Source organism: Natrix helvetica, assembly GCF_964273705.1.
Source record: "Natrix helvetica genome assembly, chromosome: 2".
NCBI classification, from domain to species: domain Eukaryota; kingdom Metazoa; phylum Chordata; class Lepidosauria; order Squamata; family Natricidae; genus Natrix; species Natrix helvetica.
The window spans coordinates 71680577-71968934 of record NC_138552.1 but is presented as its reverse complement, the minus strand read 5'-3'; the positions used below and the strand labels follow the sequence as shown (position 1 = coordinate 71968934).

Below are 288358 nucleotides of genomic sequence, written 5' to 3'. Positions count from 1 at the left end.
AATTGAAGGACTCTTTAAAATGCTTTGCTGTTGTGCTAATTTTTCATTTGATACAATTTCCCAAACTTTTAAACATTATTGATCCAAAGATGTAGTTAATGTCCTAATATTTAGCCATAAATCTGGCAGCTCACAGAAAAAAATAATAGACTTCTACTGCATCTATTTACATGCTTTGGGAGATATGAATAATAAATTCACAATAGCATTAATTATCATTGATTATTGAGTACATATCCCACAATTTACAAATAAATGTGTATTCCCAGCAGAGATGATAGTAGAGAGCAATTCATCTTTTCCTCTGAACCTGGCCCATAATTTATTTCAAAAGAGATTCAGGATCCATATACATGGCACTTTTTCACATTTCAAGTCACCCAAAGCAGGTGATTCCAGGTTTATTACATTCAGAGATTCATGGAATTATGGAGTTGAAAGAATCTATTTGAGTTATTTTGTCCAATTACTGCTCAGTGTAGAAATCCAGGTACAAGAATACATCTATCAGCTGCTTGATTGCAGCCAATTACTAGCTACCTGAATAATTGGCTCCACTAACTGGCTGCTCTTACTGTGAGAATGCTTGTTTATTGTTTCCAACACAAAAGAATGTTGGAAAGAAGCTAGGTAAAGGAACTTATCTAAAGAACTGAGAAGGTTGGAGTTGAATTACTAGCTGAATTACAAACCAGTTGAAATGCAAACAAACAAACTTGGGACTAATGTTTTTCAGTCTGACTGTTACCAGATTAATTCTCAAAAAACAGAACATGATGGGTCCAAATTTGGTGTTGCAGAAGAAAGCACACATAAAGATGGAAGTTGAAAATGGGGTGGATCCAGCTTGGCTGCAGAGAAAATTATTCTCCCAAAGCATTCCTGTAGGACAGGAGTGTCAAACTCCCAGCCCACAGGCCGGATGGGTCTATGCTGGCCACACCCATGTCAGGGTTAGTGAAGGGGGGAAGTCGTGATAACATGGTGATGGCACGAGTTTGACACCCCTACTGTAGGACAAAGAGATTTCAGTATTTCAGAATCCTAATCACTGCTTCATTTTTAATATTTCCCTTACATACCCCTTTCTTGTTTGTTTTTGGGTTGTTGTTTTTTTTAATAAAGCAGTTAATTACTCATTCTGTAAATACTGAAGGACTCTACTGAGCATTGGAATTTTCCTGCCTGGAGAATTTTAGTGGTATCAGAGAAATGGATTGTTACATTGTTCCGACTAGCCGCCCTGGCCCAATTGTAATCACAAGTACAACCAGTGACGTGCAGTCAGGTGAGGCAAGTGAGGCACAGCCTCACCACTCTCATCATGAAAAAAAAAAGTAAAAGGAAAAAGCTGAGCTAGTTGCTGCCTCACCGTGGATGACTCTGTTTAACCTCACTGGTGCTCTCCCTCCCCAAATGTAGTGACTTCCTCCCCAGGCCCCCATTCATTTCTCTCTCACACACACACAAATCTAGCCCAGCTTCACTGATTACAAGTTTGAAAAGGCAACGTGGCTCCACCTGCAATCAAACTACACTTGGGGAGGGAGAGCACAAGCGAGCACTGAGGAGACCACAGGAGGAGGCAGGAAGCCAGGCAAAGAGCCATGCTGTAGTACACACACTTCCCCCCAGCCTCTTTCTTTTGGAAGGCTCGGCTCGGCTCCCCTCCGGCTTCTCTGCCTCTCCTCTCACCCCAGCCTACCAGCAGGAGGTGGTGGGTGGGCTTTATTGTGTTCCAGGCATTTCCCACCCAGACAGCAAGCTGCATTTGCAATGGTGGAGGTGTTTGGGAAAGGCAGCAGGGGAATGGGGGGGGGATGGCAGAGGAGCTGCTTTCAAGCCACTGGAAAAGATATCCAATCCAACTTTTGTATGTGTGGGGGTTTGTTTGAGAGTGAGTGAGAGAGGGAAGGGGTAGGAGAGATAGTCCAATCCAACTTCTGTGTGTGTGTGTGTGTGTGTGTGTGTGTGTGTGTGTGTGTGTGTTTGAGAGAGGGGGAGGAAGGGAGAGAGGGAGGACGGAGGGGAAGGAGAAGAAAAAGAAAGAAGGAGCAAAGGAGAAAAACAAATGCTGTCGCTTTAAATTGGAACTGAGCATGCCTGGCTGTGGAATTCTGGGAGTTGAAGTCCACAAGTCTAAAAATATTTGAAACTCAGCACTGTGTCAGTGCCTCACCAGTCATAAACCTCACCGCACGTCACTGAGTACAACCTATTACTGACCTTCCTGGATGGCTTTTAAATTGTAAATTTTGGGGTTTTAAATTGTAAATTTTGGGGTTTTAAATTGTAAATTTTGGGGTTTTAATTTGGTTTTAGATTGTTTTTAACTATAAATCAGTTTGGGTACTATACAGACTGTATGTTTACGTTGTTTGTCTAGTGTTTTCATGTCTTGCCTTGTTGTTTTATATATGTACTGTTTGTACATCGCCCCGAGTCCCTGCGGGGAGAGAGGGCGGTATATAAATTTAATAAACTCTAAACTCTACAGTTAGTTTCTTGTGGCCCAGAGGCAAGGGTTAAGAGCAATCCTCTCTATAAAGACCACTGCCAAGGTCTTTATATTTCAAAATTATACTACACAAAAGGACACTTTCTATCATTTTTGTTTCAAAGAAAATGTTCTAGTTTATCTATCTATCCATCCATCCATCCATCCATCCATCCATCCATCCATCCATCCATCCATCCATCCATCCTGCTCTTTAAACAATTTGTAGACTGACCTTGATACCATTAAAGAATTCCTTTATTCATTCCACATAACTAGGATGATGTGACTTACATCTACAACTTTGGTCTGCTATGGAATCAAAATGTGCTCTTGTTTGCACAAGGCAGAGAAAATTAGATAACTTAAGTAAAATTTCAATGTCACCTCTTCCCTCCTTTCCAGCAAACCCTTTCAACAGGTTTTCACGTTGCAGAATATATTTCCATATCCCATTGAAACCCATTATCTAGTCATTATTTATCATATCAAACATCTCTTTTTAATTTCTACTTCAATGGAATTTTTTGTTCTTGCTCACTCCCCTCCCCCTTTCCTCTCTTGCTTTTATAAAATTGCACAACCTTTTGGGAAAAGGGGATGTTGTTTACAATGTGTAATTATGATACTCAAAAAGAAATCAAATCACAAATTCATTGTGGAGCGTTTGATCCAGAATATTGTTAGAAACATAATTAATAACTGCAAATATTTGAAACAAGACTTTTCAACTTAGGACATATTAACCAGCTAAGGGAAAGAAAAATCTATCTTTGGAAGGAACACAACTTGAAATAAGTGGATTGTTTACTTTCTTCCTCCTCCTGAAAAAGTAGCACAAGAGTTGAGTATGTCCTCATCAATCAATGTTCTGTAGCTAGAGCTGGTGCTCTCAATAAATATTTAGGACCTGTAGTTGTGTCATTTTGCACAAAGAGAAATGCAAATATAGATCTTGTCATTTTGCTAAGGCTTTATTTTAACAGTGAAAGTTGCGGAGAGGGGGGGAGATTCAAAATATCCCATGCCTGCAGGAATTCTTCTGTTTCAACTCCCATTATGGCTCCTGTTTTCCCATTTAGTCAGTTACGGCCTCCCCCAGTTAATCCCTGGGAACTGTGGGACATTCTGGCCACCTTTTTTCAAAATAAAGACAGTAGATTAATCTAGTAAATGAAACAAAAATGTTTTTAAGGAGCGTTGGAAGGAATATTGGAAGTCTTCTAGTCCAACCCTCTGCTCAGGCAGGAAACCCTATACCAATTTCAGACAAATGCTTGTCCAATCTCTTCTTTAAAACCTCCAAGGTTCGAGCACTTTTAGAGACAAGTCAATTTCATTGGTTCCACTGTTATCTAAACTACACTCTATATCATGGATGTCCAACATTTTGGATTCCAGGCTGCATTGAATGAAGAGGAATTGTTTTAGGCTGCCTATAAAACAGGGATCCCCCAACCCCCAGTCCACAGCCTGGTCCCATTCCACAGGCCATTTGTAACCGAGCTGCAGAAGTGGTGGGTAAGCATGCAGATTTGTGAAAAGCTGCATTTGTGAAATTTGTGCACATGTGATCTCCTCTCCCCCCCCCCCCCCCCCATTGCCACCAGTCCAGCAAGCTGGAAAGTTTGGGGAATTCTGCTGAAAAATATATAATAAAATAAATATTTTCCCTTTTCCAGTGGTTTCCAACTCTAGGGGCAGTGCTCATCTCCAATTCTTAGCCAAAGGACCCAGTATTGTCTGAAAACAATTTCGTGGTCATTTGGCCACGATGACTCTATGCCAAGGCTCATGGAATGCCTTCCTACCGAATTGGTACCTATTTATCGAATTACAATTGCATGCTTTGAACTGTTAGGAGTTGGCAGTTGGCAGGAGTGGGCAGGAGTTGAGGCAAATAACAGGAGGTCACCCCATCATGTGATGGTTAGGTCTCAAACCTGGGCTGTTATTTTTCCAGCTGAGCTATTGCACCCAGAAATATATAATATAGTTTAAAAATATAGCTAATGTATATAAATCATATAATAATGTTAAAAGTGTGGGCCACATTTCTAGCTTTCCAGGACCACACACAGCTCACAGGCTGTAGATTGGACACACCTGCTCTATATTGTTACTTCCAGAATGCTAGCTGGGGAGAGTGAGGATTTGTAATCTAGTCTACATATAATAAGAATGGGAAGAACACAGTAGTTGGTTCCTGATCTTGGTGCAACTGGTACGGTGCAACGGGGCCTGGCATCCACCACATGAACATGCGCAGCACATGCACACACACACACATACACACACACAGCACACGCATGAGTCCTTACCTCCTGCAATGCCTCCGCGACACTCCAGCTGCTCGGCGGAGCTTCGTGCAGGTGCCATATGCTCCGTGCGCAGAAGCGGAAGCGCCGAAGAGCTCAAATACAGGTAAGGAGACAGGTGGGCAGGTGGGCCCTTTGGAGCACCATACCGGAACGGTATCTGGTGCTCCCGGCAGGCACCGGTACACCCGTACCGGGGTGTACTGCTTGCAACCTACCACTGGAAGAACATCAAATAAGATGAAATAGGGCTTTATTGTGATGCCCCGGAACAGAGCACAGAGGTAACACAGGCAGCTGGCAGGTCAAACCATCCCTTTATTGCTCCAAATTTCCCCAAATGCTCCTACATTTCTGGCAAGTCCCAAAGCAAAGTGATCATACACACACACACACACACACACACATACACCTCGAGCAGACTCTGGCTTCAAATACTCCAGCCCAATGCTTGAGCACCACGGTTGCAAAGCAAGCAATCCAGCAGGGCAAGTCGAGGAGTCCAGGAAGCAACCGAACAAAGCAAGTAATCCATAAATCATGCAAGGAATCCAGGAAAATTCAAATGTCAGCACTCAACACTCCATGAATCCAGTGTTTGTTCCTAACAAATGCCCCTCCCCACAGCATCTTCTAAACTCTCAGTCCCCAGGTGTGCTTTATGAAGGCATTCTCCTCCCAAGTAGTCAGGTCAGTCTGAGCTGTTCTCGCCTTCTCTCCACTCTCCATGCTTGAGGATCAGGAGGGGGTGGTCCTTGCTCATTGCCTGAGCTCTGTCGCTCATGTTCACTGCTTAGCCTTTCTTGGTCATCCTTCCTCTCTGCTTATAAGCCATCCCAATCCCTAGCCTGACTAGACCTGCTCCTCCCTATTTTCCTCTCAAGCCAATGAAGCTGCCTCCTCAATCTCTGTTAGCGCCAGTTCTGGCTCATCTTCCTCTGCAGATTCAGGCTCCAATGGGGGCATGCCATTTATGTTCTTTAAAGGAGGGGTCTCCAACCTCTGGGGTGTGGCCCACTATCAGGCCGTGGCTTGTTTGGAACCAGGCCACTTAGTGACTGGGTGGCACATGCATGTGGGGATTGATTTGCACAAGGACAGGCTGGTGCATGCACGCACGCACACACACACACACGCACACACACCAGCTCAAAACCTGCATAGGCTGGTGTACCTCTCCTTTTCCCAACAGGTCGCAAAGCTATAAAGCTTGAAGGCTGCTGCTTTAAAAGAAGTCATTTTCTTGTCAGAAATACCCAACTTTTTGTCAGAATGACCAAAAGAAAGGCACTAAAGTGTCCAGATGCAAACTCTGCCTCTTTCACATACTTGACATTCATTTAATCATGTGTCAGTTCTGGACCACAACCCGCTCCAGCATTTTCACTTACAACATTCACATGTTGGCTCACGATGAAAGCCCTTAACAGCTAAATCCAGAGAATGAAAATAGCTATTAATTGTATTGATCGGTATCTCTAATTCTTCATTCATGTATCTCTGAAGAAGTGGCAATATCTGTAATCTTGGGAAGGCATTGCTTTTGGCAGCAATATGAGCATTATCTTTTAATTTAATGCAGGAAAGATTTGAAGTTACCCTTCTTTTTAACCATCATTCCCCCCCCCCTTCCCTTACAAATATGTTATATATTTCAGTTAACACTTCCGGCAGATGAATTCCTCATCAACAAATCCACCGAGCTCACTCTTAAATTTGATTTAATTAAATGCCACTTCTAATAAAGAGATAATAGGGCAAGTTGGGGTATATGTATTATTAAAATGGGATGAAAAGTCTTATCTTTTTGCTTCAGAATAAAAGTTTTTGAAATATCTAATTGGATCGCTAAGATATATGGCAAAAGTTCATTCGTATCAATGGCAAAATGAACTGGAAACTAAATTTTGTTTCCAGCCAATGGCCAAAATTAGAATGATTTTTTTTTCTCCTATGCAGTTTATAACACTTTAAGCGATGCAGTTGAAAGACTGAAGCCAATTTTTCCCCCCTTGGAGAAAGTGCTTGATTGTTTAAAAAAAAAATCAGTTGAAATCTTAACTACCCCAATTATCATTTAGATGGATTGAGTCCTGATTCCTAGAAACACAGAGCTCTTAGATGTCTAATAATTTGAAGGATACAAATCTAAACATTTTGTACATGTAAAAAGTAAAATAAAGATTTAGAAATATGAATGTAGTAATTATCAATACACATTATCAATACAAAATACATGTATGAATACAAGCACGCATGCACACAAGCATGTATACTTGTGGGTGCGTGCGCACACACACAGAGATAACTGAATGGAGATATGGGAAAGAAATTCTATAAATTCTATATTTTATAAACACCCTAGGAAATACAGCAAATGGGAATAATAATGGGTTTTTTTCTCTTAAATGCAGCATGTTAGAACCAAATTTCATTCAGTAACTGACATACAGGAGAACAATGCGCAGAAGAGACAAAGCCATGGGTGTACAGTGTCTCCTCTTTGTTCAGTCCAAAGAACCATATGACTTGTAAGAGATATAGTTTTAAGTCTAATTTTAATTAGAGTGCCTGACTCCAGCTTTCTAGCCCACAGCTGCCACAACAGATGTTCAATCACTCCAACTCTTTAGGGTGACCATATCTATGCTGCAAAAACAATAACAACAGAAAAGAGACTCACAAAACACCAACCCTTTGCTTACATCTAGTGGTAGCCTGGATGTTTGCAGATTTGGTGGACCTAGAATAGATGTTTCTATAGCTAAGGCTGACATTCATGAAAAATGAGCTTTGTTGACCTTGCTTGTTTACTCCATATATAAATGTCTGCATTCCCAATGCCCCTATCATGATATACCAAGGACTCATTGTCACTGCGTTAATTGTTTGCTAGCTGAACTGAATAGTTACTGCGCAGGTCATAGGCCTTATCAGCAATGATTTACTATGCATGCTTCTTAACACGTTTCTTAATACATCACACATTCCAGAGACTTCTTTACTTTTGATCTTCTGTTCGTCTGCCAAGAAGGTGGACGACAATTGCTCTTGCCAAAATGTAACAATTAGATAGATTTGTTTATTTCTTATTTTTTATATTAAAGTTTGTTTTTAATTTCGCTTTTTCTGAAGATATGCTGTTTGGAAAGCCGTCGATTCACACCTCGTTAGCTCAGGGTGAAATTTCCCCTGACACTCATCTTACAACAATTTGTTTAGTGACTATTCAATGTTACAATGGCACTGGAAAAGTGACTTATGATCATTTTTCACACTTACGACTGTTGCAAGTATTCCCACGGTCACAGGATCAAAATTCAGACGCTTGGCAACTGACTCACATTTATGACGGTTGCAGAGTCCCAGAGTCACGTGAGCCCCTTTTGCGACTTTCTGACAAACAAAGTCAATGGGGAAACCAGATTCACTTAACAACTACGTTACTAACTTAGCATCTGCAGTGATTCACTTTACAACCATGCAAAAATGGTCATAAAATGGGGCAAACCTCACTTAACAAAAGTCTCACTTAGCAAAAGAAATGTAGGGCTCAATTGTGATCATAAGTTGAGGACTACCTGTATAAGCGATGAGAGCAGGAGAAGAATGTGGAGGGCAGCAACAACCTGCTGTTTGTCATTCTACCCATTTGCAATAGCCAATCGTAAATGTTCCTTCTTTCTTGCTTTGTTTATACTCTAAAATAAGGATGTAAACAAAGCATTGCCAAAGAACGTTACAAGGATAGAGCAAAACTGGGGCCATTCCTACGAATAACCACCCCTTTAAAAGTCACTTGTTACAAGGGCTTTTATGCCACTTCAATCAAAAACCGAATCTGTGCAAAAGTAGAATACGCAGTCCATACAATAATGTAATAATACATCATGACATCATCCGTACACCAACTAGATCGGACGCTGAAGAATCAAAAAAAGATTTTAAGAGAGGAAGGGAAAAGAGTAATAAGGAGCTGCATTGCAACAACCAGAAGCCTGTCAGAGAGGTATTTTGTTTATGTTTTTGAAAAATAGCTGCCTTGACATGGAAAGTAATTCCCGAACCTGTGATCATTTTAAAAACTTAACATCCCAAAATAAGGAATCTTCACCTCTTTCTCCTTCCTCCCAAAATCTTGTGTGTTTTAAGAACTGCTACAAATGATTGCAGTCCATCAAAGGTTTGAGGATGGGTTCCAGGCCCAACTTTTTAAAGTCAGACTCTGCTCCACCCATGTTTTATATTCGATGGCAAGCCCTGGATGTCTCAATAATACCTGAAGGGAAGGAAGATGACAGGTAATTTAGGAGGTTCACATCATATGAAATTTGATGCATGGCCAATGTTATAGAGGAGTCAACAATGAAGAGGGTCAAATCTGTTCTGTTTGCAATATTTGAAACTGCCTTAGAAGAAAGATGGCATATACAGGAGCTTGTATCAAAGGTGCTAAAATATCCATCATGGATGTTATTAGAAAATGGGACTAGTTTGCTGAAAAGCAAAATGCCCCTGTTTTGGATTAGATATCATGTTGTTCTTTGTGCAGCTTCTGAATGCTAAATGGCTTGGTTTGGTTTGGATTAAAGTCTAAGGCAGTGGTTTGGGTAGTTCTAGGGCAGGAATGTCCAAACTTGGTAACTTTAAGACCTGTCCACTTCAAGTGCCAGAGTTCCCCAGCCAGGCTTGTGAAGACTGTGAAGAAGGTTGAAGACTGCAGGTCTTAAAGTTTCCTAGAACATTCCTGTTCTAGTGCCTAGTGCTTATAGTAGTAATAGCAAACCTATGGCACAAATGCCGGAAGTGGCATGCAGAGCCGCCTCTCCAGGCACGCCAGTCGTTACCCGTTGTTCTTTCGGGTTCAAGCACACACATGACCCTCTCCTCTCTGTGGCAGCCTGTCAGGGGAAAAAATGCCCTGGGGAAATCTGAGATCAATGGACCGTGGCTGATTCCCTTCCGCATATCTTTTGAGATATTAAAAAATAAAATAAAAGTCTTTGACAAGTATATTCTAATTAATAAACAAACTTTAATAAGAAAATAATAAAAGTAAATGAAACAGAAATAACTAATGGTTACATTTTGATAATGAAAGCTACGTCTGCCAAGCTGGCAGCCGAACAAAGAAGAAAAAAAAATTTTGGAATGTGTAACCGCATGCGCAATAAATCACTTTCAGATAAGAACTTTTTGTTTTATGACCGGCGCAATAAAGCTTTCTTAGTTTAACTCTTGAATGTCAGTTCATGCCTAGCAAACTTTTTAACATCGTGACACAGCCCCTCAAATATTGGAACACTGCTATCATGTTTTCCCTGGTCCTTCTCTTCACTTGACTAGCCATGCTGAGTATTTGCAACAATTCATTGTATGTTTTATCCTCCAGTCACCTAATAATCTTTGTCGCTTTGCTCTTAAGGTTCTGTTTTCCTATAGCATGCTTTTTTTTAACTGAAATGTTGATACAACTTTAGATCTGTAGCTACTGTAATGAAGTTTTAACTGCTGGACATAGTGTGAACAGGTCTTAGTATATCATTAAGTTCTTGAAGGCAAGAGGAAAGTTGTATGCAATGATTATAGAGGAAGAAGTATCTTCAAAATTCTAGCTTTAGGAAGATTTGGTGTTTTAATCCTATTCTTTTTTCTTGAAAAAGGTGCATTTATTTATTAGCTGCAGGGAGAAATTGTTTCTGATTCCAGAAACAGAATCTAGTGACTAATAAGGCAGGAAATGATTACCTGTTTTCCATTTAAAGGAGAACACTTTAAATAAACAATTACATTATGATTGAATTTGGACCTATATATAATAAATTAAGCATGCCTATCAGAATTCAGGCATAGAGCAAGATAGGATGACGAGGAAGCTGTGCATTCTAATTCTCTCTCTTTTATTTAAAAAAAACTAATTTCACTTAGTTATCAATAACTCAAGGATTTTTGTGAGGATTTGATGACAAATATCAGTGTGTTAATTATAGTCTTTGGAATATCATCTTGCTGAAACTGAAAGAAATGCAAAACCTGATTGAAAAATGACCTGGCTTCTCGAAATGAAAAACATTGGGAGAACTGGTTCAGTTGGAAAATGGGCCACAATTTCCATCCACTCCCACAAATTGCTTCTAGCAATTTTGATCTGTAACTCTCAGGATTCTCCTCCATAACAAAAAATATTAAGTAAGAGTAACAACAATAATAGAGTCATTGAATGAGATGGGCAGCTATAGAAATTGAATAAGTAAATAAATATTAATATAAATTAACAGTGCAACAGAATTTTGGTAATACGGTAATCCAATTTTATAAACTTGAACCAGCAAAATATGAAAAAATGTGATTATGATAAATATCCATCTTTTCTTTCTGTGTCTCCCAATTAGTTTATGATGTTTGCTTCAACTGTGAATAAATGCTAATTACATTTTTTTTTCTAGTGAAAAATTGTTCCTTCAGTAAACCACTTGGTCCTCCCTACAACAAAAAACACAATGCGTACTCACAATTTTTCTTCTTCTTATATGCCATTTATTTCATACAGCTTAGTTACCACTTCTTGAATAATTTGATTTTCTCCCAAATAATATGTCATGAAAATCTCAACAGTCAAAGATCAGTTTCAATTAATTCAATCATGATTCAAAATGTTAATGTTATGTTGTGGCTTCTTAATCATGAGACATCTTGAATTCATTTTTTAATACCAATAGTACTTAGAATAGATAGAAGTAATTGTGCTTTATGATGCCACAGATTTAGAAATTACAAGTTTCAGCCAGCATTTGGTCCTTTAGAATGGGGAGAATAGTGGCCAACTTGAAAAGGTTGTGAAGACACCATAGTCCCCCAAACACTGTTGAGAACTCAAATGGCTTGGCATGAATAAGATCTATACCAAGTATGATCACATCAGTAGCATTTGATATGACATAATACCCTCTTTGTAGGGACGCAGTGGCTCAGTGGCTAAGACGCTGAGCTTTTTTATCAGAAAGGTCAGCAGTTCGGGGGTTCAAATCCCTAGTGCTGCATATTGGAGTGAGCTCCCATTACTTGTCCCTACTTCTGCCAACCTAGCAGTTCGAAAGCATGTAAAAAATGCAAGTAGAAAAATAGGAACCACTTTTGGTGAGAAGGTAACAATGTTCCGTGCGCCTTTGGCGTTTAGTCATTTCAGTCATATGACCACAGAAATGTCTTCAGACAGCACTGGCTCTTTGGCTTTGAAACAGAAATGAGCACCATCTCCTAGAGTCATGAATGTCTAGCACATATGTGCGAGGGGAACCTTTACCTTTAATACCCTCTTGGCTACGATTCCATAGATATTCAGGACTGCTGGTCATCTGAAATCTAATGTAATAGGAAGACACAGAAAGCAAGGAAGATGATCTTGATGAAGATAAACAAAAATTCAGATTATCCAGATAACATTAGGAAGCTTCTCAAACCGATCTCACCTTAATTTACAAGAGTACAAGGTGAGGAGCTGCAGCATAATCAGACTTCAAAATTCTGTTGTTTTATTTGTTTGTTTGTATCCCACCTTTATTATTTTTACAAATAACTCAAGCTGACAACCATATCCAACACAACTTCCTTCTCCTATTTTTCCCACAACAACCCTGTGAGGTGGATTGAGCTGAGAGAGGGGGACTGGCTGAAACTCACCTAGCTGGCTTTCATGGCTAAGGTGGGACTAGAATTCAAGGTCTCCTGTTTCCAATGCCTTAACCAGTAGAGCAAACTGGGTTTTTTAATATTATATATTATTATAGCTCTGTTGTGATAGCCAGATCTCAATAAAAATAGTTTCTGGTCTATTTAATGGGGGCTGGCAAAAGCTAATTTCTAAGATTATTCAATTCCAGTTATTCAATACTGTTTCCAAGGTTATTCAATTCCAGTTATTCAATTGAAAAACATTATCATATTCACCAATAAGCATCAATGTTATTCAGTTCAATTAAACTCCCGCTACACATCCAAATACAGCATGCTGCTTTTGTGACAGAAGATCCCTCTTGAACTTCGGATAAAAATTACCTCAGGAGAGGAGCTACCCAGGAAATCCAGATCAATCATTTAGAGTTTGATAGACTTGCATGTTTCATATTCAAATTAGCCTGATACATTCTTGATGGAGACATTCACTGGAGTCCTCTCAAAGATCGGCTCTTTTAAATTAAGTGGAAAACAAAGCTTGTCAGTAAACCTATCTTGAAGGATACATACTTTTTCCACAAGAATTTCATAAGGTTTCAATTGCAGTGAAGTAAAAAAAAGAAAGGATCCTCTGTGAAATCTCTTAGGAAGCCCTGATTCGACATTTTGCTTTGGCTCTTTCCATTGCTTTGAGTAAATCTGATGCTATAAGCATAACCAACTCTCTGAGGACCTCTTAAATAATTTAAAGATGCTGAGCTTCATATTCTGCAGCTGAAAGATGCTGACATTATTTTAAATTAGGTTTTTAGACATAAAATGTATTGAAGTGCATTTTGGGGAGATGAAGTTTTGCTACCTGTGCTTTTTTTCCCTGAGAGTACAGTTGGATTTTTTTTTTAAAAAAAGCAGCCTGATAGTAATAATTACTATTATTTTTAATATTATTGCTGCTTTTTATTCATGGAAGGACAATTTGTACTCTTCCAAAGAGCAATGGAAAATAGTCATTTCATATCTTAGAGATGCTTTAAACTTTCTCCTTTCGTTAATCAGGATTTTGTACTTAAACATCCAATTATTCTCTTTGGAAAAATACTATTTTAACAAAATAACAATTTTTTAAAGCTCTTCCTTCGAAGGCACATTCATGCAGTAGAAAGCAGTAAATGTTGGTTCACTAAGACAATTAAAACAGACTATAAATGATCTCAAGTTCTAATGGTGAAACTGGGCGCCATACTTGAAAACTGCCAAAACTTCTTTGGCCTCTGACCATATTTATTAAAACACTTTTATCCACCCAGTGCACTCCACCCCAGTCATCAAAGATGACAAACAGAACCATGACTGATGGTGCGTTTTTACCCTATTTTATGCCAAAGACCCATGAGTGGGCAAAGAGTGATTCCCAAGTGGAGAACTAACTTCAGAGGACAGCAAATCAGCAATCAGGGTGTGGTCAGAGTTTAATTTAACTTGGTTTGTTTGCTTAATTCCTCTAGAGCCATTTTTCCTGCAGATGAAGTTATTACTAGATTTGTCTAAAGAAGAGAGTGGGATGGATGCTTTTCCTTGAGGTGAAAAATTGTACCACAAGAACTCCTTGATAGATTCCAAACAAATAAATTTAAGATATTGCGGAAAGTATATATTTTTGTAGTGTATATCTCAGGAAGTTGAACTACCCCAAATTATAAAGCAATTAATTGCTTTATGGCTATTTATGGCTTGCTGATGGCTAAAAAGAGATTTCAGCTTTGCACTTTCTCTAAAGCTCCTATTTTTAACATTATGATTCTATTGTAAAAACTCCTTTCTTTAGCCCGGTGACTGGTTTGTAAGAGGTGGGTTTGTGTACCTATATCCACATATATCACTTGAACTTTCACATCCTGATTACTTGTTATATGATGCTGGGCAACCCTTGGACATGCAGCCTGGTTATACTAAGACCTTCCGAATGACTTTGAATTTGAGATTTTTCTGATGGCTTTTGTTATTAAGATTGCCACTACAATGAGTACTTGGGCTACCTGCTTTATGCAAGCACTTCAGCATACATCAAACCTTCTAGTGGTTTTTTTCCTTTTTGTTTGTTGGTTTTATCTTCAGTCATACAAGAGATTGGTTATTAATTTCATTTCCAAGCATAAAAGACAATGATTTCAGCCAGTCTGAATAAGCATGCATAAGCAAAGTGAAATCTTCCCTCCTTCTTCTATTGTATTAGTAGAATATGGATTGGATTTATGAGCTACTCTTTGAGAGTGTATCTAAGTAACAGTCTTGCTTGAAAAATAAAACCTGGGATTTTAGCATGAAAGAGCATAGAAGTTCCTACTTCCCTGCTCCTTTATGGACCGAGATGACAACACTTGATCTCTGAAACTTTTCTTGTGTGATATGACCCCACCTCACATGACTTCTTCATTTAGAAAGGATCCCTTGAAGCAAAAATCTCTCCATCCATCTTCTTTTTCAATGATTTTCTGTAGATTGGATCCATAATCAAATAAAGAATCATGTCCTGGGTTCTTCTGGAAGAGGCAAATGATTCAGCTTCTCCAAAGCTGCCTTGTGCAGCAAGGTTCACTGGCTTTTTGTTTCTTTCTATTTCCATAAACTTCATAGTTCCTCACTTTTGGAAAACTATTGTTTCCCAAAGAGTTTCGCGGCTGTACAAGAAGATCATGTCTAACCGAGAAGATTGCATCTGTGCTTAGCTACAAAATACATCTATGGAACAATAAAGCTCACTACAGGACCTGTTTGAGTGGCCAGCAAAAGGCCAATCCCAAATTAACATTGCCCACTGATTCTCTGAAGCAGGGGGTCTCCAAATTTGGCAACTTTAAGAATAGTGGACTTCAACTCCCAGAATATCCCACAAGTCAGTAAAATTAAATCCATAATGTTCTGGTCTGATGAGACCAACACTGAACTTTTGGGCCATAATTTCAGAAAGTATGCTTGGCACAAAAACAACACTGCACATCACCAAAACTACACCATACCCACAGCGAAGCATAATAGTGGCCGCATTATACTTTGGGGTTGCTTTTCTTCAGCTGAAACTGGGATTTTGGTCAAGTTGGAGGAAATGATGAACACTTCCAGATCTCATTCAATTTTGGCACACAACCTTCAAGGCTCTGCTAGGTAAAATACTGAAGGGATTCCATTTTTCGATACAATATAATGACCCAGAACAACCTCCAAATCAACAAAAGAATGGCATCACCAGAAGATCAAAGTTTTGGAATGCCCCAGCTTTATTTATGTTATCAGTTGTGATTCACAGAGATGTCATTCAAGGCAAGGTTTCTAACTCTAAATGTATCAGCATGCTTTAACTCCCTAGTTACAAGATTGGTGTGGCCAACAAGACAAAAACAGATGTTCAAACCAGTTTGAGAAGCAATGCAAACTGGAGCCACTATCACATCTGCCAACAGTGGTTAATATAGTTGGTTAATTAGGAGTTATTTACTTCCTCTCAAGTCCTTCATGTTCTTTGTGAGAATGAGACCAATTTGGTTTGATCTTTTATTTGTTTTCATAGATGTAAATAATGAAATTACCCATTTGTGGGTATAACTTGCCGGTGTCCCTGAAATTGGACTTTCTCTTTTCCACCCCACTCCCCTTCTTCCCTTAAATACTGCTGTTGTCCTCCCAAGCACTTTTGTCATGGTTTGAGATGACATAATTGCTGCTCTTGTGCCATTCAAAGATTTTCATTGCGTGAAAGCAAAATCCTCATTTGGGAGGGGACATTCCCTTGTTTTGGTTTGAGGAGCAAAAGTGTGAAATGCTGAGATAATCTGCAGCAGTGCTAAGATCTGAAGGCACAATGGTATGGACAGAGGAACTTCAAATTCTATCTTTAAAGATTTTGTGGTTAGAAGCACCATTCTATGCTTCGTGTTTTTCTTCTTCCTGGTTATTTTTTTAAGTTTGTTCTTTTGTCTTTAAGGATTTAGTTTTCATTAATGGAATGTTTCATGCATTGATATCCTCTTGATGTTCTCGGAGAGAATTTCAATGACTGATACACTACAATCATGCAAATTTCCCGCTTTTCATATTCATAAACCCTACACCTAACATAACCAACTTCACAGCCTCAATAACACACCTCAAGGGGGTACAGCTGAAAAAGAGGCAAAGTCAGCAACTAACTTTACATGACTTTAAAAAAAAGGAAAGGAAAGACAAGAAGACTGAAAGAAGTTTCAAAAAATTGAAGAGTGCAAATTATTTCTGCTAAGGGCAAAAAACAAAGTTTTTACGAATCTTCTCAGCCACTGACAGAAACAAACCCTTAGATGTTCTTTTCCTTTTGGAAGGAAAAAGAACAGCTTGGTCAATCCTTTGAAATAGATGCCAGATCCACAGAAGTAGCAGAATATAAGTTTGGAGAAATACAGTATATATAATTTTTCCACAGACTCTACCTTATACCCCCGTTTGCTACTGTACTCCACGTCTTATTCATTTAAGACCCTAATTATAGACTCATTCTATTCAATTTAAACAATAACCATAATACAAACTCATTTTGATTTTTTTTTCATAAACTGAGTACAGTTTAAAATAAGGATTTTATTGAAGCCATGGCGATTTACGAGGGAAATGTACAGCTCAGTTTAAAACAGAAATTAGATGTTGAACCTAGTATGTTTTTTGTTAAATGTCAAACCCTTAAGAGGGCTACTTAAAATAAGAAGAATCCATAACAACTCAGATATTGTGGTTGTAATGTGATGTCTTTACCTAGAAACATAACTTTTATAAGGGGTGTATGTGTATGTGTGTGTCTGTGTCTGTGTCTGTGTGTGTGTGTGTGTGTGTGTGTGTGTGTGTGTGTGTGTGTATACTGACATCAGACTCGAATCTCGACAACTGCCTGGGCTAATTCCTATACTATTTTGGCTTCCTAAGGGATACAGAGTATGAATTTGATTTATATTTTAATGCGCACTTACCTAATGCTATGTCTTCCAAGAGATTTGTTCTGGAAAGCCTTTGGAGCGAATGGCATGGAGGCTTCCCTTTCTGCAGGAAGGGACTATTACTTCTAGGACTGTTTTCCTCACTGGGTAAGTGGCTAACAAGTTGACTGTTATTAGCGTTGTTGGAACTCAATAGTATATAAATAGCAGTAAATGTATTTGCTCATTTGTTAGATTTCTATCTGTCAGAGATGGCTGGCAGAATTTGGGCCAGAATTAAAAGAGGGATCAACCTAAAATCCCTATGTAGCCACAATTGAAACCCCATTGAATTCCATGGACCTTATCCAAGTCCAAGCAGTGCTAATTGTAAACTGAGGAGATTCCTGTGCACAGGCATAATTAGCAAGATATCACTTTAATTGAACCTTCACATGTGGACCTGATCTAATAACAGAAAAATCTATTATTATAATACAATAATATATTATTATGCACTCAATAATACTTCGTGGAATAAAGCCACTCCAACATTGTTTCTCTGAAGTATTTTGTTGATTTGCCATCATATATATACTCAGAAAATCCCATCATATAATTCTCTGTTTTGGTTTGCTTTTGAATTAAGTTTGAGTTGAAGGGTTGTTTTGATACAAACATGCACACACAGGTAAAAAACAACAACCCATCCAGGTCTGTCTGGAACTCCATCCCTGTCAGTGGTGGGATTCAAACTTTTTACTACCGGTTCTATGGGCGTGGCTTTGTGGGCGTGGCAGGGGAAGGGTACTGCAAAATCCCCATTCCCTCCCCGCTCTCAAAATTTCCACTACTGGTTCTCCAGAACCTGTCAGAATTGGATGAATACCATCTTTGATCCCTGTGTATTTTGGGGGCTATCATTCTGTTAACTGACCCAAATACTGTTCACACATGAGGATCTTTTTAATTTCTCTATTAGATTCCTTAGGAAAGGTGTGGTCAAAGTAAAATTTTTGAACACACCCTATATAATCCAGTGTTGAGGTTATTACTGGTTAACAAGTAGACTTAGTGATTTGGGGGCAGCTATTTCCTTTTCTCCCAAATCTCCTGATAAAGTTGTTGTAGGTAAAAATACAAGGAGAGAGATGTATATGTGTATATTTTGAATTTGTGCTTGAAATAAATGAATAGATGCATAAGCAGAAGCTTATCTACCTCATCCAATTTTTTCATGTGGTAGGAATTTCTGGAACGTTTTTTGTCTTCTTTTGTATGTTCTTTGGGATGGAGGCGTTTACATAGAAATTTGATATAGAAATTTGAGATCATGTTGTGTACAGTACATTTTCTCCACCCATCTACTGTGATGAGCAGCATCACCAATAAGGTATTTCCTTCTTAAATGGTGTCTTTCACAACTGAAATCAAGAAGAGGAAATACAGTATACGGGGCTCTAAGGGAGATAAGCTTGCACTGAGAGGCAAAACCAAACTTATTTCTATACTCACCATTTTTAGAAACCAAGCAGAGAAATTGTCTCTCTGGACCAATTCCCAGTTTTCACTGAGGTGGAAAACCTGTCTTTGAGATGTACCATGTCAGATTGCAATTTATCCAAATGATTACTTCTTCATAACAGCAGTGGTCAATTACAATATGAAGAAAAATAATAATGTGTCAGAGGGACAAGGAGAGCTGGGTTCTAATCCTCCCTTAGGCACAGAAGCCATCTGAGTGACCTTGAACCAGTCACAAGCTTTATTATATGAACTAGGTAAGTACAATGTAAAAGCAGGTATATCCCACATCCAAGCAAGACAAAAGCTATGGAAACACAAAATGATTGTATTGAATGTATGAAATATATATAGGTCTTTTCCCGTGTAAGATTTATATATATATATATATATATATATATATATATATATATATATATATATATATATATATATATATTTGTTTTCGTAGATTTTCACGGGTGTAGGTATGCTGGTTTTGTTGTATTCGGGTCTTTTCCCGTGTAAGGTTGAGATTGTCTTTGCAACGTTTCGGCAGCATCACACCTGCCATCTTCAAGCTGTGGGCTTAAAATGGGAACGGAGCTGCCGTCTTTCTGTAAGTCTTGGTGGGAGGGGATGGGGTGGTGGCTTTGTTTCAGTAAGTGGAATGATTGGTTGTATCATGATTGGTAGATTGGTGCTGATTGGTGCAGGTTGTATGTGCATTGTTGTTTTGTATTTTAACGGCTTGGGTGGTGGGTGGTGTTCGTTTGTTGGCTAGGGCTGGTTTCCAGATGTTTGGTAGGCGGGAGGTATCATCACGTTTGTTCATGCTGTGGGGGTGTTTCTCTATTTCGATGGCTTCCATGATTATTCTCTTGTGGAGGTGTTCTGTTTTGGAGATTAACCTGGCTCCTTCAAAGTTGATTTCGTGTCCTGTAGCTTTAAGGTGCTGGAAAAGGGAAGAAGTTTTTTCTTTTTTTCTTACTGCATTTTTGTGTTCTGTGATGTGTGCATTTATTCTCCTGTTTGTTTGTCCTATGTATATTGCTGGGCAGGTTTTGCATGGTATTTCGTAGACTCCTTGGTTTTCTAGCTGGATTTTGTCTTTGGGGTTTCTTAAGATGTTGGCTATTTTTGGGTCAATGCTGAAGGCTGTCTTGATATTATGCTTGTGGAGAATTTTGCTGATTTTATTCGTGGTGCCTTTGATGTAAGATAGGAGGGCGATGCCGTTGTCCTGTTCTGTGTCTCGGTTTTTTGGTGGGTGTCTCCTTTTGCATTAGGTTGGTAATTGTTTTTCTTTGGAATCTGTTGGAGATTAATACGTTTGTGAGAGTGTGTAATTCAGTTTTCAGGTGGTCTTCGCTGGCTAGGCGTTTGGTTCTGGAGATGAGGGTCTTGGCTACAGAATTGATCTGTGCAGGGTGGTAATGGAATTGAGTGTTTAAGGAGCGATTGGTGTGTGGTTTTTTCTGGTAGGTAGTGTGTCCTAGAGAGCCATTAGGTTTTTTGGAAGCCATCGAAATAGGAAAACACCCCCACAACATGAATAAATGTGACGATACCTCCCGCCTACCAGACATCTGGAAACCAGCCCTAGTCAACAAATGAACCCCACCCACCACAAAGGTCATTACAACACAAAAAAACAACAGAGACACAGCCAGCATCTCAGCCACACAGGATGATACGAAACAGCTGACCAATCTACAAACATTAACTCCATCTACCAATCAGGATGCAACTACACAGCCAATCAACTCACCTACAGCAACAAAGCCAACACTCCACACACACACACCAAGATTTATAGAAAGATGGCAGCTCCGACCACGCTTTACTCGCACAAGCACGAAGCTGAAAACACCAGCCTGAAGATGGCGAGTGGGACCGTGCCGAAACATTGCCAAGACAATCTCAATCTTACATGGGAAAAGACCCAAATACAACAAGACCAGCATATGTATGTATGTATGTATGTATGTATGTATGTATGTATGTATGTATGTATGTACTGTATGTATAAATGATTGGTTGGGTGTGTGTGTATATTCCAGCATAACTCTGGAATGCCTCGAGCAATTTGAACCAAACATGGTACACAGATGATTTACTCTCTGGAAAAATAATATTGTGGGGGTAACACACCCCTAACATCCCTCAGGATGTTTGTTCTGTTAAGATACAGTCTGTTGTGCTTTAAAATGGCTTCTACTGTACATCACAGTGGAGTTGCCATGGTAACGGCTTCACATTACTCGACAAGGGCACTACCTGTGTTAAGGGGGAAAATCCAACATTAGAAATTATGTTTGGTCCAGACCTTTTCCCCTTATAAATAAATACCTGGGCAATGCTGGGTTATCAGCTGGTGGATAATAAAACTAAATAATTAAAATCACTTTTATTTTAAGTTGTTTATCATTGAAATGTATCTTTTAAATAAGCGAACTGCTTACTAAACATGGGGAAATGGGTAGAGAAATTTAAAGTGCTGGTAGAAAGATTATAGGTAACATATACAAATTAATGGTTATGTATATATGTTGTAACCCTTTGATCTACTGGTCTATGAATTTCATGAAGTCTATTTCTGAATAAATAGTGCTAAGATTGAAAGAAGAATTTTTAAACAAACTAATTTTTGATCAAAATAATGTATCCTTTTATATTAGAGTTTGGAAAGAAAGCTAATGAGGTATTTTCTAAGAATAATGTGGAAACATCATGAAATTCTCTTGTCTACGTTATAACACAAATTTCATCTTAAATCATCTTTATAATATAAATTACGGTATTTTTCAGAGTATAAAACGCACCAAGGTTTTAAAGAGGCAAATTTAAAAAAAAGTCTTTGCACTCTGCAAACCTCCCAAAAATTTTCAAAAAAAGGCATGAATAGCCTTTAGGGGGCTTGCAGAGTGCTCCTGGGGATGCCCCCCCCCCAAAAAAATGAGCAAAACATGGCCCATTTTTTGTCAAACAAATTGCATGCATAGCTTTTAGGAGGCTTATAGAATACTCCTGGGGACTGGGGGGGGGCAAAATTGAGCAAAAAATGCCCTGTTTTTACTCATTTCTGCCTTCCCCGGCCCCCAGGAACTCTCTGAAAGCCTCCTACAGGCTCTGAATGACCATTTTGGTAAAGGGGGCAGGGTTTCGGGAAGCAAAAACTGCTGTATTCAGTGTATAAGATGCACCCAGATTTTCAGCCTCTTTTTTGAGGGAAAAAGGTGCAACTTATCCTCCGAAAAATACGAAAAATGCGGTAGGTATATGCATAATGCGACCTTTTTTAACTAGCACTCACCAGTTTTGTTGGTTTGTCCAGTTTTGCTGGACAAATAGCTAAGGATCATGGGAGCTGAAGTTCAATGGAGGGCACTAGTTCTGAGAAGTTTCTTGATGTCCTCTGAACTGTTTCATTTATACCATGGAGACGTATCTTTTCTCTCAGCATAATAGTTACACTGCCCCGATACATAACATTAAATGATGAGACTCTCATTTTTAGTAAATCCATTAACTTCACATCAGAGCAGAACAATACCTTCAAAGTCTTCCAAGCTACTGCAGGTTTTTTATTTAAATAAAATCAAAGGTATAGAGTGACAAATTTGCTGGAGATCAAATGCAATTCAGTTGCATAAAAAGGTTGCTGAGAGAAACTTATATTAAGATGCACATTAAAAAATCAAGGATTAGACAACGGATTCAGAAAAAGTGTTTTTTTCCCCCTTCCAAAAGTAGAATGCTGTAAGGTGGCATGTCAGATACAGTAAAGACTAGAGCAAAACAGAACTAGTTGAAAGAGGGGTGGGGAGACACAATATTTTAAATAGGGGGAAAGAAAAAAAGAACCAGCCTCCTTTTTAAAAATGTGTTTTTTCTGACCTATGTTTTGATTATTTGTAATGTCAATTGTGTGTGTTGACTATTTTTCTCCTATTGATCACAATTGAGATCCTCATTCAAGATCAAGTCTATCTATCTTTGGTCCACGTCAATAAAGAGAGCTTAGAACTAAGCATTTCCACTCAATGAGATTTTAATCACTGTGCAATTTGGACACTGATAGATCGGAAGGAATTCTTATTTAATATTATTGTCAACAGTGACATAATAATACCCCTGTTATTTTCTCTGGGTGCGGTGTTTCTTCACACTGTCGACCAAGTACTTCACCGGTCATGTACATTTTGCAGCAAATTCATCATGTCTTCTGTTCTCATCATTCAGTTTGAAATCCCCAAATAGCTAGATCGAAAATAGACGACAATCTATGGAAAATGTGGCTTTAAACCACCTAAGCATAGTAAACCTGAACAATTTCATTGAAATTAAGTAGCTAAGAAAATACATAAAATACACTGGGGATGTACAGCTGAGGATGGGTTGGGTTTTTGTTTTGAGGGCTGTATTTTTGGTTTTTTGTATGATCCATCAGTTGATTCTAGAACTGATTGCAAAGCCCTCTGAGGTCTCATTTTTTTAGATTTAGGTATATCCACTTGGCCAAATTGCGATCCTCCTTCTGGAGGTATTTTTATTTAATATCAGAGCACTGAACCAGCCAGACATATTTTTTTCGATTGTTGAAATGGGGATAGCAACAGGAATCAGAAGATTATTATTTTCCTCCTCCTAAAATGGCTACCAGTGAGGATATTTTTCTCTTCTGAATCAGAGATCTAATAAAGCTGCAATGCAGCTCAGCTAATCATATCTCATCATCTTTATTTCAAAACTCCAGAAGCTTCAGCCACATACAGTGCTGTTTAATTGAGATGTTAAATTGGGCAGTGGTTATCTATGTTAGCAAATTAATCCATTATGAATTTGCACATCCATCTCTCCCACTTTTCACCATTGTTATGATGGATTTTATTAGCTGGTCTTAGCTATGCATGAGATGGAGATAGAGAGAGATGATACCTGCTGGGTAGGGGGTAAAAAAACTATAAGTCTTTTAAAAACATATTAGGCTGATGAAAACTTGACGTGTCTGGAAGAATCTTTGTATCTCAAAGGGAGGGCTTGAAACATTTTAAGGTATTTGAAAAACTAACTTGGATTATTGAATAAGTAAGGTCCTTGTCCTTTAGAATCTGTCCAGTGAAGTTAATAAGTTAAAGATTAATTTTATAGATGTTTAGGAAGATATTTTTTAGGACTATCTTATATAATATAATATTAATTTACTAATTTTAATATTAATTTACTAATATTAGTTCAAAATCATTCTGTTCTTAGTACCAAATGACAAGCCACAATCCAAGGTAGCACTCAAATTGTGACTAAAGCTAAGAGAAACAATCAAGTTGAATTTATTTAGCATACGGCATATCATACATGGATTAGCAATATAAATTAACGTTTATGAAGTTGAAACTCTCATATGAAAGGCTACCCGGCATTTCTTACTCAAACATGAGTTCCTCACCGCATCCAGGACACCTCTGATGGTGGGACTGACAAATGGCAGGGCTCCATAAGCACATTTATTTATGCAAAGTGGTTTAAAACTCTTGCTAAGAGGATGATACCTATGGCTGTTTTGAAAGTGAGCTGAAATTACACCAGCTTTTTCTACAGCTGACTAGAATGGCACAGTAATATTTTACAAGCCTCGTCCTTTTATGACTGTGGGGTCACCATTGAGAGTGTCCTTCTGTATTCTTGATAGATAGCTTTTCAGGAAGCACCAGAGATTTAATTAGTGCTATGCTGAAAATTCCTTCTACATTTTTAAAACCATTATCATTCAGCTGGATGGGGGAGAAATAGCTTTTGGGTCGTCCCCACCCCCCACCCCAGATAAGATTTCAGTGAAATTCTCATGACTGGAATATTAGATTCTTGTACCTATCTTATTTACAAGGTGGCCAGAGTTTGTGTCACAGTTTTGACTGTCATTGTATAGTCTTTGTAGTGGGTCCACACATCTTTTCCTGCTATGTTTTCCTTTAATCCCAAAGATAGACAACAGGACAGTCTTCCGTGGGTTGTTTCAGTGAGCCAGTAAAACAATAAAGAGAATGATAAAGGGATGAACATTGCAACATCAATACTTTCTGCCAATCTTCAATAATAATAAAGTACAAGACTTCCTCCCTGGAAAATTGTAAAGAAGGTAAATGAATTTGGAAAAATAAAAGCCTTGGGAAAACTGGATGGCCAATTTCAACAAAGTATTGAATGAAACATGCCATTAAATTATAATGATGGAGTTGATTTAAAAGTTAAATCTAAAACCAACAGCCACTAATGTGTGTGTTTATCAGATTCTTCCTTTTTAGGGTGTAATTTCATGTGAGAATCTATAGTGTGTAATTTCATGTGAGAATAACCTTGGGAGATAAGAGGAAGAAACACAGCAACTGGCACATCTCAGTCCACAGAAGGAGGGAGGATGTGGGAAACATTTTGGATGGGACGCCCCTAGTTTTCCAGAGAGTAAAAAAGAAAGAAGGAGATAAATATATGCAGTCTTGCAAGATTCTTTTAGTATACAGTAAGTTTAAAGATAGAGAAGCTAGTTGTGATTCTTGTCTGTATTTCATCAAACCAGGAATTAACACAGTCATACTGTGTAATAATTTGCAAACATAGGTTCTAGGAACCAGTACTAGTATAAGTATTTGTAAAATCTGGGACATTTTCAGCAGCATCCTGTCTACCAGCTTCAAAGTCATTTTTATTTATATGCTATTTGTTTATCATTGTTTATTCAGAATATGTAAGCTTGCCTAGGAACCATACATTATCTGATCTAAAATCCCAGTAGTCTCAGGGAAGAGTGCTTATTTAATAAGTGTCCTTCTCCCCCTTCATGTTATGCAAAGTTTCCTAAGGGTTCAGGATCGAGTTGTCTTCTAGATAGAAAAATGGCCGATAAGTACCATTATATTGTTATCTATTTTATTTTATTTAAACAGTTTACATGATTGCCCAACCCAAACAATTGCCACTTTGAGCAGTGTACAAAAATACAGTGACAAAACAAATAGACCAGGGGTGTCCAAACTTGGGAACTTTAAGACTTGTGGACTTCAACTCCCAGAATTCCCCAGCCAGCATGGCTGGCTGGGGAATTCTGGGAGTTGAAGTCCACAAGTCTTAAACTTCCCAAGTTTGGACACCCCTGAAATAGACAAAAAAAAAAAAAAACCAACCAAATTGATTCTATCAACAGTCTGAAGCCATGTTTTCCAGCTTCGGCAACTTAAAGATGTGTGGGCTTCAACTCCCAGAATGTCCTAGCCTGCATGGGGAATTGGTTGGGGCAATTCTGGGAGTTGAAGTCCGCAGTCTGCCAAGGTTGAGAAATGCTGGTGTGGAGAGAGATACAGGTTTGTCACACATGTGAAATAGCAATATCAATAGCACTTAGACTTATATACCACTTCATAGTGCTTTTACAGCCCTCTCTAAGCAGTTTACAGAGTCAGCATATTGCCCCAACAATCTGGCTCCTCATTTTATGCACCTCGGAAGGATGGAAGTCTGAGTCAACCTTGAGCCTGGTGAGATTCGAACTGCCAAATTGCAGGCAGACGGCAGTCAGCTGAAGTAGCCTGCAGTACTGCACTCTAACCACCCTGGCTCTATTTCTGCTTGTGCAAATTCTGCTTGTGCGTAGTTACATTACTGCTAACAGGCATATTATGCAACAGATGAATCACTCTAAGGTGAATATAACACTATATCTACTAAGGTGACCAACCGTCCTCCTTTAGGGAGGACAGTCCTTCTTTTGTAAGTTCTGTCCTCCCTCGAAAAGTGTCCTCCTACATGTCCTCCTTTTCGATATTTGAAGACTAATCTGTTGCACGTTATGTGACGTATTTGTATTTGACATGACAATTCGTCAAGACTCGGTATAGTGCGGTATAAAATGCGATTATGAGATGCATGCGCTCCACACGGGAGACCTTGAGAGAGAGCGCCGTGTGCAAGTGGCTTTGTTTACTTCTTACCGAAACATAACACGGCACATACGCACGCAGTAGACTCACGGCATGTCGGCAATTGAATGACTCACGGTAATTATTTCTTTCTCAGTGAATATTCAATTATACAGAGGTAAGTACAATTCACGTTTTATTAAACAGTTTTTAATGGTGTTTTTTTTACTTCATCACAAGTATATTGAACAGATATTGAATCTTGTGTTGAATTTTTATCTAAAGAAATGCTAGACATTAAAATAGACGACAATTGTCTCTTTGAAGAAATTAAAAGACTGAATGTATATTTAAATTCTGAAAAATTAATACAATGGGAAAATCAACATGTTGAAATTGATAAAGATGGGTGGATATTTTCAGTCATTTCAAAAATAAACATATTCCATGTGAACATTTATTTATACTTGTTCAATTTACGTTGTGCTGCCCTGGAACTAATGCAGCAGTTGAAAGAGTTTTTTTCAATTGCCAGTGATTTTTCGACAAGTGAGAAATCGAGATTGAATGTTGATACTCTAGCTGCAGCACTTGCCGTAAAATTCAATATGAAGGATATTTCTTGTTCAGATATTTCCAATATATTGTTAGAAGATGATACATTGACAAAAAATATTAATTCAATGGAAAAGTAGTCATTTAAATAATAATTAACAGGCATGTAAGCATAATTACAATATAAAATGTTGCAAATGTTTTTATTATGCATATATCATATTTTAGTGTATTATTGTTGCAATGAATAAAATATTTCTTTTATTTACGATATTTTTTTCCAATTTATTTGTCCTCCTTTTCATTGTAAAAAAGTTGGTCACCTTATATCTACTTAAACCTTAAAGTAACAGATTCATAGATCTCCAGAGTTCTCTGATCTCAGAAAAAATATGGCTGCTTTAAGATACTACATATCAGTGCAATTTCATTCATAAACCGTCTGAAATATCTTTCTGCTTTTGAATCCTTAATCCTATTATGTTCAATTTAAGGAAGGCAGAGGTTTTCCAAAACTATTTATCTTTAAAATGGGATAGATCTATTAGATCAGGGAGAGATCTATTAGATCAGACTGCAACATGCAATCTGGGAGATTCTGGGAATTGAAGTTCACACACCTTAACATTGCCACGGTTGAGAAGCACTATTAGATTAACTGTAAAAGTAGATGAGTTTTCTTTGCTTTACCTTCCTTTAAGGGTTCTCTTAAACTCTAACATAACATAATCTAAAAGACAGAATAACATAACGATAAAGGACAGGCTAATGTAACTGTAAAAGACAGACTAGAAATAAAAATTAAAACCAGGAAGAAAATGGTAAAAAAAAAAAACCACTGGTCTGATCTCGATGAACATAAATCACTAGGACCTAGTGGATTAAATCCCAGAGTTGTGAACCGCTGGCAGATGTTGTCTCAGAACCATTGTACCGAGGGATGGGTTCATACCAGCATTGGTACCGGTTCACATGCGCACACCAGATGCGCGTTGCGTGTGCGTGCACAGTTCACTGTAAGTTGTTCTGCGCATGCACGAAGACCATTAAAAATTAATAAAAACCATGCCAGCAACGGCAGCGGAGACTGAGGAACCAGTTCGGGTGTGTGGCCAGACTGGATCGCTGCCATTTCTACGACCCAGGCCAAATTACCACTACCAGTTCACCCGAACCAGTGTGAACCGGTAGAAACCTACCTCTGATTGTACCATATTTTTCAAAAATCCTGTAGCCATGTGAAACTACCTGAGGACTGTGATTCCCATCTTCCAAACAACAACAACACTGTCACTGCGTTAATTGGTTTGTCAACTTGAGTTTATATTCTGAGTTATACTGTAGAAATGTTTTCTCATATGACAATGATTTACTGCGCATGTCTCATAATACGTCACACATTCTTTACTTCCCCTTCTGATTTTCCGTTTGCCTGCTGAAGGAGGTGGGCAACATTGCTCTTACAAAATGTAGGATTTAGATAGTAAGATTTGTATTTTATTTTATATTAAAGTTTGTTTTATTAGAACATGTTCTCGGGTTTTATTTTTCTGCTTATTCGGAGATATGCTACTTGGAAGGCTGACGGTCCATACCTCGTTAATCAAAGGGGGGAAACTCCCTCCTTCACAAACACAGACTCTGGAAACTACAGACCAATCAGGCTTACATCAATACCTGGGAAGACACTGGAAAAGATAGTCAAAAAACAGATATGTGAACATCTTGTAACACATAAAGTTATAAGTAGAAACTAGGATGGGCTTCTTAAAAACAGATCATGCCAAACCAATCTTATTTCATTCTTTGACAAAGTGACTAAATTAGTAGACCAGCAATATGATGTGGACATAATATACTTAGTTTTCAATAAGACCCATTTGGCAAAGTAGACTACTTCTTGGTAAGCTAAAAAAAAAGTGGAATAGACAGCATCACCACCAGGGGGATTTGTAACTGGCTGACAAACCATGCCCAACAAGGAGTCCTTAATGGTACCACATCTACATGAAGGGAAGTAAGCAGTGGGGTGACATAAAGTTCCATCTTAGGCCCAGTACTCTTCAAAATCTTCATAAAAAACTTAGATGAGGAAATAGAAGGGGAACTCATCAAATTTTCAGATGACACTAAGATGGCAGGAGTAGCCAACACCTCAGAAGACAAGCTCAGGATCCAAAAGAATCTTGACAGACTTGATCAACGGGCTCTAACCAACAAAATGAAATTAAATGTGGGGGGAAAACAAGGTTTTACATTTAGGCAGGAAAAACCAAAGGTACAAATACAAATTAGACAAAACCTGGCTCAAAAACAATAATTGTGAGAGGGACTTTGGTGTCCTAGTGGACAGCCACATAAATATGAGCCAGCAGTGTGTGGCAGCAGCCAAAAAAAGCTAATACAATTCTTGATTCTATAAACAGAGGCATAGAAGAAAAATCATGTGAAACTTAGTACCACTTTATAAAACCTTAGCAAGACCATACCTGGAATAATGCATCCAGTTTTGGTCATCACACAACAACAAAAAAAGATGTTGAGGCTTTGGGGAAAGTGCAGAGAAGAGCAACTAAAATGATTAAAGGCAGTGGTGGGTTTCAATTTATTTTACTACCGGTCTGCTCGTGCACCTGCCTGGATGTTTCTGCATATGCAGAAGCATCCGGGCAGGTGGGCAGAGCCTCCTGCCACCGCCACTACCGATTTGGGGCGAACTGGCAGAAACTTACCTCTGATTAAAGGCCTGGAGACAAAAACATATGGAGAATGTTTGACAGATTTGGGTTTGGCTAGTCTAGAAAGGACTAGGGGTGACATGATAACAGTATTCCAATATTTGAGGGGCTGCCACAAAGAAGAGGGGATCAACTTATTTTCCAAAGCAGTAGAGAGCAGGACAAGAAACCATGGATGGAAACTGATCAAGGAGAGAAGAACCTGGGATTAAGAAGAACAATTAACCAGTGAAATAGCTTGCCTTTTGAAGTTCTTCATCACTGGTGGTTTTTAAGAAGAGACAGAACAGTCATGTGTCTCTAATAGTATAGGGTGTCCTGCTTGAGCAGTGGGTTGGACTAGAACAGTGTTTCCCAACCTTGGCGACTTAAAGTCCTGTGGACTTCAACTCCCAGAATCCCCCAGCCAGCATAGCTGGCTGGGGAATTCTGGGAGTTGAAGTCCACAGGACTTAAAGTCGCCAAGGTTGGGAAACACTGGACTAGAAGACCTCTAAGGTCCCTTCTAGTTCTCTACCAATATTAGACAGCTCCTCAGTTCATCCAAATCACATTCTTCCCCTGCTATTCTCCATATATGAAACCGCAATTACACCTTTGGATTTTATCTGTAACACTCTGGAAACAGCAAAAAAAAAAAAAAATAGCATTGCATTTGTGAAGTTCTTTGAAAGGCTATGAAAGCAGGCTGAAATCACCTAATTCTTTCCACTGCTTCAAAGTGCATCCCCATGATGGACTGATTATGTTGAATCTTGAGAGAATCAGCATTGTTTTGAAGCTTTGCGCAGCCCTATTAAGATACACCTTTGACAAAATTGTGTACCAAACTGCTCTATGAAAGTTCCTAACAAACAATGGTAAATATTCTTCTTAGAGTTCTCATTAAAAATCTATGCAGACAGTACTATGGGTTCCACTGATCTGCACATTTTTAATGTAGACATATTAAGACCAAAGGCTTCCAATTGGAATTTTAGAGGTTGCCTCTAGCTGTAGATCCATAGCTTATGGATAAGCCCCTTTTAAAATCAGTTTCAGAACAATTGCATGTAATAAGTACAGGCTGATAATATAAAGTTAGCTTATATTAAGCTTATTTTCTAGCTGGACACTGCAATAATAGTTACTATTCTAATTAATATTTCATTTTCTAGATGATCATTGTTAAGTTTTTAAACTAAACTATTACGTTGTTTGTGTGTGCACATGCATTTTCATTTTTTTTAATTGTTACAACCTAGATTGCCTTTATTGGATCTATATTGATTCCTTTTTGCACTGGACTGTAAACTGTAGCTGTGGCCACATACAGTCTTTAATTTTTGCACCTAGCATTCCATTTGCCTCCCTTATCTTTGACAACTGCAGGATGCACCCCCCCAGACACTTAATTGCCACAATCAATATGAGACCAGGATAGAACTGTAATTAAAATTATGTGGTCAATAAACAATGTGGGTCTGTAACATTTTGGCCTGCATAACTGAGGAAAAAATATGTAATTAAAATGAGCTGTGTAGTCTTCCTGTTGAGAGATAGGCTAGCTAATTATAATGAGTGACTGTTTAACTTTAAAAGTAGACAAATAATTTGTAATGAATATTTTCCCAGGTAGCAGGCCTTATCTTTCTAACTTATCCCAGTGAGGAATACAACTTCCAACTGTTCAAATAAGTTTAAAGTGTGGTCGGCAAATGTAATCCTTTCTATTCCCTATAGTTAAGTAGGATAGCAAGCCAAATTTTAAGCAGGGGTTGGGAAGAGATAAGTGAAGATTTACTGGATCTGCAGTAGATTGGTAAAGGCTTACAATGTCAACTGTTTAATAATGCACCTCCTAGTTTGACCAAAGTGCTAGCTTCAATATCCCTAGTAAAGCCAGTGTAGTTAATCCAGTTTTTGCTGCAACTCTGCTGACTAGTAGCAATTTTTTTAATTAAAAACTCTTTTGTGTGATGACTCCCATCCCTACATGATGAACAGTTGCAGGAACATAGGTATGTCTAGTCTAAGAAAGTGAAGGACTAGGGATTACATGATAGCAATCTTCAATTATTTGAGGGGCTGCTATAAAGAAGGGGGGTCAACTCAGTGGTGGGTTCCTATCAGTTCGGACTGGTTCGGCTGAATCGGTAGTGGTTTGGGAGCCTGAGTTGCTGGAACCAGCAGCGTCCCAGGCCTGCCATGCCCCTAACAGGGTCTCCGGGCAGCGGAAACTTGTTTTTCACTTTGTTCTGTGCAAGCGCACGCAGTGCGCATCAAGCGCATGCAGCACACCTCAAGTGCATGCAGTGTTCATCGAGCGCATGCAGTGCACATCAAGCGCATGCAGTGCACATCAAGCACATGCAGTGCGCATCAAGCACATGCAGTGCGCATCAAGCACATGCAGCGTACTCACGAGCAAACTGACAGTAGAGACTACCAGAACCCATCCCTGGGTCAATCTATTCTCCAAAGCACCTGAGGGCAGGACAAGAAGTAATAGATGGAAATGTGTCAAAGAGAGAACCAACTTAGAATTATGAAGATATTTCCTGACAGAACAATTAATCAGTGGAAAGGATTGCCTCTAGAAGTTGTGTGTCCTTCTTCACTGGAGGTTTTTAAGAAGAGATTGGACATTTGTCTGGAATGATATTTGTCTGCCTGAGCAGGAGGTTGGACTAGAAGACCTCCAAGATCCCTTCCAACTCTGTTGTTCTGCATTCTGTAGATGTGCTTTGCACATCTAGGCTTCATCCATTCAGCTACTAGTTTGTTTTCACCTGTAAGAAACGGCTCACCAGTACTTTGAACTATATTCCAATTGGGAAATGTTGGCAACGTATTATATAATAAAATAAATACTCAATTTTAACATTACGCATAGGTAACCAAAGGGGCACAAATCATACATACTTACAGTATGTCTGTTCAAATGCCAAAGTTTAAAAACTACAAAATCCTTTAGTGAGAAAATGCTGACAATGTTTGGTAACTTCAGGAGACAGAACCAATGACAACAATGGTAACCCTAAAATAACTGAGCATGCTCTAAGGGCACAGAATGCTGAAGCCTCAAAAAGTTGACATTGAATTTTACTTTTTTTAAGGAGAAAAATCATCTATTTTGATCATAAATTATTTCATTGTTATTAAATGAGCATTAATCACATCAACATGATTTAATTTCAATTGTCAAATATAATGCAATCTGAATCCCCCCCCCCCCCCCGGTCAAACACCTTATCTGTCATAATCTCCACTTATGGCCAAAATTTTCACTCAATTTGCCATTAAAAGTGTGAGCTTTAGCTGGAAAAAATGTACACACTTGCATTAGAGAGGTTCAATCAATCTATAAGAGTGCTATTAGCCTAAATCATCCTTGAGAGATTATCCACAGGATCATTCTGCTAAGGAGCTGGGGATTTTTTTATATTTTTTTTATCCCTTTATTATTTTTATAAATAATTCAAAGCAGCCAGCATACCTAAACCTCCTTTCGCGTCTCATTTTCCCTCACAACAACAATCCTGTGAGGTTAGTTTGGCTGAGACAGTGTGTGGCTGGCTCAAAGTCACCCAGCTGCTTTTCATACTAAGGCAAAACTAGAATTCACAGTTTTCTGATTTCTAACCAGGTGTCTTAGCCACTAGACCAATCTGGCACTTGTTCCTGCTATTCAAGAGATTAAAACACATCAGCTAATGATGTGTCATATTTTAAAGCTCTACATAGCTTTGACCCAGGTGATCTGAAGGACCATAGTATCACCCTAGTTACATCTACCAGACCCACTAGGGACTGAAGGCAAGGCATGTTGTGGGTCCCATCTATTGGAGAAATTTTCTTGGTGTGACCAAGAAAAAGGGACTTCTCAGTGGCAGCCTCCTCCTCATGGATTATCATTCTCCTGCAGATAAAATTGACCTCCATCTTGTTGCTTTTCCAGAAGGTTCTGAAGACACAGTTCCGTCTGCAGGCCTGGGAACCCCAGGCTGCTAAATAGCCAATTAAGTGGTTGGTATGATTCAAAATGCTTTACTACCGGTTCTGTGGGCATGGCTTAGTGGGCATGGCAGGAGAAGGATACTGTAAAATCTTCATTCCCACCCCACTCCATGGGAAGATTACTGCAAAATCCTCATTTCCTCCCAATCAGCTGGGACTTGGGAAGCCTAGAATAGATGTGGCAGGGCCAGTCAGAGGTATTTACTGGTTCTCCAAACTACGTTTCTGCTACCCGTTCTCCAGAACTGGTCAGAACCTGCTGAATACCACCTCTGGTATCATTGTGTTTGCTGGTACAACATATGCGTGTGTTTACTGGTATTTACTGGTTCTCCAAACTACGTTTCTGCTACCAGTTCTCCAGAACTGGTCAGAACCTGCTGAATACCACCTCTGGTATCATTGTGTTTGCTGGTACAACATATGCGTGTGTGTGTGTGTGCGTGCGTGCGTGTGTGTGTGTGTGTAGATGGGATTGTGTAGATTTAATACTCTGGATTTTTTTTTTAAATGTTGTAATCTGCCCAGAGCCACCATGCATGACTTGGGTAGCCAAATAAATTTGTTTAATAAATAAATATTGCTGACTTTTATCAAGGATTTGGTATCTTCCACTGTTCCCAAGGACGTGTTACACCAAAATACCTGATCTCATTGTCTTCTGTGCTCCTGAATTATGAATGCAACCACCAAAGTGCAGGAGTCAAGAGAAGATTGCTTTCTTTTGAGGCCACGGCTAGACTTCTTTCCCTACTTAAGGAGCACATCTCTATTGATTGCCAGATTGAGAACTTGCTGTTGTGACAGTGGATATTATGTGTTGAAATGGTGCATTTCTGTCCATAGAAAATGAGGGTTTTTCAAGTGATCAAGAACAAAAAAAATATGGTTGCAGTTTGTTTCAACATGTCATTGACACTTAATTTGGCTAGTCTGGGCAATTGGTTGCCAGCTCTAAAAAAGAGAGTAGCACAAACTGGACTACAGACTTTTTTTTTTTTCAAACAAGCAGATGAGATGAATTCTAATGACTTCTTTCCCCACTCATTGAAGCTTAATCCCTATTCAAAGGGGATTAGTATTCAAATGTATCATCAAATCAAGAATAGTTAGTGGCCTAGCATGTACAGTATGTCACTAAAAAGCCTTTGAAATCTCAAATGGTCAACTCTGGTCTACATGTATCAATTGTGCTACTGCTGACTTCAGTTCTTGGGCTTTTCTTAATTGCAATGGATCCAGCCACTTAGCCAATAGACGTTCATCGATTTTGAATTTTGGTATAAAATCTCTGGCATGTAAATCTTTTATTTATTTATTTTTTTTAGGGAGAAGGATGGGAGGGATAAAGTCTGGCTGTGTGCTGCCACACAGCAGCTGTATGCTAATGATTTGCAAAAGTTCTGCATTTTCTTGGAAGCATACAAGACATCTTAGATGTCAAAAGAAGTTGATAATGGGATGACTGGTTTAAAAGGGGGGAGGGGTTGGTTCTGAGGCAAGCCAATGATCACACAATTTGTCCGAACGAGCTCTGCTAATAATTTATCACTGGGACAAATCTGTCTTGGCAATGCCCCTTATTTATTGGGTGAAGTGAGATTTTGTTCTGGGTGAAGGATAGAAGGTCAGAGATGACTAAAATGCTGGGTTTTCTCATATTCCTTGGGTTTAAAATGAGGCTGAAACCTTTCTGACAATTTTAACCAGAATGACATTGGAGTAAGTCAAAGTATGTGGCCAGATCAATAGGTCCTCATTTTGAAGAGTAAAACTGTTTTATTTTCAAAGGTAACATTTGAAAATATTCGACCTCTATTTTACAATTAGATTATATAAATGCCTGTAAAGCATTAAGTTTCAAGCCTAAGAGTATCCATCACTAGAGAAAAGCTGAACTAATGGTGTATATAATGAAACACACATACATACAAGAATTTGCTGTGCCTAAATCCCTATGCAGAAAGAGTTTAATCTGGAGTTGAGAACCCCATGGAAACCTCAATGGCTCCTAGATCACCCTCAGAGACTTGCTGAAAGCTGCACCTAAAGGATGAGATAAGGAGTGGCCTATGAGAGTAAGCTATGAAAATGCATGGAGTAATAACATTAACTGCAGTTAATTAGTGACATCTCATTATAATCAAATTGAATCAAATCTAGTTTTTTCTTCTGCTCTCTTTCTGTCTTCACTTTTCAATCTTGGTCCCACTAAGTCACAGATTCAAACTCCAAGCATGCTGCAGTCTGAAAAGTGTTCTACACCCTATTGTAAAATAGCATGATACTTGAAACATGTACCAGCCCCTGAGTTGCTAGCTACTAACTTTCATAAAGAGCACGAGAAGAGCCGATAAAGGAGAATATGAGAATAGCTCTGATGGATCAGGCCAAGGTTTGTCTTTTCCCAAATTTCATTTCTCACAATTGCCATCAGATGCTATTGGAGAATGCAGAAGGAGAAGAGACCTACTTTTCCCTACCGCTCTTCTCCAACTGCCGTTTGTTAGAATGCTTTCTCCAAACCACAATAGCATTGGCTCTTCAAGACTAGTTAGTGGCTATTGCAATATCACAACAGTACCAAGGAATCCCACTATTTAATGCAGGGATCTCCAACCTTGGCAACATTAAGACTTGTGGACTGCAACTCCCAGAATTCCTCAGCCAGCCATGCACTGACAGGCTGGTGCAAGAGCATAGAGCATAAAAGAAGATAGAGATTTTCCTAGAGAGGTCAGTTTCTGCTTTCCTTGGTTTAAAACTGACTGCTCTAGGAGAATCTGTACCCTCTAAGTCTCTATGCTCTAACACCTGCCCGCCACTGCATGGCCGGCTGGGGAATTCTAGGACTTGAAGTCCACAAGTCTTAAAGTTGCCAAGTTTGGAGACCCTTGATTTAATGGAATGTATAAAGGTTCACTTTCTTTTTCTGTTTTCTTATCACTAGATAGCCCTTGATAATGTATTTAGGGGGATGTTCATGTATATCTTACCATGTCTGACTTTATAACTTAAGTCATGTCCCCCTCGTTCTTTTTTTTAAGCAAAAAAATCCCACCCCAAAATTCAATTATTCTGTTTATTATACTTTTTTTAAAAAAATGAAGCTGTTGGAACTCCTGATCACTTTGGCTGTCTTCTTCTGCACTTTTTTTTATCTCCCGTGCATTCTTTTTCCTTTTTTAATTTTTTCTATCAAAGATTTATATCATGGATTTGTTTAAGGGCATTGCAATGTTGGCAGTTTTATTTTCTTAATTATCCCTAGTATGGATTTTGCCTTTTTTCACAATTGCTGCACATTGAAGTGACATCTTTGCCAAACTACCTGTATGACCCCAAGTTCTTTTCCTGGTTAGTTATAGAAGTTCAGACCCCATCAATGTATATGTGAAGTTAAAGGTTTTGCTGCAAAGTGTTTTGCTTTACACTTAGTTAAATTGAGTTGCTTTTACCATTTGGTTGATTCAATTTAAAGAGCTTCTTCTGAATAACTTTTGGTTTTCATCACTTGGCATAGTTTGGCATCATCTGGAAACTTGGCTAGCTCATCATTTACTGTTATGTGAAGAAAACCTATGAAGAAATCAAAAGCAGTGGTCCAAACACAGATTCTTGTGGTAACATTTCTTACTTCCTCCATTCAGAAAAAAAATCCTATTAAATTTTACTCTTTGCCATAGACTATGTGGAAAGTGCCTTATTCATATGATTTTTAGGTAAGAGATGTTTACAAGTTTCAACTTTTCAATGAGACCTTCTCATAAACATCACCATATTGTTAGGCAAATAACCTGATTTTTCACCAGGTGAAAATCTTCATCTGATAAATGTGCACATCAAGAGATGTTAAGGACTTATCTGGGGAAGCCAGTTAAAAAGTTGGTACCTCAGTGGGTTAATCCTGTGAGTGATTTCCATAAGTGGAAATACATGAAGAGGTGCAGTGTAAATGACTTATATATTTCGGACTCCCTTTAAAGGAACTTTTGCTCAATATATTGAAAATGGAAGAGCTTCTAATGAAAGAAATTCAGTCAGAGTGAATAACAAGAAAGGTGTGTTGACATGACAAATGGAATTTTCCAGACTTGTAATAAATCTTCAACACAAACTAAGAATCCAATTTATCCTTTGGTAAAGTTGACATTTGATGTGTTCTCCATCTAGAGCAGGAGTATCAAACTCGCATGGTCACAGCGGTGTCACATGATGTATCGGCACTTTCCTCCCCTTTCGCTAAACTGGGTGGGGGCAGGGCCAGAACGTGACACATCCAGCCATGGGTTGCATGTTTGACACCCCTGATCTAGAGAGTTCTTTCTGACTAATTTACAAAACATTTTGCAGGAAAATAGGTTGCCTCTGCTATGCCTTAAATGGCATTCATGATAACACTATCGATTCTCAAGCTTTACACAACTCTGTTTTTAACTAAATATATTTAACTCTAAATAAAATTATACTTATTTACACTTGTTAATAGCACACTTACAGAATGAATGAATGAATGAATGAATGAATGAATGAATGAATGAATGAATGGGGTACCAACATTTTTTTTCCAATTTGACTGTTGTGGATAAAGAAGTTTGAGGAAATAGCTTGAAGAACTTAACACTTGCTTGCATCTAAGAGTATTATTTCTCTCCAACTGGCCACAGTTATAAGGTATTCATGACCACGGAGATGTATTTGGACAGCGCTGGCTCTTCAGCTTTGAAATGGAGATGAACACCACCCGCTAGAGTCAGGAACGACTATCACATATGTGCGAGGGGAACCTTTACCTTTTATACTATAGCAGGAAATAGAAGAGAAAGTGTCCTCTATTGTTGAAATAATGCATTATGGAATCTTTCTTTGTAAAAATAAGAAGGATAAAACATGATTCATCCAAGGGCTTCCTCTTGATCTCTGTTTTGCCAGTATATAAACATTTTCAGTGGGACACATGGTCTCCACCATACAGTCAATACAGAAAATTCCCCAGCTTTCTTTTTTCTAAAGAATCCTGCTCCCCAATTATAGGTTTGTTCCTCTGACCCCCAAAGTATGTTAGCCTGTTGTTTAAATTAATCGAAGTTTAACATACAGATGTCTCACATTTAAGCCGCAGCACATTACTTAATCCACATTATATGACCATACAACATTGCACAGTCCCACTGGTTGTGCTATTGAAAGAGGTTTTATATATTATCATGCGGCTGTCTCCTGACCAAGTATTAATAGAGTTCTCCTCAGCAAGCCTCTAGTGATTAATGAGATGAGAAGATAAAATACTCCACCTGCTGCAGCAGCCATGAAAACTGAATTAATGAGTGCAAACAAGGGGGGGGGGGAAGAGCTGAGGAAAGAAAAGTCTCAAGGCCTCGTGCCTAGTATGAGGCAGATCAACTGCTTATTTACTGCAGTGCCTAATGATGCTATTTACAAATGAGTTAGTGTTTTCTAGATTAGTGTGGTAGGTAGCAGCCAATCCAGAAGAAAATTATACATTACTATAATAATTACTGTGTTCCATTTTAAAAAAAAACGACACTCATTTAATTTAACTTCAAGTTCTCAATCTTATGAGAAACACCTTCTCCTTATTATGCCATTAAAGATCTTTTGTAAATGCAGTAATTTACAATTTCCACATGGCTGTGGGAATAAACATGGGAGTCAATGCCAGGATAGGAGGTAAGCAGAATTAAGCAAAATGAGAATAGAGAAGTCTGATTGGGATTTTATGATACAATATAGAAGGGAAAAGACAGTCCTGGCATGTTTACTGTCATGGTATAAGTATAAATGTCAGCTGGGCAATTCTGAGAGTTGAAGTCCATAGTTCTGAAAGTTGCTAAGGTTGGAACTCCCTGGTTTAGAGGCAGCACGTTTGAATCCCACCATGCCTGCTACTTTCTTTTCATTTATTTATTAAATTTTATATGCCCCTCATCTCAGTGTCCCAGGTGAATCTTTTTATTTATTTATTTACTGTATATTTCACACTTAACTACCCATCTAACTCTTAGCCATCCATCTCCCTTTTCACAGCCCCTATATCAATGCACTGATTTCCTCCATTGCAATGGCACTTAAACTTATATACCGCTTCATAGTGCTTTACAGCTCTCAGCAATTTGCAGAACTGATTTAGACTGCAAATCTGCATTCAAACCATTGTGCCACCACAGCCCCAGAGGTGAGTTCCTACCGGTTCGGAGTGGTTCAGCCAAACCGGTAGTAACTTGGCAGCTTGGATCGCTGGAACCGGCAGTGACCCAGACCTTCCATGCCCCCAAACCAGTTCTCCTATGGAGGCGCCATCTTGATTTTTGGTTCTGTGCATGCGCAGGACAATTTTCATTGAAGAAATGTATTTTTTTTCCTTTTTTAACATTTTGCGCATGTGCAGACCTTTTTGGGTACAAATGTTCAATTTTGTGTGTCCTGAACCAGCAGCAATGCCAGCAACAACCCACCCCTGCAGAGCTCCATGAAGAGACCAATAATCCAGAATGGTCAGAAATACATGAAAACATTGTATTTTTAAGCAATTACATTTGCCACCTAGAATAAAATATAGATTATTTTATGCGATTAATTCAAATACTAACAGGGTTAAGAATGGGTTCCTTTCATGCATGGGGATGCAAGGTAATTGTCAGATCGGGCAATGGATAGGCAGAATCAGGCTAAGAGTGCAACACCTCTCTATTAACAGCAACAAGTGAGAACAATCCAACAAGACAGCAGCTCTTTTATAGGGAGCTGTCAGACCTCTCAACCAATAGAATCAAACCTCTGTTCCCGCCGGAACAGAGGACCTTGGTGGAAACCATAGCTGTTATTGTAGAAATCTAACAGTAATTGTTCCTCCTTCAGCCTAACCCCCTCCCAAAAGATCCAACCTCTGAGATCTTCTGTACTGCTCAGACTTGCTTTGAACTCTCATGTTTTCTCAGAGCTACTGACATTATGTTTTATTTTCCCATGAGATGTTTCCACCTAACTCTAGTTTTATAGAAAAGTTGCTTCACACACTGATCACATCAGGCCAATTAAAGAATCACGATTAAAGTATCACCCCCTGTTTCTTGTTCTGTCAACACCAATGCTCTGTTTTTTGTTTTTTTTTAAAGGCAAGTATATTAGTAAGGTAAAAATTCAAATCAAGCTTTCATGGAATGAATTTTATCCCTGTTCATTTTATTTATATCTCATTTTCCTGATCCCCACCCCAAAAAACCCTATACATCAGTATGAAATTCAAAAACTTTTACTACCTGTTCTTGGGTGTGGCTTGGTGGGTGTGGCAGGGGAAGGATATTGGAAAATCTCCATTCCCTCCCTGCTTTGGGGCCAGCCAGAGGTAGTATTTGCGGGTTCTATGAACTACTCAAAATTTCCGCTACCGGTTCTCCAGAACCTGTCAGAACCTGCTGAATTTCCCCTCTGCTGTACATGTGCTATATATAGTTTACTGCCCTTGTACTTCATGCATTTGGTTTTATCTGAGATTTAGCAACAGACTCACGGTCCCATGTGAATTAGTTGGAGACTTAAATCAAGTAGATTTCAATTATTACAAGCCATGCAGCTGAATAAAATAGATGGTGCCTTTTTACATTACAAGTGTGAGCAATTAGTGTCCAAATTTCATCATGCAACCTGAGAGGGAGGGCTCCAGGTTGGGGAAGGTGGTTTAATAAGATAGCAACCTGTGAGGTTCCATTTTTATTAAGGATAGATTGAAGAGAGCAATAAAATCTCCCAGCCTTTCCTTCTGCCAGCAATCACTGCTGCCCATAACAGCTGGTAACACAGGGAGAGAAAATGGAGTAGCAGCTGCCAGTATTAGTTCCATAACATTGATGATAACAGTTATCTGTTTGCTTCTTATTCTGGATGATGGAAGGTTCTGCTGCCAAGCCCCACTGTTGCTGTAGGAGGGCATGAAAATAAGAATCACTAGTGAATAGCAACTGCTGCATTTAGACAGGGGAAGGGAAGTCTAGCAAAAAGTCTTGGGAAGATTTTTTGATCAGTGTCAAAGCTACAGGGAGCAAACCTGGACCAGTGATGGAGAAAATAATTTAAGGCAGCATGGCAGGTTTGGTTTCCCACTTATAATTATGGTTGTTTTTTTTTTGGCATCAGGGAAAAATTCCTTTCCTCAAGTCTTCCCTTTCTTTCTCCTTCAACAAACTCTAATCGCAACCAGTAAAGTTACATACCAGCCTAAGGGTGGATAAGCAGGCCCTCAAATTTTTAACTAAAATACCCTGAAAAATGCTATCCGTGAATAAGGTGGCCTGCATTTTTCAGCTGAAGAAGCTACCTGGATGACAAGCGAACTATCTTGAAGAAAAGCATCATCAAAGAAAGTCCAGTTGCCTCTTGAAAAAGCACCTTTGGTTCAATAAAATGATTGTTCCATAGGTAAAGGTAAAAGGATCCCCTCGCACATATGTGTTAGTCATTCCTGACTCTAGGGGGTCAAATCCGAAGAGCCAGCGCTGTCGAAGACATCTCCGTGGTCATGTGGCTGGCATGACTAAATGCCAAAGTGCACGGAACGCTGTTACCTTCACACCAAAGGTGGTTCCTATTTTCTTACTTGCATTTTTACATGCTTTTGAACTGCTAGGTTGGCAGAAGCTGGGACAAGTAAGGGGAGCTCACTATGTTACATGAAGTTAGGGATTTGAACCGCCAAACTGCCGACCTTTCTGATTGACAAACTCAGTTTCTTAGCCACTGAGCCACTGCGTCCCTGAGATTGTTCCACGATGCTCGCTTTTTTTAGATACGTGTTCAATGAAATCGGTCTCATTATTATCAATACATTAAAAATATCATTTAAAATGTTTAAAAGACTTTATTCCAAATGAAATCAATACTACTGGATACTTATAAATTTGGGAAGTGTATATTTACATAATTAATCATATAGAGAAATAAAGAGTGGGCAAAGATTGTCAAATGAAACAAGATAGAACTTTATGAAAGAGGTCCTCTTCTAGGCTGGGACAAGTTCCCTGCTTCTAGGTGTACTACAAAAATGATTTGGTTTTAATAGCAGACATAATTCATTGACATGTTGCCATTGTGCAATAACACAATGCATGTATTTGCTGCAGATATGATGCAAGTACTAAGCTGCATGTATTATGATGTAACACAAATGGCAAAATATCGCATCTTTATGTGATGACATCCTAATTCAGTATATGTGTCATCATTTGCCACCTGACTTGCCCTCCCACAGAGATACCTATGTTAAAAAGCTGGCAAGAAAAATCTGGTGCCTTCCATAATCATAGTTACAAGATCAAAATGCCTACCTTTCATGTTTATCAAAAAAATATCAATAGGATGCTGATCTTGGATTGCAAGTTACAAGTAGACTTAATTTCCTAGATTAAGCAGCTTCTCAATTCAGTAAAATGGAAAAGAAAGCTTTAAATCATTTCATATATATATATATATATATATATATATATATATATATATATATATATATATATATATATATATATATATATATATAATTTGTTTTCGTAGATTTTCACGGGTGTAGGTATGCTGGTTTTGTTGTATTCGGGTCTTTTCCCGTGTAAAGTTGTAAACTATATATATATATCCGCACTGTTTTAATTGATTGTTTAATATGCAGTGCATAACTGTATATACTAAAATGCTAAATTCAGTTAATATAAGGGGAATTCTTCACTTCTTCATCCATGATGGAGAATAAAAATCTATTTGGCGAATAGTTAGCTATCTAATTTATTAGTAAATAAAAATCTCAAATAATTTATTCATTAAAAAAAACTCCAATGCTGAAAGGATAAATTATTTATAATGAACAACTCCAGCCATTCTAACTCTGCCTAGAAAATGCACTTGCTCCTTGGCACTCATTTATAATATTTCTTTAAAACTTCCATCGCAGTGGCTTCAGGCAGTTTTCAGCAGTTCAAGTGCACTAGAATCTGGAATAAAATCTGCAAGCACAATGAACTACCCTCTCAAAATAACTTAGGCTAATTGTCGATCCAGTTTGCCACAAGGGGCTGCATCAGTGCACCGGAGGAGTAGATGTCTGTGTTTGAACATGTGAGCTAGACCCCTCTGCCTCACTTCCCAGGCAAAGCAATCGTAATCCCAGGTCTATGAAAAGTGATGCAAATGCATGAAAAAGTCAATGAATAAGTATCTAGGGAAAGGAAAGGGCCAGGAAAAATCTGTTTTGTGCCAGATAACATTGCCTTGTTGAAGAACAGCTATAATATAGTGGAGATTTATTACAGTTCTTCTCCATCAGATGCCGTGTGACTATTTACCCTGTCAAAAATAACTGTAATTTCCCCAACACCTTTAGGGCTAGACAGAGTAACTATCTACCAGCCTGCCCAATACAGTAAATTATCTTTTCCTGTTCCTTGAATCCCAGCAACTCGTAGTAGTGCTTCTCCTTGTGATTGTTAAAAAGATGGATAAGAACTACCATGGTTACTTGATTGCAATCATTGCATTTCTCAGGATGCATTTATTTTATTCACTCTCTTGTGTTTTTTTTTCTTTTTTCTTTTTATGGGCACTGAGTAGATGTATTTGGTTGTCCTGTATGGGCTCCTCGACAAAAGAATTTATATACGGAAGCTTTAAATTTTGATTAGACTGCTACACTTGATTAGCTTGCAGATGCTAATTTTGAATTTTGGCTAGAGATTTAAAAGCAGATTACCAATCCAATGGGCACGCTATATAGCATTCTCTAAAGTTTCACAGGCATTGGCAAAATGACAACAGAGAATATAAAAAAGCTAATCATGATGCCTTATTTTGACATTGATATTCTGATAGCAGAAGATTATGCCTGAAAGCCAACTGGGTGACTGTGAGCCCAGTTGCTCTCACTTACAGGGTTGTTGTGAGGAAAATAGGAGGAGGAAGGTGTGTTGGATATGTTTGCCACTTTGAATTATTTGTAAAAACAATAAAGGGATAAAAACCTAATAATAAAAGTCAATAAAATTTCCTATCTATATTTTAAAGATAACTGGACAGTCTGCTGAGGTAAAGTTGATTGTTGATGACCACATAGACCACTTTTTCAAATGTGGCAACTCTAATATGTGTGGACTTTAAGAATTGGAATGCACAGGTACAGTATAGGTGGTACCTCGCTCAGTAGTAGTAACTGTGAAAGGGATCTTGTAGTCCTAGTGGACAACCATTTAAATATGAGCCAGCAGTGTGCAGCAGCTGCCAAAAAAGCCAACACAGTCCTAGGCTGCATCAACAGAGGGATAGAATCAAGATCACGTGAAGTGTTGATGCCGCTTTATAATACCTTGGTGAGGCCACACTTGGAATACTGCATTCAGTTCTGGTCACCACAATGTAAAAAAAGATGTGGAGACTCTAGAAAGAGTGCAGAGAAGAGCAACAAAGATGATTAGGGGACTGGAGACTAAAACATATGAAGAACGATTGCAGGAACTGGGTATGTCTACTTTAAGAGAAAGAAGGACTACGGGAGACATGATACCAGTGTTCCAATATCTCAGGGGTTGCCACAAAGAAGAGGGAGTCAAACTATTTTCCAAGGCACCTGAGGGTAGAACAAGAAGCAATGGGTGGAAACTAATCAAGGAGAGAAGCAACTTAGAACTGAGGAGAAACTTCCTGACAGTTAGAACAATTAATCAGTGGAACAGCTTGCCTCCAGAAGTTGTGAATGCTCCAACACTGGAAGTCTTTAAGAAGATGTTGGATAGCCATTTGCCTGAAACAGTATAGGGTTTCCTGCCTGGGCAGGGGGTTGGACTAGAAGACCTCCAAGGTCCCTTCCAACTCTACTATTGTATTGTATTATTGTATTGTAATTCTGGCAGTTAAAGTCTATATATTGCCTCCAACACAATTCTGGGATTGAAGTTCACAGACTACCTCCAATGGTTTTGAACTTGTTTGGGACCATATCATGGACACTCTTCTAGAATGGCTGCCATGAAGGAATACCTCCCAAAGCACCTATTAAAATGGGCCTGGCCAATTGTGGTGTCTTTCATCAAAAGGCAATCTCTTTCCCCAGGATGTCCTAACCTTTCTATTTTTTTTTCTTCTATTTTGAAACTGGGTTCATTTTCAAATGAATTGGAGCACTTCTGTTATTGCCTCATTTTGTAGGGTCAAAAGGCATTCCAGGATAATAAAGCCTAGCTTTTGCATGATTCCAGCTTGCAATTTATTATTTATTTATATTATAACAATAACATACATACACACACAGTGTTTGCACAATGGTTAATACAATGAGAATGTATGCATGCTAAGCTCCCGTGAGGCAGCTTGGCTTGGTTTCAGTGAGGTGCTTCACATCATGACATGTCATACTTCTCACTAAGGCAAAGATACCAAATAAATTCACTGGACCAGTTGCTTTGCTTTGCGTCTCTTCAGAAGCCACCTGAGTTAATGCCAATGGCAGTTGGAACTGCCAGATGACTTTTTTTGAAGAGACAAATGAAGCAACATGGGTATTCTGCTTCACTCCCAAACTGTCATCTTCCTTCATGAAGGTGCTCTAAAGATAGTTTCCTTCAAGTCTTTGTGTGGAGCCATGATGGATGTCTCCTTGTCTCACAAATGAAACAAGACTCATGACACAAAGGCATTCCCTTGGTGGTGTAAAATCTAGGCCAGTGGCTTCCACACTTGGCAGCTTGAAGATGTGTGGCCTTCAACTCCTAGGATTCTCCAGGAGTGTGGACTTCAATTCCCAGAATTCCCTAGCCAGCTTACAATTGGCAATTCTAGAATTAAAGGCCATATAGCCTAAAGTTGCGAAGTTTGAAAACCACGAATCTAAACCAGAGGTGGGCAACTATGGCAAGTTTATGACCTATGGATTTCAACTTAAAGTCCACAGGTCATAAAGTTGCAATAGTAGACAACCCTTAGTCTAGACCAGTGTTTCTCAAACTTGGCGACTTTAAGTCCTGTGGACTTCAACTCCCAGAATCCCCCATCCAGCATAGCTGGCTGGGGAATTCTGGGAGTTGAAGTCCACAGGACTTAAAGTCGCCAAGTTTGAGAAACACTGGTCTAGACCAATGATAATTTAGTTGTAGTGTTCTTATGATCACCTGTTTCCTTGCAGATGGAAACAAACCAAAAGAAGCAAGATCATAGCATTTTCCATTTAAAAACCCCTAAATAATTCTATTTAAAATTATTTCTGATTGCTTCTACCAAGATCTCCAATTTTTTTTTTACTTATGAGGCAGTATCTTTACAAAGGTAGTTTGATTGATTTTGTATAGTTTCATCAAATAAGATGTCTAACCATTTGCCTCATTTTTCAGGAAAAAAAGAAGTATGCATAATTCTCCCTGTCAGAATGCTTTTTGATGTGAGTTTGTAAGTTTATTGTGGAAGCATTCAAAGGCTGCGCCTGAGAAGTTCTTTAACATATGCCATATATTTAACATTGCTTGTGAATTAAAAATAACAGCCTGCCATCTGCCTTTGCAAGCCAATTTTATCAAAGTCGAAATCCAAAAAAAATATCAAAGATGTGAACATTGTCAATTAAAAAAAAATAGAATAGTGTAGTGTAAAAGAGGTCAGACTCACCTCACTTGAACCTGAGTCACTAACTTATCAGCTAAAGGTGTCCTGATTTGAATGGAGCTTTTTCTATATGGGAATACATGGTAGAACAGATTAACTTTCAAGAATTTCTTTTGTTTTGTCAAGTTTTAAACCTTAGATCTTCTCCAGCATTTGCCCTAAAGAAGATTTCAGTAAGGAGTTTAGAGAGAAACCTTCCCTCATCCAACTTTATAGAAATCAAAAGTGAGCAGGACTTTAACAATAAACATTTTGTCTATGGGTAAGACTAGGACAATTACATCCCCATAACTTTCTGGCATCAAAGATAGATGCTCTATATCACTCCTTTTTTATTTTTTTTCCTAAAGCAAAGTCCAATTTTACCATGAGATCACAGAAGCAGTCTATGGAAACTTTTCTTAGAGGTGAAGAATTGTGGCAGCTTATCAGTGCAAGCCACCCCTTCCGATGGAAGAGAGAGAGAACTGGGATAGCTGCAGATGGAGGAATCCCAAACTGATAACACAGATGGTCCAAACATACTGCTTGTTAAATGGCTGCTGGGAATGAACATGGCTGCATCAAGGCTGGAAGGAAAGACTTGGCCAGCTGGAAGTGAGCAGGCTAGTAAAATATATAGGAATCAGAGAATGGACGGTGAAATGATTGACAAATAATGAATAAAAGAAGAAGGGAAAATGCTAACTGAGTAAGGCAAGAGGGGGGAGGAAAACAGAATTAGAGTTGAGAAAGAAGACAGGAAGAACATTTTTCTTAAGAAATGTGGAGAATAAGTCAGAGGAATATGAAAAACAAGAGAGCAGAGAAACTAGTGAGGAATTAAGGTTCCTTCTCAAAGCTATGGGAGGAAGGGGAGACTTCCCTGGCTTCAACTATAAGGAATCTTCAGGCATACAAGGTTTCATCTTCTTTGGTTTGCAGGCACTAGAAAGGGATGGTGAAGCAAGAAGACAACCAGATGTTTTGGCCCTAACATGGACACTTTCAGAGAATAGGAAATAGTTTGGCTAATGGAAACACCACAATCTCAACTTAGCTACAGTTCTACTCAAGCTGTATCCTAGACAAATTGGAAATCAAACATCTCAAATAATGCAACCTGCCAGTCTTCAGCTATATACCCTATTTGAGTTAATAACATTTAGTAGGGTTTCATAGAGTTGATTCCTAGGGTGGGGGGAAACACATCCTTGCTAATATACCTAATAGTCCAAAGATATTTCTTTGGATAGGTGTAGGATTGATTAGATAAAGCAAGCCTGGTGTGGTGTGAGGCCAAACCTGTGTTAAAGCATTAAATTCTTATACCATATAAACAAATCATAAATATTAAACTAGTTCCCATATAGACCCCTGAAGCTAAGTGCCTTATGAAGGCAGAAACAAGGAAGCTTGCGTGTGTTACTTCCAGTTGACCCACATGCAGTAAACTAAAATTTCAGTTAAAATAAAATAAAGGGTCAGTATTCATTTATCAGTATAAAGCGATTCTGATCCCCTGCACACCACCCTAATGCATACAAGTTATATGCAGGAATCCAAAGTAGCTGCTTGTGTCCAACATCCACAGCAGAGATGGTATTCAGCAGATTCTGACCAGTTCTAGAGAACCAGTAGCGGAAATTTTGAGTAGTTCAGAGAACCGGTAAACACCACCTCTCACTGGCGCCGCCCCCATCTATTCTCTGCCTCCTGAGTCCCAGCTGATTGGGAAGAAATGGGGATTTTGCAGTAACCTTCCCCTGGAATGGGAAGGAATTGAGATTGTACAGTATCCTTCCCCTGCCACACCCACCAAGCCACACTACGCCCACCAAGCCACGCCCATGGAAGCGGTAGCAAAAAACTTTGAATCCTACCACTGATCCACAGTGTACATCTATGAATACAAGCATTTCCTTTCCCATCAGAAAAACAACTTGCAGGCATACAGTCTAATTTTGCATCAAGAGAAACGTGATGAACCAACCCCCAGCCTGAAGGTGTATAAGAAACCTGTCTGAGATTTAAAAATCAACCAACAAGCTAATTCACTTTAGCAGAAGACTTCCTGAGCACGAAGGTCAGAGTGTTAAGTTACAACTTGTTATTTGTCTACTTTGCTTTAGCTCCTTGGTTGTTTATGTTTTATATCATGTTGTTGGTCATGAATGGGAAACAGACTTTCAAAACAGAGAAGCAGAAATAGACTAATTAGGAGAAGACAGCAGCACAATTAATCAGGTTGAAAAACAAATACATTTTCTCCTTCCCACTTTTTATTATTTTTACAACCCCTTAAGCACCATCACCCTACTTTTTGTGGTTGTTCTTGCTGTTATTAAAGGCTGAATAGAGAATTTATGTTAATTTTTATGCACATTATTTTCTATTTTTGAAATCTGAAGAATAGCTGACTCCCAAGAAAACATAATTTTGATTTCCATTGATAATGAAGAAGTATCACACTTATAAATTCTCCATTTAAATGCAGTTGAGTTTTGGATTCTTCCTAGAGCTGTTGAAAGTATATAAAAATGTCACTGCAATGTATGTAGGTGCAGTAGTGGGTTCCTACTGGTTCAGACCGGTTCTGCCAAACCGGTAGTGGTTTGGCGGCCTGGGTCGCTGGAACCGGCAGTGACCCAGGCCTGCTACGCCCCTGAACCAGTTCTCCGGGCAATGCCATAGGTGCCGCCATCTTCTTTTTCGCTTCTGCACATGCGCAGAACAATTTTTATTTCACTGTGCATGCACATACAGCATGCCCACAAGCAAACCAGCAGTAGTGTCTTCCGGAACCCACCCCTGTGCAGGTGGAATTTGTAAAATAATTCTTTTCTATCAAGAATATGATAAGGTTGCTCTATGAGTGAGATGGGTGATCTCCAAGTTTTTGTAAAATTGTGTGTGTGTGTGTGTGTGTGTGTGTGTGTGTGAGTAGTATAAGGTGCTTGAGCAAGCAATTGTATTAGACCTCCAATATCTTTTCTAACTCTGCTATTCTGTGTATGTTTATGTAGATGTGTATGTGTATGTGTATTTATATATATTATAGCTTTTACATGTATAGTTACAGTGATAAAAGACCACCCTACCAATTCTAAGCAATGGAAAATGAGAGATCAGAGATTTAGAGTCCCCACCTCCAATAAAAGGAAGTTTGGAAGCCACCAGCAGTGGCATGTTTTCATTCTTGATGCAGTATATTGACATGTAATGCATTTAGAGATTACATGAACCACAACAGCATTTGCAAGACCACCCTCCCCCCCCCCAAGGATGTAATCCGTTTTTAACAGTATCCATAAAATCTCCTGTCTCGAAAATGAGAACTTTCTTTTATTATTTCAGCTGTTATTACATTTATATATTTTAAGCACTGTTCTTTATTGTTTCACAGTTCTGTGAATGATATGGGCCATTTTTATTTCTCAGACCTGATAGTAGCTTCGACTACTGCAAAATCAACATACAAAATTATCTTTGTTGCACTTCTTTTTAGTTCCTGAAATCCCACTTATTCAGTTGTATTCTGACAGATTTCTTTGGAAATAGGAGTAAGATTTAATTATATTAAGGTACATAGAAATAAAGAAGTCTGAGACTGAACTGAAGGAACACCTTGATTCATCCATCTGTATTCAATCTTTTGAATTCCTGAAAAGCTTTCTATCCTCCCAGAAAGCAACCACCTGAACCACCTCCTTTCTTTTGTACCTGGGATGGATCAAGAGCTATAAGATTGGTTGGAAAATGTTGTAGATAATTGTTAAGCAGTCAAGCTATTTTGAAAATCCCAGCTAAGATATATTTTCCCCTTAGACCAAGTTTGCACCAAAAGTATCCTGCAAAACCCCAGTTAAACTGAGTGGAAATGATATAGATAGATCAGTTCAAAATCTTAATAGAAGTGAATAAAATAAAATAAAAACATGCACGAAAATCAAAGTGTTCAAAATAGAAATATATTTGGAGTATTTATTTCAACCTCCAATTGTGATGAATACTTATTTGTATCCCTTAGCTGAGACAAAAATAATTTTCGTTACAAATAAAACCATGAACTTGGAATGTGTCACTGTAGGCTCTCTCAGCGCTTCGAATGAAGCCCTCTTTCAAAGCAGCTTCACAAATAATGTATCTTCTCTGATTCTAAAAGCAAAGTGACTGTGTTGGTTCCCTTCACTAGCTGGTTGGAAGCATCAGCATCAGCACTGTCTTCAGGCTAATTGAACTGCCAATGAGGATTCGGAATGACATGAAGTCCCTGAATGAGATTCACATTTCCTCCATGACACGAGCCACCTCAATGAGAGAACTCCAAGCCGCCTCTCCTAATTCAAATGCAATGCTGTCTTTTGATTCACAGAAGGATCTCTGACCTGGGAAAGGTTTTCCTGAATGGAAGGAGCCTGTTTTATAAACGCTCACTTTCTGCTGTTTGTTCTGAATTGTTCCTCGTTCTTTGGAGTAGATCTTCAGATTTTGAGGATCACAGAGCCAAAGAAAGGAATCTGAGAAAATTATCCCATAGGAAAGTTACTGATAAATCAGAGTATCTGCCTAAATAAGGACATCTTTTGGACAAAGCTACCTAGTTTGTGTTAGAGCTAAAAAAAAAAAAAAAGCAGTTGCATAGGAGTATTAAATATCTGGAATGTGCCATGTGAGCCAGAGCAAAAAGTTTTACTACCAAACCAGTAGTAATGGCAACTGGAACCCACCCCTTATGTGAGCTATGCCACAGAGACATCATTTTGTTGGTTGCATTTTACAGAATACACTTAATCTGATTGCTCACTTAATTTATACTACAAAAACCTAACCAAAATTAACAGTAACCATGCCTGTCATGTTTTGCAAGTGGGAGATTTACACCTGACAGTAAAAATGTGAACATAACTATTGAGAAGAAGCATGCCACTTCTGCAGTTCTATTTGCATTCAAAGTAGTAGTAGTAGTAGTAGTAGTAGTAGTAGTAGTAGTAGTTATTGTTGTTGTTGTTGTTGTTGTTGTTGTTGTTGTTGTTGTTATTCACTGTATCACAGCGGCCAGTTGTTTCGCCGGATTTGGCATTGATTACTAGTCGGGCCCCACCCAGGGGCCTAGGACGTCGTAACGTTTTTTCGTAATATACGTGCAGATCCAAGCAGTGCAGCTTTTTGCATTTCACTGATGGTGATTTTGTCAAGTTTTAACTGTTTTAAAAGTAATTCCAGTGCTTTTGGAATAGCACCCAGCGTGCCGATTACCACTGGAATTACCACTGCTAGTTTGTGCCATAATAGTTGAATTTCAATTTTTAAGTCCTGGTATTTCGCAATTTTTTCATGTTCCTTCTCGTCGACCCTGCTATCACCTGGTATTGCGATGTCTATGATTGTAACCTTATTTTTCTCAACCAGTGTGATGTCTGGTGTGTTATGCGCCAGTATTTTGTCCGTTTGTATACGAAAATCCCATAGGATCTTGACCATCTGATTTTCAGTGACTTTTTCAGGCTTATGTTCCCACCAGTTTGTTGTTGTTTTAATATTATATTTTTTGCACAAATTCCAGTGGATCATTTGTGCTACTGAATTGTGCCACAATTTATAACCAGTGTTTGTGATTTTTTTACAGCAGCTGAGTATGTGCTCAACAGTTTCATCAACTTCTTTGCAGAGTCTGCATTTAGCATCATCAGAGGATTTTTCGATTTTGGCCTTAATGGCATTTGTTCAAATAGCTTGTTCTTGCGCAGCCAGGATTAGTGACTCTGTTTCTTTCTTTAATGTATCTGTTGTTAACCATAACCAAGTGTCCATAACCTTATTTTTCTCAACCAGTGTGATGTCTGGTGTGTTATGCGCCAGTATTTTTTCCGTTTGTATATTATTATTGTTGTTGTTGTTGTTGTTGTTATCTTTATTAACTTTATTTATTAAACATGAAACTCAGCCAACTGAACATTTAAAAATACATTACAAATACCAGTGAATGATGCTAATGGTTGATGCAGTTTGCTGCCAGCATCCTAGGTATCAACCAAGTACCTTCTTAAAATATAAGATGCTCTGAGTAGCACAGTTTTTTGCAGTTCCGCTGGTGTTATTGCAGGAAACTGCAATTTGTTGATGTATCTTGTAAAATTCTTGGACATGGTGCCAAGTGCCCCGATGACAATCGATATCACAGTTACATGCTTCATCCATAGCCATGTAGTTTCAATGGCCAGGCCACAATATTTCATTATTTTTTCTAGTTCCTTTTCTTCGACTCTGGCATCTCCAGGAACAGCGATATCAATAAACTGTACCCTTCAGCCCTCTACAACCATGATATCTGGCGTGTTGTGCTCCAAATGACAATCTGTTTGTATTAGAAAGTCCCACAAGATCTTCACCTTCTCATTTTCAATAACTTTTTCCACTTTATGTTCCCACGACTTTCTGGTTACAGTTAAATCATATTTTTACATAATGACCAGTGGATTAATTTAGCAACTCGGTCATGTCAAGCTTTGTAATCAGTTTGTGCGATGTTGCTGCATTCACATATTAAATGTGAAACAGTTTCGACTTTGTTATTGCAAAGTCGGCAGTTTAGGTTATCATTGGATTTTTGTATCTTCGCTTTCGTGGCATTAGTTTGTAGTGCTTGTTCTTGAGCAGCCAGTATTAAACCTTCCGTTTCTTTCTAAGCCATGTCCATGTCAAGTTGTCATCACATTTTCCTTCAATGTTTTTCAAGTGCTGTCCATGCAAAGCTTTGGTTTTCCATCTATTTCATCTGTCATCCAACTGTTTTTCTTTATATTCTGCCTTTGTTTCTGTTGTTTTTATGCTGTTCTCCATTTTCACAGCCTGCAGCAGTTCTCCGTTTTCACAGCCCTTCCAGTTCTTTTTCTTCAACTCTGCATCTCCTGGTACCACGATGTCAATAAATTGTACATTTCGGTTTTCGACAACTGCGATATCTGGCATGTTGTGTTCCAAATGACAATCCGTCTGTATTCGAAAGTCCCACAAGATCTTCACCTTTTCATTTTTGATTACTTTTTCTGTTTTCTGTTACCAATTATTTATATTATATTGTATTGTATTGTATTGTATTGTATTGTATTGTATTGTATTGTATTGTATTGCATTGCATTGCATTGCATTGCATTGCATTGTATATATTATATTATATTATATTATATTATATTATATTATATTATATTATATTATATTATATTATATTATATTATATTATATTATATTATATTATATTATATTATATTATATTATATTATATTATATTATATTATATTATATTATATTATATTATATTATATTATATTATATTATATTATATTATATTATATTATATTATATTATATTATATTATATTATATTATATTATATTATATTATATTATATTATATTATATTATATTATATTATATTATATTATATTATATTATATTATATTATATTATATTATATTATATTATATTAATTATATTATATTCTACACTATACTACACTATGCTAACCATTGACCAGCATTCATCTTTCCTGCCTATTTTATATTTCTCTCCATGCTTTCCACTTGGTACACAAACAAAAGCAAAGTGAGTTTTTTTTTTTGCCAGAAAGAGCCATCCCATGTAATATAATTGTAACATAATATAACATAATATGAATAAAATACTAATAAATATGTGACACGGAGGAGCCACAGCTTGTATTATGAAATTGCCTGTTTCGTTCACAGTATTTGCGGCAGGAACTGTCCATACAATTTCACCTTTCATGTATGAACCTCCCATGGTTATCCAGTGCTTTGCTTTGTTTACTGCAAATAATCCTTAATTGCATAAGGCTAGACCAAGGTACTATAATATTCTCAGTGTAGCAGCTCTTCTCCTGGAAGCATTTAGGCAGAACAAATCTACTTCTTAGCAAAATTGCTCCCAATATCCAAGTCTTGTTAGTAGCTTAATGTCAATAGTACCCAGGCTTCTTGATAGTGTGCACCTGCTTTGGGAATAGCTAGTTTGTGAGACCTACAGGAGACTCACCTTTTGAGCCTAAGTAACATTTGAATTTCCAGATCCTGGGAAAAGCCAGCTGTGGAGGCTGGCAGGAAGGAAGACTCGGTGGCTGCATTTAGCCCTTCAAAATCAGAGTCTTCTCTTGGCGCTCATTGGGGAATCAATTTAATATCTTATAGCTATCCTAGAGCTCTGCAGTCTAAAAAAAGATCTTTGATGAGAACCACACTTCCCGTCTATTTTATTCCTTTGTGTCAGTATTTAATAAGCAATTTTTTTAAAAAAAAATCTAGAAGTCATTTATCTAATGAAAATATAAAAGAAGCAATTATTCAGTCTTGCTGCAGAACAACTGTTTTGTGGTTGTAAAAGGCTGCTATGATTCTGAAATGAGTTGTTCATGATTAAGAGGTCAGTTGTTACTACCATCAACAGATGTTGTTGCTATTGTCTGACTAGAGTTAATGTTGTCTGCAAAACAAAGTCTTCATTAAACTGGAGGGTGGGAGTCTGTCTTCCTTAGAGGATTACATCCCCATTTAATTTTTACTCTGGCATGTTGCCATTGAATCCTTAGTTGCTGGAGACATGTGAAAAGTTTCCCTTCTTACAGCAAATGGGGGGGGGGAATTATTTGACCAGGAACGTTATACACTTTTGGAAAATTATTTGACCTTGAGATCCACCAGGATTTTCACAATATTATTTGTTCTTGTTTACTGTATTAGTATTTCAATTACAATGTTCAGGTTGCAAAGCAGAGTGGCGTCCCCAGATGGAATCATGGACAATTTCTCCTCCCAAATATCGTTGTACTTTAAGATCAAATATCATGCTGAACTAACTTACTCTCATTGTTGGGGAGATGGAACATTAGATGTTAATTGGTTTCTTATTGTATCAAAGGTTTCCCTTGCACATATGTGTTAGTCGTTCCCGAGTTTAGGGGGCAGTGCTCAACTCTGTTTCAAAGCCAAAGAGCCAATGCTGTCTGAAGACATCTCCGTGGTCATGTGGCCAGCATGACTAAATGCCGAAGGCGCACGGAACCCTGTTACCTTCTCACCAAAGGTGGTTCCTATTTTTCTATTTGCATTTTTTAATTTGCTTTTGAACTGCTAGGTTGGTAGAAGCTGGGACAAGTAATGGGAGCTCACTCCATTACGTGGTGCTAAGGATTCAAACCGCCAAACTGCCAACCTTTCTGATCAACAAGCTGAGCATCTTAGCCACTGAGCCATCATGCCCCTCAATTATTATATCAAAAATATCAACTGAAAATACGCATTAGCATGAAATAGATAGCCTTTGAAGCCTGTTGTGGCCTTTCAACATATACAAGAATCTGAGCATGGCCACCCAATCAGATTAAGAGTGTGTATTAGGAAGATCAGGCCCTGATCCTTCCTTATGTTCCAAATATTCCTGAGCATGCTGGCTCAGGAATTCTGGGAGCTGAAGTCCACAGGTTGTAAAGTTGCCAAAGGTTGGACACTCTGGGTAAATGCCTAAATTGGCACGGCAGGCCTGATGGTAATTTTTCCTCATATTTTCCCACTTCTCATTCCTTCCATCAGCATCTGATGCAGCTGAGCCTTTGAAACGCTCTATTGCAGGGACTCTATTCTTTTTTTTGGGGGGGGGGAAAGTAGCCCCTCCAAGCAGCATGGTAGTGATGATACATTAATGTCAGTGATGGGGGATGGGGGGCTCTCAGCATTTTGTTCCTTTCATGGAGGTTTGGGTGATTCAAAAAAATAGGTCTGTTGCTCTGAAGTATAAGACATCCATTTTATTTTTATTATTGATTTCTGCAATTTATATAACAGCCCATCTCACAAAAGTGACTCCAGGTAGCTTACAGCATTTTAAAAAAAAACTAGAACACAATATAAAACATACACAACAGACAGGGAGCCAAACCAGTCTAGACAAATAATATCCATACAATGGACTCTAACACTCCAACCTCCATACCTGGAAATAAATCATCATTTTAAAGTACCTCTAATCTAGGGAGGAACTATGTTCCAAAGTGTAGTAACAGCAAAATATATTTTGTTTTTCCTGAAAACTCCTGAAATTGTAGTAGCACTATCTGGAGCATTCTAGGAATCTTAAATCATGCACTGGAGCTGCATATAATTTTCTGGTTGTTGGATAACCAACCCTGTTCTATTGCAACAGAAAATTAAATATCACATTCTGAACGAGTCGGGTCCTGTGAACGGCGGTCGCAACTCGGCTGCCTGCCGCCTTTCCCCTCCTTTGTCTCCCAGCCGGGGCGGCCCGCCGCCGAGTTGCGACTATTGCCGCCGCTGCTGCCGCTGTTCACAGGACCCACATCTCACCCTCTTCCTCCAGTCGGCAGGCTCCGACTCGTTCGCTGCCTGCCGGGCCCCGGCGCCGCGTTCGAGCCGGAGGGGGAAAGGAGGAGAAGGAGGACAACAAAGCCCCCTTCGCTTTCCCCGTCCCCCCCTTTCGCCTTAATCCTTGCGATGGCACAGCTAGAGGAGGAGGAGGAGGAGGCGAGGGTGGCGCGTCCGAGGCCTGACGGACTTCCCTTCGGCCGAGCCCGTCCTAGCGGCGGTGGCGGCGGTGGCGGCGGTGGCGGCGGTGGCGGCGGCGGCGGCAATGTGAAGGCCAGGCAAAAGGAGGCCGAGCCTGAGGCGCCGCGCGGCGGAGGCGATCCGGGCCTGGGCGATGGAGACGCACGTCTCGTGCCTGTTCAGGGACCGTCCGGAGGCTTCCCTGAAGCCTTCAGAGCGCTTAAAACGACCATCCGAGCAACCCGGAAGTCACTTCCGGGTTGCTCGGAGGGTGGTTTTAAGTGTTCCGAAGGCTTCAGGGAAGCCTCCTGATGTTCTCTAAAGCCTCCGGGGGGGCGGGGGGGCTCTTTTCGCCCTCCCCAGGCTCCTATAAAGCCTCTGGAGCCTGGGGAGGGCGAAAAAATCATGCAAAAATGGGCGCGTTGTGCGCGCATGCGCACTGGGGGCACGTTGCATTATGGGTGCGGCACACCCGCACACAACCCCCCCCGCTCTACCCCCACTTGTGGCACGCGAGCCAAAAAAGGTTCGCCATCGCTGGTATAGGTGGTACCATGCTCAATAGTAGTAACTGTGAGAGGGATCTTGGAGTCCTAGTGGACAACCATTTAAATATGAGCCAGCAGTGTGCAGCAGTTGCCAAAAAAGCCAACACAGTTCTAGGCTGCATCAACAGAGGGATAGAATCAAGATCATATGAAGTGTTAATACCACTTTATAATGCCTTGGTGAGGCCACACTTGGAATACTGCATTCAGTTCTGGTCGCCACGATGTAAAAAAGATGTGGAGACTCTAGAAAGAGTGCAGAGAAGAGCAACAAAGATGATTAGGGGACTGGAGACTAAAACATATGAAGAACAGTTGCAGGAACTGGGTATGTTTAGCTTAAGAGAAAGAAGGGCTAGGGGAGACATGATAGCATTGTTCCAATATCTCAGGGGTTGCCACAAAGAAGAGGGAGTCAAACTATTCTCCAAGGCACCTGTGGGTAGAACAAGAAGCAATGGGTGGAAACTAATCAAGGAGAGAAGCAACTTAGAACTGAGGAGAAATTTCCTGACAGTTAGAACAATTAATCAGTGGAACAGCTTGCCTCCAGAAGTTGTGAATGCCCCAACACTGGAAGTCTTTAAGAAGATGTTGGATAACCATCTGTCTGAAAGGGTATAGGGTTTCCTGCCTAGGCAGGGGGTTGGACTAGAAGGCTTCCAAGGTCCCTTCCAACTCTACTATTGTATTGTATTGTATTGATATTTGAATCTGGGGTATATGGAGTATAGGCCACGTGTCTCAAACCCATCAGCTTTCTCACTAGCCTGAAGAATAAAATATAACTGTAAGATATAGCTGGAAAATCACTAGTTTTTTAAAGAAATAACTTTGAGTATATCTGTGAAAAGATCTTTGAGTTTCTTCGTGAATCTTCTTTCTGTCATGAATCTCATGAGATCTACACACTTCTCTGAGCCTTCAAATGGCTTCCTTGCTGTAAATCCCAAGACATTAACTGACAAGATCATCTTTACGGATTTTATTTTGCCCTGCTGAAGAAGTCCATTCTGCCCTCCTTATGTTCTGCTCTCCTTCTATCCAGTCTTCTCAAGCAAATTGATTATGCTGAGACATCCAAAATAATTACAACTAATTTACAAACCGTGAGAAGAAATGGGATGGGCTCATTAAATTCTCCACATTTGGCAAAAATTGGAAGTATATTTATTATCTCAATATTAAAGGAACATCAGGAAATTGATTCATCCCTAAATCAAAGATAAGTAGCCTTTATGGTTGCTAAACTGAGCAAAGCTCACCTGCTCAATCCAATGGAAATTCATAAAGATAAAAAAATATTTTCAGGGCACTTACTATGCTCTTCTATGCATGTTCCCTGAGAAATGTGCTCTATGGCCTGGGGTTCAGGAAGTTAGGTGGGCCATTGAGAGGTTTCTCTCTATTATTTTGTTAGAGTCATCCCTAACAGTGACTATTGCTGGTATTTTTTGCGTGTTAATATTTCATGTTTTTAATGCCTTTTTTTGCCACCAGAGTTGCATTTATGACATGGGAGACATATATATTAATCAATGAATCAATCAAATAAATAAATAAACAAGTAATGAAAACAAATAAAATAAAAGTATGATGACACCACCGAACATCACCACAGTGATATTCAGATTATAGTATTATTTGGGTTTAATGACAGATTGCTAAGGAAGTTCAGGTTGTTGGCAACATACATCCATTCGTTTAGTGACCGTCCAAAATTTTAAAAGCACAAAAAAAGTGGTTTATGATCAGTCCACGCATTATGATTGTTGCAACATTCCCATAGTCATGTGATCAACATCCAGGCCCTTGTTAATCAGTATGTATTTAACAAAGGTTGAGGCACCTCAGGTCCATGTAATTGCCATTTACAATCTTCCTAGAAAGCTTCCAACACACAAAGTCAATGGGGGAAACTGGATTTGCTTAATGATCACATGATTCACTTACTAGCTGCTTAACAACACCAAAAAAAAAAGGTTGTAACTTCAGGTATGACTCATTGAACGACCACCTTGCTTAGCAATGGAAAATTCTGGTTCCAATTGTTATCCTAAGTTGAAGACTACTGTTCTTACCCAGCCTTAGCAGACGCAAGAAGCAGATTTCTTGTCACAAAAAAACCCTCTTTATTTACTTCGTGCGAATTAATTGCATTAACCTACCAAAAAGTCCACAGAATAGTCCTTCAAGGAGTTAAGTGCAGTAACAGCCCTTATCAGTTCCCCATGATAATTGCAAGGCCGTGAACTGAAAACTGCAAATTAAGTTCTGGCAAGAAGTCTTTGTGGCAAGAAACACAATGAGTAAAATCTCCTATGACAACCACTCCCCTTTCCTTCTATTTATTCCTCAGCCAGGGAGGGGCCATTCAGCATCCATGTGTGCTTTGCTTCCCAAGTCGACTCCTTGTTCTCTGTTGTTCACCTCTCCTAACTGCTCTGTACATACATGCATCTGGATCAGGCCCCAGCTGTTCTTCTTCCTCACTCATATAAGCCTCCAAAGACAGCTGCCTCTCCGGTGGCTGGGAAATGTCGGACGGTCCTGGCATTATCTCTGAATCTGACACAGAGCATCCATTAGAGCCTTCCCCAGACTCCAGAACTGTCCCAAATTCCTCCCCAACCTCATCATCTGAGTCTGCTGGCAGCTCTGCTGCCAGCTGGCGGGCCACAACTACCTATATCAGGGGTGTCCAAACTTTTTGCGAGGAGGGCCAGATTTGGTGAGGTGAAAATGTGTGGGGCCGATCATTCAGCCTGACATTCTTTGAACCCTTAACATTAAATGCGAATTAACTACCGTATTTTTCAGAGTATAAGACGCACCAAGATTTTGAAGAGGCAAATTAAAAAAAAAGTTTTTGCACTCTCCCACGAAAATGGGCCTTTTTAAAAAAGGGCATGAATAGCCTTTAAGAGGCTTCTAGAGTGCTCCTGGGGGCTAGGGGGTGGCAAAGTTGAGCAAAAAATGGCCCGTTTTTTGCTCATTTATGCCCTCTACAGCCCCCAGGAGCACTCTGAAAACCTCCTAAAGGCTATGCACAGCCATTTTGGTGAATGGGGCAGAGTTTTGGGAGGCAAAAAATGCTGTATTCAGTGTATAAGATGCACCCAGATTTTTAGCCTCTTTTTTGAGGGGAAAAAGATGCATCTTTATACTTCGAAAAATACGGTATTTTGTGAAAGACTAAACAAATAACTCCAGTGGGGAGAAGAGGCTGGGGGCCGCTTGAAATTTGAAAAAGGGCCACATTTGGCCCCCGGGCCGCACTTTGGACATGCCTGACCTATATGAAACAAAATTGCACTTCATATTCTTATACATTTTTTCTTCCTAATCTGTCATGCTTGTTGTGTAGCCCAAAGTGGGAAAACATTCAAATTTTACTTTTTAGTCTACCGTTTCAGTAAACAGCAGATCAGGACTGTCACCCAGAACTGAGGAAGGTGCAGTCCAGTAACAAGAAACTTTGTGTTACTACAGTAATTCTTTGTCCCTGGAACTCTTTGGTGAGCCACAAACACCTTAGAAATATATCTGAGAACCCAACTTATTGTCTTCTCACAGTTGTGTACAATAGGGAACTCTTGGGTTGGGAAATTCAATCAGCATGCTTCCAAAAATATTGTGAGTGCAAACATCAGAATATTGGAGCGGTTTACCTTACATTTGTATCTGTTGTGTGCTTGTGTATTGTTGTGTTTGAAGCTGATGTAGTCATTGACAGGTAGGGCATTGTAGCAGATAATTTTATGTACTACGCTTAGTTCAGACTGAAGGCGGCATAGTTCTAAGTTGTCTAAACCCAAAATTTCAAGTCTGGTGGCAAAAGTTATTCTGTTACGAGGAGAGGAGTAGAGGACTCTTCTTGTGAAATATCTTATAAGCCAAATTTGGGGTGGGTTTTTTTCCCTAAGCAAATGATACAAACTCAAAAGATAGGAATTCTGAGCAGTGGTGTGCAATAAATTTCCCCTCCAAAATGGTTGGATAATCTGCTGCCTTCAAGTATAAAGATGTATTTTAATCACTTGATTCAAGGGGAAACTGGTTGGAACAGGGAGAAGAATGAAACAGACTGAGAGAAATATCTCATAGCCTTTTCTTTGAGAAAGAAGTCTCAGACCCAGATTTTTATAAGACGAATATTTTTTAATACCCCGCTCTTTGAAAAAGAGAGACTTCAAAGCAAGCTAGGCACCTCTGATGAAGGTGAGGTTTTTTTTTATTACTAAAGCATCTTCTGATGTGGCAATGTTCATTAAGAAAACTGTGGCATCATCCCAGCTATCATAAGGCTTCCCCAAATGTGAAATTCTGGAAATACTATTGCAAATATCTCTTTAGCATGCAGCCTCAGTCACGCTTGTGCTTCATCCATCCTGAAAGCTTGAGATCAATGGAGTGTTGTTAGGGAAAATAAATGTCAGGGGTTTTGTTGATGCAGGTTCAAAGCAGCAGTTGCATAACCCCCTGCACTCTTTCTGATGCTTGACTTGAAGTGCCAAAAGAGATGCATAATTGACAAGACAGTTAAATGTAGCAGATTTTAGTCAAATCACAATGAAAGGCTTGATTATTTCAAGAGCAGAGGAGTAATTCCAATGGTACAATGAAAGCTGCTTGGCACTTTTATGTATGCTGTTAACATCTGGCAAATAAATGGTCTTGCTGGCAGGGTGACAGCAGCACTCAAGTGGGTTGTATGGTTGGGGAAGGTTATGGATTGAAAACAGTCACTTTTGCTTCAGCATCTTGCTGGAAGCTAGGCAAGGAATGGGGATGGTGACTTTGATAGTGGACCCATTGATCCGGGGTCAAATGCTACATGAAAATGTCAAGGCCAATGTTCTTTAAACAACAGAAAAGGTGGAATTAGAGAAAATTCAGTTGTAACAGATTAAAAAAAAACCATGAAATCAATTTTATGGTGACTTCAAATACAACATTTAAAAAAAATAGCATAAACTTAGAATTTTCTAATTGAGCTAACATGAGGGAACAGACCAATTCTTCGTGTCACTTTAAAGGACTTCTCAGCATGTGGTTCATCAGTTAGAACAATTAATCAGTGGAACAGCTTGCCTCCAGAAGTTGTGAATGCTCTAACACTGGAAGTCTTTAAGAAGATGTTGGATAGCCATCTGTCTGAAATGGTATAGGGTTTCCTGCCTAGGCAGGGGGTTGGACTAGAAGACCTCCAAGGTCCCTTCCAACTCTACCATTGTATTGTATTGTATTGTATTATTTTAAAGGGCAAAACTCATCAACATTAGGGTTCAGATGAAGAATTGTTCAATAATCCACAAGAAAAATTTTCCCTTAAAGAAAAGCTATCCTGTTGTCTATTCTGGCGGTGTGTTACATCTTATAGACAGGTGAATATATTGTTATGGAATTTTAAGTTCTGAAACAGTAAGTGACCTGTAGTAAAATAGTACTCACATATAATTGGCTGTACCTTGTTTAGAACTCTCTAAACTCTTTAATCCTTGTCTCACTTTCCAAAGGTAGCATTCTTTTATTGCTGCTGTGGAATAAGGAATATATCCTTTAATTAAAAAGATCCAAACTTAATGGAAATGTTGAGATGCAAAGAACATTTCAAGCCTTGATTAACAAAGCAGTTATGCAGTGCAGCTAATAATGGGGAGGGGGGAATAAAGAGAATACATAAAATGTTAGGGCTAAATTTACCTGTCCTTTACAAACAACTCTATACTTGTAAGATAGTTTTAAGAGTTTATTGATAATCCAGCTTTACCATGTATTGAAAATGTTTCCAAAATCTTAATAACTTCAATCAAAACTTGTGAAAGATATCAGGAAATATTTTATTGCTGATGTTATTGGTAACTTTTCTTTAGACGATTCAATAGTGTCAGTAATCACCAGTTCATCAGTAGAAGCTTATTTTTCTTATGTTTTTCTCCACATTATTTAATAATTATTATTGTGCAACTGCATGTAAAAGTGTACAAGAAAAGGAACTATTGTAAGTCACATCTTGTGTTTAAAATATTAAACATAAGATGTGACTTGCAATAGCACCCTTTCTAAAGAAAGGTCACCAATAACATCAACAATAACAATGTTCAGAAACATAATTCCACCACAATCAATTTTTGATGAGTTTTTACTTCTTCCTTCCTTCCTTCCTTCCTTCCTTCCTTCCTTCCTTCCTTCCTTCCTTCCTTCCTTCCTTCCTTCCTTCTTTCCTTCCTTCCTTCCTTCCTTCCTTCCCAAATGCCATTACTCTGCTAAACAGATAATTCCCTCAACACTGTCAAACTATTTACTAAGTCTGCCGTACTATTACTATTAATCTTCTCGTCGTTCCTATCACCCATCTCCTTCCACTTATGACTGTATGACTGTAACTGTGATGCTTGTATCCTTACAATTTATATTGATTGTTTCCTAGTATGATTTGATTGCTTATTTGTACCCTATGATTATCATTAAGGGTTGTACCTTATGATTTGTGTCAAATTTATCTTTTCTTTTATGTACATTGAGAGCATATGCACCAAAGACAAATTCCTTGTGTGTCCAATCACACTTGGCCAACAAAGAATTCATTCATTCATTCATTCATTCATTCATTCATTCATTCATTCATTCATTCATTCATTCATTCATTCTGGTTCAGCCCCCATGGCTCAAACTGAGTGGCCTTCATACTTAAAACGAAAAAAGAAAAAAGAAAAGCAAAAGAGAAAAGAACAACTATGTCAAGAAAACCAATATGTTACACACACACCCTCCCAAATACCAGTGAATTAACAAACTGCCTGACTCCAGGCCTAAGAGTAAAGCCACCTTTGTGGAACCTTTTTAGTGTGAGAGACAAATAAACCTCTGGAGATTGCTATTTAGAGGGTAAATGTTACAACAGAAAAAGTGCACTTTCATAGTCCCTTCAACCAATATTTTTTACATGAGACCAGGGGTGAAATCCTCCCAGCTCAGCCGAACCGGTAGGGATGATTGTCCTTGGTTCTGCAAACCTATAGTAAAAAAAAAAGCTTCCGAGGATTGCACGACTCAGCTGTGAGCCATGCAATCATCGAAAGCTTTTCTCTGCTTTTTAAAGCATTTTATAGCATTTCAGGCGAACCAGCAGGGAAGAAATGCTTTAAAAAGTGAAAAAAGTTCACCATGCCCACCTAGTCACATGACCCCACCACCACCAAGCCAGTGGGAAATAAAATTAGATGTCACCACTGCTTGAGAGTGCCTCCACTCTGCCAGTTCTGACTGGATGGGTGAAAACCACTGAAGACAAGAAGATCCTCAAAGTGGCTGGTGAATGCTACTTTGGAATTCTGGGAGTTGAAGTCCACACAATCATAAAGTTGTCAAGACTGAAACATTAGATTAAAAAGTTGTGTGCAGAAATCCTGATAGGAGGAGATGGCAAACCATTTTGGTATTGCTGCCAAGAAAGGCATGTAAAATCACTAGGAAGCATTTTAGAAGCACAGCAGTGGTGGGTTGCAAGCGGTACACCCTGGTACTGGTGTACCGGTGCCTGCCCGGAGTACCAGGTACTGTTCCGGTACGGTGCTCCGGAGGGCCCACCCGCCCGAGCTCCTTACCTGTATTTGAGCTCTTTGGCGCTTACGCACACACACACAGAGCGCACGGTGCCTGTGCAACACTCTGCCAAGCAGCTGGAGTGTTGTGGAGGCTTGCGGAGGTTTCAGAAGAGGTAATGATGCATGTGGGCGCTGCGCGCATTCATGTGGTGGGTGCCGGGCCCCATTGCAACCGTACCGGAACCCACCACTGAAGCACAACATTGTCTTTTTATCAGTCAGGTGTTTCAATGTCAGTTTAACCAAGTTATTGCCATAGTTCTAACTTCAACAAGCTACTTCAGTGTTTAAAATATGAATAATGACAGGAATGCATCTTCCATAACTTTTTTAAAAGTCACCATTTTCTTTGAGATGAAAACTAGGTTCCTATTCTGACCTTTGGATTCTCTACCTAATGCATGCATTATTACCAAAGGTAGAAGAACTATATTATTATTATTTTTAAAAAAAATACAGCAACAACAAAACACCAAGAAGAATAAAGAAAGAGAACATCTCTGTCTTAATTGCCTTAAGTGTGATATCATTAACCAACTGAAAAAAAAAAGATTTCAGGAGTAGCATCCTTTAAAAGGAGAGGCAGATAATACAACCTTTCAGTTAAACAATATTCTGTTTTCCTGTGCCATGACTTTCTTTTCTTCTCACTTTTCTCCTCTCAGGAGCTCTTTTATTAATAAATCTTGCTATCATTTTATAGATGAGTCACTCCTAGAGAGGTGTTATTGACCTCAGGTTGCTGAAACAGATACAATAGCAGAGTAATTTTTCTGGTCACTCAGTACATTACAGATAGTCCTCAGCTTACAACCACTTGTTTAGTAACTTTAGTAACTGTTTAAAGTTACAGCAGCACTAAAAAAAAGTAATTTAGGACTGTTGTTCACACTTAGGACTGTTGCAACATCCCCATGGTTACTTGATCAAAATTCGGACACTTGCCAACTGGCATATATATTCATGACAGTTGGAGTGTCCAAGAGTCATATGATTACCTTGGCAAGCAAAGATTCACTTAACAACCACGTTACTAACTTAATGCCTTCAGTGGTTCTCTGTGGCAAGAAAAGTTCCTAAACATTATTCACTTAATAACTCTATCTTGTAAGTTGAGGACTATCTGTATATATGTGTATGGCAAGCATAGACCCCAGGAAAATAGGTTTCTGTTTATGTGAAAGGAGATGACTGACACAGGATGGCAATGGTGTGTGGATGTATTTAAAAAGCAAAGATGGCAATTGCAATTAAAGCCTTCCCTTTTTTATTGGATCAGATCAGGTTTGCTCGAACCGTTGGTAAAAAAAAAATGCTTCTGGTTTGGGCAAATTGGTATTTCCGACGATCAGCATGATTTATATTAGCTAGAATCGTCGGATTTCCTGCTTTCTAGCTAATCTAAAACGTGTGACACAGCTGATCCCCCCCCCCTTTGCTGTTCTACTTACCTGGAAGGCTTCAAAATGTTCCTTTTTTAGCACTCAGGCATGCATGCGTGCAAAGTGCGCGCTCAGTAGCAGACTCACCAAACCAGTAGCAGACTTCTGAGGATTTCACTACTGGGTCAGATGCCCAATTAGTATTAAAAAAATGTGAGCTTCAATTGCATTCCATATTGACTTTAATACCTTAACACAGGGTTGTCCAAACTTGGGAACTTTAAGACTTGTGGACTTCAACTCCAAGAATTCCCCAGCCAGCATGGCTGGCTGGGGAATTCTGGGAGTTGAAGTCCACAAGTCTTAAAGTTCCCAAGTTTGGACACCCCTGCCTTAACATGTAGAGACCATTGCACATACATGCAGATGGATATGTACAAACCTATGCATATGTTTAAATATCCATAAACCATTACATTGGGATTTAGCTTGCCAAAACACAGGTCTGGGCCACCTTTGAGGGCCTGACATGCATGATTTTGAGGGAAGGGAAAATATTGGGATTTTTCATTCTTCCCTTGATTTTGGAAAGACAGGTATAAAGAGATTTATAATGGTATATGGAAATAACCTTGGGAGACAGGGGAAGATCACAGCTAGGGGAACAGTAAGATAAAAGGCAACTTAGTGCACAGAAGAAATAGATATGGCATTCCGCTGCATACTTCTCTCCATGTAGATGCATTTTCATTAATGACTACATATTCAGGGGTGGGTTCCTGCCAGTTCTAACCTCTTCTACAGTATAGAAGAGGTTCCACAAATGTACAGTGCCGTTTAGAACCAGTTCCAGCTCCCTCCCCCTGCCCGTCCGCACATCATCAAGATGAAGAGTGAAAGGAGGAATTCTGGGAGTTGAAGTCCACAAGTCTTAAAGCTGTCAAATTTGAACACCCCTCGGGGGTTTATTCTAAAGGGTTAGGGGTGCAAGGGTCTTGTAAATTGACAGCTTTAAGACTTGCATGCTTCAAATACCAGAGTTTCTGAGCCAACATTTTGGTTGCTAAGCAAGAGCGTTGTTAAGTGAGTTTCACCACATTTTACAAGTTGACCACGCCCACCCAGTCACATGACTGCCAAGCCACTCCCACTCAGTCACATGGTTGGCAAGCCACTCCCACAAAGCAGGCCACACCTACAGAAGAGATTCTAAAAAAAATTGAAACCCACCAATGGGTTAGTCAGCTAGATATAAATCCATCTGGTGGTAATGCTGTCTAACACACATTTTTCAATCTTATATTCTGTATTTTCTACAGTATATTTTCTATATACTGTATTTTCTATCTTATATTGTATCTTACTATATTTTCTATCTATATCTAAAGGACCATGATATTCACCATTCTTATTTTGCAATATGTTATACTCCCAAAATAACTGTGGAATACCATTAAGAGGTGGGGGGGAAGACTTATATCAAGTAGAGTAAATAGAGCTAAAGAAGCTTCTTGGATGAGAAGCAAAATGTCATCTTGAAAAAATGTTGCCTCTTGAAAAAGCACCTTTGGTACAACCATAACCTGGATGACTGAGGATCTCCATACAAAAAAAATAGAGTAAATATAGATTATACCATGTTTTGTCTTCTTCCTTGCTTGCAAGGGTTAAATCAGGGTGCCATGTGAATATAATAATTGTAAATTCTGTAGTAGCAGAAATGTTTTCTCTTCTATCATAAAGCCCTGTAATCATTGTCATTGTAAGTTGAAGTTGTCCTTCTTTGCTTTACAAGAAGCACTTAGCTTAACCTTCATTGCCCTTTCATTTAGATAAGTTAAAAGGTGGCTTTTTAAAGGCTGATAGCCATAATAATCAGGAAAGGATGAATCTAGCAGTACAAATAATCTTAGCCTAAAAGTTTAAATTGTTGTAAACTTTCTATCCATTGTTTCTCAGACTACCCAACCTGAAAAGAATAATTTATTGTCATAAATGCAAATAACCTATCTAGGCTTCTCTGAACTTATTTCAGTTCTACACCTGGCGTACTTGATGCCATCACCATCAGAGAAGTATCATAGAAACCCCAAACCTGGAATTAGTATCTCAAAAAATCTTGTAATTTCATAAGGGAACGGTTGTATTCAGAGGTGAGTTGCCAATTTTTTTACTACTGGTTCGAATGCACATGCACAGAAGCATCCAGGCAGGTGGGCGGAGCATCCCACCACCGTTACTACCGGAGCAACTCACCTCTGGTTGTATTCTCAGAAATTGCTCACCCTATCACAGAAATCCAACAGTTAGGATTTCCTTTAGCATATATGGCCTTAGAAAGGAACATAGTATGTATTGTAGAATGAAGCGTCTCTCTCTCGTTTCCTTTTTTTTCCTTTTTCTTTCCAATGGTCCCACCTCTGTAGGGATAATCTCTTGGGAGATTGTATCACATTTAATGGGTGATGTTGATGTAAACTGCTGATAGGACAAAGTAGAGAGGGAAACCAATTCTCTTTTATTTATTTATTTTACTCCCTTCCCCATTTCTGTCTTTTGCTCTCTTTCCTGTCCCACCCCCTTTTTTTGGTCCTTGAATGGTTCTAGAATTAATCTAGAAAGGTGTGTTTTATATCACTGGATATATTTTTTAATATGTTGCTATAGGAAGTGAAATCAGGAGAGCAAGATCTCATCTGTGAAAAGAAGCATGTTACTGAGTGTTGAGAGGCCCAGCATCCTAAAAACCTGCACCTTCTTCTCAAGGGTGAAATCCACTTACCTTTGCTACTGGTTCAGTTGCAATGTGAGCATGCGTGTGGGACCTCCTGCGCGTGCTCAGAGTGTCCAAAATGGATGTGATGACATCCAGGCAGGTAGGCAGAGCCTGCTACTGAGCAAACAGCAAGGGGGGGATCCACTGTGCCACGCGATTTAGATTAACTAGAAAGCAGGAAATCCTGCTTTCTAGCTAATATAAATCGTGTGTCACAGTTGATTGTGGGAAACCAGTTTCATTTTTTTTAACTACTGATTCAGGCAAACCAGTAACATTTTTACTACTAGTTCGGGCAAACCGGTCCAACCTGGTAGCATTTCACTCCTGCTTCTCCTTCCCATGGATTGGCAAAGACACGGCCATGAGAGCACTGTGACAAATCCCTTCCAAAATGGGAATGGCCCTGAAAGATAGTGGCAGGAACAGGAGGGCCAAGGTGGGCAGAGTAGTCTCAAGGGGCCATTAAGTAGCCAGATCCTAATCTCTAAATATACCTTTGAATTTTAGACTGACCACTTGGAATAAAGGGTCACTTTTGAAGTGGAGTCAGAAGAGTTGGGTGAATGCTGTCCCCACAGTGAGCTACATGTGAGTGAAAGATCCCATTGGACATTGATGTTCTTGACAAACAGATAGTGGGCATCTTCCTGCAGCTCAGCAGAGCATACTGTTGGGAGTATACTCCTAGTGTTGGGTAGGCAATATATATGTATATACAATAATAAATGGTTGTTGTTGCTTTAAATGGGTGAATGTACTTACCAGCTGTAATTAACTTTACAATAAGAGGGAGTCAGAAGAGCTCTCTCTCTCTCTCTCTCTCTGCTTGTCCTATGCTTGATAATTACTTGCTCGCTTGATGACTGGAACGTGAACTGTGACTGTAAGCAATTGTTTGTTCTTTGAATTGTGTTTGGACATATTGCAGGGCAGGGCTGAAGAATTTGTTCAGTATCTGCAGGATAAAATCGCTCAGATCCGGACAGGCTTGGACTCTGACTGGGTAGATTTGGGCGAGCCGACGGGGATGAATCTTGAGGAGACAATCTGGGATGGGTTTGACCCTGTGACCCCCGAAGGCATGGACAGGATTATGGGGAGACTCAGTGCTGCCATTTGTGTGCTGGACCCATGTCCCACTTGGTTAGTTTCGGCTTCCCGGGAGGTGACACGAGGCTGGCTCCAGGCGATTACCAACGCTTCATTGAGAGAGGGGTTCTTTCCCACTGCCTTGAAGGAGACAGTGGTGAGGCCCCTCCTCAAGAAGCCTTCCCTGGACCCAGCTTCTTTAGCCAACTATCGTCCGGTCTCCAACCTTCGCTTTGTAGCAAAGGTTGTCGAGTGTGTGGTAGCACGTCAGCTTCCCCAGTACCTGGATGAAGCTGTCTACCTGGATCCGTTTCAGTCGGGTTTCAGGCCCAGGTACAGCACGGAGACGGCATTGGTCGCGTTGGTCGATGATCTCTGGCGGGCCTGGGACAAGGGCTGTTCCTCTGTCCTGGTCCTATTAGACCTCTCGGCGGCTTTCGATACCATCGACCATGGTATCCTACTGCGACAACTCGGGGGGTTGGGAGTGGGGGGGCACCGTTTTACGGTGGTTCTCCTCCTACCTTTCGGATCGGTCGCAGTTTGTGTTGACTGGAGGGCAGAGATCGACCCCCAGGCGCGTCACTTGTGGGGTGCCCCAGGGGTCGGTTCTCTCACCCCTCCTGTTCAACATATATATGAAACCGCTGGGTGAGATCATCCGTGGTTTTGGGGTACGGTATCATCAATATGCTGATGATACCCAACTTTTCATCTCTACCCCAAACCACCCAAACGATGCCCTCGACATGATGTCCCGATGCCTGGAGGCTGTGCGGATCTGGATGGGGAGGAACAGGCTCAAGCTCAATCCCTCCAAGACTGAGTGGCTGTGGTTTCCGTCATCCCGATTTGTACATCTTGTTCCATCTTTGACGATAGGGGGAGAAATTTTAGCCCCCTCAGAGAAGGCTCGCAATCTGGGAGTCCTCCTGGATACGCGGCTTAGTTTAGAAGAACACCTGACGGCCGTGACCAGGGGGGGCTTTTACCAGGTGTGCCTGGTACGTCAGTTGCGCCCCTTCCTGGATCAGGATGCTCTGTGCACAGTCACTCATGCCCTCGTCCTTTCTCGCTTGGACTACTGCAATGCTCTCTACATGGGGCTGCCCTTGAAGAGCACCCGGAGGCTTCAGCTGGTCCAGAATGCAACCGCGCGGGTTGTCATGGGGGTACCTAGGTGCTCCCATGTTACACCCCTTTTAGGCGGCCTGCACTGGTTGCCGGTTGTTTTCCGGGTGCGATTCAAGGTATTAATTATGACCTTTAAAGCGCTCCATGGCTTAGGCCCAGGGTACCTGCGAGACCACCTACTGCCACCAGTAGCCTCCCACCGTCCAGTACGATCCCACAGAGTTGGCCTCCTCAGGGTGCCGTCGGCCAGGCAGTGTCGGCTGGTGACCCCCAGGGGGAGAGCCTTCTCTGTGAGAGCACCTTCCCTCTGGAATGAGCTGCCCCCGGAGCTTCGCATAATCCCCGACCTCCGGTCCTTCCGATGCGCCCTAAAAAGTTGGCTTTTCCAGCAAGCCGGCCTGACCTGTTAATTTTAACTTATTTTAAATGTATTGGTTTTTTTTTTAATTCGGTTTGTTTTTTTGGATATGGATTTAATCTTTTTTAACTTTTGGGATGTGTGTTTTTTAATGTTGTACCTGAGTCCTTTTGGAGAAAGGCGGCATATAAATCCAAATAAACCAAACCAAACCAATATATCTACTATCACTGCTTGTGAAGCAATTATTAGTAGTAAAGCTACTTGTTTTTACTAGAAGTGTCTGAAACTCTATTTGTGTGTTTTTTCTACTAGCAACGTTCTTTCTCTCTAGCTGTACATTCCGCTGCACTATTTTCTGTCTCCCAACGGAGATACCCCTAACACATAGGAATGAGCCCCATCTGATACTTGGATTTATTGGATGATGTTGGATTCCAGTAACAAGAGCAGTGACATCCCTCCTTCCTTCCCTTTCTCCATCTCTCTTTCTTTCTCTCTTTACTTACCTTCCTCCTCCAAGGCTATAGAATCCAATCATGTCCAGTTCTTGATGACTGTTTGGACAAGTTCCTCCAGTTTTCTTGGCAAGGTTTTCAGAAAGTAAGTAGTAAGGTAGGCAGAAGGCAAGTAGTAGTAAGTAGTAAAAACAGACAATCACACGTGAAATGACATAAAAGGAAAATAATTTTGAAAGTTTAATAGAAAAATGTGCCCAGAGGTTGAATTTGTGATGGGAGGGAAATGAATAAATGCTGGCAATGATTGTTTTTTCTGTCAAAAAGTGGTAGTCGTACTGTTCTGATGATGGGACAATTAAGTCAAGTAAATTCTTAAATCTCAATCCAATAGATGAGAATGAATATGATTCAGTACAATATGTAACAGTATAATATGGTCACTTCTAACCACAATGTATAGCATCTTCTAGAAACATCCAACTATCATTGTACCAAAATAAAAATGACAGGAGCCTTTATATCACTTCAAGGATGACTGGGTGATAAAGCTAGGAAGACACTATAAGTCACTAGTGGTGAAATGATCTATGTTTTTAGATGTTTTTTTTAGATCTCCTGGTGTCCTTATAATAAAAAGCAAATCCTTTTTTTACTCACAATCAAAAGCACCAAATTATACCTCAGTGGCTTCCTGTCTATCTACTGTAATAATAACTTCCCTTGAATTCACTGAAATTTAAACCAAAAACATGTGAATATAAAGTTGAAGTTAGTATTACTTTAAACATTTAATTTGTATTTGCAAATCAGTTTGAAGGAGAAAATGCCCATGCAGTACATATGTGGGTGCACTTGTTTCAACTTTTGGCTATAAAAACCTGTAATTTGCAAGCAGAAAAGCTTGAGATGTCTGATTTCTTCTGCTGTTACTTGAAAATTGAATTGATAAATTGTATTGTGCATATGTGTACATGGTTTTTTGGGGGGGAGGGGGGTCTTGGACATTGTTTTTCAAATGCAAAAATATATAATTAAATGGGTTTTATTCTTCCCCCCCCTTCCCCTTCCCTTGCTTTAAATTGCAGTGTTTCCTATTGGCAAATAAATATATATTTCTACCTAAGGGATTCCTCTTAGAGGTGCTGATTCCTGAAAATTTTCCATTTACTAATGTGTTCCTGTGCTGTAAGCTAAAATATATTGTCTCCTTTTTCTCTCTGTCTTCCCCCTACATTTGCCAATCCCATAAGAATTCCCAAAGAGATGATTCTCTCACAAGCAAAAATACCTCTCATTTTAAGTGAAATCCTGAACACTGTTTGACCAGAGGGTTGTTTTTTTTCAGAAGACTAGAATAATTACTCACTACTTGTTGATAAATTTTTACTTACCCAAGTGGACAGTGAGATAGGAACAGGTCATTTCTTCTATGAGCCAAGTTCATGTTTTTCATGGGTAAACAAACATTTCATTAACATGGTCTAGCTAAGGACAAGTAGACAGCTCTGAACTCAGCTGTCATCTCCTATTAGTTACACCCATAAACCTTTCCATATAGTAGCTGAATTCTGGTCCCAGCAATTCAGAAGTCTCAAGGACCCCGCAAAGAGGATTTCATTCCCCTTGTCTCTAGGACAGAGATATATTTAAGGGTTTCTGCCTTGCTCTGCATGAAATACCTTGTTCTACGAAAACTTCAAACCCTTATGGAAATTACACGGGCCGTAATTTTAACAGTCACTTGGGTAGAAAATAATACGCTGCTCCACCTCATCCTAAACCTAAAACTGAATCAATTGTTTAGGAGGATAAGTTCACCTTGTTGACCTCTTAGAAGAAGAGCCGTGAAGAGCTGTGGTGGCGCAATGGTTACAATGCAGTATTGTAGGATAATTCTGCTGACTGCCAGCAGTTCGATCCTGACTGGTTGAAGGTTGACTCAACCTTCCATCCTTCCGAGGTTGGTAAAATGAGGACCTAGATTGTTGGTGGCAATATGCTGACTCTGTAAACTGCTTAGAGAGGGCTGTAAAGCATTATGAAGCAGTATATAAGTCTAAGTGCTATTTCTATTGCTATTGTTATTCAAGTTTCTCATTTAAATGTATGAGATGCCAAGCATTTTAAAGGTTTGGTTTGGTTTGGTTTGGTTTGGTTTGGTTTAGTTTGGTTTATTTGGATTTATATGCCGCCCTTCTCCAAAAGGACTCAGGGCGGCGTACATTAAAAAACAGACATCCCAAAAGTTAAAAAAGATTAAATCCATATCCAAAAAAACAAACCGAATTTTTAAAAAAACAATACATTTAAAATAAGTTAAAATTAAAATTAACAGGCCAGGCCGGCTTGCTGGAAAAGCCAACTTTTTAGGGCGCGTCGGAAGGACCGGAGGTCAGGGATTATGCGAAGCTCCGGGGGCAGCTCAATCCAGAGGGAAGGCGCTCCCACAGAGAAGGTTCTCCCCCTGGGGGTCACCAGCCGACACTGCCTGGCAGACGGCACCCTGAGGAGGCCAACTCTGTGGGATCGTACTGGACGGTGGGAGGCTACTGGTGGCAGTAGGTGGTCTCGCAGGTACCCTGGGCCTAAGCCATGGAGCGCTTTAAAGGTCATAATTAATACCTTGAATCGCACTCGGAAAACAACCCGCAACCAGTGCAGGCCGCCTAAAAGAGGTGTAACATGGGAACACCTAGGTACCCCCATGACAACCCGTGCGGCCGCATTCTGGACCAGCTGAAGCCTCCAGGTGCTCTTCAAGGGCAGCCCCATGTAGAGAGCATTGCAGTAGTCCAGGCGAAAAAGGACGAGGGCATGAGTGACTGTGCACAGAGCATCCCGATCCAGGAAGGGGCGCAACTGACGTACCAGGCGAACCTGGTAAAAGGCCTCCCTGGTCACAGCCATCAGGTGTTCTTCTAAACTAAGCCGCGTATCCAGGAGGATTCCCAGATTGCGAGCCTTCTCTGAGGGGGCTAAAATTTCTCCCCCTATTGTCAAAGATGGAACAAGATGTACAAATCGGGATGACGGAAACCACAGCCACTCAGTCTTGGAGGGATTGAGCTTGAGCCTGTTCCTCCCCATCCAGATCCACACAGCCTCCAGGCATCGGGACATCACGTCGAGGGCATCGTTTGGGTGGTTTGGGGTAGAGATGAAAAGTTGGGTATCATCAACATATTGATGATACCGTACCCCAAAACCACGGATGATCTCGCCCAGCGGTTTCATGTATATGTTGAACAGGAGGGGTGAGAGAACCGACCCCTGGGGCACCCCACAAGTGATGCGCCTGGGGGTCGATCTCTGCCCTCCAGTCAACACAAACTGCGACTGATCCGACAGGTAGGAGGAGAACCACCGTAAAACGGTGCGCCCCCACTCCCAACCTACTGAGTCGTCGCAGTAGGATACCATGGTCGATGGTATCGAAAGCCGCCAAGAGGTCTAATAGGACCAGGACAGAGGAACAGCCCCTGTCCGGGCCCGCCAGAGATCATCGACCAATGCGACCAATGCCATCTCCATGCTGTACCCGGGCCTGAAACCCGACTGAAACGGATCCAGGTAGGTTGCTCCTTTCTTTATCATTTCATTCTTGAATAGCAATAACAATAGCATTTAGACTTATATAATGCTTCATAGTGCTTTACAGCCCTCTCTAAGCAGTTTACAGAGTCAGCATATTGCTCCCAACAATCTCGGTCCTCATATTACAAACTTTAGAAGGATGGAAGGCTGAGTCAACCTTGAACCTGGTGAGATTCAAACTGACAAATTGCAAGCAGACGGCAGTCAGCAGAAATAGCTTGCAGTACTGCATTCTAACCACTGCGCCACCATGTAGAGCTAAAGCAATATTTTAAAATACATAATTTTATTTTTATAATTTAAATTTTTATTCTATCTATCTATCTATCTATCTATCTATCTATCTATCTATCATCTATCTATCTATCTATCTATCTATCTATCTATCTATCTATCTATCTATCTATCTATCTATCTATCTAAATTGTCACAGATTTCCTACAAATCATTTTATAAAAATTACTGGCCAATCACACCCTCAAGAGTCTTTTCTGTTCTAGCATCCACCATGTTGTTTCCTCCTTAATGAAGCAAGAGTAAAAGAATTTTTGCACATTTTTCCAGCATGTTAAGATAGATGAAACTACAGTATTGTATTGGGATTATTTATGAAGTCTAGTCCAGTGCATTATTTTTTTCTCACCACAAGCATGTATACACAAAACCATAGAACATACAGAAGGTTACTCATTTGCTTGACAGCTTAATAGCACATGACCATGGATAGAAATTGCAAATGATTATGTGGGGTGTATTTCTATTTTGTCTCACAGCCCTAAGCGTGGGGAAAATTTTTAACTCAAAATTAAAATTCCAGGAGGGGGACTTGTAATGTAAGGTAGCGGAAATGGTCAACAAAAGAGAGAAAGAAAAGAAAAGACGGATTTTAGGGGCGGGTACCCAAAAGAGCCACTGGGGAAGTACCATTTAAAAGAATGATTATTTTTAAATCCATTGGTCGTGCTTCACAAGAAATACAGGGACAGAGTTAAAAGGTAAGAGGAAATAAGAAAAGTGTGAACCACAGCAGAACACAAATGCCAATTTAAATGAATTATGTACCCTGAAATTTTAAGATGAATGTTCCTCAAGACAAAAAATTCTTTACTGAGTCACTTTTACCTAAACTTAAGATTATGTTGTTATTGTTTCAGACAGCAGAAAGAAATATATGTCATTACAATTTTTTTCAACTAAACTTTCTATGTTTGAAATGTACAAATACCTGAGTAATATATTTCTACACTTAGTTTCCAATGGATGAGATTTAGAAAAACAATCATCTGGCTTGGAAAATACATAGAATACTTTAAAAATATAAAAAAAAAACAATTTCCAATGTTTGTGCATAGTAAAAACAGTATATTCCAGGATGTTAAACCACCTGAGGCAATTATTAATAAAATTAAGTGTGGGCTTTCACTTTAATATTTTCAAGAGTTCAGCCCAGAAACAAAGTATGATATGCATGCGTTGATCTAATATTTCCCTGGAGAATACTTGAGTTAATCTGTTTCAGCAAAAATACATATTTACTGACTCCATAAAGAGTAACAAGTTTATTATAGCATGAGATTTTATTGAAAGTGTTTCTCATTGCTTGCGCATAAAAATAAAAAAAAAGCTCACTCTCTTTATGGGAGAACTGAAAAACTAATATCACAGCAAAGGGACTACTTTGGTTTATATGGTCCCTGTTTTACTGCGTTATAGTTTTGTGAATTTCTCCACAGGAACTTCTTTGGCTCTAGATTTAGTACTTTATCATTAAATCAGACTTGCAGGAGAATCTCCACGACCACTCTGTTGCACAAACATCCTTTTTTTAAAAAGGATACCCTGTGGCACAATGATACTGTCACATGAGCGGTAAGAAAAATGGTGTATGGAATCTGTCAGAGAAATGTGCATCTTTCGTCTAGGGTGCTGGCTCAAGATGGATGTCTTGGCAAACCAGTGCACACTTTCCTAAAAGTAACATCAGTGAAGATAGTGGGACTTACTTCTCAATAGACTTACTTGGTTTGGAGAATGAATACAGGAAGTCCTCAGCTTACAATCACAACTGAGCCCAACATTTATGTTGCTAAGTGAAACATTGGTTCAGTGAGTTTTGCTCCATTTTACTACCTTCCTTGCCACAATTGTTAAGTGAATCACTGCAGTTGTTAAGGCAGCAATGAAGTTGTTAAGCATATCTGGCTTCCCCATTGACTTTGCCTGTCAGAAGGTCCCATAAGGGGAATCACATGACCCCGGGACACTGCAACCGTCATAAATATGAGTCAGCTGCCAACCATCTGATTTTCGATTCCACAACCACATGGATGCTGCAATGGTTGTAATCATGAAAAATGATCATAAGCCATTTTTTTTCAGTGCTGTTGTAACCTAAACAGTCACTAAATGAACTGTTGTAAGTTGAGGACAACCTATAAAAGTATCTCTGGCAGTGTTAGCAATTTATGTCCACTGGGGAGACAAGGTTGGGTGCTGTTTCTTATTGTGATCCTCCCTGAATTAAGAATTTGCTTTTAGCAAGACAGACACATTCACAGGCATAGATATGTTACGTACCATAACATATAACTTGATCTATTGAAACCTTAAGTGGGTAGAGTGACAAACATAATAAAACTTGTTTGGTGTAGAAACCAGAAGATTGTGAGTTGCAGTATTGCTTGGGCACAGAGCCAGTTGGATGACCTTGGGCCAGTCACTCTCTCTCAGTCCTTAGCAGCGAGCAATGGCAAGCCATTTCAGGGTGGGGGGAGGCAAAGAAAACTGCAGGGATCAATCCAGGCAGCTGCCAGAAATCAAAACTGTCAGAAGAGACCCCCAGAAAGATCCACGCAAAATCATTCGAGATGTCAGGCATTACTGTCAGTAATTGGAAAGGAGGGTCTAGTCATGCCCTAAGGCAGGCATTTTGGACCTGGAATGCCTCCTGCACCAACCTGGAAGCAAAAACTGGACACGGGGGTGCCACGCAAGGACCCAAAATGCAATGCAAGCACTCCCCTATGCATGCATCCCGCCCCCCATGCATGTGCTCCCCCGCCCATGTGCCCCACCCCCCACGCATGCACAGCAGAGACTTGAAGACCAGCTGGCCAGCAGAAGGTGCGCGCACATGCACAATGGAGCTACGCTGGAGCGATGGCTGGCATGCCCGCAGAGGGGGCTGTGCATGCCACCTGTGGCACATGTGCCATAGGTTCACTGTCACAGCTCTAAGAAGGTAGGAATTAACTGGACAAGTGCTGAACTGCGTAACTATTACATTTAATTCTTAATAGGAAGTATTATTCCTATTGCTCTGTCAGTCGTTTATGGAAATATTTATGTTCTGGCAGTGACTTCTTTGAACATTATAATCATTGCTTGCAACAGCAGTGGGATTAAGGATTTGGCTACAGTTCACATATAGCCGTTCTGCCCTTTAAATCAACTGGGGGAAAAAATTCAGCGAGAATTTTTGGTGAACTGTATGTAGCTCCAAAATGGTGCTTCTGGATCTTTCTTCTCATTTTAAAATCAGTAAATACACCATAGTTTAAAGCAAAACAATGCTTAATTAATACAATAGAGGTAGTAGCTTTTTAGAAGCATTCCCTCGAGTCTTGAAGGCTATTATGAGAATCCAACAATTCACATTCAGAGACCCTGCAAGTCCTTTTATTTATGGTAAAATGATTGTAATTGTTGCTGGCCAAATTATACAGAAGATTAGAAGCCAATAAGTTCAGTAATTGCCACGTTGTTTGCAATGAGTTTCTCCCTTCTGGAAAGATGTTTTTAGAAGAATCAAAATTGATAGTATTAAAGAACAAGCAATCTTACAAAGGCACGCACATTCAAAATATACTGCAATTATCTAATAGAAATGCAGCAGGAGGAAAATTGTTTTATCAATTCTCAGTCTGAATTTGCAAACATATTTGAACAGACAAAATAACAGCAACAGCACTAAACGTTAAGGGAAAACACAGAATTTTCATACTCGTTTTCTGCTATTGATTCTCTGGAATATACTGAAGGCAGCCATGCTATGATGAGTACATCTCATGATTCATTCTTCCTACAAGGGCTACAGAGCATATGCATTTCCCATTATTAGTTCTTTAATTTTCATAGCCAGCTCATTCAATATCAGGATATAATAGGTTTTGTTCCTTTAATCATAAAGGTAGAAGTTGTTTCTGTCCTCCTGCCCTGAGAAAATTGTACCAAATTTGATCTTTCTATTTAAAGAATCTTAGCACTTAACAATTAGACTTATATACTGCTTCAAGGTGCTTTACAGCCCTCTCTAAGTGGTTTACAGTGTCAGCATATTGCCCCCAACAGTCTGGGTCCTCATTTTACCCACTTCAGAAGGGTGGAAAGCTGATTCAACCCTGTGCCTGGTGAGATGCGAACTGCCAAACTGTTGGCAGCCAGTGATCAGCAGAAGTAGCCTGCAGTACTGCATTCTAACCACTATGCCACCACGGCTCTTATTGTCATTATTTTCCCAACTGCTGAAACTTTTGGGGTAAGTTTATAGCAGTTGCAACTTTGGACCACCAATTATTTTAATGTTTTTCTCTTCTAATACCATTCACAATTGAACGAAGTAGCAACAGTGCATCAGATGGGGGCTACGGTGTGGCTTTTGACTGAGGGAAAAAAGATGTAGAGTACAGGTAGTCCTCGACTTACGACCACAACTGTTGTTAAGTGAGACATTTGTTAAGTGAATTTTGCTCCCATTTTATGACCTTCCTTGACCTAGTTGTTAACAGAATCACTGCAGTTGATCAGCTAGTAACCCGGTTGTTAAGTGAAGCTGGCTTCCCCGTTGACTTTGCTTGTCAGAAGGTAACAAAAGCAGATCACATGATCTGGGACACTGCAAAGGTCATAAATATGAGCCAGTTGCCAAGTAGTCTGAATTTTGATCACATGACCAGGGGATGCTGCAAAGGTCATAACTTGAAAAACGGTCATAAGACACATTTTTCAATGCCGCTGTAACTTTCAACGATCACTAAATGATGGACTGTTGTACATTGAGGACTATGTAAATTATTGAATAATCACTAATTTCCCAGCTTCCCAACTATTAAAAATCAAGCTGCACAGTTGTACACCATGCAAAAGACAGTTTGCAGCACTCCAAATGTAGGGGAAATCCTGACCCAGTCAGCATTTGTAGGTGTATTTTATATCCATGCTGAAAGTTTCATTAGTGAATGAGAGCAGCAAGTTAATCTCCGTAGCCTGGTGGCACCTTCATAACACCTGTTTGAAAAATAGAGATCGACACACTGCTGTAACCTTAAAAAGCATTTGGAGATCAAAGCCAATTATATAGTTTAGGAAGCAGCAACCGTTGTCCACTGAGCTGTTGTTTAGGAACAAGTAATCTCCATGAGCTTCAGATAAGTGCTCAAAATCTTTTTGGCCCTTCCCTTTATCTAGCCCAAAGCTCAGCCAAAGCTTAGGCTCTTTATAATTATATTTCTAATATTGTGGTATTCTCCAGCTGTCCTTGCACAGACAGTAATGTAGTGTGCATATTATTGGAATAAAAGAACATTGATTTATTCAAAAGTTGCTGTAGTCCATGCCAAACTGTTTGAGTGGCATAAAGCAGAGAAAAAAAATAGATAGATACAAGTTCTCCTTCCAAGATAAACACTCCCAAACAAACAACTGATATTAAACCACTGGCCGAATATAACATTAGATCTGAAAAAGCATGCAGTTTAGGAAAAAGGAACATGAGATATCAGTCCTTGTTTTAAAATCTGTTGGGCAAATTAAGGACAATTCTCCATATTGTAGAACATGCCACTCATCCAGAACAACAACAAGCATATATTTTAATTCCCTTTTCAGAAGCATGTTAAACTTTTTTTTACAAAAATGGAAATTTTATCTGAATAATTTAGTCTTTTATATTTTCGGAAGAGGCAAAGTCTCCCTAGAGTGAGTCTTGATTTCAGGTGACTGCACTGATATATACAAGTAGTTTTCTTGGCAAAAGTACAGTTGCCATCTTACTGAGTGTTTCCTTAATTTCCCTCTCTAGCCTAAAGCCCTAAGATGGTCCATCATCCAAAGACTGACACTGACACTGATTAACTTTTCAATCATAGTCATGACTTAACTCTGTGCAGAAAAAGTTCACTCAGCTGCATTGAAGGTGCTGAGATTAAAGCCATCACTTCCAACCAACCTTCCAAAAGGACAACAGAGAAAATGCAGGAACAAGAATTTTCAGATCATATTGGACTGAAATCAGCCTGGCAGTTTCTCAAATGTTTTCTTGTCCTGTGAACAGAGCTTCTATTTTACTATCTTATTTTCAAGATGCTTGAGAATAGCTCTTTACAATGTTCCTTAGCTATCTTCATTTTCTGAATAGAGGCAGTTGCTGATGGCATTGATTTCTGCTTTCCTTAGCAGAAGATGAGACTTCCTTGGTTGCTCACACTTCCAGCCTAAAAAAAGCACAATGTGAAGAATTCTATTTTGAAGAATGAAAAATGAAAAGTAAAGGAGCCACACATCTCTAAAGAGATTATTACACCATGAAATATAAAGCTTGCAGAGATACTGCTTAGTTACCTCACAACTAACGAAGTGCAAAAGCACTACATTCCTTCTGGAAGAATTTCACCAAAATTCCCTTCCCCACTGAAATAACTCCAAAAGTACATTGTCTTTCATCAAATTAACTGAGAATTGGCAGGAACATATTTTAACACATTTTTTTCTTTTTGTGTGGCACTAATTTAAAACCTCCCTCCCCATGTAAATTAATACTTTAGGGCAGGGGTGTCCATCCTTGGCAACACATCTGGCTGGGGAACTCTTGGAGTTGAACAAGTTGCCAAAGTTGGAAAAGAACATTTTGAGCACTTTGGGGTGTTATTTTCCATTATTCAAATCTTCCATATTTACATGTTGAGTGAAAAGGAAGTTGTGTAGGCTGTTTTCCTTGGAATCTTAGATATACAAGTCCATAGCAGTTGGAAGAACCAACAATGAATGAGAATAGGGCCTTCCTGGTCATAAGTGAATAGGTTTGTGTCAGGTAAGTGGGTCTCCTCTAATTTGTCTAAAACTGAGATCAAGTGAAACCTAACCATTCAGCGTAGCAATGCCCACTACTTGTAAATGGACTTTCCCATTTACAAGAATCTTATAATGTTCAAGCACAAAGAAGTCATGGCCTAGCAAAATTTCTACCCCCATATCCACATATACCACCACAACAGTAGCATCAAACTACATAGACCATGCTGAATGGAACCCCTGCCTGCAAATCCCTTTAACTATCCTTCTCTGGTGATCTCAGCTGAATTGAGACCATTGTTTTCTCTACATTCAACTACCTTAGATGTGATGGAAACAGAACATGAAAATCACACCTCCTATTTCTCAACGAACTGTAAATCAGGTGATTGGAAGGGAGCAGAACAAGAGTGATTCAACTTCACTTATTCCTTACACCTGATTAGTGGACTCTCCAGCCTCATCATTTTGGGGACAAACGCAGGTAAAGAAAAAGACACCTATTCTATTTTCTGAAGTATATTTAGGATGAATTTAGAGAGGAAAGAGTGGTGATGTATATACAGTATAGGGAGAGATTAATAGAGTAACAATGTTTCTTAGACTGCAGTAAAGACTTGGTGGACTATACTGATATAGAAGGGACCAGAGACATTTGTGAGAAAATATGTAATGATTTGACCAAGTTCCGTCCACATAGAATATACAACTGAATATACAATTCAGACTGAAGAAAGTGGGAAAATGTTTATATTGATGCAAATGTCCTTTTGTCTTTATTGCACATTCTTCTATCCTATGCTTCCTTTAACATCTCTTCATTCTTCCAATTATTTTTCTGGCCTAGTATCATACATTTACAAGATTGCCATTTAAACTATATGAAGAAAAATCAATTTGCTATGTATTTTTAATGACATATTCCACAAAGCATGATGAATGTTAAAAGCCAAACCAAAGCTATAAATGTGAGACAGTCTTTATAAGACATAACTTCCTGCCTATAAAATGTTATTTAAATAGATTGCTTTGAAAGGAAACCACCTTTATTATGTTATTAGTTTTGTGTAGATTTGCAAAATGTTATGACTAACTGTGACAGAAGGGAATATTACTTCACTGAAAATTCAATAAACTGAAACAAGCAGAAGTAACTACTTCTGAAAAATGCAAAAGGTAAACAGCATTAAATACCTCTACTCTTAATTAATAAATTGAGGGTGGCTTACAGTGGTGGGTTACAATTGGTACACCCTGATACGGGCGTACCTGGTGCCTGCTGGGAGCACCAGGTATCATTCTGGAACAGTGCTCCAGAGGGCCACCCTCCCACCCACTCTCCTTACCTCTATTTGAGCCGACCGGGGCATTTGCGCAAGCGCACAGAGCGTATAGCACCTGCGCAATGCTCCGCCAAGCAGCTGGAGCATCGTGGATGGTAGGTGCGCATGTGTGTGCTGTGTGCGTGTACATGGTGGATGCCCGGCCCCCATGCAGCATACCGCTTGCAACAGGATCCGGAACCCACTACTGTGGCTTACCTGTAGTCTGGGAATTTTGGATTTTCATCCATATTTGCCTTCTCTTCTGGGGGAGAAATACTTCCAATCTAAATCAATGCACTAGTGAAGCACTACTAGAAACAGCATAACGCTGTTTTTCCTATAATAATAATTATAGGATTGAGGCATTTCCAAATAGCAAAAAAGACCAATAATTTTCTTTAGTGCTCTGATGTTGGCACTATGGATTCATGCCAAAAGTGCACTATCCTGTCCCTACATAATTGGCCTTGTTACAATGGTAGGGTAGAACAAAAGAGGGGATATTATTCGTTTATATTTAATGCATTTAACACACTTAGATACCATTCTTAGGGTAGATATCTGGATTTGGTCAATTCACCTCCACATCAGGTCTGAACTGTGATTAGAGAGAGGAAGCATTTCCTTATAGGGTTTGCATTTCTGAACTTGAAAGGGGAGCGTATAGTTACAAAAAAATATAATTCTGTTCTGGAATAGTCAAAGCCAAGTTGGTATCCAACTTCTTGACTGCTATTAAATTATCCCATCAACAAGCTCCTTGAAAAATATAAGATGTCCACACAGGATGCATCTCCTTAGTACATAAAGGGAAAATCTACTCTTTCATAATCATAAACAGTGGCTTCATAAACTTCACAAATTTCCTCAATATTTCACTTTACAGATAAACTTGACAAAATAAAAAAAAATAGTTGTCACATTGCATTTGAAGCCCATCGGACTGTGAAACTGTTGTCCCAGCTTTGGTGGAGTCTGTGCCTTCAGCGACAAGTTAGGGTGAGTGCTGATGAAATATTAAGTAGACAGACATATATGACTTAATCCTGAGTGGAAATTACACTTGAATTGTCAGGCACATAAGATCAGGTCCACGTGTGAAGGTCCAATTAAACTGATTTATTGCCAATCATATTTATGCATCTTCTCAACTAACAGCACCTGCTTGGAGTTAAATAAGGTTCAAGGGAGGTTGGAATTGGTCCATCTGGCTACATAGGATTTCTAGGATGATTTCTCTTTTAACTCTGCTCCCAGATTCTGCCACTCCTTCTCCTACATGAATAAAGTAAAGAAATAATTCACTCCCAGATTTAGTTTCTCTCTACTTCCTTTTATTTAATGTAAACTTTGAAATACTTCACTTTTCTTTTTCTAAAAGCTGATGAAACCATCTAGCTGAGAGAAGTTCACCTTCTCTCACTTATAAACAACCCACACAAATTCTTCATAAAGAAGAAACTACTTTCCCATCCTTTCCGTTTTAAACCTGCTTCAGGATTTCAGAATAAAGAATGTGTTCCTTGCATTATGTCAGCAACCATTACATTAAGAATACATTTTCCTGAAAGGTTGACAGGCTCCTTCTTGTAAATAGCAATAGCATTTTAGCATTTAAGATGAAAATACAAAATAAACTGAAAATGTCCTAATCTCTGTACAGGAATTTAAAAAGCAAAGCTATCAAGTGTCAGGGGAAAAATTTCACCCTGAACTAGTGAGGCTTTGATCGCGGCTTTTCCAAACAGCATTTTCTTTAAGAAGCGAAAATGAAGTCCAATAACAAGTTCTAATTAAAAAACAAGCTTTAATACAAAAATAATAAAATAAAGAAATAAACAAATCTATCTAATTGTTACATTTTGGCAAGAACAGTTTGTCTACCAGCTTCCTGGCAGACGGAGAAAGATCAAAAGAGAAAGAAGTCTCTGGAATGTGTGATGTAATAAACATGTTAAGCATGCGCAATAAATCATTGTCAGATAAGGCTTATGACCTGCGCAGTAACTCTTTCAGTTCAGCTATTCAGTTCAGTTCGACTAGCAAACATTTAACGCAGTGACATCAAGCAAGCAACTTTAAAAAGCATATATTTAAAACAAAACAAAGCAAAACAAAAAACAAAGCAATCCTAAGGCATGTTTATTGTGAGACTATTTTATTAAGGAATGAATAAAAGAGAAATGATGTGGTGTGTATATTTAAAATTAAAAGGGTTAATCAATTAAGTAATTAATCGTCAGTCTGTGCTACACTGTGGGAATGAGAAACCTACACTACACATTTACCAGTCAGGATGGATGCAATATTAACATGTAACGTTGATATTACTAGGCATTCAGATTTACTGTAGGTAGATCATGGAGGAACACTAGAGATTGAAAATATAAAATGAATACCACTACCAATGAAATCTAGCTTATTTTGACCTTTTCCATGTTGCATTTTTGAACATCTATGAGATGGACAATGCTTTTGGTCCCGTCCCCCCTATTTCTTCTTCTTCTATAGCAAAAACACACAACATGCTCATATTATGCACAGGTCTCTTCAACTTCCTTTGCTGTATGCTCAGAAATCTTCATATGACAAGACACATGGTCTAAAAATTCCTGCAAAGGAGGTAACCATGGAGGAAAGCCTGCAGTGCTATATAATACAGAGCAATTTTGTCAAGAACAGAAATTTTAAAAGATCTATTGCAGTGTCTCGTGAAAAGAAAATTTTGAGATTCTTTCTATATTTTCAAACGTTAAGTAAACCTTTTGCCCCAGAAGATGCCTAGACAAAGCGGTGAATTTTATATTTATTATACATGAAAGCATAAACACGAATAAATAGGAATCTGGCCTGCAAAATGTAATATAAAATGGATTTTAAAAAGCCATTTTTGCATTTGTGTATTCTGTCATGCTTTTTTTGAAAAAAATCATACTTTTAAAATTATTTTTAGATATGCATATATCCATTGTGCAATTCCTTCAGGGGTAAGCAACAATATATGAAGTGTGGCCTGAAACTGAGAAATAGTAAATGAAAGCAGGAGATAAAAGATGCAAGAAAAGTTAAATATAGTGTACATTCACACCACCACTACTTTCCTATAGAGAAGTATCTCTGAGTACCGTCCTTGGAAAGTAGTGGTGGTGTGAATGTACACTATATTTTACATTTTTGTCTTAAACTTCTCCCTACATTTATGAAGATGTCATCCACAAACCCCAAGTTTCATAATCCTCTCTTTCCTGCTGTTCTTCCTTCAGATATTTGTTTTTGCAAGTCAATCTATCAGTCACTCAGCTTGTGTTCAGTTCAAAATTCCATCAAACATCCGTTCAGTTTTTACCTTATTGTCATGGTTTGCCATATACACTTCTCTGATAATTTGTTCTGAGTTTCACTTCCTTCTATTACTATGCATGAATCAAACTGTGACATATGATAAAGTAATACTTAATAAAACCGATTAGCCGATGAGCGAAAGACTGTGCCAAAATGTTCCAGTCAGCTTTCACTCTTAAGACAGGGCTAGAATTCAGTCTCCTGGTTTGTAGCCTGGTACCTTAACCACTATTTATGTATGGTTGGACAGATTTCCCATCTTGATTTTTAAAATCTTGTTTTTTATACTTTATGTTCTCTATATAGCTCCATCTATTTCTCTATCTATCATCTATCTATCTATCTATCTATCTATCTATCTATCTATCTATCTATCTATCTATCTATCTATCATCTATCTATCTATCTATCTATCTATATCTATATATCATCTATCTATCATCTATCTATCATCTATCTATCTATCTATCTATCTATCTATCTATCTATCTATCTATCTATCTATCTATCTATCTATCTATCTCCTAAGGTGAATGAATGACTGAATCTTTGATGTCCCTAGTCCTAAATAAAATGATATTGTTTTCATAACTTAAGAGGGCAGTCTAAACAAACAGAGACTTTGGGACTATAATTTCATTATTTATTTCCATCTGTTTTTGTATTTTATTTTATTCATCTTTCCCCATAAATGAACTTCTCTGGGCTAACACACAATAGTAAAATGGCATAATTGCAATCAATGCTATGAATTACAGGATTTCTTGTATTTTTATAGTGGCAGGTTGGAGTTTCCTTGTTGTTTTGTTTGCTTTCTGAGAAAGGCAGTGGCTGAATGGTAAGAAAATTGAACATGTAACAGCAGCTCCTGAACACACCTTGGAGGTCAGATAGCATAATTTATGATTTTGAAAAGCAGGATCAAGTGCCTATCTCTTTTGTTTCTACCTGTGAATACCCTGTTTACAAAGTAGTATGTAAATTAATGCTTTTCATTGCTCATTATTAGAACCCTGAAAGCATTTGTTACCTACTATCTTCAGCTATAATGGTTTCCACCAAGGTCCTCTGTTCCGGCGGGAACAGAGGTTTAATCTCATTGGTGGAAGGATCTGACAGCTCCCTATAAAAGGGCTGCTGTCAGACTCAACCTTCGCTGGGTTGTTCATACTTGTTGTGTTATAATAAAGAGCTGTTGTTACCGTTAGCCTGTGTGTGCCTGTCCATTACCTGATCTAACAGCATTCAACACTGCAAAATGGTTAAGAAGAGACTGAAGGTCACATACTATATCATTCTCCATATTTCATATGCAAAATGCTATCTGGTGGTGCTGTTTAATGTAATCTACTCCCGATTCCATATTGCTCAGGAAATTTACCTGCATGTCACTGTGACCAATCTGTCAAGTATTTTGCAGGCAAACCTGCTCCTGCCCTCTTACAGACGGAGGATGGAGGATCAGGATCCCATGAAACTTGTCTGCCATGGATATCTGGCATTCATACAAGTTTGACACACGAGATGGGGACAGGATTCAGTATGGGATAAGCAGTGCCTGTGGGCTTGATCATTTCATTATTGGTTATCATGGCCTGGCTTGGGAAGTGATAAATTACTGCCTTAAGAAAGGAGGTAATTTGATCAGAGTTGTATGTACTTCCTAAGAAACCATCATTTAACCCACCATTTATTGCCCCAACTCAAAACTCTCATTTTAAGTCAAAATGATAGAGACGTTGCTATAAAGGACTCAGAATAGTCCAATTGGAAGAATTCAGTCTTGGGCATAGGTTGTAATTCATAATGGTCACTCTAACTGATGATCTGCAATGATACTTATTTCACCCATTCTTAGCACCATAGTGCATTATATCTTTTTGGACCACTTATGAAGATATTTACATTCTTTCTTGCAAGGGTGGTTCCAAAAAATGTTGTTGAGGAAAAAGTGTGAGGTATTTCAATGGGATTCCTAGGATTCAGTCCTCTCTCCTTTCTTCCTTACCTCTATATGAAGCCATTGGAGGAGGAGGCCAATTGTCAGTTTGGGATGAGACAGCATCAATATATTGATAATACAATTGCAGTTGTTAAGTTAGTAACATGGTTGTTAAATGAATCTGCCTTCTCCACTCACTTTGCTTGTCAGAAGGATGCAAATGGTGATCACCTGAACCCGGGATACGGCAACCATCGTAAATACATGCCAGCTGCCAAGCTTCCAAATTTTGATTATGTGGCCATGGGAAATACTGCAAAGGTTCTAAGTGTGAAAAATGGTCCTAAGACACTTTTTCCACTACTGTTTTAACTTCGAATGGTCACTAAGGGAACAGTTGTAAGTCAAGGACTAGCTATGCCTATTCATATATTTAACTTCAGGATCGAACAGAAAATATAGGGAAAGTCTTTACTCTGTGTTTGGATGCTGTGTGGACACAGGAAGTACTGAAAACAACGACTCATCTTGTGGTCTCCCATAACTTCATTTTCTTTTTCATAGTGCCTTGAAAATGACCTGAATGCTACAGCTAGCGAAGAAAGCAGCTGACTGCTTGCTGACTGCTCGGAACCCCATTGGGCTGCACTTACTGGTTGCCAGTAAGTGTCTGGTCCAATGCCAGATGCTGATTATTATTGATAAATCTCTTTATAACTTGGATCCTTGCTACCCTCATGATCATCTATTCTTGATGGAACCTCTCCAGTGTATATGAACCAAGGAGAAATGTTATGCATTCCCATTCCTCAGAACTGGGAGGGAAGGGAAGAAAGCAAAGAATGGTCTTGTCAATCACATTCTCCTTACTCTGGAACAGCTCAGTTCCCCACAAGGTCAGAATGCTTCTCAGTGTGTGAATAAGTAGGAAGGCAATCAAAACTGTACTATTCTGCAGAGACTTTGGTAAAGAGAACCCTATTTAGATGAACAGCAATGTGAGAAGGCAGCAGTGTGTAGAATTTTAGTTTACTACTGTTGTTGATATGACTATATGTTCAATATACTTTATGGAATATATAAATACATGCAAAATAAAGAAATAAAATGTGATGGTGCCTGGATATATTTTCTGTGATGAACAGTGCAGATCAATCAGTAAAATTGTCCACGGTGGAGGAATGATCACTTAATACACCTTGTTGAATTTTTATAGCATTGGCAAGAATTAGGGGCAATGTTTTCCCTTGATTCTCTTTTTTCTTGGATTATTCTTATTTTATCTTCTATCTCATTCATGCCAAGGGAGCCAAAATAACAACTTGCCTCCAGGCCCATGGCTAGTCTAGGTTTTTCCACTGTTGAGGCATTCATTATTGTAGCAGGTGGGGAGTAGAACAGGAAGAATCCTGCAGATTCAAGACCTTCCTATTTCACAACCTAGATGTAGAGATGAAAAAAATGGCAGTATTGCTTTTCTTCAAGCAATGATAGGTTTCCTTCTTCATCCCATAGAAAGGGTCCAACTTCCAATTGCTGATGTGTTATCCTTTCTTAGAATTATAAGATTGCCCATAATGGAAGAAGGGAGAAATGTTAACGAAAAAACTGGTAACCACCCATAGCATTCTAAAATACAGAGACAAAATAGATTTGTAATTAACTGTAAGTAGATTATAGTTATACAACAATAGAATCAACAGCAGTACATTGATTACATTTGTGAATAATCCATTCTGCTATAATTTATTCTGATACTTCTAGTAGAGTAGAATTGGGTTTGTGTTGTTTACAGTCTCAAAATATTTCAATTGACAAACTAATGTCTCTTTCAATTAAACTGAACAGCTGTACCCCTATTATGGAATTATATAGCAAATGTACATTTTGCTATTAAGGCTTCTTTAAATTTTGCCCTTGCATGTACATTACAGAAAACATAAGGCACTAAAATAGACTATAGTGAAAGGAAAATCTTTTTTTAAAAAATTCAAACCAGCTTAAAGAACAATTGCTTTAAATGGATTTCAAAATGAACTGCTATTCTGTACTAAAACTTGTCAGTAATAAAATATAGGAAATCATGAAACATTGGAGGTTCCACTAGGATTCAGTTGCCTCATTTAATTATAATTTTCCTGATTCCACCTGATAAAAACCTTGTTTTTAAAGATCTCTGAGCTTTGCTTTATAATATTATTTTGGGAATTAATATTAATTATTAATTAATATTAATTCCCAAACAATAATTAATTTATGTAATAAAAATAATGTATAATATTACTTTGGCTATATTTTGAGAAGGCATGTCATAAAAACAAGAACTTCCAAGGAATAACACATCACTCATTGGAGACATGTCTTTTTTTAAAAAATGCAGTGTTCTTAAGAAGAATAAAATAAAAATTGCAACAATACTACTTTTTTTTTTTTTTTTTACAAAAACCCTCAACATCATACACCACTTGCCTGGCATTTTCTCTTGAATTATTGAAGTAAAGTACAAGCAGACACATTTGTGAGTACACATAGATAGTAGGAATTATCTGCACCAGATCTACAGCTGTTTCCATTTGATTGCACTCTTGTATGACATAGCACCGGAAGAAAAGTGCAAAGAAAGAGATATTTTTATGGGGCAGCAGAGGCAACACATGCTAGAAGGAATTGTGTTCAATTTTAAGAAGCAACCTTCCTACTTCGACCTCCGATGACATTTCCTGGTTGCCCTTGTCAAGCTCAGAGTAAGCAAGGTCAGACCTTTTGAATTTTTGGATTGATTTTGCCATGGAAAATCAGAATAGGTAGCCTAAAAGATGTCCTGCAAGAAAGCAAGGACAAACCGCTCATCTCAAAAAACTTGACTTTCTACCCTTACGATTTTTTTAATGTTCAAATAAAAGTCTCATTCTCTTTAACTGAAATAAAACATGACTTCATTAAGTCATCTATATTTTGAAAAACAATCCTGGCCAAGAAACTCAGTTGACAATGAGCTAGGAAAATCACATTATCTATCCTAGGGCTGATCTAGCATGCAATGTAAAACAGAAAAGAACCAACTTCTAATTAACATGTACCTTTTAAAACATAATTTGGATTTATGGCTATTAAATGTTGTATCTGTCCCTATCCTATTGTGTGCATGCTTTAGATTGCTTTGGTTTAGTTGGTGGCTGGTGTTTCTTTTTAATTTATTTATTTATTTAGTCCAGGTTCAATAATAGTTATTCTTTTTCAATAAGCTGTCTATTTTGAACAAAGCCTTTGGTATATTTCGTTGCTGTTGTTAAAAATATCTTAGTTCAATAAAATTCAGTCTTTCATCTGTAAAACTCTACAAGCCCCTGCTGCAAGCCTCTTCTTTTTAAAAACATAATCTGACAATCTCATCAGTTTTTTCTTATTAATGTAAGGACACTTCCATGTTGAAACTAGATGGGTCTGTATTTTTAACTTCATTCCCAAGGGGTATCTCTATTGCTCAAATATAGATGTCCTTTACAGATTTCAGGATTTAAACTGAGGATACTGTGGTTTTAGAGAAATGACAAATTAGGCAAGATTTTAGCTATGCTTTCTTGGAGAATATCTACACTAATGCTTTACCTCATTATTGTAATAGTTGGTACGCTGAAGTAGATGCTCTCTCTAACTTATTCTCTAGAGACTTTGTCTCCATTTTCCAGGTTTTTGTATTATATTTATTACTTCTTCCTGTGATTGCAGTTGCTCTGCATAATAGTAAATGGGTATTCTCATCTATTTCTATCATAATTCTTGCTGGGGTAGTTGTTTAAAAACTGTTTCACAACATTTCTCCTACTCACATCTTCACTTTTCAGAGAGATTCGCAGCAAGAAATCCATGCTGGCTTATTTTCTTCAATAATTCTTTTTCTTTTCTTTTTCTTTTTTAAAATTTTTTAAAATTTTATTTACAAACATGTAAAAGATACACACACAAAACTTAGACATACACCACATTTACACAATACGATATGAACAGGAGCGTCCTGTTCTTTCTAATAGCAATTGCCAATCGATATCTCTCACCTTATATTATTACCCCTTCTATTATATTTCATTTGCATTTCACCATTCTTAATCCTCTTATCTTACTTATCTGTCGGCTATATTGGCTGATTACCTTGAGTAAATTTAAACCACTTGGATACATATATATGTATTAATTCTCCTTAACTACTATTTTTGGGCTTTGTTGTCTTCCTTCATTGATCCTTGTTTCTTTCCTCCATCCACCTATACCATTTATCCCCTATCTGGTAATGTTAAGTTTATTTTATTTATTTTATTTCTCGGATTTCTAAACCGCCCCCTCTCCCAATAAGGGACTCGGGGCGGTGTACCGTCAAATAAAATGCAGATAAAATACAATAATATAAAACAATTAAATACTAAACATTTGGATGGAGGAGATAAGACTGTACAAGAAATAAATATACTATAGAAACCCTAAAAAACATCCCCAATTAAAATACCCAAACCCAATTGAAATATCCCCGGGAGACAAAACTAAGAGAGTGCCAGGCCTGCTGATTGAAACAGGTGAGTCTTTAATTTTTGACGGAAGGAGCGGAAGTCGGTGGTAGTTCGGATGTTGGGGGGGAGGTCATTCCAGAGGGTTGGGCCCATCACAGAGAAGGACCTACTCCCAGGTGTCGCCCGCTGGCATTGCCTAGCAGATGGCACCAGGAGGAGTCCCTCCCTGTGTGAGCGGATTGGTAGTAGGGACGTGTGTGATAGGATGCAATCCTGCAGATAACTAGGTCCTATGCCATGGAGCGCTTTAAAGATGGTAATCAATACCTTGAAACGCACCCAAAAGGCCACAGGTAGCCAGTGCAGCTCGCGCAGGAGGGGTGTTACGTGGGAGTATCGTGTGCTCCCCATGATAACCCGCGCGGCTGCGTTCTGAACTAGCTGCAGTCTCCGGATGCGTCCCAAGGGAAGCCCCATATAGAGGGCATTGCAGTAGTCCAGGCGAGACGTCACCAGCGCATGAGTGACCGTGTGCAGGGCACTCCGGTACAGTATGGGGTGCAATTGGCGCACCAGGCGAACCTGGTGGAACGCCCCCCTTGCCACAGCTGCCACATGGTCCTCCATTGACAGCCGGGCATCAAGGAGGACGCCCAAATTGCGCGCCCGTTCCACAGGGGACAGTTGTTCGCCCCCTATGGCCAGCGATGGTGTCAGCTGGCTGAACCGAAGTGCCGGCATCCACAGCCACTCGGTCTTGGAGGGGTTGAGTTTGAGTCTGTTGTCCCCCATCCAGACCACGACGGCTTCCAAACACCGGGACATCACTTCGACAGCCTCGTTGGGGTGGTTTGGGGTTGAAATGTACAGCTGAGTGTCATCAGCGTACAGATGGTACTTAACCCCAAAACCACGGATGATCTCACCCAGCGGCTTCACATATGCGTTGAACAGGAGAGGCGAGAGGACCGACCCCTGTGGCACCCCACAAGTGAGTGGCCTCAGGGACGACCTCTGCCCCCCTGTCAACACACATTGCTTCCAGTCGGAGAGGTAGGAGCCGAACCACCGCAAAACGGTGCCTCCAACTCCCATCCCCTCCAACCGGCGCAATAGGATACCATGGTCGATGGTATCAAAAGCCGCCGAGAGGTCTAATAGGACCAGGATAGAGGAACAACCCCTATCTCTGGCCCTCCAGAGATCATCGACCAACGCGACCAAGGCTGTCTCTGTGCTGTGCCCGGGTCGGAAGCCGGACTGGCGTGGGTCTAGATAGTCGGATTCATCCAGGTGTCGTGGGAACTGCTGCGCCACCACATTCTCAACAACCTTCGCCAAGAAGGGGAGGTTGGAGACTGGACGGTAATTAGCTAGCTCCATTGGGTCGAGCGAAGGTCTCTTGAGCAAGGGTCTCACCACCGCCTCTTTCAAGGCGGTTGGTAAGTATCCCTCACCCAATGAGGCGTTCACTAGGCCCAGAAGCCAGCCTCGTGTCACCTCCCAGGCTGCCAGTACCAGCCAGGAGGGACACGGGTCCATTGAACATGTGGTGGGCCGCAGCCGTCCACGCAACCTGTCCAAATCATCGGGGGCAACAGAGTCAAACTCCTCCCAGAATGGTCTCTCAAGACTCGCTGTTGATGGCTCGTCTGGTCCACTGACGGAGGTCCATCCGCTCCGGATCTGATCAATTTTGTCCTGAAGATATTCCCCAAACTCCTCTGCTCTTCCCTGTAAGGGTGTCTCCCATGTCCCCTGCGATAAAAGGGAGCGGGTCACCCGAAACAGGGCGGCAGGGCGGTTATCCGCGGACGCAATAAGGGCGGCACAATGCCTACGCTTGGCCGTTCTTATTGCCACAAGGTAAGTCCGCAAATAGGCTCTTACCTGTGTTCGGTCAGATTCGGAGCGTGAGGACCTCCACCTGCTTTCTAGACGTCTCCTGTGGCACTTCATCACCCTTAGCTCCTCAGTAAACCAAGGAGCCCGGGTGGGTCGATGCCGCAGGAGAGGTCGCAAAGGCGCAACCCGGTCCAAGGCCCCAGTCGTCGCCCTATTCCAGGCAGTCACTAGGTCCTCAGAGCGGGAGCGGGACAGGGCTACAGGTATTGGCCCAAGCTCCGTCTGGAATCTGTCTGATTCCATCAGGTGCCTGGGGCGGTACCAGCTTGTAGAGTCTGGTTCCGCCTCCTCGCGGTGGGGGATAGCGCCAGGGAAGTCCAGCCGGAGGGATGAGTGATCTGACCATGACAGGGGCGTGATGACTAAGTCCCCTATTCCCAGATCACTCGTCCACTGTTCAGATACAAAAATGAGGTCCAGTGTGTGGCCTCCTTCGTGAGTGGGGCCCTGAACTAATTGGGTCAGGTCCATGGCCGTCATGGAGGCCATGAACTCCCGAGCCACCTCGGAAACCGCTCCTGTCGGCGGCAAGTTGAAGTCCCCCATGACCAAAAGTCTGGGAGTCTCAACTGCCATCGCTGAGATTAGCTCGAGGAGCTCGGGCAGGACTGCTGATGCATAGCGAGGAGCCAAGTATACAATCAGCAAGCCCCACTGCCTCCCTGGACCCCAGTTCACACCAAGGGACTCACACCCGGGTATCTGAGGGACAGTGAACTCCCTCGGCTCTAAACATTCCCGAATAACCACCGCCACCCCACCACCCTTACCCAGGGCCCGGGGCTGATGGAATGCCCGGAAACCTGGTGGGCACATTTCCACGAGGGGTAAACCACCCTCGTGGCCCAACCAGGTCTCCGTTATCCCTGCAAGGTCTAGCTCCCCCTCTGAGATCAACTCATTAATGAGGGGGGCCTTGTTGGTAACAGACCTTGCATTGCAGAGCATCAGCCGCAGGCCCTGGCTCTGTAGTTCCTGTCCACCTAGACTGCAGGGGTTGGTACAAACGACCGGGCGTAACCAGCAGCCACGGTCTCCCAACCGACCTTGGGATCTTATCCTGTCCTCGCATCCCCTCCTCCCCACGACCGTTGTAATAGGACAACCCTCTGCTTGAGTGACCTTTGTTTTTCCCCCCTCCACCGCATCCCCGTCCTTCCTGGACTCACCTGTTTGTCTGGCATTGGCTCTCCTCCCGGTCTGATTGGCCCTCCCCCCCACCCTGGAACCCCCTAAAAAAGATAAAAAACATTTTACCAAAAATCCCCTTAACTTCCGGTTCCTGCACCTCTCGGGGTCCACGAACCCATCCTCGAGGCGGGCCCTTGAAAGAGCCAAGGGCCAAACCTGCGAGAGAGGGGCCTCCCGCAGGCGGAGCAAGTCTAACCTCGAATAAGTTATTGTCAAAATTCCAGTGGGGGTTAAGGTGCTGTAGATGGTAAAAATAAGTCAGTATGGGGGGGGGGGGTAAAAGGCATTAGTCCCATAAGTCAGTGGGGGGGGTAAGAGGCATTGTCCTGGATCATTCTTCAGTAAAGAGTAGGGGGGGGAGAGCAGATGTCCAGATGATAGGGTTAGACGGATGTGGTGAAGATGGTAAAAGATGGTAGAGAAAATGGGTGATAGCCCTAGCTGGTAAATAGTAAAATAGTAAAATAGATGATAACCCTCGATGGTCTTAGGTGGTCCTAGGTGGGCATAAGCTCAGGAACAAAGATTCAGGGTCCTTGGTGGGGGGGGCAGTCTTGGCCCAGGTATCCAGGTAACCATGATCCCAGGCAACCTTCCAGCCTCTCCATGGTCATAGGCCAAGTCCATGGCCCTAGGCCAGATCTTCCAGAGGCCTCAGATGATCCGGGGCCCCCCAGCCACCATAGCCACCATCATCATATCCCACTCTGTCCTGGCTCCCACCTGAAGGGTCCAATAATCCAGGCTATCACCCAGCGCTCACCCAGCGTTCCGATATTCCTGGCGTTGGTCTTCCGGCGTCTTCTAACAACGCCGGCCTACAGGAGTCACCGGGAGCCACCAGAGGATGATGAGAAGCCTCAGCGAAAAAGCCTCGGCAAGGCCCTTGGCAGAGGCATCTTTGCATGCAGCCGCTGCTATCTCCATTCCGCCTGGCCTCCGGTCTTCTTTCGGCCTTTCCTAGTCGGCTGCCTCGCCTCTTTACCGGCCGCTCTGTCGCTCCACTTGTCTTCCTCTGCCAGCGCGCACGCACCAGACGCCAAAACGCCGAACGCTGTTGTGCCGCCACCATTTCTCGCCTGCTCGCACTCCCCGGCCTCTTCCAGCCTTTTCGACGATCTTCTATGACCTCCCCTCGATCACCACGACCACCCTGGCGGACCAAAATAGGTCCAAAACCAGCCAGGGTGGTCTATCAGTCCGACTCTCGGCCCTCCGATGGAACGAGGGCCGGAAACAGCACCCATTGCCCCGTTGGAGCTCCATAGCATCTCCCGGAGCTCAAGAGGCGGCCGCCATTGCCGGAAGCTCCTCCTCCTCCTCTAGGCTATGACGCTATTGACTATCATTGCCGGCCCCTGATTGGTTGAGGTGCAAGCAGCCAGCTGGCAGGAGAATGCAGCCATTCTATTGGTTCAGCATCTGACAGCTCTAGTATAAAAAGGGCTGTCAGCTGTCAAATGCTGCTGTTTGCCGGGTCGAGATTTGTCTTACATTTTGCCATGTAATACTGTTAATAAAGGTTGTGTTAGCTTCAACCTGCCTTGCCTCAGTTCCTGTCTGCCTTGTTCTGCCTACAGAACATTGGCGATGAAGGTGGGATCAGGACTGAGATAAAGGAGAAGCGAAGTCTCTAATAAGAGCTGCCTCAAATCACAGGCTAGAGAAGTCACTCCAAGTGAGAAGTCACTCCAAGGCTAATTCCTCAAGTTCCGTCCTTCTAAGGATGGCTAATCTACCAGCATTCACGGCATTCAATCCGGCCACTGAAACATGGGACACCTACCTCGAGCGGTTCGAGTGCTTCCTGGAGGCAAACGACTTCACCAGTTTGTCCAGTGGCCGTAAAAGAGGATATTTTCTCAGCGCATGTGGCCACGAGATGTTTGGAACAGCCAGGGCTTTAGCAACCCCTCAATCCGTCCATTCGATGCCTTGGGAGACTCCTTTTGAGAAACTTAAAAATTATTACTCTCCAACTCCCTCGCACATAGCCAGACATTATGCGTTTAGGCACAGGACCCAAGGAGAAGGGGAATCTGTGAGCGATTACATGGCTTCCCTCAGAACAGCGGCCTTGCACTGTGACTTTCCTGTGCTGGATGATGCCGTGTTAGAACAGCTGGTCTGTGGTATCAAAGACCTCAGACTTCAGCGATGGTTGCTGGCACTAAAAGAGCTGAGCCTTCAGGCAGCCATGGATGAAGCCACGACATATGAAATGTCGGACAAATCCACCGCAGAAATGCAGAGATTTCTGCCACTGGCCACCCATGCCAGCAGGGGCCATGCTGTCCATCACAAAGAAGACAACAATGAAGACTTCTCGGACAAGGAAGAAGAGATTAGCCGCCTCAAACTGCCACCAGGAAAAAGCGGATTCAGGCTGATTTTTTACCTCAGGCGGGTTGCCTGAGTTGTGGCGGGAACCATGCAAGGTCAGTCTGCAGGTTCAAAGCCGCAATATGCCGTCGGTGTGACAGGAAAGGACATTTTCTGGCCAAGGTCTACAGAGCGGCCATGCCAATCGCTGACCCACCTCCAGAGCGCACCTTGTCTAGACAATTCATAAAAAGACTTCCCAAACATCGTGAAGAGTGACCAGCAGCAGGTGACCAGCAGCACCCTGATTGGGCTATTAGCCATGCATCCCTGACTAAGTCTACCCAAAAGATATACCTGACTGTGTGCATAGAGGGAGAGCCCTGCAAGATGGAAGTGGACACTGGCCCTTCCAAATCCTGGTCTCTTGGGCTACTATCAAACAGATAATGCCCAGCCTGACCAAAGCTCAACTCAGGCAGTGCCCACTTCGCCTCATAGACTATCAAGGACAGCCAATACCCATTGTGAGTTGTGGCACATTCACCATAGCCAGCAATAACTTCCAGGGGCCTCTTCCCCTCATCTTCCCCTCATGGCCATCTGCCCAGCCGGGCTTGACTGGTTCTCCGCATTGGGGTTCAATTTCTCCGGTATCCACACCATTGTTCCAGATTCCTTCGCATGCTGGCCAGCGAGTTCATGGACGTATTTGACAACAAGCTTGGTAAATATAATGGGACCCCTATTTCTTTTAACTTGGATCCCCCAGGTGGCGCCAATACGTCTAAAACCCAGGAGAGTGCCTTTTGCTCTTCGGTCCAAAGTAGATGTAGAGCTAGATAAATTAATAGCACAAGGAGTGCTCGAAGCAGTAGACCACTCCCCCTGGGAGACCCCCATAGTAATACCTATTAAGCAGGATGGTAGTATTAGAATTTGCGGGGATTTTAAATGCACCATTAATAAAGAATTCTAAGCCAACCCTTACCCATTGCCAGTGATTCAACATCTGCTCCATTCCTTGGACCAGGGAAACATTTTTGCCAAGTTAGACTTGGCACAAGCGTACCAGCAGCTCCCAGTGGATGAAGCCACTGCAATGGCTCAAACCATCGTAACGTACCGGGGAGCTTTCAAATGTAAATGCTTGCAATTTGGGGTCAGTGTAGCCCCGGATATTTCCCAGAGCCTAATGGAGTGGATGCTCCAGGGGCTGCCAGGGGTGGTACCCTATTTCAACGACGTACTTATATCCGCTTTGGATCAAGCTGAACTCGTCGATAAATTAAGAGCAGTCCTGACCCGTTTCCGCCAAGCGGGGCTGAAACTCAAACAAGAAAAGTGTAGGATAGGGGTCCCCAGTGTAGAATTTTGTACACTGTATCTAGTTGATTCCAAAGGCATCCACCCTACTCCGTCCAAGGTAGAGGCAATTAAGAAAGCCCCCATGCCCTTCTCTAAGGCTGAACTGCAAGCCTTTCTGGGGCTGCTTAATTTTTACTCCATTTTTTACCCCATAAGGCGTCTTTGGCAGAGCCTTCATAGGCTCCTGGACTCCAAGACACCCTGGCATTGGTGTTCTAAGGAAGCCCAAGCCTTTAGGGCAGTTAAGAATGTCCTTACATCCAAATCTTTATTAGTGCAATACAGTGATCACCTCCCATTAACTTTGGCGTGTGATGCATCGCCTTATGGCATTGGGGCTGTTCTGAGTCACATCCTACCTAATGGCTCAGAAGCCCCAATTGCCTATTATTCACACACGCTCTCATCAGCTGAAAGAAATTACAGTCAGCTGGATAAGGAGGCCCTAGTTGCTGTAGCAAGGGTAAAGTGGTTTCACAATTATGTTTATGGTCATTTTTTTCACTTAGTGACATAAACCCCTCTTGGGTCTTCTGGCAGGGGATCACCAGACTCCTCAGATTTTGTCTCCAAGAATGTCCAGATGGACAGTCTTTCTAGCGGCGTATAATTATCAGCTACAATATAGGCCAAGAAAAATCTTGGGGCACGCTGATGCCCTCAGTCGCTGCCCTCTGCCAGCGCCTGTTTTGGACCCTGCTCCTACAGTTTCGGTCCTCTTAATTGAAGAGTTGGCCATGCCAGTATCCACCTGGGATATTGCCAGGCTCTCTGCCACAAACCCCATTTTGGCCCAAGTTTTGGACAGGGTGCGCAGGGGGTGGCCACAGGGGCCAGTAGATCCTGAGTTTCACCCTATTATATATGGCAGCATGAGCTGTCCATCCTTAACAGGTGCATGTTATGGGGCAATAGGGTGGTAGCTCCCCCAAAGCTTAGGTCACCAATTATAAGTTGCCTGCACACTGCTCACCCGGGCATTGTGCGCATGAAGGCTTTGGGCCGAAGCTACGTGTGGTGGCCCAAGATTGACCAGGAAATAGAAAACTGGGTAGCCACCTGCCAGCAGTGCCAGAAATCTAGACCGGCTCCCCCTTCTGTGCCCACGAGGTAATGGGACATGCCCCGGGCTCCATGGGCACAAGTCCATTTGGATTTCGCCGTCCCGTTCTTAGGGCAGAACTTCTTGGTCCTTGTAGATGCCTACTCGAAGTGGGTGGAGCTGGCACTCATGCCATCCACCACTTCGGAGGCTATAATTAGGGTGCTGGGGAGGCTATTCACAACCCATGGGTTGCCTGATGTGGTGGTGACTGACAATGGGCCCCAGTTCACGTCGGCACCCTTCCAGATGTTTTTAGGCCAGCATGGCATATGACAGAAATGGCCTGGCAGAACAAACCATCCGGTCGGCTAAGGAGGCATTGGGCTGCCTAGGGCCAGGGAATTGGCATGACAAACTGTCCCAATACCTTCTGGCACAGCATACAACCCTGTACCCAATCACCAAGCAAAGTCCGGCTTATGGGTTGTCGGCTCCGGACAACCCATGGACCGGCTACTCCCCGGTTATGCAGCAGAGAAAAGCCTCCTCGCAGGCAACTCCACACGGGCCTTTAATGTGGGAGACCCAGTCTATGCCCAAAACTATGGGGCCAAACCAAGGTGGCTTCCCGGACAAATCACGCAACTAACTGGACCCTACTCTTATAAGGTCCAGCTCAGTGACGGGTGAATGTGGCGCCGAAACATCAACCAGCTCAGATGGTGAGCCACCAGTGCAGAAGACCAACCCCCGGCGCAGGCCCAATCCTGCCCTGGGAAACTAATATCGACAGAGGCTGCTCCAGCGCAGACAGAGCCGCACGCAACACCCCCCACCGATGAGTTCTTGTCACCAGGCTTACCTGAGAATCAGGTCAGTCCCGCAGCAGTCAAGTTTCCCAACTCAGCTGCGCAGTCTCCTGATGTTCCACAGGAGTCTCCACCAGTGGCTCCTCCTTTGGCCACCGCCCCTGAACTAAGGTGATCTGGGCAGAGCCAACGCCAGCTGGCGTATTTGGCTCACTATGCATGTGCTAACTGGGAGGATAGGGGTGTTAAGTCTTCGGGGCTACAACGCCATTGACTATCATTGCCGGCCCCTGATTGGTTGAGTCGCGAGCAGCCAGCTGGTGGGAGAATGCACCCATTCTATTGGTTCAGCATCTGACAGCTCTAGTATAAAAAGGGCTGTCAGCTGTCAAATGCTGCTGTTTGCCAGGTCGAGGTTTGCCTTACATTTTGCTGTGTTATACTGTTAATAAAGGTTGTGTTAGCTTCAACCTGCATTGCCTCAGTTCCTGTCTGCCTCGTTCTCCCTACAGAAGAGGTAGTATTCTGTTTCTTCTTTTCCCTGGATTTCTTTTGTTAATTTGTCCATTTTAGCACAGTCCATAACCTTTCTTATTATTTCATCTTCGCTTGGAATTAATTTGTTTTTCCATTTCTGGGCAAAGGCAATCCTCACTGCCGTAATTATGTGTAATATTAAATATTGAGTTTCTTTTTTATATTTCGCAGTCATTATTCCTAATAAAAAAATTTCAGCTTTCCATTCTATTTTAACACTTGTTATTACCTTTAACCAGTTTTTGATCCTTTTCCAAAAAAATTTAGCCTCCTCACAGGTCCACCATAAGTGGTAGTATGTTCCATGTATTGGTTCACATTTCCAGCATTTTGGGGAGGTATTTGTTGAGATTTTAGCTAACCTTGTTGGTGCCAGGTAAAACATTTCTGTAAAACATTTTGTACTGGTTTTCCTTGTATGCAACTGATAGTGTCATTTTTAAGTTTGTTCCCCAAAATATTTCCCATTTATCCAATTCAATATTATAGCCAAAGTTCTGTGCCCATTTTATCATTTGTTCTTTCATGATTTCCTCTTCCATTTTATGCTTCAGGAGAAATTTATATATTTTCCCTATCATCTTTCTATCTGAGCTGTGAATTATTTTATCCAATTCGTGTGGTTTTGTTTCGATGTCATATATTTTAGTATCACTATTGTGTTTAGTTTTGATTTGCAAGTAGGTTAGCCAGTCAACTTTCATGTTTTGTTCTGCCAATTCTTCAACTGTTTTTAAATTTCCCTGTGCGAAATTTATGTCTCTGTATCTTAGCATTTTATTCATATCTACAAAATTTGGATGGATTGTCCTTTCTGTCGGTGATAGCCAATTCGGGATTTTCACATAGTGGGTTTTTTTGATTTTGAGCCAATTTTGCAATAATGCTCGTCTAATTAAATGTTTTTGAAAGTATTTCTGAATTTTATTTTTATCATCCCATAGGAATGTATGCCAACCTGCTTGCAAATCATGGCCTTCTAAGGTCAAAATTCTTTTATTCTTTAGCTCTATCCAATATTTCACCCATGTTATTGTTACTGCTAATGTGTATAATTCCCAATTTGCTAATGCTAAACCTCCCCTCTCCTTGCTATCTTGCATTGACTTTAGTTCAATCCTCGCTTTTCATCCTTGCCAAATGAACCTAGCGGTTATTTTGTTTAATTCTTGAAAGTTTTACCCCCGTTAATAGGTACGGCTTGCAACAAGAATAAGGTTTTTGGTAAAATATTCATTTTGACTGTGGCTATATGTCCCATTAGTGATAGCTGAATATTTTTCCAGCTTTCTAAATCTTTCTTTATTTGTGTCACTAGTTTATTATAATTATCATCCTTAATTGTGGAACACTTTGCCAACACTCAGATCCCCAAGTATTTCACTTTCTTAGTTATTTGCATTCTAGTTGCTAATTCCAGTTCCTCTTCTTGCTTTTTTGTAATATTCTTGGTTATCATTTTTGTTTTGCCTTTATTGATTTTTAATCCTGCCACTTTGCCATATTCTTCTAATTTTTTAATTAATTTCAGACTGGATTCTAATGTATCCTCTAGAACAAATACTAAGTCATCGACACAGGCTTGGGCCTTATATTCTTCGTTTTTGAGTCTCAAACCTTTTATTCTCTGGTCCTTCCTAATTTCATTTAATAAAATTTCCAGGGTTAATATAAACAGCAAAGGAGAGAGGGGGCATCCCTGTCTGACTCCCTTTTTTATTTCAATCTTCTCTATTAGTTCTCCGTTCATCAGAACTTTGGCTGTCTGACTGTTATAATTTTTTTCTATCATTTTTGTAAAATTTCATCCTGTCTAATAGTGTTATTATAAATTTCCAAATTACATTGTCGAATGCTTTTTGTGCATCAAGGAAAACCAGTATCATTTGTTTTTCTGGATGTACCTCGTAATATTCTATTATGTCTAGGATGACTCTCGTATTATTTTTAATGTATCTTTGAGGTAAAATCCGAATAATTCTTTTTCTTAATTGTACCCATTGGATAGCCAAAGTTTATACTCTTATGTTTGATTTGATTCAATTTTGTTACATGACTATTTCTATTTTCTTACATGCGAAATATGATAGCAAAATGGCAGATATCTCAGCTGAGAGTAAAGATGGTTATGTTACTCAGAAGGGTGGAATACAGGGGTGAGTTCCTGCCAGTTCTAACCTCTTCTATAGAAGAGGTTCCACAAATCTACAATGCCGTTTAGAACCAGTTCCAGCTCCCTCCCCCCGCCCGTCCACACATCATCAAGATGAAGAGCAAGAGGAGGAATTCTGGGAGTTGAAGTCCACAAGTCTTAAAGCTGTCAAGTTTGAACACCCCTGGGTTTTTTTTCTAAAGGGTTAGGGGTGCAAGGGTCTTGTAACTTGACAGCTTTAAGACTTACGTGCTTCAAATACCAGAGTTTCTGAGCCAACATTTTGGTTGCTAAGCAAGAGCATTGTTAAGTGAGTTTCACCACATTTTGCAAGTTGGCCATGCCCACCCAGTCACATGGCCGGCAAGCTACTTCCACAAAGCAGGCCACACCTACAGAAGAGGTTCTAAAAAATTTTGAAACCCACCACTGGTGAAATAGCACTAGCAACAATCTTGCATTTCAAAGATAAACATATTGTACAGAGTTATTACTATTGATATGAAATTCTGGACCATCTAGAATATTCTTGTTAAGATATATGTATTATGTATTTCTCTCTTCATTTTTTTCCATTGGAGATTAGCCTGCCTTGATGATTTTTGAGCAAAGTCCTCTTCATTTCACGTATCAAAGTCATGGATTTCTTTCCCAGAGTTTGTCTTAATTGATGCCATTAGCTATAAGTAATTTAAATTGGAATACTGCTTTCCTTCTGACATTTTCTAATGAACAATCCAACATATTCTAAGATTTAGCTTAATCTTAGAAAGGCCAGAGGCCTAGTCTCCCAAAGTAGCCTATCTGGGTGTCTCATAGGACAGATTAGGATTCCATGTATTTCCTTTCTTATATCATGAAATCTGCTTTCTTTCAATTAAATTACATTTATTAATGTCTCTTTCTTTCCTCTTCTCCATATGCCTGCACATTATAGATTCAATGCATGTCACAATAAAGCAGGACAGAAACAATTCATCTCAAAGCATACTGAGAAAGAGAAACTAAAGTCAAATCATCTGAAAGAAAATTCTACGCATCTCAAAACAAATTTTCCATTTAAAGAAGTACAGATTATTTTATGAACCATAGCATTTCATATATAAGGGCAATAATCCTGAGGAACTACAGGTAGTCCTTGACATACAACAGTTCATTTAGTGACTGGTCAAAGTTACAACAGCCCTGAAAAAAGTGACTGATGACCGTTTTCACAGTTATGACCTTTTCAGCATCCCCATGATCATGTGATCAAAATTCATAGGCTTGGCAACTGGTTCATATTTATGTTACATTATTATATTAATTTATGTTATAGTGATATAATAAACTGGTTAATATTTACTTTATGTTATTTATTCATATTTACATTAACAACTGAGTTACTAACTTATCAACTGCAGCAATTCACTTAACAACTGGGGTGAGAATGTTCGTAAAGTGGAGCAAAACTATCTTAACAAATGTTTCACTTAACAATAGAATTTTTGGGTTCAATTGTGGTTGTAAGTCAAGTAATACCTGTAGTTATTGACATAGTTAACTTTCAGTTGGGTAGTATGTAAGTTATTGCAAGCTTCACCCCAGGTAAAAAATCATCACTTGTTAATAAAGAATTCATTAATAATTATTAATAATAATAATTCCTCAAATTCTAAGCTTCTGTTGTTCATTGTGCATCTAGACAAGTTGAAAACTCATTGAAGGTGACAAGTTTTCTTTTATCACCACATGCACAGTATTACAGCTTGGAAATTTGTTTCCTATAAAAATAAATGGGGCAATAACCCACTCTGGCATTTATTCTTTTTTTTTCCTATTCACTTATCTATATTGCATGATCCTACTGGTTAATCAGAGTCACAATATTTTTGCACCACCACTAACCTCCATACAATTACATTTTCTATTAAAATTATGTATTTTGAATATTCTGAATTAATTTAGTGATATAGAATATGAATCAGTCTCATTCTGAAGAGATTAAAAATCTCTGATTGAAATGATTGAGTACTGTGTTCCTGCGTACATGCTATTTTGTTTAAGATGATATTGTGTGTGTACAAAGTATTACAACTTTAATATACTGAGCATTTCTGCAGATCGATATCTCATAGAAAATGTGTAACTTTATAACATTGTGTTATAGTTTGTATTAACATTGTATTACAGATAGTGCTCAACTTAAAACAATTTGTTTGTGACAGTTAGAAGTTACAACAATGAAAAAAGTGACTTAAGACATTTTTCACATTTATGACCACTGCAGTATCCCCATGGTCATGCAATCAAAACTTGAGAACTTGGCAACTGTTTCATTTTTATGACAGTTGTAGTGTCCCAGAATCATGTGATCACCTTTTGTGACCTTGGGTTCATCTGTCAATTGGGAAGCCAGATTTACTTAACAACTGTGTTGCTATTTAACAACTGCAGTAGAGCACTTAACAACTATGGCAAGAAAAGTCATAAAATGAGGCCCACTCACTTAACAATTGCCTTACTTAACATTAGAAATTTTGGGCTAAGTTGTTGTAGTAAGTCACTATTTTCTTGGACATTTCATGGGTTTAATGATAATCTAAAAAGCCATGTAGTCATTTTCCCAGAAGCTTCCTAGATTGAAAAAAATCATTCTGTTATTCTCTAAATCCCAGGCATTATAATATAGTGGGAAGAAAGGGAAATGGGAGGAGAAAGAGCGTTGGTCCTTACCTGAACGCTTCTTTTCGGTGGCGAAGGTGGGAGGGACTACAGCAGGGTTTGTTACAGCCTGATTGGTCCAGAGACTGAGGGATTTTTCTTAAGTATCCTCCTTTCCCTCCTGGCTCCCAGTTCCCGAGGTCGAAGGGAAAAAGCTGATATCAATATGTAAGGAAACAACCATACAATGGAACAAAACAGAACAAAAAAACACTGACCACCCCAACCCCTGTACCATAACCTAGGGTGGGAAAGTAGCCCCTCCCACCTTCACCACCAAAAAGAAGCGTTCAGGTAAGGACCAACGCTCTTTTTCCAGTGGCTTCGGTGGGAGGGGCTACAGCAGGACATACCCAAGCTAAGTCCCAGGGTGGGTCGAACGGTCCGGGGAAGGGAAGGTTGCCACCTGTTGGAGCACCCTATGGCCAAAGGCCGCATCCGCCAAAGTGAAGCGATCTAGACGGTAGTGTCAAACAAAGGGGGAAGGAGAGGCCCAAGTGGCCGCCCTGCAGATATCCTCCAAAGGAGCCCTGGTAGCCCAGGCAGCGGTGGTAGCCACACTCCTGGTGGAGTGGGCTGTGATACCCTGTGGCGGAGTCTGGTGGACTGCCTGGTGGGCCTCACAGGTGGCCTGACGGACCCACCTACCAATTGTGGCGAAAGACACCCTAGCCCCCAGGGATCTGGGCATAAAGGACAGAAACAGGGCCTCTGACTGCCTGAAGGAGGAAGTGCGCCTGAGATAAATGCAAAGTGCTCGGCGGACATCCAGCCGGTGCCAACTGACCTCCCTCTCGTGGACCGGAGAAGGGCAAATTTGGGCAGGATGACCTCCTGCGCCCTATGGAACAAGGAATTGACTTTCGGTAGGAAAGTCGGGTCCAGCCGCAGGACAACTCTGTCCTGGTGGAACTGACACAAGTCCTCCTTGGACGACAAGGCACCCAACTCGGAGATGCGTCTGGCCGAAGTGACGGCCACAAGGAAAACAATTTTCAGGATAAGGAATCTAAGCTGCACCGTCCAAAGGGAACCCCCATTAGGGCTCTAAGGACCAGGGCCAAATCCCATGTGGGGAACCTGTGCACAGGGGGAGGACACAGATTGGCTGTGCCCTTAAGGAAACGTTTCACCAACAGTGACTGGGTTAACGACCAAGGCCCATCCTCTGCTAGGACTGAGGACAGGGCCACTGTCTGTCTCCTCAATGTATTATGGGACAGCCCACAGTCTAACCCATGTTGCAGGAATTCGAGGATCTGAGCGACCGAAGCCAAGGTCGGGTTTTTCTGGAATCTCCCACACCAGGACGCAAAGGCCGACCACGTAGAGTTCTAAATATGCATGGTCGAGGGACGTCTGGACACCTTGATGGTGGAGATGACTTTGGCGGAAAGGTTCGCATTCCTCAGGAGGCTCAGCTCAAGAGCCAGGTGGTCAGCTGGAGCCACTGGGGCTCTGGGTGCCTCAGAACCCCCTGGCGCAAGGCAACTTCCTCCTGAAGAATCCACCAATGTGGGGCCACTGAAAGCTGGACAAGGTCAGCAAACCAAGGGCACCTCGGCCAAAAGGGGGCCCCCAGGATGACAATGGCCCCCTCTAATACTATCTTCCTCAGGGTGCCCTGGATCAGGGGAAGGGGAGGAAAGGCATAAAGCAGACCGGGAGGCCATGGACTCCTGAGGCCGTCCGTGCCCTCCGCTTTGTGAGCGGGAAAATGGGAAAAAAAGTGGGGGAGCTGTGCGTTGCTCGGGCTGGCAAACAAGTCCACCAGTGGATCGCCAAACCTGAGGCAGATCCTGTGAAATATCTCCGGGTCGAGCTGCCACTCGCCGTGATCCACTGTCACATGGCTCAGCCAGTCCGCCTGGTGATTGACAACACCCGAGATGTGTTCTGACAGGATCGATGCCAGGTTCTTCTCTGCCCATCTGCCAAGCTTCCGAGCCTCCTGCCACAGGCTTCTGGAGTGGGTCCCCCCCTGATAATTTATGTGTGCTTTTGTTGCAACATTGTCCGTCAGGAGGAGGACATGTTGATTGGCGATCGAGTCCCGGAAATGAAGCAGGGCGAGGCAGGCTGCCTTCAGCTCCAGCCAATTGATGTTGTGGCAAGGCTCAGAGAGGCGCGAAAACGCCGATCGAGGGCTCTCTTTCTAGCTAGGTTTCAGGAAGCCTCAGAAAATGCCCGTTTGAACTGCAAAAGCCTTCTCAAAGCTCCGGAAGAGCCAAGGGCTCCCAGGGAGCTCCTGAGAGCGTGGAGAAAAAGAAAACCTCCCTGCTCCCTCAGTAAGACAATAAGTCCCCTGACAAAGACTTTAAATAATTTGGAATATCCAATTAACCTGATCAATCCTTCAGAATTAATAATAACTACCTCACAGGAGCCACAGCTAGTGCTTGGACCAAATACTGAGGGAACTGGGAACCAGGAGGGAAAGGAGGATACTTAAGAAAAATCCCTCAGTCTCTGGACCAATCAGGCTGTAACAAACTTTGCTGTAGCCCCTCCCACCAAAGCCACTGGAAAAGTCAGATAATCCCAGATTCATATTTCTTATAATTGTTTATAGTGACCATAGTGAAGGACAAGGGGGAGGCTAGCAATAACACATACATAATGACACCATCAAATACACAACAAAATTGTGGCATTTTATTTATTTTTTAAAATATATTTCATATTTCTAAATCACCCATCTCCCTCAGAGACACAATCTCATCATTTATATAATTTGCTTAATTTACATAGCTTTACAATGCATGTGATGTCAATACCCTGTGTACCTGATACTACTGCCATGCTGCCTTTCCCTCCCTTTCTCTTGTTTTTGCCAAACTCATAGAGAAGTAAGGAAACAGGTCAAATCAAATTGGTAGTCGGAAACTAAGAATACAACTACTTATATTTTTTATACAGCAGAGTTAATTTTGAACTTCTGTTTCCAAGTGGGTTTTGGACAAGGGCAACAGCTCCTTCCTAAATTATCCAGTTTATACAGCCTTTTTTTCCTCCAGTACTGAGTTAAATCATCCCATTAATACATTCAAAGTGCATCAGATTTTTGAAGTTTAGTCATTTATAATTTAGTTTGAATGGGAATACACTTTTCAAGCATTTTTTTAAACCCTTCGTTCAGATGAGATAAAAACTAATTCTAAACAAGAATGATACTTGCATCAGTGAAAGAAAAATAGCTCAATATATTCGAATTCTGAATTTTATTTAAAGTGCCATAAACACATTCAAATATTACAAATATGAATATTATTTCTTGTACTGTCATTCACTTCATAAAATTCATTTTAATATCAGTCACTGCAGAAAGGTAACATTATTTAATTTCACAGTAGTACTGTGATATTTTGACATAAAGCAGTTATTATTTGTCACCTTGGCAGGAAAGCATATTATTTGCTGGAACAAGCTCTGGATGGGAATAAGAACATGGTAAATAAGAATAGAATGTCTTGTCTTTGTTCCACATTGTCTCAGAACAATCAGAAGTTAATGTATATATTATGCTTAAACATCAAAATATTATTCATATAAAGTGCATCATTATACTTCAAATGTTTATGAATTCCTTAACTCCTGTTGAGTTTAGTAACAGCCACTAGCTAACCTGGAGTAATTTTGAAAAGCTAATCAGGTGAGATCCAATACATATTTAGTAGTAAAACCAGAGATGATATCCTATTCTCTTCACTACCAGTTTGGTAGCGGGAGTGCACGTCTGGGCATGCACAGAAGGTCTGTGATGATGTCAGGGTGGGCAGGTGGAGCCTCGCACCACCAGCACTACCACTTTGTCCAAACCAGTGCAAACTGGCAGCATACCACCTCTGTGTAAAACCAGCAAGAAATTCAACAATTGTAAGTTAGAATGGAATGCCAAATCGTTTTTATAGTGTTGGCAAGAAAATGACATGTCTAAGAACGTAAGAGTATCAGGAGTCAAGAACAACTCAATGAATTTACTTAGTTGATGCATTCACAATTCATGTAAGATTTATACCATCAAATAGTATTTTAAAGCATCTCACCACTTACACCCTAGTGGTAGGTAAAGAATTAAAGGCAGCATATGTTCCTCAATAATATAAAATATTAATAATATTCTAAAAATACAGTATAGTACAATCTAAAGACAATTTAGTTCTGCTTATACGAATTCAGTCGGAAAACACGAGCAAGTTTTGGATTATTATTTTCACTATAAATAGTAATTATATAAATTACTATTTGAATAAAACCTAATCCACCTTGAGGAAAATGACATGCAGTTCAGGAATGAAGTAGCATATTATTAAGGTAGTCAGGCATAAAATAAATGTTAAAGCCTCAATAAAAGAGGTTTGACAAGGTGTAATGTATATTCCACACATTTGATTTACATGTATAAATATTTCACATTTACAGGTGATAAACACATTTATTTATAAACAATATTTACATGTGGTGAGGAAAAGAATTCAACAATTTAGAAGAATAATAGAAATTTGTATAGCAGGAAATGTTTATTAAGCTGACAGAAAAATCATTGCCCAAACTGAGCAAGATCATCAGATTTCTTTCTTTTTTTAAAAAAATGATATTTCAAAAACAGGTTTGGTAGAAGAGGGAAAATATTTGACAGTGCTGAAAACTTAAATTCTGCATTGCTGGAATCTTAAAAAGGGGAGGAATCTGAATAAATTTAGTTTTATATCTCCCTAATACTTTATATGATAAACTATTTTACACTTTGTACAAGAAGTGCTGAATTGAAGAAAGTGATTTTTTAAAGTGTGTGTACACACACACACACACACACACACACATATACATATAGTTAAATAAATAAAAAACAATCATTTTTTAAATAAGGATATTCATTTTTATATGAAAGCAGAGTATTCAGGTTCCTTGATGGGTAAGAAAGAGACATCAACAAACTTTTTATAATTAACAACAATGGTAATAAGTTTAGACTATGTATTAGCTTTTTTAAAAAATCACTAAAATGTATAACTGAAAAAAGTGGTCAACACAGTCCTATATTCACTTTCAGTATGAGACCGTCATATTGAAGGAATGCCCATTGTCAACATGTATCCCAAATCACATGAAAAATAGTAGTACTTTTTCAAGAGGTAATTGGACTTTCTGGTCTTTCTTTGAAGACATTTTGCTTCTCATCCAAGAAGACATTTTGCTTCTCATCCAAGAAGCATTTTCAGCTCAGAGCTGAAAAAGCTTCTTAGCTGAGAAGTGAAACATCTTCAAAGAAAAACCAGAAAATCCAGTTGCCTCTTGAACAAGCACCTTTGGGACAACCATGACCTGGATGACTGAAAATGTCCATAGGCATGAAAAACAAAAGTAGCTATCCTGGCTTCTTTCATGTTATGAGTATCATGGATAGATATCAGTGTTATTGGAGCTACCTTTTGCTAACTTTCATATTAATGTAAAGGTCTAAAGAAAAATTTCTTCACTGTAAACAGAATCATTTCTGAAAAATTAAGAATGCCTGCCTTTCAAGTTATATATGCTTGAGGCAGATGTTCTTCAAATATTGTATTGTGCTCAGTCCTGCTTTTTAATGAAGGATGACAACAAATAATGATTCCGGGGTCAAATCAGTCTCCTACCATTCCAAATCATTTTGTTTGGAAAGGAACCAGAGCAATCCAAAAAGTGCAAAATGCTTTATGCCTATGCTATTGCTCCAGAGGTATGAATGGAAGCTGTGAGTCAGAGGCTAGTACAATGTTAATGCATTATTGTTGAAGAGTATTGGGTCTTCAGATTCGTGATAGCTATACAAATCAGGATAAGATCATTTTGTGATCAAGTGTTTTCAAAATATGTTTTTCTTTTGACTAACATCTAAAAATGAGTAGTAGTTTAGGCCACGGTTTATTGTTTTGTTTTGTCAAATTGTTTAAAGCATGCTCAGTAAAGTATGTGCCTGGGAATACACATATGTATGTGGGCATGGATCTCAAAACATAGATACCCAAACTGTTACTGCAGGAGCCTGATGTATGGATCAGTTATTGTTCATGCTAAGCAAAAGAGATAATCTCAAAATGTACCTTTGTAAGTACAAGTAAGCACACTGTCACTGAATGATGTTAATTTGATTAACATTAGCAGATATGAACATACTGTAGACCCCAGGGAAAATATTTGTATGATTTCATGCAAGTAGGCAGCTATCCAGTGGGATGCCCTGAATTTACCAAAAAAAAAAATTAAAGATATGCCATACTTTCTAAAATACATGACGATATTAATTATTTATTTCATTCAATGTATTTTGGCCACTGAGTCTGACAGACTCTGGGCAGCTTACAAAATCCAATACAAGATGAAATAATTTAAAGCTTAAACAAAGTGAAACAGCCTGGACTAAAAGCAGACAATAAAACGCATACCGTAATAACTGCCCCCTTCCCCAAATATATTAATTCCAGGCAAGGGAAATAAAACCAGATTTTAAGGGCTGTTCAGAACCTCAGAAGAGTGGATGCTATCTGGATACAGATGTATATATGGTACTGTTTTCATTTAGATAATTTAAAAAAAATCCTCCAAACATTACCACTCACATGAAAAAGCACAAAGTGTCTGGGACTATTATGCACTATAATCAGGAGAAAATTAAGCATGCTTAGGTTGTAACAAATCAAATCTGTAAAACTGGCTTTACAAGAGTCTCCCAATTGCAGAGTTGATTACATAGATTAGTAATGAAGAGAAATAGCAAGAAAGACTTGTCATCAAACACCAGGAGAGAAAAAGCAATTGGTTGAATAGAGCTGTTCTTTTTCCTACAAATCCTGATTCAAGAATTCTGGACCTTATAAAGCTAGTTGTGAATGCCTCTCACCTTTGTTTCCATTAAACCATGTTGAACGTGGCCCAATTAAAATTCCAATTTTAAATATGAAAAATAAGCAAGCGCACTTAAAATGCAGTCACTTTCAACATCTCTGAATTGATACTGTTTTGGTTTTCTTCATTATTATTATGGGAGGCTTTCAATGTTATTATCCTAACTATCCCAAATTATCAAGCTGAATTGCCATTGAAGAGCATCTATTAGATCTTTCAAGATTTTGTTTTAAGATGCCATTACACATCAGGGTAGGTGAAAGAAATGAGATCTTCCCTGAGATGCAGATAGTGCCCAGAAGCCAATTAATTCCACCGATAGGCAGCTTTCATCAGCATAACAAGGAGCATGTTATTATTATGGATCCCTCTGCACCCTAGTTCCCCATAAACATTATTTTAAGGCTGTTCTAACTCTGGAACAGATTTGGAGAAAGGGCTACCATGGAGAGAGCAAACTGCTGAAAGTCACTCTCCTTCCTGTTCTACTAATAGAAGTCTTCCATCAACTGAAGGAGTTTCATTATTATTTATTAGGTGAATTTATAAGTTGCCTCTTCACCAAAGAAGGATACTCATAGCATCTAATAATTAGTTGCTTATAGAAGACTAGGTGTGTTCCAGGGTATAGGCTCATTTCTCATGGCTGAAAAGGACAAGAACTTGAGAATCTATGCTGCCAATGAAGCCTCAGAAAAGGAATGGTACAAATGAAGACAATTCTACCTGGCACAAATATCCACATATTAATTGCCAGATTACTGGTGAGGAAAAAGGCTTTATCTTTACTCCTCTCCCATGATCAATGCTGTTGCCAGTGAGGAAGCAATAACCTTAAGCAGAGTTATCAGGATCCTCTCTTCTATGGATCCTGCTCCTGATAACTGCCTCTGCATGCCGTGGAGGAGAAAGAGGTCTTGTCCCTCTTTTTCCCAACTATCTTCAGCATCAATACAAGGAGAATAAGTTTGACTTGATCTCGGTGGGCTTAAATTTGCTGCTTTCCCTCTCCAAAAAATGTTGGGGAATATTTTTCTCTTCCACCATACAAGATGAACCTCTAGATGTAAAAAATAAGTGGATTACCTGGACAGCTTTAAACAGTAAAAATACAATACCTATTTAGCCTTCATGTTACATTAAAAGTCAGTGATCCTTTCAACTAGTTGAGTCTTCTTCAGAATACTGAGACCATATTATTTGCAATGACATAAAATGGCTTCCGTTGTGCACATAAAAGTAGTTTTTGCCTTGAACCAACAATTGGAACTTCCATTGCTAAGCAAGGCAGTTGTAAAGGGAGTCACGGCTGAACTTGCAACCTTTGTTGACATTATTGTTAAGGGAATTACCATGGTTGTTAAATGAAGCATGCAGTCATTAAGCAAATAAACCTTTTCCATTGACTTTGCTTGTTGGAAGCTGGCTGGGATTGTCACAAATGCTGATCACATGACCCTAAAATGCAGCAACTTTCTTAAATATATGTTGGTTGCCAAGCACCCAAATTTTGATCATGTTATCGCAGAGACACTGTGATAGTTGTTAATGTGAGGACCAAGTTCTAAGTCATTTTTTCCAGCATCATTGTAATTTTGAGCAGTTGCTAAATGAATAGCTTTAAGTTGAGGACTACCTGTAATTGTCCACAAAATATCCATTTTGACACCAGAAGGTACATTAGTTAGATTGTTTCCCATTAATTTCTCTAACCTTTGTGGAGCCTTTCTAGTATCTCAGCTTATTTCTCTTTAGTGTTTTAAGTCATTGGGCACACTACATACAGAGCATGTGTTCCATAGTATTTTCAAAGCATGCTTCAGGCTAGGCAAGACCAGAAGAATTGTTTAGAGATAATGATTAAGCCCAGTTCTTAATTCTGCACCCTAGTATTTAGTCTTATATTTAATTCAAACCTAACATTTAATTTAGGAGGAGCCTAAAATCTAATGACACTAAGGTTGGTGTCCATGAGCATTTTAAGGCTTTTATGTACCATATTGGGCAGATCTAGGACTTATCAGTATTCAGAATATGACTTCTAAAAGAACCATGATTTCTAATGTAACAATTCTTGATAAAAAGACAAAACAGTCTCGATAGAAGACATTGCAATACCTGAAAACAGCAAAACAGAAGAGAAAGAACTTGAGAAAAATCACAAAATATAAAAACCCACAAACAGAAATAGAATGAATGTAGCAAAATAAAATATAGACAGTACTAATAGTAATAGGCCTCTTAGTTTCAATCACCAATTGGACACCATCAGAATTGACAAAATCACTATCAGCCAATTGAAAAATACACCTTTGCTTGAAACAATTTACATCCTGTGACAATACCTTTTACACCATCAAACTAGAACAGGGGTGTCAAACTCCTGTTGATATGGCGGTGTCACGTGACATATCTGGACTTTTTCTCCCTTCACTAAACTGGTCGTGGGCATGGTTAGGGTTAGGGTTAGTTGAGGACTCAAGGGGCCACGAGTTTGACAGCCCTAAACTACAACATCTGCCTATCACAGATTCTTGGGAAGGTCTCAATAGATGGACAAAAATAACAGATTCAGTCTACACATGGGGTTGACTATGTGACCAACCATTCAACAATGAATAAACTAAATGTAATAAAAACGAGCAAGTTAAATATTGTGGGATTTATGAATACAAACTGATAAATCTTGGTACATAGCACACCAAATTTAAATGTGGTTGGAAAGAAAAAAAGGTGGGTGAATTGAGGTGGCAATACTAGGGAGGATAGTACAATAGAAGGCAAAGAATTGGAGAAGATAATAAAGTATTAATATCTGTAAATCAAAGTTGAAAGATTTTGGCATAAATTGTCTCAGTAGTTCTTACTAAATGCCATACCAAAAAAATCTTGCATGGAATTTAAAAAAATCTGTGCATTGTCAGCATTTCCATCTCTCAATTACAAAAATCCACACTGCTTGGATCCACACATATACTACACTGTTATGTTACAACATTCTAGGTTCTTTGGAAGAACTCAATGAGAATGAAGGCAAATACTAAAGAACTGGTGGGCTGTGACTTCACATAGTTGTGAACAGAAAATAATGATGATGATAATGAAAAAGCTTAGCTCTGCCTTGATGTAGCTCCTTTTACTATGCACTTTGTTTTATGGAGTTGAAGAGACAATGAGATTCTCCTAAATGAGATGCTTTGTGTTGCTTTAAAGCCTTAGCCAGCAGTTCAAATAGCTGGAAGAGGTTCTATATATAAATCGCATGTCTGCAGAAATCTCTTCTAGCTAGTGGAATTACTAAAGGTCAGAGCAGGCAAAGAGAAACAGCTTTCAAGTGGTGCTTCACTTGAACCTTCAACAAAGGAAAGCATCCTTCAAAGATCTGTGGAGTACTGCTTGTAATGATTGGGTATTAGATCTGTCAATCAAAGAATGATAACACAGCGCACCTCATCCCAGTTTATATTCCAGAGCAAGGAAGCAAACTCAGGAGAAAGGGATTTAAGAGGTTTTGGTAGACAGACAGGTTTGACAGAAACCTGGAATCCTAGCCCTAAGACAACTACATCTGTCAAAGTGACAGAGTTATAAATAGATATTTACTGCAGGGAAGGTGATTAATAACTTTCGGACATGTTGTAATAGTACTTGTTTACAGCCAATTTTAAGTTATTTAATACATGTTAATTGATTCCTTGTTTAAGCATTATGAAAGTGACTGCTGCGTGTATCTTCCCTGCTTTTCATCATGTTATGTAATCTTGTAATGTTTATACCTATATACTGCATTGTAGAAAAATGACTCAAATTCTAGGGTTTGGTGGTGGCAGCAAGAGTAACAAATCCTTTAGGGATCTCAGCGTGATGCTTTAATGCTATAAGCAAAAAAGAAAAATAAGAAGAGGACTTTCAAGACAAAGGAGTGCTTTTGACTGTTTATGGCTAGAATTCTTTTGTATAATATGGGGACTACATTCTATTCCATATATCTGGATTTTCACTTTGTGCTTAGCATTCACTGGGGGATCTTTTGAAAGAGATTCTAAGTATTTTTTCTGATTAATTTTTCCTTCTGTGTGTTTTGGACATGAATTTTGCAATCTTAGATAATATGATTTTCATTCTATTATATTTAGTTTTTTTAAATGAGCTTATTATTAGTTTCATGCTTCTATTACTGTTTCTGTGCACTGTGTTTATCTTTCAATTGTTTTATTTTTTTTCCTAAGAAACGGTAATGAAAAATATAAAAGCATAAATGTTGTTAAGTAGAAGCAGAAATGGAATAAGGAAAGCATTTTTGAGAAAGAATTAAAAAGTGGATGAGAACACATATCTGAAAAGGTATTGGACTCTTGTAGTAACCCACCAGTTTGTAGGACACAAGAATAGGAGCAATGCTGTTTACATCAAAATTCACAGAAACTCTTACGAAAGAAAATTAATGTGTTCCCGAAACTTTCACTAACACAATTCCAAACTTTTCACAGTAATGTGTTCTTGTAATATATCAGCCTTCTGTACTGAAAATAGGTAAATCTCATGACATTCCACTTTTGACCAAACTGTGTTACAAAAAAACAAACAAACCCTGCATATATGAATATTAATTGCAATATTAATTGCACGATGCATTGCAGTTTAATCAGGAAATACATATATAAAAATATTATAGACTTTTAGTAATTCGTCCCAAAGTAAGGTATTGTTTTTGGCTTTGGATTCTTCAGTATGCAGTTTTTCTATACCATTTTTCATATTTATTTCATGATATACATGAGTTCCAAATGGACAAAAGAATCATCATTATGAACATGGTTTAATGCTAAGGGTGTAGCAAAGAAGTAAATTAATGAAATAATCAGCTCAGGGAACTATTTAATGCCAATGATCTCCATCACATAATTACAGCATTTCTATGCCAGAATATTACTAGTATCATCAATTACTCTGCAAACAAGGATTATGAGGAGTACTCTGTACCATATCACTGGTTTCTAGAAAGCATAATTTTAACGATTAAAATGAAAGTAGGAAACATCTATTATTATGTCTGACCCTAATTATTCACACTTACATAGCAAGAGTTAAAGCTCTTATCTCTAGTTTTCCAAGACAACTGCCTGGAAAAGGCACATTAGAGGTGAGCACTAGTTTCGTGCCAGTTGATTTTTGACTCAAGTATGGACAAATAGAAGCAATGTATTTGCTTCAAAAAAAAAAAAAATCGGAACATCTATTTGAGACTTCAGTGTGTGCAAGAGCAGCACTTCCCTACAATTAATTAAAGCCACCCAATGTTTCCCCAGACTTCTGTGTGCACTTAAAAAAAAAAGGTGCCAGCCCAGCCAAAAAATCTGCCTGCTTTAATGAATAGCAGAGAACTGCTGTGCTTCTGCTAATGTGAGTTTTGAATCCTTTCTCCAAGTAACTTTGGAAGCTTGCACTGACCTATTGAAGAGGACTTTAACTCAGCAGTAGAGAAAGAGCCTATGGTATGTAAGTTTCAGTTTAGGAAAGTTGCATGGTATTTTCTAAAAGTGAAGTTACTTTATCCTGGATTTCTAAAGTGGATTAATAATATAGACTAAAACTTAAAGGAAAAAAAAGATTTGAAACAGCTTGGGTTTACTTGATTTCAGTTAATAAACTATATGTTGGTCTTATAAATAAGGCACCAGTCTAGAAAGCAGGAGATCATGAGTTAGTCATTAAAGTCAGCTGGCTGATTTTGGGCCAGTTGCTTTCTCTCAGCCCAACCCACCTGACAGGATTGTTGTTATTGTTGTGGGGAAAATAGGAGGAAGAAGGTAGGTATGTGGGGTATGTTTGCTGGGTTGTTTCTAAAAATAATAAAGGCTGGATGCAAATAAATATGCCCCAAAATAATTGCAGAAGAAAAAAAGGACCACACTATTGTGTGTTTCAGCTGGCTTCTACACCACTTTCAGCTGATTTCTATACCACCCCAATTTTGTGGCTTTTTTCTTGGTTTTAATAAAAAGAAATTGCTTGGTTGTGGATTAGATGGATGGATGGATGGGATGATCTTGTGTTTTTTTTAACACCTGCATCCAAGGACCCTGTTGTATAAGAGATAACTTTATATCATCTAAAAGTTAAAAATAATGTCATGTTCTTCTGCACCTCCATTTCATTTTGCAGTTTTGTAACAGTTCCGTTCAGTTCTGAAGTCTTTCTTAACGGCATCTTCATCTCCGGGGCTGGAGATCTGCTTATTGTTTTATTATATACTCAAGCATACTACATAAAGGTGAAGAAACCGCGTTTTACACACACACACACACACACAAAAAAAAAAAACATCCTTCTAACCAATTTAAGGAGAGAAGCCAGAGAGAAGCAGAGCGAAGAAATCTCTTCAGACCCGTCCAAGGTGGGACGGGAGCGCTTTGAGAACAGGAAATCAATCCCCACCCCCACTCCCTTGTTCGGGGTGACGGCAGGACAGAGAAGCGGAGAAGTGAGAGGACCCAGTTCTATCGACGCCGAGCCAAGCCTTTCAGGAGACCAGTTCACCTCAAACCGCCGACCGCAAGTTAAGAGACCGCCTGAAGCGCGCGAAGCTTCGCCCAGAAAGCGACGAAAGGGAATCAAGAAAGCGGAGCCTGGCCGCCAGCCACAGAGAGCGCGAGCCAGGGCAGGCGCGCGCGCACCCGCGCGCGCTCCCTCTACGTCGCCTCCTTCCCTCGGCCCCGCCCAGCTTTCGCTCTCGACAAAGCGTCTGCCAAACTCCGCCTCCCCCCTCCCCCTCAGTCGCTTCCTTCGGCGCCCAGGCCGAGACTCTTCCCTTCGCCAGGGCTTCCAACTCCGGCAGCTTCGGATTGGCCGAGGGGCTTGACAGGAGGCGGAGCGTGAAGTAACCGGCGCTGCCCGCCCTCCGCTATAAGCCTCTTTGCAGCTTTCCCACTCAAGCTCCCTCGCGCTCCTGTTTCCTGCGTGTCCTTGTAACAACCGAAGGATGAAAACAGACGCGTAGGGGAAATCTGCTCCAAACAGGCACAACTGTCGTGTGAAAACGCACAGGCTCTACCGTCCGTAGCCGCCGCTTCCTCCTCCTCCTCTGCTTCTTTGCGGTGGCTGGGCTTTTCCCCCTCCTTCCTTCCAAAAAGCGCAACTCCTCTCCTCCGCCTTTTTCCCTTTTCGTCTGATTTGTTTCTCCCCCCCCCCCTCACAACCATCCATCCGACAACAAGTCCCCTTCCATCGCCGGCTCCTGCCGCCGCCGCCGCTCTCCAGGCTGCGGGAATCACAAAAGAAAGCTTCGCAAGTCGGGTGTTGTTGCGGACTTGAAAAGCCCGGGTAGAAGGGACCGAGCGAGCGCTCAGAGGCCGGGAGAGGAGCGGGGAAGACGGCCGACCCCGCTCGAATCCAACGAGTCGCCCAGAGAGACTTTTTGAGAGCGTTTTGGCGGCTGAGGCGAGAGAGAGAGAAAGAGATTATAATCCCCTGACGAAATAGAAAGAAAAGAGAGAGAGAGAGAAGAAGAAGAAAAAGAAGAAAAGAAAGTTAAAAGGAAGGGGAAGAAAAGAAAGACGAAGCACCTTGTAGGAGGAATGGTTGCCGCAGCGGGACAGGCTCTCCACAGCCGTCGTCTTCGCTCTTGCTGAGGAGGGGATTTAAGTTGAGAGCTACATGACCGCGCCGAGCGGGGACTCACCACCACCATGCGAGGTAAAGGGCGGGACGGTGTCCTCGGCTTGGCCGGGGAGGGAGGGAGGGGAGCGAGGAAGCGAAGCGACGGGCGAGCCAACCTTTAGGAACTGCTTCTGAAGGGGCTGGAGAAGGGTCAGAGATGGGGGAGGCAGTGGGTGCTGCCACGTTATCAGAAAGTTCTCTTTTTTCTTTTCTTTTTGGCAGATATGGTCTATGTCTGTGTCTTGTCTCCCGTCTCCTACCCCCCGCCCGCGCCGCCATTTGGAGTGGGGGTGGGGGTTGAGGATCTCTTTGAGGGTCCCTCTCCTTTCTACAAAAACAGCAGGCAGAAGTTTTGCTACTTTGACGACTTCTGAGCAAACGCTGGTGAGCAGAGATGCTCCCTTGGGATGGGAGAGGGAAATTTGAGACAGAGAAAGATAGTGGTTGCTAGGCCTGGAGGAGGAGGAGGAGGGGGAGGAGGAGGAGGAGGAGGAGGAGGAGGAGGAGGAGGAGGAGGAGGAGGAGGAGGAGGAGGAGGAGGAGGAGGAACTAGTTAGAAATGTATAGTTTTTACTGGAAACTTAGACCAGCCTATCCCAAACTGGTATGCCATCCTTGGGCTCCAGCCCAATGAAGGCAACCAAGTTGGGTTAAACAAAATGTACAGTATATGGCCTGTAAGCAGTAAGAAAGAAAGGACTCTGGGGAGATTTGGGTCTAGACTACTAATTTGACTAATTTGGGTCTAGACTACTAATTTGGCAAGCAGGACTGGAAGTAAAGTAAAGTGAGGCTTCTTTTTGGGCAACTTTCTAAGCCCTCCATCCCACTATCGCAAATACTTTAGATGCAACGTACATTTTCCTAGAGAAAATGCAAGCTGGCAATGGTGGAGTTGTGGTCTGGCATTCACCAGAACTGAAGAAAAAGTTCTGATGGAATCAGCTGCAGAGTGCTATGGATCAGCTATCTCTTTTAAGTGTACAGTTTTGGACAACATTCAATCATTTTAACTCATGGTCCATCTAGATACACATTTGTCTTTTTGCATCCAACTCCTATCCTCTGTGATGGTTATTAATTTATTTTTTTCATGGCTCCATGATCCATTGATCATGGAGCCATGGCACTCTTTGTGGCTTTGCAGGCTTATTGTACAGAGTGCCAAACTTGGAGTGTTGAAGATGACTTCAGGGGGTTCTTAAAATATTTGGAGGAAAGGCTGAGCTGTCTGCAAATGGGAAACCTACTTCACCATTAGCAGCAATATACACACCTGCCATCCTTCCCAGCTTCTGTCTTCCGAATATATTCCTTGAACATCAACTTTTCTGGTGGCCTTGAGATAATTTTCACTTATTCAAGTCTCTGAATGTATTTATCAGATTTAAGCATGTTTCCCTGTGGACTGGTTAGGATATGATACATTGAATAGCAAGAGGATGGCTGGAGCAGAGAAAGACAGAGAATCCAAAGATAGCATATTGACCATAATTGACGGAGCACTCCTATCAGTACAGTACTTCTCAAATCCCAAAAGGAAATTGGATGACCTGCCCCCTTCTCACTCTCGAATAATTCACTTCCTCGACAGAATATAAATCTAGAGCCTCCGTCATTCCTTCAGCGCGTTATCCCTTATTGTGTCTCCTTACCCCATTGCACCGTCCAGAGGAGATTTCTCGCGGATCTTTGGTATAAGGAGCTTTTGCGTTGTTTTCTGTTAAATTGCACAATCCTATTGAAATTGGTTTCCCGCTTATCCAGTGGTTGGTGGTAGATTGGGCTGTTTGGGTTGGAGGAACGCTCCTAAATTCGCTCTCTTTCCCCGAAGGCGCGCGTCTACTTTTAAACATCGCAAATTTACTGATTAATGCACATCTTGTTTCCAATCGCCATTCATTTAAAAAACGGGATTGCAAGCAAAAAGGCCTTTATTTTTTTTTAAAGACCGCCATTTCCACTCCCCCCATCCCCCATCCCCCATCCCCCCCCCCTTTAAAGTAAACCCGCTCTAGTTACAGACTAAATGCAGGTGAACTTTCTTCTCTGGCGGCAGGTACTTTCCTGCTTGGTTAACATGATCGAAAAATGGCAGGCGTTCACTTAAATGACCGGAATACATGTAAGGTTAAGAGAAGAAATTACGGGGGATGAAGACGATCCTGTTAATTAGGATATCCTATTGTCACTTTCTTAAAGCATATGAAGTGCAGTTAAAGTAGAAAATACTTGGTGGGTGTGTTTCCACAAAGCTAGCGCGAAGTTTGTCTACTTGTTGACCCCTTCCACATCTAAAACAGGGGGAGATCCTGGTCAAAACAACCGACTCCTTTCTAAATCGGAGAATGAATGCCGAGAAAGGGTCGGTAGTGCAGAGATACTTACAATACTTGTATGTTCCGGTGACAAGGGAGGGTGGCTGTAAAACGACCCAGCGGTCTCGAGTGTCCTTACTCAGGGGTCTAATGAAGGGATGCGCGGCTTCTGCCGGACTATTGCTAGGAGTCGGCGAGGGACGGAACTCTGCCAAGGATCTGACCTCAGGACTTCAACGCTCTGGTATTTGGGCAGAAACTAGGCTTTTAAGTTCTTAGATTGAAGAAGCTCTTGCTTCGTAAACTATAAGAACCCCGCCCGATCTTGAAATTCCTCCGCCGTAACTGCTGAACAGCTAAGAAATATACACCCGCTCCAAGCGCTTTTCTTGGCAGTGAACGTCCACTTTGCCTTTGGCCCCTGGAGAGGGGTCTAAACATGATTGGTAAAGAAGAGGCCATAAAATTTAGGCTTCCGATTTGACAGGATCTGTCACGTGTACCGAAAACTACTTTACTACCACAACCGCATTCAATTAAATTTACTTCCAAGTAGACGTTGGCAGTGCCATCCCCGTCTTGCAGGTTTACTTGGAAATAGCTCCCATAGAGTTCGCTCGCGGTTAAGATTCTGTAAAGATGGCTAAGCACGCCTTTTGGAAATGGATCTCTTTGGTTGGCTGTGGGGGAGGGTTATTTCTGAACCCAACCCTGCCTAATCAGTTGCGTCCGATTGGTCAAGGTGAGATAGGGACAAGTACTACTAATGGGCGGGTAGGCAGGTAAGCGAAAAAACATAGGATCAAGATCGCCCAAAGTGATTGGCATACTGCTCGTTCTGGCAGGGTTGTGCTTACCGAACTCGCAAGTTGTAGGGGCCAGTTGGGCGAATTCGGAATTCAGCTGCCAAAGCTTCGTGGCGCTTATCTGTGGCTGCCTCTGCTTCGGGTTGGCCTGGGCCTTTGTCATGTGCTCCACTGACCTACTTCTCTCGGCTGAGAAAATAAGTCCAAAGACCAGAGCAAGACCATCCCAGCCTCCAGCGTTTGACAGGCGGAGATTATTCAGCGAAAGCTGTCTGAATCTGCTCTTAGTTCTTATCCCGCGAAGTCTTAAGCGCCCTGTGGACCAGAGCTCCGGGTTTCCTAAAGGACATGCATAAACCTAATTTGTGTATTTCATTTTTTTTAAAAGAAAAGTTAATTTGAAAATAAATTGGCACCCTTCATTTAAATATTTGACCCAATTTCTAGCCCCCATCTAGTTACATTGTATAATAATTGTGCCCTACTTCGCATTTTCCAATTCATTAGATCGTCTCAGTTTCCGTATGCTGAGTGGCTAATTCGATTTAGAAACTTCATCAACTCAAGTGCTCGTGTTCTTATAAAACGGGCTGATTTTTCCTGAGAACCTCTCCTGTTACTGTTAAAGAAGCGATTGGCACGGTTGGCAACTCCTGCTTGAAGGCCAGGCCGCAGTAATGGAAAGAGTGCGCCTTTTGCAAATGAAATGAGGCTGTCAATTCCAAGGCGAATCAGGAAATAAGTTCCAATGATTTCAGCGGCATTTATCTTGGAGGAAATATAAAAACGCTTTCTAACGTCCTTAACCGGCTTTCCTTTGAAATCAATAAATTGAATAGGTATGATGTCTTAGTCTATGTTGATCTCAGCTGTGTAATTAAGGTATCCATCAAACGTTCCCAACTTACCTGTCTAGTCTTTTACCACTTCAATATAAACTCCTGGGCGACGGAAACGCCTCCTTGACTCATTTGAGTCAGACCCATTTCTTTGTAAACCTTTAAAAGTCCGATTAGATCGATCCTGCCGCTTGTCACGCATTTCTCTTGCTTGTCGTTTTTAATATTATATTATGAAGGATGAAATGCCGGGAAGTCCACAAGACTCGACAGCGACCCTCACTGGTAATCAACAACCCCCTCCTCATTTTCTGGGATCCTGCTTCTCCCCCCCCTCCCCAATTTGGCAGCATTTGGCAGAACTTTTCCCTTAAGGGAACTGCTTTCTAGGGGTGTTTAGCTTTGGTAGATTTGAGGAGCGGATATCTCGAGCCACACCGGCGCGAGAACCAAATCTCTTATTGAGCTCCCTCTTGCTGGACTGGCACCTCAAAATACTCCCCCCCAGTCTTGTTTCTAAAAATCAGCTGTGGAGTGTCCCCGACCTTCAGTCGGGCCAGTCTTCAGCGCTAGTGATTCGTTCGAAGGGGAGCAGACTTTGGTTCTTGGAAAATTAATCTCCCCGTTTTTGTTTTTAAAGTTTTGGTTCCGAAGAGGAAAGTCGCGAGCAATCCCTAGATTGAGTACTTTCAGCAAAATCAAACCACGGCCTTCCGAAGTGAGGGCAAAACTTCTGCTCAAATAAACGAAGCTGAGAGGTTTCGGTATTTATTAAGCTGCTTTTCTTTTCTTTTGGAAGTATAATAGCGACCTTAATAATACACATAACTTTTTTTGAAACTTTTTCAAAATCTTTTCCATCCCCCAAAATCCCAAACCTCGCACAGTTTACTAATTTCACCCCACTCAGAGAAAGGCGAGCGGGAGGTCTAATCTGCCATGTCAACTGTGAAGGGGTCGCGGGAAGTCCAGCCAAGGTCCGTGGTATCCGAAAAAAAAGAGAGAGGAGGGGGCTGGATCCTGTCCTCGCGGCGGTTATCTGTTCTCTGAAGCCTTACGGCGCAACCCAACAGACTGGGTTGAGGTGGTTCACTTCCCTTATTTTCTTGCAGTTTAGAAACTGTCCTGAAGCCTCAACAAAATTAGGCTTGATTGCGCTACTGAAATATTTCAAAGATAGATGATAAGTGTTTCGACATCCTATTCGTGCTGTAGTCTGCTTCAATCTATATCTAGTTTGAAACTGGTTTTGCTATAAAGACACTTCTCTTTCAGATTATAGTTGGGATAGAGAGGAAATATGAAAAGAAACAGTGTGATACTACTTATGTTACTGAATTAAGATGTCCATTTGTGTGGAAAATCAAGCACAATTCTAGGATACTTATATCCTAAATATAAACGCCAGATAATCAAAACAATATACTGTCCAACTGAAAATACACACCCAGATTGTGATTCCTCTTTTTAAAAATACACATATATTGGAACATTTCAACTGACAATCATTTTTACTCTTGTTTTTGTTATTATTTTAAAAATTCCCTTTTTGTGTATGTAAAATCACAAAAAAAAACAGTTTTTGAAAATTCAGAACATAGTAGTCTAAATCACTTTTATCACTGTTGTATTTTTTTTAAAAAAATAAATGCATAAAATAACATCCAAACTGTTATCACAGTTAATAATCACATCTTCCAGCAGTTTGTTCAACTGTGGTACTTCGGTTCCCTTCCTCATCAACAATTTAGGCAATTTCACTGATTCATCAAACACCATTCCAAATATTTTCTCCTCAACATTGAAATACAGGTAATGTTATCATCTTCTTAACTTAAAAAACTTATCCTTTAATTATTGCTAATGATGTGTTTTTGAAACATAGTGACTTATTATCATATTAGCAATTGCTGAATCTTAAGAGACAATGTTTACATTAAAATACCCTTGCAACAGTCAGTACTGCTGACTTACATCATCACGGCCATAGGCCTGCCAAGAATGGATAGTTCTGTTCATCATTGTGAACTTAGTTATTGAACTGAGCAAGCCAAAATAAGATAAAAATGATGTGGGAAATCATTGACTTCTAGAAGGATGATACCATATGACAGAATTTGAACTTTGTATTTTTACTACAAAAAACTGTAACCAGAAAAGCCTTCACTGAAATTCAAGCATGAAGTCAAATCTGTCATAAGTTGCAAACCAAAAGATACATTGCAATTTATACATCTGCTTTACTGATTTTTGATATTTCTATTAGCGAAAGTTGCTTTCCAATCAAATTATAAATTTTAAATTAAAAACTCATCAGTCTTTTACGAATCCTGTAGATTTGCACTTTTCCTAGTATTTTATTTCCCAGTTTTATTCAAAGCTATACACTAGCTAGGTAGTAAAAAAGAAATAGGTAGATTATTAGGTAAAATCTACTAGGTAGATTTTAGCTAGTTCTGTCAAACAGTTTCTTATAGAGTAGCCTGTTTCTTTGTTTGCTTTATTCAGGAGCTCCAGCAGTGTATATGGTGCTCTATCCTGCCATTTTTGCCACAAGAACAACTCAGTAAGGTAAATTGGACTAGGAGTGAATGAATGGCCAAAGTAGCACAGTCCATGGCAGATGGTGGACAGAAAACAGAGTTTCTGCAGTGCTGGTCAATACCTTAATTACTACACCACAGTATAATGTATGTATATTCAGAAATAATTAGTTGCTTCAGTCGGCTTTCTCCCAAGTAAATATACATAACTTTTTGGCAATCCCTGTGTAAGTAAATTTCAAATCTAATCTGATCAAATCCTCAAAATCTTTCTGACATGCTTTTCTCTCAATAATTTATTTAATATTTAGATATAGTATCAGGACAGGGAACCATATTTTAGAGAAAAACTGGTTTCAAGTGTTATAAGAAACAAAGCTACTGATAGGAAATGATCAAAATGTGAATGTGATATTCAGATTGAAATATGTATTGTCGCAAATAAGGCTTAATTTTAAACTTGCCGAATTAATGTAAATAACATTCAGCAGTTTATTATTTTAAAATTATATATTACCCTTAATAGGATATTTGTATATATAATATAGTATATTTCTGTTTTCATTTTCAGTTGATAGTGTTTTAGAAATGAACTGTGACTTCAAATCCCTTTTGAAAAGGTGTTGCTAAATTAATTGTATTAATACATTTTATCAAGAACAGCGGTTGCCATTACAGTAGTCCTTGACTTACAACCGTTCGTTTAATGATCATTCAAAATTACATCGCTGAAAAAACTTACTTATGACCATTTTTCACACTTATGACTTTTGCAGCATCGCTATCGTCATGTGATCAAAATTCAGATGCTTGGCAACTGATTCATATTTATGACCTTTGCAGTGTCCTGGGGTCATGTGATCCTCTTTTGCAACCTTCTGAACAAGCAAAGTCAATGGGGAAGCCAGATTCTCTTAACAACCATGCTACTAACTTAACATCTGCAGTGATTCACTTAACAACAGCAAGAAAAGTTGCAAAATGCTGCCAATATCATTTAACAAATGTCTCACTTATCGACATAAATTTTGTGGTTTTAAATCGAGGACTACCTGTATTTTTGCAATAGTTACCTGGTTATGAAAAGCCAGCTCAAGACCTATCGAATAAATATTTTCTCACCTTTTTAATTGATGCAAAACTTGACAGAGAACTAGTTCATACATATATGAAATTGATGGACATTTGCTTTTTTAATTAAAGCAACAAAAAGACAGAGGATAACATAATGTTCAAATAACAAATTAATGACATTTGCTACTGACTTATAAGTCAAGTTACTTCTTTTATAGCCTGTAACTCGTTCCTCCAGTTTTAACAAAGAAATTCATAGGTGTGATAGTGATAAATCATTAAAACTATTTATCAATAGTGATAAATCATGCTTTACCATGGAAGTGTGGCTCTTAGTAGAATTGCTTGTGAGTTGTAATATAGCAACAAAAGCCTTGACAACCCTCTTAAACAGGAGAATAATAAAAAATAAAAGAGCATTCAAATAAGAATTTAATGACATATTCACAATATCTTGTGTACAATTCCTTTTGAAATTTCTTTGTATGTTTCAAATTAAATTCAAATTCTAGGTTCACCTGGACTGAGCTTTGTATAATTGCACAAAGTCCTTTTAAATATAAAAACTATCTGAATGAGAATGTTAGCTTAATTTGACACCATATTTTTAAATCCGTCCCCATTAATAACATTTACATGCATAAGTAGCGCAGTTGAAGACTATAATTTTTCTCTTGATTTTATCTTTCATGTATGCCTACCAAGCTATGTGTTTCTTACCATGATGGCACCTTCATAATCCCTAATCCATGATTCTCACAGATTTCAACAGATAAATAGTACAAACCTATACATTTGTTTCCAGGAGTAAACTCATTTGAGTTCCTGGATAAGAACAGATAGTGCTGCAGCATTGTTTGACTAACAAGGGTTTCATATTGTGTTCATAAATTCAACCAAAAGAAGCATTTAAAAACTTTATTACCTGTTTACACAGTTAATACTTCCCCATTGGAAACAAGAGAGCTTTGTATCTTAATTATTTATTTAGAGTATATTAATTATACTTTATTAGAATACGTAGTGAAGACTCTGTTTTTGGTAATTGATCTCAGAATGTTACCTCATTTTCTCGTGAGTGAATTATGCTGAGAATATGGCAACATCCACAATAATTTTAAGAAATGGTATGAAGATGTCTATGTCAAAAAAAAGTGATTGAAATTATCTCTGAATTCAAAGCAGTGAAAACAAAGTACTCTTTCAACTAAAGGTCAAATAACAGTGGTTACTTGCCAGATGAACTCATTATTTGAGAATTATTTCATAGACTGCAGGGAAATGTTGCTATCCTGAGGCTACTCCCATGAACAAAGCAAATCAAATTTGAAAATGTATATTGTAGAACCATGTGATATCTAATAGCTTGAGGTTGTATGAAATGCAAGATTAAACTGTCTCTGTAGTCATCAAAGCCGTACAGTTTATTTAACATTAACAAAGGATATAATCCTGCTCCTACTGAATTTTGTAATAAATTTGTGTAAATGGATTACTGTTATAGGCGTAGAACTGTACATACCAAAGTTACTAAAGCTACTATTGGAGAACTGAAACAGATGTGGAGTTTTAGAATATTCAGTTCATTACTACTATTGACTACTCTGGGTGGAACTGGTTAAAGGAAAGTGCTTCCTTTGCTGTTAAAGATATTACTCTGAATTTAAAGATGCAATTCTATATGCAAACCACAAAAATGAAGCACAACTGTTTCAAAAATTAGCATTTTTCTAACATTGATAATAAATTGCTAAGTATAATCATTACTTCTCATAATGTAATGTATTAACTTGGTCAAATAAAAATAATTATGGCTAAAACTAAACAACATAATTATATTATAGCTAATTATAATATTAAAAAGGAGTAATATTATAATTAGCTAATATTATATTAGTAATATTATAATATGTCAAAATTCCTTCTGCTATCTTCCATACGTATAGATACAGTCAAATTGCAATTGTTCCTTTAGCTCTTGTCTCTTTACACCTCTTGATCAATGTATTTTTATTTTGTTTTTTAATAGAAAGTTCAGTCTTATGACATGAATATGCCTTGGGGCCCATGAATGATACAATCTAAATGAATATTTTCATATGCAACTTATTAAACTAATCCAAATTGGTTCAACCACAGTCTGAACTTGCGATAGCTAAAGCTAAAAAAATTAGCAACATTTAAACCAAAATACAAGGATATTAAATTAAATAGATTTATCATTTAGGAGTCTTCCAAGTCTGAATAAATTATTTGGCATTAAAAAGAAAGTTTAAACTTTTCTGTAACTTACACATATGAAATAAATATATGTGTAGTACTATCATAATTATATTTACTCAGAAGTAAATTCAGTGAGACTTCTCTATGATTTGGTATGTTCTGGACTGGAATTTTATTTCTTGATTGTCTATATAGTATATAACAAGCTGACAGTAGAATCTTTGGCATGTTTGCTCAAGAATGAGTTTTTAGTATCTAATGCATCTTGGTCTGTAATAATTTTGTAAAATTAATTTAAATTGGATTCTATAAAATGACATAAAAATTGCTAGCTTCTCAACCAATACCTCAAATTTTCTGAAAAGGTCCACCAATCTGGAACCAATTTGAAAAATAAGTCAAATTCTGTGCTAATTAAATTATATTTTCAATTGAAATAGAATCTCTTAGCAGAATGACAGCATTGAATCTAACTGATAATTAATAATAGGAGTATTTGGACTCTCACAAGACACACACACCCCTTTCTAGTTCATTGGTCATTTTTCAACATCCCATGGAATTACTGCATTAAAGTTTTTTTGTCATAATTTTTTTTCTAATTGTTTTTTTGGTGAAGATATTTGCAGAAACTGGCAAATTTGATCAGCCAAAAGCCTACAGAATGAATTGCTTCACTTTTACTTCTGTATACAGTCAAAATAATGTACTTTCAAAAATTTTGTATAGGATATTAAGAAATGTTAAACTTCATTCCCACAAAAATTCTCCTTAAAAGTAGAAAGAAATCATATTAAACATGATTTAAACTTCTAGTTTAAGCTGTTTCCCTTTTCTGTTTATTCATGTTAGATCTATATGCATGTAATCTTAATACTATTAGTAATTATGTGAATCTCAATATCCAAAATATCATCTTTAAAAAAAATTAACTGAAAAACTGGGCAACTTAAAATGTTTTCACAGTATATGGAGAGTTTAATAAATTATGGATTTCCTCAATTTCAATATGTGTGTGAGTCTGTATCCACACGCAAACACATATACATACATACAATTTGTAGAAAATGGCTATTTTTTAAAGGCTTGCTACTGCAATATATTATAATTATGAATGTGTGTTTGTGTGTGGCTACAGACACAACAGACAGATAAAAACATATATACACACATTTAATTTTACATATGTTAGAAAGAATAAATTACCAACAGCCTTCTATTTTACAATTGCTTGTTTTTAGATTGAAGACAACTTTTGCTGGATCTGTATCATGTTATAATGGTATGTGAAATTATGTAAAATAAATTCTAGTGAACATAGTGCAATTTAAATAGAATTGCACTATTATGGTTGTATGACAAATCTTACAAAGTTTTAGATTGCTGAACTTCTAGTTTAAGCTATCTTCCTTTTCTGTCCATTCATTTTAGATCTATATGCATTTAATCTTAATACTATTAGTAATTATGTAAACCTCAATATTCAAAATGTCACCTTTAAAGAAAAATTAACTGAAAAATTAGGACAACTTAAAATATTTTCATAACGTATGTAGAGTTTAATAAGTTATGGATTTCATCAATTTCAATATCTTACTTATTCTTTATCATGTAAATAATTATCCCCAAACTTCAGTAGTTTTTCATATATAGCATCGATGTTTGCATATCTGAATGTAAAGGCACTTCTTTGTCCCTCAAACTCACAGTGCTGCTAAAAAAAAAATAGCTGCTAAAAATAATGTATATGAAATGGACAATCTATAACTTTATTAAGTAAATAATATGCTGCCTTTCATCATTAAGTCCAGACTCTATGTCCTAATGTTGGTGTTGGTGTTCTCTTTTTATTTCTGGATAACATTTTTAAGCTTCTATGTTAAATCTCAGGTCAATAGTATATTTTATGGTCTTTTTTATGAGAAAAATATAAATTTTGGAAATATCTCTGGATATTCAAGCAAAATATCATATAAAGGGCAGCCATCTAATAAATATTAATATTTGGATAAACTGTCAACATCCTCAAAATAGCCAAATTTGAAACATCCATTGGTGGCTTGGTAGACATTTCTGGAGAACAGTATGTGTTCATACAAGAAGGCAGGGAAGCAGCATTGGTGATAAGACATATCTGTAGTTGCCACGAGTAGCGGATTTAATTTAACATATCTATGAATACATGCAAAATAATTCAATTCTGGATTTTTTTTTTGTTTTTTTAACAAATGTAATTTATAATGAACATTTATTTGCAACTATAACTTTTAGCAGACTTCATATAACATTACAGCAATCCATATCAGTTCAATACATTCCCTCTAATATTAGCAATGCTATTTGTCAGTATACGCTTTCATATCTTCCTTGAGGCCATTGCAAACAATGCAACTTTATCAGAAATTTAGAGCTAGATTCATTACACCCCTGTTAATCCAACCGAATCAGTCTAATTTAGAAGAAGAAAAAAATGTCTGTTGCAAAACATGTAACAACACCCATTTTATTAAATTTCAAACAAAGATAAAATGCAAAGTAACAAAAATATTTAAAAGGGGGAAACAGGAATTAAAGAGTGGATGATTGAAGTGTGAGGACAGTACATAGGTTATAGAAATAATTTATTGTATAAACTTATTCATTATGTTTGCATCTAATGTGTCTTGTATTTATATTTTACATTTCTAAAATGTAGTCCTTAATCTGTGCAGTTAGTAAAACCCATTAATTAAGGCATTATGTTAACATAACATTAGGTGGAATGTTGTGAAAGGTGAAAACTTAGTAGAACTGATTGGCTTAAATAAGTCTTTTAGGGTAAAATCCATCTTATTAGCCTTTAAAACAAAATGAAAAAATGTTCTGCAGCAGAATTCCTTATTAATCTATCTAAACTCTTCCTAAAATATCTTGCAGTCCACTGAGAAAAAAAAGGAAAACCCCACCAAAACATTGAAACAGGCTTTCTGATTACAATTAACTGTAAAATAGTTGCCCAATCTTCCCAGCTGCCCTTCCTAAATTGCTGGAATTTTTTGTTCAGTGGATTGATTTTGAATTCACTGACACTACTAACTCTGAGTGATTTTAACATTTCTTCTTTGAAGGCAGCTCAAGAATTCAAGGCTGTCATGATAACTATAGGTTTATCCCAAGTCATTTCTGGTTTGACCCCTGTTGTAAATGAGGTCGATCTAGTCGATTTTGTTCTTGTGAACAAATCACAAAAACCAAAGGGTTGACTAGGACTGTCAACCTTTATTGGGAGGAAGGACCAATTTAGGATGATCTATTGGGAGGAAGGACCAATTTAGGATGATCTACTTCACGGGTTTGATATTCAAATTTCTTGATTGCTCTCCCTGCTTACTAATCAAGGAAGTCCTTGACATATTGAGGAGCTGTCAGAGATGTAGTGAATGAAAACATACCTGATGCTGGCTGAGAATAAAGGCCAGGGATAATCAAAGATGGGTATGAGTTCAGGTTCAAGGTTCTACTGTGGTGGTAAGAATGCTAAAGGTTAACTATTGTGCCTGTTAAATATTGTCCAAAATGTTTAATCTACGCCCTTCTTGGAAAAGGATGACTGAAAGGATATACCCATCTTTTGGTTCTATAACAATTTAATGGGACACCTCTATGTAAAAATTATCACATTTTCCTCCAAGTCAAAAGTGTGTGTGTGTGTGTGTGAGAGAGAGAGAGAGGGGGGGGGATACTATTTTATTTGATAGTTTTTTTTCCAGTCTGTGAGCATGAGGTTGAGAAGTTTTTCCATAGGGTCAGCTACAGCACCTGTAAGGCTAACTTACTTGGTTAAATTTTCAGAGTGGGGTACAATAAGATTGGTCCAGACAATAAACAGTATCTCATTGCAGGAGATGAAGATCCCAGCAGCCCCCCCCCCCCCAAAAATGGGTTTGCCTACTAGCTAAACAGGACTAAACAAGGACCCTCCAACACAGTAAATTGAATAAGAAATAAAATTATGCAATTGTTTGGGGTAAAACTGAAGAGAGGAATGCTGAAAAGGATATTTCAGAGATTCCTGTAAGAACAATAATGACAAAGAATGGACCTGAAATAATGAGATCCTATGAGAATGTTGAAAAACAGTAATGCTTACTGGTGATGGGTAGCGGAAAAGGATTGAATATGGATGCAATTTTCTTGCAAAATGGCTTGAATAAGTGGGTTGCTTAGAGAGGAAATGACATATTTATCTAATGACTTGAGGTATACTATTACTATTCTCCTATACAATGTGAAAGGTTGCAAGAAAAAGTGCTAAGCCTATAATGTGACTGAGAAAGTATTTGATAGAATTTTTATTTTAAAATCAAAAGGTAACCAGAGGTAACAATGAGTAAAATTGGTAACTGAAGTGCATCTTTTTTATTCTTCTGCAGGTCAATGAGAAATACATGCACCTAAGAAAAAAATGTATGAAAAATTTGTGAGAGAAAGCATGAGATAAATTGAATGGGTTTGGATTATGAAAAATTTTGCACAAATATTTAAGTTGAAGTTCCTAAATGATATTAGGTGTGATTGAGTGCTCTGCGTGGAGTAAAGACATGGATGATGATAGCCTCTTGATTGTTTTAATGTATTTAAATGTATATATTTAATGTGTTGATGGATACATTATAAGGAATGTTTGTGTTAAGGTTAGAAGTGTGTTGGTTGGGGAATGTGATCATTGCATATGCATAAATTGCCAAGTTGTTGGTGAGCACTAAAATGATCTAAAATGATATTCTCCTCACTATCCAAGGATTGCTGCACACAGAGGGATGTTGTGTATGCTTCACTGCTAATGATTTCTTGAATCTGTTGCATAGAAATCAGAGTGGGGGAAACATATGGTTCCATGTGCATGATTGCCAGAGCCAGAAACAGTTGTCGTCTTGCTTGACCGCATCAGCCTTTTTGTGTTTGCAACAGCTGATGTTCCCAAGAGAAGCTGCTTTGGAATCATTCCTTCTGATTAGGATGATATTGTTTCAGTGATTCGAAATCCAAATCTCAGCTCTGTCGCTCAAATATCAGAACCTACTGAGTCCAGTTTCTGTTTGTTCCTAAGCATGATACCATCTGCTTAAAAGCATATTCAGTTTTCCTCGGCATTTGCTTTGTACACTGGGCTTCTCAGAGCTTTCTCTGAAAGACAAAGAGATGAGTACCAGATTGTTAGATCGAAATAAATTCATGAACTATTACATTCATTGCCATATGCTAAAATGTGCAGATTCTCATATCTTCATCATGTTAGGGAAACTGTACCCTGGGTAAGCATCTTTCTTCTTTCTTACGCTAGTAGATCTAAGCTGCAAAAAAACCTGATCACAAGTTAAGAGCCTTCAATGGCTCTTCTGCCATCAAGTTGCCATCTGGCCTTTTGAAGCTCAGATACTGTAATCCATTTCTCTTCTCCTTCCTTTGCCCCATCTCCTATTTATTTTGTTTGTCCTTTCAAGCTTAATGAGAAAATTTTCAGCTTTGTTACTCATCGCAAATATTTTTTTAAAAATAAAATAACAATTAATTAATTGGAAAAATTAAAGTCATATCTCTTACTGACATTTGCAATTTCCAAAATAGAAATTGGGTAATCACTCATAAACAAAAGATGAAGGAATTATGGTCTTTTTCAAAAGTCTGTATTCAGTGTAAAATAAGCTAAGTAATATTTTTTTAAAGAAGTGTTTGTTTCCAATGCATTCATTTATTAGGAAATCTTGCTAATGTTTTGCCTTCAATTACATCTTGAAGTAGCCAAACTGACTGTGTAGCATCACTGTATCAGTATGATTGTTTTATATTCCTAGTTGATATATTTCATGTATAAAATTGATTCAGTATGTATTCTACTTATTCTAAATGGGCTTCACTGCCTGCATAGAATATTAATTGTTGCCAGGCTGCCTTTTTAATATGAATCAATGCTATTTATTTTATAAATAAAAAAAGCTTTTATGATATGTAATCGTCAATTGGAAACTGAAATATATCTAAGTATTTTAACAATTGTTTCAACATATTTTTTATGTTGGTTGATTGATTTGATTTCATGCAACGCAAGTCCAAAGAATTATTCTTATTAATAGTTAACAAAAATCAGACAACGGCAGAACAAAGATCTCTTTACTGAAGGCTATTGACCATGATCTACCACCACAGATCCAGTATGGTTTAGTGAATAGATACTTGTGAATTTCCCAGTTCAATCCTAAAATCATTCAGGCGGCTGTACTAATGGAACAGTGAACCTCAATCTCCTTCCTTCTGATCCAGCACTTTTAATATTATACCACGTTAGTTTTCATTTTTTTCTATATATTTTCATCCATTTTTCATTTATATGGATATCTATATCCACTTTTCCTAAAATGCATCAACACATCTTCCCTGCAGATACCACAAAATTGAACTCTCTGTAGGAGAAGAAAAACAATGGAGAAGGGTTCAGATATTTGCTTATTAGTCAGATCTGCTCCACCTAATATGATTTTGCTTTGAAAAAAAAAGTACTTTGGGACTTAATAATTTGACAAAAGGAATGTAGTTCTGCACTTCCCACAGCCAGCTTCCCCTACAACCTTGACTACTTTCTCTTCACGATAAACGGTTCCAATTTGGGCTACCAGAATGGCGGTTCATTAACACTTCTTCTCTCAACTACCTCTATGGATAGGAATGGACCATTTGTTTGTTGCCACATAAAATTCTAGCACATTAGATAGATACCTCATGGTGTCAAGCTCGTTAAAAATGATAAGAACACAAATAATTTTAAGTTTGATTTAACATAAGAAATTAGGACTAAGATCTTTCTTTTGTTTTTACTTTTCAAGTCATCTTTTACTATAATACAGTGAAGAATGTATGAATTTTTTAACTTACTATGGAGAAAAGGCTCTTCAAACCTACTTACTTATCCAAGTGATGAGCTTAAAAGGCCATTGGTTTTTATTCATTTAATCATGCATGCCATATTTTTAATCTGAGAGGAAATTTTAAAATAATTTTCAGATCTCAAGGAAGCCTTGCAGAAAAATCACAAAAAATATTTTTAAAAAAACACTTCTAACTTACCCAATTTGCATTTTATGATATTTAAAGCAAGAGCAAATTGGGCAGCCGATAGGTAGTCATAGCCTGTAAACAGTTCTATCACCATACAATCACAAAGTTAAAAAACAAACAAGCATGTATTTGTTTGTTTATAATCACAATCTTTTGCAGAACCTCTCATGGCCTATAGTGGAAGCCAAGTGAACAAGGGTAATATATGTCTTTGTCTTTCCTTAGTTATCAAAACAACACTTTTTAAAAAAGAATCAATGTCTATCTGGATAGCCCATGTTTTCATCCCATATTCAAAACCCTATGGCTAGCCATACATCTTATGAATCAGACAGCAACTGACCCTTGCAGTTAAAATATGCCTCTTTGCTAGTCTTTGTTCTGGACATTGGTGGCCTCTGTCTACTTCCAAATGAACTTTCTTCACCAACTCAAAAAACCCTGTTTGTGTGTGTGTGTGTGTGTGTGAGAGAGAGAGAGAGAGAGAGAGAGAGAGAGAGAGAGAGAGGGAGGGAGGGAGGGAGGGAGGGAGAGAGAGAGAGAGAGAGAGATAGAGAGAGAGAGAGAGAGAGAGAGATCCTGCACTGCGGTAAGCACTAATTGAAATTCCTGATCGCAGCCTCAGCAGTTAAGGCCAGCGTTCAAAGGCCCTGGCAAGAGAGGACTTCTCTCCCCAGCACCTTCGCTGTTTTTAGGGGGATACAGTAGTGGGAAAAGCTTATGCCACTGTGCTTTAGAGTCCTTTCAGCCCTGTTTTAGTTTTCATCATAGTAATTTGACAAGCCTTCAAGACTGCTGACATCCAAAGAGCATGTTATAGGGAAGTAAACGTGCTGAGATTGTTGTACAATCCAAAGGCAGTTATCCTGGCTTCAATCCTGCATTTCAACACTGTGTATTCCAAATGCCGACCAGCATTTCAATGAGATAGAAGCGAATGCTTGCTTAACTATGTACTTATTTGAAGTTCTACTTACAATATAGGGTAGAAAAAAAAATGTTCCAGCAGGTTTTATAGCAGTGACCCACCGTACAGCTTCATTTAAAAGAAAGATGGTATTATGTATTTGGACCATACATTCATCTAGGGAATAAGTTCACATGATGCCAAAAGATTAAAATTTACTGAAATATACCAGATACAAAGGAACAGGCTGCACTACATTTACAGCACTACAGGAGGAACATTCATAGCTAGAAATTTCACAAGTGCATTCTGACCAAGATCTGTTAAATTTTGAGTTCTTTGTTAAGATAACCAAAATAAATAATATTCTAAATGTGATAAATATGGCCCAATCAGTTGCTTCTCAATGCTGGACGTACATCTGAATTTTAATAATAACCATAACATAAGTTTAGGCTGTTTAAGAAACAGCATTTATACCTCAATAAAAATGTATTATACTCTCCTCAGTGAATTAAATGGATAAAGCCTAACATTGGAGTGGTTGCTGCCTATTTGCCCAGTGTGGTAAGCCCAAAGAAGTATGTTTAACTGAGCTTGTACTTTACATGGGCAGCCTTTAGTGCCTTTTGTTGCAATTGCTCAAATTTCTTGGGTTTCTACAATGCCAGGATAGGAAAAGAAATAGATTCATGGCAGTTTTCTTTGGGAACTGCTTCCAAGTATTGTCAAAATACTCAGAATTGCCAAATTGTTATGCTGTTAAAAACCAAATTGTCTCCTCAACAGAATGCCCTGTTCTGAAGCCCATGATGTATCACTTTCACGGTTCTCTCTTTTCTAATTCTCCATCATGTATAAGTCATGAAATGATTCTATTCATAATTGCATTGGATTAATCTGCCAAATCTGACATATATTTACTTTCAAGGAAGAGTATTATTTTGACTTGTGTTTTTAGTAGAACTTAGTTACATGTAACAGTTATGGTAATTAACATTTCACAACAATCTGGTAATCAATGGATTGAGTGATATCTCCAAGGGTGTCCAGTACCTTGGTTAAAAAATGCATTGTCCAAATAGTGGTTTCCACTGAGCAGAAGATCAAGAGATAAAATGCAACAAAATGTATTTGGAGATTAGGTGAACATATAATTGGAAATGGCTTTTTTTGAAGCAGGCTGTTCTGATTTGCTTAGTGTTAGGGTTCTGAATTGAAATCTTGTTGAAATCTAGGCTTGTTGATACTCAGAAGCCAGTGTGGAGTCTGACCCTCCCCAGGACTGCTCGAACAAAAAAAATAAATTCTGATCTTCTTTAAAATGAACTTACTGCCAGAACAGTACTTCAAAGAGTGTTTTCTCTCCCTCAATATCACAATAAGAAAGCTACATTCCCTCAATAGTTGTGAACTCTACAATTTTACCACCAGAGTTAAAGAATGGCATACAGACACATAAACACAATAGCATAAATATACTAATAACATTAAATTCTTGCTGTCTCCTTCACATAATAGAGTAAGCAGTCTCCTTAAAGTTGCACATGTTTCTAAAACACTGTACATATCCAAACAACCTGTTCCCTTCTCCTCCCAGGCAAACATCCCGTAGTAACTTAACAACCACCTTTGTAGAGTAGCTTTGGTCACTCTCTTTCTGACTCCTTAACCTCTATTTCATTGGTCAGGTCTCCAATGGGTTCCCCACATTTCTTCACAACCCAGCCTTCCTTCAGCCGATCAATTGGTCAGTATCTCATTGATAAAATTTACTGGCATCTCTCCATCCACATTGACTTATCTGCCAAGGAATGCTCCTGAATTCTTTGTGTCTTCCATTCTGTAAGGAATGGAATCCCAGCTGGGCAGAGGGGTGAATCTCATGCCTTCTCCTTACATTTCTTATTTACAAATAGTCTTTTTCGGCCTACTGGTTGCAAACATCTTTCCTCTCTTTTTTCCTCTTCTTTCCTTTCATGTGCCTTGTTACATTCAAACTTGGCACTTAGATAGCACTCTGATTTAACTCTCCATCTAGTACCCAAATTTTTTTCTTTCCCCAGCATTTTCTTCCTGTTCCCCAAACCGGACATATTTATATAAAGTCATTTAGTAAAGTTTGGCAGGACTAGCTAGTCAGTGTCTGCATTCGGGGATTTAGCTTAATATTTTTACTTCCCCTACTTGCATTAACTTTTCTGCGAGTTGCATTGCACTGATTTTTTTCTTGAAACATTTTAATAATCAGTGCACTTCCAGTGACCGTTTTTTAAATGCAAAAAAGCAGTTTTGATCTTGTCACAAGGAATATTCAAGCACAAATATTTTAAAAAAATGAATACCTATTTTTAAATGCTGTAAATAATTGTTTGAAGGTAGCAAAATTATAGGGAGAATATTAGAAATTAAATCATAGAGTATAAGGAGTGATTTTAACTCTTTTGCCTTGCTGTAAATTCAGCAAAAAATTATTCCCATACCCAAGAGGATTTCTCCTGATCTAACACTTCAGTGCTTTTTTTAAAAAAAATGCATACATAATGCATAAAGTTATGCAGTAAGACATATCATAAATCTATCTGATATGGCAGAATGAGGATTGTGTTTTCATTCTTCCTACTATATTTTCTGCAATTATTTTGTCCTTCAATATTTGAAGTTGTCAGTAATATATGCTAATCAGAAAACACAAAAACTCACATGAGTGTTTCTCTTGAAGTTATAAAGGAAACTTATTTTTTATCAAAAGCATTTCTATAGCAATGTTTTGCTTTAAAGGTTTTTATTTTATTTTTTAAAAAAGAAGCATTATCATGAAATATCAAGATTTTTTTAAAAAAACCTTGGCGCAGAGAAGCATGCTCATCATATTGCTTGATTATTCATTTTTCATTTATTTCATTGCTACTTTCAAAAAAGAATTTTTATCAACCTATGACTAGCATTGTCAGATATAGATAATAATGAATTACTTATATAAGGATGAATTCCACTTTAGGAATTGCACACTGATTTTGAAAAGAATTTTTCATGTTGGTACAAAGGAAAAAAAAATAAGCTGGACAGTATCTTCATTACGTCCCATCAAAATACCACTAGATTAAGTTCTTTAATTGTCCAAAACTCTTTAGTAAGGCTACTGGCACAGAAAGGTCCTGCAAAGTCAGATGGATTTCAAGTATAGCATTATCATGTTTCTTCATAACACTTGTTGTCAGTAAGTCCAATGCAAACACTCATAAAGTTATTTTAAAGTTAATATCTTCTAAAATATTTTAAATCTTAAAGTATACATGCAGTGCCTGAAGTAAAAGAAAATCAAATGATATAGGTTCACTAAATACTAAATGTAGTACAGTCACAGTTGTTAATACATGAAGATAACGCAAGCAATTACTAAATATCAAGAATCAAGTATTAAATATATCACTGCAACTGCAATTACTAGACATTCCTACTTTCTCTATTTCATAGAGATCACTTGTGAAATATAAACTAGCAGTAATGCCAATGATATTTTATAACTGGAAACTTTAAAAAATGGACTTGATGGTTTCTTCTTTCCTGAGCCCACTATAAATGTGATTTACACTTTGAAGTATCAACCTATTTTAAAATGCTTTTGAATTTATATTTTTAAATAATTTTATTAAGACTTTTAAATAAAGCTTTTGTGCCTTTCTTGTGAGTAGAGAGAATCAAAATACAATTCAGCTTTGACCTTCCATTCTTTCTAGTAGTAGTTATGAAACAAATTAAAAAGCCAAAAAGCAAATTGGAAAATTGTGAACAAATTATCAAATATTGTCAAATGTTTGCTGATTAGAATGCCCCTGTTTTTAGTGAAGAACCCTGAAGAGAAGGAGACTATGACCTATGCAAGGGGGAAAAACAACAACAATCCTTGTTGCTACAAAATTTTATTCCAAACCATTTACTTTTAACCATTCACTACCACTATTTACTAAATTTTAAATTACTAAATAACCAGCATTTAATAATATTAAATAGTAGTAATATTAATATTAACCATTCACTGCCACCAAACATCCTGGGATTAAACTGCTAGATTGATGCTAAATGTACAGTAAAGACATATGGAACCTTCCTAATACTTTCCTGCCTTCTAGAATCTAGCAGTCATCCATAGACCCGCTGAACCGATATCCTGTCGTCATCACCAAGGCTCAGCTAATGGCCTGATCTAAGTCAATTACAGTCATTATAAAAACTAATGTTAAATTTGACAATTTTGTGCTTGCTTATATTTCTCTATTCTCTATACTCTGTCCTTGGCCTCTTTTTTTTATTGATTTTTAAACATTTATGGGAAAGGGTAAGTGGATATACAAAAATTTCGGAAGCTCCATCGTGCTAGAGGTAGAAATCTCTCCAAATCTCACAACTTTTACAGAAAAGAAAAAACAAAAGATAAGCAGAAACAGCTTCTTGTTATACATTGTATCAACCATGTGTTCAATCATCTCTTTTGCCACTTTCTAATATATCAACAATTACAATGATATTTCAAATACATTTATTTTTGTGACCTGAATCTTTTCGATATTGCTCCCTCCCCCCTGTCTTCAGGTGGAGCTGCAGCCCCTCCCTCCTTCATATCTTGTGTATTGTCACCTTTTTGACTACCTCTTATATTTTTGTCCTCTAGGAGAGCACTATGTTTTTTAATGAAGGCCTCTGCCTCCACAACTGTGTTAATTCTAATTCTGTTTCCCTCTCAGAAGATCAACATTCCTTCTGGAAATAACCATTTAAACCAAATTCCTTTATTATATAACTTCTTTGATAAGGAGGAATACTTCCTCCTCTTATCTCTTATTTTTTTCGGAATTTGCTTAAGAATGGTAATTTCTTTGTTTTTTATATTTTAGTGCCCCCCACCCTTTGGGCCCCTAGCACCTCATCCATTGTGATCTTCCTAAGAAATTTAACATGTACTTCCCTTGGAACATTATGTGTTCTGGCATATGCTGAGTTAATCCTGTAAACCAGATCCATATCCCACCATAACTGTTCTTTATCTCTCTTAATATATTCTGCTAAGATTGTACTCATAATATAATTAAGATCTTCATCTTCTGTCTCTGGTAGGTTCTGGAATCTGAGAAAAAAGGACATTCTTTCAAGTTCTATCTTTACCATGAAGTTTTCCAATTCTCTATTCCCCTTCTGGACTGCCTTGACCTCCTCCCCCAGCCCAACGTCACCCTCCTCCAGCACCCCAATTCTTTGTTCATTTTCTGTTGTTTGTTGCTGTACACCTCTGAGCTGTTCTCTAAAATCTGCCACCTCTTTTTTCAACTCATTTTGTCCCTTCATAAGAGCCTGGAACATTTGAGTAACAGATAAATCTTTTCAACTCTCTCCAGTCCCTTCTTGTTGTAAAAATGATGGAATTTTTGTTTGTTGAGTCGTTGGGCTGGATGTAGAAGAAGTGGGTGCCGAGGCTGCCTTGCCTGAAGATGGTTTTCTGGGCCCCATTTGTCTGAGTTCAGAGATGAGTATAAATCTTTTGCAAAAGAAATGGCATCTGTGGAGCGTGCACCTGGGTGAGTCCGGGAAGACAGGCAAATCCAAAAGTGAAAGTTAATCCTCAATCACAGTTCCAAGACAAAAAGTCACACAAAAAAAGAGAATCAAATAATCCAAATCCAGAGAGACCACATAACAGGAGAAGCTCCAGGAGTCCTTCAGGGGGGAGTAGTAATATAAAGCCAAAAATTTCTTCTAAGGTAGTTTCAAAAGGCAATTTTCATTTATAAGTGCGAAGAAGAAGATGGAAGCAGGCCATCTTGGCTCCCCCTTTCACAGGGGACCAGGGAGCAAAACATCAAAAGTTTCCATAAAGTTTTTAAAACAGCTCAGCAATCACCTCTTGCAGTTGTGATATAAATCTTTCTCACATAGTTAGTACAAGTGACTAATTCAACTTTGATTCTCTCTCTCCATTCCGAGATTGAGAGATAGTCCGAGTGCCACTTTGCCTGTGGGGGGTGAAAGAACCCCCCTCCAATCTTCCAACTTCAAATAGATTGAATCCACAAATTTACAAAAGGCTGCTGCTCATCAGTTAACGAGGATTAAAGAGATTGGAGTGAACTTCTCACCTCCAGCACTTCAGCCGCAACTTCTAATTAATTACTTCCTTCCGGAATCCATTCAGCGAAGGTGCAGGCAGCCGACTGCTGCGCTATGCACCCCCCTCACTCCCCAGCTCCTGAGGCGAGGCTGGAAACCTCCCCATGGCTGCCGCCGATTCTGGGGGTTCCAGCAAGCCGCCCTACAGCAGGTGGTCCCTTCGAGACCGCCTGTGCTCCTAAAAGGAGCCCGCCGGAGAGACGAACAGCGGACGCCCAGTGTCCGTCGCCTTCGGAAACCGGAAGCCGTCTCCTGTCCTTGGCCTCTTTTTTATATTACCTCCTTCAGAGCCTGCAAACAGAATCAGCACTTGTTTTTGTTGTTTTTGTTTTTGTTGTTAATATTATACTGAAATGTATTCTTCAATTTTGAAAAAAAATGTTCCCTTGGGGAAAAAAAGGATTTATTTCCTTTTTATATAACTTTTTTTTAGTGTGAAGTAGAATCTAAATTTGAATTTGTGCAGATACCTATCAGTCTGTCCTTCTCTCCCTGTGTGGGAATGGCATAGTGTGCATGAGCAGGTACATCTGTATGTGTATGAAAAACATCAGGCCAAGTCTGAAATAACCATTCCTAGATCTGTACAACCTATGCAAAAAAAATGAGTTAAGTGTAACAACTGAATAGATAGATAGATAGATAGATAGATAGATAGATAGATAGATAGATAGATAGATAGATAGATATAGATATAGATATAGATATAGATATAGATATAGATATAGATATAGATATAGATATATATTTGCCATAAAGAGAAAGAAAAAATGTATAAAATAGGTCATACCCACTTGATCATTAGTCATGTGCAGAGTAATGTAGCTGGCATGAACAACTTGGCAAAATAAATAGTACAATAAAACATATATTAAAGTTTCAACTTTCCTATGCCATAAATCAAGTTCAAATCTTTATAGGAATATTGTAATATCTGTCTTCTAAGAATTCAGCTGGTAATGGATCATGTAGTATTTTTTTCGACCTGCCATCCTTTCTAGAAATAACAATCTTAAAAAAATTAAAGAAAAACAATGAATATCTGGATGTCAAATATTTCCAGAACTTACTTGCCAAAGGTTTTAGTCTGATTCAGTAAATGTTTTGAATGATGGTTAAGAGACCCTTTTTGTTGTTGTTTCCCTCACCACTACCACCTTCACCAATTATGAAAAGGGAATTAAGTAAGATGATTTAAAAACTGAAAAACATGTGAAGATACTTAACTCTGATGACCAAATCACTCTGTGTCTCCAAGTACATTTATTCCAATCACAATGGACTTATTTAGTGTAGCCAACCCTTTTTTAGTTTAGTTTGGATTTTACAGGAAATTCAAAGTGATAGAATGTGTAATATAGAACAGAATGAATGTTGGGTTGCCTAGGTAATATTGACATTTATTATTTCCTTCTCTAAAGTCCTTAAAAGAGATTCTGTTAAAATAATGCTGACTTGAATTTTATGACAATTTTAACTTTTTTCCCCCCTTCCAAGTATTTTCCCCACAAATACAGGGTTTTTTTTAAAAAAAAAATCAACTGAGTGTTGATCCATTGGTTGTGACAGGAATTAGCTGACTAGCTAATTGCACAAGCCTGAGATTGTGGGCTGACAGAGGGTGAGTGGCCAATGGCACCACAGCTGGCTTTCACGCCTAAGGCAGGATTAGAACTCACACTTCCCTGGTTTCTAGCCTAGTGCTTCAACCACTACACCAAACTGGCACTTGAATATTGTAATTGTATTTAACTGCTGAGTATGAAAATGTTCGGGAGTAAGGCTTAATTCTGAAGTCATGTCTTGATTCAATTATTTTGCCCACTATTCAACATAACATCTTCACACATTAACTTGCACGTGTCATATTGATAACACTAACAATGTCTTTGTCATTGTCAGCCATTCATTTATGTCCAACCCGCTGCCACTCTATGGATCAGCACTGTCTATGCCCCTCTGCCCCTTTCAGATTTGCCCTGGTCATTTCAGTGTCATTTTTTATAGTGACAGTGAATTGGGATGGGGTAGGGACATAAACTTTTATTCTTAGTAATTTAATTTACAATGTCCAGCTAGTGAGTGCTAGGGCACCCCTTTCTCCTGTTTCTGCTGATCATTCCCAGCATGATTGACTTTTCAAACAACAATATGCTTTGTTTTAATTTTGATATTTGTACATAAGATACTAGAAAAAAAACAAAGATAAGAATGTCATATTGTGGACAATTCCCTTTGTTTCTTTTAGTTTCAAATAAGAGAGTGAAGTTCTTTCATGAATATCCCAGTCATCTAGTTACAAAAAAGAAAAGAAAAAAAGAAATCAAAATCAAATGAACAGTGACACCAAGACTTTTTCATGTTAACTCATATTAATTCCATCCAACGGAGTGTGTTCAATTTTGTTTTATCCATCCTTTACAATACTTATTACATAAGCTTCCCTTGGATCCTCAGCCTCATTGTTCTGGAAACACACCGTGAAGCTATTGTCCACATTCGGATAATATTTAGAGAGAATCAATCAATTAAACTGCTGTGAAAAGAAATCGCTGGGATATAGTGTGTCATTCTGATCGTCATCCACAGGACCATGAGTGATTCATTAATATTCTGTGGCTAGTTATGAAATGTGTTTTTACTAGCAGAATGAAACCAGGTGAACTGTCTTTAAGTCATTCTCTTTGTGTGCATATTTCTTTGTATGCACATTGAAATTTGAACACAAATTTCTAGTTCAAAAACCTGTATGTTAGATTTACTAATGTCCATTTTTTAAATAATTAGATTATTTATTTATAATTAAAATATGTATACTATTATATAAATATATATTGTATTGATATAAAATTTATTATTTACACATTTTATCAATTTTAATATTATATATATATATATATATATATATATATATATATATATATATATATATATATATATATATATATTATTAAAATTGATAAAATGTGTAAATAATAAATTTTATATCAATACAATATATATTTATATAATAGTATACATATTTTAATTATTTACACATTTTATCAATTTTAATATTATATATATATATATGGACTAAGATCACACATGAAAATTGTAATATAGATAAATATGTAGAGAAACAAAAATATTCTTAGCATGGAGAAGACTAAGTTGCAAGAACATTGGACTTGTTTCTGTTCATCTCTCCAAACCCAACTGTCCTTCTGATCTTACAAAGCTCTACACTTTAAAACATTTTCTTTCCATTTCCCAGTATCTAGACTTCGTAGCTTTTCACTTTTCTTTTCATAAATGCACATTTTCTGCCACCGCATAAAAAAGTATAAAGAATTTAAAGTTTTCCAGTAATGCCCATATCTACTTTGGTTTCATCAGCTAAGTCTAAGAAATTTTCTCAATTCAATGAAACAAAGTAGCCGATAAATAGACTTGCTGCAGGAACCAGTGCCAGGAGTGCTAGCTTGTATCATACTTTGTATCATATTGCTGCCCTGAGAGAATTGTTGCTCTTGTTGCTAAGCAGCTAGATTTATAGACACTGATAGAATTATGCCATTTATCCCGCAAGGTTCAAATGAAAGCCCATCCATTTATCAATATAGTAGCTGAGTCAAATGAAGTAAAATCAAATGGTATGTTTCTAAATAAGAGTGCTTTTCCTAATATCAGAAGCACAGGTACATAGAAACCCAAACATGTGTGATTCTTTTTCATTTCATCTGATAGCCAACACAAAACCACAGAAAGGTCATTATTCCCATTTTGTGTCCGTTTGGATTACACAATCATATACAGGCAGTCCTCAACAACAATTCATTTAGTGACTATTTGAAATTACGACAGCATTGAAAACAGGGACTTGTGACCATTTTTCACCCTTACGACCATACAGCATCCCCATGGCCTGATGATCAAAATCTGAGTACTTGGCAAGTGACATGAATTTATGACAGTGCAGTGTCCCGGGACCATGTGTTCACTATTTATAACTTTCTCAGCCAGCTTCCAATAAGCAAATCTATGGAGAAGCAAGATTTGTTTAATGACTGCATGATCCCCTGAACAACTGCAGCAAAAAAGACAAATTCAACTGCCTCTCTTACCAATGGAAATTTTTGACTCAAATGTCATAAGGCAGTGACTACGTATACTTAGAAATGTTTTGGAGGGGCATTCTTTGGAAGAATGGCAAATTCGGAAATGGTGGGCTTCCCCCAGTCAACAATAATCAAACTCACTGTCTGAAAGAAGCCTGAGTCAACTTAAAAATTGTTTAGCACCAGAGTTCCCTTTCCTTCCCATACCACCATTCTAATAAGGAAGGAACCAGCATCAAGGCATAGAAATCCATATGTCTGGAAAACTAGCAACTCCCAATATCTTCTCATATGATGTAGAGTTAAAAACACATCATACAGCAGTTCTTATGAACTCAGGGAGGTAGATCAGCCACATTCAGATGAGGATCATTGGAATGCTTAGCTTCTCACTTGGGAAACAGGTGGGAAGAAAATATTTAAGTTGTCCAGGAGCTTTTCTGCATTTGATTTTCCTAGGATTCTTTGGAATATTCAAAGAAACAATTGTTTTGTTATATTCTTTGGGAAAATTAGGAGAAACTAACCTAATTAGGTAAATAAGAAAGCTTTGTTCATACTTAATAGCTTACTAGCTGTTATAAAGGACTATCTAATACAGGGGTGTCAAACTAATGTCATCACGGCAGCATCACATAATGTATCGGAACTTTTTTTTCCCTTGGCTAAACCGGGCATGGGCATGGCCAGCCTGTGACGCAACCGAACCTTGGGCCAGGAGTTTGACATCCCTGATCTAGTAGGAACCCTTTCACTATGTCTGCATCCATGTCATGTGGAGCAGAGTTACTCAATCTTAGCAACTCTAAGATTCTGACTGAGGAATTCTGGAAGTTGAAGTCTACATTTCTTAGAGTTCCAAGGTTGAAAAACACTGATGTAGAAATTTAATGTTTAGCAGAAACAATTCTTGCATGCAGAGTCAAAAGTGGTTATCTTTCTGACTTCCCAGTATCATTTTTACAATGCAGGACAGGAATTCATTGAATCAGCTGAGTAACAGCATGAAGAAGTCTTTCATGATACTTTTATTCTGAAAGGGCTATACTGCTAGTCCTGCCATCAGACAGAGTATTCATTTTGGCTCAACTGATTTTCTAAATCATGAAAGGGGAGAAAATGCAACTGGTACTTGTTTTATTTTGATTACCATAAAGAAAAACCTATTTTCTACCCCATGTTTCTCAGTAAATTCAACAAACTTGCACATAATGTTCCACTACTGCCTCATGAAACAGTCTTGAGTTGATCACCTAATTCCATAACTTGAAATTTTCAAACTGCATTCTAATAAATATAACTAATATACCAAGGCTATTCAGCCTGGTACTGAGGGCAAGAATGTGCCTACAGAAATTTATCTTGGCTCCTGCCTCCAAATGAAGTTTTTAGAAAAATTCTCATCAGCAGTGTGTTATATGACTATTATTTAAGTAATAAACTATCTAATGATCTAATGATCCACTTATACTTTCTCTACTATTCAGTGCAGCATTATTTATTTTGTTCACTTAGTGAAGATTGACAAAGAGTTCTGGGAAATTTGAAACTGTGTATGGTACTTTGTGACATTTTGTAATATCATAGTAAAGGTAAAATCATAATTGTGGAGAGTGTTTTTTAACTGCCATTTTGGGGCATTATTTTAGTGCATGCAAATAATTTAGTTTTGTAAACCTTTCAATCTGTCATAGAGAAGATGATATCTGTGGTACTCATGCATCCTACTACAAGTTCCCTAGTATGTTTAACAATTTTAATGATTATTTCAATGGAAAATATAGGCAGGCAGCAGCCGGCATAATGGAATGCATCAACTCTAGCATAACCTTTATTTACAAAAACTTTTCTAAAGAGTGGTTTATGTATCCCAGTAGTTATAAGGATAAGTGCATACTAGGATATCCAGGAAACAGATAATGGGAGATTGAGTGCTACCAAATATCCAGAACCCACCACTGGACTGGACACACAAGGAATTTGTCTTTGGTACATATTCTTTCAATGTACATAGAAGGAAAAGGAAAAAAGAAAAAAGAGAGGAAAAAACATTCATTAAGAATCATAAGATACAGCACTTACTGATAGTCATAGGTTATTAATAAGCAATCGACTCATACTAGGCAACAACAGAACAATATAAATCATAAAAATACAAGCAACATAGTTATAGTCATAAGTGGGAGGAGATATGTAATAGGAAGGATAAGAAGAAGAATAGTAATACAGTCTTAGGAAATAGTTTGACAGTTTTGTGGAAATTAGTTGTTTAGCAGAGAGATGACATTTGGGGAATTTCCAACATAGAATTCAACCAACTTTATACATTCTAAATAGTTTTCTAATATCATGTATCAATAATGTATCATTTTATTTTAAAAAATCTCTTTAAAGTGTAACACAATGTGGATTTCAGTGGTTTCAGCCACATATTTTCCATTGTTCCATCTACATGTTATAATCAACATTCTCGACACTTTTCTCATAGTCTTTAATTTGTTCTTCTTCCATTTCAAATTTAAGTAAAAACTTATATGTTTTAGCAATCACAAATTAATTATTTGTACTTAGTTCAGTTTCAAATTCTGTCTTATGTTCAGTTACAAATATGCTTTTATCTACTTTAAATCATTTTCTTAACTGAACATATGAAAACAATGGAAAACTAAATCCCTTCACAATCAATTGATCTTTTGACTTCATCTTGTATTCTCCACGTTCTTGTTCTAACTCTTGGTATGATAGCGATTTTCTTTTACCTACTGTTTCATTTTTATAAAATATTTCTTGTGTGAGATTCACAAAGGCGTTTTAAGCACAGCCTGGGCTTGCCTGTATTTCATATTCTCAAAATGGCACTTCTAAAATAATGGTTTTTAAAGTGTACATTGACCTTAACTTTGTGGTAGCATAAATGCCATCCAAACCTCAGGTCATGCTCTTCTACTTCTAAAATTCTTTTATTTCTCAGTAACTCTTTCATCCAAACCAAACAGCAGGCTGCAAAAGTACAATTTCCAATCAGACAATTCCAATCCTCCTCGTTCTTTTGCCTCTTGAAGAATTTCAGGTTTAACTCTTGTTTTTTTCCCCCTTCTCATATAAACCTAGATAAATCTTTCTTCCATCCTATCATGTATCAATTTTATTCCACACTTTAACATTATTATTTTGAAAGGAACACTGCCATTCTAGGCCAGGTGAAACATTTTCACAAAATTTCCATGACAAAACTATTCCACCATCCATAGGACAAAGCAGGGAAACTAAAATGAGAAAAACCTTTAAAGTATTTGTATTGTTCCTGTACCCTCTCTTGTTTAAAATACTTTGCATTGAGCAAGAAAAAAAAAAAAGAAATCCCATATTGAGCTTGCTATGTACAATTCAGCCTTACATATGTTCACTCAAATTAACTTATTGTGGTCAATTATTCTATTCTACTTTCAACTAATGCATATTAACATGTGTAATTTTTCCTGTTTCCATGATTTCCCAATTGTTTTTCTTTTTCCGTCTCTTTCTATGTGTGTGTCCCTCACCATATTTTTCTCATTTTGCTATTTTTTCCTCTAATTTTCTTATTTTTCATCCTACCGCTGTTACTTTCTACTTTTGCAGCTTGAATTAATCATTGGTCACATCATTAAACATTAATAATTTCAAGCTTCCTGCAGCCATACATTATAAGAACTAAAAAGAAAACATCTTGCTTAGGCCAAAGGATCAAATATAGCATCAATCCTTGTGACAAAACAAAATTAACATCTAATGTCATCTCCTTACTTCCTTTCCATGGTCTGCTCTCCCTAGAGTACAATACAATAGCAGAGTTGGAAGGGACCTTGGAGGTCTTCTAGTCCAACCCCCTGCCTAGGCAGGAAACCCTATACCGTTTCAGACAAATGGCTATCCAACATCTTCTTAAAGACTTCCAGTGTTGGGGCATTCACAAATTCTGGAAGCAAGCTGTTCCACTGATTAATTGTTCTAACTGCCAGGAAATTTTTCAGTTCTCAGTTCTAGGTTGGTTCTCTCCTTGATTAGTTTCCACCCATTGCTTCTTGTTCTACTCTCAGGTGCCTTAGAGATTAGTTTGATTCCCTCTTCTTTGTAGCAACCCCTGAGATATTGGAACACTACTATCATGTCTGCCCTAGTCCTTCTTTCTATTAAACTACCCAGTTCCTGCAACCTTTCTTCATATGTTTTAGTCTCCAGGTCCCTAATCATCTTTGTTGCTCTTCTCTGCACTCTTTCTAGAGTCTCCACATCTTTTCTACATTGTGGTGACCAAAACTGAATACAGTATTCCAAGTGTGGCCTTATCAAGGCATTATAAAGTGGCATTAACACTTCACGTGATCTTGATTCTATCCCTCTGTTGATACAGCCTAGAACTGTTGGCTTTTTTGGCAGCTGCTGCACACTGCTGGCTCATATTTAAATGGTTGTCCACTAGGACTCCAAGATCCCTTTCACAGTTACTAGTGTTCAGCAAGGTACCACCTATACTGTACCTGTGCATTCCATTTTTCTTGCCTAAATGTAGAACCTTACTCTTTTCACCATTGAATTTCATTTTATTAGATAGTGCCCAATGTTCAAGTCTGTCAAGATCCTTCTATATCTTTAGCCTATCTTCTGGAGTGTTGGCTATTCCTGCCAGCTTGGTGTCATCTGCAAATTTGATGAGTTCCCCATTTATTCCCTCATCCAAATCATTGATGAAGATATTGAAGAGTACTGGGCCCAAAACAGAGTCTTGGGGTACTCCACTGCATACCTCCCTCCATGCAGATGCAGTTCCATTGAGGACTACATGTTGAGTGTGGTTGGTCAGCCAGTTACGAATCCATCTGGTGGTGATGCTGTCTAATGCACATTCTTTTACTTTATCTTGTAGTAGGTTATGGTCTACCTTATCAAATGCCTTACTGAAGTCCAAGTAAACTATATTGACGACATTCCTCTGGTCCACTAATTTGTCACATTATCAAAGAATGCAATAAGATTAGTCTGGCATGATCTGTTTTTGACAAAGCCATGTTGGCTTTTGGCTATTACTTTGTTTGGTTTTAGGTGTTCGCTAATTCGTTGCTTGATTATCTTTTCCAGAATCTTTCCTGGTATTGAGATCAGGCTGATAGGTCTGTGGTTTCCTGGATCTGTTTTTTCCCTTTTTTGGAGATGGGAACCACATCAGCTCTTTTCCAGTCCTCTGGTAGTTCCTTGGTGCTACTGGATCTCTGAAAGATATAGTTCAGTGGTTCTGAGATCTCGTCTGCCAGTTCCTTCAGAATCCTCGGGTATAATCCATCCGATCCTGGTGATTTGAACTTGTCTAGGGTAGACAGGTGCTCACTTACCATTTTCTTCCCTATTTCAACTTGTATTCCTAATCTGATTTTTGTAGTGCTGTTTTTGATAGGTTGGACTGTTTTATCCCTTTATGTAAAGACAGATGCAAAACATGAGTTAAATAGTTCTACTTTCTCCCTGTTGCTTGTCACCTTCTTGCCACTTTCTCCCAGCAATGGACCAATTGTTTCCTTAACTTTTTTCTTGTTTTTAACATGTTGGAAGAAGGTTTTTTTTTTCTTTGTTATTTTTTACTTTTGTGGCAAGCCTTTCTTCATTGTGAGCCTTAGCTTTCCTCATTTCATCTTTACATGCTTGGGCTATTTGCTGATATTCTGCCTTAGTTATGTCCCCTCCCTCCTTCCACTTTTTATACTTAACTTTTTGTCTTACAGACTCTCAAACATTTTGTTTTTGAAAGCTTTCAGATTCTTTTTCAGAATTTTTATTACTCCTAATAGAAAAGAACAACAAAAATACTGAACTGTAGATTTAGGATTTTTGTTTTTCTCAGGGACTCAGTAACAACCTTTATTTTTTTCCTCCCCATAAAATAAGATTTTCACTGTTCTTTTCATTAATTAAATAAAAAAAAGTTTGCAAAAATTCACCTTTATCTTTTATGTTTTATTTATATTTTAAATTATTAGATTGCAAATGGTACTTTACATTTTCAAAAGAGCTTAATATCAATATTAATAACACATATTAAAATGTTCCTCCCAACAGATGTTCTCCTGTCTGACAGAGATAATTTTCTATTACTATTCCCTTGCTTTTTAAGTACTAATGATAGTGACAGAACTGAACATTCAGTAGTAGCTCAAATCATAACAGAATCAGGATTTCCCTTCCATTTTTGGTTTTAAATAATTTAATTTTTAAATGTTCTATAATTCTGTTAAAAAGAGATAGAAAACATTTTACTCTGAAACTGTATTACAATATTCAAATAAACAGATGAATAATACTTTTTAAAATGTTTGATATGCCTGGAAAACACATAACAGAGATTTTACAGATCTCTTTTTACAAAAATAAAAATAAAAGTGTGAATAGAATCAACAAGATGTGCCCAGTCTCTCTTTAATACCTACTGTGCACTATTAAACCCTTGACAATGTAAAATTCAGGCATTATAACAGGATGGAGTGTATATTGATTTTTTTCATTATTAGTTACAGGTTTGCAAGCAGGATAAATCCTATTCAAACTCCACAGCAGCAAGTAGTAATGTTTCTGAGATTCTTTTGTAGACTACAGCAGGGGATCAAAAGAGCACTTTGCTTTAGTTAAGTCAATCATGGTTTGAGCTCTTTAAAAAATAAGAATGAGAAGACCAAGGTTTGACGTTTGTTTTGTTTTGTTTTTTTAATGACACTTGGTGCTAGAATCTTTTAAACAGGCTTTCCTTTTGCTCTGTTTTTAAATATTGTAAAGCCAAGATGTTGTGTTATCTCCTCCTCTTCTGTGAGAACAGGAAGGACTGCCCTGGAGGATCAGAGGATGCATTTAACTCCATCGGCCTCCAGGATTGGTCCTTGAATACAAGCAGGTTGTAACATGGAGTAATCTGAGATAGCTGGATGAACAGTAAATATTCAGGAAATAAAAATAGGAGCGGGCCAAAAGAAGTAAAATATTGAAATGGAACTAACTCTATTTGTCTATGGCTGGACTAAAGCTTGGATAAGTTAAGGCAGAAAAGAAGTCTATTTTTGGAGATTATTGTCATATATTCCTATTTCTGTGTTTCGCATCTCCCCCATGTTAGAATCAATCATGATAAAGTTTTCATGACAACCTCATTAATAAAATGGGAAAAACGTGGTTAGACAATAACAATTATATCAGTGGATTCATAGTTTGCCAAATGACTGCCTCCAGATAACATTCAGAAATGGAATGGACTGCTGCAGGAATCTGTCCTTCGTTCTATACTGTTTAGAGTGATGATGATGATGATGATGATGATCATCATCATCATCATCATCATCAGAATAACAAGTGATTATTATTATTAAATATGCAGCTGACTAAAGCAAGGATTTTGTGGTAAAATGTGGGCCAGAATCAGAGAGGTAAGGGCCTCTTTAATCCGGCAAGATTTGTATCTATAGGTGTGTAAAGAACTACTCTGAAGTAATTCCCTGGGTCTTCATGGTTCTTTCTTCCTAACAGACTTACAGTTTAAAAGAAAAAGAAATATTTTAAAGCAATCAGACAATGTGCTTAAATTGATGTGACTTTGTGGAACATGGGGAAAAAAATAAACCTGGTGCCAGCATTTATTTAGGCTTCCTTGTGGTTAATTTGTCTTCAAAATGCATGTTAAGAATACTGAACCGTAGCAGTAACCCTAATCCTAGCTAAATCTTAAGACTACATTTTTTGCTGAATTTTTTTTAAAATGGTGACTATGCTTATCGATAGTTTCAAAGTGTTTCAATTTTAACAGACACCTTTGAATGAAGAGGCTGTGTCAGTATCTTCACTTATTCAGCTTTTTCCTTGCTGACAATGATTACCACCCCCCTCCCCAACCCTTGTGCTAGGATTCGTTTATTCCTGCTGAACAGAGCAAATCCTTCTTAGTACATGTGTATGAACAGTTTGTACTAGAAAGAAAACAGTTTTCTGTTTGATCACAGAGAACAGCAGGACACTTAATCCACTAAAAGTAAGATTTGATCAGAAATTTATGAAAGCACACATGTCTCCTGAAATTGGTAAAAGAGATGTGAATGCTTGTTCCCCATTATTACCACAATGAGTGTACTTGTGATCAATTCAAAACTGTCTCCACAAAGAAATTACTGATTATTCTGGCTGACATGTCCTTATGTCATATTAACAGTGCCAGAAGTGCAGCTGCTGATTTGGTAATATTACAATATTAAATATTAAATACAATAATAGACACCCACATAAATTGATCTATATATGCGAGTTGTTCAGACCTATTCTGCTATAACATGCCTTTATAGACAGCGCACAAATTTTTTTGAAACCTGACAGGTGAATTTATCCTCCAGCAAATAATTTACATAAAATCTATCCAAAAGCTCACTTGGCATGGCGTGATAGCAGCCATGCAAGAGAAAATTGCTACACAGAAAATTTTTTCAGACTTTTCACATGAAAATATAATATTCAATTAAGTATTTATTTTTCAATAATTCAATCATCTTCTTAACAATGTGCGTGTTCTATTAAATATGTTGAACTTTTATTGCCCTATTATACAGTTTCATTACCACATTAAAAGTTCATCTGATATCAGACATATATTTGACCTCATTTTTAAGTGACAGAAAAGTTGTTAAATATAATATTTGTGTTGTCACGGATAGGACAAAAATAATCTAAGTTGAATATAGATATATGAAAAGGCAATCTGAATCTTCAGAAATCCAGCCTCTAATTTTAATCTAGCCTCATTCCTTAATTTTCAACAGCCAGAATAATCATTATTCAAACATAGACTGATATTTTGATCCTATTGGATGGGTTTCCTCTGTTCACCTGCATATGGATTTTTTTCTAAATATATTTGTAATTTGAATTTAATCACTCATGTAGTACAAAAAAGCAAGAACAATAGAAAATTAACTGGCATATATTTATCCAACAAGAAGTTGCAGTGGATAAATTAATGGGTAGATAAAGTAACTATTTACCTTTAATAACCTTAATTAATCAAAGACTAATAAAAATGGATATTTCATGTCATGCTTTGCTGTTTTCTGGTGAAGATTAGAAACCACTCAGTTTGGTTTAAAATCACCAGCTATATAAATATTTTAAATAAATAAAATACATAAAAATGTATAAGGTTCATTCTTAAAAACTAAAAAAAAAAATGACTAATTTTGTTTCTCTCTTTAAACTATTATTTCCATTGAAATGTACATATTCTGATAATCTCTCCTTACCTACAGCAAGATTACGGGAAATATTGGGCAATCAGAATTTCGGTCAATACTTTTTGCATTAGAACAATTCAGTATTCTAACAATACTAGTAAATAAATTAAACAGTATTTTTTTTTCCTTAACAGATTTTGGTCACTTCCAAATAATAGCATTTACAATTTATAGTGTAATTTGTAATGTGGAATATGATGTATATTGTAATGCTTGGTATCTATTTACAAATATGTAAGAAATGAAGAGGCATATTATCTCAGCCATTCACGGGAATTACAAAAGTGTATGATTGTTTTGTAGAGCTTTATACTACATTATAATTATAGGCAAGAAGTAAACAGTTGATAATCAGTGGAGCTATGAAGATCTTCAAGACATTGCTTTGTTTCATTGCTTTGATCCTGTGAAGCATTTCGTTAAGCTGCTTCACTTCTACAAGGGAAGAGGAACAATCATATTGCTACATTTCAACTGCTGCTTCAAATAAAATTTGCAAATAACTGGATGAAACTGCGACGCTCTAGCAAGTATGAATCAGCCAGAAAAATTGTATTGTCTCTAACTCACAAATCTTCCTCTTGAGGAAAACCGTAGCTCCCTTTCAGAACGATAAAGGTTAAAAAAGAACAGCCTTATTTCATATGCGATAGTTTCTGGAATAGTGAATGCTTTGATTGGTTGCAATAAAATTAAGAAGAGCTTTGTGATATCTTTTAACAAATTAATATTTGTGAAGATACAAGTTTTTAGAAATATAATTACTCCTTCTGACACATGAAGCCTTATTCTAAATTCAAAGATATACATACACATAAATATGTTTAACTAGACTACTGGTAACAGGATTAATTAGTGACAATGAATTGCCACCATCATGGTTCTGATATATTTAAATTTCAATGTAATTATTTCAGTATGTCCGGTTGCCATTTTATTTCTTTTCAATACTCAGTTTTTCAAATTGTCTTCTTGTCTTCTCTAAAGCCAGTTTTTAGGAGAGTGTGAAGCAGCCCAGATATAATTCCAGCTCAAGATTCAGAGGTGGTAAGTTTCAAGACTGATGCTCAGGGGCAAAGAAAATTCAATCTAATATGTGAATTGATAAAAAGTTAGTCAATGCTACAATGGAAAAATGTCAAAATGGCTGCAGTCGCTTCACTTTTGGCAGACTGAAGTTGAAAATAGCAAGAATGAAAGACTCTTCAGAACAATTAACCCAGCCAAGTTTCAGCTAGATACCTTCAATGAATTCACTGCCATTCTTTTTTTTTAAAAAAAAATCCTTTCACACCTTGTTTAATGCAGAAATAGAATTGTTGAGGAAAGGATAACATTTCATCCTTCCATTGTTCACTGACAAGTTTATGGAAGACTTGTATTGAACCAAATCATAAAATGACCCTCTGGTATTAAAACAAAAACATCCTTTTGAAAACTTGATTAAACAGTTTGTTCTTACTAAAGGTCAAAGACAGTCCTGCTGCTTGTCCTTTTCCTTTCCTGAGTTGGCAGCCTTTGGGGCAAAGTTCATTGATAATATTAGCCTCTTTTGGCAACAATATATAAAACGCTGCTTGTGCAACATTCTTTTTAAAAAAAACTGTTGAGAATGTATACATATCATTATTTGTTGACAATATTTCTCAAGATACAAAGAATAAGCTGAATTATGCATAATACTCTGACTGCAAGCTCATTATCTCAGACTCATACAATAAATTGTCAAAATAAGATAGAGACAGAAAAATAAGAAAACTAAAATAGAGGAGGGGACTGCTTTGCAATATTGGGGAAATGAAGAAAATCATAGGAATGAAATCAGGTTGAAAAAGTTGAGTTGTCAACAAATTACACACACAGTTTCAAAGGTACCACATATAACACCAGAAGGCTGAAAGCTAAGGAAGAGTAAGGCTAAATGGTACAAATTGGCAGAAAGGCAGACTATACCTAAAAAAAGGGGGGGGGGGACAGATTTTCTTTCTTTTCCTGCACTCTTCCCAACAAACCTGCTTAACCAGGTCCACTAGAAGAATGAAACATAATCGCAAAACTGCATTCATCCTAACGTTATGAGAAGCAAAACTTATGGAGGTGATAACCCTTCTATTGTGGCTCTATCAGAAATCCATCATACCACTCAATTCCTGTCCAGTTTTGTTCATAAGAAGAGAAAGCTGCAACAATGTTTGGGACCCTACAAAGCACCAGAAAATTAACTTAATCTCTGAATCGAACCAATGGCACATAGTTCACTTTGATACACTCAGTTGCTTTAAGGATTTGATTGAAAGATTCAGTTTCAGTTCTTTGAAGATTTATTTGAACAAATCTAGTTTTTAAGGGGATGCTCAAGTGACTTATTAGTAATATTTGAAATGATTCTGATTTTGTAGGCTTTTTTTTTGCTACCTTGCTTTGAGCATCTTCCTCTATTGAGATTTTTTTTTAATCTAATTCTTATACTGGAATACGTATATAGTGCATTTATAGTGCCTAGAGCAGATATGATAAGGATTGAACTGTTATATTATCGTTCATTTGGGTAAGTAGTAAAATAGTGGCTACTACTCATTACATCCAGTTTTATATATTATAGCTGAAAAGGAGCTGCTGCCTCACATCATGTAGGAATTTCCCATTTTCAGGTTGAAGCTGGTAGAAAAGTCTCAGTTAAGTAGGTCTTTGTTTTCAAGCTCTTATGAAATGGGAAAATAGTTCATCATAACAGAGAACAAAGCAGCCATGTTCTAAGTAAAACAGACCGAACACCTTGTTTGAGAAAACAAGAATTCGTATACATTTACATCCAATTATGTCCCATCATTGTAATATGATGATTACATTATTAGAACATGTAGCATTGTAAAAAGCTACCTGTGGTATATTATTAAATAAATGATTGTCTACAGTAGCTCAAAGCAGTTACTCATTATGTTGACATCTGAGCTTCTTGTCTCGTTTACTAACTGCTGAAGCTCACCCATATTCCAACAAATGGAGGAAGAATTCAAAGTCACATTCAACCTGATATATAAAATTTTGCAGCTTGTACCATTGTTGCCTTTTTAAAAATTATATTATAAAAGGAGATATATACGATATATCCAAGCAGAAATTCTACAGGATTATATTGCACTACACTGTAAATTAATACTTTCAAGATAACATAATCATACAGTTAAAGTATAACAGTAGCAATATTTGCACATAGTAGTAAGCAGTGGTGGGATTCAAATAATTTAACAACCGGTTTGCCCAGAGTCAGGTTGGCTGTTGTGGGAGGCATGGCCCCATCCTCCAGCTCCACCGCACATGTGGGACGAACCTCTGGTGATGGCCAACCTGACCATGGGTGAATTGATTGTTAAATTTCCACCCTTTGTCAAAAGGCTGTTTCTGAGGGTGCTTGTCTACATGTTGGTTTCACGGCTATTTCAGCCTTCTGGACATGGCTCCTTTAAGAGGCAAGGTTTCAGAGGAATGAGGAGAGGGGGTTACCATAGAGACAAAGAGTTGATGCTCCCAAAGGGCTCCCATGGGAAGGTGAAGAATTGTGGAGAAGTGGATGGAGGGTTTTCCCCCTCCCCATGGAGCTGCATGCAGGGGGTGTTGGTCAGTCTGTGGGCAAAAGTGAGAGGGGCAAGGAATTAAGTTGGCAGCAAGATCAAAGCTGGGCCCAATGTAAGGGAGACAGCGGGGTTAATTTGGTCAGACAAATTATTACCACCACCACCCGCTATCAGTGGATCCTGGGCACTGTGCTGTGCTGCAATAGAGAAATGGACAATGGAGCAGCTGGCATGAGAGAGAGAGGAAGAGCAGGGAAAATAAAGAGTGAAAACAGCCTTCTCCTTCCCTTGAGCCTGCTGCTCCATTGCCTGTTCCTCCATTGCAGTGCAGTGCCCATGATCCACTTTGATAGCAGGAGGTTGGGTAATTTAACAACAGGTTTGTTTGAACCAGTGTGAACCGGCTGAATCCCACCACTGGTAGTAAGGATGAGATACGAGTAGTGCTCAGTTACTTAATGACGATTTGAAGTTATGACGAAAAAGTTCCTTATGATCCCCATTCTTAAAGTTACAATTGCTGCACTTTCCTTGCCCCCCCCCCCCCCATGGTCATGTGGTGGCATTTCAGGTTTCTCATTTATGATCAGTTGCAGTGTCCTGTGGTCACATTATTGTTATTTGTGATTTTTTTGTCAGCTTCTGGTGGGTTTTTTTTGTTTTTTTGTTTTGTTAGCAAAAAACACATTCCTCTTTCAGGAGAATGGATTTGCTTACCAATCACATGATTCATTTAATAACCATGGCGACTTTCTATATGACCATAATAAAAAAACAGTCATAAAATCAAGTCAGCTTAAATCAATCACTTAACAACAGCAATGTGTTACAATGAAATTCTGGGCTCAATTGTGGTTGTTAAGTCAGGACTACCTGCATTTTGTCTTTTTCAAAGATTGCCCAAATCTCAATGAAACTAGTAACCAGAGGAATTTAGCCTGGAGGGTATTCTATCATATTCAGTCAATCAAATAAAATGCATGCAGTTATCTATGGCTTATTAAATTCTTTTAAAAAATGTTTTAAAATGCAATTTGGGAAAAATGGATTCCTATGGGAGGCTTGGAAAGTGGTGATTGCTTACAATAGTTTGGCACAGTAGAAAGTTTAAAACATCATTATTTCTACCATTGTGTCCTAAAGGAGTTTTTTTCTCTTTTTTGAACCACAAAACCAGGCACAGAATTTGATTTGGCAGCTGCTGAGTCTCCTTAATATAGCAACAGATGAACCCAGGCAAGGAACAGACCTATCGCTGTATCTAACTGATCTTTCTGCTTATGCACAGTGAGAAATTCTCACCTCTTCATATAGATCAGCAACTATAACCAGCCAGTCACGCATAAGTGACAGCACATCACATGCTTGGCAATTTGAAGCCCTGGAGAACAAGGTGAAACATATATTTATTTTACATGAGAACAGCAGCCTTTTCCATAACAGTGGCCTTATTTGCACCCATTTGCAAATGGGGCTTTTCTACTGTTTTAAAATATAGGCAGAAAAGGAAAAAGAACAGATCATATGTATTTCTATATGATTCCATTTAATCTTTGGGGAATCAAAAGTTGCAGTTAATTTGTAAATCAAGTAAGAGAGGGTAAGAGCCTGTGGCTTTCCTTTGACACAAATACGTATTTCTGGTTCCTAGTTTGACATAAATGTAAAATAGTAAAACATTGGAAGAAATTACCGGTAACTGATGTACAATTAAGGTTTTTTTAATCTGTTTTTTATAATGCTGGACTTCTGCAGCCTCCTAGCTTCTACAGAATGTCAGAATGACCCTCCAAATATGGTGGGCACTTACTCCAGCAAGAGTGGGAATGGGAACTATGTTACTTGGCTACATTGTAGGTGGAGAACTGTATTAGTTTAAAATCACTAAAAACCTGAAGGAGTCAGCACCTTTATAACAGTTGTCAGCTAACAATGGCAATTGGGACTAGAATTTCAATTGTAATTGTTAATGATTGTAAAGTGTAATATTACATGATTGCATCACTTAGTGATAGCAGTTCTGGAATTTCCTGGTTGCCATCATTAAGTGAATCATACACTGTTTTAAGGGAGAACATGGTTGCCATTTGGAACCTCCTTCCCCGTTGAGTTTGCTTGGAGGAAATCAGCAACGAAACTCACAATAGCAACTATGTGATTGTGTGATGCTGTGTTGGCCAGACCTATGAGATCCAATCCTTAACTACCACTCATCAGCATTGTCACAAGTTTGAACGGTCACTGAAGAAATAGTTATGAAGTGAGGAACACCTGTACATATCTTATTAAAACACATAAGCTTCTGTGAGCTGTAGATCACTCCATAATATTCTGCTGAAAGGAGCTGTAGCTCACAAATGGCTATACCTTTTAATCACAGGCATTAATCTGAAAGAGTGTTATCTGGTTCCCTCAGATTTTTGCTTAAGTGATGCACATTTAATCACCTGTCTCCCATGTAGGGTGATTTTTCTCTCTGCTAATGTAACACAGGCCATGGTAGAACTCCCAGCTCAGGAGTCCCCAACTCCCAGACCATGGACCAGCATTGGTCTGCAGCATATAAGAATCTGGCCCGCACAAACAAGCATCTCTTCTGTGCGATGTAGGCAGCCCAAAAAACCAGCCCCCCCCCCCCCCCGGTGATCTGTGGTTAAACCTGTTTCCATGGAACTGGTCCCTGGTGCCCAAAAGGTTGGGGACCCTGTCCTAACTGGAAGAGGAAGACAGCAATCTGTTTCACATACTTTCTGTACCTTGTACAAAATCTACATTCCCCTTTAATCCACCATGTGGTTCTTGCACAGATTTCTGTTTTTCTCAAAACCAACTACAAGGTCGGGCTGCATTTGAAAATGAGTGTCAGCTATTAGGCCCATTTCAGAAGGAATAAAAGCATAAAACCGCTTTGCTTTTTATACATTTTATCTGTGGTGATATCAAGGTAACTTTTTTTGAGAGGGGAAACTCTTTGAGGCTAGGAAGGAACAGTTACTGTTAGATTACATGGAACCCCCCCTGAGGTTTTATTATATACTTGCAATACATCAAACTCTTAAAAAACCTCCCATCCCATAATATGGATAAATTCCATTAGACAGACCTTTATAGATGACAGAGTCCTTTTATATACTGAGACATAGCCAAGGACAAAGCTAGTTTAAAACTCTGAACTACTTCATAATCGTGCTATGAAAAGAATTTCAAAATCATTTAGCATTACTTTAAAGCACAGTAAGCAGGAGTCGTGTTTTCTTTAAAAACAGCAGTCCCAGAATTTTAAGAAAAGATCTTGTGATGTATCACAGAAGTAATCTGCTAAAAAAAATGATTTGTTAAAATTTGCCAAATAAGGAACAAAGACATTTGACACTTGAGATGCATTTAGTTTCCATATAATATCATGACATATTTTGCCCTCATTAACTTGCTAAAATATAGACATTCTTTAAATATCTGTCTATCCTGCAAATCTATAGTTCAGTTTATGGGCCTGCACATAATTACTGACAAAATTCAAAATATCCAACATGCCTGCAAGATATTTTTTTACCAGGAGGTCATGGTTAAGTAAGAGTAAGAGAGGGATCCATGTATAGCTTAAGAATTAGAAGATTAAACCAATTTTAGCTCTTCTGACTTCGTTTAGCTGGCACATGAACCTATAATTGAATATACAAGCTATCAAATCTGGATTGAAAAACTCCAGATAACCATCAGATGCAGTAATGGTATCCTCTTTTCTTCACTATTGGTTAGGTAGTGGGAGCGGGCATGCTTGTCTGGGCATGCTCATGACATCATGGGGTGGTGGAGCCTTGCACCGCCACCATTACTGGTTCGCCCAAACTGGTGCGAATACCACCACTGATCAGATGAGAACAAAGAGTTAGAGTTTGCTGTGACTTTTCACTGCCTTCAAATGAATATTTGGATTTCTGCAACTCAAAACTAATAGCCAGATTCCAAGTCATGATTCTAGTCAATTTTACAGCTTTTCCGTTTTAGCTATAGTCTCAGGATTGAAGTGATTTAGAGTGCGTTGAGCCAAGGTACATTTGCCTTTTCATGTCACATACTGCAATTCTACACATGCTTATCCAGAAATAAACTCTGTTAAATTTGAGTTACTCTTATAAGTACACAAAACTTCACACTATAACAGGTCTGTCCATATTACAAAAATGATTCAGAATAAATGACTCAGTTCTAAAGAATCACACAAATGCTCTTTAGTGCTGCCAAGTTTTTTTCATTTCTACACAAGCCTGAAAATTGGCACATGTGAAAGATCATCATCATTGTGGCATTTAACGCAGCTCATTAAAGTAGCCATGCTTTTAAGGCCACAGAGAATCCCCCCCCAAAAAAAGTCGCTTCATTAAAAATATGCTGAGTATGCACTCCAGCAGTTTCCTAAGTACAACTTCTAATTCATTTTGAAAGCATGTATCAGTTTTATCAAGTAATACAGACAGCTTAAAAAGAGTTAAGCTGCGGGGCACAATCACACAATGAAACCTTCACTTCTTTTAATAGGTATTATCACATAGTCATCAAGGATTGGGGCTTTAATGACACAATTGTATCTGCCATCTTCAGGTACTCCTGAATGCAGGCTTGAGGTTGCAACAGTCCTATACTTGCTCATTAAACTCAATGATATTTTCCCAAGTATAGGGCAATACTATCACTTACCTAATTTATTGGTTTCATTTGATAGTTGTGTATGCAGATAAAAACATACATCTGAAGAAAAATGTCTATTTCTACTAGGCATACCTTTCTTCCCATGGAATGAAAGGTTCTGTACTATACAAAGACAAGATCTCCCCATTTTGTCTCACAATCCTGTATAGTGAGATTTTAGGAAACTTATACTATGATGACTCTTAAGGTCAGTATTGTTTATTTCATCTGGCAGTAATTGACACATGAGGAGATCAGTTGTGGATCTATCAGGGCCTATTTTTCTTAATATATAGTATATTCTTGAAATTTATAATTTATGACTGTTATTGTAATGCATTATTGTTTTGTTTACCATTTTTTAACTGCTGAGAGACCCTTCTAACTGAGATGAGATGTACCTCATAAATAAGTAAATGGCTATACTTGTGCTGAAAGTAAGTTTTATGAATAGTTTGGAATTTAAGCTTGAGAATCTCAGAATCCTGAAGGAATAAATTTCATTATTTCTAGGACTTTATCAGGGTACTTGCCTTGACTGTCCTTTAAATCATCTTTCCTCCAAGCTTTGATTAAGGTTGAATTGTGTGTCCACCTGATTGCATTATGTTTGTATTGAGTTTCTCCCTCAACTATGGCAGCCTCTTTCCTTCCTCCCTCCCTCCCTCCCTTCCTTCCTTCCTTCCTTCCTTCCTTCCTTCCTTCCTTTTTTCCTTCCTTCCTTCTTTCCTTCCTTCTTTTCTTCCACTAGCATATTTGGGTTGCAAAACTTTGGATGACTAATAGTTGGTAGCAAAGAAATGTAAAAACAACCAACTACCATATTTGTTGCCAAATAGTGATCCTTTAGGTTTGGTTAAATGTGATAGGCATATTATTTCATTAAGCAGAATTAATTTCATATAGTGTCTGTTCTTACACACAAAACAAACAAAGAAACAAGCACATACTGTAGTCAAAGTTTTAAGAGGTAGATAAGAGATGTCTAATACTTTTAGAAAATGTAACAGCAGCAACAATTATTTGACAAGTTTATTTCTTTTGTGATACTTCCTAAAAGGATTCAAACCTGCCATACTAGGATTGTAAATGTTGACTTCATCGTACTGCTTCTAATGTAAGTACTATACAATGCCATCTGCTCCTGGCTCTACTCTGTCAATCTGATTTAAAATAGAATATCGGATTTGAAATTTGCTGGATCAGAAATATATCCTTAAAAGCAGTGTTACTTTGCCTGCTAATCCCTGCTGCCTGTCTATATATGCTTGCAGCCAAAATTTTACTTTGTTAACTTCTACCATTGCTTGCTATTTTTCCTTCTGGCATAATTAATTAAAGACAGCAATCTCCAGTAGATCATGAGGTAAACCTGAGAAGATCCTAAAGTGCCAGATTGAGTTTCTGAAGAAACCTACTGTTTACTTCTTCTTTTTAAGAGTGAAAGACTGGTGTCCTTTTTCATTACTCATTTATTGTTATTTTGATACAAGCCGATTTTGTCAAAGAATGTGTTAATACAATGAAGGTAAAGGAAGACAAGAAGAAAGCAATAATCCAGATTTATTTGGAAGCCCTCACTCAGCATTTCCCTGAAATAGTTATTTTCTGTTCTTCTTTCTTTCCCTACAATAAAGCAGCATAACTAATAGTCCTAGGATGTTTAAAATGGAAATTGTGACTTCCTGCCATTCTCATATTGTCTGTACCATTGCATTTCTAAAAGCAAAGAAGAAAATGCAAACTGGCACGTGCTAAAACCTGTGAATACTGCATATCATACGCCACTAATTAAAGCAAGTGGTACCCTGTCTTCTCAGCTGCTTCTCTCATCTCTCCTTGCTTTCTTGACAGCTAAAGCAGGATCAATAGGTTTACATTCAAATATGCCTACAATTCTGCATCAGTCTGTCACACATGTAATGTATTCTACTTCATTCAGGAAGGTTGTTCAGCTTTCTGCATAGCATATGACTCTAAATCTTTTTCTTTAAACTACAGTAGCAGCCTTTGTCCGACATTTAGGTTCTTTTATTAGACTATGATAGGGCAGGGATCCAAGAACTGAGGAAATCACTAATCTCAAGGCAAGCAAATAACACTAAGTGTACAGCTTTAAAAAATCTATTTTGTTTTTTTGAAAACCTCTCAATAAAATACAGTTTACTTTGTATGTTTTGTTTAATTATATTCTGTAATTACAAACTTAGGGAAGACAAATCTCTGACTTTTTTTTATTTTTGTGGCAGGGTTCCAGATTGCTATAAAAAGCAAGCTGTTTGACTCAGGGAAATCTTTTCAGTGTTCCTACTTGCAGTTAAAGCCTATTCAGATATAAGCTCCATTGTTTTCAGTAACACATCTCCGTTACTATCAAATTCCAATCCAAGGATCAAGTTATACATTATATAAAGTTGAGACTATCTCTTCCTGTTGTTTGGTGTTAAGTTAGTGTGCAGAGTCACAATCCAAATAGGAATGGATTTATGATTGTTTTCTTTCTTCAGTAAGTTTGATCCAAAAATTCCCATTCTCATGTCACAAGAATCCAAGAAAGAAGAAAAACAGGCTCTCTAATAGTTCATTCAAGGCTCCTTTTCTGCTTGGAAAAAAAAGGGGGGGATCCTGTTTGTGAATTAAAGAAAGAAGGATTAACTTTAACTCTGCCCATTCATTTCAAACTAGTATCATTAAGGATTAGGTTATGTGCACTTATACAGAAGTAAATATATCATAGAATGTATGTATGTATGTATGGGGAGAGGGAGAGAGTGAGTCATGGGGCTAGAAGGGATCTTCTATGATAGATAGATGATAGATAGATAGATAGATAGATAGATAGATAGATAGATAGATAGATAGATGATAGATAGATAGATGATGGATGGATAGGAAGGAAGGAAGGAAGGAAGGAAGGAAGGAAGGAAGGAAGGAAGGAAGGAAGGAAGGAAATGCACCTATATGTTATGGAAGTAATAAATAGTTTTATTCTGCAACTGTTAACTCAAAATCCAATAGAAAGAAGAAGGCTCATATAGAAGCATGAAAATTTGTGGACCTACAAATATAAATATATGTTTCCTTCTCAACAGACTTCTGATGTCAGTGCTCACAAAGTGAAGGAATGATGATGAGGAAGGGTAAATTATTGATTCAGCATTGTCTGAAGAGTCTCCTATAAAACTATTCCATAGATTAATTATATTTTTCTAGAGAAGCATTTAATGATCTATGGGAAAACATATGCCTTTTCTGCAGGCGACTTCTGTTGAAAACCTCAATTTACCAATTAAAAAGAATAAAAAGCAAGTGCTGTGAAAGATTTTTGCAGTGCATAATTCTGTGATTTAGAAATCAATCACTCAGAAAGGTTGGGAGTTCCTCTTGTATAAATAATAATATGGATTCTTGAACAAAGCAGCCCATTGGACTTGTTGGCATAAATATCCCTTTCGGTTTAGAATGTTATGGTTCTTAAGTTCTTTCAAAGCTAAAGAAAACTGATTCTCTTGGATAGAATGCAATACATACAGAGGTGGTATTCAGCAAGTTCTGACCAGTTCTGGAGAATTAGTAGTGGAAATTTTGAGTAGATCAGAGAACCGGTGAATACCACCTCTGACTCTCCCCCACCCATCTATTCTCTGCCTCCCGAATCCCCAGTTAGGAGGGAATGGGGATTTTTCAATAACCTTCCCCTGGAGTGGGGAGGGAATGGAGATTTTACAATATCCTTTCCCTGCCACGCCCACCAAGCCATACCCACAGAACCGGTAGTAAAATTTTGAATCCCACCAGTGGATACATAGATACATACATACATACATATATATTTGTTTTCGTAGATTTTCACGGGTACAGGTATGCAGGTATTGGCATATTCGCCTTTCCCGTGTAAGATTGAGAGTATCTTGGTGACATTTCGATGATGTCCCACTCGCCATCTTCAGGCTGGTGCCTTCGGCTTCGTGCTTGTGCGAGCAAAGTGTGATTGGAGCTGCCGTCTTTCTATAAATATTGGTGGAGGTGTGTGGAGTGCTGGATTTGTTGCTGTAAGCGGGTTAGTTGGCTGTGTTGTTACATCTTGATAAGTTGATGCAGTTGATGTATGCAGATTAGTCAGCAGTTTCGTAACATCCTGTGTGGCTGAGGTACTAGCTGTGTGCCCATTAGTCTTTTGTGTTGTAACGACCTGGGTAATGGGGTGTGTGATGACATCCTGAGCTCTAGTGTAGTGAAGTTGGCTGCATTATAACATCCTGAGCCTTTGCGTTGTAACCTATGAGTTCTGTGATGTAATGTCCTGAGCAGATGGCTGTGATGTAACATCCCGGGCTTTGGTTTGGCTCCGAGTTTGCGGTCTGACCATGTGTTCATGGCGTGTGTCAGTTTGCTTTGTGTGGGGGTCGGAGGAGGGTGCTGCAGTTGGTGATGTCACCGTGGTTTGGCTTCTGGGTGATGGTTGCATTTCGTCTATGGGATGGGTTTGGGTTTGGGTTTGAGTCTGGTGAGGGTGATTGGTGGTGGCGTCCTGTGTTGTTCTGGGTCCGGTGTCGGTTTTCTATCTTTAAGAAGTGATCACAAAATAAATGGCCTGTGATCATCTCGAAGTCTGTAGACATATAAGGAACCTCCCGCTGCTGGGCATTTCCAATTGCCATGCTATTTTTATTGTTGCTTAATTTCTTCTTTGTCTTGAAAAATTCAGACAAATCATTCAAATAATTCTTTTGCCCACAATTTTGGTGAAGAAGTTTGAAAAACATTTGTGCCCAGTCCTTCTCTGGAGCAGTTAGAAGCCTAGTTAGAACTGACTATATAGTGAAAGCATTAGCTAGTGTTGTCCAAGGATCCAAATCAAGATCCAAGAATCCAACCTTGGAAACTTTAACTTCAACTCCCAGATTTCCCCAGCCAGCCATGGTCTAAATCTTGAATCTACTAAGACTCAGAAGATTCTTCCTGCCAACTGCTACTGGTTAAATATTTTAAACTTCAGGAACTAAGGACAACCAAAGTTTTTCTGCTAAAGAGTTCCAATTTAAGTTTTTTTTAGAGGCAGCTGCAAACAAAAATGTGCAGTCCTGTCTTTTATCCTTTTGAAATGCAGAGATGATGTGGCAGTTTGTGTAAACAGTATAGAAGAATGAAGAAGAAACATTCTATGTCTATCAGAAGTTTTCCATAAAAAGAACACATTAAAAACTCACTGTTGAACACACAATTCCAAACCTTTGAGGTACACGTAGATTGAAGCCTTAAAATCACATCACTTGCAGCTACTGTATCAAGTATCAGCTCATAGTCTCCAAAGTAAAATGTTACATAACAGTGCCTGTTGTCTTCTGCTTTTGCTGTTTTGTGACAACCCCTCTCCCTCTTTCTGTCATGCATTCATTCAGGATGGATGTTACAGCATTAACTGTTCCTATTTCTGACCACCTAGAAACTGGGAGCATCTTGGCCAGTAATATCTGAAGAAAGCCTTTACTCCTATGTAGAAACAGAAGATCAGAGCAGAATCAGTCTTCCCTATAAAATTTAGATGTTACCTGCATTTAAGTAATCTAACCTGTTCCTAATAATATTTGACTTAAAGTCTAGATCTGATCTAAGTTTTATCTTAGCTCCACCTTCTTTCGTTCTAGGCTGCTTATCTTATGAAAGTTATTCTCAGGTCTATATGTATGATCTATCCTTGCTTGCTTGCTGCTGATCAACAAGGCAATTACACTTAGGTTTATGGATTACAGAGTTGAAATCGGATTTCCTGAGTTTGTATTTAGCATCTTGGATCATAGTTGCATTTACTGTGATCAGCATCTTGCATTCCTTTACTGAACACAGATAGTAGAAGTGTTGTTCAGAAATTAAAGAAAGGTGGGAAAAATTTAATTTTTGGCATTGGCAGAGCTTACCTTTTATAAAATATCTCCTGCCAAGCAAACTGGTACTGATTTGGAGATGCTTAAGTATGGCAGAACAGTGCTCAACTAAGTGCAGGTTGGTCTTTATCAAAAGCTACCGAGCATACAAACTCTGCATAGGTACAAGGAACATAGGTGCATAAATCATTCTGTGGAGTATTTTAAAATGTGAACAGGAACTGATCAGGAGATCATTGGAGACAATGTATAACATAGCCAATTTCCTTCCATTCCTAGAGAGAATGGAGAAGACCTTTTATATTGCAGTGCATAATTCTGTGATTTGGAATTATATGCAAACTTTATACAATTAAGAAGACGCCATCGTATATCACTGCTGAAAATGCTGCCAAAAAACTTCAAGACAAAAAGATAGTTTGAAACACACACAAAAAGAAAATGCACGATAACTATCAGTTTCAAAAAGAAGAAAAGTTCACTGATTTCAAAGATGACTACCTTTATACTTAACATCAACTTAATGCTTACATTAGGTTTTTCTGCATTCCTGAGTTCAGTGGAACTTATTCCATTGTGTGTATAGTATTATAGGTGTAGTGATTTGAATACAGTCTCCAGTAGTGTAACTTTGGCTAGTACTCAGTTTTTCAAACTCTATGACATGGAATGAAGCTGTTGATCATTTATACACCATGCAATTGAATGTTTTAAATGATTGCCACTGCAGTGTCTGGGAAACTCTGGCAGATGAAGTCTACCTGTCTTAAAGTTGAGAATAGTAAGGATACCTTTTACAGCACAGAGAACTGTCTATATTTGTTCACGATATTCAATATCATCCTCGGATGAAGTCGTCACTCAACTTGGAAATTCACTACATTCAGCAGCAAGGTTACTTTATGCACAAGGACACTTCGATCCCCACAATGGAAGAATGGTTGCAAAAGTTGATGGAGTTAGCAGAGACAGCTAAATTGACTGCTTTGATAAAAGGAGAAAAATATAAGTACTTTTGTTTCTACTTGAAAACCACTTCTGGACTTTGTGCTTGAGGTGGGGGGGAAATGAAAATTTGATTTTGGGTTTACTGATTAGATAGATGTGTTGATATAGAAATGACTAGTTCATACTACCACGTAAAAATAAAAAGTTGAGGTTAGATGTTGCTGTTTTATTTTATTGCACCAAAGGGAGTCGGAAATCAATGCATTTTCTTTCTTTTTCCCTTATTTTCTGCACTTTTCCCTTCCCCTTTCCCTCTCCTATTTTTCCTACTATTTGTTTTTTATTTTTTTGTATTTTACACTAAAAACAAAAAAGAAAATTTACTAGGTAGTTTTGAACAAACATACAAGGGTGATATCATAATGAAATTATGGTTGTGGGATGGAATGGTCTCTATACTGTCTTGACCCATAACAAAGATGTTTGGGGGGGAAAAGAAATATTATTTATATTTTAGCACCATCAGACCTGGCTGTTTTTGGGCAGCTGCTCACCTAAACAATATGTTTTAATAAATAAAGATCCTCAAATTTAGAATATTTCATGCCTTTCCAACTGCTGTTTTTAAAGGAAATTATAAGGCACCTCATTCAAATAAAAATTAAAGTACATTTTGTTACTTGCTTTTATTATAAAGCTGATTATTACTCATTTAGTCAGATTTCTAGGTTACGCAAATCTATTTTATTTACAGTCGCTACTCTTTGGTCAGTGTGATTCTATTGTCTCAAAAAGCGAGTACGTTTTGTTTTGCCATTTGTAAAATACACCATACTTTGAAAATATCAGTTTTATCATTATTAAGTTTGAACAGTTTGACTTTGATTTTCATTTGCTGCCTCAGAATTTGTTTTCTTTTTGGTTTTGACTTGGCCAATGACCGTAATAAAGGTTACTACTATTACTCCTCTTACTATTCGTATTTGTGGCTGCATTTCTGCGCTATGAAACTTTCCAAATAATACTTTTGTTAGTATATTCATTGCATTTCAGTAAGTTCACTTTTAACAAATGAATAAACATTGAGCCCTGAACAGTGCTATTTGTCAGATAAGTTTTTTATTGTTGAATTTGCCTGGCTTATGTATTTTCAGAACTGAAAATAAATTTATTTATTCAGGTTACTCTGTTATTCATTGTAACAACATAATAACAGAAGCATTTTGAGCTGGATGTATTAAAATCCCCCCCACTCTCTCTCCCTCCCCACTCTCTCTAATACGCGCACGCGCGCACGCACACACACACACACAAACTTTCCATAATATTTTGTCTTTATACTATATATTTGTGAAATGTGAATGTTGATAACATTATATTGTTTCAATGCAGAGATGTTTGTACAATAGCAATTAAATACTATTTTTTTAAAACAAAGTTTTATTGGTTTTTTAAAAAATAACAAGGAAAAAGGTAGTGGAAAGGTTACAAATTTTGGCAGTTGCGATGTGCGGTAGGTGCCCCCTCCCTCCATACTCATAGTATACATTTACACAAAATTCATTACTAAATAGTAATATATAGTCAGCATATAAGCTCAATTAATAATTTCGATCAATTTATGTCAAGCAGATTTTCTTATTCATTTTTGTGATCTGAGTTTTCTCGGTATTGCCCCATCTCCCCCCGCCAGCAGAGCTCCGGCCCCTCCCGTGTCCTGTGTGTCAGTTGTAAGATCATCTGGTTTATCTAGGAGTGCTTTATTTTTTTCCATAAAGGCCCAATTAAATACTATTAACATCCTATTATTTAGATAACTTGGAGTGTTGAAAATAAAAAAGAGAAAAAGCATTCAACTAATTACAATTTAGGATATCAATGTTACAAGCATTAAATTATTTGACTTTTTCCATCTAAAGTTGAGTATTAGTGAAAAAAGAGCTGCAAATTGCATCATAGTATTTCTTTACATTAAAGGTTTTGATATTGTTGGTGACAATATTAAATGTCCATTATAGTGTATGTGAGTGTGTGTAAAATAAAAGTAAAAACTAGATAAATGAAGCAAATTTAAGGTTTAAAATATCAGGAAAAAATAAAAAAAAATGAAGAAAATAAAAAAAGAATGACTGGGATTTTGACTTCCTTCTTTTTATGCATCTGCTAAACTTATAATATTTATAGACACTTAGTCCCTTTTAGAAACCAAATTTCAAGTGATTATATTGACCATGCTTATAATAAATGTTTTACAGGTTTTCAGTCCATATCTGAAGAATGGAGGTGTAATTAAAGCCTTAATAAATGCATAAGAGGGAGAGTTCACTGAGCCAAATAAAGCTACCTAAATCTCCATTCAAAAGGTTCACCTATTTGCTGTGCATGTAGAGGCATAAAAGTAGCTATTCACAACTTTTAACACTATACTGTTCAAGAAAAGATCCTTACATGATAGGATTACTGGTTTCTGGCAGGTTACAGTAATCTGCAGTAGATGAGGCTGAAAAGCTGTAGTTTGAAGAAAGTGAATGTGGCAAAATATAGCAGTCAGATTATCAGTCCCATATACCTGATATAGTTTGACACTGAAGTATATCAAAATTACAGTGGCATTAGACAAATAATATTTGTTTGTTTCTTAGATTTGTATCCTGCCTGTTCCTGATGAGTTTAAAGTGATTTGCACGAAAATCTCCCTACATTTTTATGCCCAAAATTCCTGGAGTCAAGAAAGAGTGAACTGTTAGAAATCAAACAGTGAGTTTCCATGGTTGAACCTGGGAGACTCTAACCTGGGAGTTCTCGGTCCAAGAGAAATACTTTGCTGCACATAAATGAACTATTTGGTCAGAATAAGAAATGGGAGAACAGAAAACATCTGCTTAATTAGGATTTCATTACCACCATCACCACAAGAAAAAGTAGAAATACATTGGACAAGTCCTAAAGGTGCTGTTTCAGGAGGCAACTGGACTTTCAGTTGCCTCCTGAAAAATCACCTTTGGGACAATCATGACCTGGATAACTGAGAATCTCTACAGAATTCAACAATGGACAAGGTATTTTCACTGTAGCAATAGACTCTCAGTAGTGGGGTCCTGATGATGTTATCTTGTTTGGTAATGAAACATCCAAAAGAAAACTGCCAAGCTCAGAGAGCACCAAGGACCTTACAGCTCAATCCTGAGTACAAATGTTCTTTTCTATCGGTACTCTTTGTAGTCTTAAATCATCTGTTTTGCAAGACAACTCAAGTCTTGTGGCTGCTTTTGCACATGTTGTTACCTTTTTTTCAGAGTCCCCAAAGACCTTTAACAGCAGCAGCAGCATTTTCGGGAAAAACAGCTTGAGCCCTTTCCTTCTCTTTTGCTAAACAGATGTTTTGATAATTTACAGTTTGGATTTCAGAACTCCATTTTATATGCATCGACCTAATTCTCTTCCTGCTGCTGATAGCTGGATTTTGCAACAGTTTAGTGAACCGTCACTATTATGCTGCCAAGTTTTACTGAATCAAATGTGTGACTCAAGTGTAAAGCCTTAATATTATCTGTAAACACGTATAAAGAAAGAGAGTTTGTTGTTTTTTTTCTCCTGAACTTGGTAGTGTTAGTAGAAAGTGGTCCAAGATTCATTTCCACACTTGACTATGAACTGAAATCTTTGTGAGGGATTCTGATGGTTTAAAAATGTCTTCCCAAGGTCAAGGAAGCGTATAATTTTAAAAGGAAGAGATCCTTTTACCATTTCATGTTCAACCTGACAAGTGTGCAGACTGAGAAGACGGTGCCATTGCTCATTCTATATTATTTTTAAAAATCCTGCTTGGTTTAAGATCTCAATGCGGTTACCTTTTTTTTGTTATTTTTATGCTTATTCTAATATTAAAGGGAAAAGTTTGACTCTTTGTGCTAGAGTGTTTATTTTATTTTGCTGCAGCAGATTAATATAGTTACATCTCTCGACACTATTTATTTATTTATGTGGTGGTTTAATACTCTCTTTTCCCGAAAATAACACCTCCCCGGATAATAAGCCCAATCGGGCTTTTGAGCGCATGCGTTAAAATAAGCTATACCCAAAAATAAGCCCACCCCAAAAATAAGCCTTCCTCAAAAATATTGCAACACAGCAGCAGCCATGAGGTGGCTACGCTCACCACCTCCTGCACCTCAAAAAAAAAAAAGACCTCCCCAAAAATAAGGCCAAGTGCTTATTTCAGGGGTCAAAAGAAAAGAAGACCCTGTCTTATTTTCATGGAAACACGGTACCACTATAATCTCTCTTACCGTTTTATTATAAAAACATTTTTTTAAAAAATGAGAGCTAGGGTAGGTAGGTAGGTAGGTAGGTGTGAAGAGGGGGATGAGCTTAGAGTCCTCATACAGCAAAAAGTGGCACAGACTTTACCTGCCCGAGAATCCCTGAAGCCTTATCTCACTATTCCCAAGAAAATGTAGTAAGTCTGACGAGACTCTTGTAAATAGGCATTGCAACAATAAATAAATAATTTGGTCAATTCACAGTGTGGGTTTGGTTCCTTGCACCGGACACTTATGCTGCAATATTTAGCAATTAAGATTCTGTGCTTTAAAGACTATTTTAGAATCCCCATAAAATGCCGAGGATCTTCACCTTGGCAGGGAGCATGTTGGAGAGAACTGGGCAGTTGCAGAGAATTCTTTGTGCTGTGAGTTGATTTGGTAATAATTTGTCGGCAAACTTCCTCAAACAATCTCAATTTCAAGAGAAGGAAATCATATTGGGAAAAAAAACGATGTTCTACTTTTCTGAACCATATTTTTGGACTACCCTAGTACAATTTCTGGTGTATTTGCCAATATTTTCATAGTAAACTAAGTGAATAGGGCTTGAATAAATTAATTCCAAGAGGTAATAGTCTAGCAATATTTATAATATAGGCAATATATAGTCAATACATAGCAATAGCAATAGCACTTAGACTTACTGTATATAACGCTTCACAGTGCTTTATAGCCCTCTCTAAGCAGTTTATATATGCCCCCTACAATCTTGATCCTTATAAATTAAATGATGATTTTATTTTATATACTCCTAAGAATGAAGAAGCATATATTCTATTGGAAAATATACCCCAGCTCATTCACAAAGTGCAATTGGTGATGGCTTCCTTTGAATCCCTCTGCAAAGCCGGTAAGCTCTGCATCAAGGAAGTCAGCATAAAACCTGAATAATTACCTTTCTAAGTATTTGTGGAAATAGAAAGGCAGTTCATCATTATTATCTCAATGTTCCAACATTTTTCTAAACTGGGAATTTTTTAAAAAATTAGTTTAGGTAAGTTTCTATTTAACTAATTTTAATGCCAAAAGATTCTGGGAAGGGAGGACGGGACAAGTGGGGCACGCATGTATCATAAGCAAGCAAGACTGAGGTTTGTGTCAAAACATAACAACACAAGACTTGATTATGTTTCTATCACCACGGTTTATTACACGATCATGTCTTCATGATGCATGGTTTATATCCTTTCCACTCTCCTTTTCCCCACTCCCCCACCCCCATGCTTATTTTTACATTGTAGAATTTCCAGGGCATGAATTTACCATTTTTTATTTTAGAAAATATCATATAGATTTGTCCACTGAAAACATTCATTTTGACTTCCCAGTTAGGAGTAAAATATTTGGTTAAACAGGTCTAATAATGATGAGAAGTTATTTAGGCAGATGGAATGAAATGAACACAGTTAAGGAACTAAAAAAAATCTTCCATTATTTTTCAAACCTGAAAAAACTGTCCCTTCAGTATTAATAAACAGCAACTTTGCATTGATTCTAGAAAAGAAAGAAGCAATTAAAAAAATACTGATTCCAGTCAATTGATCACACCTCGTTATGATACCATGAACCCGGGTAGTTTATTAGAAACATTTCTTAAAATGTTTATCATTTTCATCTTCAACTGTTAGCCTTGCTGTTCAAAAAGTCCGACAAGTTGTTTCTCCATATGGTAACATGATTACACCCCTGCCTCAGAAGCTTTTTGAAGAATCAGCTAGCGTGATGTTGCACTTAATTTAAATTCCGAGAAAATATCAGCAAGGTGTACAAATGGTAGTAATTTTTTAAGTTGATTCTTTGATGGGGTTGTTGTTATTATTGTTGTTATTGCTTTTAAGTTGCCTGGTGAATAAGCTCCCAGGATATGGGTAATTGAACCTCATATAAAAATCAATGGATTGAAGAACATAGCCATTTCTTCATGCTGTTTTTTAAATAGGAACATTATGCTTTAGCTAGTGCAGCTTTTCAGATAAACTTTATTTGCAAAAGTTTGGGTACCCAGTAATCATCCAGAGCAGCATTTGTGCATGCTATATTTGAACAGATCCATGTCTCTGTTTGTTCCAGAACTGAGATGGTTGCATAGAGTTTCTGGGAACTTGATCTAACCAACTTCATTACCAAGCAGAAACAGCCAACGATCAGGCTTAATGTGTAGGGTTACATTTGTATTGGTGCTCACACCCGACTGTGGTACATTGGTATTAAATCAAAAGCAATTAGCAAAGGCCCACTAATGAGGTATACAACTTCATGAGGCAGAAAGGAAAACGTTGTTTGCTTTCATCAGAATCGAATCGAACTGCTGAACTGGGGTTAACAGGAAAAACATAAAAGTTATCCCAAGATTTTCTCCTGAGGCTGCTGTGGGGGTTGGGGGCTGCTTTCATAACAACCATGTTTGTTGTGCTCTTAAATAATGTGACAGTGGGAGAGAACATGCAAGATGCTTTGTAATCATCGCAAGCCTTTAGAATTATTTTTAAATGTGCATGCCATGAAACAAGTCGTCTGACTGGGAGAATTATGAATATTAAAGCACGGTGGTTTCCAAAATGTTTGGTAGGATGGGTCACCTTTGATGTAGCAGATGAATTTGGGTATGTAATTGTGGGGGAATTGTAGTCTCAATATAGTTAACCTTTAAAGCAAGTATAAAATATTGGGACCATTTCAGGTCTGTGTCTGATAATCATCAATAGAAATTCAAAGGGAAGTAGATAGGCTCCTAGGTTCTAGGGCAGCCTTTTCTTGCGTAGCATCCTCCAGTTGTGTAAGGTCTACAACTGCCAATTTTGTGAAGTAACAAACATCCTTGTCTCCTTTGTGGCTGTGAGACCTTTGTTTTGGGAGAGAGTTGGGGCTAACATAATAAATATTCAATCTGGAAGTGGCAGACTAAGTCAACTGAGTTGTGTTAGTTCAGTCAAGAGAAAGTATTGGTGATTCTCTTCCTTTCTTAGGGGTCCATTTTCATTTGATGTTGGTTAGAAGTGAGAGATTACTCCTTCAGCCACATCTTGGTGGATTTGAGCTTCTCTGCACTTTTATTCAACACCTACATGAAATTGCCATGTGAGGGCACTCTACAGTATATGTGGCTTCCTTGAAGACCACTTTATCCAGAAGCTTCAATTGCTCAACAATGCAGTGCTATGAGCAGTGATGGGCCTGTCTAAGCATGCCCATATGACATTCCTGCTTCAAGAGCTACACTGGTTACCAGTTTACTTCTGGGTGCCATTCAAGTGCTTACTTGAGGAACTGATTATCTCCTATATTATCAGCTGGACCAGTTCAATATGACAGCATTGGTGTGTTCTCCGTTCCTTCAATCAAGCAGTGCCATCTATTGGGAGCCTGCTTTCTCTGCCATGATCCCTGCCCTCTGGAATGAAATTTCCCCTACGATCTACGTGCCCCCCACCCTCTTCTAGAGGGCCTTAAAGATTTGTCACTTCCTCCAGGCTTTAAGGTAGGATGCTTGGAGTCCCTTATAGGGTGCAAATATGCTGCTCTTGGCCAGATTCATCAACTGGCTCATTCTTTTTTTAAAATCTGCATTTTATAATCCTATATTTATTAATATTCTTTTTATTGTGTGCGTTTTCTGGAATTAATCTGAATTAAGCAGTTTACAAATTAACAAGTGAATAAATAAGTAAGCTTTTCAAATCTATGTCCCTAATCAGTTCAAAAATCAAAAATACCAAGATGTTCCTTGTAGATGTATAAGATGCTTGATATATACAATATACTGTAGTTTAGACCAGCCTTCCCAAACTGGAAATGTTCTAAAATCTCCAAACACCATTGCCTATGATTCTGTTGCTAGGGTATTTGGGGAATTGTAGTCCCTACACATATAGTGAGCTTCTGCTTAGGAAGGCTGATTTCAATGATTTTACGCAATATCTCTACTCTAACCCTTCAAAATGCAGGTCACAAGAGAGAAATAGTATAGGAAGATCAGGAAAAGAAAGAGTACATTTTAATAGCACGTCTTCTATGATTCTTAAAAGAAATAAAGCCGTAAGTGCAAGCTTTCAGATTCCATTATCTTGGGAAATACTATTTTCTTCGACCAAATTATAATCTGCTTTGACTCTTTCGGTAAAAGAAAGTCAGTAGAGAAATTTCAAAATTAATGAATTGTTTCTTGTTAAACACACACACACAATGAAACGTTTCAGTTTGGTGACCGATCAAGCTGTGTCCCTCAAGCACCATAGGAGGGCTGAATAATGAAGATTTTGACACTGATGTTTCCTTTGTCCACTGTTACATAAAGCTTTTGTAACGTTACTGAACTCGAGCTTCTATTTATACAGGAACTTTCCCATCCCTCCACTTTGCAGTACAGAAATGTGGGGTTTTTTCTTTCCATTGAGAAAGAATTTCAAGGCTATAATGTTACATTAAATAAGCTCTCTACTGTTAAGAAGATTCTTCTAGGTGGCTAAATAGCAGCAGTGTAAGAGGAGCAATTTGATCTATAATCATAGAGGTGGGTCATCTTTTTCATATTGTTTCTGCCGTAGTTAATGAGGTTGACAAAAGAATTGCTTTTCTTAATGTAGCGTTGCTCATGCAAAAGGCATTTATGGTTGGGTTATAGTTGTTGCTATGCCTCTTATATCTGCAGACTCCCAGGCCTTTTAACTAATGATTCATCTTGTCAAATAAGTTGTAGGACAATATCACAATTCGGTAGAAGGGCAGACAAATATAATTAATAAAATGAACTATGGCACAAACATGATGCTTCTTAATGGTTGATGGTTGCGTATATTAATGAGGGCTACATATATTAATTTGCTGCAAAATATAGCAACATTTTCTGCATCAAGCATTGGCTACTTGGTACCATCCAGATATGGTAGGATGAGAACTCCAGAAAATTCTGGGAGTTACCTAAGTATACATGAAGCTCTTTTATATCCTAGAGTTCTTCACTGATCACGTTTCACATTAAAATTTAAACTATGATGTAATATAACCTAAGATTTAGTGTAGCAGGAACAAGAAAACATGTGATCTGGCCATATCTGTCCCACTGTCATGGAAATCCTTGAATAGCACAGCATGATTGCTTTATTGTTATATGCCTCTGATGGGGCATTGTTCAGTGAAGGAGTATTTAATTTACATACAGAAAGGACAGTCTCGGTTCTGGGCATCCCTAAAGAAGACTAAGCAAAGATACCTTGCTTGACATGTACAAATCAAAGCCAGTACTTAATTCAGCATTTTAGTAGTAATTTTTAAAGACCAACAATCTGATTTCAAAGATGATCCCTTTCCTTGGGTCAGCTTTTCAGTCATCCTTTGGGATATTCATCCTTTGAAGTGAAGTGAAGGTTGTAGGCTCCTACAGGGGAAAATGCATCTTTGCCCATAAAGTTGCCCGTAGAGAGTGGGCATTTAGCATTTAGCAGGAGACATTCCTCTCCTTCTTCTGGGATTTCTATTTCTGTTTTGAGGTTAATTTTTAAATTGAAATACCGTATTTATGCTAGAATGATACATACTGTATCTATCCTATGCTACTGTTTATTAATTGCACTGTATTGTTTTTCTGTTTTTTTCTGTTTTGATGTATATACTGTATATTTAGAAATCTGTAATAGTTTAGGCAGTTGTGCAATTTTCTCAGAGAGCTTTAGAGAAACAAGAAGACAAACGAATAGCTTATGTCAACCAACAATGTGTTTCTATTTGTAATTTACCAAATATTGGGATGAAGTAAAATCAGATTTCTAAAAGGAAAATAGATAATAGATAATAGAATTCTTTCTTGGCCAAGCGTGATTGGACACACAAGGAATTTGTCTTTGGTGCAAATGCTCTCAATGTACATAAAAGAAAAGATACATTCATCACGAATCGTAAGGTACAACACTTAATGGTAGTCATAGGGTACAAATAAACAATCAAATCATACTAGGAAACAATCAATATAAATCGGAAGGTTACTGGCAACAAAGTTACAGTCATACAGTCTTAAGTGGGAGGAAATGAGTAATAGGGACATAGGATACATTTCCAACAGTGAACTCTTCGGTTCTTGTGGAAGTCTTCATGTTCTTTTAGTCTTTTCATATTTGAACTTTATATTAGATTGCCTGTCATAAAGACCCACAGGTTTTTTTTAGAGAGGGAGAACTTTACAGAATTCTCAGTTTCAAACCACTAAAGGAAGAATACCAGAAATAGAAATTGCACTTAGAATCTAGTTTTCCTGTCCTAGAGACTAAATTGACTGTTGGCTTTTTGCCAGATGATAGGTTTAGATTCTCCCCAGGCAGGGTTTTTTTTAAGGCTACTGTACTTTTATTGGTACTTGTTTTATGCCAAGTATATTCTGATTTTTCAGTATCCACATAGATTTATACACCATGTATATAAAGATCTATTGGTAGATTTCTAGCTGTTTTGTACCAAATGACCAAGAGTTACTGATACTTCACTGTGTGAAATATCAAGGATTTTTTATCCCTGACCTTTTGACAATTGACCACTTGGTTTTTATGTTGATCACTTAGAAAGGGTTTGATTTTATTCCAGATTGCAATGTACAATAAGGGAGACTAACTGTAATCTGAAATGTATCAAGGTGAACATACGAGGCAGTAACCTCTATATCAAGAACTTACTCTCGGGGCTGCCAAAGTATAGGAAAACCTGTACATATTATAAGAATGTTTTACAAAGCACTTAGCAACGCATGAAGAGAATAAAATCCAAACAATCAGGATTCAGATAAAACAGAGGGACATGATACAAAATTGTTAAGATAAAATAGATAATGGAAAGAGGAAAACATTGCAAGGAATTTACCTTTGCTTTTATTGACCACGGCTATGCCGTTAATACTTACATCATGCAAGAACGTGGAATCTATTAAGGGTAGTGTAAGCCATAATCCCTGATTACTGTATTTAGAAGAATTTTTACAATGAGCAAGAAACTGCTTTAAGAACTAAGTTTGGAGAAGTAAAATAGTTCAGAACGGGGAAAGGAATAAGACAACAATGCATATTGCCTTCATATTTGTTTATACAGAATACATGGCAAGTCTGAATGATAGGAATCAAACAACAGGAATCAAAACTGGGTTTTAAAACACTAGTAAATTTGAGAATGCAGAAAGTGGATTCAGAAGAGCCTATTAAAATGAAAACTCAAAAATCTGAAGAATTAACACATTGAATCTGAACCAAATAAAGGATGACTCTTTTCTTAAGTAATGACAGCAAAGAGAAATGTATATGATGCAATCAGATCATGGACTTGAAAATGATTATGAACTTTAAAATACCTATACAGTACAGTAATGTGCACATTTATCTCTTTTTTGGTAGACAAATATTGTTTTGTTTTCCTTGAAGTATAACGTGACCTGTTTTGACTTTTAAATATTATTATATACTTTATTCATTAAACATGAAACTTAGCCAACCGAACATTCAAAAATGCATTACAAATACCAGTGACTGGTGCTAATGGGTGATACGGTTTGCTGCCAGCATCCTAGGTATCAACTTAGTACCTTCTTAAAATATAAGATGTTCCGAGTAGCGCAGTTTTTTGCAGTTCCACTGGTGTTATTGCAGGAAACTGCAATTTGTTGATGTATCTTGTAAAATTCTTGGACATGGTGCCAAGTGCCCCGATGACAATGGGTGTCACTGTTACATGCTTCATCCATAGCCGTGTAGTTTCGATGGCCAGGTCGTGATATTTCATTATTTTTTCTAGTTCTTTTTCTTCGACTCTGGCATCTCCTGGAACAGTGATATCAATAAACTGTACACTTCGACCCTCTACAACCATGATATCTGGCGTGTTGTGCTCCAAATGACGATCCGTTTGTATTCGAAAGTCCCACAAGATCTTCACCTTCTCATTTTCGATAACTTTTATTAATTATTATTATTATTATTTACCTGCTAGTATAAAATTAAGAATTATATGTTTGAAGTTTCATTAACATCTATAATAACTTCTTTGTCATTATTTGCTTGACTAGCATTGCTGGGGCAACCATTAATTGTCAACAATTACAGTTTTATGTACAATATAAATTTTTTAGCCTAAATACATAGTATAGGGTCTCCTCCCTGAGCAAGGGTTGGACTAGAGGACCTCCAAGTTCCCTTCCAGCTATATTCTGAATTATAGTTATATTATAGGAATGATAGAATCCAAAAAGAATGTTTTTTTGTTCCCCCCTCCCAAAATGGCATCATTTTCTGTTACTTTACAGCAGAAGCCACCTAGATAGGGTTTTTCAGATGTAGCATCACCAGCAAATTCATTTTTTTGCATTTTTGTGACTTTTTCCAGTTCTTCCTCTTCTGTTCTGCTGTCTCCAATCATTACAATAACCACTATCCAGACATTTTGGTCTTTCTTATAGGTAGTGGTTAAGTCGGGGTTGTTAGGTAGCATGTGCTTAAATTCTAAAGTTTATTTGAATTCTAAAGTCCCAGAAGCATCATAGCCTCTTCATAGTCTAATATGTGGAATAAGCTATTTTTCTATTTTGTGGTCCCATAAGTTCTTTTTTTTAAAAAATATATTTTTATTGTTTTTACATTTAAAACAATGCAATGCTGCGGAGTCGGGGTGATCATATATTCACATTATGTACAGCTAGTTTCAACCATTAACAGTTATTCTACTTAATACATTGTCTGTCCTTCTGTTCGATCACAATATATACATTTGTTCCAGTCTTGTCATCTTAACTTATATCAGTCATAAAATCTATTCCATACCTCAAAATATTCTGATTCCCCTTTATTTTTAAGTTCCAAAGTGAGCCTAACTGCTTCTGCACAGGCCAACACTTTTCTGATTATATCTAGCTCTGATGGTGTATTTTCTTTTTTCCAATGCTGTGCATAGGTTATGCGCGCTGCAGTCAGTATATGTATAATTAGATAGAGTGTATCTTTCTTAAACCCCTCCGGTATTATGCCTAGGAGAAACGTTTCTGGTTTAAACATAATTTGTTCTCCCACCATTTGTTCTAACCATGATTGGATCATTTTCCAATATTTTTTTGCCTCATTGCACGTCCACCACATATGGTAGAAAGTGCCTGGTGTTTTTTTACACTTCCAACAATTTGGGGCCAGATTTTTGAACATTTTAGAAAGCCGTGCTGGTGGGAGATGGTGGTCCCATAAGTTCTTGCTTACGTCTTGCCGAGATTCCATTGCACCATCATTGCTATGTTGTCATGCTGTTGTCTGTAATCAGTCTTTGACATTTTCTTGCAGCAACTGATTAGGGGTCCACTGTTTTTTTCAGTTTGTTTGTAGAAGCGGCATTTGCTTTTCAGCTTGTTCATAGAAGCAGCATTTGCTTTTTATGTACTGGCCATGTAATACTTTTCCTTGCCATGCCTCTTCTGTATTCTTTATTTAGTCTTTCGTATAGGTCAGTTTAGTCTTTTTGGGATTCAAAAAATCTTCATGGTGTATTAGATTTAGTGCATCTTCTTCACTGTCTTTCAGGTGTTCTCCCAATGGCTTTTTTTCTTCTTTGACTATCTGGTAGACTCACAATATTTTATGGCCTTTGCGCCTCTTTTTAACAGTCTGTCAACATTGTTGCATGAATGAAAGACATGTTTCATTTTTATTATTTTTCTAGTCCATCTATCCGGGGCCTTTACTTCACCCTAAATCCAAATCATAATTCCATTCATATATCCAATGACCAGAATTGCACAGGTATTGGTATTAATTGTCTTGATGGTATTTCCACCCCATATTCGGATGTTAAGATCTTCACTCTATTAATGTATTCATTTCTAATTCTTTTCTTGACTTCAGTGTGCTTGATGTTGTCAGCCCAAAGGACAACATCGTCTTTGCAATGAACATCTTCATCTAGACTAGGGGTTTCAAACACAAGGCCCGGAGCCCAGATCCGGCCTGCGGGGTGCTTAAATCTGGCTCTGGAAACAGCAAAGGACCGGCGTGTGGTGCCTCTGCCAGAGAAAATGGAGCTCATGAGGCAGAGGGTTGCAGGAGCCTGTTGCAGCAAAAATGGAGCTCGGGAGCCTGTTTTCACTGGTAGAGTCACCACAGGTGTCCCCGAGATGAGTGATGTTGAGCTGGCCCTGCCCACCCTAGCTCCCCTGAGATCAAACACAACCCTGAGGCCATCAATGAAATTGAGTTTGACACCTCTGATCTAGACTCTTGATGTTATTTCAACAGGCATCTTGAGTCCTTCAGTTTTCACTATTTTTCCTGTTGTTGGTGAAAGTGGCGTATTTGTCCATTCCAAACTCCATTGCAATTTCTTGGTTGTTTTGTTAGGACAATGTTGAGCAGCAATTCCATTTCAGGTGGTGCTTTGCCATATAGGTTCAGATCATACATGAAAAGGAGGTGGGATAGCCTAGCAAATGATTTCAATATTTCATAGCCGTGGGCTGATTTGTTCAGTATTATTGACAGAGGAACCTCTGATATAGCTCCCATCTTCCTCAGAGCACACAATCCTTACAATAAATGTCAAGATAGTGCTTCAGTGTGGGTTGTAATTATTGTTATAATTATGACAAATCTTCCCTTTTTTTCTTTAACAATGGGATTTCAGACTTATAAAGAAGATATTTATTTTAGCATTTGATTACAAATCTTGTGCAGGAAAAATATACTGTCTGAATTAACTTTTAACTTCACTTCACTTGGTACCAAAGCAGTGGAAAAATCTTTCATTTTAATCCATGTAACACATCTAGAAAAGGCAAGGGCACAATTGAATAACCCCTTTCTTCTTTAGCAAAGTCTCATCCAGGTTATGTCTATCACCTTTGTCATCAGTTCTTCAATATTCATTCACACACTTGTTAAATGTGTAAACATTTAATTTTTCTCTTATTATATAAATATGCCAAAGGTGTTGTCAGCAAGCTTAACATCTTCATTAACCCAAATGACAAAAGAAAGATGAGGTATCACAATTATACCCATCCATGGGTATATCTGAATTTTAACTTGGTCACAATCACAAAGAAGGATGGATTATGGATAGGGATCTATTCACAGTTCTGTTCCTTCATTAAGGGGAACCATAATCTGGATCCTAGAAATTAGTTTACCTTTTGTTTGCCGTGATTGTTAAGTGAATCACTGCAGCCATTAAGTGAATCGTGCAGCCATTAAGCAAATCTGGCTTCCCCCATTGATTTTGTTTGGCAAACTGGAAAGGTTACAATTAATGATCACATGACCCTGGGAAAAAGCAACTGTTTTGTCCCAGGGTCCCAGCAAATACATGCCTGTTGCCAAGCAAGCAAATTATGATCATGTGACTGTGGAGGTGCTACATGTTGTGGCTTCTCGGCTGCCAGCCCTTCCAGCAGCCAAATTAGATGAGGAGGAGGCATAAGAGTCAGGGTCAGCATCAAGGCAACTTGAGAGCTCCAAGAGGGAAGAGGGAATGGAGCTGTCAGAGAGAGAGACAGACAGAGGTGGAGCCTAGGCCATCCATCAGCCCTCAGATGGAGGTGTCAATAGCCCCCAGGTCTGGAAGTGGCTGATGAGAAAGAGGAGGAACAGATAGGTCCAGAGACTGATGCGCGGATGTGCAGAAGGCAGAGGAGAGGAGAGCTGTGGAAATCTGTGGACCGATTCTTGGGATGGAAGAACCACCACTGCTAGCAAAGCCCTGGGGATAAAAGGCAGGGGGCGTAGATGTGGCAGACAGCTACTAATCTCCCTGCCAGACATACTTGTTAGCCTGCTGTAAGAGAGAAACTTTTTGCCGGGGCTGCTGGTGCTCCCAATAAAGGAATCATTGCTTCAACTCCAGAGGGTTTGTTGCGTTTGGGGAGCTGGGTCAGAAAACTATGGTGGTTGTAAGTGCAAGGACCGATTGTAAGTCACTTTTTTTTCAGTGGCATTGTAACTTAGAAAGATTGCTAAACAAATGGTTGTAAGTCAAGGACTGCCTGCAATGGGATGGGCATGGGAAGGCAAGAAAGATTGATAGAAATAGGGAGCTGAAAAGACACAACAGTTGTATAAATTGAATGTAAAAACCACTTTTGTATGAAATGGAAAAAAAAAACCCAAAGTTATACCTGATTCCCTAGCTGCTGCTGAAACTAGTGATGTAGCTGATCTGACCTGACAGCAAGGCTAGAAATAGGAAACCCTGTCGTGCTGTATTTAAAGATTCATTTGTACTAAGTGCAATAGCTTGCTGATAAAAATTGGTATATCGGAGTTAGGAAACGCCCACAGTTTTAGTTTGTTTTCTTTTTCCTGTATATTTTTGTCACTGTTAGCATAAAATAAAATGACCCCTCCTAATTATAGGTTTAAAATCTTTCAACAAACCAAAGAATATGCTAATGGGGAAATGCTTTTTTCTTTAATTAATCTATTTCTCAAATTTATATTTCCTAAGTCAAAGCCCAGCACAGATAGAACAACAGTGCAAAATCGTTACATCTGTCGCATACAATTTCAATAGTCATAAATAACAATTACAATCATAAAAATTAAAAGCAAGAATAAGCAGTCGAAAATATAGAAACCCATAATTCCATTTCTTTTTGAAAGGATTATCAGTAATTTAAAAAAATGCAAACAAGCAAACTTAAGTATTTAGTTTATGTGGGAAAAATAATTAAATAGATGAGTGGTACTCTTTTGAAGACAATAACCAGAAAGAGAACAAAAGGTTTCGCATATCCAGAAAACTGAAGCAGATAAGGCAGTTGCAATAACAAAAACAAAGCAGGAATATAAATCAATCAATTGATCAATCAATCAATCGTGTCTGTGCTCGTCGATGACCAAAATTAAGAGACTTGATTTGATTCTATTGTGCCAGTCCCAAAATGGAGCCAGAAGATTTCTTCCTGGCAAAGTAGGTGCCATCAGTATTCAATGACACCAATTCGTAAGACAGAGAGGAAACAATTTCTAGCTGTTTTGAAAACATAAATGAGCATTAAGTTTTAGGCTATGGTTAGTCAAAGACATTCAGTCTAGTTCTTTGTAAAATCCCCCTTTTAAATGTAGATATGGTTTAAGGTTACGGCCTTGTGACAGATAAGATTTTAGGTAGTCCACCTATTTATAGTTTACAATAAAATAATACATTAAAATGCCCATCTTCTGTCTTTCTAACCTAAATAGGAGTTTAAATGAAGCATGAAATGTACCTTTGCATTCAAAACAATTCCTTTTAGCAAGTTCTCATTTTTTTGCTTTTCAAAATTCCTTCCTTCCTTCTTTCTCCCTCCCTTCTTTTGCAAATGACCAGATAAATGAATTGCAAATTGCTACCTCTGCATGTTGCATAAAATCATTATAAGTTAAATTGTGTTCTCTGGCTAGAGGATTTAAGTGTAAGGAACATGCTAAAAAAAAAAAACATCTATAGTTTCATCAATGTAACTTCCATATTCCAGGCCTGATTAACATGGAAATATTTTTGAGTGGAGTCCAGGAAGCCCTCTGAATCAGAACCAAAATGTGCTTTTTTGTGTAACAATTTGTATTTTATAAGTGCATATTAAAATTTATGAATTATTATTTCAGAAGATGATCTGAGAAACAATAAAACTGGAGAGGTTTCAGCACACCAATCTCTCTAAATGTAGTATTATTCAGTCCTAGGTTTCTGATGAGGATGTATGTCATGAAGATCTCACAAATTCACATTTGTGCAATTATACACTTTATATCATTTGTGCTATTTCTCCATGGGATGGAAAATTGAACTAGAACAAGAATAGATAGATAGATAGATAGATAGATAGATAGATAGATAGATAGATAGATAGATAGATAGATAGATAATAGATAGATAGATAGATAGATAGATAGATAGATCATTAAAAATAATAACAGAAAATAAAGGGACTTTTTAAAGTGCTAAGAGACAGTTCTAGGTTTGATTTCTCTCAAATGCTCTTTTTTTCAAATCCTTTCTGTCAGAGCAGGAGATTTTTCTATTATTAAGCAACATTTCACAGACACTATTGCAGAATGGCCTTTGTGTTACTTCCTTCAAATTCGCACCTCAGCTAAAAGCACAGTACTTCCAATTTGCTTCTATGGAGTGAAAATGTGTAAAGAGAAAACAATTCAGATGACAAAAGCAGCAGGTGGTTCACTTCCGTTCCTGGGTTTGGGACAAAGAGGTGCCTGTAATATAGGCCCAACCAAGGGAATCAGTCTTGCCTGGGCTGAGTACTAACTGTAAATGTAATTCAATGGTGGAGTATTATTCACTTATGCTATGGTTCTGTTTGGAGGAAGGAAGGAAGATATCAAATACAAATATACAGTTGTGTATCTAATTATATATCAATGCTTGCTCTGATTGTGAACTAGATTGTTTTCTTCTTCCATTTTGAATTTACACTAGCTACCTGCAGAAGTGATATGAATCATTTCGACCCTATTACCTGGATGTCTCTAAAATGGATGGTTTACCAAGCTAAAAAAGATGTTATAAAGCTTTTTTAATCCTATGTCAGAGCATATTTATTATGCTTAAAAATATAGCAGTTTATATTTTAAAAAGAAGCATTTATTTAAACACAGACAACAAGATAAATGCAAAAGTGCATACACACACATGTTTATCTGTAAATTATAGATACAAATGATACATACAGTATATAGTAGATATGATTTCTGCAAAAATGAGTCTTCTGTAAAAACTATTTGTCTACCCTAGATCTCAATGAAATATTTACTCCAGGCAAATTCATCATTTATTAAAGTAGTTTTGTGCAACCAAACAACTGGTTTTTCAAGAAAAATTCATTTGTGGCTGAGCTTGATATTTTTACTGTCTTTGGATGTCCAATGAGTTGAGAGGCCAGATTGCCTAAGTGAAACCACAGTACATTAGTTAATGCAAGCTGCTAGCTGCCTCTTATTTATTATTTATTTATTTATTTATTTATTTATTTATTTATTTATTTATTTATTTATTTATTTATTTATTTATTTATTTATTATTTGATTTGATTTGATTTGATTTCTAGACCGCCCCCTCTCCCCGCCTCTTAATAGAATTGTTTACTGAAACAATGGTTCAAAAAATTCCTGCCCCCTTTTTATGCAACAAAATATAGACAATTGACTAGGAATCCATGGCATGATAACAGAACAGAGAATACCAGAATTGGAAGGGACCTTGGAGGTCTTCTAATCCAACCCCTTGCTCAGGCAGGAAACCCTATACCATTTCAGACAAATAGTTGTCCAATCTCTTCTTTAAAACTCCCAGTGACAATTCATTGGCTGCCTTTTTATGTTAGAAGTCATTGTGAATTAATATTTTAAATGACCAAATATACAGGATTTATATTTAATCCATTACATTTCAGAACAGTCGTATTGGGTTTGATACAAATTACAAAATAGAACTTATATGACATATTTTTTTTTAATGCAATGACATGAATAGCATGTTCCACAGCTTGGTACTAGGGCATGTTAATGTTTTAGTGGTAAGTTTTCCAATTAAAGCAGTGTATGTATTTAGTTGTGCTACCTGACAATCAAGATGATTAAGTGACAAGAATTTTGTGCATGTATTCCCTAAGCCAGGGGTGTCCAAACTTGAGAACTTTTAAGACTTGTGGACTTCAATTCCCAGAATTCCCCAGCCAGCTGGCTGGGGAATTCTGGGAATTGAAGTCCACAAGTCTTAAAGTTCTCAAGTTTGGACACCCCTGCCCTAAGCAAATGCCCCATGTATATGGATTGGTGTTAGTTCTTCCTTTCCTCAGACTGCAGATTGATTTAGCAGTAGTTCGCCATCAGCATGAGCAAGTAAAAAGGGCTGCTATAAGTATCAATTTTTCCTTTTGGAACCATCGTTGATTATGGATCTTAAAGGAATAGAATTCAGCCGATTCATGGTAGAAATGGTTTCCATAACTGAACTGCATGGTGAATGCAGCCCTCTATTCTTTTAAAATCTACAAATTGCATACTCCCCACTGTGCAATAACCCTAAATGCCATCCATTGCCTTAGAAATTAGAAAATGCAGCATGAACTTAAAGGGCCTCTGATTATAATACAATGAGAATGTGATTTTCCAAAGCTTCAAAATCTAAGCTCTAGTCAATCTTGTTCAGAGATTTTCAATAAACTCAAAATGCAGCCAGTTTTCCCTTCATTTTTATAGCTGCAATTCTTAGTTATTTGTTGTTATAAATGTAGGGTTCAAAGGATCCCCCCCCCCCTCTCAAAAGATAGGCTAAGGTAAAAATTACGTTAATTTATCTGGAATTATATTTGTTTTAGTTTCTATGTAGATTCTCAATCATCCAGGTCATGGTTATCCCAAAGGTGCTTTTTCCAAAGGCAACTGACTTAGCTTTTCCTTGAAGACATTTCGCTTCTCATCTAAGAAACTGACTGAATGGTGGAGAATGGAAGGAGTTATATTCCTTGAAATCATCTTGTTAGCATTCTCTCTAAGAGTCGTTAAAAGCCAATTGGAGATTTATCTGTGCACTCAGAATTACCTGAATAATGCAAATGGTTGTGGAACAGAAGTGGGTTCCTACTGGTTCGGACCGGTTCGGCCGAATAGGTAGTGAAAATCTCTCCGAACCGGTAGTAATGGCAGTCTGGCCATGCCCAAGTTGCTGTGCAGAGGAAAGCAGAGAGAGTCCTTGAGTTATGACCACAATTGAGCCCGCAATTTTGGTTGCTAAGCAAGAGTGTTGTTAAGTGAGTTTCACCACATTTTCACCACATAACAGTCAATGTGCAAGCTAGGGAATAACATCTGAAGGCGTGTGCAATGTTCTAATGTACAGAAGTTATAGTTAAATGTGTAGCAGAAAGTGGACTCTGGGTGATTTTTTTCCAAATGCAGTAAGTGAGGTTCAATGTGTATAGTTTTAAAAGAGCTCTTTGTGTGTGTCTGTGTTTGTGTGTATACATATACACATAGTACATATAGTAGATAATGTATCTTTTTGTGTGCCTATACACACTCTATACTATGTAATATGCATGGACACATATGGCATATATACATAGGATTAAATAGTATATTTTAGATGTTTAGTAGTAAATAAATAGACAGAGAAATTGTATCTCGTTGAGGCCTTTCAGAGAAGGAGACGCCAGGCAAGGCACCCCTTGACGTGAGTGACATCAAGTTGGCCACACCCACCCAGTCACATGACCAAACAGGTACGCTCACCCAGTCACATGATCAACAAGCCATGCCTACCATCACATGACCCACCCACACATGACCCACCCACATCCATCAAACAAGGCACGCCTACAGAACTGGTAGTAAACATTTTGAAACCCACCCCTGTTGTGGAATCTTCTTGGGACTGCCGAAAAGACCATGAAAAGGGATAAGTTGGTGTCGCATCCATAGAAGGTCTTAGTTACTCTTTTATTCATATTGCAGCCAACAGTGATAAAAAGGCACATATAAATGAATCCAATGTATACTGTATATTTCCAGTATTTACAGATCCTAGTTGTTTAGACAATATGAGATAGCTATGTGATGTGTTCAACCAGGATGTTTTTATATTTGGCTATCACGTTAGCTGAAAAATGTGTATGATTTTATGTCAACTGGAAATTCTCTATTCAGAATACATTTGATGGAATAAGTATATAGACTTTATGCCATTCAGGCATCATCTAGTGACACAGTAATTTAAAAAGCCAATAGTTGACTATACAGTAGTTCATTTACTGTATCTCTTCCAAGACATCAGTAACATGCCTGCAGTTTTTGCCTAATATCCCTTTATAAGTGAAGCAATATGCCTCTACTTAACCTATCATATGGACACATTATAACGCAATTTTGGCATATTTGTGTTCGTCAGCTAGAAAAATATAATTTAAAGACTGTCTCTCTGTTCAATGTGTCATCCTTGTGGTTGGATGCAATCCTGTAACTACTTATCCAGCCATAATCCCCTTGAACTGAAAATAAACATTGCCTATGAATGTCCCATTATGGAGCTAAAAATATAATTACTTCAGTAGGAATAGCTTAAACTTTATTAATTTTTAAATGACTAATTAAAAAGTATAACAATGCAGTTCAAAATACATAGCTTCGTAAATAAGGTAGGGAGGACTACAAATAACATGCTTTGTGGAATGCTTTCCATTCCCTTAACAGCATCCCTGCTGTGGGTCATGTGACCAGGAAAGATGCAGGCTTAAAATTAAGAAATCAACAACTTTCCAAGTTGTTGGGGGTGGTTGCCAGCTTCACTTGCCACAGCAAATTTGGGCCCATTTCTTTGCAATTAGAGACAGCAAAAAGAATCTCTACCCCTTCATATCATCTCTTTTCCATATCCTGTTGACTTGGAAAAAACACAAAACAAGTAGTGAGCATCCTTTGGGGTATAAGTTAAAAATCTCAGTAAGGGTAATAATCTAACTGTGTGGTATGAAGTTTTTGAAACTCAATTTAAGCCATATTACTTCTCTATTAATAGTTGAAAGTCTGTTGTCCTCCTGAACGAATTTTAAAGAGAGTTTCTAATTCTTCATTTTATCAAAACTTCCAGAGTTGCCACAATTCGGGTAATAGTTGCATTTTGGGGGATAGCACAGTTTCTTCCCAGATGTATAAATGTGTAGATAGATGCCATCTTCATGTTTTCTAAAGCATGCTAAGTGCTTTAAGGAGTAAGAAGGAGCATCCTCTGTAGTGTATTTTTACACATGTTTGAGTCCATTTGTTTACAGGAGCTTACTGTGCAAGATTAAACCTTAGAAAATCATTTCTTGCAGTGAGATGTGCATATTGTTATTGTGAACATTTACCGATATCCACTTCTGGTATCCCAGTTTTTCTCACTCGCTACAATTTTGGAGGCTTCAGTTTTTCCATAGGTTTTTTTTTATTATTGTCTTCCTATGGATCTTGTGTTGTTTTTCCATAGCCAATGGCTCCCTCTCTGAATGTTATCTCTTCTGTTGCAGTCTTAAAACCTAGACTAAATATATGGCCTTAGATTCTTTATCTTTCTTTTTTTGCTGTCACCAACAGGAGTCCATTTCTTCCTACAGTGCTTTCAGCCATTCCTTTCTCTCACTTTTCATCATTTTATGATGTTAGTTTAATGTAAAGCAAATGGTATTACAAAGCCAAAGGGCCTTAATTCATGTCATTCATGTTCTTATGCAAAAGAAGATTTTGCAATTTCCACTTTGTATGTACACTAAGCCTAATGCTGTGGCCTTGTATGTCTAGCCTCTGAAAGTATTACTGCATTCTTTGTGGATTTCAATGGTTCTGTTTGGTGAAAAAATGTCAGCGTGAAGTGCCAATATGAAGTATCCAGTTTTCTAAAGGTTATACATTTCCAGGTCGTAAAGTAAAATTTCACAGTTTTTCAAGCACTATACACAGATGTTTAATAACGGAGTATCTAGTGCAATGTATTTCAGAGTCTGGCCGAACATAATGAAATGATCCAGAATGAAATACTTGGATTTCTTTTAAAAATGCATTAAAACCTGCAGAGCTTATTTACGTGAATGTATCATAAGTACCTCCGATGCAACAATGGTTAGAGAGGCCATGTCAGATCTCATTCATATGTTGAATGGTTGTGGCAAGTTAAAACATTTGCTTTGCCCCATGTGCTGCACTTGAAACTTTTGGAGTTGCCAATGTGATGACTTTCAGTCAACATGGACTCTATATTATACTCCAAAATATCTAAAGGACACCAAGGGATAAAACGGGTAACGTTGACATCTCCAATTGAAATAGAATTTATAATGCCTTGCATCTGGATGTTTCAGTTCTGAATAGGGTACAACCAGGGGGTGAGGAAACCTGGACTGTAGACCTGCAAAAAATGCTATAAGCTACCAGTTATCTCCCCAAAGAGAATGGTTCCATATAGCAATGGAGACAAGCTCAAATATAAGATACTGAAATGTGTTGATGCTATTTATTAAACAAAGAGAATAGATGTTATAAGAAACACAGACAGTTTGAATGAGCTATGAAGTAAGTTTTTTGCAGCAAAGCATTTAATAACTTGGTTAATAAAAAGATGCCATGTGAAGCATCAGTCTGGAAGTGATGAACTTTGAACATCACATTTTGAAAACCTTACCTGAAAATAAAAATTTGCTTAAATTTTCAGAGCAGGGGGAGGGAAGGAGAGGAGAGACATGATTGCACAAAAAAATCTAGATCTGAAATTTTCTAGATTAGAAAAATATACTGCATAGCAAGGAAAATGATTAAAAATGAAATTGTGCATATACTGCACAGTTATTCAACTGATTAGAAATTGGTGCCCTTAAAATGTATTGTCCCAGAGCATTTGAAGGACACTAGGTAGGGCAGGTTGCTGTATCTGATCTATCAAGCCCTACGGGGCTGTCTTCTCTTAAGGGAATTTATCCTGTGCTTTCTGTCAAGTCAGTGAGGCTTTGGATCTTCTTCTCCCTCCAAAAAGTATGTGACAGATTTTCTAGATTGCTGCCCCATCCATACAGAACAGTTTGTCCCCAGTGCTTCAGGCTGCCCAAATGAATAATCCTTAAGAAGAGCAGTTGAAACTATTGTGTTAAGAGGTTGGTTTCAAATCCCGGCGCTACTGGTTTGCTCGTGCGTGCGTGCAACACTTCTGTGCAGAAGCATCAGGGTGGGTGGGTGGAGCCTCCCCTGCTGGCACTACCGGTTTGGCCGATCCGGGCTGAACTGGGAGCAGCCCACGTCTTGTTCCTTTGGTTGTTGCTGTTCCTTGGAATTTTGGGGGCTCATGTTGAGATTCCTTTTCATTTGTTTTTAATATGAATGTCCTTGTTGTGGGTTTGATGGCTGAATGGTTTTAATTTTTATGTTGATTATGTTTTATAAATATCATTATCATAAAATAATGACACAATAAGCACTGTAATAAAGAAAGACAGAAATCAAGTCTGTAATAGGGATATCAGAAAATTGCAAATAATAATAATAATTGTCTAGAGTGTTAAGACAATTGGTTAAAGACCTGAAAAGGTTTCTCTTTGTTTTCATGGTCTTTTCCACTGAGTTGCCTGATGCAATTGGTGAGCTCCCTTTGATAATGTGAAACTCATTTTTCCTGTGAAAACGTTATTTCTAATGAAGCAGACAAATATTTCTCCTCTTCTACTTTTCAGGATTCCCCTCCCCCCCCAAAAAAAATCGCTACCCAGTGGGAGAAATTGAATTAATGAACATTTGTATATAAAGCTCAGAGGATTCTTTTGAATGCAAATCATTATGCACAAATTTGGAGATCTGTGTAAAGGACAGAAGCGAAAAGACCAACAGAGAATCTGTTCAACTGTAGCAAGCACTATATCAATCACAAACAAAGGTGTTTAAAGCTTTTGACATTTCCACCTTTATAGTGAAGGTGACTTAAAAAGGAAGCTTCCTTCACTTTAAGTTAAAGAGAGTTAAATATACTGTTGCTTTTTACAACTTCTGAGCACACTCATCTTTGAATTTGTGCAAGATGTTATTGATCATCACTCATCTTTTATATAAAGTAGCATGTGCAAGAGCTTGCACATTCAGTCCCCGATCATTTTTCTCTGACATAAGAAGAGTCCAGAATATTTGTCTGTGGCAGCAGGACTATAAATATCTATGTCAGAAATTGAATCTTGCAGATGACCACAGCCTTGCTATCATAAGCCAGTAATTTTGTCATCAGCACTATATCATCTTCTGGGCAAGGGCCTGAAGACTCTCCCTGAACAGAATGATCCAATGTAGCAATCCCCATGCTTTCCTCTTATTTTATTTTGCCGGTGTCTCTTTGTGCTTCCTCATCTAAACCGTGGGAGCTAAAATTGGCTTTTCAGACAGAACCATTTCCCAAGCTGGCAAATTTTCATCCTTGGGTTGTTGACATTTGAGAGTGACGGGCAAAAGGGACATCTTTAAATCCCCACTAACTAGCACGTTAGTGGTGGCATTTGAAGTACATTCCAAGTAAAAATGCTACTGTTCCTAGTAATAATCCCCTTTTGCCGGGTGGAGAATAAGAATCTCTTGAAGTCGACAGTTTCCTCACTGACATATCCTTTTTCTGTACACACACACACTTTAAAGATTAAACTGTATAAAGCAGAACTGACATAATATCATTACTTGGCTCTTACACTGTGCTAACTTAATTTGCTTTTCATTTCCAGGTATTTAAAAGACTATTATTTTCACTTCAGACTTTACTAACCGCCAATTAAATGATTAGATTGTAGAAATAGAGATAGAAAAGAGAGAATCTTGTTATAAGGTTTCCAGGTAATTTCAGTGCTGGGGGATGGAGATGAGGGATTCTGCCTTGTGCCACTACACACATACACACACACACACACACACACTGTGTATGTGCATATTTCATAAGTAAATATATATTCCACATCACCAAAATAAAATGTCTCCTTTGGATATGAACGATGGTTACTATGTTGTCCAGCTTGTATTAATGGAAAAGTAGTAAGAACTAAGTCAAATAGCTGTAGATATTTTTTTTTAAGTTCCTTTGCCCTTTTGGATGTATCGGTAGAAATTGCACCAAGTGAGATTGCATTATCGCATGCTGCCAAAATGTCACTGCCTGACATGGGTTCAGTGGTAATCTTGAATTTCCGGTGGCCACTAAAGTTATTCTTACAAGGACACCTATTATCACATCCTCTGAATCTTTTCAGCTGCTTGATAAGAAATCATTAGGTCCGAGGAAATATGAGGCTATGAATGGCTAATAAGCCAGAGTGCAGCCACGCCAGATGGAAATGCAGGCACTGGCCTTGCCATTCAATATTGTTTTAAGTAATAATCTAGACCTAAGTATTCAAATCTGCCTCTGACATATAGGACTTTGAATTAAGATCCTCCCACCCCACTTCAGTGAGTAGTTGATATGGAAGAGGTTTGTAATTCGGAGATGCAGAAAGTTAATAACTGAAATGAGATCTTGGGGGGGGGGGAGTTATCCCAAAACCCAACATAGCACTGAAAGTAATTGCAGGAAGACCACTAAGGCATTTCAAACTGGATGTAGTATTTTTGAAAAAGGTAATGGGGAGCATAAACTCAGATTCCAGAATTTTGACAGTGGTCAACAGAACCTTCCAGAAATTATCATCAAATTATTGTTTATAATATACGAAAGAAGAAAATTAATAAATATACAATGGATAATCCTGTTGAGAGCAAGTCTGATGTAGTGGTTAAGGCACAGAGTTAGAAACTAGGAGATTGTAAATTCTAGTCCCACCTTGGGCACAAAGCCAGCTGGATGACCTTTGGCCAGTCACTCAGTCTCAGCCCTAGGAGAGAAGCAATGGCAAAACACTTCCAAAAATGTTGCTAGGAACACTTTAGAGACTAGTCTAAGTAGTCATATCAGACCATTTAATTATAGGGCTGAAAGTGATCTTGGAGGTCTTGTAGTCCAACTCCCTGGCCAAAGCAGAAGACTCTTTGAAGTGTTTTCACACACACACACACACACACACACACACACACACACACTGTGGGATTTGAAAAAAAATCACTACTGGTTCTGTGGGTGTGGCTTGGTGGGCATGGCAGGGGAAGGATACTGTAAAATCTCCATTCCCTCCCCACTCCAGGGGAAGGTTACTACAATATCCCCCTTTTCTCCCAATCAGCTGGGACTTCAGAGACAGAGAATAGATAGGGGCAGGGGGAGTCAGAGATGGTTTTTTCTGGTTCTCCGAATTACTCAAAATTTCCACTACCGATTCTCCAGAACTGGTCAGAACCTGCTGAATACCACCTCTGACACACACACACCATGTTAAGCATATTAACTAAACTGAAATTGTCATTATTTTGAGTAATCTGCAGTTAGATTACTGGAGGAAGCGTAATAATTCAAGTCCTAATCAAACTATTATGTCATATTAGTCCTATGGGTATATGCAACTCCAAGCAAGATGGAGATGTTATATATAACATAAAGCCATTTTTTATGTTGCCTTTGTTACATTTGTGTTGCATTTGTGCTGATACATAAATAAAGGGAGACTAGTATAGATCTATTTCAAGCTATTTAGCTCTCATCAGCTAGCCACACCCTTACTGGGAATTGAACCTGGGCTGTATTACATATCAGGCAGATGTGTTAGCTACTAAGCCACAGGCTCTCCTCCTTTATCAGCTAAGCCAGGGAAATAGGTATGTATTGTGTCACAACCCCTGGTATGCCCAATTATGGGAGGGAGCATACTACTTCACTTTTCTGTCTTTCGGCTCACCCTAGGAGCCATCCATGCAGAATATAGGAGAACAGGCTGTGGCTGATAAAGGAGGAGAGCCTGTGGCTTAGTGGCTAACACATCTGATATGTAATACAGCCCAGGTTCAATTCCCAGTAAGGGTATGGCTAGCTGATGAGAGCTAAATAGCTTGAATAGATCTATACTAGTCTCCCTTCATTTATTTATCAGCACAAAAGCAACACACATACACACACACACACACACACACACACACATAATTAGGGTGTTCGTGTCTGATAAATTCAAAATTTCTAAATATTGCCCCAAGAGTTCCAATCATTTATATAGTGATGGATTTCTTTTTCCATAAGTGTCCAACTTTGATCTGCAAGTTCCAGGATTTCATAATTTTTCCAGTTGTTTTCCATTAATTCTAGCATCACATGGAATAGCAACATGAATGAACCAGGCTTTCTTCTTTCCAATGACTGTTATATCAGGCATGTTATAAACAAGGTGCCTGTCTGTTTGGATTTTAAAGTCTCATAAGATCTTAACCCGCCACATTTACCAACGCCATCTCTACTTGATGTTCCCAGAAAATTTTGTAACATTTAAATCCAACTTCCAACAAAGTTTTCAATGAATAATTTTGACAACTCAGTCATGACATTGCTATTAGTTAGTTTGTGAAATTTAACTGTAACCACTGATGAAACGATAAATTGTTTCATTCTTTTCTCTACAAAGGCAACATTTCCTGTGGTTTGTTATATGCTGAATTTTCATGCAAATAGTTGGCAAGTCTTGTTCTTGAGCCGCTAAAATAAAACCTTCGGTTTCTTTTTAGAATAGAATAGAATAGAATAGAATAGAATAGAATAGAATAGAATAGAACAGAACAGAACAGAACCTTGGAGTCTTCTAGTCCAGTCCCCTACTGAAGCAGGAGAACACATCTGAGCTTAACTAGCTCCAAGTGAGGGTTTTTTAAAAATCAACTTTCCGTTCTATATCCATCAAGTATTTGGTTATGCATTGGCTTGTTCTTTCAAATTATAAATCATTTTTAAATTGTTTCTTTTCTATTCTGAGCCTTCAACATTGTTGAGTTACTATTATGGTTTATAGCACAGTCAGCCAGATGTTTGGACTGGATTTGGCATTTTTGTCCACCTGTCAGGTACTTCTCAGCAATCTGGGTTTAGACTGATGTTGTTGTTTGACATTAAAGGTACTGTTGCAGGATGTAAGCTGTTCCATGCAATGCTGCCTTTTACAATTAACCAATGTTGATTTTTGTCAATGCCAGTGGTGTACAAACTGTACTCCAGATGTTTTAGGATTGCACCAAGTTGCCTATTACTACTGGTATTATCTTCATTTTCTTTTGCCACAATTGTTCTAATTCTTTTTGCAGGTCTTTGTATTATTGTTGTTGTTTTTGTTTTTGTTTTTGTTGTTGTTGATATTATTTCTTTATTTTTCTATACAATATACACCATAGGTTTGATATTAAACTGGCCAGATATTTTTTCACACATTCTGAAAGGTATTAATTTTATCACCAGTATAATGCATGCTTTCCTTAAGGTTAAATTAAATTTATTGCAATTTGTTTTGCTTTGCTTTGCTTTTTTTCTGGCTGAGCATTCTTTTTGGAATGTGGCCCCTGGCCATTCAAAGGCTAAGCACAGCCTTTGGGCTTAAGAAAACTGCACCCTTGGTCTGGATCCAAAGAAATACAATAGACTCCAGTTTCAGATTGACAAGCTGCTTTAAAGCAATTTTAATGTGACTTGGACTGTGTGCCATCCAAAGGAAGAAGAAACAGCTCTTTGAATTTTAGTCTTTTCTTCTTACCTGTCATATTTTATTTCAGCAGCACTTCACCAGCTGTCATTGTCTTATATTTTGATCTGCTTTTCAAAATAATGATATAAATAATGATCCTACAAGGTGTGGTTTTCCAATATGTTTATGTTGTGCACTGGATGCTACAAAGAAAGGGTTTTAATATGAGTTATGGATGCATTTTCAAAAGGATTTCAGTGGGACCCAAATATAACTATCATAGCATGGTAAAGATCCAACCTATGAACCTATATTTACCATATATTACTCCAAACACTTGAGACAAGACAGGGTTCTATAAATAAATAACTTAATTCTCTATAGTTTTTGTCCAAGGGGATATATTCTCTTTCACACTGGAAGCTATTATTCAGTTTTACTTGCAAAAATAATATCCAATCCCAAACTAAAAACTGTATACAGAAGCTCCACAGGCTGATTATGTTTGTGATGGAAAAATGAGCTGTTCTTTTTTTTTAAAAAAAAAAACAACAACAATTACTGGTAGTCTTCAATGTTACACTGCAGTTGAATTCTACTAATTGAATCCACAATGAACATTTTAAATACACAGATATTAGAATCCCTGCATTACATATTGTCAACTATCCTGTTTCCATTGTGCTTTATAAAATGTATTCATTTTACTTTATACAGAAATATATAAAGCCTTTTACAGACTTTTCATAAAAATCAGATTGATACTTGGGATTCCGCCCCCCCCCCTTTTTTTTCTTTCTTTCTTTTTTCTTTAAAGTTCTGTAAATTACATTTGGCAATGGATTAATATGAAATCTTGGAATTGTAAGCCACTGTCAGACAAACTCCCAAAGAAGGTCTGATAATCAGTGCCATGGATGATGATGATTGCTTCTGCAGTTACAACATCTAGTAGTTTACTCAGTTCTGCCTGTCCTGTAGAAAAAAATAAATAGCTTCACAATTCTGCAAAGTTCCTTGGGTTTCACTGGGGTAAAAACATAAACAGAGCCCACTGGATTAAAACACCAGCTACTATCCAAATATCTACTCAAAGCCCATATAAAATAAGGTCTATGTTGCCTTTGAACCTATTGGTAACACCTTGATAAGATGTGGATAAGATTGTCCTCCATAAATCTACCAAATGCCATTTATTGCTCATCATGTACTTTGTCTCAGATTCTGGAATTCTGAGAAAGAAAGAAAAAACCCTTTCCATATGCATTTTCCATTACCATGCGTAATCTTATATATTTATTATATTAACTTTTAAAATGAAATATTGCAACCTTTTCTTGAAGGGCAGATTTTTCAGTCCCCTGATAATCTGCCTTTTCTTGTACCTTTTCTAGTCTCTGCTTTTCTTCCTGAGAGAAAGTGACTACAACTAAGCCTGCTACATAAAAAGACTTTGCAAGAAAGGCAGTCTCCCACAGTGATAACAAATGCTGAAGGAGAAGCATCCCATTACAAGCTAAATGTGGTATAAAGATGGTTCCTGGTGTGTGTATCAAAATACTATGTACTATCTTGTCATTATATTTTCAAAATCTGTATTTTTACCAAGCAATCAGTATTTCTGACAGGGAGACTTGAGCTAACAGGGCTTGAATTCTCTTGGATCTTATTTTTTAAGGACTTCACCAGTAGATATCCTAAGAATTGATTAGAAGGCTCACTGATGCTATCATCATATCCAAACATTGCCCATTTTGCTAGAGCAAAAGATGATGTTATTTTTACCCTTCCAATGGGTCATAAATGGGTAAGAGATGCCCTGCGAAAATAAATGGAATTATTAAGTCTCTTGCTAAATGCAGCTATCTGTCGATATCCTTGGAGCAAGGAAGATCAACGAGACAAGAAATAATTCTTGGTATCCTGGTAACCATGGTATCCTATTGCGCCGTCTGGAGGGGTTGGGGGTCGGGGGCACCGTATTACGATGGTTCCGCTCCTACCTCTCTGGCCGGACGCAATGTGTGTTGGCAGGAGAGGAGAGGTCGACCGCGAGGCCCCTTATCTGTGCGGTCCCACAGGGGTCGATCCTCTCGCCTCTCCTGTTCAACATATATATGAAGCCGCTGGGCGAGATCATCCGTGGTTTTGGGGTGGGATACCATCTGTACGCTGATGACACTCAGCTGTACATTTCCACCCCAAACCACCCCAACGAGGCTGTTGAAGTGATGTCCCGGTGTCTGGAAGCCGTACGGGTGTGGATGGATGACAACAGGCTCAGGCTCAACCCCTCCAAGACAGAGTGGCTGTGGCTTCCGGCTTCCCGGTTCAACCAGCATATGCCATCGCTGGCCATCGGGGACGATCAATTAGCCCCGGTGGAAGGGGCGCGCAATTTGGGCGTCCTCCTTGATGCCCGGCTGTCTATGGAAGATCACGTGGCAGCCGTGGCGAGGGGGGCGTTCCACCAGGTTCGCCTGGTGCGCCAATTGCGGCCCCTTTTGGACCGGGAGGCCTTGCGCACAGTCACTCACGCGCTGGTGACGTCTCGCCTGGACTACTGTAACGCTCTCTACATGGGGCTCCCCTTGAGGTGCACCCAGAGACTGCAGTTGGTCCAGAATGCAGCCGCGTGGGTAATTATGGGGAGATCGAGGTTCTCCCATATAACACCCATCCTGCGCGAGCTGCACTGGCTTCCTGTGGCCTACCGGGTGCGCTTCAAGGTGCTGGTTACCACCTTCAAAGCGCTCCATGGCACAGGGCCTAGTTACCTGCGGGATCGCGTCCTGCCCCATATATCCCTGCGACCCGTCCGCTCACACAGAGAGGGACTACTCCGGGTGCCGTCCTCCAGAGAGTGCCAGAGGGCGATGCCCAGGAGTAGGGCCTTCTCTGTAGTGGGCCCCACCCTTTGGAATGACCTCCCCCCAGACATCAGGACAACAACCGACCTTCGCTCCTTCCGTATGAAGCTGAAAACCTACCTGTTTCGACTAGCTGACCCGGCATAATACTACAATCTCTCCAGCCCAGGGCATTTTTAATTGGTAATTTTAGTTTTTAAGGGTTAATTTCACTGGGGTTTTAACTTTTTTAGGTATTGTAACTTATTTATTTATTCTTACCTCCTCTGTACGCTATATAATACTTTTGTACGTCGCCCCGAGTCCCTGCGGGGAGAGGGGGCGACTAATAAGTTCAAGTAATAAATAAATAAATAAAATTCACTGGCACATCCTAATTCAGCGCATGATAGAGCTGATCAGTATACAATGGGTGATCTTTAAAGGCAAGTCTTTGTCTTTCGGATGTGATAGGAGTATGTGCTGGCTGGCTGAGAATTCAGGAACAGAAGCTCCAATAATTCTGGAAGTGGTGGATTGCAGAAAAATGATTTAGGTGTTTGGTCTTCATGGGAAATTAAGGCAAAATTCTTTCTGCCAGTTGTTCTATTTAACATTCTGTTCTTTAATCTTAGAAATATTTTTTCCTGGTTATATTCCAGAATTGGGCTGCACAAGTTGGATAATGGAGATATGATGAGCTAAGATTGAAAATGTAAATGTTGTTGATCAGTATCCAGACTGGCTTAAAGACTGAGATTTAACATATTGTAAAAAGGTCATACTCCCTAAAATATTTTGACTTTGGAAGCACTAACTGATCCCATACTGGTTCTGGATTGTTAATAGTGATGATGGTGAGGATTATATTTGTACAACTACATTTTGTTTTGCATAGTTTTGATTTATTACACCTAGTTACATCCCATTCAGATACTGCAATGATTATATATCCTCCTGAATGAATAATACATTTCCATTACTTGCGGGATCGCATCCTCCCACATACATCCCTGCGGCCAATTCGCTCACACAGGGAGGGACTTCTCCTGGTGCCGTCCACTAGGCAATGCCAACGGGCGACACCGAGGAGTAGGGCCTTCTCTGTGATGGGCCCAACCCTCTGGAATGACCTCCCCCCCGACATTAGAACCACTTCTGACCTCCGCTCCTTCCGGCAAAAATTGAAGACCCACCTGTTCCGATTAGCAGGCCTGGCATAATTACAACTGTCCCTCCTGGCAAATGTATTATATCTGGTTATTTTAGGGGTTTTTAAATTTACTGTATCTGTTTTAGGGGTTTAAACTTATATTTATATTAGCTTTGTACAGTTCTTTTAATTGCATTTTAACCTCCTCCAAGTCAACTGTCAACTGTACATATTTAATTTTTATTGTATCCTGTTATATTTTGTATGAACTGTACACTGCCCCGAGTCCCTTTCCGGAGAGGGGGCAGTCTAGAAGCATTAAATATAAATAAATAAATAAATAAATTAGATTGCTAATTACTGGATGATATATCACATTTTACCAATTCTGAAGGGTGAACTTTGATAACTGATTGTTCAAGATGAATTGAAGATGTAGGCTTTGGTACCAAAATGCTGCAATGCCTACATTGAGAAATATGTAACAAACTGTAAATTTATATTAGGAATTCATAGAACTATTCTACATAAGGGAGTTGGCAAGCTCCAGAACCATAAGTTAATCACATTTACCAATGATCAATTTCAGAAGAAGAAACTTAACAATATATATTTAATTGTTCAAATAAAGCCAGTAATAGTAGGTGGTAATAAGCTTTATTGTTGTTGACCAATATAATAAAACCAATAATATTTTATATGATTACAGCAGAAATTAGCCTCTGTAACTCTGGGAAAAATTTGCTCCTACCAAACCATTTCCTATTCCCATGTTCCTATATCCAAAGTATCATAGAGCATATTAGCTCAGTTTTGATTAGCATTCAAATTGCAACTGCATGAAGTGTAGGAGTATCCTGCAATCCTATCCTTCTTTACTTGAAAATAAATCTCTCTGTATTTAATAGAGCTTGCTCCTAGTAAGCAGCAGAATGTTCAGGATTGCAGTTTAAGGTTCAGCCAATTAATTCCATCATTGGCCATCGGGGGCATTCAACTTGCCCCCGTGGAGCGGGCGCGCAATTTGGGCGTCCTCCTGGATGCCCGGCTGTCCATGGATGACCATGTGACAGCCGTGGCAAGGGGGGCGTTCCACCAGGTTCGCCTGGTGCGCCAATTGCGCCCCCTACTGGACCGGGACGCCTTACGCACAGTCACTCATGCACTGGTGACGTCTCGCTTGGACTACTGTAACGCTCTCTACATGGGGCTTCCCTTGAAATGCACCCGGAGGCTACAGTTGGTCCAGACGCAGCCGCGCGGGTAATTATGGGGAGTACTAGGTACTCCCATGTGACACCGTTCCTGCGCGAGCTGCACTGGCTTCCTGTGGTCTATCAGGTGCGTTTCAAGGTTTTGATAACAATCTTTAAAGCGCTCCATGGCTCAGGACCTAGTTACTTGCGGGACCGTATTCTGCCCCATACATCCCTGCGACCAATCCGCTCGCACAGAGAGGGCCTCCTCCAGGTGCCGTCCACTAGACAGTGTCGGGGGGCGGCGCCTAGGAGTAGAGCCTTCTCTGTGGCGGGCCCAGCCCTGTGGAATGACCTCCCTCCGGATATTAGGAATACCTCTGACCTCCGCTCCTTTCGTATTAAGCTTAAGACCCACCTATTCCAAGTAGCTGGCCTGGCTCAACTTTGATCTAACCATATCGCTCCTGACGGGTTTTTTAACTGGGTATTTTAATTATATTTAATTATTTAGGGGTTTTAAACACTGTATTCTAATTGTTTTTTACTCATCAGCCGACCTCCTCCTTGTGTATGTCTCGGTATATGTCTCTGTTATATGTTTGTCTTGTTCACATATTTATTTCATATGTTTGTTGTACGCCGCCCCGAGTCCTTCGGGAGAGGGTGCGGCTAAGAAATAAATATTTATTATTATTATTATTATTATTAAGGCTGTTTGAATAAAACAGAAATTTCTGGCAGAACCATTTCATCTCAAACAGTTAACATCTGCTTGTCTGCAAACAGTTCTGGTTAGATTTCCCTCTTCCCGTCTCCCTGAACAAATCATACTATGTTAAATGACAAAAAAAAAAAATCTACCAAAAACAGTGCTGCTTTGCGAGCAATTCTGGTGCTCACATATGTTCAGCAGACTCCAGCAGTGGATGTGTTTTTCTCCTTTTCCTTCTTCATTTTACAAAATGTGATAGGCCACCACATCCACTTTTACTTTGTAATTTGTCAGTGGCGACTCCTATCCAAACATCTTTACAGGAAACCTTAAATGGTGATAAATTGTATCAAACAGCATTCTATTTTTGTTCATACTTATTTCGCTTCCATTTTCTGGTCTCTAACGTCTACTATTACAAGTACATTTTAAAAATCCAGAATATGGACAGTGCCTAGTTTTATTCAAGAAAACACTGAGTGCTTCTTTCATACTTGAACCCTTGTTATTTGATTGCCCTAGCTTGCAAACGAAGGCTTAATTAATGATAAATTGTCATTATGTTTTCATTTACAGTTATGTAAAGAATCTAGTAAAAAGTAGAAAATGGAGTATCTCTCAAGATAGACTTCCTAGGTTTTTTTTTATCCTTGAGGCACCAGGTACAGACTCTTTAGTCTATAAATATTTTAGCCTTTTAGTTTTTACAATATTGGCACTTTTTAAATCTTTGAATTTTGCCTACCTGAAAGGACAGGAAAAACCCTTTGAGATATGCCTGCTCAAATCCTCCTTAGATATCCAGAATATCCTTAGGTATCCAGAAACATTCGCTCTGTCTTTGTCAAATAATTTTGAAAAGAGTCTAATGATTCTTGCCCCATTAAATATTTTATTATTTTCAAATTTTAATTTTTTAACTTGTTTATATACTGTTTTTGTAGTTCGATATTTTATTATATACCACCCACAGACCTTCCTTGAGGAAGATATGCAGTTCAGAAATTTGAAATATAAATACATAAAAATTGACTCAAGTAACTAATAAATTGAATAAATTAATGTTGCTTTGAGTGAGAAAAAAAGGCATGGACAGCAACATGTACACTTCCATTTATAAAACAGTATGCACTATATTTTAATACAGTATAATCCAAATTGGCCCTTTCTGTGTTATGATATGCAGGAAAATATAAGAAGATTTTTTAAAAGAATTATCTAGATCTTTACAGAACCAGGCACAGCAAAGAGCAAAGGGAACAAGTGATGAATGCATACTTATGATTTAGGTACTTACATCCACATTAATGGTGTTGCCGTGTCATTTTTCATAGTTGTAGTTGCTAATAGTTACTTATGTCTGATTGATTGACAAGAGGGTTTAAATAGTAATCCAATTTAATCAACATGGTTTAATTCAATTCAGGATTTTGGATTGGGTTATGCAACTTTGCTTTACATTTTTCCTACCATAAAGTACAAGAGAGGGACATCTGGGACATTACATAAGATGACATAGAAGGCAACAGTAAGAAAATTAGAAAAACATTGTTCCTTCTCTATTATTTCAGCAGATTGCATTCGCCCGATAAAAAGATCCCTATTCAGCATGCCTTCTTTATAAACCAAGCCCTTGTTCCACAAAACTTGTGCAAAATTTCAAATGTGCATGCTTGGATAAATTTGGAAAAAGGGATTTTCCTTTCATTTCCATGAATGGAAAGAAGCATAGGCTAAACTAATTTATCACTTATCTGCCTACCTCCATTGGGGGGGGGGGGGACTGAGTCGGAGGGACACCTTGTTCTCAATTGTCAAAGTTGCAATGTCAACAAGATGTAGGAGATGCTGGCCATCATTAAATCTGCAAAGGAAACCTGGTACCTTGTGTGTTAATTACAGTAATTCAAGATGTTTCAGGAATATAGTCACTTCTTTTTCTTTCAGCCGTTAATTGATTTAAGTTTCTGTTACAAGTCCTTAAACTGTGTTGCAGTCTGGGGGAGGGGGGGGGATGTTGCTGCCTGGATTTTCTAGCATATGTTTGTGATTGCAAAACATGAAGGCTGCCTGTTTCTCTTTCCTCTCTTGTGTTAGTTGTCTCTAGAATAATAGAAATATGTTCTGTAAAGCTGCAGAACATGACTGTAGTAACATTTCCCATTTCTGCTGTCAAGAGCAATATAAGACATTTCAGCCAAGCATTATACTGCTCTTCATTCATGGGACTCTCTGGCTTGAGACTTGAAGTTAGATGCTATGGTGTCACAAAGAAAGAGAGAATCGTCTGATGGCACTAATATGATCAGAGCATACAAGTATATCTGATGTAGGAGCTGGAGATAAGAGACTCAAGAAAAACTTTTTGGTTCCTTTCTGGAAGGAAATAAGCCTTGGTATCTATCAATCTCTATACATTAGAGGTTATCTCAAGAAAATTCATGATACTCTGTAAAACCCTCATAGGTCTCTGAATATGTATTGTGTACAAAAGTGTACTTTTGTGGATTACAAAATGACAAAACTGACTTACAGAGTAACAGAGTTGAAAGAGACTCTTTGGAGGTCTTCTAGTCCACCCCCCCTGCTCAAGCAGGAAGCACTATACCATTTCAGACAATTGGGGGTTCAATCACTTCTTAAATCTCTCCCGTGTAAACCTCTTTCTTGTTATATTCCAGATTGCAGTGTGTAATTCATTTGTTCATAATGAATGCATTCATGCATGTACAATGTGCGCATATAAATCATTTGTGACTCTAGCTTATAAGTTAGTCCAAAAGCAATCATTGCTATACATTATCATTTTATATAGTAATAAACCTTCCCCATGCATCCTTATTGTCAGGCAATGTACTTGCATACTTATTGGATTTTTTTTTAATAGGCATCATTTCCTGAGTAGTCTATTAGGTAACTGTGAAGCATGGCACCAGGAGATTTCTTCCTTATATAGCATGTACACAAAGGGCCTTGATCCATATTACCTTTGAATGCATTTGATTGAAGTCCTTAGGGCTGACTCGTAAATGACTTTTTAACAGGGTAGAATTCTCATGTGATGAGCTTTATCATCTAATTATGCCTGTTTGTACAAAATAGTCCCCAAATGGAAAAAAATCAAAAGTTAACAGCCGAAAATCTAGCTTCCAGCTATTTTCTCTAGCACATTACTTAATTTTTCTTATTGGAAACAATTTCAGATAGGGATGCACAAACCACTTGAAATCCAGCTGATGATTATATACCTTTTGAAAACTTTTCATTTGTTAATATTCAAAACTTTCACTAATATCGAGTGTTTTGTGCACATTGGTTCCTAATATATGGAGCTTTTCAAACAATTTTCTGAATTCAAGTAGTGTAAATAATGTCTTCTGAAATGCATATAAACATTTCTTCACAAGAACATTTGAATGCAGAAGGATGAATGCTTTATTCATTATTGCCTCATAGATCACATATTTCTTTTATATCCTTAACTCCATTCAGACGCCTCATAAAGATGTCCTGAACCAGCTTTAGAGTAAATATGTTGTTGTTGCCATGGCTTTTAGGTTTCTATGAGTAATTTTATGTCTCCATGGACAATACTTGTGATGCTAGAGTAAAGATTTTTTTCCCCATTAAAACCAATTAATGGAAAAAATGTCTTAGGGCAATCTTATATGGAAAGGCCATGGTTAGATTTAAAAAAAAATCTACAAGAAAATAAAATGTGAATCTGAGGTGATCTGTCAACAATTTCCATTGAGAAGCAAATCGATACAGTACTGTAACGGCCTGTTCGAAAATTCCATTTCCATTATTTAGTCCTTACATAGATCTCAGCTTTCTTCTGAAAAGCTGAACACTCTTTATATGAAATCATCCCTCATTTAATCCTCTGATCAACTTTGTGGGATGGCTTGGACTGAAAGCTAATGATTGGCCCGAAGTCCTTCAGTGAGACCCGTAGAAAAGTTCAGGAACCAAAAGAGGCCACCAAAAACTAAGGCTAACAACATAATGGCTGTTTCATTATGCATCACATTATACTGATATTTATACCAAACTGGTAAATTATTATAGGGTGGCTTTAATGCAACTCTCATCCTTTTTCTTGATAATGCTTAGATCAGGGGCGTCCAAACTTGAGAACTTTAAGACTTGTGGACTTCAACTTCCAGAATTCCCCAGCCAGCTATGCATAGCTGGCTGGGGAATTCTGGAAGTTGAAGTCCACAAGTCTTAAAGTTCCCAAATTTGAACACCCCTGGCTTAAATGATCATATATAAGAAAAGAAAGAAGTATGGGCAAATAGAATTGCACTGACTTCTCCTGTACAAAGTATTGCAGCTAGGGTAAACGTTCACAGAAGCTTATAAATAGATTGCTGTCTTATGATGACCTGGATATCTGCATTATAATAGTTTATGGAGAAATTGTAGATCAATATTGTGACCATGATATGAACTGCACTCTGCCAGGTGCAAATGAAAGGAGTTGTTACTTCTCTACTCATCATCCAGGGCTGTAGGAAAAATCAAGATTTTGGCCTAAAAATTATTAGAAGGTTGACAAGAAGCAAGAAGCTAATTTCTAGAGAAGAATATCATTGTCATATTCCCCGTATATCATCGTAATTATCAAAAAGAAGAATCTAGACTTATCAGCAAGACAAGTAAATGCAAGATGAAATCTGTGGAGCACGCTGTCTAAAGAGATGAGAGTAGCTTGAAAAAAGAAATTGGATTAACTCTACATTATTTACAGTGAAATTGTGTTTGAGAAATCACAGCACTAGAGGATAGAATTCCATAGTGTCGGGCTGGGCTTCCTCTGCTATCTATTTCATGATGCAAAATTAAGGAAAAAGAGAGAAATGCAGAAACATGCACCAACCCTTTCTTTCTTTTCCAGCACAAATCGAAGTGATACCATGCAAAATTTGTGGTGACAAGTCCTCTGGAATACACTATGGGGTCATCACCTGTGAAGGCTGCAAGGTATGCAATGTTTGTATGTCTGTGTGGTGTCACTGCATTCTGTGGCAGCTTCCGTCCTATTTGGATTAAACGCAAGTCATTTCAGCAAGGATTTTTCAAAACAGTACAAAAATGTCAGCCATTCTTCATGATCTCAAGACTACACATGTGATTTTTCTGAAATGTTTGAGGACATGTACAAGAAGCGCAAAGAGAACTCGTTCTCTGTAAATATAAAACAGCTTCTCAACAAATATAAATGCACACATCTTATTAGCTCAAGTCTTGCTTCTAGCTCCTATTTCAAATGAGTGAGAAAAAATTATGACATTTGAATGAAAAAGACTTGAGTTCCCCTCTATTTGGCTTAGTCAGGGGAAATAAAAACTGCCAGCGCAGCAGGATGTTTCAGTTTGCCATACTTGCCACAGATTGCGGGGGGCGGGGGGGGGGAGAGCAAATGTGTTGAATATGAAATGGAACAGAAACATCTATTTAAGAAGGCATTGCATAGTCTGTACATATTCTGAAATATCATTCTATTGAATAGGGTTTACACCTGGTAAGCATATATAAGATTACAACATTTTAGCAACTCATATTATTTACCTCTGAGTAATAACAGTTTAAGATTTGAACAGTACTTCACAAAGCTGAAAAATACCCTTCCCTCTTTCATAATCAGATCATGCTACTTCTTCCTTTCTTCTTCTTTTTTTAAAGGATATCAAGTTTTCTAGAACTCTGAAGATATGGTTAATAAAAAAAGGAGTAGCTTCATCATTTTTATAGATTGTACAATTGAGCTCTGCCAGTCAAGAGGTTTTGGAGATAACTCTTGACTGGAATCTGTTACTCTACATTAATGTTTCTGAAACTCGCTGTGTGGATTTCAATTCCATGCTGGCTGGGGAATTCTGGAAGTTGAAGTTCAGACATCTTAAAAGTCCTGTGGTTGAGAAACCCTTTTCTATATGACATCATTAATTTCTCACTTTTGTATCCTGACAATCCCTCCAAAATCTTTGGAGCTTCTAGGGGAAAGGGTGTGTTTAAAAGTATCTTAATGTAACCTTTGCAACAACTGAGAGAGAAACTTTTAACTTGAGAATGCAGGTGGAGCAGCCTTATTAAGAGTATCGTAGCTTAGTAGAGACTTGTGTTAAAGCACTAAGGCTAACATTCATTATTATCCCAACTTTATCCGGACCTGGCAAAATTTCAAAAATCATAACGCATCCAGACACTAATTGCCAGGATGGTTCTGAGATGTTGCCTTAAATACAGAGATTTAGCTGTCTTTCTTTTTCTTCTCACTAGGGATTCTTCAGGAGGAGTCAGCAAAACAATGCCTCATATTCCTGCCCAAGGCAGAGAAACTGTTTAATTGACAGAACCAACAGAAATCGCTGCCAACACTGCCGACTGCAGAAGTGTCTTGCCCTGGGAATGTCTCGAGATGGTAAAGCCCTAGCTTTCTGATTCACAGATCAGTCTTTGGAACCGTTTTTCCTTGCAGTCTGTTTCCCCTTTCCCAAAGTAAAGGCATCTTTCTGTTCGGTGACATGGATCCCTGCTGTTTCCCAAACAGAAGGCTTTGTAACTAGAGGGGTTATGATGTCAAACAGAGAGTAAAATTAATCCAAGTACAAGATGTCACAATGGAAATTTGGAACAGAATTGCTGATAAGCATTAAGCTAAATTTTTCCAACCACTATAATGGGATTTACCAGATCTTGGTTTGAGTAGACTTTGGAATACAGTGTTTGCTATTTTATGCATATGGCATTATGCATTTAACAGGTCCCTTCCCATGCCCCCCCCCCATTTGTCTATTAAACTGAGAAAATACTTTACTTTCAAAACACAAACATTGCTCACAGCAGGCCCAAAAGCAGTGTATGATGATGAAAGTTTTTAACTCCCTAAACAATTATTATTTATTTTAACTATTATTTAGAGTCCACATGTGACTGAGATGGGCAGCTTAAACTTTTCATATATAGATAGATAGATAGATAGATAGATAGATAGAGAGAGAGAGAGAGAGAGAGAGAGAGAGAGAGAGAGACAGAGAGAGAGAGAGAGAGATTATGGATAAGGCCACAAAATCAAAGAAAACTCAGAATTAAAAAATACTGTAAGGAAGCACAACTAGAAATAAAATACTAGTGCACTGAGTAAATACACAAAAAAGAAAATTTCAACCCCCAATCATAATCATTGCAATTGACAATGTGATCAAATGCTTGTATTGTCTGTGCATGTTTCAGGGACAAATGCTTGGAAATAGTATTGGTGAGATGGGCAGCATATAAATTTAATTAATAAATAAACATATTTGTTTATTTTCTTCTGGTTTTTATGAAATAAAGGGTAAAGTAACATTACTAACTGGGATACAGAATGTTTAGCAACTGGCAAATTTAAAGAGGAGAAAACAAGCCTGGATTGGTTGAATTCTCTGCCCAGCACAGGCTGAGCAACAACAGGCTGAAAGTGCTGTCAATCAGAAGCATTTTTCAGAACTCCTCAACCCTGATTGGTATCATAAGCACTTTGGGCATTATGGAAGGAAGCAAAAGCAACTTTATGTGAGACCTCCTTGATGAACATTCAAAAGTGCAGCCGTTCCACAGTGCGGTAGTGCAAGCAGTAATGGACATTCCTCCATATGCCCAGGCAACTCCTCTTTTTTACAAGCTGCCCTGGTTGCCAATAAGATTATGGCCATAATTCAAGGCTCTGCTTATTATTTATAAAGCTCCATAGCATGTATGCGTTGGCCTTTGAGTCAATCCATGCAGTTTTCTTAGCAAGATTTTTGCAAGTGTTTTTCCATTGTCTTCTTCTTCCTAGAACTGAGAGTGGGTCTGGCCTAAGATCACCCAGATGGTTTGATGCCTAAGTCAGAACTAGAATCCAGTGTCCCACTTAGTGCCTTAACCATAGACCAAAGTGACTGCTTGGTCTAGTGCAGCATTGGACTTAAGTTATTTGAAGGACTGTCTGTCTCCCATCCTGTCTATTCAGACAGAATCAGCATGCTGCAGGTCCATCCATTAAACAATGTCATCTGATGCAATCACGAAAGTGTGTTTTCTCTGTCACAATATCTGTCATTTGCGCCAGCATTCCCACAGAGATTTGTATAGTCCCAACCTTGATCTTTTTCAGACAAGTCTTAAAGACTCAGCTATTACGACACGGTGGTTCAGTGGCTAAGATGCTGAGCTTGTCGATCAGAAAGGTTGGCAGTTCGGCAGTTCGAATCCCTAGTGCCGCATAACGGAGTGAGCTCCTGTTACTTGTCCCAGCTTATGCCAACCTAGCAGTTCGAAAGCATGTAAAAATGCAACTAGAAAAATAGGAACCACCTTCGGTGGGAAGGTAACAGCGTTCTGTGCACCTTCGCCATTTAGTCATGCCGGCCACATGACTACGGAGACATCTTCGGACAGCGCTAGCTTTTTGGCTTTGAAATGGAGATGAACACCTCCCCCTAGAGTCAGGGCACATATGTGTGAGGGGAACCTTTACCTATTCCTCCAGGCCTTGGACTAGAATGAAAGGAGGATTACTTTGTGAAGCTGGGTGCACAAGGCAAATAGTGGGTTGCCTCTTCCTGGTTAACCATTGCTTTTTCATTGATTAATTGGTCCATAATTTCATTTTACTGTTGTTCACCAGAGTCAGTCTTTTGCAAATATGGAAGAAGAAGAAAGAGATTGGATTATGTTCCAATATGGCTGAAAGCAAAATGATATGAAAATAGGTGTGGTTAAATGCACATTGTAAAAACAACTTAGGTGGAATTACCAGCTTGTTTGGGACTTTCTTTTTTTAAGGACACAGGGGACTGAACTAGAATGCAATGCAAGGGAGAAGGGCATCTACTACAGTTAATACATTTTGCCTTGAAAATAAATGCAATTTCTTGAATATTTTCAATAACCCTTTAGGAAGAATATGACTGAATAACGTTAATATACAAGAAGCTGCATTTTTTCAATAGAAATTATGTTATGTTAAAGGTTTCCTCCATTGTGTTCTTAAGGGTTCCAATGCAGTAAATATGAAAGTTCTTGAGTGCAGCTGCTAGTGATGCGTCCTTGCTCTGTTCCATTTTTTCGCAAGTGTAAAAGCATTTATCCTGCATATTTTATTTATTTTATTTTAATTAAGAAGACCAAATCTCTTCCAGCCCTCATAATGGCAGCGGCTCAAATAGTGACAATGAAATGAAAGATCCCAGAATGTCAGAAATAGTCCCTTTTCAAGTAGTAACATGTTGCTTCCTGAGCATTCCCCAGAGAAAGGACATGTAACTATGCACCTTTGGGACAACCGTGACATGGATGATTTCCATAGACGACGTGTACCTATCCAGTGTCATGTCACTTTTGTGGCCAAATATTATCTCAAGCTTGAAAGAAATGTTTATTTATACAGGTGTCTTCTATAGTGTCTATTGTGGATCGGGGTGATGCCTCCAGATGTTTTTGGATTGGAGATCAAATGAATCCCAGTCAAATTAGCTAAGGATTTGGGTTGATAAGAGTTTCAGTCCAGCAATTTCAACATTTTCCCTGGTCAACAGCAGTCCCCTCCCTCCCTCTCTCTCTCTCTCTCTCTCTCTCTCAACAAAGGGGGTCAGAATGATGAAAGCAACATTGTGGCACACAACATGAGCTCTGCCCCTTTGGAATGCGGGTCTTGATGTCACTCACATGTCGGAAGGCAGCAAAGCTTGCAAAGTTTGACATGGCTTTCATCATTCTAACGAAAACAGCAAGCATTCCTGCATGATGCTGTCCCCAGCTCTGTCCCGGCCTATTGAAAAAAATGGCTAATGAAGATGGTGATATTGCTTTGCGTTATGACTGGCAATTTTCTCCCTTTTCTTGTCACAAGAAACGAACCCTTTTATTACTTTAAGGTTATATGTGACAAATACTTTTCTGGGATGTAATCCACAAATTGTGCTTCTTTAGAGGAAGTGTGATTCCTGTAGAGTGTTTCCTTTAGTCTGTTATTTCCCTTCCCTGTAACCTGTATAACATTCTCTCCCACCTCCCCAAAAAGTGTGTGTGAAGATAACAGCCCCGTTGACAGATTGTGATAATAGGGAGTTGGGGGCTTGTTATCTTCCAAAAGTACTAATCCTGTTAGTGCACAGATTAAAGGTTTGGAGAAAATTGATAAATCACCCAGGATATAAATCTGAAGAGAACATTTTTAGAGAGACCTGGTTTGTGGCACAGTGAACACGGGGAGATGAAAAAGCAATTGTCAGGCTCCTCATTATGCACGGCAGGATGGTGGTTGCTTGGCACTCTAGGAAGAATATTTTCTTGGTTTCAGAGGAACTTAGACTAGGGTGAGCAATTGGAGTGAGTATCCTGGGAGACTAAGCCCTACAGCTCCCTTGTCAGCAAAAGGCAACCAGCAAAAGCGTACACATAGGGCACAAAAGGACAACAGGTTGTCGCTTTGGATGACAATATCCCATGGTCTAACTGTCTCTGTCAGACTCTATCTTGGGGTGTGTTTTAAAAGAAAATATTTAAAATATTCTTCATTTCCTCCAGAAATCTCAAGTTCAATTAAAAAGAATGTTTAACTCAAAAAAAACCTGAATTTTTAAATAATTTGGAATTATTACAGTTCTAAATTTGCAGAAAAGTATATCACATCATGTTCTTCCACTGTGTTAGTGGAAGCCAATCAATTAAAAATTAAAATAATCTTTCTTTATAGTGACCAACTTTAACTGCTATCCTAAATATTATAAAATCACTAACAGGCTGATTTATTTGGGGGGGGGGAATCATCATTATTTTACTAAATCTTTTTTTAATGAATGTATATTTCATCTATAAAATGGATTTCTAGAAGAATCAGACAGGGCAGAATATTTTGATTGAAATTTACCGAACTTTGAAGAAGAAATCAACTACAAAACAATCCTGATAACCCTGATATGTGAATCTATGACAACAATGAATATGGATCTTTTAAATACAAATTTCCATTAAATCCAAATTACCTAATTTGCATCCATTTATATTATATATGTAATTATGTAATTGACATAAATGGCGTATGCAGTAAAACTTCAATTTACTGTAATGGACAGACCATTAATTTAACTAACAAACTATTTATTAAATGGAATGAAGTTAAAGCTTGTTGCATTTGGAGTCATACTTTAGTCCATTACTTTCTAGTAGATTAATCTCATGATTACTGGTCTTAAGGTAAAGTTGCTGAGATTTCCAAGGGAATGATGCAGAAACATTTTGATTCTGTACTTTAATAAGTATATAAAAGTAAAGCTTTTCTCACCATGAAGTTAAACAAGCAGAAGCAAAACTTAATTGCTTGAACTATTATATGAACAAATTTTCTCTCCCATTAAAATATATATAAGTTCACAGTTGCTCAATATTAATTCTCTTTGAGTTCCTGTACAGGTTATTTTAACCACTGCACAGTAAGAATCAAATATATAGGGCTATACTCCTCTGTTGGTCTAATTGGGACAAAATAAGAGATTTATATGCAATGATTTTAAAGAAAATTGCATACTGAAAGTAATCTCCCAGGTGCCATGGTGCTTATACTGAATGAATGAATGAATGAATGAATGAATGAATGAATGAATGAATGAATGAATGAATGAATGAATGAGAAAGGCAGGCAGGCAGGCAGGCAGGCTTTTAGTGATGGACATCTTCTACCATATAAAAATTCTCTCAACAAATGTGGTTTCTTAAACTCCTTCATATGGCCTAAATCCATTCAATTGTGCTTTATCCGATAACCATTATTAAACCACAGATTGACATAGTCTTTAAAGATTAATGATCTCTAATCAGTTTGAAACACTTAGTACCCTGCACCTGGCATACAAGTCAAAGTGATATTCTAAAAATAAGAATACCAATGTATTTTTGAAATTGTTCTTGTTTCAGCTGTAAAGTTTGGAAGAATGTCCAAAAAGCAGAGGGACAGTCTCTATGCTGAGGTACAGAAACATCAGCAGCGGCTGCAGGAGCAGCGCCAGCAACAGAGTGGCGAGGCTGAAGCCTTGGCCCGAGTCTACAGCAGTAGCATCAGCAATGGCTTAAGCAACCTGAACAATGAAACGGATGGCACTTATTCAAATGGGCACGTCATTGACCTGCCGAAGTCCGAGGGTTATTACAGTGTGGATTCTGCTCAGCCCTCCCCAGACCAGTCTGGCTTAGACATGACCGGAATCAAACAGATCAAGCAAGAACCTATTTATGACCTCACTTCTGTACCAAACTTGTTTACCTATAGCTTTTGCAACAACGGACAATTAGCTCCAGGGATAACCATGGCAGAAATAGGTAAGACAATCTTGTCTTTGGTGGTCAATGTAATTTTCGCAATGGTTGTGGGTCTATCCCTCAAGCTGAGTGGTTGCATTTAAAACGGGTTGATCCTGTCTGACTAGGTTTGTTGTAGAGTCAGTTTACGGAATTCTAACATGTTTACATTACTTAAATGGAGCAATTCATGATCTGTTTATGAAGCTGAACGCCACAGTCAGTGATAAATCAATCAAATGATAATTACTAAATAGAGAGCTTGTATCAAAAGAGCTCATTATCATGAGGGTTTAATGATCTTTTTGACAACTATACACATTCTTGTCAACAAATCGCTCTGCAAGTGGATCATTAATAGGACTGGCATGAAAATTAATTATAATGCAGAACTTTGTGATCTTGCATTGAAGACTCAAGTTTTACATCAGCATTTGGCATAGATGACTTCACACTGTCCCTGTTAATTCGTTGGAGAATTTTATTTCAAGTGCTAGGCATAATTTCTTCAATTGTGACTCTGATAATTGGTAGTGTAACCTCATTGTTAGGTGTCTTGTATATGGAGGAAGGTGATGTCTTTATGATGACCAATATTTTCTATTCACAGCTATGTTAAAAGACATAATTAGTTTTCAACGAATGATTGTTGTATTTGTTATAACCATAATTTATTCATCTTATATGCCATACAGAAGAATGTGCTTTCTAAAAACTCTTCTTCTCAGGTCAAAGATGACTTTCTAGCTAGAAAAATAGAGCCGTAAATATCTGTTCTCTAACATTTAAATATATTTATGAAGAAGAATAAAAATAGACTACTTCTGGGCAATTAGTCTTGGTTGGATTTGGAGTTGTACATCTGCAAGTTGAGGGCAAACAGGCCTGATCCAAGCTACTTCAAAATTTAATTCAAAACAGATTTGTACATATTCAGTAATGGGCAAGCATCAAAATGCCTGCAGCTGCTTTTGTTCCTTCTTTTCTTTGGCAGAATAAAATGGTAGACTTTTTAGAAGGAATTGACCCTGCCTCGTTTCAGCCACATGCAGTCAAGGACTTCATTAAATGTTTGAAATATTTCCCTGATGGCTCTTTTAGGGCAGAGATTAACAGGGATGGGAAAAGGACGGCACAGCAGATTGTTCCCTAAAGGGGCCTATAGAGATAGGTTGAATTAATGGTGAAAGTATCCTGTATCCAAATGAAATGTATTATTTTTCAAAAACCATTTAAACTCCAGGCTCTTCATTTTCTGAGATCCCGAGATTCACATTGTAGTGAAGGATTCCCATTGACTTGCCCTTCTAATCAATACGATTTCTGAAATACCACGTGTGTTGGGATAGCTGGATGGCAAACGTGGCTGCTCTTGAAAAGAAACCTCTCAGAATGGGATACCAGGCTGGACAAGCCCATTGATAAACTTTTAGAGCTTGATTGCCGTTCAATCAGTTCATTATAACAAGTAGGCTGGCCCATTGTGGTAAGGCCATAGAGATATGCAGGCCGTGAACAGGTTGGCCCAAAAAAAATGGCATTGGTAGGCTTGCTGTCTTCTTATTCTTAAAAGCAGTGGACATTTTGGCTAGCCCTTACGAATCCTGTCTCTTTCTTGATTTTAAATTGGTATTTGCCCTTAGTCACTGAAAGAAGCTGGGCAGCTTTAGAAGTGGGAAAGAATAAATAAATAAATGTTAATCCATTCACTCGTAATTGAGAAACTTACACCAGCACGGATCATGCAGAATTTAAAAGTAAGATACGGCTCCAAAGGGCTGCTGGACTGGTCAGCTGTGAAACCATATTCAAAATGCTAAGAAATGAAGAGAACTCTAAATTGGCTGCCAGGATCACCACAAACGTGTATTTTAATTCTGTTTGCACAGGAGAGAGCAGAGTTAAGCCTTCTAGCAGGCCACATTAATGAGCATTGAGTACTAAGAAAATGAGCGAAGCCTGAAGCACTGCCACCCATATCACCCCAAGAGAGCTCTGATAGGCAGAGAATTTAATGAGGCGATAAACTCATTGGCCAGTCACTTACTGAATGTCAGGGAAAATATTTCACACACACACACACACACACACACACACACACACACCATCCGCCCCCAGTCTTCTCCATATATGGAAGTGAAAAAAACAAAATTGCATTTTGTCTGCGAAAAGTCTCCAAAGCAGCAGAGAAGCCATGGAGTCTGTAACCACTTTGGAGCCATCTGATTCAGTTTGCTACATCAAAGCAGGTCCCCACTTCATTTTGTGAATCTGCTTCCATGGGAATTGAACTGCATCTTTGTCAGAGTGAAGCACCCCTTTGAAGCTTTGCATAGCCTTGAGCTCCAGAGCTTTCCTAAAACCACAGACTAATTAGAACAAAGCAATAGCTCTTTTGGGGCTGTCTTCTCAAATCTGCTGGGTCTTGGCTGATTACACTACACAGACTACACCTACCAAACTAAGCCAAAATATAATTTATTTCCTCTTAGCTTCACATGTGGATATCATAACTGGGCTGCAAAAATCAAGATGACCGCTAGCTGGCATCAAAAGGATGGTTAACTCTTTTAGTCTTTGCCGCCATGTTGGGATCATCTGGATTTTTTTGGTCACCTGGATCTGGAAGTGCTACTAAAATCCTTAAGCTAACATTTCCCTTGCTTCCATCTCTTGAAACACAGGAGTCAAAACAAAGCATCTCCCGCATCCCAAGGCAGCTCTTCTAGTGGTCATCTGGAACTTTGCAGCCCAGATATGGTAGATCAAGCTTAGCAGTGATGTGATAATTTAGTCTTCATGGTTTAGAATCATTTTTTTTTCATTGGGGGTGTGTGTGACTATAGTAAATCTTATAAATATATACATACTGTAAATATAGCGTGTGTGAATTCAACCAATTTTCTTGTATTTCTCATCAATCATGAGTTAATACAGTGTTTTTCAAATTTTAAGATGTGTGCACTTCAACTCCCAGAATTCTGGGAATTGAAGTTACGCATCTTAAGGTGGCCAAGTTTGAAAAACACTTAGTTGGTGAAATGTATAAATTGAACTGATGAATAAAAGATTGTATAGTCATCCATAAGAATTGCTGGAACAGAGACAGATTCTATCTCTGTCAACAGTGTTTTTCTTAATGGAATGTTGTTCTTTCCATATACCCCAACATCCTGGGGCTTCTATGCAATAAACAGATAGACACATAGACACTGCTTTAGAAGTACTACCTTATCTATAAGGTGGTGTGTTTTTTTTTGGGGGGGGGAGAAGCACTGCTTCTTGGTTACTGTATAAGATTGAAGGATCACTTTGTTCCATAAAGCAAGGGGTTTGATATTTTAAAAAACAGTGACTTCAGGTTGTAGACATCAGACTAAGTCAGATTCTGATGGGTAGACATATGCTGAGCTAAAGTTTCATTAACATGGTTTACTAAATAAACCGTGCCTCTTCGCTTGTAGAATTAATTATAGCTGAGGTCTAGAGAAAAGGTTAAGTTTCACCTAAGTAACTGAGTCCAAGAAATGATAGCTGAATTAAGTCGTTAAAGATTTCTCCTTTGTGTAAGAACCAGTGGTGGGTTTCAAATCCCGGCGATGTCCTGAAGGACGTGCATATCCCATGCACATGCACGCAGCACCTCCACAATGTTCCACAATGCTCCAGCTGCTCCGCAGAGCATCACTCAGGCGCTGTACGCGCCATGCTCATGCGCGGAAGTGCAGAAGCTTTTAAACACAGGTAAGGAGCTCGGGCGGGTGGGTGCGGAGCACTGTACCGGAACAGTATCCGGTGCTCCGGGCTGGCTCCAGTACACCCATACTGGGGTGTACCGCCTGCAACCCACCACTTGTAACAACCAACCTCATGAAGAATTCTGAACATCTAAAAATATTGCACTAAAGATTTTTGATTGGTCCTAATAACGTTTCTGATTTTTAAAAAAACACCCATTGGGGAAAATGGATTTGCTTAATGACCATGGTGTTTGTGTAAAGGTTGTCATAAAAACAGTCACAACGTTGAATGTGACACCTCGCCTTATGACTTCAATGACTTACAGTCATAAGTCAAGAACTACTTGTATCCCATTCCTTAACAACGTTCCAGGATTAAGAGTTAGAATCAAAATGTTTCAAGAAAGATAATTGATCTTTTAACATCATTGCTGTTTTCATAAGAAACTAGACGGAGCCAAGTATTGCACTATTTTTCAATCTTATGTTTTCACAGTGGCTTAGAATGGGGAAAAAATTAAATAGGAAAGATGATTCCAGCATGGAGACAGAGTTACTGAGAATGCTTTTCATGTATTGAATTCCTCTTTGCCCAGCGGTTTGTTAAAACCTCACAATGGGACCAACATTTAAAAGAAAAATTAGTAAAAATGGTAGAAAGCCTTGCAGAGAAACTGCGGTTCTAAACAGAGCATGAAAGAAAGGCAAGCATCTTAAAATGGTATAGTTATATTAATTTTTTTGTTGTTTCTGGTCCCACTAGTGATAAACAGAGAATGACTCAGTAATTAAGGGAAGAGTGGGTACACAATGGCAACCCTGTTAGCTTGAAGGCTATCCCATGAGAAAGACACCATCAAGGGCTGAATAGGTTCTAACCACATTTTCCAGATTGGGATCACAGCACTCAGATCCTTACAGATCGAAACAAAGCTTCCTTATGCTTTAAAGCTGCGGTGCAGCCTTGAATGCTCAGCTCACAATGCAAATTACTGCTTTTTAATCAAACCTGCCAAGCGAAGAATGGGCTGCAGGGTTTCCAAAATGCAGAGCCACCACGGGCCCTGGGCCTTGCTTTGTTATCCTTCAGTGTTTCGCAGGTATCCTTTTAAAAGAGAGGCCGGGCGGAAACATTGTACCTGTATTTTTACTGAACCTAAGTTGTTTTTCAAACTCTCCTGAATGATAAAAAAAAATTCTTTAATGCACTGAATATCACTTAGGCTATTTTCATTTTTTTCCCGTGGGTCTGTTTGCTCTGACTGGGGTCATGCACTGACAAGAAAACCTGAACATTTTGCTAGCTTCCTAAAATGACAATATTAGAGCTCCTGTGGCTGTTCACAGAAATAGAGCTGGATTCCCATAGGAGAGAGATGTGAAGGAGTCAGAGTTTCCACTTTTTGCATTTGTTGAACACGAAACAGAGAATCTTTTGGAAATCTGTTCTGATGTCAACGTACCAAGCTGGGCGTTCTCTGATTGATGGTCCTTTACAGAACTTTCCCAAGGGACAATCTGTCCCAACTTTGGAGTTTATTTGTTAAGTATCACTGAGCTCCAAAATCTCTCTCTGTCTCTCTCTCTCTGTCTCTCTCTCTCTGTCTCTCTCTGTCTCTGTCTCTCTCTGTCTCTCTGTCTCTGTCTCTCTCTGTCTCTGTCTCTCTCTGTCTCTCTCTCTCTCTGTCTCTCTCTCTCTGTGTGTGTGTCTCTCTCTTTCTTTCTCTCTCCCCCTCCCTTCCTCCCTCTCTCTCTCTCTCTCTCTCTCTCTCTCTCTCTCTCTCTCTCTCTCTCTCTCTCTCTCTCTCTCTCTCTCTCTCTCTTTTACTTTTATCCTAAACCTCTTCCCCATACACAAAATTATTTGCCTGGGGACTTCTTATGGCTCTGTCCTCTTTTATCTTCTTTGCCCACAACTAATTTTAAGATCCCTCTTAGAGAATCATATTTAATTATTCCGGCTTTAAAGATTGCTTGGATATATCTCAGTTATAGTTCTGTAGATCAAGGTTGCCATCTAGTGAATATTGAAGTCATCAGATTCTTTAGAGATGCAGTTAAAACACTGCTTAATATGCGGACTACATTGGTTTTTCAGGGGTGAATACAACATTGTAGCTGAATCTGATATTGAGGGCAGATGGGCAACAGGTGAAAATCTTACTGACTGCTCCAGATTGAGTCCCCTCCATCCTTTCTCCCTTGGCTTCTGGTTCAAAGATTGTAACCTGTCCAGTGCACACATGTATGGAAACACAAATATAGGCACACCAGGAGACATAGAAGTACAAGTGATATAGTATGAGACCTCACCATGCCTAAGAAAATGAGAAACTTCCTATGGGCGCTCTTGCTCAAAGATTGGAAAGAATTTCTGAAACTATGTTATCCCTACTTTACTCTAAATGGGTATTTTAATTAAACAATATTAATAGAAGAGATACTTACATTTTAAAACTCCATGTGTAAGACTTGAGCACCAGTTCTTGTTTATAGAAATATTTCTGAGTCTCTCGGTCCTTTAGACATTATTTATTCATTTTTTATTCCAATTTATATAGTATCTATTTCAAAAACACAACTCTGGGCAGTGTTTAGAATATGCATCCCAGTTAAATCCTAGTTATATCCTCCCTGGTTTCAAATAGCAAAGATTCAGAATACATAGAAGGGAGAGGAGAAACGTAACTTTGTGCATTTATCCTCTGTAAATTGTTAGTGATGGGATTTAATATGACACTTTTTTGAAGGTGACTACAAGCAAGGTTCACAGCCCTATGCATACCTTCTCAAAGATGAACCTGAGTTCAATGGAATTTACTACTGAGAGCAAGCTGAGAATTGTGGATTAGTGATTCATAGAAAATTAGTACACTGGCAGTTGAAGTCACCATAAGCACCTTCAATTTTGTTTGAAGGCTCATTAAACAAAGTTCGTTTAAAAATTACTTCCCTGCTTTTCTTTTTTCACTAATTACATTTTACATATTAAAAAGTAGCTTCAAGCTTTATTTATGTACATAGCTGTAAATGTAGGTGAAAACTCCTTCAAATATTATGATAATCTTAAAATATTTAAAATAGCCAAATGAATAACTATTGTGCCTTTTGAGGAGATATTTTACATAACCTGCAATTTTAGCCCTTTTTGTTGCTATTGTTTTGTTTTTATTTATTTTATATCATATGACATTAAATTTTAAATAGAATAATAATAATACAAATTTTGAAAAAAGTAAATAAAAAATAAATAAAGCTAGTAAGTAAATTTCAACAAGTACAAAGAAAGATACTTTAGAGGAAATGGAGTATCTACTTCCTGCCATCTAGTGCTTGTGCAGAAAGTTGCAGTCAGTTATCAGTCCTGCCCTGTCTATTATTCCTGGTCATAGGTGAAATGTGCATTGAGAAATAAGAGAGACATATTAGAAATTCATAAAAAATCTTGACATTCCTTCTTTCCTCCAGAAGGCAAGCTCTCTTTTTCGATATGACTGCGAGAATCCTCCCAGCAAAGGCTGTCACTTCTTTGCCAGCCGTTGCCTGGCAGCAACAGCTGTCTGGAGGCTACTAAAAACTACCTGAGGTCTCGAACACACTGAAAAATCCACTGCCGTTAGTGCCCTGTTCTTCGCACTGGCCGCGCACGTACATCCCATTTCCTGCTGCACTGGAAGGACTTGCCCGGGCAAGTCTGAGCGGAGTGCCACAGCAGGCAATGCAACTGCGCTGCTGGCATGAAGAACAGGGAGGCGACGGCAGTGGCTTTTTTGGTGCACGATCTCCGGTAGTTTTCGGTGGCCTACAGTCAGCCGCTGCTGCCGGGAAGTGGCTGGCAAAGAGGTGGCAGACCAGCCACCACAGGAAGAAGATACACCTAAAGAAAGTGGTGGCGGCTGGGTGGATTCTCGCAGTCACACCGCAAAAGAGAGCTTGCCTTCTGGAGTCTGAACCAGCCGCCACAGTAAGAAGGTAAACCCAAAGAAAAAGGCGATCATGGAGGAGGAAGCAGGGCTAGGGCCAGGGCCTTTGAAGGAGCGGAAGTGGGACTGGCAAAGGGAGAGTGGGCGGCATGCAGGAGGAGGCTTTTGACAGATTAGGCCAGGCCTGGTCAGAAAATAGATAGGTAGACATTCAATTTTTTTCCCTACTGGGTTCTGTGGGAATGGCTTGGTGGGGGGGGCGGTCATGTGACTGGGTGTGGGCGTGAGTGACATCAAGTTGGCCACATCCACCCAGTCACTGACACCCCCACCACCAAGCCACGCCCACAGAACCGGTAGGAGAAAAAATGAATGCCACCATGGGCCATTTCCCCCACAGTGATTCACCCAGACAATTGAACAAGCCATACCAACAAAGCAATGGATGTGGGGAACAAAGAGAAGTTTTCTTCCTCTCCCTAGACTAAAGTGAAGAAAGGGGAGGAAATCAAATTTTGGATCTTGAGTGTTCTTAGCACAATTTTTCCTCTGTATGTTTGTAATGTCTCAGTGTTTCTATTCCAGAAATAGGGGGAAAAAGAGAAGATGGGGAAAGACTCTTTTTTGGGGAGAATCAGCAATAGTAGGTGATCATGAAGAAGCATAGCTGGGAGTAATAGGTTGATCGTACTTCTTCTCTGAGATCCTTAGGAAGTTTAGTTACGTATGTACATTGTCAAACCAATTTATGGCAGATGCTAGCTCTGCATGAGCTAAAATCTGAGGCGCTCCCAAGTAAATATAGAGGAAAAACCGCACACCCTTCAGAGTTTATTCTGGCAATGACGAGCATGTCCAGAAGAATCCATGCAGGAAAACGTATCCAAAAGAAATCAGTTTTAAATTTATTTTGAAGATTTCTTTTTCCCTTCTTTATTTAGACAACGGAATTATAAATTGCTAGGGCTATGCAAGCTACAAAGGAGCTTCATTCAATGAACTTTAAAACAAAATGTACCTTCAAAGCAACTTCATGAAGTAACAGAATCTTATCTATTTCTCTATCTCTATTTTATACATACATATACATATATGCATATATACACACATATATATATGTGTGTGTATGTGTGTGTGTGTGTATGTATGTATGTATGTATGTATGTATGTGTATATACACACCCACATACATACACACATACACATACATACATACACATACATACATACATACATACATACATACATACATACACATACACATAAACACACACACACACACACAGAGAGAGAGTTTCCCTATGCGAGCCAGATCTTGATATTTCTTTTGGGAGCCCAGAAGACTGGGGACCCATCTCATCTCCAGGGGCCAGACAATCCCTTCAGTATGCCCTGAGGGCACTTCAATCTGACTTCCTGCTGCAGCCATTGCAGGCAATTCTGAGGCCCACACCAAAGGACTTGAAATTACTGCAGGAAACATTTCAGGAAAGGAACTTCTCCACAGCACTGGTCCAAAGTTGTTTGTGGCCCCATGTGTTGCTTTATGGAGGTAAATCACCTCATGCTTTCACTTAAATCAGGGATGTCCAGCCTTGGCAACTTTAAGACTTATGGACTTCAATTCCACAATGTCCTTAAAGTTGCCATGATTGGACACCCCTGATTTAAATGAAGCGTCACCACATGCTAATTTATATGAAGGTCATTCTGACCTTTTTCTGGCAATGTGGCACACTGGTGATAGGGCAAGACAAATATACATTTGTATAGGGCCAGAAAAAGAAGAACAAAACTGAAGATGAGGGAAATGAGAAGAAACACATAACTGGGCAGAGAAAAAAAATCTTGTTTAGTCATTATTATGAATAAAATTCAAGAGGCGAGCGACACTTCACAGATACTTCTTTATGCTTAGATCAGTTGTCAAACTCCTTTGTTATAACAGACACACTGCTTTTTCATTTATTTACTTATTTCCCACCTTTATTATTTTTATAAACAAGTCCAGGCTGCAAACCTATTCCCCTCCTCCTATTTTCCCCCAACAACAACCCTGTGAGGTGGGTTGAGTTGAGGGAGTGTGACTGGGCCACGGTGTCCCACCTCACATGGAACTAGAAATCACAGTCTCCCACTATCTAGCCTAGTCCCTTAACCACTAAACTGGTTCTATATGACATGCATCCTTGTCAAATATTTACAGAATTCATTAGATCAAGAAAAATGGCAACACTAAGTCATGAGGATTGATTGCTTAAAGCCTGTGCATAGAGTGGGCCTGAAAGTACTCTGCTCCATTCTTGATCATGTGAGGTCCCTACTGGATTACTACCGCCAGGGAGAGCAACTAAGCATTGACCTCCTCCATCATTGTGAGGGCCATCTAAAATGTTTGGCTGGTTTTTAGAGTACTCTGCTAATACACCTGATCAAGAAAAAAAATCCCTCAATTCAATCTTGCTTCTTCTAACTCATTGATTTCTTAACTGTTGTAAGCATAAGCCAGTGATGGCAAGCCTTTTTGGCACCGAGTGCCGAAAAAGTTGCACGGAAACATCGCATGGGCACACATGCGCTCGTTGGGGCTGCGCTCCAGAGAGGATGAACATCTGGGTTCTAGCGTGCATGCACACCTGACAATCAGCTGGCCGGTGCACATGCACACACCAGTTTTTGGCACTGCCCTGCATAAGGAAAACTGGTCATCACATGCGCATGTGTGCCAGAAGCCCATAAGACAAACAGGCAAGGCTGTGCGTGCCAGGTGACATGTGCCACTTTGGGCACGCATGCCATAGGTTCGTCATCATGGATATAAGCCATCTAATTCTTTAGAGTCAGAGGTCAGTCTAAAGAACTTAAAGCAGAGGGTTGGAAAAAGCAAAAGAGCAAAAACCCTTAGCAGAACTGATGACTTTTTGGACACTTTTCTCCAATCGCCACCCTCATGCTGCAGAGACCCATAAAAGTTTTCAGGCACTTTACATGCAAAATCCCAAGGACAGCAAAAAGAACCATACTGGGGAAGCTGAATTAAAAATGAACTTAATTAAATACCCTAAAAATAGTCAGGAAAAAAAATTAAGTCCCAAAGACATCATGCAAAAATTAGTTTCCTAAAAGTCACCAGGACCTGGGGGGACAAAGTATTCCATAGAGATGGGGCAGCCACAGACATTAACTTGCAGTGAAATTGAAAGAGAAAAAAATGCCTACTTTGCTATACCAGAATGTTCCTCTTATCTTGAATTCAGCAACTTGAATGATCCAGTTCTTTGACATGACCACTTATTGCCATGGTTTTGTGATGTCCAAACATCCTTCCCTGGCAGGAATCACTAGGAAAAATGAAAACCCTATTAAGCTGTTCCTAAACTGATACTTGAATTAGAAGCCTGGAACAGCACAATTTTGATTTTTAACAAATGCTGGAAAAGCTGTCAATACAAAGAAAACCCGCAACTGCAAACTATAAGGCTCATTAAGGTAAAGGTTCCCCTCGCACATATGTGCCAGTTGTTCCTGACTCTAAGGACTGCTAGGTTGGCAGAAGCTGGGAAAAGTAACAGGAGCTCTCTCTGTTACGCAGCGCTAGGGATTCAAACCGCCAAACTGCCGACCTTTCTGATCGACAAGCTCAGCGTCTTAGGCACTGAGCCACTGCATCCCCATAAGGCTCAATAAATACATGTTATTTATTTGTTAAATTCTTTTGCCACCTCTCTTGCCATGGGGCTACTCTAAGGTGACTTGCAATAATAAAAAGGAAGAAAAATGAAAGGCATGTAAGAAAAACAGAAGGGAGACTCTATAAAGGGAAACTGAAGGTTCAAACCTTGAGAGAGAGAGAGAGAGAGAGAGAGAGAGAGAGAGAGAGAGAGAGAGAGAGAGAGAGAGAGAGGAGAGAGAGGGGGGGGAGAGAGATGAAATGTTCCAATCTTCACTACCGGTTCAGAATCAGGAGCATTCGTGCGGTATTTCTGCAGAGCATCTGTAATGGTGGACGGAGCCTCCCGCCACCGCCACTACCGGTTTGTGTGTGTCTCTCTGTGTGTGTGTGAGAGAGAGAGAATGCCATGGCTGAATACCACCTCTTTGCACCCGCGCACACACATACACATTTTATAACAACAAAAGCCACTTGGGAGGAACATTTGCCTTCTGTAAATGTTATCCTGATAGATCTTATCCTGTTCTAGGACTCTTTCTCTCTGATCTTGTCCGACCGAACTCTTAATCTTAGAAAAGATGATGATCAATTGATAGATGGATAGAAGAAGGACGGAGAAACTAAAGAAAATAAAGATTTATCCATATGGCTAGAGATTCTGTTACTAGATGAGACAACAACCCCCCTTTTTTTTTGAGTGGAGAACCTCACTGAAAATTCAGCCTGTGCTATGTTTTGAAGGTGTTTTTTAATTATTTATTTTACACATCAAGTGGACTTGGCCAGATTGGCTGGAGTGCTTATTTCTACACAGACTTGGTAGAGAAAGAAATACCCCATTGACTGAGGTCTTTTCGTTTACCATCTGCATCATAATTGCTTTATGTAAATTTATATGAATGTTATATAAATGCAGTTTATAATGTAAGATTGTTTGCTTCAGAAACAAAGTTAAATTAGTTGTTACACCCCAAGAAAAAGAACGAATTGAAATGGGGTGCAGGGCAAACTCTAAGTAGTGAAAGAAGATTGGTACAGAGAGGTGTCTATAAAACTATTTGGCCTAGGGGTACAAAGGGAAAAATAAAATTAGCAAATGAGTTTAAAAATAACTCAGTTAAAATTTTAGTAACATTATTTCTACATGGTTAATAATACACTGCCCATTCTTATGTAAATAAAATTTCAAAAAGATGTTATACAATAGAGTGAATTTAAATTGTGTGCTCTTGCTATAAATAAATCCAGTTCATTATATCCCATGGCCATCAAATAAGGGCAATGTAAAATTGGCAAATAATGACTTTTGGCAGAATTCCTAATTGAGGGCTTACCAGTTTATGCTGGCATCAAAGCCCTTCAAATATCCCCCTTTTCATTTTGAACAATAATGACTATTCCAAGAAGTGGATCAGCCATATCCTTACTGTGAGTTGGTTTTATTTTTTCCCTAATAGTTTTGTATTTTTTGTGCTGAATCACCCTGAGGGCAAAACATTTAAGGGTGGGGGTGGGGGAATCTTATGACAGTATTTTTGGAAAGCAATCAGAATAATTCCCCGTTATTTGGCATGATGTGTATGTGAGTCTGTCTCTCTCTGTGTGTATCTATGTTATACACACATACTCCTACCCTACTGAAATCAAAATTACTTCTCAGCAGAGTTCTCATAGAATAGAAATAGAACAATTGAAAACATGCACCGTCAGATATAAAATAAACAAAAGCCAAAAAAATAAATCATAATGCTTAAAAACCACATCGTCACAAAAGCAAAAATAAAACTATAAAAAGGAAAAAGAAAGTGGCATCCCATAAACACAGAGGAAAGGATAAATCCTCTCAGGCTGATCTAATAGGTTTAAAAGAAGATGTCATTGCAAAATCATTGCAAGCCTTCTGAAAAGAATTCCTTCCTCACACATTTCCTAAAAGGTAGTAAGGAGTAGACCAACACAATATCCACCTGTTCCACAGCATTATTCTTGCCACACACACAAAAAAAAAACAGCATCTTTTTAACCCCCCCCCCTCCCAGCTTCTAAAAATGTCAGATTTCCTAAGATTTTCGGCTGTACTTGTTCTAACAAGTTGGACCCAGATGTGGTATTCAGCAGGTTCTGATCAGTTCTGGAGAACCAGTAGTGGAAATTTTGAGTAGTTCAGAGAACTGGTAAATACCACCTCTGACTGGACCTGCCCCCATCTATTCTCTGTCTCCCAAGTCCCAGCTGATTGGGAAGGAATGGAGATTTTGCAGTAACCATCCCCTGCCACGGCCACCAAGCCACACCCACCAAGCCAAGTCAAGCCCACCAAGCCACACCCACAGAACTGGTAGTAAAAACATTTGAAACCCACCACTGGTTGGGCCAGTATGATTGGGTGATGCAATTGCCAATCAAAGGAACCTCGTCCTAACATATGTATGTTCCAGCAGAAGGCATGAAGTGAAGGAGAAGGATCTGTGAGAGGTGGGTAAAAAAACAAATCCGAAAAAGAGTCAAAATCCAAGTTTGGGAATACATCCCTCACTCTGGAAGAGAGGATTGGGAATATTTTTAATATTGAAGTAGACTAGTATTAATGTGAGGGATAAATTAGCCTGCTTTTGTGGGGGGAAACTATTTTTAATTATTTAATAAAAGTCTGTTCATTTATTTAACTGCGTCCTCTGTGACATGTTATGTCTTGATCAAATTCTACCCAATTATGTTACTTTAGAGATTTAAAGGGATTCTGATCCACAAAAGTGATTTAATAGACCAACAGATCTAAAAGATAATAAGAGAAAGAGACTCCCACAAGAAGGTTATATGCAGCATTGTATCAAACAAAATCAAATGATCTAACCACGCATATTAGAGAAACCACATATTTGTGACTCTGCTGTTCCAAAACTGTTCCTGTCTTTCAAGCCTGATAAAAATCATCCTAGGCTGGAAGATGTCATTAAAAAATCAGTACATTTTCAGCAGCACCATTAAATTTTGGGAACAGGCTTGGAGCTAGAGTGTTTGACAACTTGCAAAATACAGTACCATGCTAATTTTTGAAATCTATAATTTGACAAATGGCTTTATTTGTTTTAAATACCTGATGGCTTTTGCAATGAATTATTTCCCTTGCTAGCTCTCAGTAATTGATATCTACTCTCAATAGTATATATTACTTGATTTTCAATACTTTCTAGTCACTCAGTATATGTTGCTTCAAAGACCCTGTAAAAGTGGTACCTTTTCGGAAGATGGGATTTATGTGGCCTTCAACCTGTCATTGATTTCAAATCCTATCACCTCCAGCTAGCATGATAGGATGATGGAATCTGCAGTCCAACAAAAGCTGTAAATATGCATGCTTCCACCCATAGCCTATTGCATGAAATCAATGCAAAACTGAAATTTGATAAATTGTAAAGCAATACCTTCTTTCTAGATGTATAAGATTGAGAATACAGCTGAAAATAAAATTAGTTATATAGGTGCAACTCAACAATACACTAAAGTGTAACTAGTACGGCAGGTAAGTAGTCTAGTCTGAGCAATTTGTACTTCTAGAACCATCATTTCAAATAAAATGATTAAAATTGATATATGAACAGCAAACACGACCCATGGCAACCTTTTATAGACAGTATCCTTAGAAAGTTTGCTTAAAATTACATTAAATGTCAATAAAGAGGGATCAATGAACCAAAATGAACCATATTACATTAAGTTCAGTTCTCATACATAATCTGTGAGCTATCCTAACATAAGAAAATAGCAAGTAGTTATATCATCTGTTGAAGAAAATGACTCTAAAGTTGCTTAGTATTCTTTACAACAGGATGCAGATTATTAGATTCAACACTTCCCTCCCCCCTCCACACACACACTACACAAAATGAAAACACAATTCTTAATTTCCTGCATAATTTGATGCATTTTGAACAACAGTTTCTTTATCAAAGGCATTATAAATCACAAAAAGAAACATTCTATTTCTAAACAAAGCAGTCAAAAGTTGTTTACATTCCAAGACCACACACAATAAAAGATCAGCATACAATGTAATACATGTAAAAAGAAATTTTAAAAATGAAAGAAAATATGAAAGCAATTAGTAGCTAACAATTAATAGCACAAGAAAGGAACCAGACAGTTTTCTACAGCTTTTATAAACCTTTTATAGGTTTTTGAAGATTTCACACAGAAGAAGGATAATAGCCTCTTGGTCACAAAAGGCAATTAGAATTATTGACAATTGCAAGTATTAAAGTTGATCACTAATGGGTATACAATGACTGTTTTAACATCCTGTATAAGACTAATTCTATTTCTGAGTGTGAACAGAAAGAAATACTTTCATATGGTAGGCTTATAAATTTACTGATTGGTGCCATAGCAGTGCCCAAAAACACAGATCATCATGTCACACTATAGAAGAAAATAGAAGTGTAATATGTTTTTATACATTTCATGGTCTGTATATAAATGGAATGCTTTACATTTTATTTACATTTTTTTTAAAAAAGCAATTAATTTAGATTGCAATGCCACTACCAAAGGTTAGAACTGCATAAATACTTCTGATAGGTTATTATCTTCTTAATCATTCACCTGTAATACTCATCCAGACTAATCCAGATAAATTGAGGGAATCATGTCCAAACATAGTATATCCAACTTTGAAATCCTGACTGGTTGATTATGTATGTGCCACCATATTGTATCAACTCTTAGTTCCCAGTTAGATACGTATGTTGTCCAGGAGGATCTTTCTCCAACCTGGTCCTTCAGATCTTCCAACATCCACCCATCACTGTAGTAATTAAATCCACCCACCTGACTGTTGATTCCCTTTTTTCTCTTTCCTTAAATTCTAATTCTGTAAATAAGTGCAGAATTTTAAACAACTTAACAATATCTGTCTATATTACGTTACTATTAAGATTGTGATTGTCTGTGTGGAATTGGTCCCCTGAATAAGTGAGAGACAGAATATAATCCTTCCCCACAATCACCATCACTGCCAACCCCAACTCTAGGTGTTTCATTCTGGGTGACGAGATTGTAAAATACTTATGCTGGAAATCAGAGGTGGGTTGCTGCTGGTTCGGCCCAGTTCGGTTGAACCTGTAGTGGCGGCAGCAGAAGGCTCCACCCACCTGCCTGGACGCTTCTGCGCATGCACAGAAGCCTTGCACACGTGTGTGAGCGCCTGCTCATGCACGAGCGAACCGGTAGTAAACCGGTTAGCAACCCACCAATGCTGGAAATATTCTGTCACTTCAGTCCAAATAAATGGACCCCATGCCTCTTGATTGTTGTTGTTGTTTGTTGTTTATTGGATTTATATGCCACCCTTCTTCCAAAGGACTGAGGGCGGCGTACAACATTTAAAAAAAAACACATTACATTGATCTCAGATGCTGTGGCTGACATCATTTCCTAAACACTGATACATAAAAATATTGACTAAAATTGGTGGCTATAGAAATTTTAATAAATAAAATAAATGAATAAATAGATTTTACTTTTTACTTAGCTCCTTTGGATCTGAGGAGATCCAGAAATTTCAAAAAAAAAATGTTTCAAAAACAAAAAACTTTTCAACTTTTAGGATTTTTTTTTTTAAAAAGATGATTGTTTTGTAAACCCAAGATAAAGAAGAATATCTTTATCTCGTTAAATTGGGAAGCATTCTTTACCCTAAAATGTGAACTTAGAAAATTTTGAGAGGGAAGAAAAATGACAAATATGACCTGTGAATTTTATAACAAAGCAAGTTTTATTAGAAAGAGAAAAGAAATTTGTCTAAGGAACTAGATTGTTTGGCTTGAAGCATAGAAGCATAAGCTCTAGAGATCAGGAGAAAAGAGAACCACACTGGAGGATCAAGTGGAAGGATTTGAGTTGCTTCACTCTGTATGGAAATATTTAACAGAATTCAAGTAGTCATAATGGGAATGTGACGCTTTTGCCCTCAGCAAGCAAATGGCTGAGAGAGAAATGCAGCTTCAGACATCAACCCCAAGAGAAGACATCATCATGAAATCCTCCTCTTATGGTTTGGGAAATGAAAAGAGGAGACATCAAAGTGATGGAAGGATGTGTAGTAGGAAGTAATGTAGCAGCAGCATGTGCCACATTGTTTGTAAGAATAAAGTAGCCCAATGCCTGAAAAAATAGTCAAATGGAAAAGCAGAAGCTCATTCAACAGGACAGAATACGTGTAAGAAACCGCAAAACAGGTTTTAGCAGAGTATTGATTTAAAAAAACACTCTAAAAAACACTTGAAGAGATTCTGCATGTATGAGGTCTAAACAAGTGCCTTTGTGAAAGTACATTTATGTGCAGCCCTTGATGATCTCTGCGCTTGGTTGTTTGTTTGCAGACATTAATGAATTGTCTGCAAGCAAACAAGCTTAGAAAACTCCGAGGATTCCACAGTTCAACCCTGACCTGCATTTAGAAATGGTTTGAGAGGACTGAGTAATTGGCCAGAAGTCATCCAGCTAGCTTTTTATTTAAGGCAGAAGTAGAACTCACAAACTCCCAGTTTCTAGCCTAATGCCTCTAACTACTGCACCAGCCTGGCTCTACTTTTAGAAAAATTGATTCTCAGAATAGTATTTTTTTTTTTTGACCAAATCTTAAAATAGTAGCATTGGTGGTAACCGTTATGAACGTGCCCACATACGTATAAACATTCAGAGTTGTAATAGATGGAGTGGTGTGCATATACCCTGCTCATTTAGAGTGTTCCCTAACAAATAAATACATTCAAGAGCTAATCCATCTATTTTAGGGCCTATGAAAGCTCTAGAAATGTATATTAAATTGCATAGAAGTTTGAATTACTTCTTTTAATCAAAGGCATGCATGTAGGATAGATGTTGTTTTAAAAAGATTATTTATTGAGAAATCCCTTTGAAAACCAAGGAAGGTAGATGTACATGTATATAAAACAATTTAGATTATTATTTAAGAAAAAAGGAGTATCCCCATGATGACATGATCAAAATTCAGATGCTTGACAATTGATCCATATTTATGACTGCTGCAGTGTTCAGGGGTCATGTGATCATCTTTTGTAACCTTCTGATAAGCGAAGTCAGTGGGGAAACCAATTTCACTTTACAACCATGTTATTAATTTACCAACTGCAGTGTTTCACTTAACAACTGTAGCAAGAAGAGTCATAAAATAGGGGAAAACTCAGTTAACAAATGTTTCACATAGCAATAGAAATTTAGGACTCAATTGTGGTGGTAAGTTGAGGAGTACCTATATGCTGAAATTTCTTTTAGCAGTATAAATCATATCCTATGGGTAAATAGTCAATTAAAATTCATTACCAATTTTAACTAAGATGATTATCAGCACTTTTCAGCATTGGCCTACTTCAAACTTCTGTTCTTCCCTGTGGATATGAAGTGGATGCTAAGAAGGCAAGATTCTCTCAAGAGGAAAACAAAACCGATTAAAGAGAAAGTGCTTCAGAGGAGCATTTAGGATACTATTGATAGTATCTGTTTATCTGTTTTATTCTTTAGTTGGACAAAAACAATAATTAAAAGATATCATGATCCTAGGGCAAACTGCATTATGAGAAAAATTTATCCTCTCTGCCTCACTCTTAGAGTCAGTTATCTTTTTCTTCTCCTGAAGGTCCTACTACCTGTGAAAGGAAAACAAAGGGCTCTTTCACATTTTATGGACACATCCTTCTTGTACAGCAAATTGGTTCCTTTCTGGTGTAAAAATAGAGGGTGGATCCTGTGTCATTTCTATTCAGCTACCATTACATACATAAAAGAGTTAAGACTAGAATAACTGAAAGCCAGTCCCTTGGGGAATCTCCATGCTACTTACCAGTGACGTGCGGTGAGGTTTATGGCTGGTGAGGCTGGTGACATCATCAGGAAGGCGGGGAATGGGACCACGTGTGCTGGAGGCTCAGGCTGCCTCCTCGAAAGCGACTGGGGAATGACGAGAACCTTCCTGCCTCTGCTGGACTTTGCATGCTCCTCGCGACTGCATATTGCAGTCGCGAGGAGCGCGCGAAATCCAGCAGAGGCAGGAAGGTTCTCGTCGTTCCCCAGTCGCTTTCATGCCTTCGTCATCCGAGAGCGCCAACAACATTTCTGCCCCGCAGCTCCCGGGCGCGGCCGGACGGAGGTAGCTCGTCCTACGGGCGAGCGACCGAGGATCAGGCTGCCTCGCTCGCTCTTTCGTCCGCCCGGACCGCCTCGGCGTCACTGTGGCTACATCCGTCCGGCCGCGCCCGGGAGCTGCGGAGGCAGAAATGTTGTCAGCGCTCCCGGATGACGAAGCCACAAAAGCGACTGGGGAATGACAAGAACCTTCCTGCCTCTGCTGGATTTTGCGCGCTCCTGTCGCTTTCGCGCAACTGTCGCTTTTGTGCCTTCGTCATCCGGGAGCGCCGACAACATTTCTGCCTCCGCAGCTCCCGGGCGCGGCCGGACGGATGTATATAATATTATAATATTTATATTATATTATTATTATATTTATATATAATATATAATATTATATACTATTATTTCATGAAGAGAGGTGAGGCTCTGCCTCCCCTGCCTCCCCTGTCGTAATGTCCCTGCTACTTACCCACAATCAGAGGTGGTATTCAGTAGGTTCTGACCAGTTCTGGAGAACCGGTAGCGGAATTTTTAATTACTTCAGAGAACGGATAAATGCCATCTCTGACAGGCCCCGCCCCCATCTATTCTCTGCCTCCCGAGTCCCAGCTGATAAGGAGGAAATAGGGATTTTGCACTAACGTTCCCTTGGAGTGGGAGGGAATGGGGATTTTACAGTATCCTTCCCCTGACACGCCCACCAAGCCACGCCCATCAAGCGACGCCCTCAGAACCAGTAGTAAAAAAAATTGAATCCCACTACTGCCCACAATGCTCTTTCCAGTAGCTCTGGAAAGTCCTGTGTTTTGTAATATAGATATAGAACCAGCTATAGATGTAAAATGATGTAAAAGTTTGCTTGTTCATGTCTCCTTCTTTCTTCCTGGTTTTTGTCCACCTTTTGTCCTGTTTTAACTGGGTTAAATAAACATCAAGTTGTATATTTGCTAGCTGATCAGAGGAACGTGTGTGCTTGCTCTGATCTGGAGATATGGGTTGATTTTTTGGGGGGGAACGGTGCTGGAATTGAAAACTGTCCATAGTAATTTTCTAGAAAAATAGCTATGGGCCCAACAGGGAGACAGACCACCCAGAGACTTTGTCAGAAAACATCTCAATTTATGTTCACACATTATGTTCTCAAAGCATATCAGTAGACCAGCATTCAAAAGCTAGACATTATGGATACTGCTCAGGAATTAAACCATCGTAACTGAGAAACAATTGGTTCACACCTACAAGGCTGGCATAAAGTGCTTGAAAAGGGCACGGTCATTGGGACCAGACAATCTTCCATGTAAAGAGGGGAAGGAATAATAGCATCTCAAACTTGAAGTTGAGGGCATTGTTTGAAAACTGTGTCCTCTCAATTTCGGAGATGCCACACCTAAAGGAAATCCAAACCAGGATAGCGTAGATGAAGCAGAGTATATTACATAATATGAAATAATTCTGCAGTTGGACTTGACAAACCTTTGAGTCATTCAAAATGGTGCCTTGGGGGGCTGGGGGAGAAGATCAGAAACACACTAAGATAGACATGCTCACTCAGGAATGAACTTGGTTCTGAAAAGTTCTGTGCTTTTTAACAGGTCTAAATGTTAATTTTTGCAAGTTGTCTTTCTCCCTTCTTTTGCCTGTCTTCTGTCTTTTATCCAGTTTTGCCAATTAGTTGTTTTGACATTTGCTGGTGTTATATAAATAAACATCAGCTGCCTTTTTTGCTAAACCTGAAGGGATATGTGTCCACGCGCTGATCAATATATAATAAGTGACTGCTGGGTGCAAACAAAATTGTACATTGCAATAATTTACCAACCTATTTGACGCCTCACTGCCTAAAAAAAAAAAAACTATGTGAATCTGACCTACAATTGTGTTTCCTGAAATGTAGAGATTTTTTTTTTTAAAGAGTTGCGAGAGAGAAAGAGTTGCTTCCAGTTGGAAAACCAGAGGTGGCATAACCTCAGAATTTCTAACACTGAGGCAATAAACTGTAGTACTTTAAGAATAAGAAAATCAGTGACATAGCTTTGTGATAGATTCACCTACATCACACCTAAAGTAGTATTAAATTGACACTTTCTCCAGATTCTGTAACACTGTGTGGATGGGTAGGTCCAAAGCTGATATCTACTTGTAGCTGCTAAAATGTTGCAATGTTTTAAAGACTTTCCAATTTTCTGTTCATTGCTTTCCTTTTTAAAGGAAAATGTAATAATCCCATTCACTTCAGAAGGGATAAAACCATGGCCAATAGAGTCTACCATTGTTAAAAATTATAATCCCCGCGTTCTAAATTTCTTCCATTTTTATCATGTGTATCCAGGAGTTTAGTTCCATTCTGTGTTTTCTCAAAATAACTGTACTCTGACACATCAGAAATTTCATTTAATTTTTATCAGTTAGTCATGGCTAAGACTCCTACCCATACTTCACGATTACCATTTTAAAATGGAAGTATCAAATTGAATGTAATTTTAGCTAACACCTAACAACAATGATTAAAAAAATAAACCAAAATGCTTGAAAAATCAGGACCATTTAATTTTATTTTCTTCAAAAGCCTTCATCCATTTAATTTATAAACTATCTAGATTTCTTAATTTAGGAAGTTTCTACAACTATCAGTGTACAGTCTGAATTGAGAAAAAAAATATAGATGAAAAGCTTTTGATAAATGTTAGGGAGTCTATGACAGGAAATGAGAGAGAGAGACACTGAAATAATGATTTCAACATACAAGTCTCATTTGCACCACTTTCTGTTCTCAAATATTTTAATCTTAGACTATTTTCACAATCTAAAACTCACACTACATATCGTATAAACCATATATATTTTGAGATCAATCAAGATCATAGTACGTAGAGTGATGGTAAGACAGAAAGCAGATAATGCTCTCATTGTGGCATTTTTTCTTGTATTCGTTTTCAACTAGAATTTTTTCATCTGCATGGCTCAATTCTCTGAATTCTTACAGCAAAAAAAAAATTAGATAAATGTTAGAAAGAAGGAATTCTGTATCCTTTCTCTATTCAGCCTTTCTTCTCATTTCAAAATCTGACTAGGCTTATGTTGTTTTAAACAAATATATAAAAAAAGACACTTGAAACTATTTAATGTGGATTTTCCATTCATGCTTGTGTCATCATTTTGGTTTCCTAGTTTAAGATTGTAAAAAAGGTATTATTGCTCATTTAAGAAAAGTGTTTCAGTTACTTCCTAAGAAGTTTGTAAGGAACAGACTATCTTTAGCAAAACCATTCACACTTCCCAAGAATAATTAAAAAATGAGAAAGTTAAGAAATGAGCAGCTGATACTTTGTAAAGCCAATAAGGGAGAAAAGTGAAGTATAAAAAAGAGAAACAAGGAATATTATGGATCAAGATTTTCCCACTAAACTAACAATGCTTTAGTTTACAATACTTTAAAGTGTAACTTAGCAGCTCCCAACTTTTCGGGGAATTGGGCTTCACCCGGGAAATGGTTCCGTGGAGAGAGGTTTTTCCATGGACCGGATATTGCATTGTTTCACATGCTGCCTGCATCCTGCGGATGGGACTTTGTCTGTCTGTACAGCCCGGTTTCTAGCATGCTGCAGTCCAGTGCAGGTTCATGGATCGGTGTTGGGTACCCCTGGTCTAACTGATTCTACCTCTCCAGTATTTCCAAGTATTTATTTAAAGTACCGGAAATGATTTAAATAGTCATACATTACTTCTGAGGATATTCTTGTTTTGAAAATTATGCCCCATCTTAAAAATAATGTCTTGTAATATCAGAAAAAGAAAATATGGAAATCAGAGGAGAGATGAGTTGTTATTTTGAAAATTATGTGCTCCCTAATTCCACCTTTGTGATATCAGCACTGTAAAGGATACCCTGCCACTTTCCCTAACAAATCGTTTTATTATTAATGAAGCCACCCATACAAAATAAAGTGCAGATTTTAGCAATCATTGGAAATGTAATGAATGACAGTGAATTGAACAGCAAACACCTTTTAATATTGTAAAGTGACATTTGCTATATGATTACATTGCAAAATCCTTGTTAAACTGGAACACTTTTCAGGGAAGAGACAATTGTAACACAAGTAGGATATATGCTAAATCCACTGGCAATTTAAACAAAAGCCAGTGTCCCAAGTAAGAGGCCTATCAAAAGTTCTAGATGCACCCTAGTCCTATCATAATACAGATACCTGGTTAATATGTATTTCACATGACATGGAAATGCTTCTGGCAGCCGTTATTTATTCCAGATGTCAATTGACACTTATCTGAGAAACTCCCGTTTTACATGGACTGTATAGCATTAAGTATGTGTACTTTAAAGTCATGGCTGTTGCCAAAGGTACTTTTTTCAAGAGGCAACTGGACTTTTCTGATTATTATTTTTTTTTGAAGACATTTCATTCCTCATCCAAGAGCTGAAGAAGCTTCTTGGATAAGAAGCGAAACATGTTGAAAGAAAAAGCAGGAAATCCAGTTGCCTCTTGAAAAAAGCCCCCTTGGGTGATTACAATGAACTACTGCTAGAAACGTTCAGGTGAAAGACAGTGATTCCAGCCATCCACATATAGATTTCATAAAATTATTTAGTATTTTTATTTGATTTTTATCCTGTCTTTCTAACCAAAAAAGTGTATATTATGACATGATTAAAATACACATTTGTATATGTAGGTGTGTGTGTGTGTCTGTGTGTCTGTGTGTAAATTTCCTCTTCACTGTTACGGGTGGTCTGTGACTTCCTCAATCTCAAGTCCTCTACCAGAGGCCTGGGAGTTTGAGGGTCCAACCCAGGATCTTAGCTGTTCCTAGCATTGCACTCTTCTGGACAGACAGCTTTGATGTTGTTGCTGGGATCTGATATATAAAACTGCACGTATAATTATTTGTAAACCAAATGTTATGAGTTACATCCTATTTGCTCCTGTCTCTTAGATCGAATTGCACAGAATATAATTAAGTCCCATTTGGAGACGTGTCAGTATACAATGGAGGAACTACACCAGCTAGCCTGGCAAACTCACACATATGAAGAAATCAAAATATACCAGAGCAAGGTACCAAAAAAAAAAAAATCCAATTAAAATGCCTTGTTTTTTTCTTACCACAAAGAAAGCATTGCCTCTCTGAATTCATTATTATAACCACAGTGATTGCAAAATTGAAAAGGGATGTTTTAAAAGATGGAGCAAAGTTCCTAATCTCCATCTAATTTTTTGTGCTAAACTGTTGTGTCTGTTACTTTGAGTACCTACCCTCAGTTCTGTTTCTGCAGTTTATTTATGCTCTGTGGGGGCAAAAAGAAAACCTTCCCCTTATATTTCCCGAATTTAATTTACTGGATGATCCAAGGCACTAACTTGATTTTCTTTACACAATGCTTATTGTAGGTACAGCAAACATCCCTTTCTTACTCACCTTTTATTGTAAGTGAGACGGTTAAAACCCCAACTACTACAACTCTTCCTTTGAATAGATTTACCTCTTTTCCCCTCTCTATAAATAAGTTCACTACAAGCAGAATGGAAAGAAAAGGGTTTTCAAACAAACCTAACATCCTGTCATATGGTTATAAACTCTGGCATTCTGTGAGTTGCTGAAAGTACTGTTACTTATTTGTGTTACTACAAGATTTCTGTACACAATTTGTAAGTTTAGTACCCTGTATTTAATTGGGCAAGTTTCCAGATGAAGGTGCACTTAGAACAATGAATAAAGCATGCCCTACTGAACTTCTAATTCTTTATTCTTTTGTGATTTTCCACTTGTAATTTCCTCATTAGAGAAATATCAAAAGTGGAGCCAGATAATTTGATTGTATTAGGAACCTTGCAGAACTAAGGTATTATCTGCATATTCTAAAACCCAGACCTGTTCAAAAACCATTCCTGGGTTTAATTAAGGAGGGATATTCCTAATATAGGACCTTTCTTGTTATGGGTCTACCCTTCTAGAGAAGATGGTGATTGGAATCAAAGTACTAGGAATATAAGCATAATGAGAGTGAAGCTGACACCTTAATTAAATAAAACAGGGGCCTATTAAACATCCAAGGGTTCAAATCTTGTCCCTTGGGGTAAACTCAAGATCACCTGAAGTGTTAATATCACTTTTTAATGCTTTGGTAAGGCCACACTTGGAATACTGCATCCAGTTTTGGTTGCCACAATTTAAAAAAGATGTTGAGACTCTAGAAAGAGTACAAAGAGCAACAAAGAAGATTAGGGGACTGGAGGCTAAAACATATAAATAATAGTTGCTGGAATTGGGTATGACTGGTAATGAACAGAAGGACTAGGGATAACATGATACTACTTTTCCAATATCTCAGGGGTCCACAAAGAAGAGGGGGTCAAGCTATTCTCCAAAGCACCTGAGGGCAGGACAAGAAGCAATGGGTGGAAACTAATCAAGGGGAGAAGCAACTTAGAACTGAGGAGAAATTTCCTGACAGTTAGAACAATTAATCAGTGGAACAACTTTTCACCAGAAATTGTGAATGCTCCAACACTGGAAGTTTTAAAGAAGATGTTGGCGAACCATTTGTCTGAAATGATATAGTCTAAATGATCCTGCCTAAGCAGGAGGTTGGACTAGAAGACTCCAAGGTCCCTCCCAATTCTGTTATTCTATTCTATTCCATTCCATTCATGATGATCACAGTCTAAATCACAGGTGGACAAATTTTATGGAGCTGGAGGTTGCTCATTTGGGGAATGAGAAATTTTTTTTTTTAATGACCAAGAGCCACAATGAATGGGACAATGACATTATGCAAACAGGTAAACAGATTCTCCAACGTGATCCCTGTGTGGAGTGGAGGAGGCAGAGGAGGAGGGAAACTGAGTTTAGGGAGGGAAACCTTAGCCAGATGTATTAAATATTAGATGTTTGGCAGTCTGTTACAAATTTTTAACAGCATCTTCTCTGACCTAAAGAGCATTCTTTCTCTGCTTTCCTTCTTTTTCATGCGCCTTCTTCTTGAAGTCAAGAGAAGCATTATGGCAGCAGTGCGCAATCCAGATCACACATGCAATTCAGTATGTGGTGGAATTTGCAAAACGGATATCGGGCTTCATGGAACTCTGTCAGAATGATCAGATTCTACTTCTCAAATCAGGTTTGTGGGAGAGATTACATTACAGTCTACTAATACTTAACCAGCATCAATACTTGATCAATAAAAGAAGATAAAGATACGGGACCTGTTACACTTACTAAAAAATTACACAGAGGCTTTATAGGAGCATGGGGAAGGCGAAAACCACCTCCCCTGCCCTCCCGGAAGCTCTCCGGAGGCTTCAGGGACCTTCAAGATGCTTCCCTGAAGCCTCCGAAGCAGTCAAAATGACTCTCCGAGCAAACCGGAAGTGACGTCCGGTTTGCGCAGAGGGTCATTTTAAACGCTCAGAAGGCTTCAGGGACCTTCAAAAAGCTTCCTTGAAGCCTCCTGAGCAGTCAAAATGACTCTCTGAGCAAACAGGAAGTCCATTCCTGAACTTCCACTTTGCCCGTAGGGCCGTTTTTTTGCCCTCCGGAGGCTTCAGGGAAGCTCATGAAGCCTCCGGAGGGCCTCTAGGGGTGGGGCGGGGGAGGCTCTTTTCGCCCACCCCAGGCTCCTATAAAGCCTCTGGAGCCTGGGGAGGAGAAAAAATGGCTTTAAAAAAGGGTGAACTCAGCTGGCCAGCTGACAGGACAGTGCCTTGCCTGCCCTGACAAATGGCTCCGTGTGCAACCTGTGGCACGCGTGCCATAGGTTCGCCATCACTGGGCTATACTGTCTTGTTGGGATATTTCTGTGTAATATTTCAGGACTTTTGTTATTTCAGGCTGCTTGGAAGTTGTTCTAGTGAGAATGTGTCGTGCCTTCAACCCACTCAACAACACCGTCTTGTTTGAAGGAAAATATGGAGGAATGCAAATGTTCAAGGCTTTGGGTAGGCAGGTTGTTTTGTTTTTTCAAACTGAAGGCTTTGTAAATAATTGGGATTCATTTCAGTTCATCACTATTTGTAATATTTTGGGGACCAAGATATTCTGCTAGATCTATTTTCTCAGTTGAGAATTAAAATCCAGTTCATAATCAGGATATTCTGTTTATGTCCCATATAATAGCAGCAAACCAATTTTCTTATTCTTGAATCTCTGTTTATTCAGTAATTATTTTACATGCTTTTGCTATGTCATCTGGCAGAATTGAAATTCATTTCTCCAATAGATTGGAGCGACTGCCAAACTTTAAAAAAAATACAGGCTGAAAACTTGTACTAGATTTGGAAAAGGTACAAGCTTGAATTTCAGATCAGAATAAGATTCAGGTGTAAGGTAGTAAGCATACACACTGAAGGAGAACTGTAAAGATTTAAGGTTAGGGAGTCATGCATTCATAGTAGGAATGAGGAGGGCAGGTTGATCAAACATGTATCATAACATCATGAATCACCAAATCCCTGACTCAGCTTTTATGTCTGATCTCAGGATATAAGTATGAAAAGGCAGGAGTTATTTTGTGAGATCACAAATTCTACTGTGTTCAGAAAGTTTTAAAAAGTGACTTCAGTTTTTTTGTAGATACCTAACCTGAAAGGGGAAAATTACTTCTACGTAGATTATTATAACTGAATGAGCCCATTAGATTTATAATAATTAATTGAGTGACAGGTCATAATTTGCTTTCATAGCCCTAAGTGGTTTTGATAGGTGAATGACTAGCTGCTCCATTACAAACCTTATAGCTGTTCACTAAAGTTCCTCTTTCAGGTATTCCATCTCTAAAGTTGAGGTGGCTGTTTAAGACAGCAGCATGCAGAATTGATGGGCAAATGACTGGAAAGCCTACAAGTATTGTTCTCATGGTATTATTTGCATGACTCCCTTGAGTGAAGTCAGGACTGAGAATGATTGAGCTGTTGATAGAGCTGAATGGAAGCCTAGGTCTCTTCAACCGTAAAGTATACAAGCTTAACCAATTGAAGCATGCCAGTGTGAGATTCATTCTTGCTACTATCAAACTCATACCCAGAAATTTCATGTAGGAAGCTGGGTAATAACTTGACAACAGTGCTGAATAGTTGAGCTGTGTAAATCCTATACACACTCAGAAGATATCTCCAGAACTTGACTTGGTTATCTGTGTTTCCTGTAGGTTCTGATGACCTTGTGAATGAAGCATTTGACTTTGCAAAGAACTTATGTTCATTGCAGCTGACCGAGGAAGAAATTGCCTTGTTTTCATCTGCTGTTCTGATATCACCAGGTGATTTCCTGCAACCGATTTTCCTTTTTTTAAAAAAAAAACTCATCCTATGTTCAAATGAAATCTACCACTGTCAGTCTTTCTTATCCTGTAGCACATCACCCATGTAAGCATATTAACTTAGTTAAGGAAAGCTGAATTGATATAACCTGTTTTGTGTTTTGTTTTCAATGTGGTATAAGTTATAAATTCAGAAGCTAGGCCCAGAAAAATGTCATGGTTCAGCGTCCCACAGATTTCATTTCTTGTAGCTCAGGAACCGTCAACATGATGAGTGAGTCAACTGTACAGATTGTTCCCTGGAGGTAGTTTGTCAGCAGTGCCTTTTCCTTGGAAAATTCTTCAAATTCAATGTTAAATAGATCAACTTCTGAATTGCAATCTGTTTTCCTTTAGAAATGATAACATTGCATGGCATAGCTTTGGGATTAATAGATTGGTCCATTAGAGAAGTGCATTGAGGATTTCACATCAAAATGAAAAGCCATTGTTTGTGTAACTCAAAGTAATTAGATTTTGATTTGAAACTGAATGAGTGCACTTCTTTCCCAAACCCGAGATATTACATTGCTGAAAATTAAACTAATTACCACGAATCTCCTTTCCACCTTCTAATGATGTATGTGTATGCTTATCTTAATTTTGTTGTCTTGTTTGGCCAGATCGAGCTTGGCTCTTAGAACCAAGGAAGGTCCAGAAACTTCAGGAAAAGATTTATTTTGCACTTCAACATGTGATTCAGAAGAATCATCTTGATGATGAGACTTTGGCAAAGGTAGAGCATCAATACAAAATGACATTCGCAGAGAATCCAATATCTAAATGTACAACTATACTAGGATATTTGCTTTCCCTCATTTGTAATGGCAGTTTTCCCCAGTAAAGAAAGCAGTTACTCAGATGTAATGATTCCCAGACTTACTTGGAAAAGCATTGTCGATGACCTCAAAGGAAAGTGCGGGCCTGCAGTATATAGACTTCCATGGGGAAGCTTGCTTAAACAGCAGGTTTATTTTGACATAATGCTTAATTGGTTTGGGGGCCCAATTCTGGCAGAAGCTAGTTGTTCCTGAATTTAACTTCTAACAAGCTATTTCCCACTATATTTATAGGCCTTTAGTAAGTTTATGTGGAAGAGCAGATGACATAGTTGAAAATGTGTTGCTGGAATTCCTCTGTAGCTCAGAAGCACCCACGGGAGTCAAACTATGAGTTGCAGAGGATCTTCTCAGGGGTCAGCAACCTGCGGCTCTGGAGCCACATGTGCCTTTTTCATTCCTCTGTTGCGGCTCCCTGTTGCCAGTTGGCACCACAATTTTGAGAGGAGCTTCCAGTTAGGGGGGAGAGCACTGCACACCAGGAGGAGACTCTATGGCAAGGGGTAGGTTTTCCAGTCGGCTCCACAATTGATAGGGTTTTCGGTTAGGACAGGTAGAAGAAAAAAAGTGCCGCGCTAGGAGGAGACTCTATGGTGGGGGAACCGGACTTCTGGTCGGCTCCAGAATTGAACAGGAACTTCTGGTTAGGACCTTTGTGGCTCTTTGAATGTTAAAGATTGCTGACCATGGAGTTAGGCTTACTAACTACACTTTGAAGGGAACGTTACTTTCCAAAGCTGCTCCAAGAAGCAGACTTGACTGCAGTGTAAGTATATTCTTTTACAGTTAGATAAGCTGGTAAGCTTGACCTCACCTCCTTGACAGGTGCAGAGAGGTGAGAAAAAGGAAGAGATTATGCAAGTGGGAAAAAAGTATTGAAAGTTGAGTAAGCTTTTGTTGGCCCAGCCAGGCAAGGAGGTCCCCAAAAGTCATATTGCCTCTGGCTCCCCTCAGAACTGATGATGTCACTACTGCAATTTTTCTCCTGCTGAATGGAAGGATGCAGAGCTACCCTTTCATGGGAGAAACAGACGCTCACCATAAAAAGAGGTGTTTCCATTTGAGTTTTTCCACTTAAACTTCCCAAGTTTATTAAGAAGGCCTTAACTGATTAGCCTAATTGGCAGGATGTCTGTCACAGAAGTTCTGGCTTTGTCTTTCTAGCAAGTCACTTTTTCTTCCCTAAAATTGAGTTTAGTTCCTCTTTGGTTCCCTAAAATGTATTTAAATGTTTTTAAGCAATGTGTGTTTTGTTTATGAACTGTTTAACATATGGCTTTAACTTCAGTTGGCAAAGAAAAGTCAGATATTTTATTAAGCAACACCAAATTGAATTCTACTGCCATGTTTTTAAATAAAGAATTTGTTTATAATTGTATATAAGAATTTGAAAGTATGCATTATGCACTCTTTGATTTGGAATTTTTTAAAAAAATCTTGGTTTATCTTTCTCTGTCTGCCTTCCAGTTAGTAGCCAAGACACCAACCATTACCGCACTTTGCAACCTGCATGGAGAAAAACTGCAGGTATTTAAACAATCTCATCCTGATATAGTGAACACACTTTTTCCTCCGTTATACAAGGAACTGTTCAATCCAGATTCTACCACTGGTTGCAAGTGAAGGGAAAGTGAAAGCTCCTGGAACGCATCGCTGATCAGGCAAAGGAATTGTTGTCATGAAGACTTTCTTTAAAACTTGTCACTACTGCAAACCTAGGAATGTCCTGCACTTAATAGAATTATTTTTCACCGCTACAGTTTGAAGAATGTAAATATGCACTCCTGACTGGAGCGTCTTTGGTTTCTCTTCTTTTTGTTAATTTTTTTTCCTTTTTTTAATTTTTCACTGACCAGAAAATTGCAAGTATAGAATACTGGGTGTGATCTTTATTGTTTATTTTTATTTTATGGGGCTATGCTCTGGGAGACCACTGTTTATAGATGTTTATTGTAGATATAAAAGAAAGCAGAGGAGTAATTTGCAACATTACTCTGTTTAATCAAATATAATTTAAGGAAAATCCACTAAACTAGGCTTACCTACTTTCTATGTTTTAGCTAGTTAAATGCATGTGGCAATTTGTAGCTGTCTTGGAAACAAGTGTGTATGCGTATGCAAAAAGTCATGGACTTTCCCTTTGTGTGTGCGGCATCAATGCATTGAAGGCTTCATACAGACTTTAAAAGGCCCTGCTTTCCCTGAATTCTTGACACAAGAGTGGACAAAGCACATTTCAAAGCAGTAGAGTGAGTATTTCATGTCTTGCCCTATCGCTTTTTCCCTACTCAGTATACAAAGATGATTGGGGACTGTCCATTACCCTGTGTGTTAACCTGGGGAGGGGAGAGGGAATAAGGGAAAATCTAGAATATTGAAATCCCATATGTATTCTCTGACACATGGGGAAACTTCATGTCCTATTTGTATATGAGCAGTATATATCAGGGAAGGCCAACATTTATACTTTTCAACCTGTTCTATCCTTTAGACCAGTGGTTCTCAACCTGTGGGTCGGGACCCCTTTGGGGGGGTCGAACGACCCTTTCACAGGGGTCGCCTAAGACCATCAGAAAACACATATTTTTGAAAAAATAAGAAAACATATAACAATTTTATGGTTGGGGGTCACCACAACATGAGGAACTGTATTAACGGGTCGCGACATTAAGAAGGTTGAGACCCACTGCTTTAGACCATGTTTAGAACCAGGAAAATATTTTAATGCACCATTCAATCTCCTCTCCACTATAAATCCTAATAAAACAGAATCATCCAGGGGAGTGTTTCCCAACATTGGCCATTTCTAGGTACGTGGACTTCAACTCCCAGAATTCCCCTGCCAGCATGGCCATTGAGAAGAATTCTTGCAGTTGAAGTCCATACCCCTGGAAATAGCCAAGGTTGAGCACACTAATCCAGAGGGTTATTTATAAAATAAAATAAAAAGAGAGAGAGATGCAATACGAAATGTCTCATACACAGAAGAGCACCACCTAAACTTCTTTGAACAACCTTTTTTTTCCCTCTTTAAATAAAATTGCAGGAAATGTTTTAATCAAGATTTAATTCATATTTGATCATACCACGGGAGAGAGGATAAAAGTGCTTTATGAGTCAACTGTTAGCCATCCCTGAAATGTACACACACACACGCACACTTGTAGCATAAAATAAGATCCCTATTTTTAAGGACATTCTCCTGTATTTTTAAATTTCTCTTTGTAATGTGTTAGGTTTATGTTGGGCAAGTAGAATTTTTCTCTGCCATCCATATATAATTATAAGATGGTAATGTTTCTGATCAATTTGTATATAATGTTTATACGTACTCAGCCAGTGAATGAAAAGTCAGATTTGTGTACTTGGTGCCAAAGCCTTGTCTGGATAATTCAAATGGACAGAGAGAAAATTAATGGGAGATTTTTCTTTTCATCAGTGATAGAGCTGAAGTCTATACTAAACATACTATTATCAAATATATTACCAATCCAGTGTTTAAATTGCAGAGTACAACATACAGCATCCCAAACAGTACATTTGTTTTGTGTGGACCAGATAATTTATTGCATTAATCTTTCCTGAAACAGGAACAATTAGGGATTTAGTTTGCTCTGTTATCCTTCAAGGGTCATCAGAGCAGGTCCAGTAAGAGATAGCTTTGAAGAATGAAGTAAAAGTCACAAGGCCATCCAGTCACCAGCTAGGATCTTTTGTGAAAGTGCAAACTTCTCATATGCATCACCATCATATAACTATACTGCAACCTTTGGGTCAACATGTCTTTCATTGGTTCATTTCACATCCAGAGCTCTAGTTGATTAGTTTCTAATGTGCAATAATGTTGAAGATCAGACTTTAGGTCTTTCAACGCCCCCACCCCCCTACAAATGAGTCTTGCTTAATAGGAAAATGGTTGTTCTATGAAATGTTATTCCTTAGTTCCAGGAGACATTCTATTAAAATGTTTTTTTCCCCCATCTCCCAAGGATTTTAAAGGGGAATTTATAAACAGACACAATAAAATTGTCTTCTTCCTACCATCACTCTCTTTCTCTTGGGTTTGTCAAACCTATACTTTTGAATGAGTCCTTTAGGATTCAAATTCATATTTCAGAAGTATGCACGTACAGTTATTAAAGGTCTTACAAAGACACAAGTTCTCCCATTCTTCATAATTGGGCCTTCATTATTGCTCTGTCTTACCTTCTTAGAAATTGGGAGAACTATAGAATGCTTCCATTATTTTGCATTCTACCTGCATTCAGAAGTCTGCCATCCTGCAAAGTCATTCTTTTGAGCTTCTGACATTAATGTTCTCTACAGATTACAATGTTCAATGCTATTCTTTTAAAATTGCTTTATACACACAGCATTCTGCACTCCAGGTTTTCCTTTAGAAATATATAGCAGAGTTGTGGTACAAATAGTGTTTTTTGAAAGGTATTCAACATCTCTACCTCTGATTTTCCGAACCAGAAATACATTATTTTACAGTCCTCTTGAAGCTATCCTTCCCTAAAGTGTTAAATTAATCCATTGAGCTCTGAACAATGTAGTGAGAAATCTAAAGAAGATGAAACTTGAGGTACATAAGCAGACTCCCATTCATATAATACAGCTTCTCTCTCTTATACAATCCCTCAGAATTTGCTAGTTAGTCCCTAAATCATCCATTACAGATTTTGAAAGTGCTCAAAACGTCAGTGGGGAGAGAAAATTACAATCCTTGTTTCTGCTAACAGAAGCTTCTTGCTGGAAGGGATTAATTAGCTACTACTCCTAATTTAGAGGTGTCTGTCATCTGTTACAAAAGGATGAAATGACGAGCAACCTACTATTTCCCTCCCTCCCTCCCTCCCTCCCCCCCCTCTCTCTCACACACATCACTACCATAATGCATTTCCAACTGTTTAATTCTGACACCTGTTGCTTTTTCTTATAAGGTCCCAGTGCCTTTTAAAGATAGGCAGAAGCTGCACCTTAGCCACTACCACAATATTGCCATTCTTACAAAAAAAAAAAAAAAAAAAAACCTCATGTTTTTAGTGCAACTATGTCAAAAAAAAATTTCTTAGGTCAATGTGTGCTACATCCTATCTTGTTTTGTTTTAAACTCTACTGATTTTCCCCTTCATGGAATGGGATTGACAAGAGACACTGTCCCAGTAAATGATATCTCTTTTTTTTCTTTAGTTGATTTTTCTATTCTGGAACCAAGACAGCAATAACACTTTATATTGTATTCTGATAATGTACAAGCTCTGAGCCACTTTATTCTCAGTGTCTAAGCAGACAGATGTAGACTGCTTGTTACACTTCTACAGGGACTTAATTTTGTATAAATGTCACTCCTGCTGGCGCTCTGTATAAAGAATTAATTCCAAGAGTCATATTTCCTTCTAATGGAAAGATTACCAATTGCTAGGAAAACAGGGTAATAGAAGACACTCAATTAAACCAGGCTGTTTCCAAATGCAATATATATTTGATGATTGGTTTGCATAAGGGGCCTTGCAGGACTTGACACTGGGAGGTCTTGATCTCTTCCAACTCTCATTTAACACAACCTTCTTTTTACTCCATCTTGATTCTATATTGTGGAAACATTGGGCAGCTTCCTTTAAAATTGTTTTTATTCTGAGAGCTACATATACACAAATTAGCTGGTCAAGTTAATCATTCCTTTAATTCCATTTCTCTGCACTCTGCCAATATGTTGGGAAGGAAGGAAGGAAGGAAGGAAGGAAGGAAGGAAGGAAGGAAGGAAGGAAGGATTTTTTTTTAAATTAGTAAAATTGGTAAATTGGTAAAATTGGAGAATGCCTGGGGGTCAGCTCAAGTATAGGTTCCGTTAAATGTTTGCCTCCTTCAGCAAGTCTTTATGGAGAATCAGACTGATGACATAAAAGTAAATTCACATAGTGATTCCTTCACACAAAAGAGTTTGTCGCCTCCATTTTGAAATAACAGAAGAAGCCCATGTACACCATGGGACAAATGTGGAACTGTAGAGTGGGCTGCAGTTATCATCCCAACATGGTGATATGGGAGCAGTGGTGAAATGTATATGGACTTGAAACATCGAAACCTGAGACTTTCTAGACACTTAATTGTATGTATGACTGTGATGACCCAGCCATTTTGCCTCATTTCTATGAGCTAATCAATACACATGAGGTACCACAAACACTAATGCCATCCTCTTCTTTCTTGTGAAACTGTCACTCTTTGTAATTGACAATCACTGCTTAAAGCAGATGTTGCACTGTATGCCACTCAGGGATATTATTACCTTATTAAAAATAATATATAATGACATTAATATGAAAGAAAAAAAAACTATTAGAAAATGTGTTGAAAGGCACAAAGTGAGATGCCAAAATGTGGAAAACCCAGACAAGGCTTTCAAGCCAGCTTTAGAAATGAATGGTTAGAAACTGAATTCACTGTTGTTATTCTTGAGCATCATTCACCACCGGTTGTACATTTTCCTTTAGAGCACAAAAATCCATATTCTAAACTTATATCCTTTGAATATACTCATATTCTAAAGTATATCCTTTGGAGTCAAATAGTTGTGCATATAGGCAAAAATTTCAAAGCATTTGGCAAAAAATATTGATTTGAAAGATGGATTTATTGCACTGCTATTGTATATGCACTTACTTGAACATACATCATTTATAAATCAGTGAGATTTGGGATTTAATCCAGATCAATGAGTTAGAATCAATGTCTTGGACTCTGAACATTTCAATGTATTAACAGTTAACCGCCATAGTTTTGTTGATTTACCACATGGAGAAATATGTCGGATAATGCTAGAAAAAGTGGGGACAAGAGGTATCCATAGTTCCTTCTTATTTTCATGGATTGTGTTGGCAATCCAGAATTTTCCATGATCTTAAAAAACAGGTATAGCCAGTTCACAAAATTACTTTTAAAACCAAATATATTTTGGGATAACTACAGTAATGTGAATTAGTGGCATATTTTGGCACAATTTGTGTATATGGAGAGAGGGTGATGTTCCAAGATTAAACACCTGATAGGATCATCAAGAAAAAATTGAAAAACTGCTGTCTATAGCCATAAAAACTACTGTAAAAGCCAGTAAGTGTTGATAATGCTGGGATAAATGAAACAGTGATCTCCTTCTTAACTGCCTATATTCCAGGATATTTCCTTTTCATTTCTGCAGCCCATAATTTAAGCTAGGTTAGATCACAAACAACTGTTGCTGTTTACTCGTCAAACTCCTTTAAACTATCTTGTCTTTCTAAAATTTTACCAACAGTAACGTGAATGATAAAAGGTGACTGTCCCTTCAGTATTGATTGGCTATCCTATACAATTCACCCATTATTTTAACTAGTCATTTAATTCATAACTTTCAAAAGTGTAACTCCCATGATATACTCATTAATTTGTTGGGCTGTAGTCAAACAAACCCAGCTTCAAGTCTATCCTGAGTATAGGAAATTGATTGAGCTAATCATTCTCTCTTGGTCTGGCCAAATTCATTAGTTCATTTTGACCTGCTGGAAAAATGTGGGATATAAATCTAACAATCGAAATAAATGCCAGTACATTTTAAAACAGGCAATAGTAACTCAGTAGGGAAATACTGTAAAATGTATTCTTAAATGTGGAATTCCACATATTATATAAAAATATTGTAAACATAATACTATCCATTATTTTAAAATGTCCTTATTTTAATAGCTCACCATGTCACTTATGTGAATAAAATAAACCTTTAACACCCCCTCCCTCAAATCCATTTAGTATATTCCTCGCAAACTAACCCTGTTCTAAAAAAAAAAGTCCAACATGAAAGAAAGATATAGAAAAAAACAATTCATTTGGTTGCTATTACTCGATTTATAATTAAATGAGGTAAATATAGAGCAAACGGGACATGGTGTTATTAAGTAATTTTGAAGGGATGGAGGGAGGGAGGATTTCCTTAACTCGCTGTGTCTGAAATATGTAATACACATTTCAGGCGGGTTTCTTAATCCTATCTGGGTTGTCCAGCATGCTTTATGGGACCACCTCCTCCAAAAGCTTGCCCAACCAGAAGTGCATTCACAAAGCAGCACATTAGAGATTCATGTCTTATAAAATGAATTTCAATTACATGTACATAATCTAATCTTTAGCCCTGATAACACTAAGACTATGCTATCTTCTTGAAGAAACTGTTTCATTATTCAAATATTCCTACACTTGGAAAACTCTTTCGTATACTTAATTCTGGACCACGTTTTACTCTCAAAATAGTTGTTTCTCCTTATTTAAAAGATTCCCAATAACATTTCTCCAGTGGTAACTTCCAGAACGTTCTTTAAAAACAGCAATCTGAATGTATAGTGACATGGATTGATTGTGCTCATACATTAATTTTAAAATAAAGAAAAAAAAAATCCATCCTTTCAGTTTACATAAAAAGAATAAAGAAACGCACAAATATTTTGGAGGACTATGAGGTGGTGATCCAAAAAATTCTTTCTAGCATCACTACAGACCATGAGGCTAGAACTGCATACAGTGAATTTAGTACCCTGAAATGTAATACTTTATTTTCCTCATCCCAGTGGTACCACCACTCATAGGATGAGGAAAAAAATTGGATATAGCAGCAATAAAATCTAAAATTTCTTTTTTGTAAGCATATTTGCAGAAAATGTTTGTTTTGCACGTTGTCTTCTGTAAACTTTCAACGAGAGAGAAAAAAATCATCTACTGTAGTTATATCTGTATTGGTTTGTTGTTATTTTGGCATTCTGTTAGGTCATTTTTGAAAGATGGAACTGTTAATATGACTGAAGATACTGCTGTTGGTTGAGGGGGAATGTATGCTTCTTTCTAGAAAGACAGAGAAGTTTTATGTAAGTAAAAAATGGCAATTCAAACATGTTCAGCAGGAAAAGAAATAATTTAAGAAGTTATTATCTTGGATATATTTAAATTATATTGCCTCATTGGATTCTTTGTTATTCCAGAAGCAGAAATCCGAATGATTGATAAAGTTAGGTTGGTGTAAAGAACAGATTTTATTCTGAAGATAAAATTTAAAGATTTTATCTTATTAAAATGGCTTATTTTTTAAAAAGAAAGCATTTATATTTGTCTTTGATTAAATTCCTCACCTAAAGAATCAAAGCAAAATAGATTAGTATGCCAACTTCTAAGGCTCAAATGCACTATGATTGTGTCTTTTCAATGTATTACTTCAATGTCTGAGTCAGGCAAAACCTGTGTCATAAGATGTTCTACAATCTTTTGAAGTTCCATCAAGCAAGCCAAGCATTCCCCTTTTGGCGATGGGAATCTGCTCCTGCACTTATTCTGGAAAGCCATCAAATGGCATAGCAGATATACTTCTCTTTATCTCACAGCACAACCTATAAGTCTACAAGAGACATAGAGATACAAGGATTGCACTTGTGGCCATTATAAATAAAGCATAACTGAAATATATTGAGCTTTCTGAACCCCATTTAAAACATTGGGTAGGAATGGTGCGATGCTTTAGAATATCATTTTTTTTTCCTAGGACTGCTTTTTGCATTATTTTTCTGAAGCATTCATATTTGCCCTAAGCCATCACCTCTATTGCACAGAAAAGGAATAATTAACAACATTCTGCCAGCAATGGACTCTGCCACGGCTAGTAAGGATGGTGGGTTTGGGTTCCTACTCCAAGTTAGATGGATTCAGAAGTCATGCAATTTTGAAAAGTTAGTTGTTTTACTATTTCGATAGTCTTTGCATCAGACACATGCCTAAATCTGAAGGCTATGTCCATTTCTTATTGAAAAGCCATGCATTCCTTCAATGCCTACTAATACTCAAGTTGAAATGGTTAACAAAAGGAAGCTATTATGGTTACATTTTGCTCTGTAAAATGGGCTTGAATCCACAATGCTGAGAGAATTCACCATTGCTTAGAGTCCAATACGATATCTGCAATCTATCAAAGGAACTACTTAATGAATACATATATCTTGGATTCAGGCCTCATTGGCAATCTTGAGGTGGCATAAACCCATTTCCCCCCTAATTCAGACTATATAATATTATTCGGGGGCAATTTCTTGTATTGATTTTGGCAGTGATATCATGTCACCTCTTCATTCAAGCCAGGCTCTGCCTTTTGACAGTCATAAAACTTGACATTTCATTACAGGATTTCCTTTGAAATGTGGCTAAACCAGGACTTATGAGAGCTTTTCTGGCACATGAGAGTATTCACAACAAAACTATTCATCTCCCCAAAAAATTTCCATGATAGCTTTGCCATTTCAGCTGAGTTTGTTTTTTTAATGGAACTTTTCCTTAAAAAACTTTTTCCAGGCCTGGGCATCACCCGAAATGGAATTGTTGAAAAAAATAATGCAAAAAGCTATTTTTGTGTTACTACCTTTAAAGAACTAACTTATTCTGGCTGTATGTGAGAGAGGCAATTTACATACATCAGGAATTTAAATATCTGCAGAAACTCTGTGCTTATCAATCAACTTTTAATATCTGCCTCATTTGTTCAACACTGAAAAACAAAATCACACACATATACAACAATAAAGCCTGAGTATGTATTGTAGAAATGTAGAAGACAAATACAATATTTTTTCAAATGGAATTACTTTTAATATATACTGGCAGAAGATCTAATACTATGTATGCTGTCTCTGTAATTTTTTTCCTGTAAATAATCTTTGGGACAGTTAAATACTCTGTTGGGTTTTTTTTTCTATGTCTGTGTTTAAGCATAAGACTTTGTAATGCTTTTTTAAGGAAAAAATAACATCAAAGAGCAAATTATGTAATTGCTTCCTATGAGTGTAATGTACTTCTCAGTTTTTTTATGGAAACTGATTGTAATAGATAAAGCCTTTTGAACAGTCTTGGTGTTTAGTGTCATATTCCTGTTTTATAACAGGGAGGGCGGGAAGAGTTGTCAGTAAATTCTATTTCAAGTAAGAATGCAAATTGGAAAATACCTAGTGGACTAGAAAATCCCATTTGCAAAATAATTGCTGACTTATATTTCTAGACAGTATACTCTATGGGCAAATCCTTTGGGAAGTTTTCCTACAGAGATCTAGCTGACAGAAAAAGAGTTTGAACACTCAGTTCCTGGGCCGATCTGTATTTGGTTCAGTAAGATTTGGACAGGAAAACCTTCTCATGGATGACAGTTCCTGTCTTCCCACAAACCCTTCCAGTGTAAATTAGCCGAAATGAAGTTTTCTCTCAAATGAACTAAAATATTTTTGTACATTTTTTTTCATTTGTTATTTCAATCTGAGGTCAGATCACTCTGTAGCTGCAAGATGAAGCCATAACTGACCTTCTCCAAATAATATTTGAAGGATCTTAATGGGGGAAAATACCTCTGAGGTCTAAACAGCTGTGAAAGAAAAGCAGATGGGATCAAAAATACAAATGATTTAGGCTGCCTTTGCCGGTTACCTAAATTGAATTTTCATGGGTAGCATTTTATGATGACCAATTTATTTTAAAAAAATATATTTAGATTTAAATAAAACTTTCTAATATTTTTTGGAAAAAAAAAATCCCTTGAAATGCTTCCTTGCTTTTAGAATGATGAGATAAACTGATTTTCGTATACTTCCAAGTTTCAGATCTTTAATATTTTTTATTCTATTTCCAGTAACTTTTATTAAAGCGAAGTGAGATATTAACATCTCTGATTGTGCTGTTGGAGCCAAAAAGTATTTGGTGCTTGGATGTAGTTATCATTGTTGTAGGTTTAAGTTATCTCCCTGTATGGATACTTATCCGTTTTGATCAAACATTAATTGCCACTGTTTGGGTTAAAAAAAAAACCCATCAAATTTGTGTTGTTGCCTAAAAATTGGCACAGGAAAAAAAATCTAGAGGAATGCACTTCATAATCTCAATATTAATTTTTCCCATGAAATTTAATTGTATAATATTGATAATAATTATTGGCCTGTAGATGCAGAATAACAGGTGACATAATGTTTGTTTGATATCTGCAGTTTCTTTCTGACCTCTCTCTCTCTCTCTCTCTCTCTGCTTTCTCCCTTGTTTAATATTTATGTGAACGTGAGTAATAAAAAAAACAAGCAAACGACAGTCTGATTTATTTAGCAAGTGACCATTTTTTTTCTTACAAATGTTTTAGGACCAGCATCCCCCACCCTCCCCCACTGAAGTTTTTAAAAGATTTTATATTTCTTTAGAATGTATTAGCTTTTTGTCTTATTTTATGTCCTGTAAGTTATTAGTTCAATTCTATTAGCATTCCATAATAATGCACTCATGATTTTTGAATGTTTTCTGTAAATGACAATCAATGTTAATGAAGTTTCTTTCTTTAATGCTGAACAAAATTAAAAAAAAAAACCTATATAAGAAAATACTCTGGAATGTGTGTCCTTTGTGATTGAATCGAGCCTTATCCTTCAGATTAAAAGAGTTGGGCGCCTACTGTAGTTTTACTATAGCTTTTTCTGTAATTCTGCTTTTTTTGGCATGATCAATAAGCAGCAGGTAGTGAAATTCACTCTACAAATAAAGGGGCAACTACAGCTAGATTTGTAAATGACAAATAAAAAGAACATTTTTCTTACAATAATTATAATATTATAAAGACAATTTTATTTTCAGGAATGATAGAAGAGAAGCTCAGAATTGAGCAGTCGGGTTCTTGGTGCTCTCTGAGATTGGTAATGAAATATCTGCAAGAAAAGAACCAAACTATGTAACAACTTCAATGCTCATAGGGAATGAGCATAAACTATACTACTTTCTATACTAGTATATCAAATGAAAGCACACTCCACTTCCTACCAGTACTGATGATATTACCTAATTTGCAATAAAAAGGGCTGCATGAAAACAAACAAACTCAGAGAGCACCAAGGATGCCACAATTTCTGGGAAGTTGATCAATAATCAACTTCCTGCCTGGAATCCACACTGTATATTGGACATTAATATAATCGAGCGAGTCCAGATGTATTTCATGAGAAGAGTATTCCACTCCTCTGCTCACTATACAATACCTTATGCCACCAGGCTTGAAATTTTGGGCTTGGACAACCTAGAACTACGCCAACTATGGTCTGACCAGAGCACAGTGCACAAAATTGTCTGCCACAATGTCTTACCTGTCAATGACTACTTCAGCTTCAACCGCTGTAATACACAGGCAAACAGTAGATACAAACTCAAGGTAAACCGCTCCAAACTCAATTGCAGAAAATATGACTTCGGCAACAGCGTGGTCAATGCCTGGAATGCACTACCTGACTCTGTTGTTATATCCTCAAACCCCCGTAACTTTAACCTTAAACTGTCTAGCGTGGACCTCACCCCTTTCCTGATAGGTCTGTAGGGGGCATGCAAAAGCGCACCAGCGTGCCTACTGTCCCTGTCCTACTCCCCATTTGTTCGTACCCATTTCCTGTGTTCATGTCCATGTTTATACTTATACCTGTTATCTCGTACATGTTTGACAAACTAAATAAGTAAGTAAGTAAGTACATAGCTGCCTGCTTGTTGGCTTTAGCTATTTTTCTCTCTTTAAACAGAGGTTTTGTGGGCAAGGGTGCATCAATGCCAACTCCCCAGAGCTTCCATCCCATGTCAAAGAGCAATTTGAAAGGGAAAAGAATTCTTTAGGGCTAAACTTCTAAAATGTTGCTTCTTCATTTCAAAACAAAGACAACTAAAACATGCTACAAAGTTTTGTTCAATGTTAAGCCATGCTCCATTTTCAGTATCTTTGCTTGCACTTACTCTGGCTTTTCTGCACTGAGCAGCAAGTTTTGAGGGAGAGCTTTTGTCTACATTTATTTGAATGTGATTAAATCTTACCATACTATCAGGGACTTTGCTTGAAATGCCCTATTTGGAAAGAACTGGAGAGACCTCGAGTCATTTCAATCAGCTTAGGGACACTGAAATCAGCACTGCTGGTGTGCTAAATCACAAGGGGACACTTTTGGATGGTGAACCCAGACAAAGCCTATTCAAAGAATGTTGCTTCATATACACAAGCTTATTTCTTATTCTGAATTAATGACGTTTTACTTTATTAACTCCAACTAAAATCCCTTTCGGGAGAGGGGGCGGTCTATAAATACGAATAATAAAATAAATAAATAAATACTCAGTCATTTTCATCAAGATTCTTGGGGGAAGAATAAAGGTTAAGTTGCACACAGAATCCAAAGTATTTTGAATTAAGACAAATAAATACATCTTCCAAAGATAAATAACATTCAAATACTAAAAGCTGCAAAAGGAGAGGCTCATCTGAGCATATTATTCAATATTTCTTTGTTTGTTTGTTTGTTTGTTTATTCCATCTCCCAAGTGTGACTCTGAGCCCCCTACAAGGATTAAATATAGTAATTTGACAAACCAACCATACTATTCAATGTGAAAAACAATCCTAACTCATACTAGAACATTATCTAGTAAAACACATAACTATCCAGCCTAACACTCACATTTTTTTTAATATATTACAAAGTTGGGGCATCTGGATTTCCAGATAGAAGCTATTACACAGGGCAAGCATTCCCATAGAGAAGAAGGCATGACTCCAGGGTCCAATAAGATGACACTGTTTAATAGAAGGGACCCAGAACAGTCTTGATGGGATGAGCAGAAATAATGGGAGAAGGCAGCCCTGCAAATAGCCTGACCTTATGCCATGTAACAACCATGCATCATGAATCACACCTGGAAACTCTGTGCAGCTCATGGTGTTACATGGGTATAACCCTCTCATACCACTGTATTCTAGTCCAGTTGTAACTTCTGAATGCTCTTAAGGGCAACCTCATGTAGAATGCACATCAGTAATCCAACAAAGAACAAAAGAAAAAAGAGAAAGAAAGAAAGAAGAAAGAAAGAAAGAAAGAAAGAAAGAAAGAAAGAAAGAAAAGAAAAGAAAAGAAAAGAAAAAAAAGAAAAGAAAAGTTACACTGTGTAGGATTACCTGGTTCCAAAATGGGCACAATTGACATGCCAGATTAACCTATGCAAGGGCCTTCTTTAAACAGAAGTCACAAATTCAGGAGGATCCCCAAATTGTGCATCTACCCTCACTGGGGAAGTGCCACCACAGAGTTAAAGATAGAAAGTCTCTAAATCCAAGGGACTATAAATTCTATTGTTACTCATCTTCACAGACCTATCAGGCATGGGAAACCAAGAATGGCACATGTAAATACGGAAAATAATTCTATTGCTGTTCACCAATAGGCAGAATTTTGCCGGCATACTATATAACACCTCTGATAAGAGCAATGAGAATTAAGGAAAATCCTGTCTGTGCTACATCCTGCATTCACTTTGGTCTGCCACAGGCTTCAGCCTGTTCTCCCCCATCCAAACCTCTAGAGTCTCCTGACACCAGGAAAAAACTTAACGGCATAACTTGGTTAGCCCAGATCTAATTGTAATTTGAAAAAAACATCTCAGATTTCATCCTCACTAGTTCTCACAAAGAAAAAGGGAGGAAGGGAAGAAGCATTTTCAGACTCCCAAGATTTTGTTGTGAGTCTGTGAGTATATAATAAAAATAGAATTAGAAGTCATAACTTTAATTATTCTAGTCTGGTCTATCTCTATAGAGATAGACAGGGCAGAGATATATGATTGAGTATAATCAGCATGTTGATGATACTATATATTATGCTGATGGATGACCTCATCGAACAGTTTCATATAGATGTGAAATAGGAACAGGGAGAGACTAGATTCCTGAGGTGCTACTAGATGCCATGAAGTCTGAAGGAAAAGAGGGATCTGCTTGGGAGGAAATAAAGGTATTTAGAATAACAGTTGGAAGGAACCTTGGAGGTCTTCTAGTACAACCCCCTGCTTAGGCAGGAAACACTACACCACTTCAGACAAATAGTTATCCAACATCTTCTTTTTTTTTTTTTTTTTCAAGAAGTTTTATTGGTTTTTTTAAAAACATTTATGCGGAAAAGGGTAAGTGGAATAGTTACAAATTTTGGCAGTTGCAAGTATGGCAGACGCCCCCTCCCTCCAGACTCCTAGGTTACATCAAAATATCAAACCTTATTACATAGTCATAAAAAAAATCAGCATATTAATTCTAGAAAGAATACTTTTCAATCAGTTTATATAATTATAATATATAGTCTAGTTGTAAATTCATTAATACTTTCGGTCTGTTTATAACATTGTGGTTTTCTTATTTATTTTTGTGATCTGAGCTTTCTTGGTGTTGCCCCTTCACCCCCCGCTGGCAGAGCTCCGGCCCCTCCCGTGTCCTGTATAACCGTTGTAGTGTCATCTGTTTTTTCTAGGTTCGCTTTGTTTTTTTCCATAAAGGCCTGTGCCTCTATGGATGTGTTGATTCTGATTCTTGTCTCCTCCCAGAATATCAGCATACCTTCAGGCATCAACCATCTAAACCACACCCCCTTCTGGTATAATTTATTCGCCAATTGCGAATAACTTTTCCTTTTTTCCCTAATTTTTTTGGGAATCTGCTTTAGAATGGTTATCTCCCTATCGTGGTATGTCAATGTTTGCCCCCTTTGTACACCCAGAATTTCATCTCTTGTGGTTTTCCTAAGAAATTTAATATGAACCTCCCTGGGTACATTATGTGTTCTGGCATATGCTGAATTCACTCTATAAGCTAGATCTATCTCCCATTCCATCTGCTGTTTATCTTTGTGTATGTATTCAGCTAGAATGTTAGTCATAATGTCCCTTATATTTTCCCCATCTGCTTCTATTACATTTTGAAATCTAAGATAAAAGGACATTCTTTCAAACTCTGCTTTCATTTGTTGGATGTCAAGTTCTTTGTTCCCCTTCTGTAAGGCCTCTACCCCCCCCCTCGCCTCCGCCACCCCACCCTCCACAAGGTCCAGTCTCTGTGAGTTCTTAAAGATTTGGACTTGATTCTGTTTAATTTCATCTTTCATTTCCCTTAACTGTTTCTTAATTTCCTCCTGGCCTTGTAAAATTTGTTGAAGCATTTGTTGGAAGTCTATCTCTGTAGTCTTGGGTTGCATCAATTCTGATATCTTTGACTGTGTAGCTGGACTAGACGTTGCAGACGTTGGAGCAGAAGTAGCAAAGCCAGGCTTTCCAGGAGGTGGTCTTTTTGGAGACATGGTTTATGAAGCAAGGAGATCAGTCAAAGTAGAGACTGGGCAGCTGGAGAGGTAGAGCAGGCAGGCGAATTCAGAAGGCAGAGGATCCAAACAGATGGGGATTTCTTTAGTCACTCTAGCAGTAGATGAAAGTTTTTTTTCTCCAAAGAGTTCAGAAAGTAGCAATCCACAAGAAATTCCTCTGGGTGACTCGGAGACAAAGACCGGAAGCCTGAATTTTAAAGGTGGAGTCAGGTTTCACAGTTCATGAAGACAACGGAAGTGTGCCATCTTGCCCTGCCAGCTTTGGGCTCAGAGGCATAGTAAAATTTTTAAAAGTTCAAAAAGTTCTCAGTTCATCCATTAGTTCTGGAGCTAGGTCGAATGAAAATCACTTTTATAGGGGTGAGGCATCATTAGTTGGCTCTCCCCCCTCCTCCTCTCTGGGGATGGAAGGAAAGTCTTTTCAAGCCGCTTGTCCGAGGGAGGGGGGGAAATCCCCCTCCCTCTAGCCGCACCTCTAGCAGGGATCCGAAAGTTTAACTTTTTAAAAGTGCTGAAAAGTTCATCAATTCAAAAGCGAAGGAATGCAGAAAGGAAGCCTCTCACCATACTGCCGCTGCTTCGTTCGGAAGTGTGTTCTCCGATCGGCATGGGGCGAGACGCGTGCGCACGCACGTCCTCCAAAACTGCTCCCCGATGCCTAGAACGAAGCGGAGGAGCCCCCGCCAGCCGCCGCCGACGCCAGGACCCTCCGCGAGCCGTTCCTTCGGCAAGACGCCCCTCCAAGGCGTCTTGTGCCCCCCCAGAAGCGGGGGAAGCCCACCGGGAGAGCTGGAGCAGGCAGCGATCTGCCTGTCGCCGTAGCCGCCGGAACCGGAAGTCCATCTTCTTAAAAGCTTCCAGTGTTGGAACATTCACAACTTCTGGAGGCAAGTTGTTCCACTGATTAATTGTTCTAACTGTCAGGAAATTTCTCCTTAGTTCTAAATTGCTTCTCTTCTTGTTTAGTTTCCACCCATTGTTTCTTGTCCTGCCCTCAAGTGCTCTGCAGAATAGCTTGACTCACTCTTCTTTGTGGCAGCCCCTGAAATATTGGAACACTGCTGCCATGTCTCCTCTAGTCCTCCTTTTCATTAAACTAGACATACCCAGTTCCTGTAAACATTCCTCATATGTTTTAGCCTCCAGTCCCCTAATCATCTATGATGCTCTTCTCCACACTCTATTTAGAACCTCAACATTCTTTTTACACCGTGGCAACCAGAACTGAATGCAGTATTTCAAGTGTGGCCTTACCAAGGCATTATAAAGTGGAATTAACACTTCACATGATCTCTGTTTATGCAGCCTAGAACTGTGCTGGCTTTTTTGGCAGCTGCTGCACGCTGCTGGCTCATATTTAAATGGTTGTCCACTAGGACTTAAAGATCCCTCTCACAGGAGATGACTTCCGGCAGTCGAAGGCGACTGGCACGTGCGTCCGCCTTCTCACTGCTTTGGTGGGCTCCCCTGAATCTTAGGGGAGCACAGGGTGCCTTGGAGTGGTGCCCTGCCTTAGGGGCAGCTTGCTGGGACCCCCTGGAACGGCGGCCGTGTGTGGGGGTCTCCGGCTTTGCCCCAGGAGTCGTGGAGCATAGGGAGCGTGCGGAATGCCAACGCACGCTTTGCCGAGCGCAGCCAGAAAGGAAACGATTAATTTGAATGCAACAGCTGAAGTGCGGTGAGGTGGGGGCTCTGTCCGGGTCTTTTACAGTTTAATACCTTATTGACTGACTTGCAGTTTTTTTCCTGGACTTTGTTTCAACCAGTGGAGAGTCAAAATTGGAGGGGGGAGGGAATTTCTACCCCCCTTGGAAAAGCGGCACTTGGAAAATCTCTCCCTTGCAAGGGAGAGAGAGAAAGTTTTAAAAAAAGTTTAAAATACTTTCACTTCCCTTAATTAATGGGGAAAGGAAAAGAAAACCTTTTTTTCTCTTTTGACTACAACTGTGAGAGAAAGGATGGTTGAACTGATTCTTCTCTAAATATGTATGGGAACTCTGACTTTGTTGTTTCCTGACCACCAGTGCTGGCTGAGCCAAGATGGCTCACTTCCTCTTTCTTCTTTGTTTTTGTGCATGAGAATCCTCCTTTGAAAAACTCTGTTGCCTTGATTTAATTTCCACCCCAGAGACCTCCAGGAGCCTCTTCAAACAAGTTCCCCATCTATCCCCTCATCCAAGTCATTGATGAAGATGTTGAAGAGTACTAGGCCTAAAATAGAGCCTTGGGGTACTCCACTGCATACTTTCCTCCATGTAGATGCAGTTCTTTAGGTTTAATAACTGATTATTTCAGCAGACATGCTTTCATTCCCATTGTTTCAACTAATTTAAAGGATGATGAATGAATTTTAGCCCTCCAGATATTGCTAGATATGAAGTTCACCATGGGATAACTGTAGCTGAGGAAAAGAGGAAGAGAGGTGGGGAGGGAGCAGGGGAGGGGTAAGAAAAGGGGGAGAGAGAAGAGAAGAGACCTGGTTCTTATGCTTTCAGAATAATATGCAATTTGATTCTTAAAAGCATTTAAAATAGACAGGTACATATATAAGTACCAGTGTATGGTACTATATGTTAAATAGGAATGTGTAATTACATAGTAAACATAATCCTTTTCTTTGTAACAGAATCTCTTGTGATTGGATAAAAAAAATGTAGTTCTTCATTTAAAAAAAAATAGAAAAATGACTGTATATGGAAGGGAGGAAAAATCCTGAAACAGAATGTGTTTGAAGCTACAAAAATATTATACTCTGTATAATTTATAGATATTCAATTTACATAAACCAGGCTGTTCAGCATTTAAAATTCAATCATTGCTTTTCTAGCAATTGTTGATTACCATAGCAACCAATATAAAACTCTACAACAACACACTGAGTATGTGCAATTTAAAGTATGTGCCCCTTACTTTCTTCCATCTCAACACTACAAATGAAAAAAAAATAACTTTTTTGTGGTTCTGTTAAGAAGAATATCTTCTTCAAACTACAATTTGGGTATATAACTTTATTAAGGATTTTGATTCCAATAGTACAAACTAATACAAATTAAACTTAAAGAAGAAAAAATAGTAAGAAATAAGTCAAGAAAGAGAAAAAAAGAATATCATAAAGAAAAGAAATATATAAACTTCCAACTTTTCAATACAACAATTATAGACATACTGTATTTAGTAACTCTACAATCAATCAAAATAGAGCTGGAAGGGATATCATAAGTCTTCTAGTCCAACTCTATGCTCAAGCAGAAGAGCCTATACAATTTGACACAAGTGTCTGTCCAGTTTCTTCTTAAAAACCTCCAGTGATGGAGAACCCACAGCTTCTGACGACAAGCTGGTTAATTGTTCTCACTGTTAGGAAATTTCTCCTTAGTTCCAGGTTGCTTCTATCTTTGATTAGTTTCCATCCATAGTTTCTTGTTTTGGCTTCTGATTCCAGGTGTGGCCTTACTAAGGATTTATAAAGTGGTACTAATATTCCACATGATTTTGATTCTATGCCTCTCTTTATACAACCATGAATTGTATTAGCTTTTTTGGCTGCTGCCGCACACTGCTGGTTTATATTTAAGTGATCATCTACTAGGACTTCAAGGTTCCTCCCACAATTACTATTTTTGAGCCACGTTTTGCCTAATTTGTACCTTTCTTTTGTTTAGAGTTGAAACTAAAACTCATCCAGTACTTTTTCCAACATGTCATTCTGAAGGTCTCTAAATTCTGAAAGTAACTAAAAAATGAGGCTTGCAAACTTGTTCTTTAAAACATTCTGTCATGGTTGGAAGCAAAATGTTTAATCCCTCTGTCTCCCAGTGCTCAAACTCGTGGAACACAGCTGCCCTGTGGTCTCCTCATGAGGATCAGTCATTTGAAACACATGTGGGTAATGTCCCATCCTCTCTTTATCCAGAGAGATTCTGAAAAACAGTCTACTCCTAAGTTTTTTGCTCTTTGCTGTGGTTGTCAAGTTTCGCTTTTGCAGAGATCTGTTCATTTTGTCAGGCCTCTCTCAGAAGTCATCAAAAGTTACAATATGTGAAGACAGCTCACCAACTTTTATATCTGAAAATGAAACTGTTTCACATTGTATTAATACCACTTTATAATGCCTTGGTAAGGCCACACTTGGAATACTGCATTCAGTTTTGGTCATCACGATGTAGAAAAGATGTGGGGACTCTAGAAAGAGTGCAGAGAAAAGCAACAAAAATGATTAGGGGACTGGAGACTAAAACATATGAAGAACAGTTGCAGGAACTGGGTATGTCTAGTTTAATAGAAAGAAGGACTAGAGGAGATATGATAGCAGTGTTCCAATATCTCAGGGGTTGCCACAAAGAAGAGGGAGTCAAACTATTCTCCAAAGCACCTGAGGGCAGAACAAGAAGCAATGGGTGGAAACTAATCAAGGAGAGAAGCAACTTAGAACTGAGGAGAAATTTCCTGACAGTAAGAACAATTAACCAGTGGAACAGCTTGCCTCCAGAAGTTGTGAATGCCCCAACACTGGAAGCTTTTAAGAAGATGTTGGATAGCCATTTGTCTGAAACGGTATAGGGTTTCCTGCCTAGGCAGGGGGTTGGACTAGAAGACCTCCAAGATCCCTTCCAACTCTGCTATTGTATTGTATTGTTAAGGTATTGTCTATCTTTCACTTGGGATATTATTATTGTCCATTTGGGTCAAAGTGTTATCATTCTGATTGCTCATCAATTTAGCATCTACCCTGCAATTCTAATTCTGAAGTGTAAACAATAGCCATTCCACACTTGAAATACCTGCTTTCTGCTATGAATTCATCACATATTTTCCAGTATTGGAAAATTTACAGTATTGCAATTACTTGAAATGAAAATAAGGGATTACCTTTTCTTCCCTCAAAAGTTTATCTTTTAAAAACAGAAGGGTCCCATTAGATTTGCTGAGAAGGCAGTAGTGGGAGTTGACACGTTTTTCCTACCTAAACTTCTGTTCGGAGAGAGCTTTTTTAACAAAAAAAATATGTTAGATAAGATATTTGCCCAAATTTCCCAAGTGAAAAGGTCCAGAGGCTATAGAATGCTGTTTGAAACTTAAGAAGTATTTCCAATTTTGTTGTGATACTTGTTTTATTTATAATTATAAAAGTGGTGCCTAATTGAGGGAACACGGAGCATTATTATAAGCTAGCAGGTTCTAATTATACCATAGCAGATTCATGGAGAAAGCCCAAAGCAATAGCTCCTTTCTTCAGCAAGAAAATGGGAAGTACAGAGTCCTTGGTGGTCTCTGATCTTAGCTGTTTGCTTGCAAACATTTTTTTAAGTTTTTTTAATTTTAATTAAACAAAAACACAAAAAAAGAATCATCCTTCATTACATCTTGTAGAAAGCGTGTCGATTGGTTACAGATAACTTTCGTGCATTTCTTCCACAGACATTACTTATAGTTCATATTAGATTATACACTTTAAATCAAAAATCTTTGGATATCTTACTATCAATGTACCACAATTCCCATTTGACTACAATTATTTGAACGTGCTTTTACCTCCAATAATTCATACTTAAAGACACAACCACATAATGGCATTCATTAGCTATTTCAAAAATCCTCCAATAACATTACACCTTTATGACATGTTCTAAGTAAAAGTCAATTAATAAAGTTTCTAAACCTTTTCCCCCTTTTTTTTTCCAACTCGCTGTTTAGAGTTTGTATCCAAGTTTCTTTTGCAAAAGCCAGAGCATATATATATATGACATAATCCGGGAGCGCCAACAACATTTCTGCCTCTGCCCTCTGCAGCTCCCGGGCGCGCATGGACGGAGGTAGCCACAGTGACACCGAGGCGATCCGGGCAGACGAAAGAGCGAGCGAGGCAGCCCGATCCTCGGTCGCTCGCCCGCCGGATCGGATCGGCGCCATTCTGCCTACCTCCGTCCGTGTGCGCCCGGGAGCTGCGGAGGGCGGAGGCAGAAATGTGTGCCTCCAGCACATGTGGTCCCATTCCCCGCCTTCCTGATGACGTCACCAGCCTCCCCAGCCATTAACCTCACCGCACGTCACTGTTATCTACATATCAGATCCATAATTTTAGTTGCATGTACAGGAATGCTATAGTTTCTAGACACTATATTACAATTTCTTCTATGAGTCCTGACAATGGTTACCCTATGGGTATTCCTCTGATTTTTTTTTTTTTTGTATATTTGTCCATCAAACTGAAAGTAGGTAGTGAGGCAGAGGTTAATGAAGTCCATGATTCTAGGTTAGGGCTGTCAAACTCACGGCCCATGGACCGGATGCATCAGGCACTGGCCACACCCACGCCCGGCTTAGCAAAGGGGGGGGGAAATCTTGATATATTACATGACACCACGAGTTTGACACCCCTGTTTTAGGTAGTTACATCTTATTGTATATGGATAAGTTGGCTGTTTGCGTAATACTGCTCCATGGATTCTTTCACAAGAGCTGGGTCAATGGAAGTACAGAGTACTGTAGCAGTAAACAAAACCATAATTTTATCTTGTTCTGGTTTTAGGTTTTTTGTTTTCTGGAGGCACTTTAGTGGAGACTGATAGAGTATAGCTTCCTTCTGTGAAATGCCCAAACTCTTTTGTAAGTTCTTTCTTTATTTTGCATAACACAATCCTTGGTAATGATACGGTTAGACAAAGAAGTAGGTCAGGCTTGTGTATTTGTGGGCATCTGTAGAAGCTTGGAAGGATGTGTCTGCAGTGCAGGCTGTCTATTGCTCCCAGAATTGGAAAGGATATCTAGACAATGCCAAAATGGATACTTTACCTTCCCTGGGATCAAAAGATGTCTGGTGTCCTTCTCCCTGTTGATCCACATCTTGCCATGGTTGCAGACAGCATAGCATGGCTCTTCAAAGAAATGATGGAAGAACTTCTCCATCATACTGTCCTTGAATGGGCTGGCACACCTGAGTCATCTCTACTCTACATGCCATGAACTTTAATTCAGGAGGGGGCAGCTATTGAATAAGCATCTATTCCATAAAGTTAATTAAATTCTTAAAGAAGCAGCAGGCCCTGTTTCAGATTTCTACAAATTTCTGTAGAAATCTGATCAAAAACAGACTGTTTAAAAGAGTAGCAGACCGCATGGATTCATGCAAAGTCTAAATCCCTTCCAAAGCAGAATATCCACAGGCGGTGCAAAAATATTAAGATGGCACTGCACTTTCTTTTTTAATGTGCAAGGATCACCTTCTCTTAGATGCCACGATTCACAGTTTTTGTAAATTGTGACTCAACATACATGTTTTTCTCTGACCACTCAAACTGTATCTCAAGTCTACTCTCACAAGCCAACTCCACCCCACCACAGGACGTTTCAGGCAATAGGACATCCATAAAAGTGGTGGGCACTCCATATCAGTTCATTCCAATTGTAAAAAAAACAACAACACCCAACTTTGATGGGCAGGCATACATGTGATTATATTCTTTATTTAGGAAATATATACTAGGCTTTCCTAGAGTGGTGTGGTGGCCTAGAGGTAGAACTCTTGCCTCACAATCTGGAGGCTCTGAGTTTGATCCTAGGTAGAGGCAGATATTTCTCTCTCTGGGCACAATGAGAATATATCTGCCGGACAAAACTCCGCATTGGTGACACGAATGGCATCCGGCCAGTAAACACTCAGCTCCATTCAGTTGTCCAGATTCCACCCCACAAGGGATTATGGGGTCATTAAAAGAATATGATACTAGGCTTTCCTAGATTTCTGATCTTGTTTTTCATCAGAACAACCCATGGGCTGGCCTTTCCGAACAAAAGTTACTAACTCAAAGTCCCCAGGTAAACTGCTGTCTGAAGGCTGATTAAACCTTAAATGGGTCTCTCCATTCATAATCTGGGAGTTCAAGCTCACACATCTTAAAGTTGAAACACTGCCCTACGTTATGCTGCCTTGGTTTACTCCAGAATTGGTTTATGCATCACAATCGAAGCAATGTCTAAAACAGAAGAGAGGAAGTTTGAATTATGGATATATTGCAAATATTGAGCTACACCACTACATGCAAAGTGCTCTTCTCTTTCTTCCTAGATAGCACTTCTTCCATTTTGATATTCATGACACCAGTACAAGTTTGATTGATTTATTACTGACAGTTTATCAACCTCGTGTGAATGAGTCAGTATCTCTTTAAAAATAATGGCAATGTTTGTCTGATTCCTTTCAACAATGGCCACATGATAACAGCCACAAATTTATTCCACATTAGCTGGCACATTTCAAAACAAAAGTTATATGGAAATTTGTATTTTTTTTGCATTCAAGAAACCTTGAATGGTTTTTGCATGTTTTCCTCGAGTATCCATATTTTTGCAAGTGATTTCTTCTTAGCTTGGTTGCCCTTAATAGACTGTTTTTATACCCTTTTTTCTCTAATGTATTTTTTTAAAAAATCAAGGAATGGCTCATAAAATTCAAAGAATTATAAAATTCCAAGAATTATAAAATTCCAAGAAGTGCAAAGACCAATTGTATCTCAGTTAATTTGGAACATGTGACTTAGGTCAGTTCTTATTAAAACACAACCCTTCTCTGGCCTTAGGATCACAATCCTTCCCCAAAATATGAATGCCGCCACGCCAACTCCCAGACCAAACCGAAAGAGTCAAGTTGATTCCTGGAGTTGAAGAATTCCAAAGTAAACTCACCTTCTAATGAATAAACAATTAAAGGAGATAATCAGGATAATCAACCAGCCTGCAGGAACATTAAAGGAACTCAGGTCCATTCCCAGCCACGTTAATCAGGCTCAGACTATTTTCCCTCTTGCTGCAAATCACCAGAGTTTTCAACTAACAAGAATGGGTTGCCCTACTTGATCTGACAACCCCCATAAGAGAGGCACTTAGCATAACATTACCATCATTACATCCCCAGGTTAAAGGCAATGAAACTCCAGGAGTGGCAAAGTCAAATCAGTTCAATTGTCTGATTGTTCACGCTCACCAAGTAGGAAGGCCGGCAGGGTTCCGGCATAAAACTTTGGGGTTTTATCAAAGAGCTCCTTTAAGGTAATTCATTGCCCTCTGCAGTCACTTTAAATCAGCCAGAATGGAAGGGTCACGCCGAACATGGCTCTTTCTGTTCTTGGAAAGCTGTGGAGCAGATAGCCAGCTGCTAGGCCAGATGTCAAAGGTGCATTTGGAACATTTGCTTTGGATCCAGCCCGCTCTGGAAAAGCCTTTTGGAGTTGGCTCAACGTCCCCCCAATAATAAAAGACGGTGATTAATGAAGCAGCACAACTTAATACCGCAAGATGACTCCTGTTCCTTCTCCCAGGCGCTTCTCCGTCCACCAAGCAGTTCTTTTACTTACCAGCAGGGACATGTAAAAATGTTAATCATCAATCTGTGGGCCATTAACGAAGTTGCTTTCCCTCTCACAACTTGGAAAAAAACCAGGGGGGGAGGGAGAAACCATAATAGGTTTGCTTAACAGAGCTCTTCAGATAATGGAAAATGTGCAGAGGGAGCCCTAGTGGAGTCAACAAGGGAGGAGGGCACATTTATCCAACTTTCCCGGAGGATCTGGCAATTCAAAACACTGGGCCTTGAAACTCAAGTCACAGATTCAGTTCCATCCATTTGGGTCACTTAATAAAACCCTGGATTCTCTACCCATGGAACAGAGGGAACTATATTGGTGCCATCTGGGATTAACTGGCAACCCTAATGGCTGCTCCTTGGTTTTATAGGTGTCATCTCTTTATATGGACTCCAAATAACCTTCTAAGCAGCAGCAGCAGCAGTTCTCTGGTAAACCTTACAGCTTTAGCTGCTAAAGTTCTTAAACTGAAAATGAGATGCATGAAAACATTGGACAAGTGTATGGCCAAGTATGATGTTTGGTTTCTCTCACTCAATTGAGGACTTGAAGTAATAAAGATGCAACTTTATAGCATATTAGCCATAATAACCCCCTCTTTTGATTCATAAGCTTTCTCAGTATTTTCACAGTCCTCTCTTCGTTTTGATCATGGGGTAATTCAACCATTCATATTTTTCTCCTGATAGCAGAAAAGGAATAGCTTCGGGATGGAAGAATCCAATGAAATGAAATTGTCTAAAGGTCAATATCATGACCCAGGTCCATGCTATCTTACTCTCTTAATGTGATCTTTGACCTAAAACATATCTAGGGACACTGGGATGCTGCCATGCATAAGTTTACAAACTCTTTTGGTTTATTTGTCCTTTATAATGTGTGCAAACAATGGACTAATGAGTTGGATAATCTACAGCAATTTGATGGCACTATAGAGGAACATTAAAAGACAGTATTCACTAAACAAAAGGCATTTTGGAGAGTCAAGTGGAGTTCTCCTGATTTCAAGCAAGTTAAAACTTAGCAATATTTTATGCAAGTACAGGATCCCTCCCCAAATCTATCCTGAGCAGTCCATCATCTTACAGGAATTTAATTCAACATGTGCCATTCTTTAAACTATATACTGTATGATATATGTAGCATATTAAATTAGTATTTTGATTAAACAAGCACTGTATTTAATGTTAACCCTGGGCATTAAAAAATAGAGCCAAGAAAAGTTTTATGACAAGTTATTTCACTTGGCGCTTTTTTTTTTTTAAAAAAAAATCTCCTTTCATGTTATGAAGATCCATGAGACAGATAGGGTGGCCACGAAGCACTGTATGTGAAAGACTGCACGGCTGCATTTGGATGGCCTCCATTGAAAGAATTACACTATGCAATTTATGATTATTTAAATGTTTATAAATAATATGCAGGAAGTATATTACTTAGGGACGCGATTTTAGGGAAGCAGTGACTCAGTGGCTAAGAAAGGTTGGTGGTTCAGCGGTTCGTATCCCTAGCACTGCATAACAGAATGAGCTCCCATTACTTGTCCCAGCTTCTGCCAACCTCGAAAGCACGTAAAAATGCAAGTAGAAAAAATAGGGACCACCTTTGGTAACAGCTTTCTGTGCACCTTCAGCATTTAGTCATGACCATGGAAATGTCATCGGACAGCACTGGCTCTTCCGCTTTGAAATGGAGATGAGCACCGCCTCCTAGAGTCAGGAACAACTAGCACATATGTGCGAGGGGACCTTTACCTTTATCTATATTACTTATTTATTTATTTTACAACATATACGCTTCCCATCTCTCCTAGAGGTGATTCTAGGCAGCTTACAACCTATAAAAGCAGCAAGGAAAAGTATTCAGGCATTAAAATAATATTAACACTAAAACTGATTTACAAATGCCGTGGCAAGAAAAGGAGCAAGATGTACACAAGGAGGAGGTGAGTTGTTGTTACAGGCCATTTACCACCTGACATGCCCCATCAGGGCCCCAGGCCAATCTGCATAACTTATTTGATCTTTCATAAGATCAAAATGGTGGGTATGGCTTTATTTTGAGGGGATGTTCCAGAATGTGGGAGCCATTGCAGAAAATATTCTTCTCCTGACCCCATTAGCTGCAATTCCTTGAATATAGGGGTAAAAAGGATGCCCCCTCTGCTGGCATGAGTAGGCAGGGCAGGCCAATCCCACTGGGGTGAGATGATTCTTCAAATAAATATAATGCCTTCAGTGACGTGCGGTGAGGTTTATGGCTGGTGAGGCTGGTGACGTCATCAGGAAGGCGGGGAATGGGACCACGTGTGCTGGAGGCTCAGGCTGCCTCAGCCTCCAGCACACGTGAACCCATTCCCCGCCTTCCTGAGCATGCTCCGCTGGCTCGCGCTCCGCAGTCCTCGAAAGCGACTGGGGAACGACAAGAACCTTCCTGCCTCTGTTGGACTTTGCACGCTCCTTACGTCTGCATATTGCCAGTCACTTTCGTGCCTTTGTCATCCGGGAGTGCCGACAACATTTCTGCTTCCGCCCTCCGCAGCTCCTGGGCGCGCCCGGACGGATGTATAATATTATAATATTATATATATATAGTATATAATATTATATACTATTATTTCATGAAGAGAGGTGAGGCTCTGCCTCCCCTGCCTCCCCTGACTGCATGTCCCTGAATGCCTTGCATTTGCTGTTTCCAATCAATATCCAGCTTGCAAACAAATCTCCTGTTCAGCATTTCACTTCAGTGAGAAGATCCTAATTTAATGCAAATTGTTGTCCTTTTTCCTCTTTTTCTATATACTGTTATTTCAGCTTCATTGTCTTCGGTATTATTGTTTTTCTTCTCGGTGCTTTTTTTAAAATGCCACTCGGAATCCCTTTATGGTGGACTTGCCTCTCAATACGTCGCAAGCCAAAATCATCTTGTGATTTTGCCACAAACTTTTTTTTAATGGGACTTCCTGGTAGTTGCGATTTGTGATTTTGAACAACTGTTTGTGATTTTGAACAACTTTTGAATAGATAAAGCTAAAAAAAATTGGGGTGGGGCAGTTGACATTCTCTACTTTCCCTTCTTTAAAAAAAATAATTTGACTTCATTTGCCTCTTGTGAGATTGTGTATCTCTCAAACTAGAAGGATGAAAAATGGTTGACTCCCATAGTTTTATACCTCAATGTGACAAGATCAGAAGATGCTGTTGCAGAATTTACTTCATTTTTTTTCAATTTCCCAGAAAACTGTCTCTGTTTGCAGGAAGCCAGGAATTGTTGTGGCCCATTGTTCTGTCCTGTGATTCTAATGAATATGCAGACACAGGCTTGGCTGTCTGCCACGACTAATGATGGAGATAAAGCCACCCCTTGGCTAGGAGCCTAAAATGCTATCTTCAAGAAACCAAGATTAGACTTACGGAATGCTTTCTCAAGGGCTAGTAAAGTAGACTGTTGTTTCCTGCAAAGATTCCCCTCCCGTTGCTCCACCTATAAGCTCTTTGGGAGGGGCCACAACAGTAGCCACCTGTCCCTATTTCCTTCTATGATGTCTTCTCCACAGCTGCTCCCTTCTCTTTTCAGTTCTACGGACACGCATATCAGGGACAACCTCCCTCCCTCTTCCTCCTCACTGCTCCCTGACTCAGATGCCACCTGGTGGCCAACATGCCTCTCTAGTCCCTGCTCTGACTCCAAACACCCTCCAGAATCTTCATCCTCCAGAGCAGTCCCATAATGTTCATCACTGTCAGAGTCCACTAACAGCTCAGCCGGCCACTGCTGGACCACAACACCCGCTAGTGGTCATCAGAGCCGGTAGCAGATTCAGACAGTGAGGAGGTTGGGGAGGAATATGGGCCAGTCCTGGAGTCTGGAGGCGGCTCTGATGAGTGCTCTGTATTGGAGGCAGAGATGGGGCCAGAGTCCTCTGACAGTTATCAGCTGCCTTCTCAGTCAGACATCAGTGAGGTAGACAAACAGCTGGAGCCTGTTCCCAGTGTGTGCGCATGCGCAAAGTTGCCAGACGAAAGGAACATGTATGGAACAAGGGTTAACTTGGATGTAAGGCCACAGGTAAACGCTGAATGGCCCCTCCCATGGAGAATAAAAGAGGAGCAAAAGGGGAGGGGTTCTTTGCAGGAGACAATTAGTTCATTCCTGCATTCTTGCCAACTATTGGAGCATCTGAAAAATATTGGCCTGGCCACTCTCCAAGCCTGATAAAGGACTGTAATTGTGAACTACCTTGAAAGACTGTGGGAGAGGAAAGACTTTGCTAGAGAGGAATTCACTGTAAATTAAATAAAAGGGGTTTATCGGGACAAGGATTTGGCTTTGTGCTGCTGGGGAAGCCTAGGTCAGAACAGGAATAGGGGGATGATATCAGGGGAAATGCACCATTGCAGTGAGAACTACCAAGCCAGTATCTCAAAGGGCAGGAGGTGAGCAGGAGGTGAAGATCCAGAATGCTATAAGAGTTACTATTTGAGGTCTCTCATACTTCTAACTTTTGGTCTTAGCTATGGCCCTACGCTTTTCAAAGACTACACCGAACTCTGTGATTAGGTTATTTGATAATATCATAAAGGGTATTCGTATTGCTGTGTAAAATGCTATGAACTGTTCCTCTAATCTTGATGAAACTGCTGGGGAAGAAAACGCTTAGAGGCCCTTGTTCAAAAATGTGTGTACCATATTTACCATTGTGTCAGCTGCTATTAAAATGTTTGTTCTGTAACACACCGTACATGAGGAATCTGTTTAGGTGCTCCTGAAAGTTAATGGGCTGTCTGAAGTCAAAGAGAGTGCAACACCTCAGCTATATGGCAATGTGCTGAGAAAGTGACCTCGAGCACAGCTTTTTAAAGGCAAGGCAGACTGAAATAATTAGAATCACACAGAGAGAGAATCTTAAGTGGTAACAATCAAAGGAGCACAATGGTGCTAACAAAATCAAGAAGCCTGACCAAAAAAAAAGAAAAAGAAAAAGAAATAGCAGCTCAGCTGGGATTTTGAATTGGAATCTGGATCTAAACTTCTCCAAAGTCCTTTGCATTAACTCAGACTCTTCATTCAAGCCGGATGTGCTCAGAAAATACTTGAGCTTTCAGAAACGACCTTGGCTTTATCCATTCGGTCGGTGCAGTAACTCTTTCAGCTTCTTTCTTTTGTATAATTTGCAGTTATTTATAATAACTTTTGCTGTTCTTGGAAAAATCAGAAAGCAAAAGATTAACTGTAAAATACTCTTTATAAATTATAGCCCAGAGTAATGCAACTCTGTCAAACTCTTTTAATACAAAAAAAAGTGTTGTGTCAATCCACAAAGTGTTTTATATGAAAAGTGTTCATATAAATCAAAAGGAAGCAGTGGTGACAGGTCCTCTCTTACCCACTGTCTCTATTTATGCTTTTCTACTATACTGTATTCTATGGCTGCTTATGAGCCTAGATGAGCATTGATTACAAAATTCAAACACAACCATAGCTGAAACTACTGGAAATATAAACAATAGTTTAAGCTTCAAGAGAAGGTTGGCATATAAACTGAAAAAAGAGAGAGAAGCAAAGAAAATATTGCAGCTAAGAGATGAGCAAGGACAAATTCAGTATGGAAATGCTGAGAAGAAGAAAATTATACAAGACTACTATGTTAAGCTGTATGAACAAGAGAAAATAGAAGAGGGAACAGTTAAAAAATATTTACAGGACACTAATCTACCCCAGGTACCAGACGAAACTAGAACAATGTTGGAAGGTAAAATAATGATGATGGAGCTAACGGAATCACTTAAAAAACAAAATAATGGAAAAGCCCCAGGACCGGATGGATTACCAGTGGAATTCTCCAAAACATTTGAAGAATCCTTGTCTCTCCCACTCTTATAAGTTATGAATGAAGTGATGTCTGAGAGTAGAATACCTAAATCATGATCAGAAGCATACATTGCATTGCTACCCAAAGAGGAGACTGATTTAACACAAACCAAGAATTATAGACCAATCTCTTTATTAAATTCAGATTATAAATTATTTGCATCTATATTAGCAGAAAGACTAAAAAATACCTAAATAGTTTTATCCACTCTGATCAAAATGGTTTTTTTACCAAAGAGACAAATTAAAGACAATATGACAATGATTTTGAATACTTTGGAGTATTATGAGACCCATTCCGAAAAACAAATGGCTTTGATGTTTCTTGATGCAGAGAAGGCTTTTGATAACGTGAATTGGCAATTTATGTTCTTAAAAATTGGAACAGATGAATTTTGGTAAGAAATTTATTCAAACTATACAAATGGTATATCATAAACAAACAGCAAAGATAATGGTAAATGGAGAATTGACAGATTCTATTGAAATAAAGAGAGGTACGAGACAAGGCTATTCACTATAACCGTTACTTTTTGTCTTAACATTAGAAGTTTTAAACAGAAAGATTAGAGAAGAAGAAGAAATAAAAGGAATGAAAATGTAAAAAGAATACAAGCTACAAGCGTTTGCAGATAATTTGGTTTTTATCCTTGAAGACTCATTAGAGACAGCACTCAAATTGTTAGAAAGAATAGAGGAGTACAGAAAAGTAGCGGGCTTGAAAATAAACAAAGATAAAACAAAGATTTTGACAAAGAACATACCATTAAGACAAAAGGAAGAGTTGGCAGAAATTTTGCAACTTCAAGTTACAAACAAGGTTAAATACTTGGGGATATACCTATCAGCTAGATGCAGTACTCTTAAGGAGGACAACTATTCTACAAATTGCGACTGACTTGGTGAAATGTGAAACTCTACAAATATCAATGATAGGAAGAATCTCTACAATTAAAATGAACACCTTACCCAGAATCTTATACCTGTTCCAGACAATCCCAATAAGATTGGGCAAGGACTTTTTTGAAGATCTAAACAAAATAGTTTTGAAGTTTATCTGGCAAGGGAAAAAAGCAAGATTAAAACTCAAATTGCTATAAGATGCTAGAACAAGAGGAGGATTGGGCTTACCTGACTGGGAGTTATATTATCAAGCAACAAACCTGATGTT

The 288358-nt window shown here is 38.5% G+C and overlaps 1 protein-coding gene across 1 annotated transcript; it reads left to right on the top strand.

Moving 5' to 3' along the window:
* Positions 1-123279: 123279 nt before the first annotated feature.
* RORB (RAR related orphan receptor B) lies at positions 123280-256665 on the top strand. The gene is made up of 10 exons (XM_081944826.1): positions 123280-124075; positions 217697-217782; positions 219082-219223; positions 224740-225141; positions 249558-249679; positions 251610-251742; positions 252452-252559; positions 253768-253878; positions 254541-254653; positions 256224-256665. The coding sequence occupies exons 1-10, from the start codon at positions 124069-124071 to the stop codon at positions 256377-256379; spliced, it is 1380 nt and encodes a 459-aa protein (XP_081800952.1). The 5' UTR covers positions 123280-124068; the 3' UTR covers positions 256380-256665.
* Positions 256666-288358: the final 31693 nt, after the last annotated feature.

Bases quoted from the DNA above. Each gene is read 5' to 3' on its own strand.
- RORB (XM_081944826.1), top strand. The intron at 219,224-224,739 runs GTAAAGCCCTAG...TTCTTGTTTCAG, and splicing joins CCTGGGAATGTCTCGAGATG to CTGTAAAGTTTGGAAGAATG. The intron at 249,680-251,609 runs GTACCAAAAAAA...TTCTTCTTGAAG, and splicing joins TCAAAATATACCAGAGCAAG to TCAAGAGAAGCATTATGGCA.